Source organism: Eschrichtius robustus, chromosome 20 (assembly GCF_028021215.1).
Source record: "Eschrichtius robustus isolate mEscRob2 chromosome 20, mEscRob2.pri, whole genome shotgun sequence".
Taxonomy (NCBI): Eukaryota; Metazoa; Chordata; class Mammalia; order Artiodactyla; family Eschrichtiidae; genus Eschrichtius; species Eschrichtius robustus.
In genome coordinates, this window is record NC_090843.1 from 57,975,845 (window position 1) to 58,251,801 (window position 275,957).

Sequence of the window (275,957 nt, forward strand, 5' to 3'; positions counted from 1 at the left end):
GGTGGGCAGAAGGCTTGGAGGACCCAGGTCAGGCTCTAGAAGGAGAGGGGAAGTGAGGTGTCCTCTCCCAGCTCAGAAACTTTCTCAGCAGCGGGGGAGGGTAGTGGAGGAACTCTGTCCCTCACTGCATTTGTCCTCAGAGGGGCCGTAGGGTCAGTGGCCCTGTCTCCTGCCCCCCTTCTTCCCCCGGGGCAACCTTTAACCCTCCACCAACCATGTGCGACGCTGCCTGCCCCCACGCATTCTCCTCAGAGTTGTCTGAGGCAGAGAGGACCGCGGCTGATTATGGAGAGCGGAGATCCACCGGCCACATGGCGTGGGCTGCCGCTGCTGCTGCTACTACTGCTGCCTCCCAGCCATGAAGGACGAGCCGTGAGACATACTCTCCCCAGACAGGTGCAGGAGCAGGACAGGGCGCTAAGCCCTGTGTGTGTTTAAGTGAGCTACACTTTAACTCTGCTGTCTTCCTTCCTTTCCTCCTCTGGCCTTGTAACAGTGCTTCTCCCTCCTGCCTGTCTCTGGCACGTCTCATTTCAGCTTGTTTATTTTTCTCCCTGGCAGAGGACTCAGGACCGGCCTGCTCTGCACCTCAGCAATGGCCCTGGACAAGAACCTGTAACCATCATGACCTTTAACCTCACCAAGATCATAAAGTATGGGGTTGACCTAATTCTTTGACCTAGTCCCCTGACCTCACCCTCTCTCCATCAGCTCCTCTCTTTTTTTTTTTTTTGCTTTATTTAATTGAAGTATAGTTGATTTACACTGTTGCGTTAGTTTCTGGGGTACAGCAAAGTGATTGAATTTTATATATATGTGTATTTATGATACATGTTATATATATATATATTCTTTTTCAGGTTCTTTTGCATTATAGTTTATTACAAGATATTGAATATAGTTTCCTGTGCTATACAGTAGGACCTTGTTGCTTATCTTTTTTTTTTTCCAAAAATATTCTTTATTGAGATCATTGCTCCTAAAACAGAAGCAAAAAGCAGAGATCAAACTTGGTAGTAAGATGTGATTAAAAAAAAAAAAAAAGATGATAAAATGTAAGCTGACACATTTCAAGGAATAAGCAACAGAAGTTGCTTATCTACTTTATATATAGTAGTTTGTATCTGTTAATCCAAACTCCCAGTTTATCCCTCCCCACCTTCCCCTTTGGTAGCCATGAGTTTGTTTTTTATGTCTGTGTGTCTGTTTCTGTTTCGCAAATAAGTTCATTTGTATCAGTTTTTAAATTCCACTTGCAAATGATAGCATATAGTATTTTGTCTTTGTCTGATTTACTTCACTTAGTATGATAATCTCTAGGTCCATCCATGTTGCTGCAGATGGCATTGTTTCATTCTTAAATATTTATTTATTTGGCTGTGTCGGGTCTTATTTGCAGCATGTGGGATCTTCGTTGCGGCATTCAAGATCTTTAGTTGCCGCATGTGGGATCTAGTTCCCTGACCAGGGATCGAACCCAGGCCCCCTGCACTGGGAGCTCAGAGTCTTAACCACTGGACCACCAGGGAAGTCCTTGTTTCGTTCTTTTTCATGGCGGAGTAATATTCCATTGCATAGATGTACCACATCTTCTTTATCCATTCATCTATCGATGGACCTTTAGGTTGCTTCCATGTCTTAGCTATTATAAACAGTGCACCAGCCTCTCTCTTTTCCCTGTCTCCCTGTCCTTCTCTCTCCCTGAACTCCACCTCCCTCAACCTCACGTCTATGCTCAAAGAGCACACCCCATACACAGTCTTTCCTTCTGTGTCCTTCCAGAACCTCCTCCTCCTTTGAGTTTCGGACCTGGGATCCAGAGGGAGTGATTTTTTATGGTGATACCAACCCAGAGGATGACTGGTTTGTGCTGGGACTTCGGGATGGCAGGCCTGAGATCCAGCTTCATAATCACTGGGCCCAACTTACAGTGGGTGCTGGACCCCGGCTGGACGATGGGAGGTGGCACCAGGTAAGCCAGATCTGGTCCTGAGGGAGGGGTGTCTTGAGCTGATCTGAGGAAGGGAATGGAACCAAGTTATTGGGCATCCCTTTACCACTGTCATCTCATTGAATCCACACAAAAGTCCCATGAAATTGCTTTTTTTTTGGCCACACCGCTTGGCATGCAGGATCTTATTTCCCTGACCAGGGATCAAACCCGTGCCCCCCACAGTGGAAGCGCAGAGTCTTTTTTTTTTTTTAATATAATTTTATTTATATATTTGGCTGCATTGGGTCTTTGTTGCGGTGCGCGGGCTTCTCATTGCGATGGCTTCTCCTGTTGCGGAGCATGGGCTCTAGAGCCCAGGCTCAGTAGTTGTGGCTCATGGGCTTAGTTTCTCCGAGGCATGTGGGATCTTCCCGGAGCAGGGATCGAACCCGTGTCCCCTGCATTGGCAGGCGGATTCTGAACCACTGCACCACCAGGGAAGTCCCAGAATTGCAGAGTCTTAAGCACTAGACCACCAGGGAAGTCCCAGAAGTTGCTATTCTTGTCCCCATTTTTTCAGAAGGGAGTTCTGAGGCTTAGTTAGTATGTAAGTGACAAGTCCAGAGTGAGCTGGGGATGCCAGCTGACTCTTCAAGTACATGTTCTTTCTGCCATACTAGACTGCCTCTGGTAGGTTCAAGTCTTTTTTCGTAGATGGTTGCTCAGCAGTTAGTTGTGATTTTGGTATCTTCGTGAGAGGAGGTGAGCTCAAGTCCTTCTACTCCGCCATCTTCAGTATGGCATTTTCTAGACTGCCTCTGAAGAAAGTGGTGGAGGCAGGCCCCAGGAACCTCTGACTCTTCTTCTCTTTTTCTTCTTGCAGATGGAAGTGAAGATCCTTGGGGATTCTGTGATGCTGGGGGTGGATGGGGAGGAGGTGCTGCACCTGAGACAGGTCTCTGGGCCACTGGCAAGCAAACCCCAGCCCATCATGAGGATTGCTCTGGGGGGGCTGCTCTTCCCTGCCTCCAAACTCCAGTTGCCGGTAACTGCGTCACAGGGGCAGGAACCAAGACCAAAGCTCGTAAAACATTGCTGGCTGGATGGCTGTGGGGGTCTAAGTCCACACTTCAAGGAGGGGGGATGGGGTGAGAGCTGCATGGGGGAGGCCAAATGCTTGCGTCTTGGAGGGGAATAAACAGGATGGGAGTCTGGGACTGGGGCTCAGATATCCTGATTCCAGCATCCCCCGCATCTTCCCTTCCCCCCTCGGGCTCCAGCTGGTCCCTACCCTGGATGGCTGCCTGCACCGGGATGACTGGCTGGACCAGCAGGCCCAGACCTCAGCATCTGTCCCCACTAGTCTCAGAAGCTGTGCTGTAGAGTCTCAACCTGGGATATTCTTCCCGCCAGGGACTGGTGCAGAATTCAGTCTCCAAGGTAAAGGTTATTTTGCCCTCCATGGCCAGCTCTGTGTCCATTTCCCTCCAGCACTAGCCCCTTCCCTCCATGAATCCCCAGGCTTCAGACCTCAGGAGGATCATTTCTCCCCCCAGACATTCCCCGGCCTCATGAAGAGCCCTGGGCTTTCTCCTTGGACCTGAGACTCCAGCTAGCAGCAGGCTCAGGCCACCTCCTTGCCCTTGGGAGCCCAGAAAACCCTTCTTGGCTCAGCCTCCAACTCCAAGATCAAGTAAGAGGGGGATGCTGCCCGTATTCAGTGGAGCCTGGGAGCAGTGGGAGAAAAGGGGACGCTAAAATGTCAATATTATGAAAAAATAAAGAAATCAAAATAAAATAAAATGTCAATATTACGGTGGTTTAAGGGTTGGGGTGGGCGGGCAGAGACACATATTAAAGCTGCCCACAGCAAACAGTGACTTTTAGTTAGATTATATATTTACTTGGGGAGGGTGTGGTTTTATAGAGGGCCAAGCCAGGAGAGTTAAGGCAGGATGGAGGTGGTGGGAATGGCCAGTAGATAGACTGCACGGCTAAGAGACGGAATTAAGGCAGCCAGGGGTGGGGCCACACGGAGCAGATGCAGTTCATTCTTTCCTCCCCCACTTATGTCCCTTCCCACATACTCTGCAGAAAGTGGTGCTGTCTTCTGTGTCAGGGCCAGGGCTGGATCTGCCCCTCGTCTTGGGGATCACTCTTCAGCTGAAGCTGACTGTGTCCAGGGTGGTTTTGAGCCAGGGGACAAAGAAGGAGATCCTTGCTCTGCCTCCCATGGGCCCTGGCTCCCTCCTCAACCTCTGGGCCCAGACGCAGGGGCGTCTCTTCCTGGGGGCTTTGCCAGGTAAGAAAGTGATGTTGAAGTTTCTCAGCACACCATGGGAAACAGCTAAGGGGAGGGGAAGAGGTGGGAAGGGATGCATTTTTAGGGGAAGGAAATCTCTGCGAGGGAAGAGGAGAAGGCCACAAGAAGAGAGAGGATAAGGGGACAGTGGGAGGAAGTGCTTTAAAAAATTTAGGTTAGAGGACTGGAAAAGTGGGGAGGAGCTTCTGGACCCCAGCCACCCTAATGCCTCCTCCATACTACCTCCCTCTAGGAGAGGCCTCTTCTGCATCCTTTTGCTTGGATGGCCTTTGGGCACAAGGCCAGAGGCTGGACGTGGACCGGGCCCTGAGCAGAAGCCAGGACATCTGGACTCACAGCTGCCCCCAGAGCCCAGGCAATGGCACTGTCACTACCCATTAAATCCCCACCTAAGAACCTCCTTTGAATGTCACTCATTCATTTATTTAACAAATATTTACTGTGCATCTGCAATGTACCAGGCACTGTGCTGAGCATCGGGTTGCAATGATGAGCAAAACTAACCCTGCTTCGGGACTTCCCTAGTGCCAGTGGTTAAGACTCCGAGCTCCCAACGCAGCGGGCCTGGATTCGATCCCCGGTCGGGGAACTGAGATCCTGCATGCCGCACACTGCGGCCAAACAAAATAAAACAAAACAAAAAATTAACCCTGCTTGCTGCCCTCTCGGTGCTTGTGGTCCCCCGGGGGAGGCAGGCATCCATCAAAGCCTAACAAGTGAGTGGATAATTGGAAACTCTGATATGCACCATAGAGGAGCAGTCAGGGAACTGAGAAAGCTTGAAGGCCAGTGGCCTTGACCTAGGCTGGGGATCAAGGAGGGCTTCCTGAGGAAGTGGTGACTTCTTAGGCTGAGATCCCAGCAACAGCACCCACAGACACACACACCCCAGATGCGAGTCACTTCCTGGGAGCCAGGAGCCCACCTCCTTCCCCAGCAGCTGCTGCCTTGGGGCTTTAGCTTTGTCCCTCTGAGGCTGGTCCCCAGAAATCAGGAGGGAAGGGAAGAGATAAGATTTTGTTGTCCTTTAGACAGGCCACTGCTATCCAAGAAAGGAGCAGCAGGGGGCGTGAGTGGGTCATAGAGAGATGGAGCCCTTTGGGAAAAGGGGTGGAGGCAGCAGGGAGAAAGAAAAGGGGGCGGGGGAGAGCAGAGGGAAAAGGCTGCCTCTATCTCTCCTCATCTCGGCCCACTAACTGCGTTCCCAGACAAGTTTGTCTTTACTCCATTAAACAGGAACTGGCTTGTGCTGGTCCCAGCTGGAAAGAACAGACAGAGTGGGGAATATCTCTGCCCTTAAAGAATATATGGTGACCCCAGCCCTCAGCCCCCAGACCTCTGGAGAATCCTGGTGCCCTATCTCCTCCCTGGGGTACCCTCCTGCCTCAACCCCCAGCTCCCTGGGAAACTTCATGCCCATCCCCCATCACCAGACCCCATGGGGATCCCAGTGTCCCAGCTTCCTAGGTTACAAGGATCTTCCTACCAGTAACCCAGGCAACAGGGTGAGTCACTCTTTGGACCTGCTGTCCCCCTTCTACAAGGATTAGCCAGGACCTAAATGACCCCAGAGAGTCTCTGGGTTGGAAGACACATCCTAGGCCCCTCCTTGGACCCTCACAATCTCAAGTTTGCAAGTCTATAGCTGCCTCCTTCCCGTCAGAGTGTTTTGCAGGAGAGTCCTCAGCATGTCCAGAGAGCCCAAATTCAACTCTGGTCCCTGGGCAATGTTCAGGGTCAGCCTGGGCCACTTGAATAAGTTCATTCAACTGATATTTACTGAGCACCTACTGTGTACCAGGCACTGTTCTAGACACTGAGAATGCATTGATGAAAAGGATAGACACAATCCCTGCGCTTATGAAGTTCACAGTATAAGAGAGGAGACAGCCAGATAGTCCATAAACAAAAATAAATAAGCAAGGTTATTTCAGATAGTGGTTGTCTCTATAAAGGGAATAAAATCCTGTAGTAGAATCAAGGGTGGTAGGGGAGGGGCAGCATTAGCCGGGTGGTCAGGGAAGGCTTCTCTGAGGCAGTGTCACTTGAGCAGAGACCTGAATAGAAACCTGAAAAGAAACCAGTCCTGTGGGGGTCTCGGGTATGAGCAAGCCAGTGGGGAGAGAGGCTCAAGGGCTTGAACACACCTGGTCCCCACCAAGGGGGTTGTTCTGAGTGGCAACTTCCTGGCCTTGTGTCCCTGAGGAATCTCCCAAGGGCTAGCTTTTCTCTCCTCCCTCTACCCCGTCCTGTCCAGGACACTGTGCTCCCAGCCTCTCTTTCTCCAGCCTGCCCTAGATTCCAAGATTCCTGATTACCATCCAGAGCTGTCTACACTCTTTCATTAAGACTGACTCTGCTTTTACACAGACTCTGCCAGGCTCCCACCAAGGGCACCTACAATGCCAGCCCAGTGTCCCCTGCCTCTCCCACACCCCTAAAAACCATTCTGGAGCTTGACAGCATATGCTGTAGGCTCCAAGCCTGGTCTACCCACTCACTCCACCCTGTGTGTTACCTCTCTTCCCTTCCCTCCTTCCTTCTCTCTCTCTCTCTCTCTCTCCCTCTTTCTTTCTTTCAACTAACATTTATTGGACCCTGATAGTATGCCAAACACTGTGTTAGGTACTCCATAGGGACTCCAGAAATGAATAAGACTTCGTCCTGGCCCTGGAGAACAGGGGTCTTGGGAGAGAGATAGATATGTAAAATGATTTAATAGGGATCTCTTAGGAAGTGCCAGGAACTTGAACAAATGACTAAACCTCTTTACCTTTCAGTTTCCCCATCTACAAAATGGGCAAGTCACCCTACTCAGGGTTGCCGGGAGGGTTTGGTGGAATCATGTAAGTCAGATGTGTAGCACAGTGCTTGGCATATAGCAAGTGCTCCCCGTATGAGAGATGTTGCTCTTGTTTATATCATTAGCCTCCTGCATAGTTCTTGAAATATAAGTCTGAGCCTGCCGGGTGTGGAAGATAAGGAAGGGTGTGTGATGTGGCTGAACCGGGGGCAGGCTGAGATGGAATGAGGGCAGACTGGGAAGGCTCCTTGGGTCATGGGGTGAGAGGCCTTGTATGTCCTGCTGAGGAGTTGGGGCTTGATCTAGTCAGCGGAGGAACATCTGTGTTTCTTTCCTTTTTTTTAAATTGTGGTAAAATACACATAACATAAAATTTATCATCTTAACCAATTTTTTGAGGAATTTACAATTTAATCAAGATATATTGAATATATGGATGAAATGAAAAGCCAACGGATAAAAAACATTTATACATTAGTTCCAGGTGGCATGGTTTAAAGTCAGGCTAAGTCTTTAACGGTTACAGAATACAAATATATACCTTCATAAAATCACACATACCTTCATCACATAAAATAAAGACACTCTAGGCCATTACACAGACCATGATAAATTGCAAGAAAGGAGAGGTGCTATAATAGTAAATTCAAGCCAGTCAGTTTTCCTCAGTCTTTTACCATCTTAACCATTTTCAAGCGTCCAGTTCAGTGGCATTAAGCTTCACAATGTTGTGCAAATATCACCACCATCCATCTCCAGAACTCTTCATCTTGTAAAACTGAAAGTCTGTACCCATGAAATAATAACCCCCTACTTTTCCTCCCCCTGCCCCCATATCTGTGTTTTGGAGCCCTCTTCTTTCCTTGTTCTTGTCTCTACAAAGACCCATCTTGCTGGGAACCCGAACAGCTGAGTCCCTGGGATTTGGTTGGTAGGGGGAAGGGAGTCATTGGGCACAGACCTAAGACAGGCTCTGGGTATGGGAGAGGGGGTGTGGGAGCTCTTATTCCCTTCTTCCTTTCTGGAGATGCTGGAGGGAGGGCTGGGTTCCGGAAAGAGGTTGGAGGTTTGTAATGGCTCTTTGCCCCCTCACTCCTTCCTCAGCTTGTTTCCCTGTGAAACCCTCCCTACCCTCCTCATGCTGACCTCACCTTTAGGAGAAGGCATGGAAGGCAGCAACACTATCTCAGCCTTACCCCAGAACTGCCCTAAAGGTACAGAAGACATTCATTCTTTCTTTTCCAAGTGAGCCTGGGGTACAGGGCAGAGACTGAACCAACAGTCTGGAGGCCATCTGCAGGCCTGTGTTTGCCAGGCTGTGTGCGTTGAGGGTAAGATCCAGGCCTCATCTCTCCAGATCGAGACTGGCCCATTTCCGTGCTCCTTAACTGATGAAGGAAAAGGCAAGTTGCTTCCCTGAGGTTTCTCGTAGAAGGAGCCATTCCCTGTTTAAGCCCAATTCAGCAACCAGGCATTATCTTCGGTAGCTCTGTGGGTTGCTTGGGTATGGAGGATATATAGAAAGCCTTGCTCTGAAAGAGCTTACAGTCTAGCTGAAAAGATAAAATACAAGAGTTTTCAGCCCAGTTGCTCAAGACAAAAACCTAGGCACTAGCCATGGTCATCATTCTACTTCCTAAATAGATTCTGAACCCATCCTCTTGTCTCCATCTGCAAAGCTGCTGCCCTGGTCCAGGTCATCCATATCTCCCACCCGGACTGCTGCAAAGCCCTGCTACCTGGTCTCCTCGCTTCCCACGGTCCACTCTCACATGGCAGCCATGGTGATTTTCATTAAATTTAATCATGTCAATCCCTTGCTTAAAACCGTAGAATTAAGACTTCCCTGGCGGTCCAGTGGTTAAGACTCTGTGCTTCTACTGCAGGGGGCATGGGTTCGATCCCTGGTCGGGAAACTAAGATCTCATGTGCTGCACAGTGCGGCCAAACAAACAAACAACAACAAAAAAACCCACAGAAAAATCCTAAAATTGTTTCTGTGATGGTTGGATTAAAATCCAAACTACTCCCTTTGGCGTACAAGGACCTGTTTGATTTGGCCTCTGCCTACCTCTCAGATCTCTTGCTGTACCAATCTTGCTGTCCCTCATTCAAGCCCAGCCTTTGCACTCACCCTTCCCTCCACCTGGAAAGCTCTTCCCCTACATGTCCCTATGGCTCCTTTGGGTTACTTGGGGCAATTAAAAATTATCTCCTCAGTAAGGCCATCCATGCCCATGCAGGCACTCTGGCACATCACCCTGTTTTATTTTTTTCTGCATAATATTAACATTATTTAATTTGTTTGTTTTTATTGTTTATTGGAATGGGAGTCCCAGGAGCACAGGAACCAGAATAGTGCCTGGCTCTAAGCAAATGCTCATTAGGTACACATTGACTGAATGAATGGGAGTCGGGGCTGGACTCTGAAGGGTGGGCAGTCTTCCAGGATGCGGAAATAAAATGGACAAAGGTGTAAAGTCAGGAGTAAGCACAGCCTGTCCCAGGAGTGGCCAGCTCAGCTCCAGCAGAGGACTAGTTGGGGCCTAGTGGCAAAGGAGATTGGGGATACAGACTGGGTCTAGACATGGAGTACCCTGAAAGTTAGACTGAAGAATCAGGACTGCATCCTGCAAGGTCACAGGAAGCCACCGAAGACCTTTGAGCTGAGGGGTGGCCTAATTAAAACTGTATTTTGAGGGGCTTCCCTGGTGGCGCAGTGGTTGAGAATCTGCCTGCCAATGCAGGGGACACGGGTTCGAGCCCTGGTCTGGGAGGATCCCACATGCCGCGGAGCAACTAGGCCCGTGAGCCACAACTACTGAGCCTGCGCGTCTGGAGCCTGTGCTCCGCAACAAGAGAGGCTGCGATAGTGAGAGGCCCGTGCACCGCGATGAAGAGTGGGCCCCACTTGCCACAACTAGAGAAAGCCCTCGCACAGAAACGAAGACCCAACACAGCCAAAAGTAAATAAATTAAAAAAAATAAAATAAAATAAGGTAACGCTTACTTTAAAAAACAAAACAAAACAAAACAAAAAACAACAACAAAAAAACTGTATTTTGAGAAAATTAATCCAGAGTCTGCTGCAGGAGGGACTGAAGTAAGACCAGCTGCATAATTTGTGGGACCCAGTGCAATATGAAAATGTGGAATCCCTTGTTCAAAAAGCAGGAAAAAAGTGCCGTTCGGGTACTAAAATATAAAATATTTTCCTTTCTTCCATGGTTCTTCTCTCGACTTTTCATGATATTTTAAATTTATTTAATGTTATTCTAGATAAAGAAAATAACATTTTGGGGACTTCCCTGGTAGTCAGGGGTTAAGAATCCGCCTTCCAATTCAGGGGACTCGGGTTCGATCCCTGGTCGGGGAACTAACATCCCACATGCCGCAGGGCAACTAAGCCCACGCACTGCAACTACTGAGCCTGCGTGCTCTGGAGGCCGCGCACCACAACCAGAGAGCCTGCACGCCACAACTAAGAGCTGACGCAGCCTAAATAAATAAATATTTTTTAAAAAGAAAATAACATTTTTAAAAATAAATTTATTTATTTAGTTTTGGCTACATTGGGTCTTCATTGCTGCATGCGGGCTTTCTCTAGTTGCGGAGAGCAGGGGCTACTCTTCGTTGCAGTGCGCGGGCTTCTTATTGCGGTGGTTTCTCTTGTTGTGGAGCATGGGCTCTAGGCGGGTGGGCTTCAGTAGTTGTGGCTTGCGGGCCCTAGAGCGCAGGCTCAGTAGTTGTGAGCACGGGCTTAGTTGCTCCGAGACATGTGGGATCTTCCCAGACCAGGGCTCAAACCTGTGTCCCCTGCATTGGCAGGCGGATTCTTAACCACTGCGCCACCAAGGAAGTCCCAGATAATGATTCTTTTTTTTTTTTTTTTTTTTATTTATTATTTATGGCTGTGTTGGGTCTTCGTTTCTGTGCGAGGGCTTTCTCTAGTTGTGGCAAACGGGGGCCACTCTTCATCGCGGTGCGCCAGATAATGATTCTTAACAGGAGGTCTTTCGAGGCCCATGTACCTCCCTACTAGACTGTGGGTCTCTGGAGCCCTGTGAGAACCACGACTTTACCTCCCCAGCGGTGGGTTGCACAAGGTCTCTAGTAGGTGCTCAATAAATGTCTGTTGACCCAAATGGGCAAATGAGAAGGAGAGTTCAGACATGGGGGTGGGAGGAGGCAGAACACCTAAGCAGATGGGGCTCCAGGGCTGGGGTCTCAGGGCAGTATTGGGGGCTGGGAATGCGGTGTTGGAAGGCCTTTTTTGTCCCCCTAATATTTACTTGGTCGCGTCAGGTCTTAGTTGTAGCAGGCGGGCTCCTTAGTTGCGGCATGCACGTGGGATCTAGTTCCCTGACCAGGGATGGAACCAGGGCCCCCTGCATTGGGAGCGCGGAGTCTTAACCACTGCGCCACCAGAGAAGTCCCTGGAAGGGTTTCATGACAGATGTGGTGGGAAAGCAGGGAAGCCCCCAGGCTTGGGGAGAAGCACGTGGTGGGAGAAGCGGCAGTGGGACTGGAGTAGGAGGTGTCGGGGGGGGATTCGTAGCGGCTCCCATAGGGGGAATTTCCCTCCTGTGGTGGCCTCTATTGATCTCTTTGAGGCCTGTTCTAGCTTCCAGCCCACCTGGTGTAGTACCTCAGCTGGTCTCTTCGATCTGTTTTTCTTGATCTCTGGCTCCTTCTCTATTCGTCTCACATTCTGCCCTGTCTCCTGGATATTAGTCTCTTTCTAACTCCCTGCCTGGGGCCCCCATCTCAGCATATATCTGCTTTCCTCTCTGTCTTCTGTGTCTCTCTGGGGTTATCTTACCCTCTACTCCGCCCGGACACGCCCTCTATCCTCTCCACCCACCCACATCTAGTCCAGTACCTGGGGTGGGGGTAAGGGAAAGACCTCTAGGTCCCGAAGAGGCGTCAGGGGGGCGGGCCCAATTCCTTTCTCCAAATTTGCATATGCATGAAGTCGCCCAGGCCAGCAGCGAGGAGGCGGGGCCTCTGGGGGGGTGGGAAGGGGGCGGGCACCCCCGGAGCCGCGGAGTATATAGACTGCGCGGCGCGGCTGCCGGCCCCGCACTGCTGAAGAGCGGAGCTTCCGCCCGGGGGACCCCTATCCCTGCCTGTCCCCCCGCAACTGCGCGTCCCCACCCCACCCCACCCCCGCGGCCGAGCCATCGCTGGTGTGGCGGTCTCCGCTAGGCAGAAGAGCCTTGAACGGTCACCCGACCCCCCTCCACAGCCTCTTTGCATCTCGGATTTCGGGGCGGCCCCCTCCCCCACCTCTCCCTGCCTCTTTGCGCCCCGATTTTTTATGCGCTTCTCTGGGGTTTTGCAGCCGTCTATTTTTGCATCCCTTTTCGTTTTGCTTCTGGGAGGTTTGGGGGGTGAAGCTGCGTTCGCACCCCTTCCCTTTTTATCCTCTCGTGCTCGGACAACCCCCCTTTTCATTGCAGTGGGGGGGGGGGCCTAGGTTCTGTGCATCCTACGCCGCGCCGCCAGCACCCCGCACCGTGTGGCCCTGCGCCCCGGAATTTGCAGCAGCTGCTTATCTGAGGGGCGGCTCTCCCTCGCCCCCGCTGCCTTTGCTTCCCGCGCGTTCTGGTGCGTGAGGGGGCTTCACGCGCCGCACCCCGGCTTCTCCGTAGCCCCCCGCCCCGCGCGGGACTCGCCCCCAGCCGTCAAGATGGTCATTCAGAAAGAGAAGAAGAGCTGCGGGCAGGTGGTTGAGGAGTGGAAGGAGTTCGTGTGGAACCCGAGGACGCACCAGTTCATGGGCCGCACCGGGACCAGCTGGGGTATGCGGGGCCGGCCGCGCGAGGGGTGGGGGGTCCGCCGGGCGACGCCCCGGGGACACGAGGTCCCGCCGGCGCAGCCCTAGCTCCCTTCCCGGGTCCCCGGCGTCCGGCCCCCCTGCCGGGCTCTGGGCTGGGAGGGCGCCGAATCGCCGGTCTAATCTCCCCGGCTGGCCGCTGCGGAGGCGGAGAAAGTAGGTCACTGCCGCCTTCCCGCCCCCCGCGGAGCCCCCTCGCTCGGGGGGTCGCGGGCTCTGAGCGCGTGTCCGCGCCGCGGCGCTCGCGCTCGCTGTCGGGGGCCGGTCAGCTCGGCACAGTCGCCCCCCTTCCCCAGAAGAGAGACCCTTCCCTCCCTCTGACTCTCACTAGCTAGCCAGGCCCGTCTATTTTTAGCTCGAGCCCACCCCTTGGACCCTGGGAACGTTCATGAGCGGGCGGGTCTTGGAGAGGTGGGGTGTGTGTTGGAGGGGGTTCTTCACAGCGGAAGTTGTCTGTGTCCTACTACCGGGTGTTTTGGAGCCTTCTGTGACTGCTTGGCGGGCGGGGGGCTGTTGCGCCGGGGTGACATTGGGAGGTTTTCGGGGCTGGGTGTTCGGCTCAGATGTCGCAGGCGGAGGGAGTGGTCACTAGTGGTGAGACATGTACATCATCCGGCCCAGTGTGTCTGTGGGCTTGCGTGGCTTGGCTCCTTCCCCACCCATACCTTGGCGCCACTGGGGAGGCGTGGAGGGAGTTGCGTCTGGGTGAGGGTCCCGTGCTGGGCATAGGTGCCAGTGAGGGGTGGAATTCTTCCGAAAGGGATTTTCAAGCTGGGGAGTCGAAGCACAGGAGACATTGTGCGACACAGCTTACAGTTCATCCACACTAATTGAATGCTGTCCCCATTAGCCCAGCCACTTGGGGCACTTGAGGTGGGTCCGATGCAGTCCTTGCTGCAGGAAACATGAAGTCCACTCCCTGGGACTGGAGGGATGGATCCACGAGTGCTTGGGAGAATCTGAGAAGGCTTCCTGAGTGAAGTGTCTTCTGAGATGGAAGGACTGGGGGTCAGGGCTGGTGGAAAGAGCAGGTGCTCACACTAGGCTGAGGAGTGACGGAGCGACGTGTCACATCCACCAAGGACCAGCTCTATGCCTGAAAGGCTATTGGAGGTCTACGTTTACTCCTGCCTCTGCCCTGAGTGCTGTGTGGGAATTGGAGGGTGGGGGGAACTGTTGAAGGTTCTGGACAGCTGTCTCTGAGAGACTTTGTAGCTTGGCAGGAGCCTCATTCAAGGTTTGGCTTTTGTGGGGCTCTGAGAGAGAGATTTTGCTATTTGAGTGTGGGCGTCCACACCCTGAGGGATGGGATAAGAGTTTGGCTGTGAATTGGGGCCAATGCCATCTTGAAAGCCATCGTGCTAGACGGGTTCAAGCATGAGTACCGATACAGTGGTATCAGATGTTGTGCCTTTTCAGGGCCACGAAGGTTGAGAAGTTGAGAACGTAATTTGTGGCAAAATGACTGCGGCCTATACTATGAGTTGTGCCAGCAACAAGAGTTTAGGTCTCTTGTGGCCTCCACAAGGTCGGGCTTCACTGTGCTGTGGGACCAGGAAGGGCTGGGAGTCATGGCTGGAAGCCAGACACAACTGCCGTTTTTCAGCTTGTCTCCTTTTGCTTCCAAGGGAAGGCTTCCCAAGGCTCTGCGATCCATTCCTGTGCAGAACCTCTGAGTGGGAGAGGGGTGTGTGGGGATAGGTCAGGTCATCGAGGGAGACCTGGAACCTGCTGACCCTGTTTCCTCCTCCTTAGCCTTTATCCTCCTCTTCTACCTCGTCTTCTATGGCTTCCTCACCGCCATGTTCACCCTCACCATGTGGGTGATGCTGCAGACGGTCTCTGACCATACCCCCAAGTACCAGGACCAACTGGCCACACCGGGTGAGTGATGAGGCCCCCCCACCAGCCACCCGAACTGCTCTCGTGCCCCCAGGTATCCAAAAGGAACGCACAGGCTGAGAACTGTCAGCTCTTCTCAGAGGTTTGGTTCTGATGATCCAGTCACCATGTGCTGGGGAGTTCTTTTTTTTCAATTACTTCTTTATTTTATTTTTGGCTGCGTTGAGTCTTCATTGCCCACGCAGGCTTTCTCTAGTTGCGGCGAGTGGGGGCTACTCTTCATTGTGGTGTGCGGGCTTCTCATTGCGGTGGCTTCTCTTGTCGCAGAGCACGGGCTCTAGGCGTGTGGGCTTCAGTAGTTGTGGCACACAGGCTCAGTAGTTGTGGCTCACAGGCTCTAGAGCGCAGGCTCGGTAGTTGTGGCGCACGGGCTTAGTTGCTCTGCAGCATGGGGGATCTTCCCGGACCAGGGCTCAAACCTGTGTCCCCTGCATTGGCAGGTGGATTCTTAAGCACTGCGCCACCAGGGAAGCCCTGGGGAGTTCTTCTTGAAGTCTGCCTTCCCATTTCCCACACCTGAGAGCTCTGTGATCTGGGGAGGTGGCAGATGTTCACAGGAGATCTCCCTCCCGGGAAGACGATCTCGGATCTTCACCTGTCCCTCACCCTGGTGTTCCCTATGTCCATCTTTTTCCCTCTGTGTGTGGTCCCTCATCTTATATATACCCCTCACTCTCGCCTTTGTTGATTAGGCTTGATGATTCGCCCTAAGACTGAGAACCTTGATGTCATTGTCAATGTCAGTGACACTGAAAGCTGGGACCAGCATGTTCAGAAGCTCAACAAGTTCCTGGAGCGTGAGTATGGGGCTGGTGATGTGGCTGTGCAGGACCTCAGGGCAGGGGACTGGGGACCCTGGGAGCAGAACATGAGGCCTGTGACTCTCCCCCCCACCCCCTTCCGTAGCTTACAATGACTCCATCCAAGCCCAAAAGAATGATGTCTGCCTCCCTGGGCGCTATTACGAACAACCAGATAACGGAGTTCTCAACTACCCAAAACGTGCCTGCCAGTTCAACCGGACCCAGCTGGGCGACTGCTCTGGCATTGGGGACCCCACCCACTATGGTTACAGCACGGGACAGCCCTGTGTCTTCATCAAGATGAACCGGGTACTCATGGCCTTAGTTCCCAGGGGGAACGGAGGAGGGAGCTGGGGCTACCATCTGCTGGCAGTTGCTTTCTTTTGCTGGGGCTCTTGGGCTTTGGGAGATTTTTAGATGTTTGAGTGGCTGAGAGAACAAGAGAGATGGGGCCATTGGAGGCTGAGATCGTGGTTGGAAGGCTGGATACTTGTGTCTTTGACAACTTCTTTCTTTAACCCTCACCACTCTCTCTCCTCGCTCCAGGTCATCAACTTCTACGCAGGAGCAAACCAGAGCATGAATGTTACCTGTGTGGGGAAGGTGAGTTTGTTGGGCCTTGTGCACCTGTTTGTCCTTCATGGTTTCCATGTCATTCACTCATCTCTCCCTGTCTTCTTTGCTCCCAGAGGCTCCATCACTCTAGGGACAAGGGGGTAAGAGTGGGCTCCAGTATGGCTCAAACTCCAAGGGGCTGCCACCCGTCTTGCTTCTCTCTAGGATGCAGAAGTCTGCTCTTTTGTGTGGATAGACACCCCCTTCCTGACTCCACCCAAACCCCTGCTTCTGGCTTCTCTCCCTAATCCTTCCATGTTCTCCTCTATTCCCTGACCATGTCTTCTGCTCTCCATCCCATGTCTCTCCTATCCCTCAGTTCTTTTTAGGTATCTGGTAGCTGCTGATCTGTAAGCACCACCTGCCACCACTAAGTTGTCCTTGGAACCCTGCTCCCCCCACCTCTGTCCTCTCTAGGAACTTCCCGCCCCTCTTCATTCATCCCCCTCCTTGTTTCCTACTGAGTCCTTACTCATTTATCTGTTCTCTCTTGGCTCCGCTCCAGAAACCGATTCCTGAGGATGGGGTAAGAATTTGGGGTGGGAGGGCAGTAGGAGGCTTCAGGCTCATTAGCGCCCTGGAGGCCTTCCCAGTCTGATGGAAGAGACGGGACACCCGCTACTGCGCACGCGCAAACGCACCAGCCTCCGCGCTCAAGGGATACGGATATGAGACAGGATAATTTGGGGGTGAAGGAGGAACAAAGGGAAGTCTGGCGAGCGTCTGGGTTCCCTCACATGCTCTCCCCCACCCTCCTGCGCCCCCCACAGCGAGATGAAGATGCTGAGAATCTCGGCAACTTCGTCATGTTCCCTGCGAACGGCAACATCGACCTCATGTACTTCCCCTACTACGGCAAGAAGTTCCACGTAAGTCCCGTGGGAGGCCGGGTGCTGGCTCCTGCAGGGGAGCGGGGCCCTGGGGAGGAGGCCGAGTTGCCGCGGGCCTGGAGCCTCGCTCTCCTCCTCTGGCCCAGGTGAACTACACGCAGCCCCTGGTGGCCGTGAAGTTCCTGAATGTGACCCCCAACGTGGAGGTGAACGTGGAGTGCCGCGTCAACGCCGCCAACATCGCCACTGACGACGAGCGCGACAAGTTTGCTGGGCGCGTGGCCTTCAAACTCCGCATCAACAAAACCTGAGGCCCCTTCCTCCCGCCCCCACCTCTTTCCTACGGATGCTTCTGGAATATCCCTGACCCTGCCTGATCCCTCCCTCACCCACCCCAAAGGTATTTTTTATAACAGAGCTCTGGCTTGTCTGAGTCCCTTTTCCTTTACTTCTGAACCCGACCTGATGTCTGTCGTGATTCCCTGGCTACGCACATTTTCTACTATCTTCTTCCCACGCTAGCTCAGTCAGGGACAGGGAGATGGGACCCCAAGGCGGTCACAGAGGAGTTGGGAGCCTTTCTAGTCGTGGTGTAGCTGTGAGTGGGGTGTCCTCACAGCTACCCACCTGTCCTGCCCTCTTATCCCCTGAGAGCTATAGAAAATGCCCACCGACCCACCTACACACACATCTCATTTCACCCCTTACTTCCAGACACTAAGGTGGCGCTCAATTCTGTTTTTTAAATTGAAGGAGAATTGACTTACAACACTACGTTAGTTCCAGGTGCACAGCATAGAGGTTTAATATTTCTGTACGTTAGAGTGGTCACCAGTGTGGCCCTCTATCCCTCCATTCCAGCTCAGCTGCTGTCACCTTCCTCTGTCTGCCACGCCTTCTGCCTGTCTACGACAGTCGCTGTCTCAGTGGCTTTTGACTTGTCTGGCTCCTCTGGCCGGTCTTTCCCCACTTCTCCATCCCCATTCCCTCCACTGAAAGGGGGACCGTTTGTAATTGAGGACCGGGTGGCTCTGTGGCCTTTTCCCTCTTTCCTGGCACATCTGGCTTCTCACCCCACGTTGACTACGTGAGCTGGGAATGAGGGTCTGAAGGAGAAGTCCATGTTGGTTCTTGAAAATTCTCTTCCTAGCGCCTCCTGTCACCCAGCTAGGCACTCAGAGGGGCGGGGTTGACCTAGGCTGAATGTCCACTTTGTTTTTGCCGATGGCTCCCTTCCCCCTGTTCGCTTTCCCAGAATATCCTGCAAGTTCCACTTCCCAGGCGCCCTGGGGGAGGGGCAGCCATTTTGGCTAGGTCCCCAGTGGCCACCTTGGAAACGTCAGCTGGCTATGGGACTATTCCACCTCCTTCCCCTGGGCCCAGATATGCCCCCACCATTCTCTCTCTGGCTTCTCTTAGCAAGTTATCAACTAATCACTAACTCCTTCCCTTTTCTCTGCATGCCAGCCTGAAAATTGCAAATACCTCCTCCATCTAAGGCTCTGAATTTCTTGGCTCCATCTCCTTCAGACCCCTTTGCCTTCTTAAACAACCCCATAGTGCCCATAGAATGTTAAATGAGGGACTGCCTGTGATCTTGAGTTATAGAGGCATTTTAACTCTTTCTTTTCCCACGTCCTTCACTTCCTCACCTCTGACTTCCTTTTTTTTTGATGCTGCAGCTTCCACACCCCACCCACAGATGGACTCTCCTCTGTTTTTCTCTCGCTGGATCTGAGTCTCTTCCCTTTGGGTCCCCATGTTTTCCTGCACTCCCCTCACCCCAGTGGTCTCTCTCTGCAGTTATTTAATGCCTGTGTCAGATCTACTGTAAAAAGAGGATAAAGTACAATAAAATGAGAGCAATTATATATATAAATATATATCATACAGGGAGCCCTGTGTGCAGGTTGTTCCTTTCTGAGCATTTGGAAGAGCCCTGGGAAGGGGGTGGGGGGTGGATTTGGGTGACCTGGGAGTTACCCAGCCCTGGGGGGGCCCCTCCCCAGCTTTGATCTCTTCCATCCAGTGTCCAACCTCCTAGATTGCTCCATCACGTATACCATCTTGAGATCACTCAATACAAGACAGGCAAGAAGACTACGTCCTTTCCTACAGCAATACTTATAAAGTGCCTACTATGTGCGTTCTAGGCACCAGGAAGACACACTTATGAAAGAGGCAGAGTTCCTGCCCCCAAGGAACTCCCCAGTTTAACAGGAGAGGGGAGGAGCATACGAGAAACTCTCAAACCAGGTAGACCTAAATGTATTTCCAGGAAGGGGAGAAAGCTGGTGAGGACAAAATTCAGAGTGGTCACCAACTCCCTGTGGGGGCTTCGAAGGGCTTAAAGGATGTGGTGGTTTTGGGGGGAGAGACTAGCATCAGCAAATGCCCGGAGACAGATGAGGAAAATTGACCAGAAGAAACAGATCTCAAAACAATATGAAACGTAGGAGCCCAGTTTTGTGCATAAAAAAAGTACACACACAAGCATAGAAAAAAAGGATGGAAGAGTCTATACCACAGTGTTGATTGTGGTATTTGTGGATGGCTTTATAGCTAATTTTTATTTTCTTGGGGCTTATTTGTTTTTGTTTGCAATGAGTTCCTCAATATTTGCCTTGAAAAATAACTTTATTACTTATGCATACACATATATACACAGTTTTATCATGAATGCATAGTACACACACACAGACACACACACACAGAGGGATTGCTGGGTTTTGGTCATTGTTACACCAAAATTAGATCATATTATACACAATTTTGTGCATCTCACTGTGTTCACTCAATTTCACCTGGCCTGGTAGAGCTCTAATTCATCTTTTTAAATGGCTGCATAAATTTTTTTTCTATTGGGTCGTTCTTCCCTTGTTAATTTGTTAGAGCTCCTTGACATTTGTAGATATAAACTGTTTTATGCATTGTAGAATTTCCCCCAATCGATTGTTTGCCTCTTGAGTTTGTGGTTTCTTTTAGTGTTAAAAGTGGTTTCTTTTCCTTTTTTTTTTTTGGCCACACCTCCTGGCTTGTGGGATCTTAGTTCTCCTGAGCAGGGATTGAACTCAGGCCCTTGGCAGTGTAAGCGCAAAGTCCTAACCACTGGACCACCAGGGAATTCCTGGTTAGTTTTTCATATAGTCAAATATGCTTTAGTTGTTCTTTTGCGGTTTCTGGGTTTCCATTCAGTAGTGTATACTCTTGTTTTGTAAATTTTTTTGACAGGATTTTATTTCATTTCAATTTTTACATTCATCTTAATTCATTTGATCTATCTTTTAAAAAATTAAACTGACTTTATTTATTTTTGGCCATGCCTCTCGGCTTGCGGGATCTTCCCCGACCAGGGATCAAACCCGGGCCCCCTGCAGTGGAAGCACAGAGTCCTAACCACTGGACCACAAGGAATTCCCATATTTGGTCTATTTTTGTTTCTTTTTGTGTGTGGTGTGAATGAGGAGTCTGGTTTAATTTTACTTTTTAGTTGTGTCAGCTTCATTTAAAAAAAAATCCTTTATTTACCCCCATTGAATTGAAATGCCAACTTCGGCTGTATAATACATTTTGCTGTATGCTGAGATCTACTTCTGGATTCATTACTGGCTTGTCTACCGTACACCAAGCCATACTGATCTGATTCCAGTAGTTTTATAGTATGTTTTCTGATATCTAGCAAGGCAAGTAAGGCTCCGCCCATTCCTTTTTAAAAACAACTATTGGCTATTTTGGGGCACTTATTCTTCTCTATAATTTTTTATAAAAATAAATAAATTTATTTATTTATTTATTTTTGGTTGTGTTGGGTCTTCGTTGCTGTGCGCAGGCTTTCTCTAGTTGCATTGAGCAAGTCTACTCTTCGTTGTGGTGTGCAGGCTTCTCATTGCAGTGGCTTCTCTTGTTGTGGAGCACGGGCTCCAGGTGCATGGGCTTCAGTAGTTGTGGCACATGGGCTCAGTAGTTGTGGCTCGCAGGCTCTAGAGCGCAGGCTCAATAGTTGTGGCACATGGGCTTAGTTGCTCCACGGCATGTGGGATCTTCCGGGACCAGGGATCGAACCCCTGTCCCCTGCATTGGCAGGCGGATTCTTAAACACTGTGCCACCAGGGAAGTCCCACTTTTGTTATTATTTTGAATGGAATATTTTTCATTCTTTTTTCCTCAATGCTTTTGCAAGAAGATAAAATTTTTTTTTCTATCTACTATCCATCTGCCTTATTGAATTCTCTTAATTACATCATCTATTATTAACTAAGAAGTTAGTTTTTAGGTACATGATCATATGATCAAAAAGGCAAAGAGATTTATTTTTTTAACCAATGTTTTGTTTTTTTTTTTAATCCTCTTGAGTGTTCTAAAACCATTATTAGTGGGCATTCCTATATAGTTCATAATTTAAGTTTGAATTATCTTAGTCTTTAACCATTAGGATAATACCGGTATTCCATTACTATTTTTTTTTAAACATAAAACAGATCGTGTCACATTCTGCTTAATACCATTTAACGGACTCCCACTGCTTTTATTTAAAAAAAAATTTTTTATTATTATTTTTTAATTTATCTAAATTTTTGGCTGCGTTGGATCTTTGTTGCTGCGTGTGGGCTTTCTCTAGTTGTGGTGAGTGGCGGCTACTCTTTATTGCAGCGGCTTCTCTTGTTGCGGAGCACGGGCTCTAGGTGCATGGGCTTCAGTAGTTGTGGCTCACAGGCTCTAGAGTGCAGGCTCAGTAGTTGTGGTGCATGGGCTTAGTTGCTCTGCGGCATGTGGGAGCTTCCCGGACCAGGGCTTGAACCTGTGTCCCCTGCAGTGGCAGGCGGATTCTTAACCACTGCGCCACCAGGGAAGTCCCTCCATTACTACTTTAAAATAAAAATTTATTTATTTAATTTATTTTTTTGGCTGTGTTGGGTCTTTGTTGCTGCGCACGGGCTTTCTCTAGTTGTGGAGAGCGGGGGCTACTCTCTGTTGCGGTGTGCGGGCTTCTCATTGCGGTGGCTTCTCTTGTTGCGGAGCATGGGCTCTAGGCGCGCAGGCTTCAGTAGTTAGTTGCAGCATGTGGGCTCAGTAGTTGTGGCTCACGGGCTCTAGAACACAGGCTCAATAGTTGTGGCGCATAGGCTTAGTTGCTCCGCGGCATGTAGGATCTTCCCGGACCAGGGCTCAAACCCGTGTTCCCTGCATTGGCAGGCGGATTCTCAACCACTGTGCCACCAGGGAAGCCTGCTCCATTACTCTTTTAATTAAGGGTTTTGTTTTTTTTTTTTTTATAGGAGTGGCTGCTGAAATTTAATCAAATTCCTTTCAGCATGTTGATATGATCATATTTTTCTTCCTTAATTTGTTAATGTAATGAATAATGTTGATAGGTTCTCTATTAAACCAACTTTATGCTCCTGGAATAAACCCTACTTGGTTATAGTGTTAATACTCTTGATTCATCAGTGTATTCTGATACTATTTAGAGACTTTGTATCTCTATAAATTAATTTGGCTTCTAGTTTTTTAGTATCTTTTTTAAACAAAAATACGTGCAGGGCTTCCCTGGTGGCGCAGTGGTTAAGAATCTGCCTGCCAATGCAGGGGGCACGGGTTCGAGCCCTGGTCTGGGAAGATCCCACATGCCACGGAGCAACTAAGCCCGTGAGCCACAACTACTGAGCCTGCGCCTCTGGAGCCTGTGCTCCGCAACCGGAGAGGCCACGACGGTGAGGGGCCCGCGCACCGCGATGAAGAGTAGCCCCCGCTCGCCGCAACTGGAGAAAGCCCTCGCACAGAAACGAAGACCCAACACAGCCAAAAATAAATAAATAAATTTATTAAAAAAAAAAAAATACGTGCATTTATTTATTTGTTTGTTTGTTTTTGGCTGTGTTGGGTCTTCGTTTCTGTGCGAGGGCTTTCTCCAGTTGCGGCGAGCGGGGGCTACTCTTCATCGCGGTGCGCGGGCCTCTCACTATCACGGCCTCTCTTGTTGCGGAGCACAGGCTCCAGACGCGCAGGCTCAGTAGTTGTGGCTCACGGGCCTAGTTGCTCCGCGGCATGTGGGATCTTCCCAGACCAGGGCTCGAACCCGCGTTCCTTGCATTGGCAGGCAGATTCTCAACCACTGTGCCACCAGGGAAGCCCGTTTTTTTAGTATCTTGATCAGGTTTTAATATTAATGAAACCACAATAATTTTACATGAATTGGAGATTCCACTCTTCCTATGGTCTGGAATAGCTTAAATAATATTGTTATCAATTGGCCCTCACTTTTTTTTTTCCTCAGTCAAGCTCTTGAGTCTTTCTTTTCTTTTAAAGTGTTTTTTTTTTTTTTAAAGCCCTGCTTTTGAATTTATCCTTTCAACCAAGATTGCTTTCTCTTTCAATAAGTTATATCTTTAATTTTTAGGATGGATGCTAGGTTCCTTTCTTTTTCTTTTCTTTTTTTAAATAGTGAAAGCATTTATGGCTTGACATTTTCCTCATTATACAACTTCTGCTGGGTGTTATAGATTTGGGGACCCCTGTGTTCCTGAAGTCAAGGAGGTAAGTTTTTAAAATTATTCCAAACCTTAGTGGGACAGGACTTGGGCTCTCTGAGCCTGAGGGCAGGGGCCATGTCTGCCACAGGCCCCCACAGCCTAGAACAGTCCTGGGCACAGAGTAAGGCAACAATCAATGAACATCTGCTGGCTAGATTGTCAGAGGAATGAACACAACCAGAGGGAAGTGAGTAAGTGGGACCAGAGAGGTCAGGGACTCATTGGAGGTCACACAGCTTAGTAGAGCTGGCCTGAAAACCCAGGACTAATAATTCTCAGACCAGTAATCTATCAGCTCACAAAATGATTGGCAGAGCCAGAATGGATCTGCTTTCTGAAGGAGTACAGTAGAAATAAAAACAGAGCTAAGGACACACTCGAGAGAAATGTTGAGCATAGGGGGGTGCCGGAGACTGGTCAGAAAGAGAGCGTCAAGGTGACCTGTCTACAGGAGTGAGACGATGGAATGAGTTTCAAATGCTCTGGTTTGCCAAGGGCACAGCTGGTGGGGAGAGATGGCAAAGTTAACAGATCTCTAAAAGAGGTGGTTCTGGGTCTCCTGGGGAGTGTTTGGCATTCCCCAGCAGGGAAGAAAAAAGGTGGTTTTGAGGCCAGGGAGGGTGGGTGGCTTCACAGATGCCTGGGATCCTCGGGGTAAGCCAAGGGACTCCCACAGGCACTTTAAGCCAGGTTGAGAGGACGGTGGCCCCAGAAGCCCCTTTGGATCTTACTCCCCTCTCCGCCCCCAGGGTGGCAGGGTGAGCCGTGTCCCCACTGTCTGGCCATCCCTCCGAGAGCATTGGCTCAGGCAGCAGCGGGTGATGGGGAGAGCTCGCCCCCAGCCCTCCTCCTTGGGAGCTGGCAGCACTAAGGGACAGAATGGCTGGGGAGAGTGCTGGGTTCCCCAGGCTCGACTCTCCTCCCTACCCCAAGAAGCCCTTTGAAAGGTTTTCCTGGCAGAGTTTAAAGCTTCAGTTCATTCAGCTGGCTGGCATGAGGCCCGGATGAGGGGATGCTGGGAAGGCCCCAGTCCCACATCCCAGCCCTCACCTTAGTCGCCCCCACTTTCTGGGGACCCCGGCTGGCAGGCCTCCCCCTGTTCTCTCTCATCCATTAGCACCCGCCCTCCTTCCCCTTGGGAACCCAGGTATCCTGCCCCTTTCCCGTGGAGCAGATGGCCACCCCAGAGGCTCAGGCTTGCTAAATCAGACATTTAAATCCCATAATCCTTGGTGAGAGGCTGAGAGGGGGCAGAAGCCCAATCCTAGAAGCAGGAGCAGAAGACCTTGTGCCAGCCCTGGCAGGAGAGGAGAGGGGGACAGTTGGTTCCCGAGTTATGAATGGAGTCACCCCTTCCCTTATTGTCATGCAGCCTGCGGACTGACCCAGTCTCCAGGCTTTGTTCTCCTCCCGGAACCCGGGCGCTGGGCCCCCCAAACATGCTCCCTGAAGACTCAGGTGGCTGCCTCCCAAACGCACCCCCTTCTTCACCCCCTGCACTGTGGGCCCCAGGCACCCTGCACTGGCACCGATCTCTCAGACACACAGGTGGTAGCAAAGTTTTATTGTAAAATAAGAAATCAATATAAAAATGGGATATAAAAAGGGAAGAGGAGGGGTGCGGGTGACAAATGCAGATGTGCCCTGCAGAGTACAAGAGAAATCTGCCTGAGCATTTGGGGGAAATAAAACAGATCTCGGTAGATACATCAGGGATGGAATCCTCCAGGATGTGGGATAGGGTGAGATTTCCCCTTGGGTGCTGAGGTTCACCAAGAGGTTAGATAGGATTTGGCAGGGCCAGGAGCGAAGGGACTTGGAAATTCCTTCCCCTTACCCAGCCATCCAGTCATAGAAACTATCAAATCATCCACCAAGGGGGACACAGAACCAGCACCCACAAAGGCACTAAGTCCCAGACATCATGTAATAAAAAGATGGTTTGGGGGTCAGACATACATTATTTCATTAACCCTCACAACAAACTCCGTGAGGTAGGTATGATTATCAGCATTTTATAAATGTGGACAATCAAGTTCGGAGAAACTCAACAACTTCAGATAGCTTCCCTGGCTAGTATGGTGGAGAACTGGGCTTCCAACCCAGTGTATGGCTGGTTATAAAATGTTCCTCACATGCAGGAACGTTTTCCTACCTCTCTCAAATTCTCCCCACAGTAAAAACCTTAAAAGCTAAGCTGGAAGGCCCCAGCTACCTCCCCAAAAAACCACGAGTGCAGGCCAGCCTCTTTAGCAGAGCCCCAGGCCAAGCAAACGGAAGAATTCCAGGGTGTTTCTGAGGCACACCTGCACCAAGCAGAGGTTTAAACACCTGAGACCCAAAAAAATGGCAGGGAAGGGGGGAACGAGGGTAGGCGTGTCAACAGGGGACAGGAAGCAGGAGATGTCAGTCTGAGTCAGGCCCTTCTCTCTTGAACATCAGTTTTTTATGGCGGGAGGGAGACTGCCCCTTCTTAGACTTCAGGTGGCTGTGAGGAGAGAGGGGGAGGGGAGATGACATCATCTGACTGAGAAGCTCTGGGCCCCTCTTCCTGGACCTGGGCTTTGAAGGGCCTGAGGCGGGAGCAAGGAGAACTTAAGTTAAAATGGTCACCACCAACGGCAGACGTGCTGACTGAGCACCTTGGGGTACTTGTGGGTATTAACCTCTCAGTCTTCCCTTATCCCATTTGACAAATGAGGAAACTGAGCCTGGGAAGGGAAGTAACAAGGCCACACGGGACTCCTCAGTACTTTGCAGGGCGGAGGATCTGACCCCAAACTCTGACACGGTGTCCTACACTCCACACTCCCACGGTTATCAGTCCCCTATTTGAGACCCTAGCTCTGAGGGTCTAGGGGTTGTTAGAAATGGCAAAGAAATATCCATGCCCCTGGACCCCCGGGGAGGCAGGTAAGTAGAGGAAGACTAAAGAATGTTTGGGCAGGGCTGGGACCCAATGGCAGGGTCCCAGCCTTTTACCTTGAAGGCAGGATTAGAATGGAATCCCATGGCTTTCCAACACAGGAGGGCAGGCGAGGGGACCCGGGTCACTCACCTAGAGTGAGCCCTGCTCTCCCCGGGCTCCTTTCCAGCCTGAGCATCCTTCAGCTCCAAGGCCTCATTCAGCTCTCGGAACATCTCAAAGCGTTCACGCCCACGGATCTGTGGCAGGGAAGGACGGGGATAAAGGAGTATTAGGCAAAATCATAGAAACCGTTTTTATGCTCTCTTTAACAATTTTCTTTTTGGAAGAGGCTTCTTTAAAATGTGTGTTAAGGTACAAGCTGGCATTTGAAGTTAGGCACAACCAGCAGCCATTGTCTCAAGGCACCACTGCCCCCGATGGCAAATGTCCTAAATACAGGCAAAGCAGTCAAGAAGACAATAGCATTTGGAGTGCTAGACTTGAAACTTAAACCTGTCAACCCAGTAATATTAACTACAAGAGTCAAGGCCATGGACAGAGGAAAGGATGGCTAGAGAAACTGGGCTTAACCTCCCATCTGCTACATTTATATTTTTTCTCCCCTTATCCAACCCCCACTGAGTGGTGGCAAGAGCCTGCATCCCTCTCTCCCAGACTTGGTACCTGGAGAGTGAAATATTCTCCATCCAGTGGTTTCTTCTTTTGCGGTGGAGAGGAGCTGGTGCTGGTAGGCAGTGCTGGAAAATAGGCAAGGAAGGGCGAGAAAAGAGTGAATCTTGGGCAGAACTGCACCCTCTCTGCCTCCTCTTGTCCTGCCTGCTTACCTCGCTTAGCGCTCCCAGGGGGCGGCTCAGGGCCAGACTGCCCCTTCTTGCGGAAATTTTCTTCCTCTGTGCGGCGGTCTCTCCCAGGACAGGCACAAACACGCACCTCAAAGCTGTTCCGTCCCAGCAGATTACCACTACCCAGGTAAGAAGAGGGAAGCAGAAGGCAGTAAGGAAGGTGGGCCCCGCCTCCCTGTTCTCCCGTAAACGAGGCCCCACCTACTCCCAACCACCCCCATCCTACATGGAGCCTAAGGTCCAGCTCCAGGAAGATCGAGAAGCCACAGGCTACAGAGATCCCAAAGCCGGAGAAAAGAGAACTGGGAGGGAGCAGCAGAGGAAGTCTACCAAGCGGATGCAGTGAGAGGGGAAGATGGCTGGTAGCACGGGAGAAAGTGGTGAAGGGCAGAGCCCAGGGGACAGAGACAGGCGGAGGTTAGGGAGGAGCATGCCAGCGTGGAGGGCGGCGTGTTGTCCCTACCTGGAGTCTTCCAGTGTGATGATGGTGAGGATGGGCCGCCGGTTCATGCCCCCCATGCAGGAGCTGTTACACATGAAGTTATAGTGGATGGTGGTACAGTCAGAGCCAACCTGGGAGAGAGCACAGACCCCAGGTGAGGCTACGCAGCCCCGGGGAGGCTGTTAGCCTTTGTGAGCCTCGGTTTCCTCAGCTGTGGAAGGGGAATAACCCGCCTGCTCTGCACACCTCACCGGGTTGTGGGAGATCAAGGAAGGAGATAGCCCTCCATCTCCCACCTGGATGGTCACTGACAAACCCCTCTGGCCCCCTTCCCCCAGAGACCCCAGTGGCCAAACCAGACCTCGGGCGGCTCGTAGGGCACCACCACGCTGTGTCGAAAAGTGTTTCTGTCGTCCAAATACTCAGCACGTAAATTCCCTTCCACCCGGATGAGATGCTGAGGAGGGGCCAGACCTGAGAGCAATCAGGGAGGAATTAGGGGTTTGGGGGCTCCGGGCACCAGCCTTGCCCATCCACAGCCCCCCGCTGCTCACCGTCGCTATAGTCAGAGCAGCGCTCGTGGTGGGGACAGCGCCTCACAACCTCCGTCATGTACTCTGACTTCTTGTAGATGGCCATGGCGCGGACCCGGGTGCCGGGCGGGGGTGGTGAGCTGACCCACAGCTGCACCGGGCAGGTCTTGGCCAGCTGGCAAAACAGCTTGTTGAGGGCAGGGGAATACTGGAGGAGAAGAAGGAAGAAGAATCAATGGAAGGTCAGGGGACAAGTACCTAGGGGTCAAATGAACAAACACTGCACAAGTACCGGCTGGAAGCCGTGTCCTGTGCGGGGAGGGTAGCTAGAGATGGCACGGTCGGGCGTCTACATCCCAGAAGCTTACTTACAAAAGCCAAAGAATGAATGAGAGTGAAAAAAAAAGAAAAAAAGAATGGCCTCACGACAGATGCTGAGAATGTGATGGGAAGGATGAAAACCCAAGGTCAAGGGGGGAAATGCAACTTTGGGACTGGGGTCAAAGGTCATAGACTAACTAGGTAGAATGTAAAAAGACTGACAAAAAGCCAAAGGCTGAAGTGGAACCCTAGAGTTCCGCACAGAGAAACCCTGGGGCACAGGGGCCAGGCATCGAATTGTCACAGGGAAGCCAGCCCCTCAGGGCCACTGACCGTGCAGGTTACAGACTTGGCAGTTCCAGAATGTAGGAAACCGAGACGGAACCCATAGCTGCCAGGGTAGGTCTTCTGGGAAGGGACAAAGGACGACAGGGGCCAGGAGGTGGCTGGTGCTGGGGCGGCTGGGGCGGGGGCAGCTGGCGCAGTAGGCTCCGGCATTTGGGGGGCTTCATCTGGACGTTCATCCAGCCAGTTTGCGACGTCTTCTGGGGACAGCAGCAGGTCATCCACGGCCGGGGAGAGCTCAGAGGACTGTGGACGGGAGAAACGAGAGTCAGAAGGCCAGGTTCTCAGCCCCCAGCTCTGCAGCCCCTGGGCCCTTCTCGCACCCCAGTCCTTACCAGAAGGTTGTTTTCAGGAAGCCTGAAAAACGAGAGCAGAACGTCAGTACTGGTTTTTGCTTCCCACAGGTCTCTACTTAGGGGACTGGGGACTCGGGTGGGGCAGGGTTATTAGAGGCTGAGCAGTGAATCTGCCCCTCCCTCCAGACCTCCACTTACAGTTTCCACAAGTCTGAAAACGTCTCCTGACTCAGAGGGGGCTCCACGCCGAGTTCTGCCTGTGACTCCTCCATTACAGCTCCCTGGGAGGCAGTGTGGCCACTGGGGGGAGAAAGGCGGGGATCCAGCGTGAGACATACCCAGCCCAGGGTCACCTCGCCCCGAGGCGGGAGGGAGCCCCGCGCGCAGACCACGCCAGGGTGCTGAGGTTCCGCTGCGGGGGCAGGACTCCCCCACAGCCCAGGCTGCGGCCTGCCCCACTCCTCACCACGCAGAGAGGGACTTCCAACCCTCCCACCACTGAATCCAGAAGCCTTCCTCAGTGCCTACCTATGTCTGCCCTCCTTTGTGGTAATAAGGACGAAGTAACTCTCAGCCCACTCCCTCCATCTGGGGGAAGATACCTCCCTTGACCCCCCACCCCATTCCCCACCTGCTCCCTTGGGACGGCTCCTCACCCCTGGCTTACAGATCCCTCAGGACCCAGGCCCTGCCCACCTCTTTGATCTTATCTCCTAGCACCCTCTCCTTTCTCTGATGCTTAAGCTCCACTGGCTGCCCTGGTGCCAGAAGGTTGGGGACCGCTGCTCTACTGGAATATAAACTTCCGCAGGGCAGGGAGGTTGTCTTGTTCACCAGTTATCAGCACAATGCCTTGCACCTGGCTGGGCTCAATAACTGGGGTGAATAAGTGAATCGTCGTACCCGGGCCATGAGCTGGTTATGAGTGGTCAAGGGAGCAAGGGGGACAGAGGGGTGGCTGCGGTCTGGGCCACGGCCCTGTCACCATCATCTCATCTCTCAGGCCAGCTTTCAAATGGTTTCATCATGCCCTCTTTCTTTTTTTTGCTCCCCAGTTCATTTCCCCATATATTTATTCTCGGATTAGTGATTTTTGAACAGGTGTTCATCTCTTTAGAAATACCTGTGCCATGACCACAGAGTACTCAGATTTCTTTTTGGCATTTGGTGGCATATGATGGGGAAAGTGACGAGGTGTATGACAGGAGAGGTACAAGGTGAACCTTAGAGTAAGTAAGACTTTATGCACAGTTCTTTTTTTTTTCTCATGTGTGAATTCTTTTTCTTTTTTTCACACACACACACTGTATTTTATTTTTACAAGAGATAAATAGACTGACACCAAGCATTGTAAATGGATGACCACAACAAAATCAACGATTGCAATTACCAAACACGAAACACACTCATACTATGTCATAATATTGACATTCAGTCCAGTAATGCTCCACTGTAACAGCTCCTTTACTTTGCAGTGAAAATTGATTTGTATATTTTTTGCCTCTGAGTCCTTGTGGGATTTTTTTTTTATTCAAACAGAAAGTCACAAAAATTATAATCATCCTCATCAGTTCACTCAGTCCCATGCAATTAATTTTTTTTTCATCTTGATCTTTTGTTAGCACCATGCCCTCTTTCTTGATGCCAAATTTGTCATCAGTTTTGCTCAGAAACATGCCCACTGAAAAAGTCCCTGTTCAGTACATTTTTCCTGCTGTCTCAATGGCACTGACAAACACCTCCCGCACCACGCCCCCCAAGCAAGCAGCTCTTTTCTAATCTCCCTTAAGGTTCACCTGCACCTTTATGTTGATACAGAACCTGCTTTCTTGTGTATTTAGAGTGTGCAAAATCCTTTCACGTGGGTTACCTTATCTGTCCCGATAACCACACCTGCCTCTTGACAGGTGAGAAAGTCTCACAGAGGTTAAGTGACCAGCCGACAACACACACAGGTGAGTGAATGAGCTTTTATGAAAAATGACTGTTCGAAGGTCTAGGATTAAGAGGCTTACTTCATTACAGACTAACCTGCAGAGCTCTCATTTGTAATCAGTTAAGTCTGGAGGTGCAGATTTTAGCTGATGACAGTCCGCCAACTGAGAGGTTGGCAAAGGGCCTCTTATCATAGCTCCCAAAGCTGATGGGGGATGGACTATGGAGGAAGGCAAGAGAGGACAGCAGCGGGACCCCAAACATTTGCCTTGGGGGGAAGGACAAGGGTTCCCCCTGGATCGATGATCAAAATAACTTCGAGACTTTTATGGAAGGGAGGCTCGTGTCAACAGAGATGGGGCTCAGAAGTCAAAAGCCCTTGGTTTGATGTTGTATTGTCACTTAAATTTGCTGCATGACCTCACTTATCTTAAAGCTCCCATGGCAAATGTGGCAGAGCATGGGCTCTGGAGGCAGACAGGCTAGGCCTGCATCCCAAGCTCACCATCTAATAGCTGTGTAACTTTGGGAGGTTGCTTAGCCTCTCTGTGCCTTAGTGTCCTTTGCTCTAAAATAGGGCCCCACTTGTTATGGGAAATATAAAGAGTGGAGAAAAGCACCTAGCACTTAGAGCTCAATAAATGCTTCTCTTTATATGATTATTCCAATTTTATTTGTTCTATATTACTGTTGGAGAGCGAGAGCTTTGTGATTGCGAGGGGGTGGGGCTTTTGTGGTCCTGCCTGCATTCATGCTAGTTCCCCTCCTTCAGGCAACTCTGTTTAGTAAACGTGCCAGGAGGAGCTGTCCTGGGATGGTGGGCCAAGGTCTCAGTCCCACTGCGGGGAGACAGCCCCATGGACATAGGAGGTCTCCCTCTCTCAGAACTCGGCAACAACTGAATTCTCAATGTTTCTTTCTCTAGGAAATCTCTTCAGAGCAGGTACTTCCCATGGGTATGAGCATCAGGGGATCACGATGGTTGTGCAGAGGCAGAACATTTACACTGGAAGCCCTGGTGGGAAGGTAATAAACTCAGCTGGGACTCAAAGGAGGGGCAGGCCTGATGCCATCATAACAGTGGCCTATCATAACAATGGCAGCTGTTTATATAGACCTTATCTGGATCCACTTCTTTCAGTGGCTAATCTCATTAATCCTCTCAAAAAGCCAGTAAGGTAGGTGCTATCATCAGAAGAGAGGAACTGAGGTTAAAGGAATTACCCAGGCTCAGAAAGCTCCCAAGGGACAGGGCCAGGGATTTGAACCTGGGCTGTCTGAAGCCACACCCAAGCTCTAAATAATTATGCTCCTCTGGCTCCACCCAGAGTCTGATGTAAAAAAAAGTTTTGGCTGAAATCTATGTGATTGGGAAAAAAAAAAAAAAATTTGATTCTGGGAAGAAATAAGGCAGCGTCTGGTAAAACTGAAAACACATACATTTTACTACTCCGCAAAACCACTTCTAGGTGGACGCCTTAGAAAAGTGGTTGCAAGGGGCGACAGAAGGAGTCTTGCACAAAAATATTCATGTCATTGTTCCTAATGGCAGGTGACAAGAAACAACCTTACTATCTATCAATAGGAAATAGGTAAATGAAACGTGGTGTATTCATTACAGTGGTTTAGGGAAATGAATTATCTGTATATGTAATCCAATACAGCTCAGAAACATGTTGGGTGAAAATACAATTTGCAAGAAAAAAGCAAAACACAGTAATTTGGTTCATGGAATTTAAAAATATAAAATGAGGGACTTCCCTGGTGGTCCAGCGGTTAGGATTCCAGGCTTCCACTGCAGGGGGCACAGGTTTGATCCCTGGTCGGGGAACTAAGATCCGGCACGCCGCGTGGCAGCACAGGGGGAAAAAAACCAAAACTATATATATATATACATATATATAGAAATATGAATATATATAATGACTATTGCTTATAAACGTGTATGTAAAAGTATGAAAGACAAGCAAGAAGAATAAAAATTCACAAAATCTATGATAGTGATGGTCTCAGGGAGAGGGGGATGTATGTTTAGGGTACTGAGGGTAGAGTCAAAGGGGGTTTTAGCTTTATTAACAAAGAAAAATTTAAAAAGATGGTACATACATTACTTGTATAATTAAAATATGGACAAAAATAAGACAGAATGTTAAGTGTTAAAATTATTTGGTGGGGATATGTGTTATGTTACTTTTGTACCTGTATTTTTCCAAAATAAAAAATATCTAAAAAAGAAAAATAAATAGAAATTATTTATTTCTAAAATTTTAACCATATAAAAAGGTAAACAGAAAAATGTCCCAAGTACCCATCACACAGCTTCAAGAATAATCAACATTCTGCCTTTATTGTCTCATCTATACCTTTAGCCACTCCCCACAACACCACAAATGTTTTTGGGGTAAAACTTACATAGGTTGAAATGGCATCATACTATTTTGATCACAAAACTTGACAAATTTTGATACAGCTCTGTAACCCACCCCTACCAAGACAAAGATGTTGTGTTCTCTGAAAGTTTTATGTTCAGGTCTATTAACCATGTCAAATTAACTGTTGTGTATGGTGTGAGGTAGAGGTCAAAATCCATTTTTCTGCTTCAGTTGTTTCAGCACTGTTTGTTGAAAGGCTTTCCTTTCCCCGCTGATTCACTTCGGTACCTTTAGAAAATCAGTTGACTATATTTATGTCTTTTCCCATACTCTATTCATTGGTTGTTGTCCTACTGTAGCTTTACAGTAATCTTTTTTTTAAAAAATTATTTATTTATTTATTTATTTTTGGCTGTGTTGGGTCTCTGTTTCTGTGCGAGGGCTTTTCTCTAGTTGCAGCAAGTGGGGGGCCACTCTTCATCGCGGTGCGCGGGCCTCTCACTATCGCGGCCTCTCTTGTTGCGGAGCAGAGGCTCCAGACGCGCAGGCTCAGTAGTTGTGGCTCACGGACCCAGTTGCTCCGCGGCATGTGGGATTTTCCCAGACCAGGGCTCGAACCCGTGTCCTCTGCATTGGCAGGCAGATTCTCAACCACTGCGCCACCAGGGAAGCCCTACAGCAATCTTGATATCAGGTATTTTAAGACCTCCAACTTTGTACCACTGTTTCATTTCGGAATCAGCTTGTCAATTTCTACAAACAATGTTTTAAATCATTGAGTTAAATCCTTCTGAAGAGTACAGACACCTTAACACCAATAAGTGTTCTAATCCATGAATACGGTATCTCTCCGTTATTTAAATCTTCCTAAATCCTCTCAGCAGTATTTTGCAGTTTTCAATATGGAGCTCTTGTCCATCTTTTGTTAAATTTATCCCTGAGTATGCCATGTTTTTGACTTTGGATTCAAGGTTGCTATTATATAAAAATACAATGTATGTATATTGCCTTTGAAACTTGTAGCTTTGCTACAATCACTTATTAGTCCTCACAGTGTGAAAATGAATTTTCTATTAGGACTTTTTGTGTACACAATCATACCATCTGTGAATAAAGCAATTTTATTTCTTCTTTTCCAATTGTTATGTTTATTTCTTTCTCTTGCCTGGTTAAGACCTCTAATTTACAATGCTGAAGAGGCCAGATTCAAATCCTTTTCTAGCTCCTGATCTTAGAGGAAAATCATTCACTCTAGTCTGTCACTATTAGGTATGTTGTTAATGGTAACTTGATTGGGGGTGCACTTTACCAGACTGAGGAAGTTTCCTTTCCTAGTTTGCTGGGAGGTTGGTTTTTCTTTTAAAATCACAAACAGGTGTTGCATACTGTCAACAGCTTTTTATGCATCTATTGAAGTTGATCATAGGATTTTTACCCTTTATCCTGTTAATGTGGCAAATTACACTGATTGATTTTTGAATGTTAAATCAACGTTGCAGTCCAGGGATAAACTCTACTTGGGGACGATATATTTATCATTTTTATATATTACTAAGTGTGATTTGCTAAAGTTTGTCAGGTTTTTGCATATATATGCTGACAGCATTATGCTGGCCTCATAAAATGAGTTGGGCAATGTTACTTCCTCTATATTCTGAAAGAGTTTATGTGAGATTGGTTTCATTTCTTCCTCAAGTATTTGAAGTGAAGAACAAAGGACAGGAAATACCACTAAGACAGCAGATTTAAACCCAAATGTAACAATAATTGCATTAAATGTAAATGGACCAAGCACTCCAATTAAAGCAATTCAGTGGGGAAAGGAAGGCTATTTCAACAAGTGGAGCTAGAACAACTGGATATCCATAAGAAACAATAAAACAGAACCTTGACCTCACATCATGAAAAATTCTTAATTAATCAGTTAATTAATTATTGCTCACAGACCTAAGTGTAAAACCTAAAATTAGAAGGTTCTAGAATAAAATATATGAGCAACTATAAGAGAATATCTTCATGACCTTGGTCTAAGATTTCCTAAACAGGTCACAGCAACCACTTAAAAGAAAAAAGAATCTTCTGTTCCTCTTAAGAGCTGTTAAACAAACAAGCCAGCAACAGGTCAGGAGAAAATACATGTATCTGACAAAAGATACACTCTTCCTATCCAGAATGTACACATAACTTCAACACCTCAACAACACAAAAAGCAAATACACCAATTTTAAAAATGGGGAGGGGCTTCCCTGGTGGCGCAGTGGTTGAGAATCTGCCTGCCAATGCAGGGCACACGGGTTCGAGCCCTGATCTGGGAAGATCCCACATGCCGTGGAGCAACTAAGCCCGTGTGCCACAACTACTGAGCCTGCGCGTCTGGAGCCTGTGCTCCGCAACAAGAGAGGCCGCGATAGTGAGAGGCCCGCGCACCGCGATGAAGAGTGGCCCCCGCTCGCCGCAACTAGAGAAAGCCCTCGCACAGAAACGAAGACCCAGCACAGCCAAAAATAAATAAATAAATAAATAAATTTATTTAAAAAAAAAATGGGGAAAAGACTTCAACAGTCTCTTCACATATAACACAGAAATGACCAATAAGCACATGCAAATTGTTGAACATAGTTAACAGAGAACTGCAAAATAAAACCACAATGAGGGCTTCCCTGGTGGCGCAGTGGTTGAGAGTCTGCCTGCCAGTGCGGGCGACGCGGGTTCGGGCCCTGGTCTGGGAGGATCCCGCGTGCCGCGGAGCGACTGGGCCCGTGAGCCACGATTGCTGGGCCCGCGCGTCTGGAGCCTGTGCTCCGCAGCAAGAGGGGCCGCGATGGCGAGGGGCCCGCGCACCGTGATGAGGGGTGGCCCCCACTTGCCACGACTGAGGAGAGCCCTCGCACAGAAACGAGGACCCAGCACAGCCATAAATAAATAAATAAAAATTAAAAAAAAAAAAAAAAAAAACCACAATGATGTGCCACATTAGAGAGACTGACAAACCAAATCCTGAGACAGGATATATCCTGCTGGTGGGAGTGTAAAACGGTACAACCACTTTGAATAATTAGAACTTTTTAATAGAATTTAAAAAATATATAGATCTACTCCTCACTCTATGACCCAACAATTCCACTCCTAAGTATTTATCCAAGAAACAAAAAAACATGACTACAAAAATAATTGTACAAGAATGCTGATAGCAGCTTTATTCAAAATAATCTCAAATGGGAAACAACTCAAAGACCATCAAAAGGAGAATGGATAAACAATCGATGGTTTATTCATTCAGAGAACTATATTAAAATAAAAAGGAGCAAAATACTGATACATGCAATAAAATGGGTGAATTTCACAGATATTATGCTGAAGGAAAGCAGCCCGACAGAAAGGAGCACAAACTGTATGATTACATTTATAAGAAGTTCTCCAACAGGCAAAAATAATCCATGGTGACACAAATCAAAATAAAGGTGGGGGTCAAAGATAGGGAAGAAGCAAGAGAAACTTGTACTCTGATAGGCGGCGGGTGTAAATGCTACCCCCAATTTAGAAAAAAGCACGCAAGTACAGCGCACAGTGTCTGGTTCGTAGCAGGTGCGTGGTGGGTGACCGCGCCCTAAACGATGAAAATGCGGGAAAAATGGATACGGGTCAGACTTCTCGCGGGGCCCGCCGCCTCCCGCAGGCCAGAACTAGCCGGGACTGGAGAGCTGCACGGAGGACCTCGGGCCCCGCCCCTCTCCAAGCCCCGCCCCTTCCGCTTCAAGACGTTCACTCTGCGTCCGAAATGGGAATGGTTCAGCCCAAAGCCGATTACAGAAGAAATTGTTTCTCCGCCACAAACAAACGACCCATCGTTACACTCTTTTATCGTTTAATGCTCAGATGTACCCATTCTCGAAAATACCCAGGGTCTGCCCTCAGACACTGCCGTCCCACGCAATGGTAGCGTCCGCCTGGTTAGCAGTCGACCGGGATGGAGCACACCATTCAAAGAGGGGGGAGGGATTGAGGTTTGCATGAAAACGAATACCTCTTCCTTTCCAAAAGCGGTAGCTAAGTAGTCCAGGAGGGGAAAAAAAAAAAAAAAAGTAAACGGGGTTAACAGCCTCCCTCCGCAAGCAATAGGAACTAGTCTAAAAGACCTTTTCTCTTTCTACTTCCCTCACATAGGGTGAATAGTGGTCTGTTCCGAAAAAAGAAACCGGAAATGCTCCTGCAAGTGGCAGAAATGTAAATGTAGAGTCAAACAATAACAGGACGCCCGGGCCTCTCAGGCCGGGTTAGTTCTTCTGCCGGGCTTCGCGGGCAAATCTCTCATTTAGCACGTCCCACTTCCACGACTGACAGTCTTTAACCGGATTTTCTCCTTCTAGCGGAGCCACGGGCAATTTGGAAAGATCACTCCAGGAAGGACAAAGATCCGGAAGTTATGGGACCTTAGCAGCTTGGCCTTCCCGGATCACCCCGAATAACCACTTCGGAATGGAGCCCGAGGTTCCACTGGGATGCCATACGCTCTAAAATCCCGAGCCACGAATCCCCAAAGTTCCGAGATCCGAAAGTCTCAGACCCTGATGCTTTGTGCGTCTTATTTCGGAATCCCCCACACCCTGGGATGGGGTGGTGGTGGTTGGAAGAACCCCTTAGGCCGGCTCAAGTTTCCCCAAAGCCCCACTCCCCCGCCCAAGTGTTCAGCTTGGAGTTCGGTTGGTCCTAACACCCCCATCATCTACACTCGGGCCTCCCAACATTGCATTCCTCTGTTGGTGCCGCTAGCCAAGCTTGCATTCCCCCCCAAAATCGCTAAATCCCCAGTGCCCCGCCCCCAGCCCCCTCTATTCCCCCGAGCTGAAAATACACGGAGTCGAGAGCCCGTGACTCACAGAGGACACATGAGGCTCAGTCAAGAGCTTACCCGAAGCTCAGGGGAGCGTGTCACCGTCCTGGGATGCACGCTCCGAGGCTGGACGCCAGGTGACCCCGGACCCAAGCTACTACCTGCGGCCAGGATGGTGGCTCTGGACTTTTGAAGAGCTCAAAACTTTTAGCGCCAGTCCGGAGCACGTGGGAGGGGAAAATCCCAATCCCAGCAACCCTCGCGAGGCTCCTGGCACAAAGCTGGACAGTCGCCATGACAAGTAAGGGCAAGCAATTCCCCTGCGGGCGGAGGCGATGGGAACTGAGATTAGGAGAGGAGGGTGCGGGGAGAGTCAGGATTCTCGCAGTATTGGTACTGTAGCTACTGAGAATTTGGGGTGGGGAAGTTCGACGAGCCAGAGCCGTGAGGGCAGAATTGGTGGAAACCATTTTGGTAGAATTCTGCTACTGTGTCAAATATGAAGGTGAAAGGAAGAAAGCCTTTGCACTTGTCATTCCCTCTGCCTGGAACACTCCTCTTCCTAGATAGCTGGATAGTGTTTACTCAACAGCTAAAATGTCACCTTTTAGGAAGGCTTTCCTTAATGTTCCAATGTAAGGTATACCCGCAGATACGCTATATTACACCATCTTGTTTAATTTCCTTTACAGCCCCTATCACTTTCTGAAATGATTTGTTCCTTGCCTTGAATACAGAGCAACCTAAGCCTTAGGAGGGCAGAGACCTTGTCTACTATCTTATTCATTGTTGTATTTCCCAGTGCCTAGTACAGTACTGGGTAGCAAGTAAGAGTTCAGTAATAAATATTTATTGAATGAATGAAAAGAGACGGAGGTCTGAAGAATTTAGCGAATGAGATGCAGAAGAGGCTTAAAACCTGTAAAATCAAACATAGCGCTAGCGCCCTCTGCAGGTGGGGGAGAGGAGTAGGTGCTTTAAGAATGATCGCGGAAGACCGCAGGGGGAGCTCAGGCACTTCTCGCCGAGGCAGAAGCCTTTGGACTACAACTCCCAGCAGCCACTAGGAGCCCCAGGGCTTGATGGGAACAGTAACCCGTGACTTGTTACGTCCCTACCCTGTCCCTCCGTGGGTCGCCCGCGAAGTCTGATCCGGGATGCGGAGGTCCAATGGAAAGGTGTGTCCAAATCCCGCGAGAACAGGTGGCTCGTAGCGACCGAGCTGGCTGAAGCGCGCCGTGCTTTCTAACGTTGCTGTTCCGCAGTTCTCCTGGCCTTCTGCCCCCTCCCGGGGGAAGAAGGAAGGCACTGGTGGGTTTCTCCAGTTCTGCATCCCGATCCGTGCGAACTTTGAAGCGGTCTCGGCCGTTCCGCGGGCCCGGCAGCTGGTAGCCCGCGGGAAGAGGGCTGCCTGGCCGCGGCCAATGTCTGCCGCGCTTCCTCTGCAGTATGAAGACACCGGAGGCGCCACTGTTAGCTCCGGACTGCCTTCCTTCAGACCGGGTCCCAGCTCCAGCCCCTCTCTCTCCTCAGGCTTCCCCGATGGATAAAAATACGGACCCTGAACTGATGCCACCGACACCCGATGGCGATGATCCGCCCCGGGTGTCCCCAGATCCCATGGCTGTCTCAGCTGTGTCCCAGGAGCTGGAGGAGGGGGACCCAGCTTCTCTCTCCATTCCCCTGGAAACAGGGTTTGGTATTCCTAGTGGGTTGAGCCCTCGAGTCGAAGAGCAAGAACTTTCTGAAAATGTGAGCCTTCCTGCAGAAGAAACGAACAGGCCAGAGTTGGGCGCCGGAGAAGACGTGGAAGGTGTGTTTGAGGAACCCGCTCCAGAGGATGAGGGATACACGTAAGTGGTGGTAGCAGGTGGCTCAGGAATCTGTGGAGATTGGAAGTGTGAGATATATTTTATCCGCCAGTCCTCAGCCCCACTTCTCCAGGCCCATTTCCACTTTGCTTTGGTGAACCCAGGTTTGTTGTTCCCCCATCTTCCTTCCAGCGTCTGGAACTACAGCTTCTCCCAGGTACCTCGGTTTCTCAGCGGTTCCTGGTCAGAGTTCAGCACCCAACCTGAGAACTTCTTGAAAGGCTGTAAGTGGTAAGTAAGCATAATGGGGCAGGGAGATAACCACGCTCAGGATTTCCACCTTAAAACACCCCAGTTATCTGGGAGAAGGATCCACCATGGTGGGAGAAGGAGTAAGAATTCCTCTGGATTGAGCTTAAATTTCATTTATGATTGTGTGTCTTCTACTTTCTCAAGGTCTTGGGGGTGCTTACCTATCCCAGAGGTCAGCTCAGCCCTAGTCCTACACGTGGGAAATACAGGTCTGTCCAGCTTTCTAACTCTTTCCTACTCCTAGGGCCCCTGATGGTTCCTGCATCTTGACCAATAGTGCTGATAACATCCTGCGGATTTATAACCTGCCCCCAGAGCTGTACAATGAGGGGGAGCAGCTGGAATATGCAGAAATGGTAAGGGTAGGGGCTAACTCTGCCCCTTCATCAGACACTGCGCATTTAATTCCTTCCTGTAGACGGAGAAAGTACAGTCCACATGTTTCCTGTTCACAGGCAGGACATTTCTTCACCATGAGGTTCCACAGGTAGCATTTTCTACCTTGAATTCTGAAGTCATTTAAAGAGGTGTTTGTCCTTCTTTAGTTAGGAATATGTGTTTTCCGTAAAAGAGTAGTGGATTTCTCACGGTGGTTTTTAATTGACTTACAGGTATTTATTGAATGACTACCAGTGTGTCACTTACTGTGTTTGGTGTTGGGATAAAGTAATGAATGTGACAGATGAAGAGCTGCTTTGCTTTCTTGTATGGGACATAGACAACAAACGTAAACCAATAAATAACCAAGTTCATTACAGATTATAATAAAGGCTACGAAGGAAATCAACAGAATGAGGAGAGACTAACTAGAGGATGCCGCTTTAGATAAAACGGTCAGGGAGGGGCTCTCTGAAAAAGAGACATTTGAGCTGAGACCTGAAGGATGAGGAGATCAGTCACGTGAAGAGTTGTAAAAAGAGCGTTCCAGGAAGAGGCAAAGATGCTACAAAGACCCAGAGCTGGGGAAGAGCTTTGTGTGTTCAAGGAACAGAAAGAAAGCCAGTGTGCCTGGACCAAGGCCAGTGAGGGGGAAAGTGTGGTGAGGGTGGAGAAGTGGCTGGCAGCCACATCTTGTCAGATCTTGTGGGTAGGGCATTTGGAGTGTTTTTGGGGAAGCCGTGGGAGAGATTTTAAAAGAGAAGAGCGAAATGATGGCTGAATTTTAGAGAATAGATTGTGAGTGGGCAAGAGTGGAGACTCATTAGGAGACGTTTATCATGGTCCAGGCGAGAAATGATGTTGGCTTGTGCTAGGGTGGTATCAGGCGAGATAGATGTGGGTGGATTTGAAGTATATTTCATAGGACTTGGAAGTCAATTGGGTGGATGGGGGTACCGTTTACTCAGAGGATATGAAGAGGTATTGGGACAGAAGTCAAGGGTTTTTAGGTACTTTATTTTTTTTAGTTTTTAAAAATAAATTTATTTATTTATTATAAATAAATAAATAAATAAATTTATTTATTTATTTATTTTTTGGCTGCGTTGGGTCTTCGTTGCTGTGCATGGGCTTTTCTCTAATCACGATGAGCGAGGGCTACTCTTCATTGTGGTGGCTTCTCTTGTCGCAGAGCACAGGCTCTAGGCACACAGGCTTCAGTAGTTGTGGCACGTGGGCTCAGTAGTTGTGGCTCGCGGGCTCTAGAGCGCAGGCTCAGTAGTTTTGGCTCACGGGCTTTGTTGCTCCGCGGCATGTGAAATCTTCCCGGACCAGGGCTCAAACCCGGGTCTCCTGCATTGGCAGGTGGATTCTTAACCACTGCGCCACCAGGGAAGTCTGAGCTTTTAGGTACTTTAAATGTGAAATGTAAAGCTAAGGAGAGACTTTGAGAAGGGCGCTAGGGGTATACTTTGGAAGCAGGAGAGCATGTCAATGGTATCTTGTGTCTTGAGAACGGAGTCAATCTTAAGAGAGAGTGTAGATGGAGAAGAAGGCTCAAGCAGAGCCTGGAATACTCCAGCACATGGAGGTGGGTGCAGGAGAAATTATAAAAGTGGAGGCAAAGAGTCATGTCTCATACTGTTGAGAGTGAGGGCAAATTTAGAGAATGACCCAAGAAGACATAGTGACCTTGACGAGAGCGCTTTCAGAGAAGTGCTGGAGGCAGAAGGTGATTAGGGTAGGAGGAAGAGCGAATTCTTTGGAAGTGTTTTCCTGTGAAAGGGAGCTGAGAAATGGAATGGTGACCGGAGGGAATGTGGGGCTAAAGAAGGTGAACAAGATGCTTCTGTGAGGTCAGGATTACCCCGGAAGAGAGGGAGGAATTGCTGCTGTTGTCAGGGATGGTGACGAAGTCCCTGCATGGCTGGGTGAAGACAGGATCCAGAGCACATTGAAGGACTAGACTTTGACAGGCGCAGAACCCTTCCTTGCCGTGGGAAGAAAGGCAGAGGATGCGTTCAGAGGCAGCTGTTTGGCCGTGGGAAGATTTGGGTGTCTCTGTGTCTTGGCTTCTCAGTGAAGCATAAAGGGGATGTTATCAGCTGAAGGCAGAGGGTTGTGGGGAGAGAGCAGAAGGTGTGAGATGATCGGTCCTGGGGAGAAGAAAATCAAAACCACCAAGGAATGCTTGGCGTAGAGTAGCATTTGCTATTCTTTGCTCAGTGCCCACTAGAAATTTGTTGTCAACCATGTAAAGTGAGACCAGTTAGCATGGTTGTGCATCTTTCCCCAGTAAGTTGACTGTAGTTTCTTTGTTTGTAAGATGAGGACGATAATAAGAGCACCCACCTCATAGAGTTGTGGCGAGGATTAAAAGAATTAGGGTAGGACTTCCCTGGCGGTCCAGTGTTTCAGACTCCAGGCTTCCACTGCAGGAGGCACGGGTTGGATCCCTGGTGGGGGAACTAAGATCCTGCACCCTGTGTGGCACGGCCGAAAAAAAAAAAAGAATTAAGGTAAAGTGCTAAAAATAGTGCCTGGCATGTAGTCAGTGTTCAGTACAGGCTAGTAGTCCTTGGTGTTAGTTGGATGCAAGCACGGACTAGAAGGGAATAGAAGGTGTGGCTGGGATTTGCCAGGAGAGAAAGACCAGGGGTTTTTCGAGAGTGTCTGCAGGGATACTTCGAGAGTGTCTGCAGGGGTACACCTGTTGTGCTTGACCAGAGTGTAAAGTGGGTGAGAAAATGGATTGTGAATGGGTTTCTGATGAAGCTGAACAGTTGTGGTGGAAATGGCAGAGCAAGGGAGCTGGGTGGGTTGGAGATGGTGGTCAGAGATTGTGGTGATGACTCGACTGTGGGAGTGGGCGGCTGGTGTAGAGGGAGGGCCGCAGCCGTGGGTGCTAAGGAAGTCAAGGAATGGCAGAGGCCAGGGTGTTGGGTGTTTTTATTCATCCTTTCATTGATTCATTCATTCAACAAGTTTTCATTGAGCGCATTCTATGTGCCAGGCCTGTTTTAGCTGCTGGGGGTCAGTCAGGAACAAAACAGACAAAAGTCTGTGTCTTTGTGAAGCTTCTATTCTAGTGTGAGAAACAGGCAATAAAGAAGTAACACAGTGAAATATATATCTGACAAGTACCATATATGTATATATCTGACTGGGGGAATTCATTGCAATTTTAAATTTTAAATTTATTTATTTATTTAGTTTTGGCTGTGTTGGGTCTTCGCCTCTGTGTGAGGGCTCTCTCCAGTTGCGGCGAGCGGGGGCCACCCTTCATGACGGCGCACGGGCCTCTCACTGTCGCGGGCTCTCCCGCTGCGGAGCACAGGCTCCAGACACGCAGGCTCAGCAGATGCGGCGCACGGGCCTAGCTGCTCTGCGGCACGCGGGATCCTCCCAGACCAGGGCTCGAACCCGCGTCCCCTGCATTGGCAGGCAGATTCCCAACCACTGCGCCACCAGGGAAGCCCCATTGGAATTTTAAAAAGGGAGGTTGGGGGCGTTCCCTGGCAGTCCAGTGGTTAGGATTTGGTGCTTTCACTGCCATGGCCCTGGGTTCAATCCCTGGTCGGGGAACTAAGATCCTGCAAACCGTGCGGTGCAACCAAAAATAAAATAAAAATAAAAAGGGCGGTCGGAGAAGCCTTCACTATTCAGGTGACCTTTGAGCAGAGACCTGAGGGAGTCAGGGAGTGAACCAACGTGATATTTTGGGAAAGAATATGCTGGGCAGAGAGAACTGCAAGCTCAAAGTCCTGGTGGAAGTGCACGTCACCAAGAGTAACAGTATTTGTGTGAGTGAGAGACTGAACCAGGAGATGAAAGTCTCAGTGAATGAGGGAGGGAGACAAAAACAGGTAGCTAGTGTGATGGCAGGAACTGCAGAGGAGGTGGAGTTTGGGGAGGTGGAAAGATTTGGAAATGACAGTAGGGAGCAAGGTTGACACCCACCCACCTCCTGTCCTTGATGTTTGTACTGAGGAGGGGAGTGAGAATGAAAGACATTTCAGCCTGAGAAAGCCACAGCGTCGGGCAGGTCCAGGTGGGTGGACAGGGCATTCTGAGAAGATGCAAAATAAGGGAGTTTGAAGATTCTAGGGTGGGAATTTCAGGGGCCAAGGGGTAAGGATTTGGGAGGCAGGGAGGAGTGTGGGATTGGGCCCGATCAGAGAGTGTGTTGAGCAGCGAGCAGGTGGTGGTGGTGAGACCAGATGGCCCAGAAGCCTGGGACTTCTTTAGTGCCTGAGGTTCGTGGGAGTGCGGGTCTTGATGGTGAAAGAAGGGTGTGTTCCGGGGATGGTCCTGAACGCATGCCTAACCTGCATCTCTGTGAGATCGGAGGCTGCAGACATGTGAATTCTGTGTGCAAGCTGTAAGGCACTCCTAGCCCTGATTCCTGGAACAGAAACCAGTGGTGTCCAGAAACCAGGGCTGGGTGGGCGTGGCGCAGCCATCCTGAAAGAGTTCAGGAGTAGGGGTAGTTAGAGGAGACTGGAAATGTGAGAGTTGCAATATTTTTTGTACACATTCGTTTGAGAGAAATGAGAATGTTAAAAAGGGGAAAAGGTGGGAATTCTCTGGCGGTCCAGTGGTTAGGGATCGGTGCTCTCACTGCCGAGGGCCCAGGTTCAGTCCCTGGTCAGGGAACTAAGATCCCACAGGCCGCATGGTGTGGCTGAAAAAAAAAGGGAAAAAAGTCATTGTTACCTACCACTCTACAAGATTCAGCCCTTTAAGTTTTTCTACATTCTTTCTAAGCTCTGTCCAAGTACTGGAGCTTTCCGTGTGGTTGTAACTCTTTGGTGGATGGTTTTGTACACTGTGTTTTTCCTTTTAACAATCATCTCGTAAATGTTTTTCACGGTGCTCCAGTGTTCATGGTTATGTTTAATGGTGTATGGTATTTCATTGACTGCCTATGATAGTTTTCTTACCTGTTCACCTGTTTCGGACTTTTGGGTTGTTTCCAGGATTTTTATATCATAAATTATTTTTCAGTGAACATCTCCATGTGTTTTGATGGAGATTCTTCAGAGAATCAGAGAAATTTTACAAGTAAGAAACACTAGGTCAGAGAGAATCAATATCTTTTTTTTATGTCTTGTGATACAGATAGTCAATTTGTTTTCAAAAGCTTTTTGTGCTGCTTATTCTTTTTTTAATTATTATTACTGCTGTTGGCAATATGAGTGTACCAATTCTATCATAGCCTAAATACCTAAATACTTATTAGGTATTTTCATTTTTAATGTCTGCAAGTTTAGTATGGAAATGGACAATATTTGTATAGGTGGGGAAATTGGGGGAGGGTATTTTGGGGTATTTTCGTACATCTGTGTACTGCTTCTTCCCACCATAGTTTCCCAACTCCTCCCCTCCCTTCTCCACCTTTTCACAGAGCTTTCTGGACCTCCTGTTTCTAACTCCCCACTTCTTCCCTGCGTACTCTCTGTACCCCGTGGCTCTTGCCTGAGGCTTTCCCTTTCCTGTACCCTCTCTGGGAGAGACTGTGCATCCTCTGTGCCCTACATATCTCAGGTTGGGGAGGGAGTGTCCTCATTCCCAAATGCTATATCCAGACAATTGCTCTTTCACTTTGTAAAAACTTTTCCTTTGACGCTTATGCTGTCTGATTCTCCCTAACTCACCGAGGACATTGGCACCTCATAGCCTTCCTATGCACCCCAAGTCCTTCCACCATCTTGGTGACCTCAGGTATCCAAACCAGAAGCCAGGGTCTCCTCCTTTAATCTTCCTTTTCCCTAACCCCCACGTCCAATTAATTACCAAATCCCATCAAGTTCTCATGATCTTCCTAATCTATCCACTTCACTTGACTGCCTCTGTTTTAATTCAAGGTGCTATTGTTTTCGGCCTTATGTTGTTGGAACAGTCTTCTGTTTCTATGTTCCCATTAAAACATTTGACTGCTGATTGTACACTAGGTGTTGGGGAAACAGTGGTGAGCAAGACAGACATGATTCCTGCCTTCTCAGATGGGTAGGCTGTAGCGTGGAGGGCACAGAGGGCTCTTGGAACGTGGAGCAGGGCACCTCGCTCAGCTTGAGGGGTTGGGGAGGCTTCCCAGTGGAGGAAGTGTCTAAGAGACCCAAAGGATGACTAGGATTCAACCAGGAAGAGTCGCTGGAGGAAGTGAAGGAAGACTATTCCAGACTTGGAGACTAGTGTGCATGAAAGTGTGCAGTTCAGGAGTGTAGGGAGTTGGCACTTTCTAGGAACTGAGAGTCAGGATGATGGGATGTGGAGCTATTACAGGAGTGAATACAGGGATGAGGGATGAGCCTGGAAAGGTGGGTATGGGGTAGATGCCTGGTAAGGGAAGGCTTCATAGGAGATTGGGTTTTATACCGAGGGTTTTGGGGAGGCATTGTAATGTCTTAAGCAGGAGAGTGACGCTGTACAGGATTCCAGGAGCCTCAGTGTGGTTGCAGGGTGGAGAATGGAGGGGCAGATTGGAGTGTGGGGTGCAGGGAGGCTGGGGAAACGTGTAGAAATGCTAGCAAGAAGGCAGTGGCTTCACGTGGGATTGAAGGCAAGGGGACAGGTTCAAGCGAACCTAGGAGGTGCAATTGGCAAGCTCTGGCCTTAGGTTGGACCAGGAGAGGAAAGGGAGTGAAGGGTAGTAGTAGTCAAGGTGCTCAGATTTCAGGCTTGAGAACTGGGTGGGGAGCCCAGGAGGAGCAGCAGGGTCACAGGCGGCAGGGGCTGGGTCTGTTCCAGGCAAACTGAGTTTGAGGACCCTGTGGGATGCCCCAGTGGAGCTTTCCACCAGGCAGTCGGATGCAAGGGTTCAGGGTGGAGAAGTGGACCCTGCATTCACGGCTGGGTGACATCACCCCGAGGGCCAAAGGGGTGACGTCACCCCGCCAAAGGACTGGTATCCAATGATGTAAAGATTTCCTTCAAGTCAGTAAGAAAAAAACAGCAACCTAGGAGAAAACTGAGCAAAAACTATGGAAAGGTGCCCTTAAACACAAAAATGTCTAACTTCACTGGTTAGACATTGAGAAACGCCAGTTTATATCATAATGAAATACCATTTCACAGCCTTCAAATAGAGAAAAATTTGAAAGTCTGACAACACCAAGAGGATGCAGAGCAACAGGCGCTCGTACACGCTGCTGGGGGGAGAGTAAATGTGGATGAGCGCTTTGGGAGAAACGTGACATGATCTAGTAGAGCTGGCAGAGCGCAGACTGTAGAGCCCAGTGATTCCCTCTTTAGCAGAAACTGCAGAGAAACCCTCCCACACGGGTACCAGAATGTTACAGCACACTAGCCAGAAATTGGGAAAACACCAGTGACTGTCAGTAGAGAGGGATGGGTGAGTGGAGTGCTGTACAGCAGGGAAGATGCATGAATTTGAGCTCAGTGTGTCACCGTAATCTCACAATCGCGGTGGAATGCATACAGCTTGCTACCATTCCTATTAAGTTTAACAGCACGCAAGACCATGGTATATATTGTGTTTTTCTCTGTCTGAATGTATTTCTAAAGAAATACACAAAAGTGATAAATTCAGGATGGTGTTTACCTCTGAGGGAGGGTTTCACTGGGAAGAGGTTTTAACTGTTTGGTAGAATATTTTGTTTCTTAAGCTACGTGGAGGACTCACAGGGTTTGTTTGGCTTTGTTTTAATACTTCTTTGCTTGTTTGAACTGTTCAGTAATTTATTTTAGAGGATCAAATGGCGCCTGGTAGGCACTCGGTAGATATTTGTATCATTGGTTGGTTCTTTGTTTCTGGGTTGGGATATTACTTGTTTCTTCCTCTCTAAGTGTTGAAAAAGCAAAAGGGTAAATCTGCATGGCTTTTGGTGGTCCAAGTCTGATGTTAAAGTCTGAGCTAAACCTTGAACTTTGAGATCAAGATCCTGTTCTTCATATTTACCCTGTCTGCCTTCTCCTGCCTGGTTAAGTGCCCACAGAGCATCTCCCTCTGCCATAAAACTGCTAGATTTCCAAGTGGGCCTCCTTTTCCCGCCAGTGACCCAGGCATCCCCGCATCTCTGTCCAGGTCCCTGTCCTTCGAATGGTGGAAGGCGACACCATCTATGATTACTGCTGGTATTCTCTGATGTCTTCAGCCCAACCAGACACCTCCTAGTAAGTGATGTCTTTCGCCTCCCCTCCCGGCCCTCCCATTTCAAGGAGACCCTCCACTGAGAGAGTCAGGGGCTGCCAGGGGTCTCGGGAGGAGGAAAGCTTGCTGTGCCCTTCAGATGTGGGCTGAGAGGGCCGGTCAGTTGGCTTCCTCCCCTTCCTTTGACAGCACTGGGGCCTCAGTGTCCGTGTCTCTCTCAGCGTGGCCAGCAGCAGCCGGGAGAACCCGATTCACATCTGGGATGCCTTCACTGGAGAGCTCCGGGCTTCCTTTCGCTCCTACAACCACCTGGTAGGGACCTCCCTGCCCAGCCCCAGGGCTCGTCCTGGCCCAGCTCTCCTTCCTTGAGAATGGCTGAGGCTCTTTGCTAGGCCTATTTCCAGCCCTTTCCCACCCCCAGGACGAGCTGACGGCAGCCCACTCGCTCTGCTTCTCCCCGGATGGCTCCCAGCTCTTCTGTGGCTTCAACCGGACTGTGCGTATCTTCTCCACGTCCCGGCCCGGCCGCGACTGTGAGGTCCGAGCCACGTTTGGTAAGCAGTCTGTGCCTCCGAGGGAGGAGGAGAGAAAAGGGCCCAGCCACGTGCAAGGGGGCCTTGTGTGAGCCAGGCGTTCACGTGCAGGGGCGGGAGGCGGGGGTCACATCATCCTCGGTACAGCCCTGTGGGGCAGGTTGGGCCCAGTGGGCAGGGAAGAAAACAGACTCAGGGAGGGGACGAAACTTTACCTCTGGGTAAAGAGCTGATTCACTCCTGAGCCCCCTGCCCTGTACCTTTTGGTTTCCAAGATCTTGGTATCTCCAGGAAACTGGAGGTGAAGCTGATTCCGTTTTCCTATAAGCCTTCAGCTTTCCAGCCCTTCAAGGAAAAACAGGTTTGAGAGGGAAGAAGTGGGGCTTGGGCCTTTAGGTCCTTTGCAGGGGATGGAAGGATCTAGGGAGCATCAGAGGTCTTCATCCTGCTTAAAACGAATGGGGTGGGGGAGGCACTGAGTCCAGCACATGGGCTCTGGGACGGGAGACAGAGGTGCACCTCTGATTAGCGTGGTTAATGCCAGGTGCTCTTGCCCTCTCGCCGACTTTGTTCCTTCCCTTTCTAGCAAAAAAGCAGGGCCAGAGCGGCATCATCTCCTGCATAGCCTTCAGTCCAACCCAGCCCCTCTATGCCTGTGGCTCCTACGGGCGCTCCCTGGGTCTGTACACCTGGGATGATGGCTCCCCTCTTGCCTTGCTGGGAGGGCACCAAGGGGGCATCACCCACCTCTGTTTCCACCCCGATGGGAATCGCTTCTTTTCAGGAGCCCGTAAGGTAGGGATCATGTTCTGAGATCCCAAAGCAGGGGGGTAAAAGGCAGGAGTGGGGGTGTAGTCTGTGCTGTGTTGGGAGATGGGCACGGGAGAAAAAAATCAACCCAGCTAAAGGAGTGCTTATAAAACTGGAGGGAAGCAGGCATGTGTTGGGAGTGGGGGAGTGGAGGGTGGAAACGATTCTAGGCTCCTGTTCTTTGTCCTTAGGATGCCGAGCTTCTGTGCTGGGATCTCCGGCAGCCTGGGCGTCCACTGTGGTCCCTGAGTCGTGAAGTGACCACCAATCAGCGCATCTACTTTGATCTGGACCCGTGAGTGACTGTGGGTCCTTCCTGCCCAGGGCCTTGATGCCCCCAGGGATGCCAGAGCCCACCTGTAGGGTCCCAGCCCCTGACCATGAAGGGTTGCTGCCCCAGGTGATGACTGCATGCCAGCAAGCCTCTCCTCTCTTCCCCAGGAGCGGGCAGTTCCTAGTGAGCGGCAGCACTAGTGGGGCTGTCTCTGTGTGGGACACCGGCGGGGCTGGGCATGAGGGGAAGCCGGAGCCAGTGCTGAGTTTCCTGCCCCAGAAGGACTGCACCAATGGAGTGAGGTCATAAGTTAATTCTACAGATTTTGGGGCTTGGGTTGGGGAGAAAGGTAAATCTCTGAGGGAGCAAGCATCCTGGCTCATGGTGCTGACTGGCGCCGCCCATCTCTCCCTACAGCCTGCACCCTAGTCTGCCTCTGCTGGCCACTGGCTCCGGTCAGCGTGTGTTTCCGGAGCCCACGGAGAGTGGGGACGAGGGGGAGGAGGAGGTGGACCTTCCCCTGCTCTCCATGCGCCACGTCCACCTTGAATGTCAGCTTCAGCTCTGGTGGTGTGGGGGCGGCCCGGATACCAGTGTCCCTGACGCTCACCAGGACGAGAAGGGACAGGGAGGGACAGAGGGAGGTGGGCGTGAGTTTATATAAAAAGGTTTTATATGATATTAGAGTCTTTGTGTCTGTTTGGGGAGGCAGATGACAGGAGATGGGGCCGAAAGGGGTACCACTGGGCTCCCTGGTCCAGCAGCAGTGGGGACTGGCATATTGTTCCTGAAACCAGGGTTGAGAGGTGGGACTAGGCGGGAACCAATGGGGCCGCTGAGCTTGGTGTGAAGTAAGTGGGGGGTGGGGCTTCATGCCATTGACTGGCTGGTTGCTAGGCAACTTGGTAAACTGAAGGGGGGAACCTGTTTGAAATCTCACTCCCAAGGTGGGGGCAGCAGGGGTCAGGGTGAGTGTGGCAGAGCAGGAGTGGCAGGAGCTGTGTGTCAGACTGTTGGGTGTGACTGTGTGAGACTGTGCAGATGGTGACAGACAAGACACCCGCTCACTCCTGCTCAACACTATTTACCATCATCCAGCAGCAGAGGGACCATTAGTCAGCTCTGGGGGAAGGGGAGCAGGAGGGCTGCCTCCCCTCCCCTGGACTCCCCCAGGAGGCAGGTGACTGAGTAGCCAGAGTCAAGGGCACACGTGAAGGAGTAAAGGTGCCGAGAAACACAGATGTCACATTCTGTATTCCCGTTAGCTGCAGGACAAGGGCGAGAGTCATTCAGTAGCTGTCGCTGGTCTGGTTTCTTCATTTATCTGCTCTGTCTTTTTGGGGGGTATGTTATTTCAAGCAGTGGCTCCTCCCCACCCCCCACCTTGCCACACACTGAGAAGGGGGTCTCTGAAGAGATACTGTCAGCAGAGGATTTGATTCTGGACCTCACAACCTAAGGGAAGGGACTGGAGGCCTGTGACGACTAGAGAGGGGAGAGGAATGTCACCTCTGCCCAGAGGTGCTGAAAACCAGGGTTCTTACACCCAAAAAGGCAAATCCTCCTCCCTTCCCCCAGGATAATTGGAAACAGCCCTTCCGGCTGCATGCGGGTTTTGGGTTGTAGGTTCTCCCTATCTCCCGGCCCCATTTCTCCCCACAACCATCTAAGAAGGGCCCAAGTTTACTCCCGAATCTCTTGCCTTTCGTCAACCTCCAGATAGCAGTAGAGGGTCTAGGAGACTGTGACGAAAGAGACCCCAGGAGTGGGAGCTCGGCAGCCTGGGTCTGGTTTCGGCTTTATCCCAGATTCCTCGTATGACCTTGGGCAAGTCACGGGGCCTCTCTGAGCCTCAGTTTCTTCATCACTGCAACGGGGATCCTTAAGCTCTGCCCCTCCCACTTCACACAGGTAGTCAAGACGGTCAACTCAGCTCACTTTGTAAAGTGCGGAGCCTTCAAGGTTATTATTATTCTCTCCAGACCTCCCCGGAGCAGCGGTGTTGTTTTGGGATGGGGGAGGAGGGGGCTGCGGGAGCGAAAGGGGCTGGGTTCCTCGGGGTGGAGAGGGCGAGAGCCTTTCTGGATTTGAGGGAGCGGAAGATTCCAACCGCTCGGGCGATCCGAGGGCAGGAGGGGAGGTGGGCAGAAACTAAGCCAGAGCCGGAGAGTTGCAGAGACAAAGGGGGCGTGAGAGACCGCGCGGGGGGGTGAGGCGGGGCGGCGGGGTGAGGGCTGGGAGGTGCGCGAGGTGAGGGAGGTGTGGGGGGCGTGGGCTGCATGATCGCCCGCTCCGACTCGGGCTCCAGCTCCGGTTTTTCCCTCCGCCATCCTCTCCCCCTCCCCGCCTCTCCTTTAACTCCCCCCTCCTGGGCTCAGGACTGGTTGGTTTCCTCCCTTAGCCCGCTGCCCTCAATCCCGGCGAGGCTGGGGCTCCGGCTCGGCGCCCCTTTCCCCGCTCCCTCGCCCGGCGCCCCATGCCGCCCCCGCCCGGTCCCCGGCTCCCCCAGTCCCCCACTTAGGCCCGCTCATAAATACCGGGGTGCCGGCGCGTGGGCTGGGGGCGCAGGGTGCCTGCAGACGGCCCCTGGAAGGGCTTCTGCGGGCTGAGCGCTCCGGAGAGGGGACGCGGGCGGAGCAGGAAGCGGGTCCGCGTGGGAGCGGGGGGCATCAGCCACCCGGGTGGCCGGGGCAGAATAGCCCGGGCGGCCAAGGCAGTCACCCCAGGGGGTGAGCGACTTTGGGGGAGTTGGTGCCCCGCCCCCCAGGCCTTGGCGGGGTCATGGGGGCCCCCCAGTCTGGGCCGGGGGGCGTGCGAGTCGGGGCCCTGCTGCTGCTCGGTTTTTTGGGGCTGGTGTCTGGGCTCAGCCTGGAGCCCGTCTACTGGAATTCGGCGAATAAGAGGTGAGCGGCCCGGGGGTGGGGATACCCCACACCCTGTGGGCAGGGAGTCTGGAAGCCTTGGGGACTTTGGGGGCTGGGTTCTCGGAGCTGGGAGGAGGCCGGAGGGAGGGTGCTGGTGATCGGATGTGAGCTGATGGGCAACCAGACAGAGGTGATCTTGGGAGCCAGACTCGCGGGTCGCACACCGAGCTGGATGCGGGTGGTGACAACCATGTGTCAGGAGTTTGAAAGACCCCCAAGGGGCAAGGATTTGAAAGATCATGGGTAGCTGGGAGGGCAGTGGAGTGGTTATTTGGGTTTGTGGGAGACCTGTGTGGTGTCGGGGGCTGGGCTTAGAGGGAGCCTGGTTAATGTCAGCTCTCAGGAGAGCAGCTGAGTAGGTGCTGCTGAGGCGCTGAGAGGAAGGGCAGGGTGCCTCCCTCCACAGAAGGGACTCAGTGGTGGAAATGGGAGGGAAGGGCTCTCAGTTTGGGGGCTCTGGGGACAACTCCCCCAAGGCTTTTTGACCCTTCTTCACACATCCGTCTCCTAACTCTTGCCCACAGCCAGAGGGTCTGTGAGCCCTTGGTGGAACAATTTCCCAACCAGAAGATTTTCCTGCCTTCCTGGCTTGGAGATTTCTTTCTGGAAGAAGCCTGGAGCCCCCTAAAGCCCCCACTTTCCCTCTTGCATCTGGAGTCCTGAGGACTCCGTTGCCCCCTCCCCCATCTTTGCTGCAAACTCTTCCATCAGACCCTCTGTTCTGAGGCATGCTTGCTTTGCTCTGAAAAAAGGCCAGGGGTCAGATGAAACTTCAAGCCACACAGAGTAGGACAGAACCCTTGGGAGGTCATCTGGGTCCCTTGCCTCCATGCAGATCCTACTCCCCGTTAGCAAAAGAGTTTTGTGTTTTTGAAAACTTCCTAATTCCCTGGGGAGGCTGTGTGAGGCCATGCAAAGAGGGTGTGCTTTGGAGCTCATCAAATCCTAGGTCTTAATCCTAGCTCTGCTGCTTTCTGCTGTGTGGCCTTGGGCAAGTCACTTAACCTTTCTGAGTTTGTATCCTCAATCCTTACAGGTTTTATGAAGATTAGAGGTAAGGTATTTGAACATATTATATGCTCATTAAAGGAGAACTAGGGTAATTATTCTTCCTCGCTTTACTTCACAGCTTCCCTCACATTTCCTGTCCTGGCCTCCCTCCCATATCTCTTGGGGTCTAATCTCAAATGTCTTTTCCCCTCTCAGTCTCCTACCCACCAACTCCCAGATGCAGTTGGAGTATCAGGAGCAGTGTGAGGATGTAAGTTAGGCTTAGCCTGATAGAGCTGAGAAAATGGAGTTAGGGTGTTCTGGGAGCTCTTTGGGATGTTGGGGCAGGGAGGGAGGGGGTTATTTGGGAGTCTGGGAAGATACCAAGCAGCAGTCCCCTGTGACCAAGTTCTGAGACCCTGTCTGCAGTTGTTGGCAAGTAGTGGCTGTGCTGGGCCAGTGGCTGCCGGGGCTCAGGGAGATGCGGACTTGTGTCGGCTGTGGGTCGAAAAGTCAACTCTTTCAATTCCAAAGCAATAGGGCACTTTCCCTAAGAAGTGTGGGACATGGGGGAAGTGGGGTACTGAGCAGGGAAATGTCTGGGGCAGCTGTTCCGATTAGCCCCATTTAGGGCCATTGCCAGACCAGGCATCTGTGTCCTGTTACATTGCCTGGCTACTTGGGACACTGGTCTGGATCACCCTCCACACCCCCTCCCCCACCCTGCCCCCTTTGCCCTGAAATCACTGAAATTCAGTGGTGGCCTGTGGGAGGGGAGGCTCTGCCCCCATGGTTGACTGCCATGGAATAGTGAAATCACCCGGGAGGGGTGGGCTGTGTGGTTCCAGAGAGGCCAGCTCCTTGGTAACTGGCATCCTGTTGCCATGGCAACAGGACTGGTGATGGAGCGAGAGATGGCAGTGTGCATGTGGTGAGGGCGGGCTGAAGAGTGCATTTGGGCACACCAAGGGGCAGGAGACCTCTGAGCCTGGCTTCCTGCTGCTTCTGTGAGCTTCCAGAGACCTTAGTGCCTGCTCTGTCAGAACAGACTCTCCACTCAGACAAAGGCTGTCCTGCAGGGATGTGGGGTGAGGGAGGCAAAGCTCTGGGGACCAGACCTCTGACACCTCTCGTCCTTATCCACCTTGCCCTCCTCCCCATAGGTTCCAGGCAGAGGGTGGTTACGTGCTCTACCCTCAGATCGGGGACCGGCTAGACCTGCTCTGCCCCCGGGCCCGGCCTCCTGGCCCCCACTCCTCTCCTAATTACGAGTTCTACAAGCTGTATCTGGTAGGGGGTGCCCAGGGCCGGCGCTGTGAGGCACCCCCTGCCCCAAACCTCCTTCTCACTTGTGACCGGCCAGATCTGGATCTCCGCTTCACCATCAAGTTCCAGGAGTATAGCCCTAACCTCTGGGGCCACGAGTTCCGCTCACACCACGATTACTACATAATTGGTACTTCTGGGCAGCGGGCAGGGTCGAGTGGGGAGGTGCTCCTGGGATCGAGGGCAGATGAGGGAGGGGACCACTGGAGCCACCTCGGGTGGTGTTGGGGCCAGGCATGGAGACAGAATAGGGGTAGACTCTGGAGCGCCAACTTCTCCCTCTGGTTCTTCTCTCCCAGCCACATCGGATGGAACCCGGGAAGGCCTGGAGAGCTTGCAGGGAGGTGTGTGCCTCACTAGAGGCATGAAGGTGCTTCTTCGAGTGGGACAAAGTGAGTGGGGCTGGGGCACACCTCCTAGGGGCCGAGGGAGCTTGGGGCAGTACCATCATGGTCAGGGGGCTGCTGTCTCAACCTCTCTCTCGGCCCTTCCCTGTCTCCAGGTCCCCGAGGAGGGGCTGCCCCCCGAAAGCCTGTGTCTGAAATGCCCATGGAAAAAGACCGAGGGGTGGCCCACAGCCTGGAGCCTGGGAAGGAGAACACAGCAGGTAGGAACCAGGGGTCCAGCCTCCTGTCTTCCCTAGCCTCCTCTGCTCTCGGACCCCAGCTGCCCTAGCTTCACCCTCTCCCTCCCTCCCTCTTCAGTTTTGGGGGCAGTGATACAGGAAAGACGAGAAGAGAGGATGGGAGGGCGGGAGGGGAATGGAAGCCAAATGAGGAAAAGACTCAATTAGAACTAATTAGCCAAGTCAGTGCTTCAATCAGTGCTGTCAGAGAAGGGGGGAGGACTACTTGGCATGGAGCTGAAGGGCTGGACACACCTGGATTCCGAGTGGGGCTTGGAGGGGAGGGGAAGTGGGGTCCCCAAAGGGCCTGGGCACTGCTGGGGAAACCCATGGGGACCCGCAAGGATGGGTGTCCAGATGCCCGGGTGGCTCCTTCAGCCCCACCCCCTCTTTCCTCCTTCACCCCTTCCCTGCCAGGTGACCCCACCAGCAATGCAACCTCCCGGGGTGCTGAAGGCCCCCTGCCCCCTCCCAGCATGCCCGCAGTGGCCGGGGCAGCAGGGGGGCTGGCGCTGCTCTTGCTGGGCGTGGCAGGGGCTGGGGGTGCCATGTGTTGGCGGAGACGGCGGGCCAAGCCTTCGGAGAGTCGCCACCCTGGTCCTGGCTCCTTCGGGAGGGGAGGGTCTCTGGCCCTGGGGGGTGGAGGCGGGATGGGACCTAGGGAGGCTGAGCCTGGGGAGCTAGGGATAGCTCTGCGGGGCGGTGGGGCTGCAGACCCCCCCTTCTGTCCCCACTATGAGAAGGTGAGTGGTGACTATGGGCATCCTGTGTACATCGTGCAGGATGGGCCCCCCCAGAGCCCTCCAAACATCTACTACAAGGTATGAGGGCTCCTCCGACCTGGCTCTCCTGGATCCAGCCCTTTGTGGGGTGCTCCTCCAGTTTAATTCACGGTTTGAGGGACACCTCTAGCATCTCCTTGGCCCCCTTTGCCCCCCCAGCTCCTTTGCTCCTCCTGGCTCTTGCCTCTTCTCCACTTTTAGGATTCCCTAAGACATCCACCCAACGACTGCCTGCCCTCCGGTTGGCTGTGTGTGCCCCTCTCTGTCTCTGTGTTCCTGGGTCCTATTCCCCTGGGGAGGGGGCAAAGATTCAGCCTCTTCGTGTAACCATGACCCAGGGATCCTTGTCCCCCTCACCCACTGAGAGCTAGGAGTGGGAACAGTCTGTCTTTTGGTTGGCACCTCTTTCTGCCTCTCACTGTTTTTCTCTTCTTTTCTCCTCTCTCTCTTATTTTCTGTCTCTCTCTTCTGTCTCTAGGTCTGTTCCTCTTCCCTAGCATCCTCCTCCCTGTATCTCCTTTTATTTACCCACTTGGCTTCTTATCCTGTACCTCTCCCATCTCCAGGGTGGGGGCATCAAAGCATTTCTCCCCTCAGCTCCCTCTTCTGACTCCTCTTACCAACCACTCCCCTCAGTCTGCCAAAAATGGGGGCCTTATGGGGAAGGCTCTGGCACTCCACCCCAGCTCAGGGCATGGGTAGCAGGGCCTCCTCCTCTGCCCTGCCCCAGGCCTCTACATACTTACTCCAGCCATTTGGGGTGGTTGGGTCATGACAGCTACCCTGAGAAGTGTCCCGTTTTGTCCAGTGGCCAATAGCAAGCTATGAACCAGTCAGGACACATGTGGACTTGGTCTGATGCTGAATGGGCCACTTGGGACAGGAAGTGACTTGCTCCAGATAAGAAGTGACCAGGCCTGGACAGAAGTGGCCTGGGAAGTGGAAGCAGTGCAGCAGGAACTGGAAGTGCCTTCATCCAGGACAGGAAGTAGCACTTCTGAAATAGGAAGTGGTCTGGCTGGAACCGGAAGTGGCTTAGTCTGGGGGGTGGGGGGAGGTGGATGGTTCTTACTCTGTGGAGAAGGGTGGGCAGGAAGAACTTCCCATTTCAGGAGGAAGCTGGAACTTACTCTAAGAAGATCGGGTGGACTGAGGTTCTTCCTAGTATTCAGTGTCACGTGCCAGGATCTCCCTTCCCTTGTTCTCTGTGCTGCTTTTAGGACAGCTAAGGTGGCTGCCATCTGCCATGGCAGGCTCAATTTGTCTTGTTCTTCCCTTTCCATATCCCAGTATAATCTCTGTTACTCAACAGGATGACCCCAAGAACCCACGTGTTGTCCCCAGTAACCTGGATGCCTGTCTTGTTCATCACATCCTCCATTTCCTACTCCCTTCAAACTCAACACAGCTCCCTTCTTAGTGACCAGAATGGTGGCCTACTGACTGGTCTAGCTGACAGTGGTCCTTAGCAACAGCCACTCTTTCCATAGTGACCAGCTGATACCTCTTCCTGCCCACTAGTGCACAATTGGGTGTTGCCTCAGTTTCCTCCCAGCTCATTTCCATTAGGTCAGAGCTGCCTTTGGGCACCACGTCGGCCACCTCAATCACCAGCCAAGATGGTTGCTTTGTCCACCAGAGGTCAAGTTATCTCTCTGGTGCTGTAGTTCCCAGCTCCTTCCTGATTTTTCTAATCGCTCCTTCCAGGGAACAGGAAGTTGATATTGCCATGGGGGAGGTGGCGGGGTATGGCCGTCACCTCAATAGTCTTACTGTAAAAGGGAAATTTGAACAACAAAAACCAAAAAAAATAAAAAACTTCAAAAGTTGATGAGAAGGCTGGAGAATGACTGGACATGAATTGGGGCAGAGAACTGGTGATTAGAGCGGCTTTCCAGCTGAGGGTTGAATTGCATGAAACCAAGGTGTAGGGAGGGGGTTGGGTTGGATGGGTGAGGTGGACAGTGCATGGCTGGCGGAGGGGGGTGTGGTCATGGGCTGGGTGAGGAGGCTGAGGAAGGCAGCCACTGCCAGGGGAGGGAGAGAGGAACCCAGGTGGGAGTGGGTTGCCAATACATCCAAATGGGTCTGTCTGTGAATATACGTTCACACACGGGGGAAAGCCCCAGTGTCTATTGCTAAACCAAGTACCAGATTCAAGGCAAGTCTCAGTCGGAAACAAAGTGGAAAAAACACGCTCACGTGTTTAATCTAGTCCCTCCCCCCCTGCCCAAGGCACTCCTGTGCCCAGAAGACTCAGGGACCCAGGCATCAAGCTGCCTATCCCGTGGCTCCCTGTGTACCCATAACCCAGGCTCTTCTCCCCCCAAAACCCAGATACCCAGTCCCCTAGACTCAGCCCCATTCTCCAACCACAAAAGCAGCCGTGAGGAGCATCGCTGGAGCCAGTCGGTGGGGGTCACAACCTCTGACCTGCCCGCCCCTCCCCTGACTTTAGGTCCCCTCCCGCTGTCTCCCATCTGCCTGGAGGTCGAGGGGTCCTCCTGCCCCTCCTCTGTCCAGTGGGACCCCTGCCCCTCCCCCTGTCTGAGCAAGATGCCTGGGTCCTGAGAGGTGCAGGCACTGTAGGAGGGGAGTTGAAAACTGGGAGGCCAGGTGCTGGGCTGTCTGGAATTTACTCCTGCCTTCTAAGCCCACACTGGAACTGCCCGAGGTGGGGAGGCTGGAGGGGGTGTGGAAGGGCTGGTTCCTGCCCCTTAGTGGGGGTTGGTTGTCATGGCAACATCCCCTTCTTCACACAATGGGAAACCCCCCTCAGCCTCCCGCGTGGATGGAGCCGACAGCCCCATCGCTGGCTATCAGCCTCAGGGACTTGGCAACCGTCACTATGGCAACCCAGAGCCCAGCAACAGGGCCCAGTGAGAGAGGGAGGGGTCCACAACCGGGGCAGGGCTGTGTGTGCGAGGGGGCAAGGGAGCCAAGGAAGACTCCCCTGCACGTATATCCAGAGGCACAGGTGGAGAGAAGAGAGGGAAGAGAAGTGGGGATAAATAGTCTCCATGACAGACAAACATCTCACCAAAGCAACTGAGACATCATAACATGCTGAGAGACAGGAAGACACCTGGGGACAGATGCACAGCTGGGGAGAGGAACAGCACATTCTGCACGTTACCCTGGGACACACCCCTTCACAGAACTGGTATCTATAGACTCTCCTCTCCCCAGACATTAACAACGCAAGACCTAGAGCCTTCCACATGTGTAGTGATCTTTTGAGCTATTTGAAAGCTCAGGTGACTTCCATACAGAAAAACACATGCCATCCTATTCGCTTTCTAGGTACAAACACACAAACACTCCTAGGGTAACAAGTACAACAAAGCAAGAAGAGGTGCAGGAAGACATTCATTCATTCATTCATTCACTCATTTACTCAGCATCATATTAAATGTCTACTTTGTTCCAGGTACTATTTCAGGCACTGGTAGTATGAGGTGAATAAGGCAAAGCCCCTACTTTCATGAAGTCCACATTTTGGTGGGGAACAACATAATAATATTTCTGGTAGTGATAAGTGATATAAAAAAACAGAGTGAAGGGGTGAATAGGATGGAGAGTATCAGGAAGATGCTTTAAGTTAGGAGGTCAGGAGGGTCCCTCTGAAGAGGTGACATTTGTTCAGGACCTTGAATAACGAGGAGTATGGAAGGCAGGCACTATGGGGAAGGGCATAGCAGAAAGAGGGAACAGGGCTTCCCTGGCGGTGCAGTGGTTGAGAATCTGCCTGCCAATGCAGGGGACGCGGGTTCGAGCCCTGGTCTGGGAAGATCCCACATGCCGCGGAGCAACTGGGCCCAGTGAGCCACAACTACTGAGCCTGTGCGTCTGGAGCCTGTGCTCCGCAACAAGAGAGGCCGCAACAAGAGAGGCTGCGACAGTGAGAGGCCCGCGCACCGCGATGAAGAGTGGCCCCCGCTCGCCGCAACTAGAGAAAGCCCTCGCACAGAAACGAAGACCCAACACAGCCAAAAATAAATAAATAAATAAATAAATTTATTTAAAAAAAAAAGAAAGAGGGAACAGCAAGTGCAAAGCATAGAGGTGAAATCTCAACAGGCTTGGGAATAGTGAGAAAGACATCACAACCACACACATGTTCTAGCTGTGTCCTGTCTTTCCCCAGCCTCAGCGTGTAGGGTAGCAAGTGACCAAGGAAGAATCCACATTTAGGAAGTTGATCTAGCTCCGTCTTCCATTTTTTCCCCTTTGTTTCTTTTTTTTTTTTTTTTTGACCTAAAAACATGCTTTTTTACTTCATTATAATCAATACAAAGAAATCAGCACACAAAAAATACATTTCCAGACAAACAAACACACCAGTTTTGTAGAAAAAGATAGAAACATTTACTTTAAGGTCTGGGGCGGGAGGGGGTCCCGTTTGTTTCTTGTGTGGATGTGAGCTGTTTCTTGTGTGGATGTGAGTTTTCCTCAACTAAATTTTATGCTCTGGGAGGGCAGGGATAACGCTCTGAGATTTTGGGGCTGTGGTACAGCTGCTGGTACAGAGTCTAGAGCAGAGTGGGAGTAAAGGATCTGAGAGAGCTGGGGACCACGGAACGTAAAGCCCCCACCAAGCATAGGATGGAGGCTGTCCTGGGGGCTGTGCTGCAGACAGAAGCTCACACTTTTCCATCCTTCCAAACAGAAGCAGGATGTAAATTAGGTTGAGGTATGTATGTTTGTGTCTGTGGTCTATGTTGAGGGTTTTAAGAAAAGGAGAACAGAGCAAAGGGTTGCAGTGGGAATTTCTGATGGGGAATGGTTGACATCACAACTGGAAATGTAGTTAGAAGGAAAAACAGAGCTTCCTAAGTGGAATCACAAACACGGGGCATCCCCTTCCCTAGAGAGAGTTTCAAGATCTGTAGGCAGGCTGGGAGAAATGTGGCAGGCTGGTTTAGAGGCAGCGGGCTAGCTGGGATGGGCTCAGAGAGTTGGGTGGGGGTAGGGAAAAGGATACAGAATAAATGGGAGTGAAAGCTCAGCACCGGAGAGATGTCTGAAAGGCAGCAGCGAAGGTGGAGTCCTGTAGGGAGTTCTGAGGGGACCAGGTCCTAGGGTCCCCTGATTCCCAGAAGGAATCGAAGCATTCCACGGCCTGGCTCTCCCACTTCCCTCAGTTGCCATCAGAAACTCAGGCATCAGCTCCCTCCAATCCAAGTGGCTAGTGGTGGTGGTGGGGAGATTGAGCAGCCTCGGGGGGGCGGCAGCTGGTGAGTGGGGAGGAATCTGTGTGCTCAGCAAACAGCAGCCTCAGTGCCCAGTGGCTGCTTCCTCCCTCATCAATCAGCCCAGCCAAATGTCCTTGCATTCCCACCACCCCGAGGGGACTGGGGCTGGGCCAGGGTCCCCAGGGGAGTGAGATGGGATGGGTGGGGGGAGGGGGGTTGGTGCTTGGCTCCCCATCTCTTGGCCTCTGTTCTCTCCTCTCCTGGAAGCTCTCTGTTCGAGTCATGGAACGGACTCCCTCCTGGTGCTACTATCGTGAGGGCATCAGCTACAAATCACCTGTGGGGGTCTGCTGGTGGAGGGGGGGTGCAGGGGGGAAGAGGGGTGAGTCAGGGCTGAAGAGGAATCTACTCTGGTTCTCACGGGACCGGCCCCGGGCACAGTCAGCAGGGAGGCTGCTGGCACAGGGGCTCTGCGCCCCCGGCTGGCCTCTCCATCCCTGACGGATGCTCTGGACAGCAGGCTGAGACCTGGACCACAGAAATGTCCTCCCTCTTCTCACCTTTTCCTAGCCCCCAGCCCTAATTCCCCACTTCCCACCACGATCCAGAGGGCCAGCCCCCAGCTCACCCTAAATCTGCTGCTCCCCCTTGGGGACTGGGGCCTCCAGACCTTAGCCTCTGGCTCACTCTCCCCCCTCCTCAGCCCTTGCTCCCCTCAGGGACCCAGGCGTCCTGCCCACTCCCTTCACCATAACAACCATTCTTTTGGAGTTGCTTAAGACTTTAATATCATTTCATTAAGTCAGCTAGTTCAGAGAAGGTTGGGGGCACAAAGAGACTGGGGCGGGCAAAAAAGGGCCAAGGTAGGGGGGAAGCAAGGGAAGAGCTCCCTCTCTCCGTGGAGATGGCTCTGAGAAATCAAATATTGACAGTGAGAGAACAGAACTTATTAAAGCTGGGACAGGGGTGTGTGTGGGGCGCTGTGGGAATGGCCGGATGCCTGGGTTCTGAGAGTAATGAAGGTCCTGGGAGGAGGGAGTGCCTGAGGCTGGGAGGATGCAGTGAGATGAAGGGTTCTGTCGTACAACTCTTCTGCCCATTTCCTTTGCGAGGTACTGAGTCTTGCTACCCCGGCTGTTTCTCAGCTGTCCCCTAGAGCCGCTGGGGACAAGACCCCCGTCACAGCTGTGGTTGCCCCCCCTTTCATCCCTTCTCCCTACCTCCACCTCTGTTGATGAGCTTCAGTGGCGTTTAATCGGATTGAGCAGTAATTAGCAAAGCGAGATGTTTGATTACCTATTTAGCATAATGTAGGGGGCTGGGATCCCTAGGCACAGCCAAGGCCGGCGGGGGGGGGGGGGCGGTGGTTCAGAAAAGAAATGGGGTCTACGCAACATTCCTTTCCCTGAGGGAGCCATGAGCCCCGCCTATAAGTCTCCCCATCCTATGCCTCCCCTCAAATCTTCACTCCTCTGGGACTTCTCCCTGGGGGATCTGACCAATCATGTCACCTCTCTGCCACCCACTGCCTAACTGGTTAGAGGATCACCCACTTAGCCCTGCCTGCTGTGCAGCTGATTTTGGGGTGTGGCAGGACCCCTCTCTCCTTCAATCCTTGCCCTCAGTAACAGGAATGTGGGCTGGGCAGGAGCCCAGAAACCCCCTTTAAGGATAATGGGGGGGTGCCAAGGGCAGGGGTTGTCAATTCTGGAAATAAAAATGGGGTAGGTAGGATGGTGAGGTCAGAGCTGGGCTCAGGTGTGGATTAATCCACAGGCCCTTCAGGAGTGCCAGGGACTGCCAGTCCTCGCCCTGCCAGACTGGCATAATGAGACCCGTCAGGTGTGAACATCAACCAGGAAAAGGGGGAACTGAGGTGCCAGCTTCTCTCCTCCAGCAAATAAAATGTAATCAATTTAGCTCCTCATGGAAATGTAATCAGTGGGCTCGCTGCGGGCTTTGTCTTAATTAGGCACTATTGATGGAAGCAGGGAGGGTGCCTTCCCATCCCCCTGACTCGCTTCCTCCCTGCATCTCCCAGGCCTCCCTAAAGCTTCCACCAGCCCCAGGTACGGCTCAGTCTTCCAGGCGCCTCTTCTGGCACCCCGGCCCGCAGCGCCCCCTAGCACCGGCTGCGGTCTGCCCCTCCTCTCACACCCCTCTCCTGTCGCTTCCCCACGACTCAGTCTTTGTTCTTATGGAGAGCCGAGCCCCTCCCCGGCCCGGTCACCTTCCCCAGAGAGTCCCCGCCTCCTGTCCCCCCCCCCAAAACAAGCGACGCTTTCCAAAGCCAATCCTCAGATTCCAAAAATTCCAGTTCCGTTCTTCCCTCCTTCCCCCACCCCGCGCTGCAGGGCGATCCTAGACCCCGGTCCGAATTAAGAAGGGGGAACGAGCGGGAGGGCAGGGGTGCTCCAGCCCCGGTTTTTTCCCCGGACTCAGCTGCAGCCACGGCTGCCTCGAAATCCTGGAGCGCCTTCTAGAGCGCGCGTGAGCCTCGCAGGCGGGACCTCGGGCGCCATCAGCTGGACTCGCCCGGGATGGAGCTCACAGACCCGCGCGCGGGGTCGGGCGCTTGGGTTCCCCCAGCCTTTTCAGTGTCCTGCGGGAGGCCACTCATTGTTTCCAGTCCCAGTCCTTCCCGCCCGTCCTCAGACCAGGCCTCCCGTCCCCCTCCAGCCCCCCTCCAGCCCGCCAGGTTTAGCGGCTTCCCCTTGCCCCCCAGCCCTCTTGCCCCGGGTGCCCGCCGGGGTGACGCGAGCGCAGCCAAGCCGGGAGCGGCTGATCAGGGCGTCTCTGCGTCTGCGCCGAGGACGCTGGCTCGGCGCGCTCGGGCCCCCGCCACTCGCCCGCCCGCGCTGCCCGGGGTTGCCAAGGCGACGCGTGCAGGCGCCGGCCCGAGAGGGCCACGCGGGGCAACTTCTCAGCTGGAGTGGCCGGTCGGTCGGCGTAGTGAGGAGAGGGTCGGCGTCGTGAGGTGTGTGTTGGCGGCGGAGGGCACCAGGGAGAGGGGGAGGAATGCCGGGGAGAGTGGGAAGCTACGGGGAGAAGGGTCAGTGGTGAGGGGTACGAGGGAGAGTTGCGGGGGCGAGGGAAGAAGGGGCCGTTGCGGGGGAGGGCAGAGGAAGGGGCAGCTGAGAGGAAGGAGCGGCGACGGTTGTGACAGTTGTGTGAGGAAGCTCCCGTGAGGGGAAATTTGCCCACTGGAAGCCACTGGTGGTTGGAGGAGAGGGCCGGCCCCCTACGCTATTGCCTGAGAAATAGAATGAGTCCCAGGCTAGTAGAAGGCTCCTCCTGGGGCCTCGGTGTGGGACCATGGGGCGAACCCCATGGGGAGGTGGCTCCCAGCCTTGCCACCGGAATGTTCCTGAGGCTGCAGCCGGAGGCAGGGAAGCACAGCCTGACGCTTCTCTGGAGACCGATGGCAGACGCCGCGCTGTGGTACCTGGCTTTATTGATGTGTTGGCCTAATAGAACGGTGTTCCTTGGAGCAAAGTACAAATCCTTCAAGTGTGAAACTCATAGCGTATGATCAATGCCTGTGGCAGCCTGTGGGGATGAGGAAGAAAAGCCACAGGTGGTTGTCAGGCTAGAGCTGAGTGAAGAGGGACTGCCCAGCGAATCAGACATTGCCCCGGGCGCCCGCCAGAGATGCCCCGCTTCCCGCCCTCCTGCTTTTCTGAGAGAGACACTACTGGGCCTTCCTCATCGCCCCATTTCTCCCTCCCCCAGACACAATTCCAAGTTCATTGTTGGATGACTTTTGTCCTTCCTCTTCCAGTCTGTTCTCAGGACACCTGGAATCGAATGCTCTAGGTCTTCATTAATCGGTTAGCGCAGACTCACTCAGCCCACTGTGCGAAGACACCTTTTCAGTACACGCAGAACAGGGCTTCTGCCCCTCAGGAGTGAAAAGCTGAAGAGGCAGGTTGCAAATACTGTTTCTTCCTTGTTTAAGGAGGTCACAGATTTTAGTGTGGGTAGGACGGGCATTTTTCTTTCTCCCCGCTTCCAGGGGGTGACTTGGGAGAAAAGGAGGTGCATAGGAAAATCATCTTGGTTGCTCAGTGACTTGACACAGTGACAGAGAGTGTGGAACCTGGGGACAGTCTTCCCTTCCCTGGGCCCTCCTCACTCACCCATGGCCCTGAGAGCTGGAGTGCTTGAGGGTGTGTGCAGCCACACCTCAGCGTGGTAGATCTTTCCCTGATTATCTTATGTTCTCATCCCTCTGGGCAGAGATAGGGGTTCCTAAATCCTCATTAGTGGGTGTCTGCTGTGCCCTCATCTTTCCCCCCCCCCCCCCACCCCGGCCGCGCCTTGGGGCTTGTGGGATCTTAGTTCCCCGACCAGGAACGGAACTCATATGCCCCCTGCAGTGGAAGCGCGGAGTCCTAACCACTGGGCTGCCAGCGAATGCCCTGTGCCCTCATGTTTAGCTTCCATTTATTCCTAATGCCTTGAGGGACTGATTTTGATTTTTAACCCAGTGCCCTGAAGAAAGTGGGATATCCCAGGGAAAGGACTGAGGGTTGGGGGTGGATCTGGTGGTGGACCCCCAGCTTCCGTGTGTCTGCAGGTTTTGCCAACACAATGTCCAGCAAAGCTGACAAGAAGCAGAAAGTGAGTAGCCGGGGAAGCGCCCGCTGGCGAGCCGCTCAGTCTGCTCTGGCCGCACAGGCTGCGGAGGCCACCCTGCCGGCCAGCAGTGAGTCCCAGGCAGAGCCCGAGTCTCTCAAGGAGGAGCCTGGTGGGTACCTGCTGGGGAGAGGCTTGGAGGCAGAATGTTTGTATTGAAGGAGGGTCTTAGGGCCGGGGAGCAGGTTCTGTTGCTTCTGGGTAAGAAGCAAGGGGTTCAGTGGAATCTCAGGCCTGCTGCTAGGTCCCTTGTTTCGTGTTTTCCTCCTGGCCAGCCTTATACTTGTTCTTTCTGTCTTAAAATTTCCCCCCAGTGCACCAAGAGCTCACCAGCCAATCCTCTATGCTAGCCTCTTCTTCCTTATTTCAAGTGTTCCTGGTTGCTCCTACCCCAGTGAAGAGGGTTTGATCTCTTCCTTTTTCCCATTTTCACCCTGGGTGGCAAAACAAATAATGTTTTCCTCCCATTAGGCCCATCACCATGGAGACTCAGCCTGCTTTGCCATCCTTTGAATCCTAAGCCTGACTGAATCTTTCTCCCATCTGTTTAAGGCTCTTGTATCTCCGCCCTCATTTCGTCAGGGCCTTGGTAGACTAAGGAGGTTCAGGTTCAGGGCCACAGGAAAAGAAGCCTGATGTCTAGATTGAGGAAGAAAAGAGTTTAAAGAGGCTGCCTCTTGTGGCTTTGATCTGAGGGATTCCTTCCTGTTGGGTGAGCTGGGGCCAATAGGGTTGGAAGGTTTTTGGTAGCTGTTGCTGTCACTAGGCTGTCCCTTAGAGCACCGGCCAGTGTAGCTATGACTGTGAGCTAAGGATAGGCCTCCCCTTTTACCTGGGGCTTCTTTACACTGCTAGCAGCCTGTCAAGATGGAGAGAAATAGAATCCCCTTTTAATATTAAAAGTTGAGAGATTAAGTGTGGGCATGGGAGAAAGGGCCAGGGTACACAGGGCCTTGCCCTGGGATCTAGACATTGGAACCATGCAAATTTTTTCTTCTGAGTTCTCTTAAGAGCAGTTTAAAGTGGGACTGGCTCCTAGAAGCTGGGTACCAGGAGCAGGGGGAGGGAGGAGGGAAGGCAGTGAAGTTCAACTTGGAGACTCCTCCGGGGTGGGAAGGGAATGTCAGGGTGTCATGTGATGTTGCTTATATGTGGAATCTGAAAAAAGGGTACAGATGAACTCATCTGCAGAGCAGAAATAGAGTTACAGACGTAGAGGGCAGACTTGTGGTTGCCAGGGGGTAAGCGGGGGAGGGATAAATTGGAAGATTGTGATTGACATATGCACACTACTATATGTAAAGTGGATAAGTAATAAGGACCTATTGTACAGCACAGGGAACTCTACTCAATACTCTGTGGTGGCCTATATGGGAAAAGAATCGAGAAAAGAGTGGATGTGTATATATATATGGGTGATTCACTTTGCTGTGCACCTGAAGCTGACACAACATTGTGAATCAACTATACTCCAATAAAAATTATAAAAAAAAGGAACTTCTAAATGAAAGCACTGACCCCCAAACACCAAGGATCTCTGAGTCCTTTTAGCTCTAAGCCTTTTTATTGTTTGATGTGGAGCTTTCTAGCTGACACTTGATAGAGGTTCAGAGAAGACTTGGGCCTCCAAGGCAGACCTGAAATGAGCCTTAATCCCTGTACTCAGGACTTCCCTGGCGGTCCAGCGGCTAAGACTCCGTGCTCCTAATGCAGGGAGCCTGGGTTCCATCCCTGGTCAGGGAACTAGATCCCACATGCATGCCGCAACTAAGAGTTCGTGTGCTGCAACTAAAGATCCCGTGTGCCGCAACGAAAGATCCTGCGCAGCCAAATAAATAAGTAAATATTAAAAAAAAAAAAAAATCCCTGTACTCTTTGGAGTTGGGGAGGGATTGAGGCCTGTCCCACAGGAGACAGAGGGGGCCTACTATGGTCTGAATGTTTGTGTCCCCCCCAAATTCATATGTTGAAATTCTCATGCCCAATATGATGGTGTTAGTAGGAGGGGCCTTTGGGAGGTTGCTTAAATCATGAGGGTGGAACTGTCATGAGTGGGATTAGTGCCTTATAAGAAGCAACTCCAGAGAGATTCCTTGCCCCCTTCCGCCGGACATAAAGAGAGGTCTGCACTCCAGAAGAGGGCCCTCACCCAACCCTGCTGGCACCCTGATCTAGGACTTCCAGCCGCCAGAACTGCGAGGAATAAATGTGTGTGTTTAGAAGCCACCCAGTCGATGGTGTTGTGTTAGAGTAGTCCAAATGGGCTAAGACCAGGCCTAAAACACTTCTTGGTGAAGGATGGTGGGTTAAAGGGCAAACACCCTTTTGAGGTCTTTATTGATATCCTTTGCTTCCTTAAGTGCTCCTCCGTTCCCACTAAGAAAAGAAGTACAGGTTCATAATCCCATATCTGTAATTTTAAAAAGCCCTAAGAACTGAAAGTTTTTTCCCCCCAAAATTTGGCATCCAAACTTATTTGGTGGTGAGACATAACCTAAACTGACATGAAGGTATTTATAGTCTATTTAAACCACTTAGTATAAATTTTCATATGTTTTACTGCAGAAATACTGACACTAAAAGTTTGTGGAGTGCTGTTCTAGAGGCCCCAAGATGTGGTGGGGGGGTCTCACATACCATACGGTATTACAAGTCTACATTCTGAGATATACTTGATCCCAGGGGTTTTGGATAAGGGATTGTAGACCTATATTTCAGGCAAATCAGAAAAAATACAGAGAATGAGATAATGAACACCCATGTACCCGTCACCCAATGTGAGAATAAATCATGATGGCAACAAGTGAATCCCTTTGTCCCCCTGCTACTCCCCCCCCCACAAGCCCTTCTCTCCTTCTCCAGAGGTCACCGCTATTCTGAGTTGGTGTTTGTCATTCTCAAGCCTGTTTCCTAAACTTTTACTGCGTGTATCCATGACCATCACATACTAGTATCGTATTGCATGGTTTAGACTTTATATAAATTGTATTACAATAGAGGACAAAACCAGTTTACTCTTGAGATTGTCTCAGTCTCCCTCCTCCGCCTTGTTCCTGTCTGAAACCTTGGATGCCCTTGGCTTTCTCGAAGGGCGTTGGGTTTCTTGGTTACCCATCCCACTCACCACTGAGCTCCTAGAATCAGCTGTTCCATCTTTCTCATGATTTCCTTCCTCGGCCTGTGTGCCTCACTCCCCTCTTAGGTTTTCCTTCTGGAAGTTGGAGTGTCCTGTTCCCCAAGGTCTTTTGGTTGCATCTCATTTGTTCCTTCTTCCTTTCAGCCCACGGGAGATGGGAGGCCCACCAGTTTTACCCCAGTCTCCTGTGTGAGCAACAGATCAGGAAGGAGAGGGACACCCCCCTGGGTTTTATGGAGTCCAGAGTGGGGATGGTGGTTTGCTTGGAGAGGGGCTGATTTCTGTGGGCCCCAACTTCTCCATGTGGGAAGAGGATGGGGGAAGAATGGCAGGCCAGAATCTGAATGCCTAGAATGACCTTAATACTGACCGCCTTCATTCCCCTGCCTCCTTCTGTGCCCCCTCCAGCCCCAGTCAGCTTTTTAAAAGAAAATTTAAAAAAATATATATATATTTATTTATATTTGGCTGCGCTGGGTCTTAGTTGTGGCATGTGGGATCTTCACTGTGGCAGGTTTAGTTGCAGAGAACTGGAGACAGGGACTCGAACAGACATTGGTATGCCCATGTTCACAGCAGTGCTATTCACAACAGCCAAAAGGTGGAAACAACCAAGCGTCCATCAACGATGAATGGATAAACAAATTGCAGTGGAATATTATGCAGCCATAAAAAAGAATGAAGGTCTGCTACGATGCAACAACGTGGATGAATCTTGAAAACATGCCAAGTGAAGGAAGCCAGTCACAAAAGACCGCATATTGTATGATTCCACTAATATAAAATGTCCAGAATAGGCAAATTCATAGACTCAGAAAGTAGATTAGTGGTTACCAGGATCTGGGAGGAAAGGGGAATAGGGAGTGCCTGCTAAGAGGCCAGGCTCTGGTGCAAGTTAGAAGTAAAGATATAGGGGCCATGGGGTGCCAGTTTCTCAAGGTACTTCAAGTACCTTGAAGTGGAATTGCTCGGTCATATGGTGACTCCGTGTTTAACTTCTTTTTTTTTTTTTAATTAATTTATTTAATTTATTTATTTTTGGCTGCATTGGGTCTTCGTTGCTGCTCACGGGCTTTCTCTAACTGTGGTGAGCGGGGGCTACTCTTCGTTGCGGTGCGCGGGCTTCTCACTTCGGTGGCTTCTCTTGTTGCGGAGCGCAGGCTCCAGGCACACGGGCCTCAGTAGGTGCGGCACTCGGGCTCAGTAGCTGTGGCTCGCGGGCTCTAGAGCGCAGGCTCAGTAGTTGTGGCTCACGGGCTTAGTTGCTCCGCGGCATGGGGGATCTTCCCGGACCAGGGCTCGAACCCGTGTGCCCTGCATTGGCAGGCGGCTTCTTAACCACTGCGCCACCAGGGAAGTCCTAACTTCTTTTATTTGTTGTTGTTTTTTGGCTGTGCTGGCCGGCATGTGGGATCTTAGTTCCCCATCCAGGGATCGAACCCGTGCACCCTGCAGTGGAAGCTCAGAGACTTAACCACTGGACCACCAGGGAAGTCTCTGTGTTTAACTTTTTTTTTTTTTAAAGAACATTTTTTTTTATTATTAATTTATTAATTTATTAGTTTATTTTTGGCTGTGTTGGGTCTTCGTTTCTGTGCGAGGGCTTTCTCTAGTTGGCGGCGAGCGGAGGCCACTCTTCATCGCGGTGCGCGGGCCTCTCACTGTCATGGCCTTTCTTGTTGCGGAGCACAGGCTCCAGACGCGCAGGCTCAGTAGTTGTGGCTCACGGGCCTAGTTGCTCCGCGGCATGTGGGATCTTCCCAGACCAGGGCTCGAACCCGTGTCCCTTGCATTGGCAAGCAGATTCTCAACCACTGCGCCACCAGGGAAGCCCTGTGTTTAACTTTTAATGGAATGCCTTCATTTTTGAATTTTCATTCTTCCCAGAGCCAATATTGGAGGAACCTGAAATACAGAAAGAAGAATTACAGGAGCGTGAGGTAGACGTGGTAAGTCTGGCTTTTCTCTGAGACAAATATTCCTCCCCAACAACTGGTGAATCAAAGGATCAGTTGCAGAATGGTGTACGAGGAATTCTCTTCAATCTCTCACTACCTTCTCTTTACTTTCTACTGGTAGCCTGCTCACTGCAAATCCAGTACACCGAGTAAAGGGCAAAGTTATCCGTGTCCCCTACCCCTCCCAAAGAAGAGGGCTTTCAGTGAGGAAGAGGGCTCTTAGGCCCTTCCTCATCTCTCCACCTTGGGTCAGATTGCAATAAGCTATATCCGTTGAATGGGTGAACATCTGAACAAGGTGAACAAGCTGGGCGGACACTGTCCTAATTGGATACTAATTTCTAAGACATCCTCTTTCTTCCTGTCCTTCAGTTCCCTCCTTTGGCTGAAGAGTTTACAGAAACCACTTGAAATACTTTCAGAATCTGACACTCAGTAACCTCTATACCTTTATTTCCAAGCTGCATCAGAGCTGAGGCACACCCTCAGTTACCTGGGTTAGAAGAATAGAGTGGTGACCTTGAACTTTTTTAAAAAGGGAGAGAAAAGTGACAACTACTCATTAAAGAAAAAAATTGGAAGGGACAGAAAAGTAAAACAAAGAAAGGGAAAATAAAAGTCATAGTATTACTGCCTGAACACATCCAACGTTACTAATTTGGTATATGTCCTTTCTTTCTGTGTAGATTTGCAAGTTTTTTTGTTTTTTAGCAATCCTAACTGTACCACACATTATAATTTTTTATTAGGCTTTCTCACAAAACATTTTTTTATTCTTCATGTTATTATATACTTAAAAAAATACATCAGGCTGCCTTTATTTTTTTAATCACAAATATGTAAATCACAAGATACCTCTTTTTTTTTAATATGTAGTATTTTCATTACTGTTATTACATACTTTTTTTTTTTTTTTTTTTTTTTTTTTTTTTTTTTGGCCGCCGTGCAGCATGCGGGATCTTAGTTCCCTGACCAGGGATTGAATCCGTGCCCCCTGCAATGGAAGCGTGGAGTGTTAACCACTGGACCACCAGGGAGGTCCCTGTAAGCACCATTTTTAATGTTCATACGGTGCTCCATAAGATATATGTATCACAGTTAAATCTTTACTCTTGGACATTTGCCATTTATGATTTTTTTGCTCTCATAATAATACAGTGATGAATATTATAAATAAAACGAACACATTTTGAAATACTTAATATTTCCTTAAGTTAGATTCCTGATTATGGAATTCCTGAATCGAAGAGTAAAGAACATTTCTAACACCTCTAATACATAATGCCAAATTGTTTTTCAAACAAATTGCATTTTTTTGCCCTCGCACTAGCAACAAACCGTTTCCAGGCCTGGGTGTTAGCAGTTTAGCAAAGTTTATTTTATTTTATTTTTTTTTTCTGGCGGCATCCCGCGGCTTGTGGGATCTTAGTTCCCTGAGCAGGGATTGAACCTGCGCCCTCGGCAGTGAAAACGTGGAGTCCTAACCACTGGACCACCAGGGAATTCCCTAGCAAGGATTTTTTAAAAAATGATAGGCAATAAATGATATACCTTTGCTATGTTTATTTGTATTTCTTTGATTTCAAATGAAATTGAACATTTATTTCACATTTTCATTTTCTCTTTTTTTTATGACATGATATGTTTGTTCATATCCTTTCGTCCATTTATTTATCTGGGTCTTAGTGTTTTTCTCGTTGGTTCTTCATGTATGTATTTATATACGGAAGATTTTAGATTACTAGCTAAATTTTCTTGACCTGGAAACTTTAAGTAAAAGGGATTCCTTCTCATCTTCCAGAAGTACTGGAAGAAGGACGGGGTGACTTCTCAAGTTCACCGAGCTAGATTTTTATATCCTCTAGTTTTCTTAATTTATGTAGTAGTGTTCAAAATAATGCTGTCTTTTTTCTAGCCACCAGTTATGATTTATTTTCCATCCAATTGATTTGTTCTTTGGTGTTTTGCAGTCTTGTCTTTTCCCCTCCCTTTTTCTTTTTTCCTCACTGATATGCCAGTTGACTTTTGCCCAATATCACATACCTATTCCAGTATCCTGTGGAGGCCACATCATGGAGAAATTGCTCTTTTACCCTTATCCTTTCTCCAGCTTGTCATCCCCTTGCTCCTAATTGTTTTCTTTGTTTGTTTGTTTTTTGTTTTTAACATCTTTATTGGAGTATAATTGCTTTACAATGGCTTGTTAGTTTCTGCTTTATAACAAAGTGAATCAGCTATACATATACATATATCCCCATATCTCTTCCCTCTTGCGTCTCCCTCCCTCCAACCCTCCCTATCCCACCCCCCTAGGTGGTCACAAAGCACCGAGCTGATCTCCCTGTGCTATGCCGCTGCTTCCCACTAGCTATCGGTTTTACATTTGGTAGTGTATATATGTCCATGCCACTCTCTCACCTTGTCCCAGCTTTAATGGAATATTACTCAGCCATAAAAAGAAATGAAATTGAGTTATTTGTAGTGAGGTGGATGGACCTAGAGTCTGTCATTACAGAGTGAAGTAAGTCAGAAAGAGAAAAACAAATACCGTATGCTAACACATACATATGGAATCCTAATTGTTTGACTCAGGCTAATATCCTACATGTTCCCTTGATTTATTTTTACTGTGAGGTTGAGGGTTGCTTGATAAGACATTTTTACAAACACAGGCATAAATGAAATATCTTGGGAAGATAATATCCCTCAGTCTTCCTCCATGATCCATTCTGTTTTTACTGGTAGAGGGAAGAGAATCTTATTGTCTTGTTTCTTCGAAAGCTTGAAACCTGTCTTTCAGTCCGTTCTCAGCTTTCCCTTCCCCGTTCTGAAGCTGTCTGACATCTCTCATCCCCCACGTCTCATACGTGACAGTGGATGGGAGAAGTGACCCATCCTAACAGCTGTCCCTGCTCTGGCCCTCTGCTCTCCTTCTGCAGAAGCCCCTTTTCCTGTCCCGAGCTGTGCTGACAGGACTGGCAGCTGCCACTTGGACAGAGGAGCACGATACCATTCTGGAACACTTTGCCCAGGACCCTTCGGAGCCCATCCTCACCATCTTCATCGACCCCTGTTTGGGGCTGAAGCTAGGTCTGGGGATGCCTGTGCAGGTACGTACTCCGCCGTCCAGACCTCAGGGTGTTCTCCCAGGGGGCTGAGGGTTCTGAGGATCTCTGTCGTCTGTGAGTCTTATCTCCTGTGTACAAGGTCTGTTGAGCCTCACAGTGTGTCAGACACCCTGCTTGGCAGCAGGATACAGAGAGGAATGAGGCAAGGTTTTGCTTTCGATGATCTCATGGTCTAGTGGGGAAGACAGACATATAAAAAATATTTACAGTATATTATGATGCCTGGGCAAAGCTTTATAAGAGCTTTTTTGGAAGCAACTAATGTAGCCAGTGGAATGCCGGCAGGGCTTGGTGATGGAGGTGATATTTGAGTTGGGGATGAAGGGTAAGTAGGATTTCATCGAGGCTGAGTATGCTCATCCAGGTAAAGAACACTTTATGTGCAAAGAAAGAGGAGTTGTGGGAAATGATACTGGAAAGGTGGGTTGGGGTCAGCTTGTGATGGGCCTTGTATGTTATGCTAAAGAATTTGGCTTTATCCCAGAGGGAACTATTGAAGGCTTTCCTGGGTTAGATAGATAACTATTCCAACAATGGGGAGGATACATTAGTGAAAGGTAAACCATGGGTAGGGAAACAGTTAAAAGACAGAAGTATAGTAAAATGGTGGTAGAATATGGGTGGTGGGTGTACAGGTCATTATTGTAAAATTCTTTTAGTGTTTCTGTATGTTGGAAATTTTTAGAAATAAAATTTTGGAAAAGAAAAAGGCTATTGCTTTGCTTTTATTGGCAGCGCATATGCAAAAATTGAAATGATAATGAAGATTAGCATGGCCCTGCTCAGCAACATAATTTGTGAAGCTTCCACATTAAACAAAGCCCAAAACAGGCCATGGCTTTTTCCTGTGTACTGGCAATAATCGGCTATAAAGCATCATGAAAAAAATATTTCATTCACAAAAGGAACAAAAATTTGCAAAAAGAAATTTAGGATTTATACGAAAGAAAACAACTTTGTTGCAGGCCAAGAAAGAAGATTTAAATAAATGATGAGCCCTATCCTGTTTCTGAGTGGGAATCTTGATATTATAAAGATCATTCCATCCAAAAAAAGTATTGTTTTAATGCAACTCCGATCAAAGTGCCCCAGACCCTAGATCCCTAGTGTAAAGGATTATTTAAAGTATATCTAGAAAAATGAAATGAAAATAGCAAAAAAAAAAAAAAAAAGATGAAGAAGAAAAGTAATGTAGGAGACCTGTGAATATGAAAATCTTTTATTAAATTACAGTAATTAAAATAGTTAGATTGGGGCACGAATATGTATTATATAATCAACAGTAAAGAAACAGAGAGAGTCCAGAAACATATATGTAAGCGTTTTCTACAAAAATTGCATTTAAAATCTGTGGGGAAAGATGGATTATTCAATGAATAGAATTGGGAAATGTGGAAAACAAAGGTTTTCTATTAAAAAAATCTAGTGGGGCAAGGGGGAAATAGGGAAATGTTGGTCAAAGGGTACAAATTTTCTGTCACTACAACAAAGGCAATAAAAGCAAAAATAAACAAGTGGGACTACATCTAACTAAAAAGCTTCTGCACAGCAAAGGAAATCATCGACAAAATGAAAAGTCAACCTATGAATGGGAGGAAATATTTGCAAATCATATACCTGATAAGAGATGAATACATATCTAAAATATATATAAAGAACTCATACAATTTAATAGCAAGAAAAAACAATGTGATTAAAAACTGTGCAGAAGAATCGAAAGGACATTTTTCCAACGAAGACATACAAATGGCCAGCAGGTATGTGAAAAGGTGCTCAATATCACTAATCAGAGAAATGCAAATCAAAACCACAGTGAGGTATCACCTCATACCTGTTAGAATGGCCATCATCAGAAAGACAAGAGATAACAAATATTGATGAGGATGTGGAGAAAAGGGAACCCTTGTGCACTGGGAATGTAAATTGGTACAGTCACTATGGAAAACAGTATGGAGGTTCCTCAAAAAAATAAAAATAGAACTACCATATGATCTAGCAATTCCACTTCTGGGTGTATATCCAAAGGAGATGAAAGCACGATCTCGAAGAAATATCCACACCCCCACATTCATTATAGTTTATTTATAATAGCCAAGGTATGGAAACAGCCTAAGTGTCCATCATTGATGAGTGGATAAAGAAAATGTGGAATACACACACACACAGAGGAATATTATTCAGCAATGAGAGAGAAAAAAAACTTGCCATTTGCAAAAACATGGGTGGCCTTGTAGGGTATTATGCTAAGTGAAATAAGTCAGAGGGAGAAAAACAATTACTGTATGATCTCACTTATATGTGGAATCTAGAAAAAAAAAAAAACTAATAGAAACAGAGAACAGGACAGATTGAGAAACAGAGATTCAGATGGAGGGAAACAGAGGACAGATTGGTGGCTGCCAGAGTTGGGGATGGGGGAGTAGGGAAAATGGATGAAGTTGGTCAGAAGGTACAAAATTCCAATTATTAGATAAATAAGTTCTGGGGATGTAATGTACATACAGCATGGTGACTCTAGTTAACAAAACTGTATTGTATATTTGAAAGTTGCTAAGGGAACAGATCTTAAAAGTTCTGACAAGAAAAAAAAATTGTAATTATGTAAGGTGATAGGTGTTAACGTATTGTAATCATTTTGCAATAAATATACATATCAAATCATTACGCTGTATACCTTAAACCAATACAATGTTATAGGTCAATTATATCTCAATAAAACGGGGGGAAAATTGTACAAAGTTTCAGTTATGCAAGATTAATGAGCTCTGGAGATCTAATATACAGCATGGTAACTATGGTTAATAATACTATAATGTATAATTTGCTAAAGGGTAGTTCTTAAGTGTTCTCACTACAAAAAAAAAAAAGAGAAAGAAAATGGTAACCATATGGGATAATGGATATGTTAATTAGCTTGATTGCAGTGATCATTTCACAGTGTATATGTATGTCAAAACAGCAAGGTGTATACCTTAAATATATACAATGTTTATTTGTCAATTTTGCCTCGACAAAGCTGAAAAAAATCTATTTAGCATGCCAAAAAATATTCTAAATAGATCACGGATTTAATTGTATTCTCCTGGGGCAAGATGGACAATTGAAAAACTCCCTTAAGAAATTATTACTCTTGAATACTTGATAAATAGTAAAAAGTAAAACGAGAAAACAACAACAAACACCCAAGAGTAAACAAACAAGGAAAGAAGCAAAATCTAATCTAATAAACTTTAAAAGTGGGGACCAATGAAAGGTCTATGTACTGACTTATGGAAACCGTCCTCCCTGCGGGAATGGTGGACGCCCCCTAGTGAGGTGGAGTGAACCTCGGTTTTTTACAAAATCTGAAAAGAAAGAGCCCACGTATTTTAACAAAGATTTTACACTGTTTTAAATTAGCCTTAACCATCTGCCCATCCCCTCATGCAGTTATCTTAGGCTAGAGAAAAGTGAATGAAACATAAAATACCCAACCCTTTCACTTTAACTTCGAGGGGGAAATGAAACTGGGCTCTCACAGTGGGACATCAGGAAGTCACCCACAGTACTTTAAAGCAAAAAGAATGAATTCAGAGAGCTGCGCAAGCATGAGGCAAGTGAAAAGAAATTGCATGGCAACTGCAAGCATACTACATCAAGGGAGAAAAAGAACAGAACAAAACATGCAAAAGAGGAAAACATAACTGAACAGAAGGCAATTCCTCACAACAGCATCATGTTACAGTACGACTTAATAAGAACACGAGTTTAATTTTTTAATAAGCTGAGAGACGAAATGGTAAAATGTGAGAATGAAATAAAAGGGAGACTGCAGATTTTTGAAATAAAGAAAGCAGCATGTTTACATGTTAAAATTAGTAGGTTAGAAACAGCAAGGAACTGAATAGCTACCACTGAAAATTGGAACAGATGTAGAAGAGAGGCTTGAGATAATTACAGTGTATGCAGAAGAAAAAACCAATGACAATACAATTGGAGAGAAGTTAATAGATGTGAAAGACAGACACAGGTGATCTAACATAGGGTACCAACTAATGAAACAGAATATAAATTTAAAAATAAAATACAGAGGGACTTCCCTGGTGATGCAGTGGATAAGACTGAGCTCCCATTGCAGGGGGCCCAGGTTCAATCCCTCCCTGGTCAGGGAACTAGATCCCACATGCATGCTGCACCTAAGAGTTCACATGCCATATCTAAGGAGCCCGCCTGCCACAACTAAGACCCAGTGCAACCAAAAAAAAAAAAAAAAAAAAAAACAGAGAATTTCCCTGAACTGCAGGAGGAACAGAATGTGGGAATTGAAAGGACATACTTTATTCCACAAAAATTTGTTACACAGTGTTTAATGTCAATACACGTCTTAGGTTACTTAAATTCGGGGAAATTAATTCTTTGGGAACATCACCTATGTGGTATTCCTGCCAAGAATATTTAACCTGCATCTAATAATGAGGAAACAATCCAATAAATCAAAATTAAGGGACATTTTGGAAAACAACTGGCCTGGACTATTAGAAATATCACTGTCATGGTAGAAAGAAAAAGACTGGGAAACTATGTGGAATTAAAGGGGACACAACCATGTGTGATCTGTATTGGATCCTGGATGGGAAGAAACCAGCTGTAAATGACATTATTTGGACCACTGTGGAAAATCGAATATAAACTGTGTATTATATAAAGTATTAAATGCAGTTAAATTTTCTGAGTGTGATAATTACAGTGTTGAGAATGTTGGAGAATATCCTCCCTTTTAGGAGCCATATGCTGAAGTATGTAAGGGTGTAGTTTTATAACGTCTGCTGCTAACTCTGAAATGGCTCAGCAGAGAGAGAGGGAGAGAAAATGAGAGAGAGTGCAATCATGCACAAGTACAGCAAAATGTTAACAATTAGTGGATCTAGATGAAGATCATGTTATTGTTCATTGTGCCTTTCTTGCAACTTTTCTATGGGTTGGAATTTTTTTCAAAATAAAAATTTGGGAAAAAATTATTTAGGCCTCTAGTCAAAAACCCAAATTATCTACCAAGGGGAACCATTAGGCTGATCTCAGACTTCTCTGAACACCCAGAAGTTACACCTACGAGTTCTCCAGGAACCATAGTGTAACCCAAGGGTATAATTCCCAGCCTAGATGGTCAAGTATAGAGGCAACAAATAGGCAGTCATTTTCATTTTATTTTATTTTTTATAAATTTATTTATTTATTTATTTATTTATTTTTGGCTGTGTTGGGTCTTCGTTGCTGTGCACAAGCTTTCTTTAGTTGTGGTAAGTGGGGGCTACTCTTCGTTGCGGTGTGCGGGCTTCTCATTGTCGTGGCTTCTCGTTGTGGAGCACGGGCTCTAGGCATGCAGGCTTCAGTAGTTGTGGCACGTGGGCTCAGTAGTTGTGGCTTGCGGGCTGTAGAGCTCAGGCTCAGTAGTTGTAGCGCACGGGCTTAGTTGCTCCACGGCACGTGGGATCTTCCCAGGCCAGGGCTTGAACCCATGTCCCTTGCATTGGCAGGCAGATTCTTAACCACTGCACCACCAGGGAAGCCCAGGCAGTCATTTTTAGTCTTGAAAGAACCCTACTTTGAAAAGCAAAAATGACATCATCAATGGAAATCCGGTTCATTAAAGAATGAACCAAAAAAAAAAAAAAAAAAAAGGAATGAACCAAATAGAAAACTCAGGAATAGAGACTCTGTGAATATTCAATTCATTTAAATAAAGAACTAATACTAAATAACCATGGTAATTATGGTTATGTTATAGAATGTGAATGTTATCAACCTGGACAATGTAAAAATAATAGTATAACAAAAATTGGGAAGTGGTGAGAAATGCAAGAGAGTAAGAGGATGCCAATGTTCTTGTCGTTCAAAGCAGCGAGTCAACTGAACTTAAAATTGGAAGGTAGTGAGAAAACTAACCTCTTTTTATTCATTTATTTATTTATTTTTTGGCTGCATTGGGTCTTCGTTGCTGTGCGTGGGCTTTCTCTAGTTGCGGCGAGCGGGGGCTACTCTTCGTTGCGGTGCGTGGGCTTCTCATCACGGTGGCTTCTCTTGTTGTGGAGCACGGGCTGTAGGCACGTGGGCTTCAGTAGTTGTGGCACACGGGTTCAGTAGTTGTGGCTCCCGGGCTGTAAGGCGCAGGCTCAGTAGTTGTGGTGCACGGGCTTAGTTGCTCCGCGGCATGTGGGATATTCACGGACCAGGGCTCGAACCCGTGTCCCCTGCATTGACAGGTGGATTCTTAACCACTGCACCACCAGGGAAGTCCTGACCTCTTAATATTTTTCATAAGCTTTCTTATAACCTTAGAAAGGGGTCTTTTAGGAAGAAATCTCTCTTAGAGATAAAGAAACATTTATTTGAAGCTCAACCATTTACTATAGTCACATCAATGTGTTTTTATTCTATTAAACCCAAGTAAAATTAAATTTAATACTTTTAATTACAAATAACATGATCCTGGGGCTTCCCTGGTGGTGCAGTGGTTAAGAATCCGCCTGCCAATTCAGGGGACACGTGTTCGAGCCCTGGTCCAGGAAGATCCCACATGCCACAGAGCAACTAAGCCCGTGCTCACAACTACTGAGCCTGCGCTCTAAGGCCTGCAAGCTACAACTACTGAGCCTGTGTGCTACAACTACTGAAGCCCGCGTGCCTAGAGCCTGTGCCCTGAAACAAGAGAAGCCCCCGCTCGCCGCAACTAGAGAAAGCCCGTGCGCAGCAACGAAGATCCAACGCAGCCAAAAATAAATAAATAAATAAATAATATTAAAAAAAAAAATAGCATGATCCTATTTTGAAATAACTATTTTAATTTATTTTTCTGTGTGTGTATATATATATATACGTATATATATCTATATCTATATCTATATATATATATCTATCTATATATCTATAGAGAGATATCTGGAATAGTATTTTCTCTAATGATCATAATTAATGTCTGGGTGGTGGAATTTTAGATGACATTTAAACTTTTATCTTTGTACTTTTCTGCATTGTTTCAGTTATTTATAATTAACATATCATTTTAACAAAAATAATAATTGTTAAGCTTTTTTTAAAAAAAAGAAATACAAGGACTTCCCTGGCAGTCCAGTGGTTAAGACTCCGTGCGTCCAATGCAGGGGGCGCAGGTTCAATCCCTGATCAGGGAACTAAGATCCCACATGCCGCATGGCATGGCCAAAAAAAACCAAAAACAAAAAAAAAATGCCAAAATTTAATTCTGGGTAGTGGGAAGATGAATGATTATGAATTTCTTCTTTGCATTTTATTTTCAGTTTTTAAAGTTAAATCAAGTATAAAGAGTAGCTACAAAAGTACTAAACAAAAAAAGACAGGTGAATCTGATCTTAGAGTGGAAATGACTTTTCTAAGCATGTAGAAGTCAGAAACTTTAAGAAGTTTTAACAACAGGAGAGTTATACATTTCTGAATGTAAACAACAACAAAAACTCGGCATAAACAAAACTGAAGGATAAGTGAAAAATTGGGGGAAAAGTATATGCAAGTGAAACGGAAAACCCTAGACAGTTGTCTCTTACTTTTGGTCCTTCTCCTTTCTGGTTTTCCTGTATCCTTTTCTTTCCATTTATCCATCCATCCATCCATCCATCCATCCATCCATCCATCCGTCCATCCATCCATCATTTATGGAGCATCTAATATGTCCCCGTCACTGTGCTAGGTCTGGAGCCAAGTTGGACAAAATACACAGTCCCTACCCTCAAGGCATGCTCTCTGCATTTCTTCCCCACATCTCTGTATACGGACTCTGTTATGTCCCTGACAAGAACAGGAAGCACCTCACGTTGCTTATATTTGGAGAAGGATTGGATATGCTAAGGGAATGCGACGAAGAACTCAGCCAGGCTTTCATGATTGGAGCCTCAGATTCCCTTGGGTATCATGGCTGGGCCTGGACCCTGAACCCTGATCTACTGTCTTTCATGCAGACCCAGAACCAGATTGTCTACTTCATTCGCCAAGCGCCAGTTCCCATCACTCCAGAGAACTTTGAGGCGACTGTGCATTTTGGGACAGTGCGGGGTTCCTACATCCCAGCCCTGCTTCGGCTGCTCAACGGCGTCTTTGCCCCTCAGATCTTTAGAAACACAACCTGGCCCGAGAGCATTCGAAATCATTTTGCTTCTCACCTGCACAGGTTCTTGGCCTGCCTGACAGGTGAGTGGAAAGACTGGAATGCCTGCTTTCTCCCCAGTCCCCACCAACAGTAGAGAGAGTGAGGCAGGGGGGAGATTGATCCTGAGTACCCGCGTTGCTTGGCACAGAGTAGGTGCTTGGAATGTGTTTGTTGAATGAGTGGAACAGGGTACAGTTTGCCTTCTAATCCAGGTAGAGTTTCCTGCTGTAGAACAGTTGGCCAGACCTGCTCAGAGTTGGAAATTTCCAAGAGTACATGTAGGGTAAGGGGAGATGGGGGGGGGGGCAGTAGGGGGAGTAAATGTGTCATAGAAGAGAGTGTTGAGGGCATGGTATAGATCTTTGACCATATTTTGTGACAATCTCTTATTATATCTCAGTGAGGTATCTCTGCCTTCTGCCATTTTCCCGCTTGATATCAAAAAAGCATGAGTCATAGTTTCTCCTGCCTGCTCTCCTGAAATGCGTAGACTTCCTGGGCCCCAGATCATCAACCATGGTTGGAACTGGGGTGGCATACACCCATCGCCCTCTGTGAGCTCTCATGGTCCTTTCCTTTCCTTAGATACTCGGTACAAACTGGAGGGGCACACTGTTCTCTACATCCCTGCAGAGGCCATGAACATGAAGCCTGAGGCGGTGGTTAAAGACAAAGAGCTGGTACAGCGACTAGAGAGTGAGTGGCTGGCACTTCCCATGTGTCGGGGCTCCTAGGGGAGAGGTAGGGGGCAGCCCAGAGGCTGGGACAGGAGTTGGGTTAGGAGGGCTCTGTAGGGGGAACAGGGAAGGACACAACTGGGGAGTACTGCAAAGAAATGCAGGAGGTTTTGTCCTCTCCCCGGCAGCCTCCATGATCCACTGGACACGACAGATAAAGGAAGTGCTCAGTGCCCAGGAGACCGTGGAGACAGGAGAAAATTTAGGTCCTTTGGAGGAGATTGAGTTCTGGCGCAACCGATGCATGGACCTGTCTGGCATCAGCAAACAGCTGGTGAAGCCGGGAGTGAAACACATCGAGTCCATCCTGCGTCTTGCCAAGTCATCCTACCTGGCGCCCTTTATGAAGCTGGCCCAGCAGATCCAGGTCTGTGAGTGGATCGAAGGATGGAGGCTTGCCAGAAAGTGTACAGTGGTTGGGACACTTTAAGGTGCTAAGAAGAGAGAGTCAACAAAGTCATCAAAGGCAAAGATAGATGCACCCAGTGCTTGGACTTGGACTTGTGGGAGAGTATAAAAGTGGTAGAACACAAGGTCCCAAGGAGCTTATAGTTTAGTTAGGGAGACTTCTGGTTACTCAACAAATGTACTACATTGAGTGCCCTCTCTGAGCCCAACCCATACAATCCAGCTGAGAAATAAGACTTACACAAAAGAGACGACTAGATGGCCTGGGGCCAAAGACAAACCCACGCGGTTCAGCCGGGATAGCTGCAAGAGAAACACTTTAAAAAAGTTAAATTTGGTGTAATATGACAAGCTGATTATCTTAGTGTTGGGACGCACAGAGATCAGAGTGGTCTGTAGAATACAGAGAGAGAAGCCCTGTCTTCCTAGGTGGAATCTGAAGCTGGTATTGAGGGAACTGAGCCACCGTTAGGTGGAGAAGTCTAAAACCCTCGTTGAGAACAGGGCAGTGAAGGGCCTGGGTGACAACCACTGGGCTGAATGAGAGTGATATCCAGCCAGTTGATCAACAGCTATTGAGTGTCTCCTTTGTGCAGAGTTAGAGTTCAAGGGGAAAAACTAGAGAAATAGACGCAAAACCTGAGCTTGGGGAATTCCCAGTCTAGTGGGAGAGACGGGACTCACACATGAGAAAAGACATAAAAATATTTTTGTAGAAACTAGTAAGTGAATAAAAGCAGGTATGTACAAGCTCTGGTCCTGAAGGGTGGCAGAGACCTGAGGTGATTGGCACCAGGTAGGGTTAATTGGGAATGCTTCCCGGGAGAGGCAAGTCGGGATTGGGTTTGAGGAGGATCAAAAGCGCTCGCTTTGAACCGGTTCTTTCCGGGGGGTAAGTCTTCTCCTGGTTTCTCTTTACCGCCAGGATGGATCTCGTCAAGCACAGTCAAACCTGACTTTTTTGTCGATCCTGAAGGAACCCTACCAGGAGCTGGCTTTCATGAGGCCTAAGGACATCTCTAGTAAAGTCCCAAGGCTGATCAGTCTCATCCGCATCATCTGGGTCAACTCTCCCCACTACAACACTCGGGAGAGACTGACCTCCCTCTTCCGGAAGGTGTGTGTCTGCAGAGGGTGGGCCAGAGGGTTATAAGGGGGTGGCCGTATTAATAGGACGCAGATTTCTGGAGAAGGCGGAATTCACCGGCAGACATCTGCGGTGAAAAGGTAGTGAGGAATGCCCTTCAGGTTGGACGGAGACCACAGGCTTTTGCCTGCATCATCAACTTTAGTGATGCTCGGAGTTGGGGCCTGGACTGGACATTTTGCTTCCAGACGGACGTAGCCCAGGCGGGAAGAGGGGCTTTGCAAAGAGGCGTAGATGGAGTGCAGGGAGGGAGGGGGGCACGAAGGACAGACTCCCAGGCTGAGTTGTACTGGAGGGGAAGACCCACTCTTTCTCGTTTCCAAAGATGGAACTCGCAGTGGGCGAGAGGCAGACTTAGGAAGGAGCACCGACTTTTGAGGAGCAGGAGCCGGCACATTTCCTGGAGGGCAGTGGAGCCAAAGAGTGGGGGAAGGGCGCTGAGCCTATCGCTGGCTAGAAATGCAGCTGCAGAGCTGGGCTGAGGCAGGCAGTGGAGGTGGAACCCAGAGGTGCTGCCATGCCAACAGTGGAGGGCCAGGGGCGAGAGGGGTATCGGGAGCCAAATCCAGAAGTAGGAGGCTGAGACCTGAGGCGTGGTCTTGGGGACTTCGAGAGAGGGTGGGGTGCAACTAAGGCTGTGAACTGAGGCTGTTGGGACCCCATCTGCAGATGAGCAATGAGATCATCCGCCTGTGCTGCCATGCCATCTCCCTGGACCGGATCTTTGAGGGATACGTCATTTCTAGCAAGGAGGACCTACAAGGCTGCATCTCCTGTTGTCACGCCTGGAGAGACCACTACCTACAGGCTGTGCAGATGCATACCCAGTACGACGGGCCTCCCCTAATATCCTGTGTGTTACCCACCTTGTCGTTCCTATAGCGGGCAGATTCTGAGTCCTTTTGCTTGCACTTCAAGCCTATGGATTATATTTTTCTAGAGTTTTTACATGGGTCCGAGTTTTCTCTGTGGATGCGGATATTCTAGCTCCCAGCCGTAGGTCCTCCTAACTCTAATAACCTTCTCCCTGATCCCAGGAATCCCTCCTGGTCTTTTCCTCCTTTCTTGGCCCTGAAGTCTAAAATTCCATTGTGTGTAAACCTTCTCTTAGAACTGAGATGTTTTGTTTCCTCTCTGGCTCTCCTCACCTTGAGTTTCTTCTCTTGGGGTTCAGGAAAACTGTTTCTTGGGGTCTCATTTTCTAAGGCTCCCCCTGAACTAGGACTCATGTTTCTAGCCTGGCCTGGGCAGGTTGGTTAATGCCTCGTGTTCCCGCTTCTGACTGGTCAGTCTTTCTTCCGACAGGTTCTCCCGCTGGGGCTGGGTCCTAGACCAGACCAGCATATTTGCCCAGGTCGATGCCTTTGTGCAACGCTGCAAGGACCTTATCGAGGTGGGAAGACTGTCAGGGAAGGAGACTCAAAGCCAACAGCAGATGCTCCAGGAGCTGGGGGAGCTGGGGCTGAGGCTACACATAGAACTTGCTGCTTTGGTTCTTTTCACATGACTGTGTGCCTGACCACCATGCCGTGCTTTGAGACTTTTGCCTGTTACCACTGCCTTAGTATCTCATATTTCATTCTGCAACTAAAATTCACCCCGGTAGCCCCTTGCATCTGGTTGGTCCTCCTTAGTTTTTAGCCATTTAAAGCTAAACCAAAGAGCTCAGGACAGAGAGGTTCAGAAAGGAGGGCAGGAAGCCTCACGCTGACTCCTTTGCAGGTATGTGACTGTCAGTTCCATTTCGCCCGCTGGGAAGATGGCAAGCAAGGTCCCCTCCCCTGCTTCTCTGGCGCCCAGGGGCCCCAGATAACACGGAACTTGCTGGAGATTGAGGACATCTTCCACAAAAACCTGCATGTGCTGCGAGCTGTTCGCGGGGGCATCCTGGACGTCAAGAACACCTCTTGGCACGAAGACTACAATAGGTGAGAGCACCACAGGCAGGCCTCCGGGGTCGAGCAGGGAAGGGAGGTCAGGGAGGTGAGAGCAGAGTGTGCTGGGGAAGCGTGGAGGCCACAGGTCAGGGATGGGGAGGGCAGGGGAAGTGCAAGGAAGGAGGTGGCCGCTCAGACTCAGGGTTCCAGAGTCAGCCTTTCTGGGCTTGGATCCCGGTTCTGCCACAAACTAGTTACGTACGTTGTTCTGCCACCTGGGGCCTCTGTTTCCTCACCTATAAAATACAGTTAGTGATAAAGCCTACCTCATTGCACTGTTTTGAGCGATAAATGGATTAATGCGTGTAAAGCACTCAGTGCCTGGCACCTAGGAAGCCCTCAGTACGTAACGCATAGAAGTCTTACTCAGGGGATGTCCTTGGGGGCAGGCGAGGGCACCCACCCTTCAGCATGCCTCTAACCGTGCAGGTTCCGGGCTGGAGTCAAGGACCTGGAGGTGATGACTCAGAACTTGATCACCTCCGCCTTCGAGTTAGTCCGTGACGTGGAGCACGGGGTGCTACTGCTGGACACCTTCCACAGGCTTGCAGCCCGAGAGGTGCGGCTGCCCGCCTGCTTCCTCCACCCCCGGTTCTCTTATGCCTTCCTTCAGTTCCTCCTGTTCCTTCCAGACACCATCCAACCTCCGTTCATGCTCTCTCCCATGTCCTAAATGGCCAGTGCCTCTTTTCTTCCGCTGTCCCCCCAGTGTCCGGATGCCTTGGGAGCGGGACTCCCGCGGCAGGGGTGTAGCTTTCCTCCAGGGTGGAGCTGCAGGGAACCCGCATCCCTGGGTGTGTTGTCAACTTCCTCTTCTTCATCAGACTATCAAGAGAACATATGACAAGAAGGCGGTGGATCTCTACATGCTGTTCAATAGCGAACTGGCCCTCGTGAACCGTGAGCTGAGCAAGAAGTGGCCGTACCTGGAGCCCTACATGGCCCAGCATTCGGGGCAGGCGCACTGGGTGCGGATCCTACGGCGTCGCATCGACAGGGTCATGAACGTAAGCCTGGCCTTTTCCAGAACTTGTTCTCAGTACGGCAATGGTAGAGTTTGCAGGCTGAGCCCAGTGCGGGGGCAGGAGTGGGGTGGGGGGGGAGAGGCTGGGGGTTGCCTCCAGAGAGTGTCCCTGGAGAGGTTTCCTGACCGAGACTGGGTCTGTCCAGGGGGTGGCAGACGTAGTGATCTGTCCTGAGGAAGGGCTCATGCTACTTTTCGACCTTGTGCCTCTTAAATCCCTCACCTCCTGTGATGGACTTTCTTTTCCCAACTTTTTTCCTCGAGCTGAATCTCTGTGCTTCTCTTTCTTCATTTGGACTCCCTCTCTCGTTGTGCCGTGGCCTCTTCCTCTCACCTTTCCTTCTGGCTCCACCTTCCCTCCGAGTCTTCCACATATTGTCGGAGTGTCTGTGTGTGTGTTGGGGGGGCGGGGATGGGGGTCTCAGGGAGATGGTGACACGGAGGAATGTGGCAGGTGACTCCAGCCATCCCTGGTTCTTCCCCTGCAGTGTCTTTCCAATGCTCATTTCCTGCCCCACATCGGGACGGGAGAGGAGAGCGTACACACCTATCAGCAGATGGTTCAGGCCATTGACGAACTGGTTCGAAAAACCTTCCAAGACTGGACATCAACGCTGGACCAGGACTGCATTCGGCGGCTGGAAACGCCGTTGCTACGAATCAGCCCGGAGAAGGCGGGCATGCTGGACGTGAACTTTGACAAGTACGACACCCTCCGTGGCTCCTTCCCACTCTGCTTGTCCTGTCTTTAGTGCCCTTCCCTTCCCCAGCCCTCCCCAGAGTTTAACTCCTATCTCTTGGTTTCTCTCTCCATTCTTCTAAATCTCTCTTATCCCGTAATATGTTTACTACCACTTCTTAATTTTAATTTCACATTTTATCTTCAAAAAAACTGATTAAAAACAGAAAAAAACCCAGTAACCTACTCAGCCAGTGATGTAGGTGCTCTGCCACTAGGTGGCCGCGATGGCTCAGCGAAACCTTCCAGACTGTGAGCCACCAAGGGGCCTTTCCTGAGAACTGAGGGGCTGTCAGATCATGTCCTCTCCTACAGCTTTAGAATCATGACATTTTCATATCACCACTGTTTTAAATTTGATTAATCCATTTATTAATTATTCAAAAATATATAGTGAGTGCCTTCCACATGCTAAGAGCCGAGATGGGCACAGGGCATGTGTCCAGTGGCAAAGTCCCTGCCCTCTGTGGCTCTGTAAGTGAACAGTTCTACCCTGGAGCCATGTCTCCTTCCCATATAAGATGCAGAAACGAGAAATAAAGAAGGAGCTATGTAAGGCAGCTGACTACAGAGATGACAAACTTTCTTTTTATTTATTTATTTAATTTATTTTTGGCTGCATCGGGTCTTAGTTGCGGCACGCGGGATCTTCGTTGAGGCATGCAGGATCTTTTGTTGCAGTGCGTGGGCTTCTCTCTAGTTGTGGTGTGTGGGTTTTTCTCTTCTCTAGTTGTGGCATGCAGGCTCCAGAGTGCGTGGGCTCTGTGGTTTGCAGCACGCAGGCTCTCTAGTTGAGGCGCGTGAGCTCAGTAGTTGTGGTGCGTGGGCTTATTTGCCCCGCAGCATGTGGGATCTTAGTTCCCTGACCAGGGATCGAATCCACGTCCCCTGCACTATAAGGCAGATTCTCTACCACTGGACCACCAGGGAAGTCCCGAGATGACAAACCTTCTGATGACAGCATCTTCCTAATCGGAAGGAAATAACTTTCTCCTTGATTGGTTTGGGCTCCCTCTGGTCATCAGCGAGGCCCTATAGAAAGGTTACTTCCCGCGCTTCTAGGCTGTTGCTACTAGATTTGGCTTTAACTCATGGAATGTCCTTATCTGTTGGGGCAAATGTATATAGAAGGGGCTTTGCCAGAGAGGGCCTGCGTGGAGATGGAGTCTGGGACAGAGACCCTGAGTGTGTCGTCCTGGGAGCCAAAGGCAGAGTAACCATGGGGCAGATGGCACACGATGTCTGAGGAAGGAATCAAAAGAACTGAGACGGAGAGACAGCGCTGAGTGTCAGGTCAGAGAGACGAGGGTAAGGCAGGAGTGAGAAGCCACACGGATCAGGAAACAGGTGACAAGCAGAGTGTGAAGACGAGGGTAAGAGGTTTAAGATAAGCCTTTGACCAGGGAGGGGTGTCGAGATCTGCTTTGGTAGGGTGCATGGTTTTTTGAGGTAGGCCAAGCAGGATCCCGAAAAAATGGCCTCATGAATCAACAATAAGATTTTGAAGAGATGGGAGACTAGGCCAGGGTTACCCCGGCTGTGACATTTGCAACCACATAATGAGGTTGAATCTGCAAGACACATTGTCCCATCAAGCTGGGTACCCCCAAAGGCACTGAGTTTGGAGAGGCACCCAGACATGCTTGGAATCACATGAATATGAGCACACACAGCCCACCAGTTGCCCTTTTCCCATGAATTAAACGATTGTATTCAAATAACAGAATTTTATTAAACATCAGTGATCGCTATTTACATTTGAAGTATGAGAGAAAGCAAGAGTTGAGAGAGAGGTAAAGAGGGGCCATAGGTCAGCACTGGTTGGTGGCTACTTCTTTCTAATCCTCAGGGCCAGCCTGTGAGAGTGAATAAAGCATAAGCGTCAGTGCCAGGCAGACTAGAGTTCGAAGCCTGGAGCAGGTCTGTTTTGCTGTGTGACCTCAGGCAAGCACTGCATTCCTCTGAGCCTGAGTTTCCTTATCTACTTAAAAAACCCTTTTCTGATATGGTCATGAGGCGAGATGACATGTAAAAGTCCTTGCAAAAAATAAACAATCAAGAAACATTGTTTTCCCTTCAAAAAAATTGCCTCATAAAACTTGGTGTGAACACAGTATTTTCAAAACAAATTTTGCAAGGTGATATAATAGTTTTAATTTTTAAAACATTTTCACCTTTTAGAAGGGGTAATAAATGCACGTTGTAAAATTCAAAAGTCAGGGCTGAGAATGAAAAATCTCCCTCCACTGCTGTTCCCCAGTGACTCTGTTTCTCTCTAAAGAAAGAGTCAGGGGCTTCCCTGGTGGCGCAGTGGTTAAGAATCCACCTGCCAATGCAGGGGACACGGGTTCGAGCCCTGGTCCAGGAAGATCACACATGCCGCGGAGCAACTAAGCCTGTGAGCCACAACTACTGAGCCTGTGCTCTAGAGCCCGTGAGCCACAACTACTGAGCCCGCGATCCACAACTACTGAGCCCGTGCGCCACAACTACTGAAGCCCACGCACCTAGAGCCCGTGCTCTGCAACAAGAGAAGCCACTGCAATGAGAAGCCCGTGCACCACAACGCAGAGTAGCCCCCGCTCGCCGCAGCTAGAGAAAAGACCGCGTGCGGCAACGAATACCCAAGGCAGCCAAAAATTTTTTAAAAGATGAAATAAATTTTAAAAAATATATTAAAAAAAAAAAAAAGAGTCAAGGTTACCAGTTTCTTGTGTAACATCCCAGGGATAAGAGTGTATGTCTATCTAAGTGTACTTTTTAACATGAATAGTAGCATACTGTCCTCACTGTTCTATACTTTCAAAGTGTTCTCAAAATGATTTAATTTTTCCATTATAAAATTCTTCATCCTTTTAGAAGATTTGCAGAATGCAGAAAAGTAGAAGGAAGAAAAAAATTCCCCCAAAGATAGCCACTGTTAAAGATTTGGTATATTTTTTATCACTCCACCCCGCCCATTTCATATGGTTGCTTTTTTTTAATTTTTAAAATCTTTTTTAATTTTTAAATTAAAAATTTTAAACTACAAAAGTAGTGCATGCTCACTGTGAAAGAAAAAAAAAAGAGATTGATGTAGAAGTATATAAAGGAAAAACTGAAAATCCAGCACACAGCCCCACTCCGTAGCAGTAACCATGATTACCATGTAATCAAAAATACACGCTGCACACATAAAACAGGATCCCATTATAAACAGTATTTTTGCAACTTGCTGCTTTTTTTTTTAAGGTTAACAATATGTGTGGGAGATTTTCCATTCTGTATGTACAGAACTACATAATTATTTTCCATGGCTTATAGCATCCCATGATTTTGCTGTACTGTAATTTAATCCATCAGCCCACTACTGATGGACTTACAAGTTGTACTGTTTCCATAAGGTTCTTGAATATTCTGTGCTGGGGGCTTTCAGCTAGGCTTCCTGCATCTTGTTCCCTTCCCCCCACAGTGGTGTGTCCACCTGATGTTTGAGCTTTGTGCCCACGTAGCAAGGATAAACTTAGGAGACAACTTTTCTGTCTGCCGTGATCATCTCTTGTCGAGGGACACATTGTATATTTATCTCAAACACCATTTGCATAATCTTTACAGTAGAGCTTAACAAGACAACTTTGGGCCAAATATTTATGGCCTGGGTTTAGCCAAAACCCAAATAATGGCTAAAACACTTCTTCCAGAGAGAAGAGTTACCCCCATCCTTTGGCAGTTGTTGTCTAGAGAGATCTGTTTTAAGCTGCTTTACATTTTTGTGGCTTTATGATAAAACTACCTCAATCCAGTAAATAATGTATGGGGGGAAAAAAAAGCCATGATCACGGGGAAGGATTTTGAAAAGTTTGGGCTCATTAAACCAGTAAAGGCATCCAAGATAGTTTCAGCTTTTCCAAAACGTATGAAGACTCCAAGGAGGGGCAGATAACTTTATCAGGTTTACTTTTTTGTGTTCATGGTCTAGATAAGATCTTGAAATAAGCATGCTCTTCAAATGCCCTGATTGTCCTCAGAATTACCTGACTCTCCCTTAATTCTGGGAGGCTTCCAGTCCCTAATAGCACCTATTTTATCTCACAAGGGGTTTTGTTATCCCACCTTATATCCCAAACATTTGAACTCTGAAGTCCAAATTGGCTTTTACCACGTTTTACAGCCAGACCAGCCTTACAGAGAGTACTTAACACAAACATATTCCAGATGTCGTCTGTACCCTGGCTGAAAAGAGCTCTTATTGCTGTGTATGTAGCAGACTCCTCTGTGTAGTGGGACTTCTTTTTTTTTTTTTAATTTATTTATTTTTGGCTGCATTGGGTTTTCGTTGCTGCACGCAAGCTTTCTCTAGTTGTGGCGAGCGGGGGCTACTCTTCGTTGTGGTGAGCGGACTTCTCATTGCGGTGGCTTCTCTTGTTGCAGAGCACGGGCTCTAGGTGCACGGGCTTCAGTAGTTGTGGCATGCGGGCTCAGTAGTTGTGGCGCGTGGGCTCTAGAACGCAGGCTCAGTAGTTGTGGCGCACGGGCTTAGTTGCTCCGCGGCATGTGACATCTTCCCGGACCAGGGCTCGAACCCGTGTCCCCTGCACTGGCAGGCGGATTCTTAACCACTGTGCCACCAGGGAAGTCCTGTAGTGGGACTTCTCCAGAGCAGGACAGGGGACATTGGCGTCTGTCCATGTTTTGCGTATGGGACTTCCTCTTCCTCCTTTTCTCCTGCTCTGACAGCACTTTTCCCATCCTGTCAGTTCATTCTGGGCTGTCAGCACCAAACCCAGCCAGCTTCCCTGTCCTGCCTCTACTGCCTGACCACTTGTCTGAGGACAAATCAGAAAATATTTTACAAAAATTACTCCCCAGGCTGATTTTTTTATAAGAAATTTTATTTATCAAGAAAATAAATTTGCATTCCAGAAACTTATTGATAAATTTCTGGCTAAGCCTTAACATCACTGTGAAAAAAGATCCTCACACGGTTTTCAGCTCAACATCAGGAAGGTATTTTCCAAATTCATCGTGTTGACTGACAAATTAAAATTTGGTAATTTGCCTCAAAGTTATTTTGAAAAATCTTGTCAAGTTGAGAAGATGAAGAAGCATTTTTGTGCACTGTGGGATAGTATACATACCCAAGTGGGCTTGCCAAGATGTTGACAGAGTCAGATTCAAGGCCTTCAGCTTGAAGAATGTACGAGAATATGTTTATGCTACTAGAAATGTTCCCATACATATTTATACCCCTCCGTCCTCCCAGTATAGCTATGACACAATTTTTGGTTAAATTGATATTCAGTGTTTTTCTTAATATGACTCTGTTAGTATTGTCTACTGCTGAGCCAAGTAATTTTCTGTTGTTCTGGTTCTTTCCTTGCTTGTGTGATGTTTGCTCTTTTTGCAATTAACAATTACCTCACTATTTTTGTAAGTACACTATTCACTGTCATTAATTCTTCCAGACCAACCAATAAAACCCCTTTGAATAATATTTTCCCTCACTATCTGACTTGTCAAGCATGTTATTGGTTTCATGTTTTTCTTAGCACTAGCCCTCCTGGAACTCCCTGTCCTCTTGCTTCAGTCCGACTGGTTGGTTTCGAGGCCTGCTACCCAGGTGTCACCCTGGGACTTCTGTGAGCCTCTTTTCTTGTTTGATTGCCTGTTTCCTTTGTCTTCCTGTTTCTTGGTTTATGTCCTCGTTTTGGTGGAGTGCATTCTTTAGTAGCTTTCCTAGAAACGGTGCGTGGGAGGTAACGGTTTTGAGTTCCTGCATGATTGACAACAGCTGTTTTACACCAGTTGGTCATTTGGCTGGATTTGGAATTCTAGGTTGAAAGTAATTTCCCTTTGTTTTGGCTGCTCTCTTTTGTGTTGGAGGCTTTCCTTAAATGTCCGATAATCCACTGTTCATTCGTATTTGGGAGAACCTTATTCACTTTGAAGAATTTTGACAGTTTCAAAAATAACACGTACTTTAGTGGAGATCTTCAAGGTTTGAAAAAACAGCATTTCTTCATCCACAATCTCTTAAAGCATGTATCACAAATGAGCACTTGATAATAATTTCCTTCATTGGGAGATTCCTCTCCAATATAGGTGGAAAACTTGAAATGTGATATTATTTCCTATATTGTTAATTTAGTGCTTGCCTGGTAGAACAGACACAAAATATTCTGGAATTTTCACCTTAATATTCTTTTAAAGTAACATCTCAGTAATATTCAGGATGTAAAGTTTCATCAGAGTATCGTCAGGTTATGGGGCCTTTTATCCTCTGTGATTAAAAAGTGCAATTTCATTTTTTTTAAAAAAAGAAGAAACCACATAGATTTACAAAATCAAATGACTTTTATTCAAGATTTAACAATTTTTAAGTATTATGTATTTTCTTCTGGTATTTTGTGATTTTAGTCTTTACATTTGGTTCTTGGATCCATTCGCAGTTTATTTTGATTTAGGGAGAGAAGTGCTGATGCAACTTGAGTTGTTGTTTTTTTTTTTTAATCTATCCCCAGATGGCTAGTCAGCTGACCCAGTCTCATTTATTGAACTGCTATCTTTATAATATAACAAATTCCCAAGTATGTCTGTGTCTATTTTGGGATTCACTATTCTGTTCAGGTAGGTTTATTTATTCATGTGCAGGGACCAAATTGTTTTTATTATTGTCCTCATTACTCTCCTTTTCAGAGTTTTCCTGGATATTTTAAATATCTATTTCTCATAAGAACGTTAGAATCTCTTTGTTTAGTTCCAAAAATAGTACTGCTCCTATTTTTTTGGGAACAAGGATTGGGTTAAATGTATAGGTTAACTTAAGAAGAATGAACATCTTTAAGATTGAGTCTTTCTATTCAAGAATAACATTTTTTTCTTTCAATTTATTTAAATTCTGTTCTTTCGTTCATAAGACATTTTTTCCATACATATTAACCAATTAATAAGAAACGTTATAATATATAGTAATATCTTTTGATAATCTGTTAATTTGGGGTATTTTATTTTTATTGTTTTAATTATCATGGGTCTCTTTTTCTCCATGATATTGTTGAACTGGTTATAGTTTTTATATTGGAAAACTTTGATTTTAATAAAACTTTGATTTTAATTTTAAGTTTAATAATAAACTTTGATTTAATAAGTCCCTTTTACAATTAATCTCTTTGTTTAAAATAGTTTTTTCCTTTTAAAAACATTTTTTTCAAATTATGAAACGTATCATACTCACAGAGAATTATTTAAAACTTACATGTTCAAGTTAACAACTAGGTATAAAATAAACACCCTTGCCACTATCACCCAGGTCAAGGAAAGAACATGGCCAGTAGTCCAGAAGCAGCCCCACTTACAATTATTTTTCAGTTGAATTAGTTGTCAACACTTCAAATTCAGGAGATTTTATATAAAAACCCACTTTCTGGCCTCTCTTGAAAAATCAGACAATGCAGTCGCACTGGGCCCACATCCCATTTGGCAGCAAACGCCTGGAACCCTGGAGCAGTGGCTCTTTTAGATAGACCACTCGCTCTTTTGCTCAACTTTAGGCCGAAACTCAGTTGCCATTTACCATTGCACTTGAGCTACACTTGCCTTGGAGAGATTGGAATTCCCGAACTTTGTCTTTTGATGATAAAAACCAAAGGAGCTGGTAGTTGGTTGGATGTTGGAAAGTCAGGGTGAGGGAGGACACGCAGTTCTGGTTCAGGCAGTGGGATGGTGCCGTTTCCATGTAGATCTGGGAGTCCTCAGCTTAGAGAAGCAGCTGAAGCCACGCAGTGGATGAGATCACCCAGGGCCAGCGTGTTGGATGTGCAGAAACTTGAGGAGCCCGCATGTGAGGGAGCTGCAGGGGAAGCAAATGCTTTGCTGAGTCTCCAGAGCCAGCTGAACGCGGTTTCCAAGGGACCCAGGAAAGAAAAGACTGCTTCTACTGAAGGGCAGAGCTGACAAGAGGAGGACGGCGGTTCAGAAGCCAGGGAGGGAGGGTGTCTGAGGAAGGTGGAGAGGAGTCCACGGGATGTGGAGATCTACAGAGGGGTCAGGGAGGGGTAAGGCTGAGGAGGGCCTCAGGGTTTAGCTACAGGAAGTCCCACGAGGAGTCCTGGGCGAACCTGATGAAAGCAGATTTAGAGGGGAAGGTGGGAGACAGCTCTCAGGGGACTGAGGAATGGGAAGAAAGGAAAGGAAGGGGAGGATGGTTCTTTACAGAAGGCAGGCTGTGAAGGGGGCACAGAGTGTTCTTTACAGAGGGCAGGCCTGTAGGAGGATATGGGGTCGAGGGGAGGCTGGGGTTTGTTTTTGTTTTAAGATTTTAGAAACCTGGCTTATTTAAATGTTGATGGGAAGGAACAAGTAGGTTGAGGGTGTAGGAGAGCTGGAGAAGATGGCATCTGAGAACGCAGGGGGAAACCGGATCAGAACATAGAGCCCAGGAAGAGGGCTTGGCCTTGGGTGGGAGGAGAACCTCTTCTGCTATATATGGGAGAAATCATAGGTGTGGAGTCAGGTACGTTTTTAAGTTTTATAGCAGGGAGCGCACAGGGTTCTCAACTGGTGGCTTTTGTATTTCTTTGATGGAGGAGGTGGGGCTTTCTGCAGAGAGGCAAGGGGCAGACCAGGTTTGAGAAAGCAGAGGATTCGCAAACAGTCACTGTGAGAACAAGAGGGACAGCAGATTGGGGAAACCCCAGGGATGCAGCCCGGAGAGGCCAGCTGGGACCGGAGACCTTGAACGTGCAGCGTGCTAATCTGTGTGGTCATGTGATCTTCTCCAGCCTTGCTTGGCCACCTTCACCTGGGCCTGGCGGGGAGGACAGTGGATTGAGCCAGGGTTGGCGTTTGGCCAGGTGGCTTAGACTAAGGAATGAGGCAAAAGAGTGAGAATTGGCAAGAGAGCAGTGGGAGTGGGCGGGGTCCGCGGAGGAGGAGGTGGAGGTGGAAGGGGACAAATAGGCAGCAAGAAAGGCCAGGGGTCAGCGGCCTGAACGTCCCCATGGGCTCAGACAACAGGAGTTTGGGAGGACTTGAGTGCACGTGCTGGAAGCAGGGCAGAGGCTGTCTGCTTGGTTACATCAGAGGTGGCGGAACACCAGTTCCAGGGTGTGGCCACTGAGTGGGGAGGAGGGGAAGGTCACTTGGTGTCAGGTGGCAAAGGACACTTAGGACGAGGGCCACAAACGCAGTTTAAAAATTTCTGGTGTTGCATTTAATAAAGGAAAAAGAAACAAGTGAAATTAATTTTAATATTCAACCCACTATTTCCCAGATATTATCATGCCAGCATATAATCAATATAAAGAATTATTCACAGGGAGTTTTCTATTCTCTTTTTCATGCAAAGTCCTCTCTGCCTTCCATCTTTGTGTCTCTTTCTCTACTTTCTGAGGGATTTCTGTCAAATTTATATCTCTCTTTTGATTTAAGAATTTTCTGCTCTCATTTTTAACTTCCAAGAGCTCTCTTGGTGTCCCTTTTCTAGCATCTTGTTTCTGTTTCACGGATGCTCTTTTGTCTCTTATCTCTCTCTGAGGATGTTCGAGGTGGTTTTGTTTTTCTTTTGGGGGTGGGCCGTCTTCTTTCTGCACGACCTCTGTCCCCTCTCCTTCCCTTCTGGTTGCTTTTTTCTGTTTGTTTTGACTCCCACCTTTTGTGGTAGGAAAGACAGAGACCAGTGTTCTGTAACCCTTGGTTGTCTGTCCATATTTAAGGGACAGGGGCTGGAAAGCTGACCGGCAGCTCTGCTGAGCAGGAAGGGGGGCTTCTCAACTGGGAGCCTCACTGCAGGCTTGTCCGGGTGCGCTGTTTCCCGGCGACTCCAGAGGTCATCATCCGTGGGACTTTTCTATTTAGGCTGGTCCGAGGTCACAGAGAACCATCTTTCAGACTTTGCTCCGGAGGGTGTAGGTCCAGCTGCCAGAGTGCCGGTTTCTGGGCAGGAAAGGGAGGCGGGGATCTTAACATTCAGTGTGTTCACGGTGACTCACCACCCCTGCTCCCAGTGTATTACTCTCTCCTTCAACGGGGCCTGGGGTTCCCCAGTCCAAAGACCCTCTGTTTGTCTCTACACTCCCTCCTGAGACAAGAAGCCTTCAGTCTTAGGCTGGGGTCAGGGAGGGCAACTTGCTTAACTACGTAGAGTAGGAGAGGGGACATGGGTAGAGCCGCTTCCTAAACCTTCAACTGCTCTTCCTGTTATAATCCCACCTTCACCCCTTTCCTGAGATACTTGGAGCCACCCGTCCCCAGGCCTCTAGAGAGGCTTCCTAGCTGTCTCCAGCGCCAGCTGAGGACTCCTCTTCTCCTCCTTATCCATCTGCTTTTCCACTTTCAGATGTTTTCGGTTGTTGTCTTCTTGTATTTGTGGGCTTATGCCTTAGACAAGCGAAACCCCCGTTTACTGTTATTTTGGTTATTTGGGGAGGGGAGCAAAAGTTAACGTGTCCAGTCCGCCTTCTTTACTCGGAGGTTCTGCTTCATTGCTTACCTTTAAGGGTCTCCATGCGCCCCAGCCCCGTGCCTCTTGGTCGGGTGCTGGTTCCGGTTTACGCCCTTGGGCGGCCCCCGCAGCTGCTCTGCCTCGCTTCCTCCCCAAGGTCCCTGTTGATCCTCTTTGTGGAGATCGACTACTGGGAGCGGCTGCTGTTCGAGACGCCCCACTACGTGGTGAACGTGGCTGAACGCGCCGAGGACCTGCGCATTCTTCGAGAAAACCTGCTGCTCGTCGCTCGGGACTACAACAGGTGGGACCCGCGCTGCCGCCCTCCTGAGTGCCACTTCATGCTCCCCCTTTGTCTTATCCGCCCCACGATGTTGTCCATTTCCTACAGTGTGCATCCTTCACATTTTGTCCATCTCAAAAAAAAAAAAAAAAAAAGGTTCCCGTGCTCTCTCGTACGGCCCTACGATTATTCCTGTCCCTTTCAGTGTTGTCTTCTGGCTTTAGAGTAGAGAGCAAAAACACCACGTCCCCTCCCACCCCACTGGGCACCTGGACCATATATACTGTCGGCCTGGGTGACTTCTCTAGGAAGGAAGTTGATGGCGTTAGGTTTATGGGCCCAGAACAACATAAAATTCGTTGAACCAAGCAAGGCCATGCTGGCACTCCTCTTAACACCCTTTGTACTCATCTCTGGAGTGAGGCTTAGCTCGGGGTTGGGTACCTTTCTCAGCCCAGTTCAAGTCCGAGGGGATGGGACCGGCAGTCTTGTTTGGGTGTCTAGAACTGCACGGTCCAATATGGCAGCCACTAGGTGCATGTGGCTATTTCTATTCAAGTTAATTAATCGAAATTAAATAAAATTTAAAATTCAGTTACTCATTTGCACAGGCCACATTTCAAGGGCCCCACAGCCACGCGTGGCTTGTGGCTACCGTACCAGGCAGCACGAATGGTAGACCATTTCTGTCATCGCAGAAAGTTTTATTGGAAAGCTCTAGCCTAGAGTCATGAACTTCTAGAGTTCTCCACCAAGTGTCCTGGTGTGGAGGAGAGGTCGTCAGAGCTGATAGCTCCCTACCAGCTACCGGTCTCCTCTTATGCGCAGGATTATTGCCATGCTGTCCCCAGATGAGCAGGCCCTGTTCAAAGAACGTATCCGGTTCCTGGATAAGAAGATCCACCCTGGGCTCAAGAAACTGCACTGGGCCTTGAAGGGGGCCAGTGCCATCTTCATCACAGAGTGCCGCGTACACGCCAGCAAGGTGGGCCGTGGTCATTAGACCCTAAAGGTCTGCAAGGCAGACTGAAAGGCTGGCATGTGGGTAATTAATACCTGAGTCATGGGTAGTGGTGGAGAGACCATGGAGTCGTGTGAAAGAAATGAAGTGTGCTTAGGGAAGTTTTTTTTTCTTAATGTCAGCAACTCTAGCCAGAGGACAGTGGGAGGATAGAATTAGGCCCAGAGGGTCTGTTCCCAAGCTGAAACTCCCCCATGGCTGGGGTCTGACTCCAGGTGCAGACGATTGTGAATGAGTTCAAGGCGTCCACTCTGACCATTGGCTGGCGAGCCCAAGTGATGTCAGAGACACTGCTGGTACGCATTAGTGGCAAACGGGTGTACAGGGACCTGGAATTTGAGGAGGACCAAAGAGAGCATCGGGCAGCGGTGCAGCAGAAATTGATGACCCTGCACCGCGACGTGGTGGCCATCATGACCAACTCCTATGAAGTCTTCAAGAACGATGGCCCCGAGGTAGGGGGTCCTGTGGTCAGGGCTTTGTGGGTGGGCAGGTCCTCAGCTCCCCCAGTCCCATCAGACACTTCTCTTGGTCTTTCTCCTCCCCCCAACCCCCACGTGCTCCTCAAACATCCTGCTCTAGTCTTGGATTCACCCAACCTTCGGCCTTTCAAACCTCCTTCCTTCAGGACTCGGCGTCCCATCTTTCTATTGAACCAGCTCGTTCCCCTCCCTGTTGGCTGGTTCTCATTTCCCAGGACCTGCCTTGTCTTCCCTGAGAGGTTCTCTTCCCCCTGCTCTTCCCACCAGATTCAGCAGCAGTGGCTGCTGTACACGATTCGGCTGGACCGCATGATGGAGGATGCCCTGCGCCTGAATGTCAAGTGGTCGCTGTCGGAACTGTCCAAGGCCATCAATGGGGATGGAAAGACCACCCCCAACCCACTCTTCCAAGTCCTTGTCATTTTGAAGAATGACATGCAGGGAGGTGTGGCACAGGTGGGAACCACTTTGCTCCCAACACCCCGAAACCATCACACTTTATTTGCCAGTTTCCGTCAATCCTTAAACTTGGCTCTAGGCCCTGACTTTCTCCTACAGCCTCCAGGCCTGGTTCTGCGGTGTCCAGCCTTCCCAGTCCTGAGCTTGTATCCTCCCGGGCCTGTGCTAAGCCCTCTCCACCGTGCTCCCACAGGTGGAGTTCTCACCCACTCTGCAGACCTTGGCAAGTGTGGTCAATGACATTGGCAACCAGCTCTTCTCCACCATCTCTGTCTTCTGCCACCTCCCTGAAATTCTCATCAAGTGCAAGTTTCTTCGTGAGCCTATCTACACAATCGTGGGTGAGTGGGCAGTGGGAGGGCACCAGGTGCAGGGGTAACAAAAGCTTAGGACCTGGCAGAGCGAGGAGGAGAGACCAGGGCTGTTTCCAGACATACTGGGCCAGTCATCTCCATGACTGGTGGAAAACCCAGGTCAAAGGGCTGGATTGGGGAAGGGAGAAGGGCCACAGAGGGGGGTCAAAACTGGGTGACTGATGCTCAAGGGGTTTGGGGTTTGGGGTTGGGAGACCAGGAAGGACTTGTTTGGGACTGGGGCTGGGCTATAAGAGGCCTAGACACCAACAGGTGAGACATCTGAATCCTACACAGTAGAGTCATTCTTTTACTTTCGGCCTCCTCCTTCATTTTCTAATGCTCGTGTTTGAGCTGTATTTCTTTGGGAAGGGGCTGTTGGAGGGAGGGTTCTAGGGCAGTGGCCAGGGGCTGGGCTGCAGCTTGGGTTGGGGTGGAAGTTAGTGAGAAGCATTTTGCTGGGTCTTGAAGAGCGGGATGAGGACATCAAGAAGATCCAGGCCCAGATCAGCAGCGGCATGACCAACAACGCAGCCCTGCTGCAGAACTACCTCAAGACCTGGGACACGTACCGCGAGATCTGGGAGATCAACAAGGACTCTTTCATTCGTCGATACCAGCGCCTCAACCCGCCGGTCTCTTCTTTTGACGCCGACATTGCTCGGTAAGGAGCAGAGGTGGCTGTGAGGGTCTGTCTGGAAGAGGCGGAGCACTGCAGGGGGAGGTCTGACCTGCAGACTGGGGGAGGGGCAGAAAACTAGAGGACAAGCACCGGACCTAGGGCACTGGACCTTTGTTTCTCAAGGGGATAGCGATCCGATAAGAGCTGGGCAAGATTTAGGGAAAAAACTGCTTTGGTGCGGAGTACCACAGGGTCCTGCTGGGAAAGGAGAGATGCTAGGGATCTGAAAGGTGAGAGACGTGAACACTTTCATTTTAAGAACGCAGATGGGAGTTAAATGGAAGAAGATTCTTAAATTCTGATATGAACTCCCATCTCTTTGTCCTCTAGTCATTCATTCATTCATTTGTTCAAAAAACACCATTGTTATGATGGGTTGTGAGGAATTAAAAAAAAAGAAATGAACAAGTTTTTTCCTCCCAAGGGCTCTAGTGCAGTAGGGAAGATAAGAATATTGCTGAAAGAGCAGTGGCCGTGGCATCTTGAGGACAGTTGAAATTCCAGCTCCACCACTTACTAGTCATGTCATCTTAGGTCGGTTATTCACATTCTCTGGGCCTCAGTTCCCTGTGAAATAGGTGTTATACTACCGACCTCATAAGGTTGTGAGACTGTTAAGTATATGTGGAAGCTCTGTGTGAACTCTGAAGCACTAATGTGCTGATGTGCTCAGTGTTCTTATACAAGCTTCCATGCAATCAGCGCCGTGAGTCAGGTATGCAAGATGCGGGGCAGTTCGATGAAAGGAGAGAGAATTTTCAGCCGGGGGCGTCAGGAGGACGTGGATGAAGGGAGTGACTCTGGGGCAGGGCTTTTCAAGATGGGTAGGACATCAGCAGGCAGAGATGGGCAGTGGGAGGGCATTCCAGGCAGAGACAACAGCACGAAGATGGGACCACGTGAGCATGTTCACCAAATAGTGAGTATCCAGAAAGGAAGTCAGCAGAGGGATAGATGTACAGCAGCCAACTTAATCCTCTCAGCAGCCTCGCAGGGTGGGTTCTGTTACCGTCACCAGGTTGCAGATGAGAAGACTGAGGTTCAGAGTCGTTAAATAACCTGCCTGGCGGCACAGAGCTAGTGAGCAGCACAGTGTGAACCCAGCCTGGATCGCTGAGCCTCTAAAGCCTTGAATGCAAACCGCGGAGTCTGAAAGCAGCGGTTGGGAAAATGCCATGATCACAGCCACCTGCTGGGGGACGGGTTGAAGTGGGAGACACCCGGGGGCAGAAGAATGCTTTAGCGCTGCTGGCTGGGAGGAAAATATCACCCAGGCAGGGCATCCGGCACGTCTGCAAAGAAAAAGACGTCCTAGCGGGGATGTGGGCCTTTTCAGCTACACGGAGGTGGCTAATAACGTGCAGAAGGAGGAGACGGTCCTCAACATCCAGTTTGTGTTGCTGGACTGCTCGCACCTCAAGTTCTCGCTGGTGCAGCACTGCAATGAGTGGCAGAACAAGTTCACGACCCTGCTCAAGGAGATGGCGGCCAGGCGCCTCCTGGAGCTGCACACCTACCTGCAGGAGAACGCGGAGAAGTACGGCTGGTGGACGTGGGCTCAGGCCGCGCAGGGGGGAGGGTAGGCCCGGCCTTCCCGCCCGCCCGCCCACACTCTCTTCGCCCACGCTGCAGAATCAGCCACCCTCCCCAGACGCTGGAGGAACTGGGGGTCAGTTTGCAACTCATGGAGACCCTGCAGCACGATATGCCCAACTTGGAGACCCAGATCCCTCCCATACACGAGCAATTCACCATCCTCGAGAAGTACGAGGTGCCAGTTCAGGACAGCGTGAGTTCCTAAGACGCGCGGCCCACCCACCCGAGCCCAGCCCATTCCAGCCCCAGGTTGCGGGGGACACTGACGCCCCATGTCGGAGACCCTCGGCTGTCAGGAGGGAGAGCAGAGAAGTGAGCGGGGGAGAAGGCACAAGGCCCCAAAGCCTCTGAGAGCCAAAGCTAACTTGAATGATCTTTCGGGTCACCCTGAGGATCTCTTTCAGGCCCAGCAACTGCTTGATTTCTTTGGGCCTCATTGCATGTGGAACTTGGACACAGATGCTGGTCCAGAGGATCGGAAAAGAGTTCTTCGAAGTGTTGGTGGGACGGGCAGAGCTCCTGCTCGTGGGTCACCTCCACTCTGTGATGTCCCCAGGTGCTGGAGATGCTGGACAGTCTCAGCGGGCAGTGGGTCGCCTTCCAGCAGGCTGTGCTGGACGGTGAACAAATGCTGAAGAGGCACAAGGAGAAGTTCAAGACAGGCCTCATTCACTCAGCTGACGATTTCAAGAAGAAAGCACACAATCTTCTGGAAGAATTTGAATTCAAAGGTACCCGTCTCGCAACCTCTCCCCTGACTTTCCCTTTGTCTTGACCCAGCCTTTCAAAGCCTAGGTCCCGTCCCGGGAAGGGTGCAGACAAGGCTGAGCAGGGGAAAGAGGCTGGCACATCTGTCGGTGACACTCCTGTTGTCGCTGAGTCTTGGCTGGAAGGCAGCAGCCCAGCTCATAGCCTCTCCAGTTTTCTTACACTGACTTTTCATGTCCTACCCTTTTCTGACTCTCGAGCCACAGGTAGTAGTTTCAATGCATTCTTTCAATGCGTTCCCTCTTGTTTTCCTTCCCTTGTGGGAGGAGAGAAGTGAGATTTACCCACAGAGAGGAAGGCAAGCCACAGTGGCCTTTCAGGGGACCTTGGCCTTGAGTGGGAATCTGAACTTCACCTTGGACTCCCCACAGGCCCCTTCACCAGCAACGTGGGGCACCAGGCGGCCCTGGAGCAGATAGCCCACGTACGGGCCATGCTGAACGCCATGCGGGAGGAAGAAAACAATCTCCGTGCCAACCTGGGCATCTTCAAGATCGAGCAGCCAGCCTCCAAGGACCTGCAGAACCTGGAGAAGGTGGTGTGCTGAGCAAGGCCCTCGTGGTGACCAAGGGTAGGGGGCAGGAGGCAGGAGAGTGGGTCCCAGCCTGCCTGGGAAAACAACCGGGGCCAGGAAGATGGGTACACGAGGAGCTTTTTTTAAAAATGGGGGGAAAACTCAGGTAACAAAAGAACCATTTTAAAGTGAACGGTTCAGTGGCATTTAGTACATTCACAATGTTGTGTAACCATCACCTCTAATTCTAAAACATTTTCATTACCCCCAAGAGAAACCCTATACCCATTAGCAGTAACCCCCCATTCCCTCTCCTCCCAGCCTCTGTCGACCACTAATCTATTTTCTACTTACAACTGACCCTTGAACAACAACGGGTTTGAATTGAGCAGGTCCGCTTATACACGGATGTTTTTCAATAGTAAATACTACAATACTACACAATCTGTGGTTGAATCCACAGACGGGGAACCATGGATATGGATGAACTGCGGATGTGGAGGGCAGACTATAAGTTATACACAGATTCTCTTGACTGCATAGAGGGTTGGTGTCCCTAACTCCTGTGGTTTTTAATGATCAACTGAACATGGGTTTTGCCTATTCTGGACATTCTGTGTAAAGGAAAGCATGCAATATGTGACTTTTTGTGTCTGGCTTCTTTCATTTAGTGTAGTATTTTCAAGGATCATCCATGTTGTAGCATGTGTCAGTATCTCATTTCTTTCTATGGGTGAATAATATTCCATTGTATGGATTTTGTTTATCCATTAACCTGTCAATAGACATTTGGGTTGTTTCCACTTTTTAGCTACTGTAAGTGGTGCTGCTGTGACTCTGCGTGTACTTGTATTTGTCTGAGTTCCCGATCCCAATTCTTGTGGGTATGTACGTAGGAGTGGAGTTGCTGGATCATATGGTAACTCTATGTTTAACGTTTTGAGGAACCTCCAAGCTGTTTTCCACAGCAGCTGCAGCATTTTACTCTCCCACTAGCAGCGTACGAGGGTCCCTACTTCTCCACATCCTTGCCGGCATGCCCCCCCTTTACTTTTGGTTCTAGCCATCCTAGTGGGTGTGAAGTATCTCACTGTGGTTTTGATTTGCATGTCTCTACTGACTAATGACGTTGAGGATCTTTTTCTTTTTTTTTTTTTATATTATTTATTTACTTATTTATTTTGGCCGCATTGGGTCTTCATTGCTGCACGCAGGCTTTCTCTAGTTGCGGCGGGTGGGGGCCACTCTTCGTTGCGGTGCACGGGCTTCTCATTGCGGTGGCTTCTCTTGTTGCGGAGCACAGGCTCTAGGTGCGCGGGCTTCAGTAGTTGCAGCACGTGGGTTCAGTAGTTGCAGCGCACGGGCTTAGTTGCTCCCCAGCATGTGGAATCTTCCCGGACCAGGGCTCGAACCCGTGTCCCCTGCATTGGCAGGTGGATTCCTAACCACTGCGCCACCAGGGAAGTCCGAGGATCTTTTCATGTGCTTGTTCCCTGAGGCGCTCTTAAGGCAAGAGAGTGGAGGAAAAAAAATGTGAACTGAGGAGGCAGCTGTATGTTGCCAGGAGGGAAGAGCTTCTCAGAATGAGAGGAGGAGAGGCCCTGCGTGTTTGCCAGGGAGGAGGAGGGCGAGAGTCACGTCACTCAATGCACCTGTCTGCTCTTGGCCACGAAGGAGCTGGACGCGCTGCAGCAAGTCTGGGAGATCACCCGAGACTGGGAGGAAAACTGGAACCAGTGGAAGACCGGCCGGTTCCTGACCCTGCAGACGGAAGCCATGGAGACCATGGCGCACGGGCTGTTTCGCCGCCTCACCAGACTGGCCAAAGAGTACAAGGTGTGTGGGGAGAGGGTGGGGGGCCGCAGGCAGGCCGACTGAGGAAGGGGCCATGTGGGAAAGATGGTCAGGTCTTCGACGCCTCTCGCTTTTACTCAGGACCGAAACTGGGAGATTATTGAAACCACTCGCTCAAAAATAGAGCAGTTCAAGAGGACCATGCCTCTCATCTCGGACCTGCGAAACCCCGCCCTTCGAGAGCGGTGAGGCTGCCCCTCGGCTCCTGGGGGTCGCCCCCTGGCCTGGCCGTCACCTGCTTCTCCCGGTTGTCCCCTCCATGGCGTTCCTAGCTCTCTCTGCCCCTCTGTTCACCAACACACGCCTTGAAGAAGGCTTCCCAAGAGCCCACCGCCGTCCTCTGTCTGTCACATTGTCCTGGGTTCTCCGGCCTTCTTGGCTCTTTCCCTTCCGTCTCCCCTCAATTTATGTTGTCTGTCAGAGCTAAGCTTTACGTCTTCTGTCCTACAGACGCTTGCATGTTGTAGCCCAAAGCCTAACTTTTGTCCCTGAGGGGTTTTGCTTTTGTGCCTTGTTTAAGAGGACCCCATCTACCCCAGAGCTGTAGACACACTCTCTCCGTACTTTCTTCTCATACTTTATAATTTTGCTTTTCAAGTTTACCTCTTTTAGTGCATCTGGACTTTTTATCACATGATAGAAGAGGGCTTTGAAACCATTGAGGCGAGAATAAACTATTTTATAAATGGTGTTTTAATAATTATCTATCTATTCATTTAGGAGTAAGTAATTTTACTTCTTTGGTATTGCCTCCAACATAATGTTTTTGGCGATGCTTCACTAATAAGTATTATGCAATTAAGTATCACCTAACCGCTTTATTTGCTTAAGTTATTTACCCTCTCTAAACCTCAGTTTCTGCATGTGTAAATGGAATAACATGTGTAGAATGGTCCTCATTTATAGAGTGGCTTTAAAATGAAATGGTACATGTAAAGCAGTTGGCCCAGTGCATCATCTGTAGTGAACCTGCAATCATCTGTCCTAACTCCCTCTCCAGAGAGTCAGCACCTCAATCTCTGTATTCCCCACAGTGCCTAAGATTGTATTTTAGAGGCTATTTAGTAAATATCTGTTGAATCGTGAATTAATAAATACACGGACTCATAATATCCCAGTGGGAGAAAGCCATTGGGGAGCGATGCTGACACTTTCCAGTAGGCTCTCGTGCTCCAGCGTCCTGATCTGACCTTTTGCCCCTGGCTGCAGGCACTGGGATCAGGTCAGGGACGAGGTCCAACGGGAGTTTGATCAGGAATCTGAACGCTTCACCTTGGAGCAGATCGTGGAGCTTGGGATGGATCAGCACGTGGAGAAAATTGGGGAGATCTCTGCCTCAGCAACCAGAGAGCTGGCTATAGAGTTGGTATGACAGAGTCCTTTCCCATGGCCCCCATTTCCTAAGCTTCCTGGAACAAAAGGCTTCCAGCTTTTCATCATCTGATGGCCCCTCCCAGCTCCTATTACCCTTGGGGGCTAAATACCTGATTGATCTGTTCCCCAATTTCTTTCCGCAGGCATTACAAAACATTGCCAAGACCTGGGATGTGATTCAGCTAGACATAGTCCCCTACAAGGATAAGGGCCATCACCGACTCAGGTAGACAGGGCTGTGTGACCTGGGCTGCAGAGTGGGGACCGAGGCTTGGCAGATGGGGCTAGACTATGATTTTGATACCTTCCACCGCAGAGGCACGGAAGAAGCGTTTCAGGCGCTGGAAGATAACCAGGTGTCTCTGTCTACCATGAAGGCATCTCGTTTCGTCAAGGCCTTTGCGAAGGATGTAGACCACTGGGAACGCTGCCTCTCCCTCATTTTGGAAGTTATTGAGGTGGTGCTCACAGTGCAGCGTCAGTGGATGTACCTAGAGGTCAGGATTCTCTGCCTGAGCTCTCCCTACCTGCTGTTTTGACTCCTTTATTTGTGTAGGGCCTAGATAGTTGCCCTGTTATCGGCCCCGTTTTCCCACCTCTAAAGCCATTCTTCATCTGGGACCTAGGCATCTGACTCTTGGTTATTACCTCTCATCTTCAGCCTCCTCCTTGCAAAGCCTTTGTTCTTTTTCCATTTTTCTTCTCGGACCCACAAACCTGGCCTCCCAATCCCAAGTTTCCTTCTAGAACTTGAGCATCTTGCCCTTTGGTTCTGATGCTCTTTATCTTCTCCTCAACTGTCAGTCCTGGTCTGAGAGCAGGGAGCAGAGTGTGGAGAGTGTGTGAGAAACAGCCTCTCACGCCAGTTGTTGGCCCTTCAGAATATCTTCCTAGGAGAGGACATCCGCAAGCAGCTGCCCAATGAATCAGGCTTATTTGACCAAGTCAACGGCAACTGGAAAGACATCATGGACCGGATGAACAAGGATCCCAATGCTCTCCGGAGCACCCACTATCCAGGTCTGATCCCTGATGTAACCTCAGCTGGTGCTATGTGTATGTGAAGTCATGGCCACATTCTTTTTTTTTTTTTTAATTTTATTTATTTATTTTTGGCTGTGTTGGGTCTTCGTTTCTGTGCGAGGGCTTTCTCTAGTTGCAGCAAGTGGGGGCCACTCTTCATCGCGGTTCGCGGGCCTCTCACTATCGCGGCCTCTCTTGTTGCGGGGCACAGGCTCCAGACGCGCAGGCTCAGTAATTGTGGCTCACGGGCCTAGTCGCTCTGCAGCATGTGGGATCTTCCCAGACCAGGGCTCGAACCCATGTCCCCTGCATTGGCAGGCAGACTCTCAACCACTGCGCCACTAGGGAAGCCCCACTTTCTTCATTTACTGAAAGATTGACCATTGCACCTGGCTGTCCTACCATCACCACCACCTCTTCTAAGCATTAAATAGTAGTTCCATAAATTAAACTCCACACATATTTGAGGAGAGTACAATATAATGGTTAAGAGGATGGGCTATGGAATCAGACAGACTTGAGTTCAAAATCTGACTCATGCCTTACCGATTATGTGCTCTCGGGCAGCTTGCTTCCTCCGTACTGCAGTTTCCTCACCTGTAGTGTGTGTGGGGTTAATGATAGCTATTTCTCAGGGTCTTTGTAAGGATAATAGAGGAGTATGTAGCACTCAGTACAGTGTCTGGCATAAAGTTAGTGCTCAATTATTAGTACTGTGCCTCAAGAAACACTGATCGAGGAATCACTCTTCTTCTCTAGCTGGTTCATTCGATGAGATGATGCAGGTAAATGAGATAATGCAAGTAAAGCCCTTGTCACATTAAATGGCACAGAGAAAACCTTTGGTTACTATGAGCTATTGTTATTACCTTGACTTTAATTGGTTTATCAGATTAGCTAGTCTTTAATGTAGACATTTTGGTAGGCATGGGGATTGGGTAAGGGGATGGGGGAGAGATGTACACATAGTGAGGTCTGGTTGATTATGCTCGATTGGGGTAAAGAATCAGGGAGTCATGTTTGGCGATGGGTACCTACAGTGCGTGTCCTGAGAAGAGTTTTGGCATGGGGTACGGAGGACCTCTTTGTTTTGCCAAGGGCCAATCTAACAATTCTTCATTTTCCCAAGAACCTTAAGTATACACATCAAAAAATATTATTATTCAATTACTTTGGTAAAATATAAGTATTAGGATGTGCAAAATTGAGTGACAATATGAATTTTTTAGAAATAATATTTGAGATAATTGACATGATTACATTTTAGAACAATTTATAAGCAGAGTCATCTCTTCGTTGAACACACAGAACAAAGCTGTGTTGTCCACTGCTACCGGGTCTCCCTGTGGTCTCCAGGGGCCACTCAGGTGGTCGCTCAAAGGTTCTAACAGCCTGTAGGCTTTGTACTTGAGGGTCTGAGGGTCACCTCAGAGTTCAGACTCCATGACATCCATGCTTTCTTCAGAAAGCTAGAAACTTGGAAGACCAGGAGATAAGCTAATCAAAATCTAATGCTGGGAGGAAACTAACATTATCAAGAACCTACAAATATGAACACATTTTATTTTATATCTCGAGGTTTTCTTTGAGGTGGATCTTATTACCATTTTACGAAGAGGTAAAAGCTCCCTGAGGTTAATTGACGTGCTAATTAAGTGAAAGAGCCGCAGTTTGGATGGCCATCGGCTGCCTCCCAATCTAGTGCTCTTTTTGTTTGTTTGTTTGTTTGGCCACGCCGCACAACTTGTGGGATCTTAGTTCCCCAACCAGGGATCGGAACCACGCCCCCTGCAGTGGGAGCTCATAGTTCCAACCACTGGACTGCCAGGGAATTCCCTCTAGTGCTCTTCTTGCTCTGTCACGAGGGACACTGGCAACCCCAGTGACTGCAGACCCCTTTCATTGTGTGCGTGTGATATGTATTTAAATCTAATGTGTTTTTTTTTCAATTTATTTATTTTTGGCTGCACTGGGTCTTCGTTGCTGCACACGAGCTTTCTCTAGTAGCGGTGAACGGGGGCTACTCTTTGTTGCAGTGTGTGGGCTTCTCATTACGGTGGCTTCTCTTGTTGTGGAGCACCGGCTCCAGGGGGCGCGGGCTTCAGTAGCTGTGGCACGTGGGCTCAGTAGTTGTGGCTCATGGGCTCTAGAGCGCAGGCTCAGTAGTTGTGGCGCACGGGCTTAGCTGCTCCACGGCATGTGGGATCTTCCCGGACCAGGGCTCAAACCCGTGTGCCCTGCGTTGGCAGGCGGATTCCTAACCACTGCACCACCAGGGAAGTCCCAAATCTAATGTTTTAACTTGTTGAATTGTTTATGTGCAGAACAAGCTCTAATTTTCAGAAGCTCTTGGGATGATCGGCAGAGCCCCACTTCTTTGGTGGGAAAAGACTGATGGGAGATGTAGTTATATTAATGGAATTGTATAATTAATACATAATGTAGGGCTTCCCTGGTGGCGCAGTGGTTGAGAGTCTGCCTGCCAATGCAGGGGACACGGGTTCGAGCCCTGGTCTGGGAAGATCCCACATGCCGCGGAGCAACTGGGCCCGTGAGCCACAATTGCTGAGCCTGCGCGTCTGGAGCCTGTGCCCCGCAACAAGAGAAGCTGCGAGAGTGAGAGGCCCGCGCACCGCGATGAGGAGTGGCCCCCGCTTGCCGCAACTGGAGAAAGCCCTCGCACAGAAACGAAGACCCAACACAGCCATAAATAAATAAATAAATTTTAAAAAAAAATACATAATGTATAATGCGTACAATAGTGTATAATGAATACTTAATAATGAATTAATGAAGAGGATGGGAAAAGAGTGATTGGGGACACTGCATCTGCTTCCAAAAACCATATGGCAGTCTGTGCCCCAATACTCAAGAGCTGGCAAAGTGGATATAGTTGGAGGCTCCAGATCTACTCAGGGCAATGGTAAAAGGGCCACCAAATATCATTCACTGTTCTCCTCTCCAGGCCTCCTGGACACATTGATAGAAATGAACACTATCCTGGAAGACATCCAGAAGTCTCTGGATATTTATTTAGAGACCAAGCGCCATATTTTCCCCCGCTTCTACTTCTTGTCCAATGATGACCTCCTGGAGATTCTGGGCCAGTCCCGCAACCCAGAGGCTGTGCAGCCACACCTCAAAAAATGCTTTGACAACATCAAATTGCTGAGAATGCAGAAGGTCAGTAGAGGTGGGCATGATGCGAAGGAGGGCAGGGGAGGGATGGCGACGTCAAGGTGTTCAAGGCCTTGGAGGGGACCGTGCCCTCCCAGCAGGAGGGGGATATAATGATTCTGGGTATCTGGGACAGAACTTTCTAGAACTGGTAATATAGAGGGGAGGGGGGAGGAGCAGAAATTACCCTCCAAGGGCTCAAGAGCTTCCTGTTTCTGCAGGTTGGGGGACCCAGCAGCAAATGGGAAGCGGTGGGAATGTTCTCGGGCGACGGCGAGTATGTCGATTTCCTCCACTCGGTACTTCTAGAAGGGCCTGTGGAGGTGAGCTGCGACGAGGGCCTAAGAAGCAAGCTGACTCTTCTAAGTTTGCTTGGCTCTGTGAGGAGAGGGCATCTCTGTGAAGGGATATTAGTCACTTTTTGCCCTCCCGCCTGCCATTCCTAAAACTCTTAACCTCTACCCTGCACCCGAAAGTTGGACAGTCTGCCCCCTAGTCTCCATTTCCCTCCGGGACGCAGGCCGGCCGCTGCCCAGCTCCTGCTCTTCTCTTGGGCCCCAAAGCCCCGGAGTCCTGTTTCCCAAGCACCTGCACTCTGGGGACTCCTGACTCTGGCCCTGAGGGCGAGCCATCCTGTTCTCACCTCCCCCCAGTCCTGGCTTGGCGATGTGGAGCGGACCATGAGGGTGACCCTCCGGGACCTTCTCCGGAACTGCCGCCTGGCCCTCAAGAAGTTTCTTAACAAGAGGGATAAGTGGGTGAAGGAGTGGGCTGGCCAGGTGAGCTGGGGTCAGTGGAAATGAGGCAACAAGGAGGGCCGAGCCGAAAGGAAGCAGCCAGTGTAAAGACAGGATCTTCTTCTTCTTTCTTCCTTTTAAATATTTATTTATTTGGCTGCATCGGGTCTTAGTTGCAGCATGCGGGATCTTTAGTTGCAGCATGTGGGATCTTTAGTTGCAGCATGTGAGATCTAGTTCCCTGACCAGCAATGGAACCCAGGCCTCCTGCATTGGGAGCGCGGAGTCTTAGCCACTGGACCACCAGGGAAGTCCCTAAGGACAGAATCTTGAGTCGCACAAAAGGCAGGTTTCCTGCCCCCTGTTCTGGGCTGTGGCCCCGGAAGCCTGCACCGCGGACCCTTAGCTCCTGACTTGGGCACGTGCCCATCCTTCAGAGCAGTTTAGGCATAGTGAGAGGAGTAGCACCTGGTCCCAGAAGAAGCTGGGTTTTGGGAGCCGGGCTTGTGTGTGGCCAGGGACAGGGCTTTGGAATAGAGCCTCTACACGTGCCCCAGGTGGTGATCACTGCCAGTCAGATCCAGTGGACAGCTGATGTCACCAAGTGCCTGCTGACAGCTAAGGAGCAGGGAGACAAGAAAATCCTCAAGGTCATGAAGAAGAAGCAGGTGGGGAGCCCTGCCAGGATAGGAGAGGCCTGGAGTTAGAGCTGGAGGGAGAGGGCAATACATTGGGTCAGAATTAGCGATGAGCTGGTGGGAAAGGGTCTGAACGAGGGTGCGTTATGGGAGGTGTCCAGCAAGAAGAGGTTGGGTGGGTCAGAAGTACGTCTCCCTGTGCTGATGTTGGGGGCCAGGAGCTGCAGTGGGGGTGGGGTCAGCATTGCGGTTGGATGTGGAATGATGCTGGGACGAGGCGTGATTAGGGTTTGGTGGCATTGCTCGGGCCACCTTCTTCTCTGGCACCTCGTTCCACAGGTGTCAATACTGAATAAGTACTCGGAAGCCATCAGGGGGAACCTGACCAAGATCATGCGCCTTAAAATTGTGGCTCTGGTGACGATAGAAGTCCACGCCCGGGACGTGTTGGAGAAGCTTTATAAGAGTGGCCTCATGGATGTCAGCTCCTTCGACTGGCTCAGCCAACTGCGCTTCTACTGGGAGAAGGTGCCGAAGGGCCATCTTCCCACTCCCGTACCCTAAACCCGATCCTAATGCTTTAACTAAATTCATGTTCTCTAAATACAGTAATATCCCAACCCAACCCTTAGTCCTATCATAGCACCCTAATCCAGCTCGTAACTCTCTCTCGAATCTGCCAAGTAAGGAGTGGCAAGTGGCACTTTTCCAGGGAGTGCCCACTCTGGGTGTCACTTGATCGGGACTCAGAAAGACTCCAAGCAGCTGCTGCAAGAGTTTGGGCTGGACACGTGCAGCGTGACCCCCAGTTCCCGTCTTGGTCGTAAGCCCGTCCCTCCTTCTAATTCTAAAAGGAGCCCCCAGTCTTCTCCCTGCAACTCCCCTGCCGCTTCCAGCCCTCCTCTCAGCCATCGCTGCAGCTCTGTGTCTTCCTCCAAGCCCGCCCCTCTCTTACTCTGCCCTGTTTCCCTAGGATCTCGATGACTGTATGATCCGCCAGACCAACACACAGTTCCAGTATGGTTATGAGTACTTGGGTAACTCTGGCCGGCTTGTCATCACCCCGCTGACAGACAGGTCGGCCATGGGGAGGCGAGCAAGGGGCTTGGGGTAGGGGCAGCGAATGCCGAGCCAAGGCTTCCAGGAGTCCGGCTTGAGTCCTGTCCTCCATCCCCAGGTGTTACATGACACTGACCACGGCCCTGCACCTGCATCGAGGTGGATCCCCCAAAGGTCCCGCAGGCACAGGGAAGACCGAGACCGTCAAGGACCTGGGCAAGGCCCTTGGCATCTATGTCATCGTGGTCAACTGCTCTGAGGGCCTGGACTATAAGTCCATGGGCCGGATGTACTCAGGCCTGGCCCAGGTGAGCGTCCTGCCAGCCTGGCCAGGAGGCCCCTTCAGTATCTTTTAGTTCCAGAAAATCAGCCGAAACCCAGATCTGGCTCAGTGCTTCGTAGCTGACGACAATGCATCGCCTCAGTTAGTTCTTACAACTGGGGAAGTCCCTGTGCCTCCCTGAGCTTCACTTTGCTTATTTGCAAAATCACAAGATTATGTAAGGATTCAATAACTCATGCACACTGGAGGCGCTCAACACCCACAAGTTCCCTACCCTGGTCACTTTCCCACCCACACCTCTCAGGCATTCCCCTAGATCCTTCCTGTCTGATGGAAAGTTCTGGCCAGAAACCACAACAGTGCTACGGGGCCCCCTCCACCACACACACACACACACACACACATACACACACACACACGCACGCGCGCACACACACACATTCATTTTAGAGGCTGCTGCTCCTATCCAAACATTTCAGAGAGAATATGTTAGTCACAATTTTTAGTTTCTCCCAGTCTGGGGGTACTTTTCTTGCTCCCAGCGACTCCCCCTCACCCACAGATGGGCGCCTGGGGCTGCTTTGACGAGTTTAACCGCATCAACGTGGAAGTGCTATCCGTGGTGGCCCAGCAGATCCTGTCCATCCTCTCAGCCCTGGCTGCCGGCCTCACCCGCTTCTATTTTGAGGGCTTTGAAATAAATCTGGTGTGGTCCTGTGGGATCTTCATCACCATGAACCCTGGTAAGGGCCTGGGAGTGGATGGGGCTCCTGGGGGGAGAACTGAGTGTTCAGGGCAAATAACTGTGCATCCCCCCACCCCTGCCAGTATTTTTAGCTGAGTGAAATGTGGCTAAAGACCATAAAGTGTGAGAGAAGGATAAGCATACACATTTCTGGGAGAAGGGGTGGCAATCTTACTGTTCTCCCTAAAGGGATTAATAACAGCTTGCGTGCATATATGTAGCCCTAGTCTTTTAAAGTGCTTAGCCATCTTCTTTTGTTGAACTAGCTCCCAGAGTTCTGGTCTGTCTGCCATCCCTTTTGCCTAATGGGAGAATCTCCCCCAAAGTGCAGGGCCTAGGGTCTCTCATTACTGTTGCCTGGGAACAGCTCTGGGGGAAGGAACTACGAGAAAACAGGAAAGGGTTTCGGTACTGAAAGAATCAGATAAACAGGTGCGATTTCCATTAGCACTAACGTGAGTTATACATGGAACTTGGAGAGATGGGAACTTGACAGCTCTGTGATTTGAGTTTGAATCAGGGCCATGCAGAAGGTTAAGGAAAGGACCAGGGGTAGGAAAGAAGAGCAAAGTGGTGTGGGAAGAGCCAGGGCTGAGATGAGAAAGGAAGAGGTCTCAGAGTTGGAGCTGGGGAGAGAGTTAGGGATGGAGCTGGGGATGGGGAAAATGGGACTGATTGGGAAGTAGGTCTTTGGGAAGCAGTATGGATTCTGAATAAATGGCGCTGTTTTCCAGGCTATGCTGGTCGCACAGAGCTTCCTGATAATCTTAAATCCATGTTCCGTCCAGTTGCCATGGTGGTGCCCGATTCTACCCTCATTGCAGAAATCATTCTCTTTGGGGAAGGATTTGGCAACTGCAAGGTATTCTGATAATCTCTTGTCTCCAATACTTTATTTCCCTTCCGTGATTATTCTCTGGACCGAAGAGCCCCCTGGAGGCCTCATAATCAGTTTATCCTACAAGGAACTTACATGGCTGTCAGTAGGATATGGAGGGAGATCTCCCCTCTACGGTGTCACTAGTCCTTGATGGCACGATTCACAGGATATTCTCATTAGGATTGTCCGTAGAGCACTTCCCAGCTGCTCCAAGTCCCGGGACCTAGCTTCTTGGATCTGTAACTGTCCCTAGATGAAGCAGGGGGATTGGTGGGGAGATGGATTGTTTCCTCCTCTATTTTGTTCTCCAGATTCTGGCCAAGAAGGTGTACACACTTTACTCGCTGGCCGTGCAGCAGCTCTCCAGACAGGACCATTATGACTTTGGCCTACGTGCCCTCACCTCCCTCCTGCACTGCGCTGGCAAGAAGCGCCGCCTGCAGCCGGATCTGTCTGATGAAGAGGTAGATCGAGGACACGACCGTTGGACCTTAACCTCCATTGTCACGGGTCCTATGCGCCTTCACTGAAGTTTTTGAGATTCTTACTTTTCGCTAGATTAGGTTTCCCACCCTCCTGCCCCTCCCCTCAGGTGTTGCCTGAGTTCCACCTGTCCTATCGCTAAAGACTAGCTCGGATGTATCCATTGTTCTTAGCTCCTGCCTCTCACCCAGTTGGAGAGGAAGGGCCTAATGAGTACCTCGGCCCTGGCTCCACGAGCCTGAGTCTCTGTCTTTTCCCATTCAGGTTCTGCTGCTCTCGATGAGAGACATGAACATCGCCAAGCTAACTTCAGTGGACGTGCCGCTCTTCAATGCCATCGTGCAAGATCTATTCCCCAGCATCGAGCTGCCGGTCATTGACTACGGCAAGGTATTTGTTCCTCAAGACTCTCCCTGACCTCACGTGTGAATGTGGGTCTGGAAACAGGACACCTGGCCTCCAGGTCTTGTTCTGCCCTTCACTAGCTGTCCATTCACTGGCTGTGACTTTGAGCAACACAGTTGGCCTCTCTTTGGGCTTCCTTATCTATAAAGCCATACAGGCCTATTCAAACATTCTACTTTCTCACCTCAACTCCCTACTCCCTGACTCACCAGCTCAAGTACTTCTACTCATCAGTTCCTTGACTTCACTGAGACCGCTGATCCCCTGGCCTTTCTACTTTCTACCTGGTAGCCCTCTCCTGTCTCTACCTCTCTCCTCATTCAGGGAGTTTTGAGGAGAGACTGCTAGGAGCTCTTTGATATATGAGAGGAGTGGGATGGAAGAGGCCAGGGAAGGAGAATTTTAGAAAGTGTAGGAATTTTCTTCTCTGGCAGTATGGTAGTTTAGATACCCTGAATGATTCTTTCAGTTGAAACCACTAAAATGCTGGGTAAAAATATAAAAATACATCTTTTAAAATGTATTGCTAAACTGGCAAGAAATAAGGAATTCTGGGATGAGGAGGGGGAGTAAAAGCAGGGAGGCAAGTGAATGAGAAAGCTGGCTCTCTCCCCGAAAGTTTTTTGTTGAACTTAAGGCACTGGGGGTAGGAGATAAAGCAGCCCACATTTTGAGGTATAACAGAAAACCCAGTCATGCATAAACTTCCGTCCACAAAGGAAAACACCTTCAGTAAGTGGGAAAATGAGAAACCCACCACTGAGGTGGGTCCATGCAGAAAAGAAACATGCTTGTCGTGACCTTTAATGATGAGAGGAAGGGGCAAAATCTCCTTTGAGATTTCCTAACCACAAGTCAGCCCTCACATGGTTTCTGGTCATAATTAATTTTACTGTGTAATGCCCCACATCTCAAATTTAGAACTTAATTTTAAGTATTTCCAGGTTGTTAGTGTCTCCCCCAAGTGACTGGCAGAAGCAAATGCAAATTATTTCTAGAATAATGAAGCTTCAACTTAAGCCTCAAAGAATTCTCATAAAAGTCCAAGAAAATGAGCAGCTTCTGGTCAAAAATCACAAAACACACAAGGAAACAAGATACTGTGAATGGGATGCCAAAGAACAACAGAACAGCAGAATCAGATCCACAGAGACTTCAAACATGGAAAATAATCAGCACAGAATTCTAGAAATAACTAAATTTAATATATTTAAAGAAATAAGAGAGGGGAATTCCCTGGTGGTCCAGTGGTTAGGACTCTGCTGTTTCACTGCCAAGGGTAAGGGTTTGATCCCTGGTCGGGGAACTAAGATCCCGCAAGCACAAGCCGCACACAGCACAGCAAAATAAATAAATAAATAAATAAAAATAAAGAAACAAGAGAGAAGCTTGAAACTGTGATCCAGGAACAAGAGACTTCTAAACAAAGTAGGATTGAAAAGAACCAACAGCATTCCTACAAATGAAAAAATATTATAATTGAAATTTTTAAAATCCAGCAACTCACAGAGAGGACTTCCAGGTAAAAAGGTGGATTAAAGACAATTTTGTTTCCTTTTGAAAACCCGCTACAACTACTCGAAAGAGATTTTTACAAATAAGGCATCTATACCCGAAAGGATGGGGAGAATGGGAGAGGCAATGACAGCAAAATTGTGACATGGGGAATAAATGAATCAAGTTGTGACTTACTCAGCAAACCTGAGAGGCTGGAAGTGGGGAGAACTGTGAGTTGGGAGTAGGTGGAGGAAGTGAGTAAAGGAGGTGTAGCTGAAATGAGAAGGATTGGAGGCAAACAGTCTTGGGAGCAGGTCTCCCCTTCTCTGAGACCCTGGATGGCCGTGCCTCTCTCACTTTGGTGGAAGACTAGAGGGTAACAACAGTAGGTCTCTGGTCTGGGGGACACATGGTATAGTTGAGGGCGGGAGAAAACTCTGTTAAAAATGGGGATTAAATGAATGTTTACACATTGAATGCTGAGACCCTTAGCCTTCTCTGAAGCCCCCAGAATGCCGGCAGCCAGACAGGAAATTGGAAGAGTTCTCTCTGGGGAATCTCTCTGTCCCAAGAGGAATGAATACGACATCGACAATGGAAATTTCCCAACGAAAGTCCCAGATAAATCATCTACAGTGACACTCACAGCCTACAGGCCCCACTGACACACTCAAGAGCTTCCATTCAGCTCTTTAGTCCTCCACCCTTATATATGAGCCGAAAACCAAGGCTCACCACACATCTGAGGAAGGCCTCTAACATGAAAGCAGCCAAAACAAATAGGAAAAAGCAAATTGGAGAAAACAGATAATGCAGAGGGAAGAAAAGTTTTTAAAAAAAATCTATCATTAGTATACTCAGAGAGAAGATTAAGGTATTGTATCCATGAAATACTGATGAAATGCTGTTGGAAAAGGAATATTCCGGAGAATAGAGCAGAGCAGACAAAGCGGGAAAGAGATTAAGATTCAAGTGCCAGTCTAGGAAAGACAACACTGAAATACCAGCAGTTCCAAAAAGTAAGAACGGAGAAAATGGAGGAGGCCAGGATCAGTAATGAAACAATTCACGAAGAATCCCCAGAGCTGTAGCATCTAAGTTTCCATAATTAAAGGATCTATAAATGCATGACATAATAGATAAAACAAATCCTTACCAAGGCCCAGCATTGTGAAATTTTAAAACACTAGGAAAAGGAGAAGATTTAACAAGCTTCCAAAAAGGGAGAAAAAAAAGAGATGACATGCAGAAGATCAAGAATTAGAATGTTGGACTTCTCAATAGCAACATTGGCTCTGTAAACAATGAAGCAGCCTTCAACATTCTGAAGGAAAATTATTTCCAACCTCAAATGCTATACCCAGACAACCTGTCACATAGGAAGCTAGATCAGAGATGTTTCAGACAAGCAGACTCTCAAAAAAAAAAAAAAAAATTACCTCCACTGCATCCTTTTCTCAGAAAGCTACCAGAGGATGTGCTCTACCACAATGCAGGAGCATGCCAAGAAAGAGGAAGATAGAGGACACGGGATGACAGTTGTGCACCAGACAGAGAGAGAAGCCAATCCAAACTGAAGCAAATCTGAAGGTTCAGGCAGACTTCTTTTTTTTTTTTTTTAAGGTATTTTTTAAATTATTTATTTATTTATTTATTTTATTTATTTTTGGCTGCATTGGGTCTTAGTTGCAGCACGTGGGATCTTTGTTGAGGTGTGCGGGATCTTTCGTTGTGGCACGCTGGTCTTTCTCTTTTCTAGCTGTGGCACATGGGCTCCAGGGCTCCAGAGCGCATGGGCTCTGTAGTTTGCGGCACGCAGGCTCTCTAGTTGAGGCACGTGAGCTCAGTAGTTCTGGCGTGTGGGCTTAGTTGCCCCGTGGCATGTGGGATCTTAGTTCCCTGACCAGGGATCGAACCCACGTCCCCTGCATTGTAAGGTGGACTCTGCACCACTGGACCACCAGGGAAGTCCCTAGACTTCTTTAAGAAGAGGAAATCGATATCTGATGAGAATAAAAGTTTTGAGAGATTTAGTCAACTGGCAGAGTTTGGAGTTGAGTTAAAGATCAGTATATTAAAAACTAAGCAAACAAAAAATGAGAGCAACTATTAGCCCCTAGGGAAAACCAAAAAGTTGGGCAGGAAAGGAAAAATAATCATGTATTGAATAGTATATATTGTTATACTAATATTTAATACTGTTTACAAGAGACACACGTAAAACATAAAGACAAAGGGTGGAGAGTCAAAGACTAGAAAAATACATCAGGTAGACACTAATCAAAAGGAAGCTGGGGGTAGCAATATCAGACAACATAGACCTTAAGGCAAAATGAATTACCAGAAATAGAGTCGCTTCATAATAATAAAAAGTTCAATTCACCAGGAAGATACAACAATTCTAAATTTGTATGCATCTAATAATATGGCCTCAAAATAAACAGAACGAAATTTTTCAGAATTTCAAAGAGAAATAGACATATCTACAATCGTAGTGGCGCTCTTCACATCTCTCAATAACTGATAGGCCAAGCAGACTAAAAATCAGTTTTGTTAAAGAAGATTTGAACAACACAATCAATCTTGAGTTAATCAAGACATTGACAGCAATTGCGCTCAATAACTGAAGAATAACCATTTTTTTCAAGCATACATAGAATATTTAGGTTACTTGACCATGTAAAGGTCATAAATCTGCCTCAAAAAGCTCAAAGGAATTTATTCAGAACACATTTTCTGATCACAATCTTAACTCTACTGATACCAGGCAAAGTAGACTTTATGGCAAGAAGAATATTAAAGATAAAGGGGGACATTTCATAATGATAAAAGGGCCAATGCTCAGAAAGATATGGCCTTCTAAATTTGTATGCACTTAATAATAGAGCTAGAAAATGCATAAAACAAAATCGACAGAGCTAAAGGTAAAAACAGATAAATCCACAACCCTAGTGGGAAATCTTGACATACTTCTCTCAGAAATTGATAAAATAAGCAGATAAAAAAATCCATAAAGGGAGTTCCCTGGCAGTCGAGTGGTGAGGACTCAGCGCGTTCACTGCCGTGGCCCAGGTTCAATCCTGGTCCAGGAACTAAGATCCCACAAGTTGTGCGGTGTGGCCAAAAAAAAGAAAAAAAAAATCCATAAAGATACGGATTTGAGGGACTTCCCTGGTGGTCCAGTGGTTAATAATCTGCCTTCCAATGCAGGGGACATGGGTTTGATCCCTGCTCAGGGAACTAAGATCCCACATGCCACGGGGCAACTAAGCCCATGAGCCGCAACTACTGAGCCCATGTGCCACAACTAGAGAGAAGCCCGAGCCCTGCAACAAAGAGCCTGTGCCCCGCAGGGAAAGTTCCCGCATGCCACAACTAAGACCCAACACTGTCGGCCAAAAATAAAATGAAGAAGTAAATAAATATTTTTTAAAAAGATACGGATTTGAATGCTTTTAACAGATTTGACCTGACACATGTAGAACATTATATGCATATAGTTGCAGATACATATTCTTCTCAAGTATGCATGGAGCGTTTACCAAAATTGACTGTGTGCTGGATTATGAAGTAGCGGTCTCATAAACTTCAAATGATTGAAAATTATACAGAGGATGATCTCTGACCACAATAGAATTAAACTAGAAATTGGTAACAAAATATGATTATTCCAAATGTTTGGAAATTAAGCAATACAATTCTAAATAACTCATGGGTCAAAGAAGAAATTACAGGATATTTTAAACTGAGTAAATAGAAAATGTGACATTTTAAACTTTTGGCATGATGCTAAACACGCACATACACACAAATACACCCAAACATGCTAATACAACTAATTCTCAGACAGTGGAGGGAAGTAGTAGGGGTGAGGCCTCTTAGTGGTGTTTGAGAGATACAAGTAAAATCTTGCATTTGTTTGAACTTATTTGGTTGCATTGGCTGTGTATTTAAAAATGTCACACTCTTCTGGGACCCACATGGGTCATGGTTCTATAAGCATTTCTTTATTTTTCATTTTTATTTTAAAAATTTTCAATGGAGTATAGTTGATTTACAATGTTGTGTTAGTTTCAGGTGTACAGCAAAGTGACTTAGTTTTATATATATATATTTTTTTTCACATTCTTTTCCATTATAGGTTATTATAAGATATTGTATGTAGTTCCCTGTGCTATATAGTAGGTCCTTGTTTATTTTATATATAGTAGTTTGTATCTGTTCATCTCAAACTCCTAATTTATCCACACCTTTCCCCCTTTGGTAACCATGAGTTTGTTTTCAATGTCTATGAGTCTATTTCTGTTTTGTAAATTAGTTCATTTGTATCATTTTTTTTAGATTCCACATGTAAGTAATATCATGTGATATTTGTCTTTCTCTGTCTGACTTACTTAAGATGATAATCTCTAGATTCATCCATGTTGCTGCAAATGGCATTATTTCATTCTTTTTTATGGCTGAGTAATATTTCATTGTATAAATATACCACATCTTCTTTATCCATTCATCTGTTGATGAGCATTTAGGTTGCTTCCATGTCTTGGCTATTGTAAATAGTGCTGCTATGAACATTGGGATGCGTGTATCTTTTTGAATTTGAGTTTTCGTCTTTTTAACTTAGGTGATGATTTGTTTAATGTCTGGCTCCCCCACCAGACTGTGGGCTCTGCGATAGGATGAACACTAATTTGTTCTCGGCACCCAGCACACTGCTTGGCACATACTTTAGAGGCTGAATAAATATTTGTTGAATGATATTAGAAAAGACGTGTAGAGCTGCGTGTCAGACATTGTGTTTTACATTGACTATCTTATCTAATACAACAGCCCTAAGTGGGAAGTACCATCATTACTCCCATTTAACAGATTAGGAAACTGAGGCTCAAAGAAGTTAACTTGCTCAGGTTCACATAGCTGAAAGCTGGGGACCCAGGCTGGCTGACTCCAGAGCCCAATCTCTTAACTCTGCACTTGGCCAGCCTCCCAAGGAACAAACAACTGCCAGGGTGCAAAGGGCCCTGGTGCGATTTTTAATGGTTTGCACATTATCCTTCTGGGTATCGGGGAGCTTTTGAAAGTCCTTTACAAGCAGCACCCTTTTTCTTCTGCTTCCTGTATTTTCCCTTCTCTCAGCTGCAGGAGACCATTGAGCAGGAGATTCGGGATATGGGCCTGCAGACCACCCCGTTCACCCTCACCAAGGTTATCCAGCTGTATGAAACCAAGAACTCCCGCCACTCCACCATGATCGTGGGCTGCACAGGCAGCGGCAAGACTGCCTCGTGGAGAATTCTTCAGTCCTCCTTGTCCTCCCTGTGCCGCGCCGGAGAGCCCAACTTCAACATTGTCAGAGTACGGACCTGGGACAGTGGGGCCACTGGAGGAGACTTGAGTAGCAGGAAGACAGTGAGGCTGGGGGCAGGGATGCGTAGGTGTCTGGGAGGGCGGTGCAGACCAGGAGGGCGGCCTGGGAGGGATGAGAGAGACAGGGGCCAAATACAAATACCTGGAAATAAAGGGAGGGTGGAAATAAAGGGACATCTTGGGATTTGTGTCAGCTGGCAGCTCAAAGCCCCCTTCCTGTGTCATTTTTAGGAGTTCCCTTTGAACCCTAAGGCACTGTCCCTAGGGGAGCTGTATGGGGAATATGACCTCAACACTAATGAATGGACAGACGGCGTCCTGTCCAGTGTCATGCGGACGGCTTGTGCAGGTACCCAAAGGATCTTGGGGCAGGGAGAGCAGATGCCTAAATCTCCTGCGGGGGTGGGCAGTCTGGGGATAGAAAGCTCATTTTTGGGGAAAAAATGCTTGGGGAATGCGGAGATCACTAGGAAGCAACTGCTTGCGTCTCCAGGGAGATGACTGTGGAGGGAGGGCTGGGTAACAAAGCTCTGGTTTCCTTATCATCCACCTCTGACCAAGACGAGAAGCCGGATGAGAAGTGGATCCTTTTCGATGGCCCTGTGGACACACTGTGGATTGAGAGCATGAACTCTGTCATGGACGATAACAAAGTGCTGACCCTTATCAACGGAGAGCGCATCGCGATGCCTGAGCAGGTTCGGGAGTGGAAACTGGAGGGCCCGGGGCGGGGCTGAGGGGAAGAGCAGGGGCGTCCAACAAGAAGAGGAGGTTCTATAGGAACGCCCAGGAGGAGGATGCCTGGATTCAGGGCAACCTGTGACTGAAGAAGAAATGCCCGTCTTACCACAGACGCTGAGGACAGCTGTATAGAAAAAACTGTGTACTAGGACGCACCGTGTGGACTGAGGCAGCCTCATTGCCACCGACATATGAGGGATGACCTTCCGTTGTGCACCCAGAGTTACAATTCGTGGGCTTTTGTAAAGCCCACCCTTTCCCACCCGCTCAAACAATGTGAGCGAGAGAGTGATTTTTCATAAGGATGACCTTGAATAAACCCTGATTTCTTTTAACGAACAAATCATTTGTAAAGCTTAGGTCTTTATTCATCCTGCCACACGTGGTACTCAGTAGAGACACCTTGGGGCATCAGAATTCTGGGTGTTTTTATTACTGAGGGAAAGACAAGGTTCTGACCAAGTATATCCATAGGTGTCTCTCCTGTTCGAAGTGGAAAACTTGGCAGTGGCCTCCCCAGCCACCGTGTCTCGCTGCGGGATGGTGTACACTGACTACGCTGACCTGGGCTGGAAGCCCTATGTTCAGTCATGGCTGGAGAAGAGGCCAAAGGTATGAAGGGAATGGAGGAGAGGAGAGGAACCGGTGGGGCCTGCGGGGGACACAAGAATAATTCAGAGCCCCTGCTTATTCAACTCCAGGTAGAGGCAGAGCCTCTTCAGCGCATGTTCGAAAAGTTCATCAACAAGATGCTGACCTTTAAGAAGAACAACTGCAACGAGCTGGTGCCCCTCCCGGAATACAGCGGCATCATCTCCCTCTGCAAGCTGTACTCAGCCCTGGCCACACCGGAGAACGGGGTGAGGGGGGACCAGGGCAGGAAGGGCTCTCGACCTCCCGGGACAACTTCAGGGAAACGGTGTGTCTGAGACACAATTGGAACATGAGGCTTGAGTGGAGCAGAGACTCCAAGGGGAGCCCTCACCAACCGTGGAGGCAGCGAGCGGTGTGTGTGTGCGTGCCTGTGTGCGTGTGTGCATGCGTGTGCTCACGCGTGTGTGCGTGTGCATGCGCACGTGTGTGCTCACACGCACGCGTGTGCATGAACACTGGGAGGCCAAACTAAGGACTCTAAATCAGATATAGTACACAATGGGTCTCACTGTAATTTCCTGCCCATATGTGGGAGCTGAGGATAGTTCATTTGGTTCCTCATTTCTCCATCCTTTCAAAAATTAAATATTAAGTCTTGGAATCTGTGAGGCCTTGGGATACTGTTTCTTTTTTGTTCGTTTTTAAGATTTTTTTTTTTTTTTGGATATGGACCATTTTTAAAGTCTTTACTGAATTTGTTACAATATTGCTTCTGTTTTATGTTTTGTTTTTTTGGCTGCAAGGCATGTGGGATCTTAGCTCCCCGACCAGGTATCGAACCCGCACCCCCTGCATTGTAAGGTGAAGTCTTAACCACTGGACCGCCAGGGAAGACCCTGGGATACTGTTTCTGCTGGGAGGAGCTCCCCATCTAATCTGATGAGGGGTTTTAGAAATTTTCAGATTAACTGATATTTAAGAAAAATTTTGTTTGGTTTAGAATTATGGAGTAAGGACCAAAATTGGGTATTTTTCTGTTGAGATTAAATCACTGCCTAGAAATGGTTCATATTGTTTTTAAGGACATTGCCAGATCACTCAACTATTAATATAAAGTTATATAAAAATTAAGATCTATAACAGTATGTGTCATTCCTGGTACGGTTAATATAAATTAAAACTATGTAGGTGAAGTTGCAAAATGACATAGGGGAAAAGGCCAGTAATATAGTGTCAGTGGCACCCAGCTGCTGAGGAGGCCTGGGTAGGGGGAAGAACGCTGATGAACAAAACAAAGAGAGGAGGGCAGTCTAGGTAAAGGGAATGGCTTTTGCAAAAACACAGAGACACACGAGTCAGTCCCCACTGGGCAGGGTGGGTGATGGGTGGATGGTGTTGGCGGTGTTACAACCCCTCTTCGCTGCAGCAGAGACCCCGAGAAGAGGATGATGAGATGTGTGTGTGCTGGAAGGACAGACTAAGGACTCTGGATTCAATATGGTAGACAGTGGAGCCTCAACACAATTTCCCACCGTGTCTCTGTAACTTAGTAGGTTTATTTAAATGTTTTGATTTAGCTTTATCTACAGCCATATGGTTTTCCAAACAGAACCAGGAAGGGAGGGAAACTCTAAGCCTTTGTGATGAGCTGCCACAATTAGACGCCTCCACCTCTTATAGATTTACGGTATTTCCGCTTCTCCTTTTCCACCCAGGTGAACCCAGCTGATGGTGAGAACTTTGTCTCCATGGTAGAGCTGACATTTGTGTTCAGCATGATCTGGTCTGTGTGTGCCTCCGTGGATGAGGAGGGCCGCAAGAAGATTGACAGTTACCTCCGAGAGATTGAGGGCACTTTCCCCAACAAGGTCAGGGCCCTCAAACCCAGCTGCCCTATTTTTCTGCATCCCTGATCCTTAGACTCTTCTTGAGCTTCAGCCTGCCACCCAGCTCTCTTTCTTCTGCCCAGTGGTCTGTGAGCGCTTTTTCTGAGCAGGGAAAAGCTAAAGGAAGGCTTTGGTAACCCGCCACACGTTCCCTCCTCAGGACACAGTGTACGAGTACTTTGTGGACCCCAAGATGCGGAGTTGGACATCATTTGAGGAGAAGCTCCCTAAGAGTTGGCGCTACCCTCCAAAGTGAGAGCCAGGCCTGGGGGGTGGGTCAGGCTTGGGGCTGCGGTGGGTGGGAGATGTGGTGAGAGAGCAAAAGAGGGGTGCAAAAGTGAGCTATGGGAAGAGAGGGTGGATCCCAAGGCAGAGGTGACTTTCCAGTGCAGGAAGCGGGATCTAGAGGAAATGGGACAGGGTCCTTCAGGAGAATGCCTGATCCCCAGGCCCCGCAGGAGGCAGGCTTGGTGATTAGAGAGTGGTGATGCCGGAGGAAGATAAACACTGGGGGGCAGAAGGAAGCGGGAGTTAGAAAGCAGTGGGCCACGATCTTGAGACACAGTCCCTTTCCCCACCAGCTTCCCCTTCTACAAGATCATGGTGCCCACCGTTGACACTGTCCGCTACAACTACCTGGTGAGCACCTTGGTGGCCAACCAGAACCCCGTCCTGCTGGTGGGTCCCGTGGGGACTGGAAAGACGTCCATCGCTCAGAGTGTCCTGCAGTCCTTGCCCTCCAGCCAGTGGTCAGTGCTCACGGTCAACATGTCTGCGCAGGTGTGTGGCAGGACCCAGGGCCAGGCCGCCAGCTCCCTGCTCTTTCCCTGCCTCTGCTCCCCCTTGGGATCCAAGTGCCTGGTCGACACTCCTCTCTAACCCCGTATTTCTCCTGGGGGACCCAAGCATTCATTCTGTGCCTTTTTCACCAGACCGCATCCAATAACGTGCAGAGCATCATTGAGAGCAGGGTGGAGAAGCGAACCAAGGGTGTCTATGTGCCATTTGGAGGCAAAAGCATGATCACCTTCATGGATGACCTAAATATGCCAGCTAAGGACACGTTTGGGTCCCAGCCCCCCCTGGAGCTGATTCGCCTCTGGATTGACTATGGCTTCTGGTACGATCGAACGAAGCAGACCATCAAGTACATTCGAGTAAGCATCCCGAGAATTTGTTCTTCAGGCCTCCGTTCCTGCCCATGATGGGTTCAGTCTCCGCTCCTCTGGGACCCCAGGATAGAATCCTGTAAGCCTATGTTCCTCCCCACACAGGAGCGTCCTGCCTTTCTCAGGACCCAGACATCTGGCTCCTAGGTTATCAATTCCTGTTAGTAACTCTCCTCACTGACTGTCCTGTGCTTCGTGACCAAGGGAGCCTGTCCTCCAACTTCCACTCCTTTCCCAGGCCTCTTACACCTCGCTCCCATGGCAACGCTGATGCCAACCAGAGCTGCCCATAACCCCCTCTCCAGGCCTCTCCACCTCCCACTGTTTCAGTAACCACCTCCACTCCCCACCCAGAGTCCAGGCGTCTCCCTTCAGTCCTGACTTTTCTCCCGTGGGATTCTGAGTGTCTTGTTTCTTTTTCCTGAATCAATAGGCAGCCATTCCAGCCTGATACCTGGGGCACTCATCTATCTGGCCCTCGGGGTCCAAAACTCACCTAATAATATATTCGTATGTTTCTGAGAAAAAACACGCACATACATACACAGATACGTGTGTGTGTGTGTGTGTGTGTGTGTATATATATATATATATATATATTTAAAATAGAAAAGAAGAGAAAGTCTAGAAGACGTAATCAAATGTTGTTTTTTTAACTTACCTCTATTTTCCAGTTTGGGAACATGGATTATAATGATGAAATAAGAACAAATACATTACTTTAGTAATTCTGTAAAAATGTCCCAAATCCCTTCCTTCCCCTCACCTTTCCCTGCCCCTACTGCTCCGTGTTTCTTCCTGCTCTTTCTGTCCCTGTCTTCCCTCTTCCCGTTTGTCCCTCCATCTTCTCTCTTCCTCCTGGCTCCTCTCACATCCTCCCTATTTCCATGCTCCTTCTCTTCCTGTCCTCTCACCTGTCTCCACCACCACCACCCCCCACCTGCCCCATCTGGTCTTTGCTCTCTAGGACATGTTCTTGATGGCTGCCATGGGCCCTCCCGGGGGTGGGCGGACCGTCATCTCCCCAAGGCTGCAGAGTCGCTTCAACATCATCAACATGACCTTCCCTACGGTGAGGGCATCCTGAGGGCTGGGGGAGGGGACTGTAGAAGGCACAGCCATCTGTGGCTCAGAGAGCGACAGGGCAGATCACTGAGGGGCCCAAGGACCTCCAGGGCTGAGTTGCATTCAGGGAGCTATGATACACAGAGGGGAGACTGCTGTCCGCAGGAGCCTTGCTTCTGCTGAGCTAGGAGGGCTGCAGGGTGACAGTGCAGCCTGGCTCTGGCATGTGAAGCCTAACATTCCCAGTGGGCAGAGAGTGGGGGCCAAATGGACCAGGAAGGTAGATCCTCAAAGCAGAGAGCTGGGAGCGGCCCAGGGCTAGGGTGAGGCGAGGGAGCCACTCAGGGGCACCCAAAACCCTCGGAAATCAAGATAAATAATATTTTCATGCAACGTTAAAAAAAGTTAATGCCAAAAATTCACGATGAACAAGACACCAAAATTTTAAATAAGTACAAGATCAGTATAGTACCGTGCTGAGCCGCATGAGAGCCTGAGGCAAAAGGAAAAACCAGCAACACGGATCCCATCTTTATTTAAAATGTTCGTATTTGTTCATTGTGGACAGTTTGCATTAATCTTGATTTTTAAATATTACACTAAAGCATTATCCTCTTGATTTCTGAGGGTTTTTTGTGCCCCCCTTAAATTCTGCCCCCAAGACAAGTGCTTTTCTCCCCTGACCCTAGTCCCCCGCCTTGGCTGAAAGGTCATGAGCCCGCAACGTTGAGTCTGAGAGCCTGTTTCTAGGAGTCCCAGATCATCCGGATATTCGGCACCATGATCAATCAGAAGCTCCAGGACTTTGAGGAAGAGGTGAAGCCCATTGGGAATGTGGTGACCAAGGCCACCTTGGATGTGTACAACACCGTGGTACAGCGCTTCCTGCCCACGCCTTCCAAGATCCACTACCTCTTCAACCTTCGAGACATCTCCAAGGTGAAACTCTGTCTGACCTTTTGCCCCTTTGGCCCAGCACAGCCTCCTTGGAGGCATTCTCCTCTCCTCCAGGTAAGCCTTGGAGCTCAGCAGCATCCCACACACCCCAAACCACCCCCATCCGGGAATGCTGCCTTCTCTAAAACTTCTGGAGGGACTCTCTTCCCTCCCTCCATCCCACTAGCCACGCCCCTTCCCTAGGTGTTCCAGGGCATGCTGAGAGCCAGCAGGGACTTCCACGATACCAAGTCCATCATCACACGACTCTGGATCCATGAATGTTTCAGGTGAGGTAGCTGTGCCTGCCAGATCCAGGCCTTCCCAAGCCCAAGCCCCCACCCCCCACCCGCCTGTCGCTTCCCCAAGACCACGCTCCTCTTCATTCCCAGACCTCACCCCAGCTCCCTCCCAACAGAGTCTTCTCTGACCGACTAGTTGACACGGCAGACATGGAAGCCTTCGTGGGCATCATAAGTGACAAACTCGGCTCCTTCTTTGACCTCACATTTCATAACCTTTGTCCCAACAAACGTTCTCCCATCTTTGGTGAGCTGGGAGCTGTGGCCCCTCTAGGCTGGAGACTCTCAGGAGATGGGTTAGAAGGGGAGGCGGGGCACCAAGTCCCATGGATGCGTAGGGCCCTTTGGGGAAGCCTGGGGAGGACCAGGCATTTGAGATCTGCCCCCCTCTTCCCATGACCCAGGGGACTTCCTGCGGGAGCCCAAGGTGTATGAAGACCTGACAGATCTGACGGTCCTGAGGACAGCCATGGAGACGGCGCTAAATGAGTACAACCTGTCACCCGCCGTCGTGCCAATGCGGCTGGTGCTCTTCCGAGAGGCCATTGAGCACGGTGAGCACCTCCTGCTCCCGTCCCTTCTCCAGCGTCCTGGTTATGGGATATTCCAAGGAAATGGGAATCTCTTCCCAGGTTGCTCCCAAATCAAGTCTCAGAAGTTGCCTTCCTCCCTAACCCCAGATGTGCTTGTGGCCATGGGTGGGGTTTTCCTTGATGATGGTGTTTAACAGAGGCGGTGGAGGTTGAGAGTTGAATTGCTACCAGTGCTTCAGGCACCAACCTCTTCCCACGCTGCCTGGTTCCTCTGCTGCAGTTTTAGTCGTCCCAGTCCCCAGCCTAGGGCCTGGAGGTCCCCTGAGGTTGTTCAACCAACTCATTACCCTCACCCCCTACCCTCCAGTCACACGGATTGTGCGGGTCATTGGACAGCCTCGGGGCAACATGCTCTTGGTGGGCATTGGGGGCAGCGGACGCCAGAGTCTGGCCCGCTTGGCCTCATCCATCTGCGAGTACATCACCTTCCAGATTGAGGTCACCAAACATTATCGAAAGCAGGAATTCCGAGACGGTAACGCTGGGTTTCTGAGGTGGAAGAGGGTTTGGGGCTGGGAGTGAAAGATCAGATGCCTGAACTTCCTGTGATGACAAGTGAGAGGAGGGATGGAAGCCGGGTAGGGAGCCGCACCAGGCCCGGGTGGGGTACAGGACGGTGTCCTGTATGTGTTGCCAGCTGGGGGAGGGCTCCTGAATCTCAGAAGGGGACGGAGGGACATGATGGTGAATCTGAAGAGTCTTTCCGTCTCCTCTGGCCCAGATATCAAGCGTCTGTATCGCCAGGCTGGGGTAGAGCTCAAGGCCACGTCCTTCCTTTTTGTGGACACCCAGGTTGCTGACGAATCATTCCTAGAGGACATTAACAACATCCTCAGCTCAGGCGAGGTCCCCAATCTCTATAAGGTGGATGAGTTTGAAGAGGTGCGATCCTTCCACACCCACTACCAGTTGGTTCTTTGGCCTTCCTAACTAAGCCCTTCTCACCTAATCCCAGAGGATGCTGCTGTGGCACCCCCTCCCCCCAGCCCCCCGTTAGGTGGTGCTTCCTCTTCTGCCATCTTCCCTCGCGGGACGCTAGTGGGCCGAGCTGCTTTAAAACCCACACCCTGTCAGCCCAGCCCCACCTGCTGCTCCCTCCTCCCTCCCACCCTGGGTTCTGCCCTTGAAACCTCAGCCCTCTGACTGGGGCCTCCGCGCAGATCCAGACGCTCATCATAGAGCAGGCCCGCGCGGAGCAGGTGCCCGAGTCCTCGGACAGCCTCTTCACCTACCTCACCGAGCGCGTGCGGAACAACCTGCACATCGTCCTCTGCCTCAGCCCCGTGGGCGACCCCTTCAGGTGACTCTTGTTACAGCCTTCTTCTCCCTCGAGGCCCCCCACTCGTCGCGGGGTCCTCCTCCCCGGCTCTGGCCTCTGTGCCTTCTGCCAGCGAGACTCAGGAATAGCGCTGGCCTCTCCAGCCCTGTACACCCCGTCTCCTGGCCGTAGCCTGTGTTTCTTTCAGCAAGTTCCTGCTGCTTACATGGGAGCCTTTTGGTGTATCAGATTTCTTTATTTTTCCAGAAGATGGAGGTGGTTTTTTTGTTTTGTTTTTAAATTTTTAATTGTGGTTAAAAACACATAAAATTTAATCATTTTAGCCATTTTTTTTTCGGGTTTGTAGCTTGTCTCTTCACTTTCTTTAAGTTTTGTGTTGTTTTTTTTTTACTAAAGAGAAGTTCTTAAATTAAAAAAGAATGTTTATTTATTTATCTTGGCTGCCAGGTCTTAGTTGTGGCACACGGGATCTTTAGTTGCGGCATGCAGCCTTCTTAGTTGCGGCATGCGTGCAGGATCTAGTTCCCTGACCAGGGATTGAACCTGGGCCCCCTGCATTGGGAGCACAGAGTCTTAACCACTGCACCACCAGGGAAGTCTCTAACCGTTTTTAAGTATACAGCTCAGCAGTGTTAAGTATATTCACACTGTTGTGCAACAGATTTCTGGAACATTCTCATTGTGCAAAACTGTAACTCTATACCCACTGGACAACTGCCCATTTCCCCCACCACCCCCAGGCCCTGGCAGCCACCCTTCTACTTTCTGTTTCTGTGAGTGACCACTCTAGATACCACGTAGAGGTGGAATCATACAGTATTTGTCTTTTTGTGACTGGCTTATCTCACTTAGCATAATGTCCTCAAGGTTCATCCATGTTGTAGCAGGTGCCAGAATCTCCTTCCTCTTTAAGGCTGAATAATATTCCATCGTGTGTATACACCACATTTGATCCATTCTTGGTATGAGTAGATTTTCAAGGGCACCGGAAAATAGGAGGACAGAGAACTTGTGCAGAGAGGCAGTTTGGGTTACCATTTTGTTTATCTTTTAATATTTTTGGTTTATGGCGTATGTACCAGGCTCTGTGCTAAGCATTTTACATGTGTCACCCCATTGAATCCCCTAACAGCTCTAGTTAGTATGTTTTGTTATTCCCATTTTAGAGCTAAGGAAAATGACGTTCAAAAGATTACATCACTTGCCCCAAGATCCACACCTAGTTGGTGTGGAATCGGGTCTTTCTGACCGCAGAACCTGTTTCTAAATTCTGCACTGAATCAGCTCTGAGGGGAGCAAAACCTGGACAAGGAGATACAGGGGCACGAGGGTGGGGCTTTTAGGTTCCTGGGGAGCGGGTGGAGCTGTGACGGAGCCCGTCGCTGGAGGCTGAGTCTGCGATTGGGCTTAACTGCCTCTCGAAACCCGCGCCAGGAACTGGATCCGCCAGTACCCAGCCTTGGTGAACTGCACAACCATCAACTGGTTCTCAGAGTGGCCCCGCGAGGCCCTGCTGGAGGTGGCTGAGAAGTATCTGGTGGGAGCAGACCTGGGGACCCAGGAGAACGTGAGGCCCTCCTCCCCACCTTTCCTCACCCCCCTGCACCTCCCGCCCATTTCTGTTCTCTGTCTGCCTTTACTCTTGCTCTGTCTCACATCCTCTACGAATTGGCCTCAGATCCACAGGAAGGTGGCCCAGATCTTCGTCACCATGCACTGGTCAGTGGCTCAGTATTCCCAGAAGATGCTGCTGGAACTTCGAAGACACAACTACGTCACACCCACCAACTACCTGGAACTTGTATCTGGATATAAAAAGTATGATGAAGAGTAGGGGGCACAGAGGGCCAGGGAGTTTGGTGTCTTTCGAGGGTGCTTGGTGAAATGAAGTCATGGAAAATATCCAGGAGCTGGCCAAGGGGACCCGCTCGAGAACTGGGATGTTGATGTGGAAGGGCAGAGATGCCAGAGACCTTGATTCTGTCCAGGAAGTTAAACAGAGAGATGGGGTTTCCAGGGGACGTGGCCACCTCAGGGGCCCTCTGGCTGTGACCACTTTATACACCTCTCTGTCCTTATCTTCTAGAATGATGTCTCTCTTCCCAACCACAATACAACTGTGACATTATATTTTGGGTATATATGACAACGTAGGTCCTCTTCTGTCTGCCTTTAACATCTTCTAGACTTTCCACCATTCCCAAGAATTGTATATTCATTCATTAAGTTGTACTGACTGCGTTTTTATGTGCACAACACAATAATCTGCTTTGAAGGATATAAGAGTAAGGTAAAAAAAAAAACCTCACTTATTGGATTTAGTATTTCAAAGGTGAAGAAAAAGCCATTTGTAATAATAATGATAGCCAACATTAATTCATTCATTTAAAATATATTTTTGAGCACCTACTCTGTGCCAGGCACTACTTTAGATGCTTGTAATATATATGCCAGTTAACAAAATGAAGTCCTTGCCTTCCCTGGGTACATAGGCCAACATCCTGTTTAGGATTTCCCAGTCACTGCGTTAAGTTCTTTACATGCATATTATTACTTAATCCAGAAAACAATCTTGCATAGACATTTTTCTTTGGCTGTACAATGTTAAAACTCATTTTTGAACGAGTTGCCAACATTTAAAACTTGGGGAGCCTTAGAAAACTCCAGATTTCCAGTCTGTCTTGAAGCATCAGAAATTGTGGCGATACTGAGCCCATATTCATTCTCAAATGGAAAAAAACAGGTTGGAGTCCAGGGATGGCCACCCCCTGGAGAGAAGTTTGTGTTTTCTGGTTCACTGCAGCCCCCCTGTCTGCTGCACAGCGGGGAAGAGTCTCAAGTAGGGAAGTGGTGTGATGAAAACAGTAGCAAGCAAGCTGATTCTGACAGCGGTGTGTAGAGTAAATCAGAGGCACGAGAGTCTGGAAGCAGAAAGACCGGTTGGGAGGCTGTTGGCAATGATCCAGGCAGGAAATGATAAAAATCTGACTAGGATGGTGTCGGTGGCAACGGGCAGGAAGACAGGGACCAGAGCCGCTCTGGGAAGGAAGAGACTAAATGGGCCTCTCCTTTCTGGGCGCCCCGGTTCCTGAGGCCCCGATCCTACTCTGTCCCCTAGCTTGCTGGCAGAGAAGCGGCAGGAGCTGCTGGACCAAGCCAATAAGCTGCGGACGGGGTTGTTTAAGATCGATGAAACTAGGGAAAAGGTGGAAGTGATGTCTTTGGAGCTGGAGGATGCCAAGAAAAAGGTGGCTGAGTTCCAGAAGCAGTGCGAGGAGTACCTGGTCATCATCGTGCAGCAGAAGCGGGAAGCGGATGAGCAGCAGAAGGTGGCCCCGCCCCCTTCCCCTGCACTGCTCCCGCCCCGCGTGCCCCCTGCTCCCCGCGCCCGCCGGGCAGGGGCTCCCCAGTCTCCACTGGTTACAGGGCAGGGAATGGGAGTTCCACTCCTCATGTTTTCTTTAGCTTTCTCTTTCTCTTACCACCAACACCGTCACCGCCACTTTTGCTCAAGGTGAAGTCAAAACCCTCGTTTTCTTTTCATCCGTAGGCTGTCACAGCCAATAGTGAGAAGATTGCGATTGAGGAAGTCAAGTGCCAGGCACTAGCTGACAATGCCCAGAAGGATCTAGAAGAGGCATTGCCAGCCCTGGAAGAGGCCATGCGGGTATCGGGGCGGGAGGGCTCAGGAAGGGGGTGGGGCCGGCCTTCTTTGTTCTCAAAGTCCCTGGGGAAGTAGGGAAGAAGAGGGGAACTTCAGCTGGGTCCTATCTCCATAAAGGAACCTGTCTTGCCACCTGAGTCGACTCTTGTCCCCAAGTTAATCCCTTTTCCCAGGCTCTGGAGTCTCTGAACAAGAAGGATATAGGAGAGATCAAGTCTTATGGACGGCCCCCTGCCCAAGTAGAGATGGTGTTGCAGGCAGTCATGATTCTCCGAGGCAGTGAGCCCACCTGGGCAGAGGCCAAGAGGCAGCTAGGTAAGCCAGGGATCCGGAAGGTAATTAACGTGAGTCCACCCAGCGTTCCCTAATCATCAGCTGGGTGTCAGGCACTCGGAGAGACAGAGATGAAGGATGCATTGTACCAACCCTCAAAGCACAGAGCCTAGTAAGGAAGAGAAGGCATAAATGTCAGTCAAGTTTCTTTGGTTGTAAGTAACAGAAAACGACTCATCTTAATTTAAGCAAAAAACAAAAAAAAGAAATTTTCATAAAGCTATAAGAATTATAGGAATATATCACAGAATCCAAGGACAGGAATGTCTTCGCTCGCCCATCCTCCAAAAACACAAGAATCAGAAAAGGGAAAACAAGAGTCTTTCTGTTTTATTCTTGTGATAGTTTTCCTGCTCTGAGTTCTGGTGGTAGAATGTAGCCTGTAAGCTGTGGTTTGGTGGCCCCTGCCCTAGAAGAAGGTGCAGAGTATATAGAAAGAGTGGTGTGTGGGGCAGTTGGGCTGAGAATGTTGAAGGTAAGTGATGGGAGATGAGGCTGCAGAGGTCTTGGAGGCCCTGGGAGCTTCGAGGGTCTAGAGAAGGGAGCGAGGTCAGCGGAAGGAGCTCGGGATGAGGGCAGATATGCTGGCCTTGGGAACTGAGCCCAGGAAGCATGTGGCCTGGATGAGGAGGGGGGTTGGGCCCTCTGGCTGAGGCCCCCTACCTTCATCCCACAGGGGAACAGAACTTCATCAAGTCACTGATCCACTTTGATAAGGACAATATCTCAGATAAGGTCCTGAAGAAGATCGGGGCCTACTGCGCCCAGCCGGACTTCCAGCCTGACATCATCGGCCGCGTGTCACTGGCTGCCAAGTCCCTCTGCATGTGGGTTCGCGCCATGGAGGTAAGCGGTGGCCAGTGCGGTGGGGAGCAGTGAGGCCAGCCCAGGAGAAGGAGGGATGGAAGACCCAAGTGGGAAGGAAGGATCACGGGCAGGTGAGTGGGTGGCGGGTAAGAGGGTGCCTGCTGTCTCCCCGCAGCTGTACGGGCGGCTGTACCGGGTGGTGGAGCCCAAGCGGATCCGCATGAACACTGCGTTGGCCCAGCTTCAGGAGAAGCAAGCAGCCCTGGCCGAGGCCCAGGAGAAGCTGCGTGAGGTGAGCCTCACTCCCGCGTTTTCCGTTTTCCGAGGTGGTCCCTCTCCCAGATTTCCGAGGGATGCTTCCTGACTGTTTATTTTTCCCTGTCAAATTCTACTCCCCTCTCCCTTACAGTCCTGTCTGCCTCCCCGTCTGTGCCTTGTTTAGACAGGCTGCCTCTGGCTCAGAAAGCTAAGCTGACTGAGAGGGTTACAAAGGCACAGGGGCACTGTCCCCAAGGAGCCCTTCCCAAGACTGACCGGGGAGCCGGCAATGTCTGCTATCCTTCGTTGGGGGCCCTTTGGAGAGGGACCCTGAGACAGTAGCCGATGAAATCTGTGTGGCAAACGTGTCTTTGCCAGGGGGATGGGACAAAGGTGTCACACTGCTGCTTGGACCTGGAGGAATGTGAGGGCTTTGGAGCCTGGGGAGGGGACGGGGTCGTCTGGAGGTAGAGAGGGGTATTTCCCGTGAGCGGGCTAGACAATCCAGAAGGTGATTTCCTACAAGATATATGCACAAGTAACTCCCTAACCAGGCAGCATATAAGTTATTATCAAGAGTTCAAAATTCTTCCAGTCTATCATTTAATTTTCTATCATTGATTTGATAGGTAATATAAATACATCCACATGGTTTGAAATTTAAAAAGTACAAAAGCATATCCAGTAAGAATTCTCTCTCCCACCTTCTACTCTCTAGCCACCAGCTCTGCTCCCTTGAAAGCAACCCATATTACAAATTATTGTTTCTCCATCCAGGGATGTTCTGTGCTTGTATCGGCAAAATTTCTTTTCTTTTTTTTTTTTTTATATTACTTACACACACTGTTCTGCACCTTCCTATATTACTGACTTATATATCGAAGATTGTTCTATATCAGTGTATAAAGAGTTTCTGCTTTCTTTTTACCGCTGCGTGTTATGCCAGTAGATAGCTAGACCATCATTTTTCTTTTTTTAAATGGCCGTGCCACGCAGCTTGCAGGATCTTAGTTCCCTGACCTGGGTTTGAACCTGTGCCCCCTGCAGTGGAAGTGAGGAGTCTTAACCACTGGACCACCAAGGAAGTCTTTTTTTTTTTTTGTGTGTGTGTGTGTGTGTGTGTGTGTGTGTGTGTGTAGACCATCATTTATTTAACCATTTCCCTTTTGGAAAGACAGATTCATTGCTTCCAAGTTTTTCATCTTCACTTGCCCTCTAACTTGGTTGACGCTATCTTTTTTTTTTTTTTAATAAATTTATTTATTTATTTTTGGTTGCATTGGGTCTTCGTTGCTGTGCATGGGCTTTCTCTAGTTGCGGAGAGCGGGGGCTGCTCTTCACTGTGGTGCGCGGGCTTCTCACTGCGGTGGCTTCTCTTGTTGTGGAGCACAGGCTCTAGGCGCACGGGCTTCAGTAGTTGTGGCTCATGGGCTCTAGAGCACAGGCTCAGTAGTTGTGGCACATGGGCTTAGTTGCTCCACGGCACGTGGGATCTTCCCGGACCAGGGCTCGAACCCGTGTCCCCTGCATTGGCAGGCAGATTCTTAACCACTGCGCCACCAGGGAAGCCCACTGCAATACTCTTAATTAAGGCCACCCTTGCAGACTACATCTTTCCTCTGCCCAAGTCCAGTTTCCTAGAAGTTGCCCTCCTTCAAACATCCTGCTTCTATAGAAATAGCCACTCACCCGTGGATAAAGCTGCAGCCACCTGCCAAGGTCAGAATATCACAGGGTTGGCTTAAAGACTTCCACTCAGAGGCTTCCCTGGTGGCGCAGTGGTTAAGAATCCGCCTGCCAATGCAGGGGACATGGGTTTCGAGCCCTGGTCCGGGAAGATCCCACGTGCCGTGGAGCAACTAAGCCCGTGCGCCACAACTACTGAGCCTGTGCTCTACAGCCCATGCACCACAACTACTGAGCCTGTGCTCTACAGCCCGTGAGCAACAACTGCTGAGCCCACATGCCGCAACTACTGAAGCCCGCATGCCCTAGAGCCCGTGCTCCGCAGCAAGAGAAGCCACCGCAATGAGAAGCCCACGCACCACAACAAAGAGTAGCCCCGCTCGCCGCAACTAGAGAAAGCCCGTGTGCAGCAACGAAGACCCAACGCAGCCAAAAATAATAAATAAATAAAAATAAATTTTTAAAAAAAAGACTTTCACTCAGGCCATAGAGGTTAAAAGCCAACCACACAAGTGTAGAAACCCACTGGGCTTAATACCAGCCTCTGCAGGTCACCTAGGTCGAAACACCTGTCCACACCCTGCTGTCTGCGCAGGAAACCCACAGCCCCGCCAAAAACTTTGTGGTGTGTTTTCTGGTCTGCAAATACGTATACTCTTGAACGGATCTGAGAACTAGCAGCCTTCTTCTATACCCAAGTTCTAAGCAAATTGAGAAATAATACAAAAGGCATTTGGCCAAAATATCACCTTTAAAGGCTAGGTTGGAGGATGTGGCTGACGTCTGTGAACAAGCGGCCCCCCTAGTAGGGACCCCATCTTCAGACAGAGTTACCTGGTCTTGGGCATTTCTGGGGGGCCAGAGTGGGACTTGTGCTCACCCCTAAAAGGAAAGGGCCTGAGCTCAGTCGAGCAGTCCCAGTTTATTTTTCCCAATTTTACCAGTCAGATCAGTCACCACCTCCCCTGGAGAAGGGGTGAGAAAAAGTCCTGGAGGAGGTCTTCCAACGCACAAGGGAATGACTAAAACAAAAAACCGTAATAAGACACGATCCCAGAGGAAAAAATAAACCCAGAGAAAATTCAGGTTACAGAGAAAACTTGGAAAAGCAGACCTAGTCTAATTGGTATCATCAGACAGAGTGATTAAGGAAGAAATGACATCCACAGAACAAAAATAGGATGATGAAAGTCTAAACAGAGAAAAAGAAAGAATTCTGGGAAATTTAAAAATGATCAAAGTATGACGTTGGGTGGAAGGGTAGGAGGACAGCGTCATGGACTATAATATAAAACCCCAAACCAGAAACAGACAACGTGAGAGAGAGATAAGAGACACGATCCAACCCATAAGAATTTCTGAAAGAGAACACACATAATCAGAGATACTACAAGAAGTATTTAACAACCAGCTCGGCACACAGTGACCTGTCAGAATGTGTCTCAGCCGCGAGCTCACAGCCAGCCACCTGGTTCACACTGGGCACCAACCCGGGTCACAATGACATCGACACTGTTTATTGGCATTTGACCTTTATAATCAACCTAGAGACAGAGCACAGAAGACCGAGGGTGGCCTCTGAATGGGAATGTTGTCAACCTCGACGATATAAAAATAGGACATACAGCCTAAAAAGTTGGGAAGTGGACACAGGTCCACTGGGGGCTGAGGGAAAGACAGGGCAATGCCTTTGCAGTAGATAAAATAGAACACAGTTTTAACATGTTTGGACTTCCCTGGAGGTCCAGTGGTTAGGACCCTGCGCTTCCACTGCAGGGGGCACAGGTTAGATCCCTGGTCGGGGAATTAAGAGTCCACATGCTTGGAGGAGCTGTAGAAAACAAAGAAACAAAAACCGTGTTATTTAACATTATAAAGGTAGCCAGTAGGAGAGAGAAAACTATTAGGAGTAGAGAGAAAGGGTTGGTGGTATGGAGGTATAAGGGAATCAGATCTTCATCTATCACAGCATAGAGTCCATAGAAATAGTCTAACGTTGATAAACCAGGAAACAGCTGTATAGAATATACTTGTAGTATCCGTAGAGGATGCACTGGAAGAATATTCAAGAAACAGGTCACATTGGCTACCTCGAGAAGGAAGCTGGGTAGATAGAGAACAGGGCTGGGAGGAAGATTTTTTCATGCTCTTATTTATGCCTCTTGAATTTTTAAGTTACTTATTCACAAAGTAAACAATTAAAATAGAAAAGAAATAGCAGCGTCAAGATGTGCTTATGCAAGTACACGGAGGAGATTCATTACAGCATCATTATAATAGAAAATGTTGGGAAGACGCAAACGTCCATCAGCAGGAGACTTGTTCTATAAATTATGGTTCCACCATACACAAAATTATTTGCAGCTGTTAAAAAGAATGAGGCAGCTTGACAAGAACTGATTTGGAGACAAGTAAAAAATAGTAAAGTACAGGGACTTCCCTGGTGGCACAGTGGTTAAGTATCTGCCTGCCAATGCAGGAAACACGGGTTTGAGCCCTGGTCTGGGAAGACCCCCCCCCATGCCGCGGAGCAACTAGGCCCGCGAGCCATAACTACGGAGCCCGCGAGCCACAACTACCAAAGCCCGCGCGCTTAGAGCCTGTGCTCCGCAATAAGAGAAGCCACCTCAGTGAGAAGCCCGCACACCGCAACGAAGACCCAATGCAGCCAAAAATAAACAAATAAATAAATTTATATAGAAAAAATAGTAAAGTACAGAACAGTGCTATTGAATGTTACCGTTTATCTTTTTGAAAAAAAAATCATCCATTCAAGAAATATTTATTGAGTGCTGGGCACTACCCTAGGTCTACGGAGTCAGTGGTGAACATGCTGCTGCCCTCGCGGTGCTTACATTTTCTTTACTGTTGATGGACTCTGTCTGGAAACCTACGCTAGAAACTGGTGATAGGGCTTCCATGGTGGCGCAGTGGTAAAGAATCCGCCTGCCAACGCAGGGGACACAGGTTTGATCCCTGGTCCGGGAATATCCCACATGCCGCCTGCTAAACCCGCACACCTAGAGCCCATGCTCTGCAACAAGAGAAGCCACTGCAATGAGAAGCCCACGCACCGCAAAGAAGAGTAGCCCCCGCTCGCCGCAACTAGAGAAAGCTCCCGTGCAGCAACGAAGACCCAGAGCAGCCAAAAATAAATTAAAAAAAAAAAAAGAAAAGAAACTGGCGATAGTGGTTCTCTCTCAGGCTGGGGCTGGGGGCTGGGGGCTGGGGGCTGGGGTCAGGAGTAGGAGGAAGATGGACCCTTCACTGTATACGTTTTCGTTGCTTCAGAATGTTGATTCATGTGAAACATATTCACTATTCAAAATTATACCTCAATAAAGATGTTTAAAAAAAAGAAGAAAACATCATACAATATAAAAACTGTATTACACAGCAAAAGAAATCATTATAAAATCCTGTTTCTTGAAAAAAAATAAATAAAATTTCAATAGTATAAAAAAAAAGACATAAATGGGAAAAGTTATTTTCAAAAAAGATAAAGATGATGTTAGGTGTGATAATGATGTTATGATTATGTCCTTTTTAAAAAAAGAGATGCCTTATGAGGTATTTAAGGTTGAAATGTCATGAGTTTGCAATTTACTTTAAGATACTTTGGCAAAAAACAAGTTGATGGAATAAATATAGCAAAATGTTAACAACTGTTAAATCTAGGTGATGGGTATATAGGTATTGCTTATATTAGTCTTTTATCTAGGTTTGAAATGTTTCATAATAATTTTTAATTAAAAAAAAGATTAAAACTGCAAAAATTTAAAAACTGTGTGTATGTATATATATGTGTATAGTAGCGGCATAAGCGTAATAGTCAGAGATATGGAAGTAATTACCAGAAGAAATAAAAAGAGGAATGGTTAAAAAATAATTTGCTACTGAAGGATGGGACTGGGTAGGAAAAGTGGGCTAGAGGACTGTTGCTTTTCATTATAACTCCTTTTATTATATTATTTAGGTTTTTAACCTTGTGCATGTATTTCTTGCATGAAAAATAAAAACAGTGAAGACAACACCACACACAAAATAAATAATGAAATATAGATCCGTCATGTGGGCTGGCTGCCCCCCCAGAGACCAGTCTCCATGGGAAGCCGAATTATAATCAGAGTGTTGCTGATGAGCATGGCCTCAGCGCATGGAGGGGGTCGCGTGAACCTGATGACAGGGGTCACGCGGTAGAGCCTGCCAGATAACCCAACACGCGTGTGCAAGGGGACCTACATTTCCCTGTAGGTCCCCAGCCTCCAAGTGGCCCAGCTGATCACTGAGTGACACCTTCTTCCTTTAGATGCTAATACCTTCCAACAGATTCCTACCAAGGCTTGACCTATAAGCCGTCCTGTCACTCAAGGGTGACATTTTGAATCTCCACTTTGCCTTAAAAAATATTCCTTGGAGAGCTACCTTTCCCATTCCCAAGTTCTCGGAGGTCCACCTCAATAGCTGAGCCCAGGTCCTGCCTGCTTACTACACAGTAGGCGTTGTGCTACAACCCACATTTATCCTTACAGCCATCACTCAGTAAAGTGGGGCAAGGATCTGAGCACTCTTTGCACTGCTGCAGACTGCCCCTCCCAGTGGGGATGCAGCAGGAAAGAGAACTAATGTTTATCGTGTGCACACTGTGTGGCAGGCACTTGGTGTAAGGCCAGCCCCCCGGTCCTCTTCATGAAGAGAACAGGTGACATGGTGTGTTCACAGACACAATTACTGTTCGCCAGTCAAGCACACATACCGGGTCCTGGAAAAGACTCAGTTCTTTTTTTTTTCCTTCCAGTTTTATTGAGATATAATTGACATACAGCACTGTATAAGTTTAAGGTGTACAGCACATTGATTTAACTTACATACATCATGAAATGATGATCACAATAAGTTTAGTGAACATCCATCGTTTCATATAGAGACAAAAGAAAAGAAAAAGAAAAACTTTTTCCTTGTGATGAGAACTCAGGATTTGCTCTCTTAACAACTTTCATATACAACATACAGTAGTGTAATTATATTAATCATGTTCATTACATCCCTAATATTTAGTTTATAACGGGAAGTGTGTACCTTTTGACTGCCTCATCCAATTCCCCTCCCCCACCCCCTATCTTTGGCTTTGGTAATCACAAATCTGATTTCTTTTATATCAGTTTGTTTGTTTGAAGTATAATTGACCTACAACACTATGTTAGTTGCAGGTGCACAACATGGCGATTCGATATTTCTAAACGTTACAAAACAATCACCACACAGTCAGTTCTTGACTTCGGATTTGAGTGATAAGGAGTTCCCTGGCAGTCCAGTGGGTAGGACTCCGTGCTTTCACTGCCGAGGGCACGGGTTCAATCCCTGGTCCGGGAACTAAGATACCACAAGCCGCACGGCACGGTCAAAAAGAAAAAAAAAAAGATTTGGGTGATATATTCCAACCTCAGCAGAGCCCACAGGGTGGCAATGAGTCGAGGTGATGGAGGCTTCTCTAAGACGTAAGGCTCTTCCCAGGTCCCATCTTCGGTGGGACCTCGGACCTGGGCCTTTTTCCTGAATGGACTCCCTCTTCCTCCCTCCAACAGCTCCTGGGTTCATTCTAACTCCTTCTTCCTCTCTCAAGGTCTCACCTTAGGTGTGGCCTCTGGCACGGAGTGGCGGTTATTTCTGTGCTATCTGGTCCTCTCTTGCCAACACATCCTGTGTGCTTTATCACTATGCTACGAGAGGTCTGCCTCCTACTCAGCCTTGAGTCCGTTACCAAGTAGTTTCCAGGCTCAAGGAAAGGGTGGTGGAGGGATGGGAAAGAAAACGCAACTTATCACAAATATTTGATCTTGTTTTTCTCCTCACAACAACCCTGTAGGGCAGGTGTTGATTGTTCTTATTTTGCACGTGAGGAAACAGGCTCAAAGAGATTATTTTCCCCGAGGTTCATTTTCCCACAACCCGGCAGACTGGTGATCTGAAGCCAGAACAATCTGGCCTCAAGCCCTGTGTTTGATCCCTGTACTCTGGTCCCTCCCAGGTGGCTGAGAAACTGGAGATGCTGAAGAAACAGTACGATGAGAAGCTGGCACAGAAGGAGGAGCTTCGCAAGAAGTCCGAGGAGATGGAGGTGAAGCTGGAACGAGCCGGGATGCTGGTGTCTGGGTTGGCTGGCGAGAAGGCCCGATGGGAGGAGACGGTGAAGGTGAGATCATTGCACCACCTGGCTGTCCTTCTTCCCTGCCCAACAGTGCCGAGAGCTCCTGTCCCGTTTAGGTTGAGGGACAGGCGGGGGAAATGGGGATACTTGGGTGTAGGGACATCCAAGAATGGGGCATGGGAGTTCTTCCCCTCCACCTCCTCACATTTGGTGAGAATAGTAGAAGGAGAGACTTTTTGTACCATGGGGGATCTGCTTCTGTGTTTAGGTAGGGCTGGAAAGCACACACGAGGACCCTTGACATAGCCCACTGGCCTGATTGAAGCCGACCTGGGGCATGTTGTCTCTACCCTCGGTGAGCTCCTGGCTTCACAAGAGGGTTAGGCCTTATCATAAGAAATAAACATTGCTGTTAAAGATGGGGAACTCAAGGGAGTTCCCTGGTGGCCTAGTGGTTAGGATTCGGCACTATCACTGCCATGGCCCGGTTTCGATCCCTGGTTGGGGAACTGAGATTCCTGTAAGCCGCACGGCATGGCCCAAATATGAAGAAAAGGGAAAAAAGGACGGGGAACTCAAAAGTTGTGAGAGTAGGTTAGAGTTCTCAGCGTGCAAGGTCTAGGAGAGGCAAAGACTCTCTCTGATCTGGATAGTGTCCAGAGGAGAGTGCCTTCACAGCAGTCCAGGTGTCTCCAGGCTGGGGGCCCAGGCAGCCTTACACCTCCCCTGCTGTCCTCCAGGGCCTGGAGGGGGATCTGGGCTACCTGGTGGGAGACTGTCTCCTGGCAGCTGCCTTCCTGTCCTACCTGGGACCCTTCCTGACCAACTACCGGGATGAGATCGTCAACCAAATCTGGATCAGGAAGGTGAGGCAGGGCTTAGGCGTGACGAGTGAGCTCATGGGCTCTGAGATTGTGGCCTTTGGGAGTAACAGAGATGTCGGGAAGGGGCAGGGGTGCTGGGCTCAGATCTCCAGGCTGAAGCTTGGGGCTCTTCTCACCCAGATCTCAGAGCTGCAAGTTCCTTGCTCACCCCACTTCACCTTTGATAAATTCCTGTCCAATCCTACCAAAGTTCGGGACTGGAACAACCAAGGGTTGCCCTCGGATGCCTTCTCCACTGAGAATGGCATCATCGTCACTCGTGGCAACAGGTAAGGATGCTGCTGGGAGCACGAGGCCGAGTAAGGGCAGAGCCTGTCTTCTGACTCACGCTTCCTCCTTCAGGTGGGCACTGATGATTGATCCTCAGGCCCAGGCCCTGAAATGGATCAAGAACATGGAAGGAAGTCAGGTATAAGGCTGGGGGACTGACTTGTCCCCTTAGATTCTCTTCCCAAGCCTAACTCTTCCTGAGGTCCTTCCCTTAGGCCATTACCCCCCTTGTATCCTGCAGCATTTCTTGCATCTTTTCCCTTGCTCTCTAGGGCCTACAGATCATCGATCTGCAGATGAGCGATTACCTTCGAGTCCTAGAAAAGGCCATCCAGTTTGGACACCCAGTACTGCTCCAGAACGTGCAGGAGTATCTGGACCCCACACTCAACCCTGTGCTCAACAAATCTGTAGCTCGAACTGGTGAGGGCCCAGGCTTATTGTGGGATTGGGCTGAAGGACAAATCCTAGAGCCCAGCCAAGTCAGACACAGGGGAAGAAAGGGCTGGGTCTTTGGCTCTGTCCTCTACTTACCTGTCCTTGTATTCAGACAGCCCTGGGCTGGGGCCATTAGGGCAGGCTGAGTCACTGCTACTGGATTCCAGTTGGGGAACAATGGGTCAGCCCACACCTGGTCACGTGGGGTCCTTGCCTTTGACCCTCCTGCGGGTGCAGGTGGTCGGCTGCTGATGCGCATCGGCGATAAGGAGGTGGAATACAATACCAGTTTCCGATTCTACATCACCACCAAGCTCTCCAACCCCCACTACAGCCCAGAGACCTCAGCCAAGACCACCATTGTCAACTTTGCTGTCAAAGAACAGGTGGGTGGGAGCTGATGCCTAGACTGAACTAGGGTGAACCCGGAAGGGCTGTAGAGTCCGGCAGGACTGAGAAAAGGCTAAGATTGTGTCAGGCAGCTGCGGATGCGGGGCTTGAGAGGGGTAAAGGGATGAAACGGGTAAAGGTCACCGCAGTGGGATTCTCACCACGAGTCCTGGCGATCCCAGGGCCTGGAGGCCCAACTGCTGGGCATCGTGGTCCGGAAGGAGCGGCCGGAGCTGGAGGAGCAGAAGGACTCGCTGGTCATCAATATCGCCGCTGGCAAGAGGAAGCTCAAGGAGCTGGAGGACGAGATCCTTCGGTGAGACCTTGCCTCCCCCGACCCCCGGCCCGCCGGTCTCGCAGGCCTGACTACAGCCCCGGGGGGCTGATGGGGGGGCCTCCCCACCCCCCCAACCCCAGCCCAGTACCCCTAAAGCCTCTCCATCCACGTGCCTCTTGGCTTCCCTCCAGGCTGCTGAACGAGGCCACAGGCTCCCTGCTAGACGACATGCAGCTGGTGAACACCCTGCAGACCTCCAAGATAACCGCCACGGAGGTGACAGAGCAGCTGGAGACCAGCGAAACCACGGAGATCAACATCGACCTGGCCCGAGAGGTGAGCCCCTGCGCCCACCGGCCTGGCCCCCTCCTTGCCCGAACCCCGGCCCCTCCGGCCCTGACTCCGCCCCCTCCGCAGGCTTACCGCCCGTGCGCCCAGCGGGCCTCGGTGCTGTTCTTCGTGCTCAACGACATGGGCCGCATCGACCCCATGTACCAGTTCTCGCTGGACGCCTACATCAGCCTCTTTATCCTCAGCATCGACAAGAGCCATCGCAGCAACAAGCTGGAGGACCGCATCGACTACCTGAACGAGTACCACACCTACGCCGTCTACAGGTCTGCGCGCCTCCCCGCACGCCGCGCGAGCTCGGCGGGAGGCCCAGTGGCTCTCCGCCGACCCCTCTTGCTACTTGTGCCTTCGTGCTGCCCCATGCCACCGCTCCTGTCCCCCTGCTCCTCTCTCCATACACTTGCCCTGGGTGGCGTCCACGGTCGGGGTCTAACCATCATCCACGGGCTGACTAGTCCCTGTTCCAGTGTATCTTCTCTTCAGGTCTCCCTTGAGCTTTAGCCTTGTGTGTAGGACCGTCTCCTATACCAGCACTTCTCAAACGGTTCACGTGCCCACGACGCACTGGGAATCGTGTTAGAATGCAGACTCAGATTCAGTAGGTCTGGGCTGGGGCCTGGGAGCCTGCATCTCTAACAAGCGCCAGCTGAAGCTGCTGCTCTTGGTCTGTGGCTCGCACTTTGAGTAGCGAGGTTCCTGACCCCTCTGCCTGGACGTCCCACAGACCCTTCAAGTTCAGCTTGTTTCACATCAAACTCGTTATCTTCCCTCTTTCTTCGGGGCCACACCCCTGAGTGGCACCAACACCCACCTCCCAGGCACCCAAGCCAGAAGCCAGGAGGTGTTCCTGACTCTTCGCTGTCCCTCACCCCTCAGATCCACCACCAGGTTTTGCTCATGATTCTTTCTGCAAACTGTTCCCCCACCCCACCCGGGTCTCCCCAGTGCCATGACTGCACTTCAGTGGAGGCCGCCGTGATCTTTCTGAATTCCCCAACGGGCTCCCAACAGGTCCTTCTGCCTCCGAGTCTGTCCCTCTCTAATCTGTCCTCCTGCAGGCGCCAGCGTGAGCCTTTCAAACACAGAAATCTGGCCATGCCACTCCCGGCTTACACTCTTTGGTGGTTGTTTCGTGTCCAGTGGCCACAAAGTCCTCCGTGCCTTGGCCGCCACCTGCCTCCCAGCCTCACCTTTCCCCTCCTTACGCTGGATGCCTGAGCACCGCTGACCGCCCTGCACGCCATGGTTTTCCCGCCCCCACTGCCTGCTTTGCTTGTGCTCTGAGCTCTCCCTGGCGTCCTCCCCTCTCCGCTCTGCCGCATCACTCGGTAACTCAGCTGTACCTCCGGCAGCTCTGCTCCAGGCAGGGCGGGGGCTGCCACCCTTGTATAGGACTCATCACATCCTATGGTAGCCGATGGCCTCTCGCCTGTCCTCCCCACTCTACCTGACTTCCTCCAGCACAGAGACTGCGCTTGTTCATCTTTGTGTGTTCAGGACCTGGCAGAGTACCTGGCACGTAGCAGGGGTCCAGTCGTTGTTGAGGAAACTCTGGGGAAACCACGTCCTCCCTCTAGTGCCCCGAATGCTTGGCTGTTTACAGGAGGTTTGGATTCGAAGCTGAGTAAGACCCTCCTTCTGTGTAGGGCTCTGTGATGGTCTGCTCTTCTCTCAGGAGGCATTCATGCTGAGTACCCTGCCTCCCGCACCCTCATCCCCTGTCCCCTCCCAGGTACACCTGCCGCACCCTTTTCGAGCGCCACAAGCTGCTGTTCAGCTTTCAGATGTGTGCCAAGATCCTGGAGACTTCCGGCAAACTCAACATGGATGAATACAACTTCTTTCTGCGCGGGGGCGTGGTGAGTGGAGCAGAGGGCACATCGGAGGGTGGGGCGGACGAGGCTGGGGATGGACTCCAGACCCAGAGGGTAAGGCCCGAGGCTCCAGCAAGTGCGCGTGCGCGGAGGAACGCTGGCAGGAGCAGGCGCCTGACAAACTCCTGGGGGGGCCGCGGGGGGTGACTTGCCTTGTGCCTCCTTGCCCGAGTTACAGGCGGGGCTTTGGGCCCCTTACCTGCGGCCAGCTGATTGGTATGAGCTGGCCACTCTTTCACTGCTTCTCAGGCCACTCCTTCCCCAGCCTAATTTCGTGGCCACCATTACACTTTCTCCCTTGTAAACAGCCTCAGCCCCTTTGCACACCACCCCCCCTCACCCCCGGCACGGTGTGGCATTTGCTCGCTGAAGCTACCGCTCTGGTAAGATCCAGCTCTCCTTCCCCTCTGTCCCAGTGTGGCCCATGCAGCTGAGCTTGGCTGGAGAAAAACATGCCCACACCAACTGGACTCACTTTAAATCCATGACCGTACACCTCAGGTGGGCCCTTAAAGCTGCCAACCATACCACGGTTCCCTGATCCGTCAGCACACCCTCCTTGGACAACAGTTTCGTTCCTTTTGCCACCTTCACTTCACCTCTCATCTGGATTTTAGCAAGAGCCTCTGCCATCCCTAGTCTCTCAACACAGCGACCAGAGAGATTCTTTGAAAATGGATGCCCCATCACTGATGTCATCCCCCGCTGCCCAGCTCCACACTCCGTCCACTCCAGCTGCACGGGCCTCCTCCCGTCGCAGACATATCCCACCCCAGGGCCTTTGCACTGGCTGTTCCTTCTGCCAGAAAATTGTTCCCCCTCCCCTCCTTCAAGTCTTGATTTAAATCTCACCTCACTGAGATTTCCTTGACTCTCTTATTTAGTATTTCAGACTACCCCCAGCACTTCCAATCTGCCTTATCCTCCTCAACCTATTCTCTTTTTCCGTGGCACTGCCACCTTTATCGTACTAGATAATTTACTTGTTATGTTTTTGGTTCAGTATCCGCTGTCTCATGTTGGAAAATAATCTCCTCAAGGGCAGAGGTGTTTGTCTGTTTTGTTCAGTGGTGTGTCCCAGGTGCTTAAAACACATAGTTGGTGAACAACAAATATTTGTTAAAAAGGGTAAATGAGTGAGTGAACAGTTAGTTTGTGCTTCTGTGAAGGGTGAGGCTGCAACTGAAATCAGTCGGGTAGGAGGCATTATTGCCAGGCAACCACCAGAGGGCGCCCTCTTCCTAACTTCGGACTGTGCCATCTCCGCACAGCGTCTCAAGAGACCTAGCCCCCCCACCGCCCCCGCCACCCCACTTATTTCCCCAATAAAGGTGAATTCCGATTCACCTCAGATTCCTGTATTTATTTCTTCATTTTGTTTCATGAAATACTCATCATGGCTTTTCCACCTTGAAAAGAGAGATAATTCTTCTTTTGGGGTGTTCCCGGTCAATCGTTTTCTCCTCGCCACCCTCCCCCGCCAGGTCCTGGATCGCGAGGGCCAAATGGATAACCCCTGTACCAGCTGGCTCGCAGACGCCTACTGGGATAACATCACAGAGTTGGACAAACTGACCAACTTCCACGGGCTCATGAACTCCTTTGAACAGTATCCTCGTGACTGGCACCTGTGGTACACCAATGCCACCCCGGAGAAGGCTATGTTGCCAGGTGCCTGGGCGCCAGGCCTCCCTCTCCTGCCTCTCTCCCGCCGTCGTTCAGCCGCGTGCCCGCTCTTCCCTCTCTGATTCCTCCCCTCTCTCTCCCAAGTTCCCTCAGCGCACCTGCCTCCTGACCCAGCGTTCCTGCAGGTGCCCCTTTGTTTACATCCCCTGCTCTTCCCGACTCACTCTCCCTGCGATTACTCACCTCACCCCCAGGTGAGTGGGAGAACGCCTGCAATGAAATGCAGCGGATGCTGATCGTTCGCTCCCTGCGCCAGGACCGCGTGGCGTTCTGCGTAACCTCCTTCATCGTCTCCAACCTTGGCTCCCGCTTCATTGAGCCGCCTGTGCTAAACATGAAGTTGGTCAGTGGCTTGGTTTCCTCCCCGCCTCCCTCTCCCTGTCCCAGTCGGCCGCCCGCATTTCCTCAGTCTCTGTCCCACTGCCTCACCCGGCCTTCTGCCTGAGCCCACGCCCTGTGCTGCCGGCAGGTGATGGAAGACTCAGCCCCGCGGACCCCACTCATATTTATCCTGTCCCCTGGCGTGGACCCCACCAGTGCCCTGCTCCAGCTGGCAGAGCACACCGGCATGGCCCAGCGCTTCCATGCCCTGTCTCTGGGCCAGGGCCAGGCCCCCATCGCGGCTCGGCTTCTCCGAGAGGGTGTGGTTCAGGGTCAGTGTCCGCCCTGTTCTTCTGCCCCCATCTGTGTCCCTGGCCCGACTTCCCACCACCTGCCACTTCCTTCGCCCTGCTGTAACTGCAGCTCCCACTTCTCCAGAAGGCCCCAGGGTGGCACCTGAGCATTTGGACCGCATCTCTCCCAACCACCACACACGCAATCAGGTGGAAAGTGGGGGGACAGGTGGGGCATAGGGAATGGTTGCCACCGCATCCAGCATCTCCTTGCAGGACATTGGGTGTTTCTGGCCAACTGCCACCTGTCGCTGTCATGGATGCCTCACCTGGACAAACTGGTGGAACAGCTGCAGGTGGAGGATCCCCACCCTTCCTTCCGCCTCTGGCTCAGCTCCAGCCCCCACCCAGACTTCCCTATCTCGATCTTGCAGGCCAGCATCAAGATGACCACAGAGCCGCCAAAGGTATGGGCAACTGACAGCCAGCAGCGACCGTGCCATCTGGCCTACATTTCCTCTTCCAGGCCTCAGAGAGAGGGTTTAACCTTAACAACAACACGGCTTTTTTTGATTCTACTGTCCTCTAAAAAATTCCACCTCCTTTCTCTCTTCTGTGCGCCAAACTCTTAGAACATAATAGTAATAGCTAACATCTCTTGAGTGTTATTATATGCCAGGCATTGTTCTAAATGCTTTACATTTATTAATCCATTTAACACACACACACACCTATCAGGTAAGTACTATCACCCCCATTTTACAGGTAGGAAAAGGAGGCAAAGAAAGTGTGTATAACTAGCGCTTGGACCCTTCAGACCCTTCCTCCTCCGGACATTTCCTTACATTCTTTCCCAGATGTCACTTCCCGGCCTTTCTCCTTCCTTCCCTCCAACTCTATTGAAAAGTTTATCTCCAATATTACAAGGTCACCATTGAATGCAATCAGTGAATTGCAGATTTAAAATCTGATGATGTTGCTGCATCCTACCCACTTACCTCCTACTTAAAACTATTTTAGTCGCTTTTCATTGCTTTTAATCAAGATCAAAACCCTATTCACATGGCCTGTGTGCCCCAGCGGGCGCCTCCCCAGCTTTGTCGGTCACCACTCTCCCCTTCACTTTCTTTGCTCTACCTACACCGTTGATTTTTAAATTGCTTTATTGTTCTTCCTTGATAGACCCTGTATTCTCCTGCTTGGGGCTTTTGCATGTGCTGCCCTCCCTGCTTTCCTCCCCGTCCCCTCCTTTGCCCCTTCAGGTCTCAGCCCCACCAGCACTTTCTCAGAAAGACTCTGACCCCCATGTCTAGGTAACACTCCTAAAACCTTCACCACTCCCTCTGGTCTTCCCGCTGTGGGGAATTTTACACGTATTAGTGTGATTCTGGTTGATGCCTGACTTCTTCTCTAGACTGTAAGCTCCAAGAAGAGGGCAGAGGCCATGTCTTTTTTCTCCCCTCACCGTTTTGCTCATCCTATGACTAACACAGGGACGTGCATGTAGTAGGCGCTCAATAAATGAGGACCGTTTGAATGCACAGGTGTGTGGATGTCTTTCATCATTAAATCCTTTTTGACCACCTGGAGGCAGCTGGCACAGTTGACTGTCCCTCTCCCTGGTTTCCCTGACACACACTTCTGGTCCCCCCCTCTGTTTCTTGCCACATTATTTATTACTTCTGTGTTTCTTTCTCCTCCTGTCCTTTCCTCATTCTACATTTCCTCCTTTCACAAGTTGATGGAGAAATTGTCCTCTTCCTGATTTCAACCCCAATCCCCATCTCTGGCTCCAGTATCAGACTCAGTGCCGGGTCTGAATTCCATCTGGTTACGAAGCAATTTCTTTTTGGCACACCAGCACCATAAATCCCACGCTCTCAAAACAAGTCATCCTCCGCGTAGATTATCTCCTCATCCCATTTTTGTTAATGGTGCCACTAATTTTTAAAAATATATGTTTAAAGTTGATTTTTATTTATATTCTTTTCTGCCAACAAAAGCATTCTGTACCCCCATTTAAAAATGTCAAAACAGTCCAGAAATGTGTTGCCAAAGAAACAGAATTTTTTTTTTTTTTAGTTCATTTTTTAAGAGCCTTTCTTATTGCCTTCTAAGAGAGGTGTGTGCCTTGGTAGCCCGTGGGCCCTCTGTTAGCTGAGCCCCACCCTCTGTGATGGGTAGAGATGTGTTGGCCCTGAGGTAGGTGCTGTTTAGGTCGGCATGATAAGCAGTGAGCGTGGAGGCAATGATGAATTGGAGCAAAACCCAGGAGGAGAGAGGAATCAGAGAGGATGGCTCTGCCGTGGTTGGGTCACCAGAGGAGAGGGCCCTGTTCTAGCTCAGCCCAGGAGAGCCTCCTGTGAAATGCTGCTTGCTGGTGACGCAGAACCTTCCTGCGACCCACCAAACCTTCAGAGAAAGTAGGACGTTCAGGGTATAGTTGGTGCAACCAGATTTCTTTTGGAAGCTGACAAAGAGGCCAATATTTTTAAAATATTTTATTTGGAAATAATTTTAAACTTACAGAAAAGTTGTAAGAATAATAGTACAAAGAACCCTCACATGTATGTTACCCAAATTCATCTGTTGTTAACATTTTGTCCCACTTGCCTTATCATTTGATCTCTCTCTGTTTTTCTCTCTCTTCTCATTCACACTTCTTCTGAAACATTTGAGAGTGCATTGCATGTATGCTGGCCCTTTACTGCTACATACTTCAGTGTATTTCAGTGTAAAGGGCTCAGTCCTAAGAATAAGAATGTTTTCTTATATAATTGCAAGCACAGTTGCCAACTTCAGTAAATTGATACACTCTTTTAATCTAAATGTATTATATACTCCAATTTTGTTAAATGTCCCAATCATGTCATATATATACAGATGGGTTTCTGGGCCCTTTATTCAGTTCACTGGTCAACTTGTTTATCCTGGGGTCAATGTACACTGTCTTAATTACTATATAGCCCTATAATAATTCTTGATAGCTGGGAAGGCAAGTCCCCTCACCAATGTCCTTCTCCAGGCTATTCCTGACCTTTTATTCTCCAACATAAATTTTGGAACTAGCTTGTCAGGTTTTCACCAGAAAAATTCTATTGATCAATTTGGGGGAAATCATCGTCTTTAGGATATTGAGCCTCCCAATCCATGAGTATAGTAGGTCTCTCCATTTATTCTTTTTTTTTTTTTTTTTTTTTTTTTTTGGCTGTGTCGGGTCTTTGTTGCTGCGCACGGGCTTTCTCTAGTTGCGGCGAGCGGGGGCTACTCTTCCTTGTGGTGCGTGGGCTTCTCATTGCAGTGGCTTCTCTTGTTGTGGAGCACAGGCTCTACGCGCACGGGCTTCAGCAGTTGCAGCATGCGGGCTTCAGTAGTTGTGGCGCGCTGGCTTAGTTGCTCCGCAGCATGTGGGATCTTCCCGGACCGGGGACTGAACCTGTGTCCCCTGTGTTGGCAGGCGGATTCTAAACCACTGCGCCACCAGGGAAGTCCCTGTTCTTTATTTCAATAAAGTTTTGTAAGTTTCTCTATAAAGATGTGTAAAGGGAATTCCCCGGTGGTCCAGTGGTTAGGACTCGGTGGTTTCACGGTATTTTACATAATTTGATGATGTTATAAATGGTATTTTTAAAAATTATATTTTCTTTTTGTTATTGGTCTATCCAATGTTCTTACTTCTGTTTTCTCCCTGCTCCATTCTGTCCATCGTATATGAGTCTTCTTAAAATACTCTTTCAACGTATCACTGTCCTACTTAAGACAGAAATGGCTCCAGGATACCTGGTGAATCAGGTCCAAACGGCTCCAACTGCCCTTCTTATTGCACTCCATCGGCTCATGGCCATTCTTTCCCCACCTGAGCACTTGCACTTGATTTCAGTTAGACTTCTCTTCTCACTTTATCTCCCCTTTGTGCCTTTATTTCTTCAATTCTTCCCATCTCTGGGAAACTAAGGCCCTCCTCTCAGCCTCGTCACATCCTTCCCATTTGTAAGACTTAGGCCAAATCCCAACCTGTTCATGAAGCCGGATAAATCCAATCACATAGAACGTTCCTCCTTGATGAGACACTATCTACTGACCCTTTGCCCATAGTTGTGTACATTTTTCTTCATCAGTAGTGCACGTTTATGTTTCTGTGCATACTTTCTGGCACTCCCAAATTGAGTCGGCCTACCCACCATTGAGAACATCGTGGTTGAGGGGATCAAAAGGCGGGGGTGGGTGGTGCGGAGACAAGAAGACAGGGCTGCCACTAGCCCATCCAGTGTCCGTGTGTGAATCAGGGAAAGGCACGCAGCCCCGTGAATGAGCGCACACCCTGGCATGCAGCTCAAGGGCTGGATTTCAGCCTCCACTCATCCCTTCAGCCAGTGCCCTTGTGCAATGGGCAACCTCCACAACTGTACACGACGGTGCTAGTGGCAGGGCCAAGCAAGATGCATGTCATCCCACCTCTGTACTTCTTTGTCCCCAGGGCCTAAAGGCCAACATGACCCGTCTTTACCAGCTGATGACAGAACCACAGTTTTCCCGCTGCTCCAAACCCTCCAAGTATAAGAAGCTGCTGTTTGCACTGTGCTTCTTCCACTCTGTGTTACTTGAACGCAGAAAGTTCCTGCAACTCGGCTGGAACATCATCTGTGGCTTCAATGACTCCGACTTTGAGGTTTGTGCTAACCAGGGTCCCTCATCCCAGCCCTGTCTCCTTACACTTCCTGCCCCATGGCTGCCCTGCAGGAATAGCCACTGACAGGAAGCCTGTGTTAAAGTGACCCTGGAAGGGTTCCTGCCATAACTGTGCGTGGGGCTGGGGGCTCGGGCTGGGACCGCACACAGGTGTCAGAGAACTTGCTGAGCCTCTACCTGGACGAGTATGAGGAGACGCCCTGGGATGCTCTCAAGTACCTCATCGCTGGTGTCAACTATGGCGGACACGTCACGGATGACTGGGACCGGCGCTTGCTCACCACCTACATCAACGACTACTTCTGTGAGCAGGCTCTATCAACCCCCTCCTACAGGTGAGGGGGCGCGCTGAATGGGCTCGGGGCAGGGGAGGTGCGTGAGGAGAGAATGTGAGATTGGGAGAAGGCAGGCTTTGTGGGACTGTGGGGCGGGGGGTGGAGCAAGAGCCAGGAGTTGGAGGAATGGGGTCTTGGCCTGGCATGGGAGCCCCAGAGTCCCCACGACACAGGGATAATTATGCGGTGGCTCCCCAGGTTGTCAGTATTGGAGACCTATTTCATCCCCAAGGATGGGAGCCTGGCCTCATACAAGGAGTACATTAGCATGTTGCCCGGCATGGACCCCCCCGAGACCTTTGGCCAGCACCCTAATGCAGATGTGGCCTCCCAGATCACTGAGGCACGAACTCTCTTTGAGACTCTGCTTTCCCTGCAACCCCAGATTACACCCACCAGGGCCGGAGACCAGAGCCGGGAAGAGAAGGTAAGGACAGACAGACACCTGGGGGAGGGAAAGCAATGAGGAAGAGGGGTCTGCACTCAGAGCTCAGAGCTCCTGCCTCGGCAGGTCCTTGAGTTGGCTGCTGATGTGAAACAGAAGATCCCTGAAATGATCGACTATGAAGGGACCCGAAAACTGCTGGCTATGGACCCCTCCCCACTCAATGTGGTGCTTCTTCAGGAGATTCAGAGATACAACAAGCTTATGGAGACCATCCTGTAAGATGGAGGGCGGTTCTGTGGAACGTGGTGAGGGAGCACGAGGAAAGGCCTTCACTCCCTGCCTGTGATGGCTCTCCCAGGCCCATCCCACCCCTAACCCTCCACCTTACCCTGTTCAGGTTCTCACTGACAGACCTAGAAAAAGGCATCCAGGGCCTCATCGTCATGTCTACAAGCCTGGAAGAGATTTTCAATTGCATCTTTGATGCCCATGTCCCTCCGCTCTGGGGAAAGGCAAGATTACATTACTGTTGATCCTAATCCAACAATGAACTCTCCTTTCACCCCTGGGCCGGTGACCTCCTGGTTTTAAGGAAGCATATAGCAAAAAGCAGTGAGCCTGGGCTTTGGGGCCAGACAAGTTCAAGGTTGAAATCTGACTCTGCCCTTTACTGACTGACTTTGAAAAGTTATTTAGTTAGAAGCTTACTCAGGGTAAGTTCCTAGCCTCTCCAAGGATGTTTCAAGGATTCCCAGTACTGTGCACAATGCTAGAAGGTGCTTCATTAATGGTAACTGGTTAATATTACTGGTGCTATTGTTAATAGTTGTCATTTTATGCTTCTTTCCTGGGAGTTGGCTTTTGGAGAGCTGTGCCGAACTATGATTGGGGAACGGGGGCTGACAGCATATATTCTTCTTATAGCTGCTCCAAGTGTTGAAACAAGGATTTGAATGCATGAATAAGTGAATGAATAAACACACACTGCCTTCTCCTCCTCCAGGCATATCCCTCACAAAAGCCATTGGCTTCATGGACCCGGGACTTGGCCATGCGGGTGGAACAGTTTGAGCTGTGGGCCAGCCGCGCACGGCCTCCTGTGATCTTCTGGCTGTCTGGCTTCACCTTTCCCACTGGCTTCCTCACTGCTGTCCTGCAGTCTTCAGCTCGCCAAAACAATGTGAGCAACGTGGAAAGTGTGATGGGGACGGTTGCTGAGGATATGTATCTGCTCTCCTCTTTGGGGGTCCTCCCTTATTCTCACCTTCAATCCCCAGATTTCAGTGGACAGCCTCTCTTGGGAGTTTATTGTTTCCACTGTGGACGACAGCAACCTAGTGTATCCACCCAAGGTGGGAGCCAGATGTGCTCCGGGTTCCGAGCAGAGGGGGTTCTGGTGGAGGAGGAGGGTGCTGGGAGCAAAGGTGGGAAACAGTTGGTTGAGAGGGGAGGAGAGGTGGCAGGACAGGGGTGCTGGCAACTGAGGGTCTAGATTTCCCCCCAACCTGCCCCCATGTCTCCCCAGGATGGTGTCTGGGTTCGGGGCCTATACCTGGAGGGTGCTGGCTGGGACCGGAAGAACTCCTGCTTGGTGGAGGCAGAGCCCATGCAGCTTGTCTGCCTCATGCCCACGATCCACTTCCGGCCTACAGAGAGCCGCAAGAAGAGTGCCAAGGGTGGGACAGTTCCCTCAAGCTTGCCTGCTCCATCCCTAGTTTGGATCCTAACCCAGTCTCTGCTCCACCCCTCCCCCACACTTGCTCCTGCCCTGCTCTGCCAGAGGCTTCAGGGTCTGACTCTTTCTCCTCTCCTTCCCCGAAGGCATGTACTCCTGTCCTTGCTATTACTATCCCAACCGGGCAGGCAGCTCAGACCGCGCATCCTTTGTCATTGGCATCGACCTCCGCTCTGGGACCATGACATCTGATCATTGGATCAAGAGGGGCACTGCTCTACTCATGAGCCTGGATAACTGAGAGGACCTCCCCTTCTTCACCGCTTGAGGGAGGGTCGAGGACTCTAAAAGCCAAGGCTGATAATGCACCTCGGACAGACGCTGGACCTCACTCTGGCCTTGACCTTGGTTGAATTTGTCGTCTGAGGGGGCCCTGGTAGTACCCGGTTGTGCTAGCCATAAAGGTGGGAGAATTGTATTGGAGCTCAGTGCATTAAAACACCCACAACCACAAGCCTTAAGTCTCTCAATGGGATGCTGGGGGTTTGGGGAAAGAGGAAGCCCAGGCCTTATGGAGGATGAGAGCTCCTATGAGTAGCTACTGGACCGGGAAAGGAGCAAGGGAAGTGGGAGGTCTTGAGAGGGAGGGGAGGCGTGGCCTTGAACGAATGGGCAGGGCCGTGGGGCCTAAAGAAGATGTGGCTAAATCTCTGGGCAGGACTTGAGCGAGTGGGGCGGGGCTTACTTTGGAAGGGCGCGTGATGCAAACGGAATAGGGGTTTGTCAGGCAGGGATCTGTGCTGGACCCCCGTACCTTGCATCCTGAACCCTGTACCCCGCATTCGGCATCCTATTCGGCACCTGTGCTGAGGCGAGCGGGACCGGCAGAAAGCGGGGCGGAGCCTGAGAGAGGGACTTAGGCGCGGGGAGGGGCGGGACCATGAGAAGGGGGCGGGGCTGGGGCGCGGGGGGGTAGGGGGGCGGTGTTTGTGTTGGAAAATCCAACTGCGCCACGGGGCGGAGCGGCCCCCCCAGCCCCGGCCTGGGAGAGGGGGGGGCCGCTCGACCCCCTGGGTGACCTTGGGGAACCTGAACACCTGGGACACCCCAGAACCAGGTAACGGGGAGCCGCGAAGGCGTCTGGAAAGGGAAACCATCTCCGCGCAGTGGGGCGGGACTCCTGAGTCGCAAGAAGGGTAGAGCTGGGGATGGACGTTCGGGTCTCTGGAAAGGAAGGCACTGGGAAGAAGACTGGGCGTAGGACATCTGGGTCCCCTAGAAAAGAGCAGGGCGGGAGTGAGGGAAGAGCTGGGCGGCAGATGTCCTGGGTTCCGGATGTCGACAGGGGCCTGAAAGGACTGACTCCCTGTTCCTCTTGGGCTGGGATTCCCCTTCCCGACCCTAGGGCGGGGGCGGGGCGCGGCGGTCCCTAACTGAAGGGCAGGACCAAAGATCAGGGTTTGCAGTTAGGTCAGTGCGATGGCCTCTTGAGGGCGGGTGTAGTCAGGGATGTGTCTAAGGTCCCGGGCCGCGCCAAGTCTCCCTCTGGTTCTTCCCACGGGTGAGGTATGTAGCCTCAGCTCTGACCCTCACACTGGGAGCCCCGACAGCTTCCCAGCGGTAGCCTTCGCCCCCACCCCGTCCACCGCACGTCACCTCCCTGCACTCGGCCTCACCCCGATAGTCTCCTCATCCCCGGTCCTGCCCCCACTCTGACACCTCCCGTGCCTAGCTTCTCGCCCTTCTCGGGCCCTTCTCCGCTGAACCTTCGCGACGTAGCCGCGAGATGGCGAGAGCGAGACGCACAGCGCGACTCAGGGGCTTGGGGTGGGGGATGCGGCCGTGAAAGCAGCCGAAGCCCCCCGCCCCGGCCAGAGGGAAAGGTGGGCTGAGGTGCTTGTTTGACTTCCTGTCATCTCGGTCCCCCTCACAGGAAATTGTGGTCGGGAGGGCAAAGGGCATGGGCGGGGGAGGGGGTAGGGACTCCGCCTCCCGGAGCTGGGGTAAATAGTGGGGAGGGGGCACGCGGGCAGGTTGCTAAGCAACGCAGACTTGCTTCCTGTCTGCCGCGGCTTGTGGCTGATTTAGGATGGGAGTTGGCAGAGTGGGGGGCTGGGAGACTGCGGCGAAGGTCGAGGGCAGGTCGCCTGGTTCTCGAGACAGGGAGATCCCTAGGAGGAAGCAGGGGAGCAGCGAGCGAGCTGCGCTGCCACAGAAACGGACTCGGCGTTGGTCCGGAGGGAGGCGGGACCCAGGCGCGGCGCTGAGCTCAGCTCTCCTTCCCTCCCGGGGGTTGCTTGCCCTGTTGCCAGAGTAACTGGAGAGCTAGACTCAGGAGCCGGATTCCCTAACTCTCGCGTCCGCCCAATCCGCTCCAGCGGCTGCCTCTGACATCAGGGCCTTGGCAGCCAATGTGGAGGAGGCATCGTAGAGCGACAGGAAGAGGGAAAGGGGAGGGGAAGAGGTGGAGGCTGGGAGGGGGTAGCTGCCCGGGACCCGCACGTGCACTCCCACACGCTCGCGCCCACTCCCCCTCCCCGCGCCGCAGGAGCCCGAGTAACCCCCCGCCCCCCGCGCCTGCGCGGCGAGTCAGCGCTCGCCGCTTCCCCCAGTTACCCCCATCTAGAGACTCTGTTCGCAAACTAGTACCGGGCTGCACTCACTCCTCAGACCCGGGGGGACCCAGACGTCTGGGTCCGCTAGCCTTTCTCTGGGTCTCAAGCCGTTACTGCCCAGCCTGGCGTGGGAGGAGCCAGCTACCTGTTCCCCACCAACCCCCAGCTGGCGCCCCACTCTCCCAGGTGGGCTGGGCGGAGCTGTGGTTTCCGGCCCCATATGCTCCGCCGCTGCCTTCCCGGGCTCTGGCTAAGGTTGCCTCTCCAAGACGAACGGAACGGGTATCAGCACCCCTTCCCGAGGCTTCACTCGCTCGGGCTCAGCTGCTGTTGGTGGCTGGGGAGGGCGCTGCAGGGAAGCCCCGGACGGGCCAGGTGACTCTTCCCGGACCATCACAACCCGTCTTCGCGTGAATTCCTCCCCTTTGATGTGCACCAAAATCTTTCTCATCCCTAACGTTTCTTCCCCCCTCGCCCTGGTGCTCTTTGCACCTCCCTCGGCTCCTTTCGGGCTGCCTCTCCCGGTCTTCACTCGTCCTTCTCGGCTTCTCCCAGTTATATAACTCTTCCTCTTGCCGTGTCCTGATTTCAACTCCACAGACTCCGCCCTGGAACAGCGCGGGGAGGGGCAGGAGAGTTGGGACCCAGACAGATTCCGGCTGGCGGCCGGCTGGGGCACGGGGGATCCCGCTGATGGGAGACGGAGCCCCGCGGGACCTGGTGCCCCCGCGCCCCGCCTCCCGCCCCCCACCCGAGATCTCGCCCAGGAGAGAGAAGGCACAGTATCTCTGAGAGGCGTGTCGGGACTCCGTCAGAAATGTGGGTTGGGAGGTCAGGGCTGGAGGCGGAGAGGAGGAGCCGAGAGGCTCGAGTTCATGGGATTGGAGCCGCGTTGGGGGCAGAAGATAAGGGCGGGACGCCTGGCTTCCTTCCTTCCTCTCCTTTTTGGGTTCCCAGAATTCCTAAGGCTATTTCCCAGGAAGCTTAGCCTGAGGCTCCTCTCCGCCCCTCGGGGTCAAAGGTCTGTGTTAAAGGTGGCCTGGGATGATGTCACCAGTGCACGTGCCCTTTCCATTCCGGCCCCCTCCCCCCACCACAGCCCCCGCCCCGAGTCCAGTTACAACCCCGTGCCATCTTTTTTCCCTCTCCCTTCCCTTGGCCTTAGCGTCCTGCAGGTGGGAAACCCTGGCCTGGAGTCTTGTGAGGGGGAGGGGCACGGGTGTGGTGTGGTGGACTTTGCCCCTTTGCTGGGCGAAGCGAAGCCTGGGTCACTTTTCCCTAGACTGGCACGGAAGAGCTTTTCCTGCAAGCCCCCCGTCCCTCCTGGAAAGAGTCTCCCAGCAGTCTTTTTACTTTCCCACCTGCTGCATTGCCAAGTGTCTCATTGCCCCCGCCCCCGCCCCCGTATTGAGTTGAAGTGGGAGTGGTTGCCGGATAGCTACCTCCCAGGAGAAGAGCTGTGTGGTATACTGCTGGATACCAGCTCAGCCCTGACCTTAATCAATGGCACCCTACCCCCAGCCCCAACAGTGAGGAAAAGGGTCAAGAAACTGTGTTAGACCGAAAAGTCAGGGCCTTTATTCTGTGTAGGTGGGTGGATCTCTGTCTCTTGAAGGAAGGGGACTCAGTTGATAGCTATGGCTGCCCTTCTCTATTAAGTCCTGGGGTTGGTTATGGTATTGGAAAAAATTGGTTTCTCTTTTTATGTACCTTAGGGCTTGGGCTGTCAGATCAGACCTGGATTCCATTCCCAGCTCTGCCACTTAGTGGCTGTAGAGACTTGGAAAGGTCACAACCTCCCCGTGCCTCATATTCTTAATCTGGAAAATTGAAATATTAATACCTACCTTCTAGGCAGTTGATAGGGAAAAAAATGAGATAATTTATGCAAAGCACTTAGCACAGTGCCTGGCACAGAATGAACACTGAATGAACGCTTGTTATGAAATGCTTATTATTGTTAAATGCTGTTATTATTTTTATTATTATGGTTGGTAGGCCTGCTTCAAACTGGCCAATTCCTTAGGAGTTCTCCAGGGAGGAGTGGAGAGTTTGTGCTAATTTGGTAGGTCGGGGGGTGGGGTGGGGGGGCTGGGGATTAGCTTCCACTGCATTGTGCACTTTATTTGATGAGGGCTTTAGTCAGATTTGTATTGCTTTCTTTGCGATTATTTTTTCCCCCTTCTTGCAGAAGAAACAGCTAAGACTATTCCTCTGGCTGTGAAAATAAAATAATTGTATTGTGGTTCTTGATTTTTGAGCAAGACCCCAGTCCCCTCCCATGCTCTTTGGAGCCTTTCAGTTTTACAGAGGGACTCCACAGTTTCCTTTGCGGGGACAGGGCTGGCTGAGGGGTGTGTAAAAGGTTCGGGTGGGTGGGTAGAGAGACTAGTGCTGGGGGCTGGGGGGGGCGGGTAGTTAAAGGAAGAGACCGGAAGGGAGGAGGAGGGAGCCTGCTGGTGGGGAGGGAGGGAGGGGAGGAGGAGGTGGAGGAGGAGGAGGAGGAGGAGGAGGAGGAGGAGGAGGAGGGAGGGAGGGGGTTGGGGAGAGCCTGCTACAGTTCTTTGTTTGACTCCGGGACTCAGGGACGGGGAGGAGGAGGGAGGGAGGCAGAGGCTGCAAGCGCCGGGGCAGGCCCAGGAGGCAGAGGAGGGACCGTCTCCCCCGCCCCCCCCAGCCCCCACTCCCCCCCCCCCCCGCTGCTCCCCCCCCTCCCTACCCGGACTCCGGGGGCACCGCCGGGGGACAGACACCCAGCAGGTAACCCCGGCCTGGCTCGCCCTCCCCTCTCGGGTTTTCCTCCACACCCTCCCAGATGACCCCTTTCCCCGGTTCCGTCTCCCCGTTTCCCCCGGCCTTGCCTCTTTGCCCCCTACCCTCCTTGTTCCATCTCCCCACTTGGGCTAGTCGCCCGCTGGCCGCGCCGCTGTCTCGTGCAGCCCAACTCCCTTCCCCTCGACCGACAGCCTGTGCGCCCCAGGTCAGCCCGCGGCACCTTTCGGGGCTCTGTCTCGCTGCTTCTCCAGGCTTTGCTTTCCTTCCGACCTGTCCCCTGGGGCTCTGAGGAAGGAGGGAGTCCCTGTCCTTTTCTCGTTTCCCTAGTTCCCCGCCCCCCAACTCTGGCCCCTTTCTCCTTCTAGCAGTCTCTAGGGGTGGGGAGAGAACCGGAATTTGGGGGGCCCTCTGGAGGGGCAAGGGGCTATGTGTCGCGGACGAAAGGGTCTGTGAGTGTGTTTGGGGTGGGGGCGGGGACGGTTAGAGACCCGGCTGCCTCTCTGTTGTCCCTTTAAATGGCCCTCACATTTCTGGGGACTCGTGGGGGGGAGGTGGCAAGCCTCTGCCTGGGGGGCAGGGCCCTCTGTTCGTCCACACAATCAGGGGTGGTAATGATTTAAAGGGACAGCCTCGGTGTGGCCGCTGCCACCCTGCGCCAGCGGGAGGGGGGAGCCGGCAGGCCTTGTCTGGGGAGGCTTGGCTGGCGAGCAGGGCATTTGAGGCTGAATCTGTTTCGGGGCCTGCCAGGTCTGGGACAGTGCTGCGGATGGGACCTGCACGGAGGGGTGACAGCTTGCCTGGGGGGCACTCAACCTGGGCCTTCTCCGGGGCCCCACCTTTGGGTTCATGGACTCCTTGGCCAAGAATCCTTGAGTCTAAACTACGGAGTCTGTCGGCCATCAGGTGGGGGCCACCGGCAGGTCTGCAGGTCAGCAGCCTGCCCTGGGCACACTGGAGCTGGCCCTTCAGCTTCCCCTTTTGTTGTTTGGCTCTGTGCACAAGAAAGCCCCAGCCCCTCCCCCAGCTCCCCCTTCCCGTCCACATGCCCCCCCCACCACACACACCCACCCCAGCTGTTGGACAGATGAATTACAGCCTCCGGCTTGGGGCCAGGGCTGGTGAGGGATTAAAGCTCTGGGGCTGGCCCTTTAAATGGCTGTTGGCCCCTCCCCCACTCTGGTGTCCAGACACCCCATACGCACCCCGCTGACCCCCTTGGCTGACCCCCTTGGCTGCCCCTCACTCCTCCTCTTGGTCTGTCCTAAGGCCCCTCCCCAGCATCCCCTTCTTCCCCAACACAACCACAAATACAAATGCTACAGACTAACACACACACACACACACACACTCACACACTCTCTCTCTCTCTCTCTCTCTTTTTTCTCCCTCTCTCTCTCTCTCTCTCTTACTCACTCACTCTCTGGTCTCACATTCTGAGTGTCCCTGTCCTGGAGGGTTCCAGCCTCAAGCTCCCTTCTCCAGCAGAAGGACCTTGCCTGCCTGGCCTCCCTAGCCTGCAGCTGACCACTACCCTGGCCAGGTGAGGGGCCTTGCATGGGTCAGAAATAGCACCTCCCCTGGGGGCAGTGTCATCAGCAGCTGAGGCAGCTTGCAGCACATTGCATCATGGATGCTGGGGGCTGGAGGCCTGAGCCTCTGGGGCAGGGGGGAGGATGGGGGCTGGAAGGACAGGGAATGGAGAGGCTAGACTGGGAGCCCAAGTGTCTGGGTGCTTAAGGGCAGAGAACTATGGCTAAGAGGGCAGAAAACATAGGTCCCTGAGGAGTGAGTTTGAGGTGAGGCAGACTTAGGTCTGACCCCTGGATGGACACCAGATTCTTGGCCCTGGACCTAGACATGTAACTTCTTGTCTCTGAAAGTTAGGAGGGGAGGGAGTGGGCCTCTATCACCTAATTGGGCCACATAGAGGAAGGAGGTGATGGGGAAACAGGATATGGCCTTGATGGGTAGATGGAAGGGAGGCTTGCAGCAGAGGCCGCTTCCAGACCCAGGCCCAGAGTCACAGTCCTTGCTGAGGAGGAAGGCTCTTCCCTGCTGGGCCCGTTCATCTAGTCTGGCCACCTGTGCTGCTCACCAAGACCTGCCTGCACCAGCCTGGGGGAAGGAGAGGGAGCAGAGTCCAGAAGGTGGGGTTGTCTGGTGTCTTGATAAGGTTAGGGAGGAGGCAGAACTGAAGGAAGAGTTTCTGTGAGCCTGAGGCCAGGACTGAAGCTGACCTGGGTGCAGATGTCAGAGGCAGTTAGGGCTACTCTGGGGCCAAGGACTCTCAGCAGGAGGGTCCAGTCAGAAGAGGGATCATGGGTTGGGTGTCCACTGTGGACTTAACGCAGATGCTGTAGCATGCTCCCCTCACTCCCTGGTCCAGGCTGCTTCCTAAAGGGGAAGGCTGGAGGACCAATCTTGGGTTGGCTTTTTCTGGTTGCCATGGAAACAGATTCTCTCATCCCATCTGACCACCAGAGCCAGGTTTCTCCTCAATAAGGGGACAGGGGGCATAGGAAAATTCTCCAGCTTGGGAGATCCCACCTCTAACTGGCTTTTTTCTTTTAGGTTCCCCCAGGCACCATGCCAGCCCCGTAGTACCACCCACCCCACCCACTGTGGTCTGCTGCACCCTACTGCTGGGGCACTGGTTCCAATGAGACAGGGCACACCAAACTCCCATCTGGTAAGTCCTGCCCCTGAGCAATGCAGCGCCTCCCCGCAACAGTCCAGCTCTGCACCATATGCAAGAAGGATTGATATGATCTAGATCATGCCCACTCCTCAGAATGGTCCAGTCCAACTCTTGAGCATCCCCCCCACCATGAGGTGATTGAGTGGTTCAGTCTTCCTCATTTATGGAGCTCCCCTCTGTTGCCTATGAATGGTTCATCCCTGTACTTCACCAGCCTCTCAACTACCACCAAAAAATCACCCCCTCTTCCCCCTCCCCCCCAGTGCTACAACTCAGTTACTTACTGAATTGAATTAACCTGGGGTTTGCAGGCCAGAAAGTAGAGATAAGATACCTGGAGGGATTTTTTTTTTTTTTTGGAATGAGGAGGGCTTTGCCCCTATAATAGTTGAACAGCCTGGCTTATGGAGGGTGATTGGGAACTGATTTGGAGAGATACTGGAGGCCATTGTCACAAAAACCTGCCGTTGCCATGGCAGTCTTGGCATTCCCACCCTTCCTTCCAGATCCCTTCGGTTCCTTTCTCTCCCTACTGCACCACAGCATTTGCCCCATACATCCTAAATCTTACTCCTCTTGTGCTTTCCTCTCTCCTTCTGCCACTTCTCTGCCTAAGGCCCTGCTCCATCCCATCCCCCATTCTTCTGTAGGAGAAAAGATGGTACCTAAGCCAGAGACTTAAGTTCTCTGAGTGTGTGTTGCTCTTCTCCACTTCTAAGTTTTGAGTGGGACTGTTTTCTTCTGTGTATCTCTATTTGGCGAGAAGGTTTGCACATTGGGGTGCCTCAGTGGAATTCCGTTGAATGAATGTGTTAACTGAATGAGCTTCATGGCCAAGAAACCAATGGCTTCTGAGAAATGCTGCACAGCCTCCTACCTACACCTTCTCTAAAGACATGAGACATTTGGGATGGTACCGTGGGGTAGAGCTGAGGGGCAGGCTGACCTAGGAAATGTCCTGTGAGGATAAAACCAACAGAAAATAGTACAGAGGCATTATAGAAGAGTGGTAAGAATAAGGCTCTGGAAAGAAGCCTAGCTCTTACTCTCTCTTGTGGAATGACCTTGACAGAGTTATATAACCTCTCTGAGCCTCAATTTCCTCATCTGTAAAATGGGGTAGTACTACGTCAGGTTCTGGAGAGGAGTTTTTTTAAATGTATATAAAGTGCTTAACACAGTACCTGGCATGTAATAAGTATTCACTAAATGCTAGCAATTACCATCACAATGGGAGCCACAGGGAGATGTGAGGATAAGTGAGGATGTTGAGGAATAGGACAGAACTTAAATGAAGGCACCCAGACCTCCAAATGCTTGACTCAAACAGAAGGATCACTGATCCAGCAAGACGTCAGGATTCAGGGGAGTGGGGCGAGGAGTCTGCCGGGTCAGCCTGCTCCAGTGTTTCCCTGACTCTGTTCAGGAACATGAAGGCAAACACAGAAGGGCATGTGCAGAGAGACACACGTGATCACGGCAAGTGATGCAGAGGCAGTCCCAGACAAAAGACCGAGACAGGAGCCAGGCAGACACACAGACAGAGACAGCCCCTCGGAGTCGTGTAGACAGGCATAATGACAGGAACGCGTCAGACACAGGCACTGAAGGAGACAAGATGAGCAGATATGCAGGTGCACACGGAGACAGACACCGGGACTCACACACAGCCGACCTTGTCAGACAGACTGGTGAACACAGCGGTCCAGTCAGAGGCAGACACAAGGCTCGCAGTGACACATAGCGGGCCAGGGCCGGCACTGTCACTTCTCGGTGGGGGGCGGGGAGGGGCCAGCAGCGGGGGAAGGCTGGGGAAGGGAATCCCGAGCGGGCGGCCTGCCCGGGGTGGCTGAGTCAGAGCGGAGCCCCAGCCGGCGGCCCTCCCCTACGCCTCCCCCTCCCCCAGGTAAGGAGCGAGCTGTAACCCCTCGCTTCCACCAGGCAGAACAGGGCCTGACAGGGAGCGGGACGCGGCGGGGTTCCCGGGCCGGCCCCACCTCCTCGCGCGTGCCGCGTGCCTGCTAACTCCCTGCTCGGTAATACCCTAACCGCGGGGTCTTGTCTTTGCCCGGCACGTGAATCTGCGTGCTCACGTCTGGACCCTCATCCCGCGCGGCGGGAGCGGTGTGCGGAGGGGCTCCTCCGGCCTGGAGCCCGGAGAGAGTTAAGTGGGTGTGTTTGATAGAGTGGGTCCCTCTCGGAGCGCTAGGGGGAGGGGGCCGGTTAAAGTCCCCGAGTCCAGAGCCCGGATGGAGGGGGCGGAGCTGGGCTTAGCCGGGAGTGCCCGGATGGAGAGGGCGTGGCCTCGGCAGGAGAAGAATTAACCCTTTCTGAGCGGCTGACTCCCAGGACTGTGGGTCCGACTGGAGAGGCTGGAATGCCTGCCCCAGAAGTATACCGTCCTCTTTGGCCGTGTGCGTCTACCTCTCATCTGTCTTTGAGGAGTCTCTGGGTGTCTGTCTTTGTGCCTGCCGGTGATTGTCCCCTCCCCTGGGTTAGTACGGACGCCGGGAGTCGGGGAGGGCTATTCCTGCCCCAAAGCGAGAGTGGAGGTGAGAGTGGACCGCGAGCCGGCTGCTGGCGCCTGGGGAACAGGTGTGACCGCGGCGTCGGGGCTGCCCGGCGCGGGGAGGGGCCGTCGTGGGGGAAGACGAGAGGGGAAATTCCGCGGGACCGGTGGGGAGCGGTGTGTGGGCTGAGTTGTGTCTGCCTCTGACTGTGTGTGTCTGTGTGTGTTCAGGGAGGCGGGGGCTGAGTCAGTGGGAATAGGGAAAGGTTTTCTGGGTGACTCACGCTCCCCCACCCCAAGCCTGAATCAGACCCCGAGGGAGGGCTTTGTACAGGAGGCGGATGGGAAGTCAGGCGCCTGGGTCCCTGGTGGGGACAAGGATCCGAGGTGGTTGGCGAGAGTGAGTGTGTGTTTAGTGTACAGGAAGTTTTTGTTCTCAAGTGAGGGCTGCTGTATTCCGAGTACCGGCGTAGGGGTTTGTGGATAGAGGTGGAAAGGGGCTGGAGGACGGGACTCGCTGTTTTAGGGAAAGCTGAGTCAGTTCCCCGTGGGAAAGGGGAAGTGGTAGAGGGGAAGTGTCATCATCGCAGAAGGGGAAGCTGCATTTCCTGGTAACTGGCAGCGCCCTCGGCACCACTTCCCAATCGGGGATCTGTTCCTCTGATGTCTGGACCCCGGGTTCCCCGTTTTCCCATGTCTGGTCCATGGGTCCCGGGACTTAGGTGGGGGCAGCTGGCCAGGGCTATGCTTGACCGCAGTTAAGCGCTGTACTTGGCCCAGGGCTTGGTAACTGACATAAAGGCTGTATGGTGAGAAGAGAGTTCTGACCGAAGCTCCGCGTGAACCGCGGAGAGGGTCCGCAGAGCCCAAGCGCCTACCAGGGCTCGCCGGGGAGTGGCACGCCGGGACCTGTAGGGTCCAAGCGCTTGTGTGCAAACAGACGACCTTGCCCTGCAGATCGAGGACTGTTTTCACCAGAAACCCGACTGCCCTTGTGGGCTGGGTGGAAATTTCCCCACAGCTCAGACTTCTCTCGGCGAAGGCGAACTTTCCAGCCGCCCCCAGCCCCTCGTCGCGCGTTCTCCCCCGGCTTCCTGCCCGGCGCTAGCTCCAGCTGGAGCGCTGGCCCCGCCCCCGCCGCTTTGTACTCTACACTCGCCTCTCGCAGCTCTTTGTACTCTAGACTCTCAATGGACCGATCCCGGGAGCGGAGCCGGCTTCCTACCTGCGGGGACGCGGGGTAGGCGAGCAGGAGGCGCGGGGACCGAGATCCTGGGCTCAGAGAGGCGAGAAGGAAGAACTGGGGCTAAAGGGAAGGTGCCCAGGAAGGGGAGCGCTGCTCCCGTCGTGGGTCGAGCCAGCACCGACGGGAAGGGGTCGGGGGTGGGGGGGTGAAGGAGGAAGTGAAACGGGTTCTGGGTTCTTTAAGGGAGTGGGCGGTGAGAGTGGGACAAGGGTGATGTCACCGCCGGGCGGGCTCCGCCCTCCTCCTTCCTCCCTCCTCCTTCCTCGCTCCCGAAGGACCCCCCCCCCGTACTCTTACACACGCCGCTTCCGCTGCGCAAGTAGCCACGTCACGGGCAACCCCCGAAATCCCCCCTCCCTTGGGGGGCGGGGGCCACGTGGGCCGTGGGGAACCGCGTGGCCCCGGCGGGGAAGGGCATAGAGGATACGGGAGCCACGCGAGAGGGGCCACTCGGGACCGCTGTGCGCGACTTCTCAGAAGTTGGGGGATTAGAGGACGGTTTTGGTTTTGGGGGTCGGTTGGTATTGAAGACCTACAGAGCCAGGGGAAGTGGAGGAGCTGAAGGAACTGGGTATGAAGCTGGGGGCTTGACCATGGCTTGGGATGGGGGTCAGGCGTGGGGGGTGGAGCGCTCAGATCGCGGCGCGGGCAGGTTTGGGTGCCGTAGAAGTCACCGTGAGTGGCCAGCCCTAAACAGTTCCTAGGGGGTGGGGAGGTCAGGCACTGGGCGAGGTGAAGTGAGGAGGGGGAGCGCCGCCTGTGTCGGCGTTGTGCATCCGTCTGCTGTCCGTCGGTGTTAGGCGGCGGGGCAGGGGGCGTTTCGGGCGGTCTAGCGCGGACCACCGGCGGCTCTGTGGGCGCGTGGGACTTGCGGGTAGCTCCATGCCCCAGGCCGGCCCGAGCGTGCGACCCGCCTTCACCCGCACGGGTCTCAGGCTCCGCTTGCCTCGACCGGCCTAGTGTCAGCTTGGAGATGGAGACCCTAGGTGGGAGCCGCGGGGTCACGTCGGGGTCACCCCGGGCAGAGCCTGTCTGACCGGCTCCGCCGCCCCTCCTCCCCCGGCAGCGGCCGGGCTAACCTCGCTCCTATTGGTCCCGGCCAGGCTGTTACTGAGGCGGAGACACGGGTGATGATTGGCTTTCTGGGGAGAGAGGAAGTCCTGTGATTGGTCAGGTCTCCGGAGCTCGCCGACGCCGGGAGAGACAGCTCCCACGGAGGCCGGGTAAGCGGCCGCAGTGCTGCACCTCGGCCCCGCGGGGCTCCCGGCTGGAAGCCTGGCAGCGCAGCCACCCCATCGCACCGACTGGCCCTCCCGCTCCCCCCACTCCCCTGCGGCTCCTTAGGCCGGGTGGGCCGCTCCTCAGGGATAGCCAGCCCTGCGCAGATCACAGACCTGTGGGCGCCACAGCCAGGCCAGCCCAGCCCAGCCCAGCCTAGCCTAGCCTGCGGCCCCGACTGTGTGCTGGCCCGCTCACCTCACTCCTTTCCCCCTCCTCTCCGTAGAATTGGCTGTGAAAGGCCCTGGGCGACCATCTGGGGGCAGTGGGCACTCCTGTCAGAGCGGCTGGAGCCGGACCATCGCCCCAAGGAGCTGGGGCAGGGGGCCGTGCCCGATCTCCAGGGCTCCTGGGGCCACTGCTGACCTGGTAAGGGAAGACTGGGGCCGGGTCGGCTGTGTGTACTCTGACAGCTCAGTCTTTGTCCCCAGTAGGGTCATAATCTCTTCTCCTTGACTCAGGCTGGATGCATCGGGCAGTGGACCCTGCAGGGGCCCGCGCTGCACGGGAAGCCTTTGCCCTTGGGGGCTTGAGCTGTGCTGGGGCCTGGAGCTCCTGCCCGCCCCATCCTCCTCCTCGGAGCGCATGGCTGCCTGGAGGCAGGTGAGAACTTGGTCTGTCTCTCTGCCTCCAGGCACTCCTCTTCCCATCTCTGCTCCTCAGTCTCTGTGTCACTCTCATTTCTGCCATCCCGTGGGCCTCAGTGCAGTCCTCAGCTGCTTTCTTTTGTTTCCCCAGTCCCCTCCTTCCTAGGTAGGGACAAGACTTCCATCTTGCTGTACATTAACAGAGCCCTTCTCTCTCCAGGTGCTCTGCCAGCATCGGGCAGCCCCCACTCCCTGCTCCCCTGCCTCCTTCACATGGCAGTAGCTCTGGCCACCCCAACAAACCGTATTATGCTCTAGGGTGAGTGAGCATTGAAAGGTGCTGGGGATGGGAGGTAAGGCTGGGGCCTTGAAAGAGTTCGCCAAGCCTTGCCACCTCCCCACCCCTTCTGCTCTGTAGGACACCCACCCCAAGACCCCTCCATGGGAAGCTGGAATCCCTGCATGGCTGTGTGCAGGCATTGCTCCGGGAGCCGGCCCAGCCAGGGCTGTGGGAGCAGCTTGGGCAGCTGTACGAGTCAGAGCACGACAGTGAGGAGGCTATACGCTGCTACCACAGCGCCCTTCGATACGGAGGAAGCTTGGCTGAGCTGGGGCCCCGCGTCGGCCGACTACAGCAGGTGGGATGAGGCAGGACACAGGGGGCTAGGATTGTGCGTTCTGACTCAGTGCCCTCATCTTACGTCTGCCTCTGCCCTGTGCTCTGCACTCTTCCCCCACCTCCTCAGGCCCAGCTCTGGAACTTTCATGCCGGCTCCTGCCAGCACCGACCCAAGGTCCTGCCTCCCCTGGAGCAAGTGTGGAACTTGTTGCACCTTGAGGTGAGGCTGGTACTGGGTGGGCTAGGGAGGAGGGCCGGGCCAGGTCTGCACCGGTTCCATTCTCTCTCTTCTTTCCGTCCTCAGCACAAACGGAACTATGGGGCCAAGCGGGGGGGTCCCCCAGTGAAGCGAGCTGCCGAACCCCCGGTGGTGCAGCCTATGCCTCCTGCAGCACTCTCAGGCTCCTCGGGGGAGGAGGGCCTCAGCCCTGGAGGCAAACGCAGGAGAGGCTGCAACTCTGAGCAGGTATGATTGTATGTGGGCGGGCCAGCAGTGGGTGGGCAGGCTGGGGCGTGGAGTGGGACTCTCACACTCTGTTTTCTTCCAGACTGGCCTTCCCCCAGGGCTGCCGCTGCCTCCGCCACCATTGCCCCCAGCCCCACCCCCGCCTGGCCTAGCCACCAGCCCTCCATTCCAGCTGACCAAGCCAGGGCTGTGGAGTACCCCACATGGAGATGCGTGGGGCCCCGAGCGCAAGGGTTCAGCACCCCCAGAGCGCCAGGTGAGCCCCTCTCTGTGGCCCCCTCACCTCTTACCTCCAAGTCCCTGTGTCCTCCGTTCGTCACGCAGTGTCCTCATTTCTCGCCCACAGGAGCAGCGGCACTCGCTGCCTCACCCATATCCATACCCAGCTCCGGCCTACCCTGTGCACCCCCCCGGCCACCGGCTGGTCCCGGCTGCACCCCCAGGCCCAGGCCCCCGCCCCCCAGGAGCAGAGAGCCATGGCTGCCCGCCTGCCACCCGTCCCCCCGGAAGTGACCTTAGAGAGAGCAGAGTTCAGAGGTCGCGGATGGACTCCAGCGTTTCACCAGCAGCAACCACCGCCTGCGTGCCTTACGCCCCTTCCCGGCCCCCCGGCCTCCCCGGCACCACCACCAGCAGCAGTAGCAGCAGCAGCAACCCTGGTCTCCGGGGCATGGAGCCGAGCCCAGGCCTTGTGAGTGACAACTGCAGGTGGCGGGCGGAGCGGCGGGGGGGATGAGTGGAGCTGGTCTGGGGTGGCTGGAGCAGCCTTCTGACCACCGCCGTCCTACACTTGCAGCCCGGCGCTGACCATTACCAAACTCCCGCGCTGGAGGTCTCTCACCAAGGCCGCCTTGGGCCCTCGGCACACAGTAGTCGGAAACCATTCCTGGCGGCTCCCGCTGCCACTCCCCACCTGTCCCTGCCACCCGGCCCCTCCTCACCTCCTCCCCCGCCTTGTCCCCGCCTCTTACGCCCCCCACCCCCCCCTGCCTGGCTGAAGGGCCCAGCCTGCCGAGCAGCCCGTGAGGATGGAGAGATCTTAGACGAGCTCTTCTTCGGGGCTGAGGGACGCCCCCGCCCTCCCCCGCCACCCCTCCCCCACCGCGAGGGCTTCTTGGGGCCTCCGGCCCCCCGCTTTTCTGTGGGCACTCAGGATTCGCACACCCCTCCCGCTCCCCCAACCACCAGCAGCAGCAACAGTGGCAGCCACAGCAGCAGCCCTACTGGGCCTGTGTCCTTCCCCACACCCTCCTATCTGGCTAGAAGTATGGACCCCCTTCCCCGGCCCCCCAGCCCAACACTGAGCCCCCAAGACCCACCTCTTGCACCCCTGACTCTTGCCCTGCCTCCAGCCCCTCCCTCCTCTTGCCACCAAAATACCTCAGGAAGCTTCAGGCGCCCGGAGAGCCCTCGGCCCAGGGTCTCCTTCCCAAAGACCCCCGAGGGGGGGCCGGGGCCATCCCCAGGCCCCCTGAATAAAGCCCCCCAGCCTGTACCGCCCAGGGTTGGGGAGCTGCCTGCCCGAGGCCCTCGACTCTTTGATTTCCCCCCTACCCCACTGGAGGACCAGTTTGAGGAGCCAGCTGAATTCAAGATCCTCCCTGATGGGCTGGCCAACATCATGAAGATGCTGGATGAATCCATTCGCAAGGAGGAGGAGCAGCAACAACACGAGGCAGGCGTGGCCCCCCCGCCTCCTCTGAAGGAGCCCTTTACATCTCTGCAGCCTCCATTCCCCACTGACACAGCCCCCGCCACCACTGCTGCCACCGCTGCCGCCGCCACCACCCCGGCCACCCAGGAAGAGGAGAAGAAGCCACCGCCAGCCCTGCCACCACCGCCGCCTCTAGCCAAGTTCCCGCCACCACCCCAGCCACAGCCGCCGCCAACCGCGCGAGCCCCACCAGCCAGCCCGGCCAACCTGCTCAAGTCCTTGGCCTCCGTGCTGGAAGGACAAAAGTACTGTTACCGGGGGACTGGAGCAGCTGTTCCCACCCGGCCTGGGCCCTTGCCCACCACTCAGTATTCCCCCGGTTCCTCTTCAGGTGCTACCGCCCCACCGCCCACCTCCGCAGCCCCGAGCGCCCAGGGCTCCCCGCAGCCCTCCGCTTCCTCGTCATCTCAGTTCTCTACCTCAGGCGGGCCCTGGGCCCGGGAGCGCAGGGCGGGCGAAGAGCCAGCCCCGGGCCCCATGACCCCCGCCCCCCCGCCCCACCCCCTGCCGCTGCCCCCTGCTCGCTCTGAGTCTGAGGTGCTAGAAGAGATAAGTCGGGCCTGTGAGACCCTTGTGGAGCGGGTGGGCCGGAGCACCGCAGACCCGGCCGACCCAGTGGACACGGCAGATCCAGCGGACAGTGGGACTGAGCGACTGCAGCCCCCAGCTCAGGCCAAGGAGGAGAGCGGTGGGGTGGCGGCCGCAGCACGACCAGGGAGCAGCAAGCGGCGGCAGAAGGAGCACCAGAAGGAGCACCGGCGGCACAGGCGGGCCTGTAAGGACAGCGTGGGTCGGCGGCCCCGGGAGGGCAGGGCCAAGGCCAAGGCCAAGGCCCCCAAAGAAAAGAGCCGCCGAGTGCTGGGGAACCTGGACCTGCAGAGCGAGGAGATCCAGGGTCGTGAGAAGGCCCGGCCGGATCTGGGCGGGGCCTCCAAGGCCAAGCCGCCCGTAGCTCCGGGCCCTCCACCAGCTCCTGCACCCTCTGTCCAGCCCACACCCCCGGCAGCCCCTGTCCCTGGGAAGAAGGCTCGGGAGGAAGCTCCGGGGCCACCGGGTGTCAGCCGGGCTGACATGCTGAAGCTGCGCTCACTTAGTGAAGGGCCCCCCAAGGAGCTTAAGATCCGGCTCATCAAGGTAGAAAGTGGTGACAAGGAGACCTTCATCGCCTCGGAGGTAGAAGAGCGGAGGCTGCGGATGGCAGACCTCACCATCAGCCACTGCGCTGCCGACGTCGTGCGGGCCAGCAAGTGAGTTGAGGGCTGTCACCGCTGAGGCTGCCGGCCTGGCCCAGCGGGAAGCTCCCTTCCCCCGGCACTCTGATATTCCTGCTCTCATCTCGCTGTCCTTCTACAGGAATGCCAAGGTGAAAGGGAAGTTTCGAGAGTCCTACCTTTCCGCTGCCCAGTCTGTGAAACCGAAGATCAACTCGGAGGAGAAGCTGCCCCGGGAAAAACTGAACCCGCCCACACCCAGCATCTATGTACGAGTGCCCTGCGTGCCCTGCGTGCTCAGAAGCGCCCCTGCCTGAGGGTTCCGGGACAGTGTTGGGACTGTTGGGGGGCCCTGAGCCTGGGACGGGGCTCTGACCTCAGCCCTGTCTCCTGGTTGTCCCGCAGCTGGAGAGTAAACGTGATGCCTTCTCGCCGGTGCTGCTGCAGTTCTGTACAGACCCTCGAAATCCCATCACCGTGATCCGGGGCCTGGCAGGCTCCCTGCGGCTCAGTGAGTGTGGAGGCGGAAAGGCGTGGGGAGGGCTGCGAGGACCTGGGGCTTTGGGGCCCTCGGAGAGCCCCCGCTCTGGAAGACCCAGGGCCACAGCTGTAGTGAGCTCTCCTCAGTCACGTGTAAGCCATATTTGAAGACTGCTCTGAGTGATGGGTCAGCTGACCTCAGGCTTTCCTCCCCCATCTGTCTGTCCCCAGCAGTAGGCAGGTGGGAAGGGGATGTATCTCGGGATCTGGTTAGAGTCACTTCTGGTTTTCTTGGTGATTAAGGATGAGAAGAATACAGGTTGTGTAAAATCCAAGGAGACTCATGGTTTGGGGCTTTCTCTTTTTCAACCTTTTATTGTGCACAATTTCAAACACCTTCCAAAGTAAAAGGAAACCATACTGAGTTATAAAAATTAATCTTGTTTCCTCTGTACTTGTAGCCTTCTCTTACCCACATATCCTCCCTTTCCTCCAATGTTACTGAAGCACGGTCTAGGCTTTTACTTGATGAAATCTTTCATTGGATCCAATGATAACTTAAACTGTTATTCATTGAGCACCTACTGTGTGCCAGATGCTTTGCACATGTGGCCTCATGGACACCTGAGGACTCTGGGGGAGGGACTGGGACTCAGAGCAGCAGTGGGAGAAAGGGCGTTGGTTGTAATCCAGGTAAAGGCCAGGCCCTGGGAGGGCCAACCCTCCCAGCTTCATGAGGGGCTGGGGTTCTCGCCTGTTCTTCCTGGGCTGAACTCTGAGAAGCCTGTGTCCACTGCGTCAGAGTCCTGGGGAGCAAGAAGGGAGAGGGTGAGTTGGGGCCTCGCTCCCCGCCCTCTGCCCCTGCCCCAACACTCTGCTCGGCCCTCCCTTGCAGACTTGGGCCTCTTCTCCACCAAGACGCTGGTGGAGGCAAGTGGTGAGCACACGGTGGAGGTGCGCACCCAGGTGCAGCAGCCCTCAGATGAGAACTGGGACCTGACAGGCACGCGACAGATCTGGCCCTGCGAGAGCTCCCGTTCCCACACCACCATTGCCAAGTACGCGCAGTACCAGGCCTCATCCTTCCAAGAGTCCCTGCAGGTGAGAGGCGCGCACGGGCAGAGGCAGGGGCTGCAGAATCAGGGGACTTGGAGCCCTGGCTGCGGCGGGAGGGCTCCTGGGAGGCGGCTGACCCAGGCCTGCCTACCCCTGTGGCCAAGCAGGAGGAGAAGGAGAGCGAGGACGAGGAGTCCGAGGAGCCGGACAGCACCACGGGAACCCCTCCTAGGTAGGGACGCTTTGCCTCTGCCCTTCATGACTCCTTCCTTTCCCTGTGCTTCCCCACCAACCTGTGCTCTTTGCCCCCGCAGCAGCGCACCGGATCCGAAGAACCATCACATCATCAAGTTTGGCACCAACATCGACCTGTCCGATGCCAAGCGGTCAGTAGGGCTGAGGCCAGCAAGCTGGGGCGGAAGTGCTGATGGGTCAGCAGAGTCGGGGTAGCTGCTCACTTCTGTTGCCCCCCTCGCCACGGCAGGTGGAAGCCCCAGCTGCAAGAGCTGCTGAAGCTGCCCGCCTTCATGCGGGTAACCTCCACGGGCAACATGCTGAGCCACGTGGGACACACCATCCTGGGCATGAACACAGTGCAGCTGTACATGAAGGTCCCAGGCAGCCGAACGCCAGGTGCGCTCTTCACGGGGCTGCGGAGTGCGGGGCTGCGGGGCGCGTGCGAGGAGCGCAGGGGGCGGGGCTGCCGCCAGCCCTCCTCCGTCAGCCAATGAGCGCCCAAGGGCGGGCTTGTCGCGCAGCGCAGGCCCGGCTCCGACCAACTGTGCAGTTCTCTGTTGCCCCCTGCAGGCCATCAAGAGAACAACAACTTCTGCTCGGTCAACATCAACATTGGCCCAGGAGACTGCGAGTGGTTCGCGGTGCACGAGCATTACTGGGAGACCATCAGCGCTTTCTGCGACCGGTGCGCGCCGCCCTCCGCCCACCTCCTCGGGTAGATAGACCCCCCACGCCCCGTCCCTGGATTCCCAGATTTCCATCTGACCTTGTGGCTACTCTCCAGGCATGGCGTGGACTACCTGACGGGTTCCTGGTGGCCAATCCTGGATGACCTCTATGCTTCCAACATCCCTGTGTACCGCTTCGTGCAGCGCCCCGGAGACCTTGTGTGGATTAATGCGGGGACCGTGCACTGGGTGCAGGCCACCGGCTGGTGCAACAACATCGCCTGGAACGTGGGGCCCCTCACCGGTGAGGGGGCGGGGCCAGGTGGTGGGGTGAGCCACTCAGCGGTGAGGGGCTGGGGCCCCTGGGGAGTGAGCCCCGTCGTGGGGGCGGGTTTGGAGGGCGCCAGGCCAGCTGTGAGGGAAGGGGGGGGGCCCAAGTGTCTCGGGCTGTTGGGGAATCCTGTCATGACTCTCTCTGACCCGCAGCCTATCAGTACCAGCTGGCCCTGGAACGATACGAGTGGAACGAGGTGAAGAACGTCAAATCCATCGTGCCCATGATTCACGTGTCCTGGAACGTGGCTCGCACGGTCAAAATCAGCGACCCCGACTTGTTCAAGATGATCAAGTGAGGGAGGGCCCTGTTTGGGAAGGAGCCCATCTCCATCCGACCTGGCCCACCTTATTCTTCCTGGTTCCAACCCCTCCTCCGCCACCTCTCCACCTTTTACCGCGTGCCCTGCAGGGCTGCTGTGCTGGGCGGCTGACAAGGCCCCTGCCCTGAGGAGCTTTGTTTTCCAGTGCTCCAAGTAGACAAAAACCACATGAAACCGCCACTGTGACGGGGATGTGTCGGGGGCTGTGACCCTTGCCCGAAGCGGGGAGGCCCCGCCCCTCCTCACCACCTCGCCCCGCCCCGCCCCGCCCGCAGGTTCTGCCTCCTGCAGTCCATGAAGCACTGCCAGGTGCAGCGGGAGAGCCTGGTGCGGGCCGGGAAGAAAATCGCCTACCAGGGCCGGGTCAAGGACGAGCCCGCCTACTACTGCAACGAGTGCGACGTGAGTGCGCCCTCTCTCCCTCTCGCGTTTCCTCGGAGGGAGGCGCTCGCCTCCGGCCCCCCTCTCTTCCCCCTCCTCCCCTCTCTCCCCCCTCCCGCCCCTTGACCGCCGCCTCCTCCCCGCCGCAGGTGGAGGTATTCAACATCCTGTTCGTGACGAGTGAGAACGGCAGCCGCAACACGTACCTGGTGCACTGCGAGGCCTGTGCGCGGCGCCGCAGCGCAGGCCTGCAGGGCGTGGTGGTGCTGGAGCAGTACCGCACCGAGGAGCTGGCGCAGGCCTACGACGCCTTCACGCTGGTGAGGGCCCGGCGGGGCGGGGACCCGCGGGGGGGCGCCGGGGCGGGCCGGGGGGGGGCGACCGCGCATCCTGAGCCCCGCCCGCTCTCTCCCGCAGGCCCCGGCCAGCACGTCGCGATGAGGCCGGACGCCCCGCCCGCCTGCCCGCCCGCAGGGCGCCGCGGGGCCACCAGCACACGCCTGGGCTGGACCTAGGTCCCGCCTCTGGCCGGGAAGGGGGTCGGGCCCAGCCCTTCCACCCCATTGGCAGCTCCCCTCACCTAATTTATTAAGAAAAAGAATTTTTTAAAAAACAAATATGAGGAAAAAAGGAAAAAAAATGGGAGACGGGGGAGGGGGCTGGTAGCCCCTCGCCCACCAGCGCCTCCCCTCACCGACTTTGGCCTTTCTAGCAACAGACACAAGGACCAGGCTCCGGCGGCGGCGGGGGTCACATACGGGTTCCCTCACGCCTGCCAGCCGCCCGCCCGGCGCAGATGCACGCGGCTCGTGTATGTACATAGACGTTACGGCAGCCGAGGTTTTTAATGAGATTCTTTGTATGGGCTTTACCCCTCCCCCAGAACCTCCTTTTTTACTTCCAGTGCTAGCTGTGACCCCTGTACATGTCTCTTGTTTATTCACTTGGTTATGATTTGTATTTTCTGGTTTTTTTGTTTGTTTTTGTTTTTTTGGTTTTTAATTTATAACAGTCCCACTCACCTCTATTTATTCATTTTTGGGAAAACCCGACCTCCCGCACCCCCAAGCCATCCCGCCCGCCCCTCCAGGGACCGCCCGCCGCCGGGCTCTCCCTGCGCCCCAGTGTGTGTCCGGGCCCGGCCCGTCCGTCTCCGCCCGTCCGCCCGCCCGCCCGCCCGCCCGCGGCTCCAGCCGGGTTCTCATGGTGCTCAAACCCGCTCCCCTCCCCTACGTCCTGCACTTTCTCGGACCAGTCCCCCACTCCCGACCCGACCCGACCCCAACCCCGCCTGAGGGTGAGCGACTCCTGTACTGTAGGGGAAGAAGTGGGAACTGAAATGGTATTTTGTAAAAAAAAAATAATAATAATAAATAAATAAAATAAATTTTTAAAGTTTTAAAGAAAGAACTATGAGGAAAAGGAGCCCCGTCCTTCCCAGCCCCGGCCAATTTTAAAAACACGGACCTTCCCCTTACAACCCACCCCCCTTTTCTTTTTAAGCGTGAAACAGCCCAGGGCCAGGGCCTCACTGGGGCAGGGACACCCCGGGATGAGTTTCTCTGGGGCTTTATTTTCGTTTTGTCGTTTTTTTTTTCTCCTCCACGCTGGGGCTGCGGAGGGGTGGGGGGTTTACAGTCCTGCCCCCTCGCACTGCACTGTCTTTCTGCCCCAGGGGCAGAGGGGTCTTCCCAACCCTACCCTTATTTTCGGTGATTTTTGTGTGAGAATATTAATATTAAAAATAAAATAAGAAAAAAAAAATCTCTTTTCGATAAGTGCTGGTGATAACAGGGAGAACACTGGAAAGAGGGCGGCGAGACCGTGATTGATGGGGAGGGGAGCCCCTCCCCGGAGGCGCCTGTGGAATGTCCAGAGCTCGGTTGCTCCTCGTTATGGGGGGTGCCTAATCCTGGAGCCGCATTCCAGGATAAGGGGGGGGGGTGGGTGGGGAGAGGCTGGGCCGGGGGGAGGGGCAGGAAAGAGGGCTATAAGGGCCGTGGCCCAGGCGGGAGGGAGCCAGGCGGGCCATGGCGGATGTCCCCGGGGCGCAGCGACCGGTTCCCGGCGGCGGCCCAGAGCCCCGGGACCCCCTGGACTGCTGGGCCTGCGCTGTGCTGGTCACCGCCCAGAATCTGCTGGTGGCTGCCTTCAATCTTCTCCTGCTGGCGCTGGTGCTGGGGACCATCCTGCTGCCCGCTGTCACCATGCTAGGCTTTGGCTTCCTCTGCCACTCCCAGGTGAGCGTGCGCCCCGCGGTGGGCGTGTGGGTGTCTGGTGACGGTGGCGGTGGGGTCTGTGGGCCACAACCTCTCCCGGCCTGGGCTGTTTGGCTTGGGCCTCATGCCTCTTCTCCTCCCACAGTTCTTGCGCTCCCAGGCACCCCCTTGCACCGCGCACCTGCGGGACCCGGGCTTCACAGCCTTGCTGGTCACCGGATTCCTGCTCCTCGTGCCGCTGCTCGTGCTTGCCCTGGCCAGCTACCGCCGCCTCTGCCTGCGCCTCCGCCTGGCCGATTGCCTCGTGCCTTACAGCCGAGCCCTCTATCGGCGCCGGCGCACCCCGCAGCCGCGGCAAACCCGGTCCTCGCCAGGGCCCCAGGCCGTTCCAACATCAGGAAAGGTCTGGGTCTGAGGACCCTCGAGTCAAGAACAACCCCGAGGAGTGCCCTCTCTCCCGGTCGGCCCAAGGACTTGAAGCCCGGGGGTCTCCCGACCTACCCTGTCCCCGATCCTGCCTAAGCCGGGTCCCAGCATCCTCTTGAGGAACAGAACGGCAGCATCTGTGGACCCAGTTCTGGTGAAAATTCGCCACACCCCGGAAAACCCACTTTCCCCTCTCTACCCATATCTGAATCCTGAACATCTGGGCTGGACCCTGCACCCCCCACCCCCCTGTGAATAGGACAACTGAACCTCGGTGGTGCGCTGGTGCCCTCCTTTTCCGGTGCTGCTCCTAGTATTTACGGGCTGTGGGGTGGGGTGGGGTGGGGTGGCTGAGGTTGGAGGGGAAGGAGTCATCACACATCAATAAAGAATTAATGAACCGAACGCGATCCTGGGATCCTGTGAACAGAAGGGCGGCCCAAATACTATCAATCACTCCTGCAACGTGCCCAGGAGCAGGAAACAACATGCGGGTGGGGGGGTGGGGCGTGGCTCTACTGCGCAGACCGGAGCATCCTTCAGCCTCCTGGGAAGGAGGCCTTCCTTCCCTTATCGCATTAGGCCGTTCTTCCTGGCCAGACCCCAGAGCTCTGTCCCTGTCACCTCCTCATCAATAGAGTGGAGGGAGCCCAGCCTCTGTAGCCTGCCCTGCTCCCCTTGGGGACCTGAGCCTGTTCTCTGACCCCAGCTTAGAGGAACTCGGTGTTGCCAGGCCGGAGAGAGAAACAATGGGCCTTCCGGAGCAGGATGACACCCCCTCCCGCCACAATTCTGGAGCAGCTGCGTGGGAGGGAAGATGGAGGGGCCCATCCTGGGGCCTGTGGATCCGAAGCTCAGCCTGTCCCCCATCCCCACCCCGAACCTGAGGGAACCTTTGGCAGTCCTGGACGTCCAGGTTGTGGAAGGAGGGTTGAGAGTGCTCCCGACCTCAGAGAAACCTATTCCTCTAGGGATGAGGTGTGCAATTCCTGTCCCAGGAACCCAGCTATATACAAGACACAAGCCACGTCGGTTACAGATTTAATGAAGTCTGAAAGGCATGCGCGATCGTGTTCAGAGATAGGGAGGCCCCGCCAGGCTCTCTCTCTGCACCTCAATAGAAACGATGTGGTGTCCAGGTACCATGGCCAGGCCCAGCACGCGGGGTTCCCCGGCAGAGAAGGAATCTGGAAAGAAGAGTCAGAGCATCAGAAAGGCAGGCCAGCGTCGGCCCCGCCCCTCCTGAGCCACGACTTCTAGTCCCAGAAAATAAGGGGTGCAGCCAGACACTTAAGGGGAAATGCTTTGCGTGAGGCTCCACCGCATTCCCAGGCGGGTGTGCATTCCCCGGGCACTGACCCGACGGCTTGAGGAACTCCTGCGCCGAGCCCAGGATAACATTGCAGTCGCGGTCGGTGCAGAGAAAGCAACCGACCAGTGTCCGTCCGTCTGTCATGCGAATGCGCATAGTCTTGTTGAGCAGCGCCTCCAGCTGCTGCCTAGCGCGCGTAGCCGGTGAGTCCTCGCGCTCCCCATCTGAGTCCTGCGCGGGGCGGGACAGGCGCTCAGACCGCGCCGCCCCGGCTGCTGCCCGCCCGCGGAACCACAGCTCCCGACAGCCCGCGGGGCGCTCACACGAAGCCCAGAGGCTGCCGGGAGCTGCAGTTCCCCCCTCCGTCCCCCCATCTTGCTCCCCGACGGCCCCTCAATCCCAGAACCCGAGCTAACCCCTGCGCTGGAGCTGCTTTGACGCCGGCTGCAACAGCCATTCTCCTCTCGTAGCAGCATGGTCGGTCCAGCTGCGGCCATTTGTTCCCGGGCCTCCTCCAGGCCCTTCAACTTCCCAAGAACCTTTCGGGTCCGGTGGTCTGAGATCTCGCGAGCGCTCCCGACCTGCTTTCTTTCGCGAGATCACCTCTCCTCCTCCTCCTCCTCCTCCTCTTCGTCTCCGGCAAGTGCAGAAGTCTCGCGAGCTTCTATTTCGGCGCTGCGGCTCACTGAGGCCTATTTCGCGGGATGTACCAAGATATCGCGAGAAATTTTCAACTCTAGTTTCTTATACATCCTTTAAGGAACCCTGGAATTTAGCGAGAATACCTTTTTTCATAATCACACTCCTCCCCTCCCTTGTTTTTCTGCCTCGCGAGATAGTATGTCCTAAATACTCCCTGTAGCCTAGGCCACTGTGAGTGAAAACGGAGTGTGTTCTCTTTCCCGCGGAACCCCTGAGGACACAACTCAAATTACTTGAATGCCTGAATCGGACTACGTTTCCCGTGAGCACGCGCAGCCCACGCTCCTCCTCGCCCATACAGCGTTTGATCTCAGTGGACGGTGGCCGGAAAAGGACAATGGTTTCCATGTCAGCGGATAAACGCGCTCGCCTTAGCTCCCGAACCAGAGGGAGGATGCAGCAGAGAGTGCGTGCTGAAAAGCGAGGAAGCAACTAAAGGAGTCGGTGACCGATAGAGCAAGAGCCATGCCACGCCGGGGCCTAGTGGCCGGGCCAGACTTTGAGTATTTTCAGCGCCGCTATTTCACACCGGCCGAGGTGGCCCAACATAACCAGCCGGAAGACCTCTGGGTGTCTTACCTGGGAAACGTGTACGACCTAACGCCGTTGGCACAGGAGTACAAGGGTAAGGGCCACACTTTGGGCCAGCGTCGAGGGTGTGTTTGGGGGGTGCTTGGTTCTTGGATGGCTAGCATTGACGGCAGCTGCTCCTTCCCAGGAGACCTGCTGCTGAAACCCATCGTGGAAGTTGCGGGCCAGGACATCAGTCACTGGTTTGATCCAGACACCAGAGATGTGAGTTCTGCTGGAACCTGGGGTTGGGGGGAGGGGCACTGGAGAGCGGGATGAAGAGGAAAAGCAGAGGCTAAACAGAGCCCGAGATAGTGACTGCTCCGACCCTCCTCCCCCAAACCCTGCTTAAAAGATCCGCAAGCACGTAGATCCGCTGACCGGTTCCCTGAGATACCGCACCCCGTGGGGCCGCTTTCTGCACGTGCCGCCTCAGCTGCCCCGTTCGGACTGGGCCAATGATTTCGGGAAGCCTTGGTGGCAGGGGTCGCGTTACGAGGTGGGGCGGCTGTCCGCCAAGACCCGGAATATCCGCATCATTAACACGCTCACGTCGCAAGAGCACACTCTGGAGGTGAGAACTGGTGCCGGGGGGCAGGTTAGAGGGAACCGAGAATCCCAGCAAATCTCCAAGCAGATCTGCAGGCCAGCAGTTCTCCACAACCGGTGGGAGCTGTATTTTCTTTCCTTTTAGGGGTAACCGAGGAAAGAAGACCACCTACGTCCCCAGGGTTGGGAATTAAAGGTGTGGCTGAGCCACAGGGTACAAGAGACTTTTTCTTAAGCCCAGGGTGACAGTTTGTGCACCTTAGTGATGGCTGTCCTCGGAAGCTCTTACATGCTGTGTTTTTGTACAGCAATTGCAACTGGGCTCTCTTATTAGTCTACTCTATTGTGGGGATGAGGTGAGGGGGCCGTGACTTTAGGGCTATTTGTTTATTACAAGTGGCTGCCATAAAGGCAGGTAGGATTTGGGGGCCATTCGTTGCATGCTGGAGCTCCAACTTTATTTCTGGGACTGTGGAGTGCCTTAAGCTGCTCTCTGCCAAGGGAGGCACTCTGATCCCAGCTTTGGGCTCCTGGCCTTTGCTTGGGTGTGTGTGGGTGTGTGTGTTTGCTCGTTCAACCCACAATTCTGGGTGGGGTGCTTTCGTGTTCTCCAGGTGGGGGCCCTGGAATCAATGTGGGAAATCCTACACCGCTATCTCCTCTATAATGCACATGCTGCCAGCTACACATGGAAATATGAAGGGAAGAACCTGAACATGGATTATACCCTGGAAGAGAATGGTATCCGGGATGAGGAGGAAGAATTTGATTATCTCAATATGGACAGTACACTCTACACACCTGCAGTACTGCTGTACTTCAGTGATGACCTCACAAAGCTATAGAAAGGGAGATGTATGCTCATGTAGGCTCAAGACATATTTTGAGTTTAGCTGTTTCTGTGACCTGTAGGAAAAGAGGTGGGGATGGGGCGGGGAGGGCGGTACCTGGACCTAGACCTCCATTCTACTCTGGGAGCTGGCCTGAGGTTCCCATGCCCTACCGAAGTGTAAAGGTCCTATTCCTCGGGTTAGTTACAATTTACTCTGAGAAAGTTAGGAAGAATGCTAGAAGTGAATTAATTTTTAGGAATGATACAAGAAAATAAAGTATCTTAGATCATGGAGATGTAGAAGAGGATAGTCAGATAGAGCTCAGGCAGAACTTTTCGATAGTAAGAGAAAGAGAAGTCCTACACAGGGATGAGGGATGGAAGAACTTTTCTGGCAATGATGGAAATGGGATGGCTGCAGGAAGATGGGATTTACAAAGACAGGAATAGGAAATGTCTATCACTGGCCATATAAAACTGGCTAATCTCTCTTCTGAATAGTATTTGGCAGCTGAAACCCAAGAGGAACAAAGGAAGTGAATGGTCACCAGGTAATTCAGGCTAGATATTATGCTATGTGCTTTATACACCTCATTTAATACAGCTATCCATAAGACAGATACCATTACCACTACTTACAGATAAATCTTCTGAAGCTTAGTAAGATTTAATAGCACAAAAGGCACACTACTTAGTAACCAGATTGCAAACCCAGGTCTCCCCAGTTCCAAAGTCTAGGTTCTTCTCAATGTCCAGGCTCACTGCACAAGGGGAACCTATAGGCCTATTGTGTAGTCAGCCGTGGTGTTGTGCTTTTTGGTTTTGTTTTTTTAGTTATTGTCTTTGGAAGGGACTTAGCAGAGTTCTACAGTGGTAGAGAGGACACAGGGAAGGCCAAGTGTCAGCTGAGTAATAGCTATTGAGGCTACTTCATGGTTAATCCCGTAGCAAAACTTTCCTCTGACTTTTCTGAGGCAAAGAGGTGGGTATATACTGATTCCAGGAAAATTAGAGTGGGAAAGGGCTCTTGGATTGGGACACTTTAGAAGGGGGAGAAAAAAGGAGGCAACAGCATGTATATTCATGATGGGCCTGTGCCTCTGAGGGGAAGATGAGGAAGACAGGGTCGACTTTGCCAGATGGTGACTCTACAAGAAGGGGCTTGACAGAGGTGATGTAAAGAGAGGAGCTAATTAAGTCAGAAAACTCCTGGTGTTCAAAAGAGAACAACCATGGAGGGCAGTGGCCAGATTTGGTCCCCTATGACCTAAGGAGTGAAGGGGAATGAGAATCACAGGTGAATTTCTTGACAGTAGCAGGCAAAAAAGAAGCAGGGAGATGTTAGTGCATCTTCGTGGAAGGTGGCCCCCTACGAGACACTGGGTAGGCTGCAGAGGAGTGTGCTGAGGGGCTGACTATGAACGGCATGGACAGAGGTGGAGACATCTGTATCCACCTGCAGTTGTTTCATGTGTATCTTGTTTGCTCAATTAAACCCTAAACTATTTGAGAACCAAAGCTATGCTGTTGCTGTAACCCCAGCCTCAGGGCCTGTGCCTATGGGATCTGCCCAAACTCGTCCCTCTTCCAGGGTTTCCTACTTTAGTACCTCTCGCCAGAAACACATCCCTTTCCTCACACACCCAGTCACTCTCCAAGTAGATTCTATCTCCTAAACATCTCTGGAATCCATCTTCTTTTCTCGAAGCTGTTATCATCCCCTCTGGTCTGGACTGCTGCGATAACTTCCTAACCAGTCCTCCCATTTCCTCTTCTGTCCTCCACACACAGCAGAGTGAGCTCTGAAAAACAAACCTAAACATCTAACTTTCCTCCTTCAGATTCCTCAGTGGCTTCCAGCTGCTTTTGGAATCAAGTGCTAAATCCAAAGACCTTGCATATATCAGCCTCTACCTTGCATCACCCCTCTCTGTTCACTGGCTTTCTGTTCACTAAAGGTTTTCTTGCCTCAGAGCCGGCACACAGGCTGTTCTCTCTGCTTACAACACTCTTCCATTTCCCCCCTTGCTAATCCTACGTGTTTCTTCCTCACAGAGACTTTTCTGATTTCTCGATGCAGGTCAGGACTTTGTTAAATTTCAGAGCACTTATTACAATAGTAATGTTAAAATTATGGATGTAATTTGGCTGGCTGGCTGGCTGCTAGATTGTAAGCTCATTGAGGGCAGAGATTGTGTCCATCTTGTTCACTGCTGTATTCCCAGTGTTGGACACACAGTTGCTGCTCAATAAATTCTGACTGAATGAACTCGAACGTTAAGTGAATTCCTCTGCCTCTAGTAACTAGTGGATGGGATGTTGTGTCCTGGGGGAGCAAGGTGGGACCAAGAAATAGGATGTCTGGATCCTATGCTGTCATCTCTATCCACGTGTTTCTCTTTCCTTGTTCGCCATAGATCCAAGACCAAAAATTACTCCATAGAGGTTCTTCCTCTCACCAGATTTTTGGGGCAATCGACCTGTCTTTTCTCTATATGGCCACCAGGTGGCTGTAGTCTCCTACAGAGTGAAGGGAAAGGGGCCCGGATGAGGGAAAACACTTCCAAGTTCTAAACAGGTTAGGATTAAAGGTAGCCTGTGGAAACGTACAGGTGAGAGGGAAGGATCAGAAAAAAAGGGAAAACAACACGGGCACTATTCTATTAGCATTAGGTTTATTCCTATTTTTAATTTTTTCCATAAGCACATGCCAGGAAAGGAGTGTAGTTTGAGAAATAAAACTCACGGGATAGGACAAGTAAGGGGTCTGATTACAGGTGTGGGTATGTACAGGGTGAGGCACAGAACTATGGAAGGAATAAAGATCACAAAATTTTAAGATAATAGAGTATGTTCATTTATTCTTAGAGGGTTTTGTTTTGTTTTGTTTGTATAAAGCTTTCTACTAGGCACTACCTTGGTTCTCTAAATATCCAAGACTGGATATTTGCATGAGTATGTAAATAATGCCTCGTCCTAAAACCTAGGAAGTAAATAGAACATGACTGTAGGCCCTTTGGTAATGATCTCTTCCATTTTGTAGGGAGGTCGGGTGGTGGGTGGTATATTGAAAGGAACGTTGCCTGCCCTCAGTAAATCATAGCAGCTTCAAAGAACTCAATTTGCAAATATTTCCCACAAGGCTCAGTCACTATATGCACGTATAATTGGGGGTCATAAAAAGGTGTTATGTTCTTTGCAGGAAGCTTGCTCACTCAATGGGCTAAAACATACACACATGAAAAGGTAAATGAAAATTTTCGTACATGGTAAAGGACCAAATTATGGTACAGAAAAAGTTTCCACCTTCATGGCAAATCACAACTGGGTTCTTAACCTGGGCCTCCAGAAATGACTTCTAAATACTGTGTGTGTGTGTGTGTGTGCAGATGTGTATTATCTTGGAGAAGGGTGCTGTAATTTCCATCAGTCTCAAAATGGCCCAAACCCCTGCCCCTGAAATAGCACACACACAAGCTCAATAATAAAGACCCTCAAAAGTAAAATATCAAAGGTGACAATACGATGTGGTTCCTGGATTCCTGGCACCTGCCTCAATGGTCTACTTCAACCTGATACACCTGTGTTCCCATGGCAGCAATTCCTAAAACTTTAAGCCTTGGGGCTAAGTTTATAACTAGTCTGAAACATTTTACTGCCTCAAATTCTGATCTGGACATACCTTGGAGCTGAGTGAGGGGATCTATCATTTGGACTTGGGACCATAACACCAAGTCATGACATCAGGATAAGGTTAATGTACCCAGTCCCCACAGCTGAGTTTAGATAAACCACATAGATGTGTTGATAATGGGAGAACAGCCACTTTATGATGGAGCAGCAAGAGTGCATGGAGGCTTAGCTGTAGAGAAAGCAGACAATCTGAAACCTGAATGATCTTGGAAGTCAAAGATTAAGCATTCAAAATACAAATAGATATGCAGTCCAAGTACTGGGAAACACTCACACACACAAAAGCTGGTGGATGAATAAGTGAACTGAGGCCATTAAAATGGGATCAGGGGTCAAGAAGTTTGAGACGAGGAACAATATGGATGAGACACTGCTAGAATTAAGTCCCTTTCTTACTGGGAGCAGCCCAGCTCCCGCCCTTTGGGAGCTTAATGTTTAGTGGGAACTTGGGCATCCAGTTTCAATCATCTGACTTAATCACCTCTGTATCCCCAACAGCCATATAATGTCTGGCATAGAGTGGCAATAAATACATGGTTGTTTCAGGAATGAATGGTAAATGTAACCCCCACTACTTGAAATACGTGAACTCAGGAGTCAAATATATTCAGATACTGTGGTGTCCCTTGCTACTTGCCCACTCTCACTATTTGAAGAGAGCAGAAGAGATCTGGATAGTGAGTGACATTTGTGCTGATAAATTCTTCCAGTCCTCCTGGAGAACAGTAAGGAGGAAATATTTCCTTGCCCTTAATGAACAGCCTATAGGAGTAGATATTACTCTACCACAGTGTATCAGGTGAGAATGTATTTGGCTGCAAGTAACAGAAGGCTGAGCTGGGGCTTAACTATAAAGGGTTAAATTTTCTCACACAATGAGAGAGTTTGTGGTGTAGTGACTCCACTAGATAGACAGTTCATCAACATCACAGGTTGCCCCTGTTTTTGTCTTATGATTATCTCCTTTTTGGTTGCTCTACTTCCTGTCTGTATTGTGGGCAGGAAGGAGGAAGAGGGGAAGGATGAAAGGGCAGTGCCTAAATCAAAGCAAAAAATTTTCCCAGACATCCTTAGCAGAACTTTGACTACGTCTCATTGATAGGACACGTGTTACACAATGACCCTTAGCTGCAAGGGAGTCTGGGACAGTATTTTGTATTGACATCCACAACAAAAGCAGGGACCACTACTGTGGAATGAGAAGGGATACTGGATAGGAACTAGTGATGTCTTCCACAAGAAGTGTGAAAGTGCTATTCATCCATTCATTAACAAAAAAAGTTATTAATAAGCACTTTGTGCCAGGTACTGTTCCAGGTACTGGGGATACAGCAGTGAATGAGACAGGCAAGGTTCCTGCATTACTGGGACTTATACTCTGGTGGGATAAAAAAACATGTAGACAAGATCATTTCAGATAGTGCTAAAAGCTCTATATTATGTATGTGTATATACACATATACATATATGAATACATATACATATATATATACACACACAAATACCAAAAGTACTATAAAGACAAAGAAACAGAATTACAAGAGACGGTGATGGTTGAATGATCAGAGACTTGCCTGAGATAATCACAAAGACTGATCTGTATCACCTGTAGATCTGCATTTACCTGCATTAATCACTTAATCATCATAACAAATTTAAAATACTGTTTTTACTTACACTGAAGAAAGAAGGAGACTGAAGCACAGAGAGGTTAAGTAACTTGCCAAAGGTCATACTAAGCAGCAAAGGTGGGCTTTGAAACAAGACAGTCATAGGCCACCCACTTAACCACTGAGTGGCATCACCTCCCTGCATGACAAACATAGGCTGCTGTTCTAGTCACCTACTGCTGCTTAACAAAACCATCCCAAGACTTAAGTGCCTTCAAACAACCACCATCATTTATTTTGCTAATGAGTCTGTAATTTGGGCAGGGTTCAGTGGGGACAGCTCATTTCCATTCCAAAAGGCGTCAACTGGGTGGGTTACTAGAAGCTGGAGAATTCACTTTCAAAATGGTTCACTCAATGGCTGGCAAGTTGATGCTGTCTACGGATTCTTCTCCATGAAGACCCCATTCTCAGGGCAGCTTGGGCTTCCTCATAGCATGGTAGCTGGGTTCCAAGAGCAAGTGTCCCAAGAGAACCAGGAGGAGCCTCAAGCACCTTTTTTTTTTTTTTAGACTTAGTCACCTTGCTTTTTTTTTTTTAAACATCTTTATTGGAGTTAATTGCTTTACAATGGTGTGTTAGTTTCTGCTTTATAACAAAGTGAATCAGTTATACATATACATATGTTCCCATATCTCTTCCCTCTTGCATCTCCCTCCCTCCCACCCTCAAGCACCTTTTATAACCTCACCTCAAATCCAAGGGGAAAGAACTAGACCTCACTTTTCAGTGGGAAGAGTGTCAAAGTCACACTGTAATAAGAGCATGCTGGATGTGAGTTGTTATTGTGGCCATTTCTGGAAAATACAATTGACCACAGATGCACTGGAGGCAAAAGGAGGAATATCCAATCAGTCTCGGGTAGGAGGGGACTGCTGAGTCTTTCTTGAAAACCAAAGTTGGAATCCTGGCCCCACCATCCATTTATTCAATTCATTAACCTAATACTGAGCATCTGCTATGTATCAGGAACAATTCTGGACTCTGTGAATACACTAAATAAGAAGACATAATTTCTGCCCTCAAGGGGCTTACAGGTTAGTGGGAGATTCAGAGAAGTTTGTGAGCCTCTTTTCACCTTGCTTCTACTTATATAAAGCAGCCAAGGGAAGTTTTGTTTGCTTTTTTGTTTTTTGTTTTTAATTGGAGTATAGTTGATTTACAATGTTGTGTTAGTTTCAGGTGTACAGCAAAGTGGATCAGTTATACATAGACATATATCCACTCTTTTTTAGATTCTTTTCCCATATAGGTCATTACAGAGTACTGAGTAGAGCTCCCTGTGCTCTACAGTAGGTCCTTAAGGGGAAGCTTTTAAAGTTCCCCTGTTTAAAGTCTTCAAAGGCTTCCAACTCCTCTTAAGAGGACATAGGACACCCTTACTGTTGTCCACAAGGTCCTGCATGATTTGCCTCTTCCAGGCTCTTCTTTTTTTTATTTTTAATTTATTTTATTGAAGTACAGTTGATTGACAATGTTATGTTAATTTCTACTATACAGTAAGTGATTCAGTTATATATGTGTGTGTGTGTGTATATATATATACACACACACACATACATACACATATACACACACATTCTTTTTCATCTTCTTTTCCATTATCATTTATTACAGGATATTGAATATAGTTCCCTGTGCTATACAGTAGGACCTTGTCTTTTGTCCATTCCATTTATAATAATTTGCATCTGCTAATCCAAAACACCCAATCCATCCTTTCCCCCCTGCCCAAGCCCCTTCTTTATCTCCCTGTTGGCCTTTCAGTTTCTGACACTCCCCCAAGCTCCTTTCTGCCAGGGCCTTCTCACATGCTGTTTCTCTGCATGGGACACTCCACCCTCCACTCATCACCTGGCCAACTCCTGCCCCTTAAAGGCTTTGCTTAAATGTCACTTTCTCAGAGAAATGCCTTGGGAATATCTAAACTCAGTCTGGGGAGATCAGGGAAGGCTTTCTGGAGAACATCATCTCAAGCTGAGACCGGCAGGACAAGGAGGAGGCAGCCAAGTGAAGAAGTGAGAGAGGGTAAGGAGGAAGAGTAAACAGCATGAGGAGCGCATAGTTTGGCAGTGAGAGTGTGTGGAGAGCTCAGACGCAGAAGCAAGTGCAGAACGGTAAAGCCAAGAGGAGATGGGAGGCCTGAAGAGGGTGGGCAGTGAGAGACACTGAGGCCAGACCAGGTCCTGCGAGACTTTGTAAATCAGGTTAAGTTTTTTTTTTTAATTGAGATATAGTTCACATACTGTAAAATTCACCCTTTTAAAGTGTACAACTCAAGGTTAAGGGTTTTATAAGGAGAATGTCACGATCAGAATTGCATTTTTGAAAGGTGACTTGACTACAATGTCAAGAGAGAATGGATCGGAGGGGAGAAAAAGAGAGGAGAGAGTGGAGACAGGGAGACTGATGCTATTGCAGCAGTCCAGGAAAGAGATGAAGGTGGCGGGAATGAGGTTAGTTAGTGGCAGTGGAGATCAGAGAAGATAAACTGAAGTTAAGAGAGAATTACACAACTCAATAATTTATCGGGAGGGGGTCTGAGGCAGAGGGAGGAGTCAAGGATGACACCCAAGTTTCTGGCCTGGGTGGAGGAGGATGAGTCCACTGACAGAGGAGGGAAACGCTTGGAAGAGTTTCATGGGGAAGGAAGATGATGTGTTTTTAGTTAGCTATCTGAAGTAACTCCAGGACATGGAAATACAGATGTCCAGATCTTACCAGATATGTGGTACGAGATCCTGAATAGAGCTCTCAGCTAGAGTTAAAGGTTTGGGAATTACCCTCAGTGAGTAACTGTCAACCAAAGTCAAGGATGAGATCACCTCAAGAATAAAGTGTGATCTACATGCAAGGCCTGGGAGGAACAATACCTAAGGGAGGGGAGGAGATGGAGACTCAGAAGTACGAGCCAAAGTGGTGAGAGAGACCCTGGAAAATGGTGCCAGGGAAGCCAAAGAGAGAGTATTTGAGAGGAGGGAATGGTAAACAGTGTGAAATGTCACATAGTCAAGTAAGGTGAGGACTTGAGCATCCACAGATTTAGTGAACAGCACAACAGTGGTGTGTTAGAGAAGTCAGACAGTAGATGGATGAGGTATGAATGAGGTCTTCACAGAAGAAATCCAGCTGCAGAGGGAGGAGTTTTCTGGCTTTGTAACTATGCACAGAATACTTTTCTTCTTTTAGATTCCATTTCTTCAATCACAAAATATGAACAATAGAAGTAAGGATTCACTGAGGACAACAGGCATAAACCAGGACATGGTCACTTAAAAAGAAGCTACCTTACATTGTTGTTGAGAAGATTAAACATAAGGTATGGGGAAATGCCCAGCAGTACAAAAGGTCCTTGGGACAGGCACTCGAAATTTTTAGTTTTCTTTCCTTTCCTTGTGCTAGCCATTCTTTATTTAGTAATGAATGCTTCCCTTGGGATTTCCTGAGATTCCACACTAGTCAGCATCCAGGGAACATCTGTCATGATTAGGAAATTAGTAGACCGTATCTGTGACTAACATTTGGTTTCTAACCTAACAACAGTGTTTGTGCCTCTATTGGGAGAAGTGAGTATAGTAAAATGTGGTTTGTTTCATATCATACCAGAGTTGAGCTTATTTAAATAAAGCAGGGGAAAGCAAGGAAATGGGGCAACTATTGGGAACAAGAATAACTAAAGTCAGCCCTTTGCTCCTTCAGCTTAAGGTGTTATTCATAACCCAGGTTGTCAATCCTCTCACCTTACAAGCATCTTAAGTGAATCTCTCTGAAGTGAGAAATGGCTAATAGTAAATGTGACTGTTTAGAACACTAGCTACCAACTATCAAGCGCCTTATAGCCAGTGCTTTACGTAAGTTAGCTCAAAATCTTCACTACAACCATGTGAGGTAGGCATTAATATCCCTGTTTGACAGATAAGGGAGCTGAGACTTGAGGGATAAGTTGCTTGCCCAGGGTTACTGTTAGTAAGTGGCAGAACTTGGATTTCAGGTGCTACCTGAATCCAGAGCTCAAACTCTTCCTCTGATGGAGGCAGTGAATAACTTCATTACTTGGCTCTGGAATACATTTTAGGAGTTATATAGTTTGGGAATATAGCACCTTTTTAAAAAAATCAGTCAATTTTAATTTACTAATCATATCCAATTTAGTCTGAAATTAACTCTCCCAATCCAGAGAGCTAGGTGGGGAAAAGGCCCACGAGCAAGCAAAGGGGCAGGAGGATGACAGCTTGGGGTTCGCCAGGAAAGGTGTCAGGGCAGTTCTGCTGAAATAACCAGGGCTTAACAGTAGGTGGAAAGCAAGGTATTCTGGCTGGCCAGTCAGTGAAAACCTATTAAGAAATTGTTAAAAGGCAATGTCAAAGGGGAAAAAAAATGTTTGGTTTTTGCCATTTTGTATAGGACTGTTATATTGTTTCCATCATAGTGGTCAATCAAAGCAGGTCTAAAAGAAACTGGGAGGGAATTCCCTGGCGGTCCAGTGGTTGGGACTCTGCTTTCACTGCCGAGGGCGCAGGTTCGATCCCTGGTTGAGGAACTAAGATCCTGCATGCGTCGCAGCCTGGCCCAAAACTAGAAAAAGACAAAGATAACAATTTGGGGCTAAATCTTCCTTTTCTTCTTCTTTTTTTTTTTGGTCACACTGACCAGACCCTAACCCCTGCATCGGGAGCGCAGAGTCTTAACCACTGGACCGCCAGGGAAATCCCTTCCTTTTCTTCTTAAGGTATCCCCTTTACTCAATGAATAGCAAAGGAAAGGATTTAGCTAAAAGGCAGCAACAGAAGTAAGTATGAGCAGATGTGAGATCATAGACTCACACAGATCACAAAGACTATTTCAAGAAGGGGGTGTTCAAGTTAAGAACTCAGAAATTTCCTCTTAATTCAGTAACCAGGTTGTTGGTCATCTTGTGAAAGCAGTCTCTGCAGAGAGGCTGGGCAGAGGGTTGGAAAATGAGTAGGCAAGTAAAGCAGACTGAGTGTAAACAATTCTTTCAAGAAGCGTGGCTGTGAGTGGGCACAGCGAGGTAGGGTGGCAGCTTACGGGTCCAGAGTGTCTCTTTTAAAGTTGGGAGATTTGAGTACATTTAAATGTGGTTGTGAAGCAGCAAGTAGGATGGGAGATAAAGGAGAGTTAGGGGATCACTGTTAACCATTACACCCTGAGAAGGTGGCAAGGCTGGGAGCCAGAGCCCAAGTGTAGGTATTAGCTTCGGACAGGATAGAAGGGAGGAAAGGACAAATATGAATACAGTTAAATATGTAGTCTTAGTGTCAGTATTTCAAGGGAGTTCTCATCTGATGATCTGTCTCCTAGAGGGAGACGATAAGATGTTCTACTGAAGCATAAGGTGGAGGAGGTTTGAGGAATTTGAGGAGGGTTTGAAAAAGTCACCATGGAGAACTGAAAGGAAGCTGACTAGGAAAAAGGATTTCTGAGCAGGGACACTAATCTGGAGTGGTCATGGTGTTCCTGACACCATGTGGTCATGCAAAGTGCTCCTGAGTGTAAACAGACAGCCGAAGTGATCCAAGGTTGGGGGTTTGCAAGAGGTAAATAAAGAGGGTGCTGAGACGCAGGCAGCAGAGTGGCTGAAATGACAGACCATGGAATCTAAGTTGGACAGGGAAGGAGGGGCGAACATGGTGGAGCTGATTAGGAGAAAATGGAAGAATTAAGGGATTACAGGGTCTCATGGGTCCAAGAATAGTGAATAAATGAGAGAGCTGGAAGGACAGAAAGCTGTAGCCAAAGTAGGAGGCTTGAATTTAATATTTCAGAAGAGGTAAGAATTTACTATTTCCTAGAGGTGGGAGAGAGAAGTGGAATGGTGAGAAAGGTCTCTGGTTACAGCATCGAGGGCAGGACTGAGCCAAGCGTCAGTCTTCAACGAATGAGGGGAATGATCGGGAGGAAAGCAGATGACAGCCAAGGAGAGAAGTGGAGGGGTAAACAGCCGGACTGCCGGAGCCTTAAAGAAATAGGGGCTTTTCACACAAGATGAGAAGCAACCTTGCAGAAAAAGAATTAGATTCCTTCAGATATGAGGTCTGTACCTATGTTTATTTTCCATATTACTGTGTTTTAAACTTTTTGGGACTACCAAACTTGATGAACAAATGTTAGATACTATCTCCTGTTCTCTCTCTCTCCATATATTTTTAAGATTATTTTTTTAAACTTGAAAAGATTTTTAAATTTTTATTATAGAATATGTGTTACTTACAGAAAGTTCCAGGTAGAGAAGCATAAAGATGCAAAACAAAAATCACTCTTATTCCTATCACTCAGCAGAAACCAGTATTAACATTTTAACCACTTCCTTCTAGTATTTTCCTACATGGTTGTGATTATACTACATATATGGCTTTATATTGTTTTATGCAATTAACATTAGATCATAAGAATTTGCTCATGTCATTCTGTCAGTGTGGCAAAAGGTCAACAATCAGTAAATCCAGGTGAAGAGTATATGGGTATTCACGGTACTTCTTCAACTTTTCTGCAGGCTTGAAGTTTTTCAAAATTAAGAAGTTACAGGTGGGGGGGAGGGATAAATTAGGAGTTTGGGATTAACAGATACACACTACTATATATAAAATAGATAAACAACAAGGACCTACTGTATAACATAGGGAACTATATTCAGTATCTTGTAATAACCTATAACGGAAAAGAATCTGAAAAAGAATATATATATAAGTATATAACTGAATCACTTTGCTGTACACCTGAAACATTGTAAATCAACTGTGCTTAAATTAAAAAGAAAAAAAAGTTACAGGTGGGAAGGGAACTAATCACAAAGAAAAAACAAGTGAATGATAACACAAGATTCAGGATACTGGTAGGGCAGGGGGCAGGAGAGGAATGTGGAATATGGAAGACCATTACCAGGCTTCAAAGATGTTACTAATGTTATATTTATTAAACGGATACCGAATACATGTGTTCATTTTAATATTCTTTGTGGTTGATGTATGTTATACATACTCTTTTGGACCTGTGAAATAGTTCTCAATAATAGATATAATATTTTAAATTAAAAACCTCCTTTCTGGGCTTCCCTGGTGGCGCAGGGGTTCAGAATCTGCTTGCCAATGCAGGGTACACGGGTTCGAGCCCTGGTCCAGGAAGATCCCACGTGCCGTGGAGCAACTAAGCCCGTGTGCCACAACTACTGAGCCTGCGTGCCCTAGAGCCCACGAGCCACAACTACTGAGCCCGTGCGCCTAGAGCCCATGCTCTGCAACAAGAGAAGCCACTGCAATGAGAAGCCCGCGCACTGCAACAAAGAGTACCCCTGCTCGCTGCAACTAGCCTGTGCGCAGTAACGAAGACCCAACGCAGCCAAATATAAATTTATAAAAACAAACAAAACAAAACAAAAAAACCTCCTTTCTGTCATGAACTTACCACTCCAGCTGTATGAGGTCCACATACTACTTGCTGAATAGTTTCTTACTCAACCTAAACTGCCCTTCTTCCTCCTCTCTGCTATATAGGTCTTAGTTATGTTTTGGGGCCTACTTCAAGTACAACTACATATGAAAGTCCTTCAGTCCCCCTCCCCTCCCCTCCCTAAGAGCTCTCTTCTCTGAACTCTCAGATTTTTACAGCCCAAAGCAATCATCACTACCACATATCCTTAATTAACTTTTTTGTGTGTTTATTTCTGATCTCAAATGTCTCTCCTCCCTCCACCTAACTAATCCCTTGGTCACTAAAAAATTTTCAAGTTGCTTTAAAAGATGCACAATGAAAAACAATGAAAAAATATGTTTCCCTTCCCAGTGGTAATGACTACAGTTTCTTGTGTATTCTTCCAGGAATATTCTATGGAAATTCACATTTTTTTTCCCTTTCATCAATGGTACCATATTATACATGCTCTTCTATAACTTTCCTTTCTTCCCTTCATATTTTAATTAGTTTTAAAACCAGAACCTCACTAATGTCCTCTAAAGTCTAACTACATTACACACATTGATTATACTTTGCTTCCATACTTTTCTCCTCAAAGAACGAGAAATTAGTGAGGCATGATTTCTTTAGAGAAATCACACTACTTTTTGTCCCATTTGGCTTCATTTGTTAATGTAATCATGAGGCTACATAAATTTGTTTACACAAGTAAATACTGTAAAAATTCAAAATTATCAATAAAGCTAAATATCCCCCTTGACTATTATTTCCCAAAAGTAACCACTGTGACCACTTTGGTATGTATATGTCCAGAATTTTTAAAAGAAATTTATATACATATAAATGTATCTGTAGAAACATAGTATTGTTTTTAGTTTCTCTGAACATAAATGATATCATAATGTATATACTGTTTTGCAGCATGCCTTTTTCCATTCAACAATACAGTAAAGAATCTTACTATGTAGATGTAACTCATTTTTCTTGACTGCTGTATAGTTTATTTAGTTATTCATTACTGTTGGAAATTTAGAGTGTTTCCAATTTTTTGCTATTACAAACAACGTTGTAATGAACATCTTTGTATGTGTCACCTCATGCACAAGTGTGATGACTATTTCTCTAGGGTAGATGATAAGAGGTGGAACTCTGTATCAGAAAACATGTAAGTTTAATAATGTACTAGATAAATTAAGTTGACCATTGCCAGTCCTGTAGTATAGCTGTTATAAATAAGTTATACATGTGACCATCAATTTTACGTATTAGTTCCTTTAAAACCCTAGGACATCCATTGACTTATAAGTCATTTAGTATATAGAACAAAGAACAGCAGACTAGAAATTGGAAGATACAGGTTCAAATTCTGGTTCTGTCCCTAACAACAAACTTGATCTTAGGCAATCCTTTCAACATCTGGGCCCCAGTTTCTGTACCTACAAAATTAGATTAAAGTGATGTTTCCTAAAATATGGTACCTATACCACTGGTAGCATGCAAGATGCTTTTATTTTTATTGACTTTTAATAATTATTTGTATTTTAAAATAAATCAGGAAAATTATAATTACCTTATCAAATCAAGGATTTATGGATATTATTTCTTAGTTATATAAAATTTGCTTTTTAAAGGACATTTGTTTAAGTTAAAGTGAATTGAAAAAGGAAAATAGTATGCATATAATAGTATAGGTGGCATGTAAATATGGCAAGTCATGACTATGATACATGAAGGACTGAGGTTTCTTACTTCATGAAATCTAGAAGAGGTTAGGTTAAAGCAGTAGATCCCAGACTTTTAGATTACAGTGACCAGTAAAACATTAAAAAAAAAAAAGTTAGTGATCAACATGGAGTTCCTGACTTTTTATTGCGCTAATTAATGACATTAAGAACAAAACCAAACCTATATACCCATCACCATTACTTAACAGAAAGATATTAAAAATATTATTTTGTAACTATAAAACAAGTACCTGTATGTTGAAAAATTTTCAAGTTGTACAGAAGTATAAAAACTCATTTTCTTTCTCCTTCTCTCTCCCTATAAAATCTATCATGGACATCCTTCTAACACAGATCTACCTCATTTTTAGAACATTTTAAATAAACATAATATACTGCTAAATACATTAGCATATATATACATATATATTACATACTTGTTTCATATAAATATAGCATATTACACATTTTATATAAAAATATATGAGAAATATATAATCTCAGAACAAAGGACAGAGCTCCCCAGGAAAGGACAGGTGGCAACCTTACTTAGCCATCTAAACACTGGTTTAGATGACCTTCTAGCTCTAAACTTCCATGATTAAGCCTCGAAAATCCTCAGCATTTACATGCTTTTCATTATTACCACTAACTTCTGTATTTCAAAAGATAACTAGGAATCTCTTTAACATCTCCTTCGGTAGAAAATCACAGACTGCAAAGTGCTTTTTCAGTCCTTTGATCTTGTTGCATGAGTTCATGCCTGTGCTCTATCAATCACTCTCACTGGTTCCCTACATCAGGGTTTTAACCTGGGCTCCATAGGTTTCAGGATAACATATGTGGTATTTTGTGTAGATACTGTTTTTCTGGAGGAAGGGGTTTATAACTTTCTATGATCCAAAAAAAAGGTTAGAAACTATAGCTTTGGATGTTTCTAGCTTTTTTTTAAATAAATAATCTTATTATTGGCTTGGGAGTCCCTTACAATTTTTTTCTTGTTCTTTTTTTTTTTTGCAGCAGCAGGGGTTGGCATCTAATTTCTGGTTTGCATTTGACAGCTGTATTCCTGAGTTCCTGTTCTCACTTTCTTAATGGTCTTCTCATTAAAAACAAAAAAATTCTCTCCTACCAAATAGTTATACGGTATTTTAATTTTTTATTTTATTTTTATTTTTTGAAGCACAGAAAGATAGAAAAAAGCAGAGTGGTGCCCACTTTGGAACTGACAGGCAGGGACACAGGCAGCTAGAGAGAGCAAGACACACAGGCACATATAAAAGGCCTCAGGACAGACAGAATAGACAGCTAAAAGAAACAGAGAGGAACCTGGAAACACAGAAGGAAAGACACAAGAACTGAGCACACAGAGAAGAAGCAAGGCAAAAAAACCCAGACAAGCTGGCAAGGAGAGAAAGGAGAATTAATGACAGAGAGACAGAGAGGCAGGCAAGATCACCAAGAGGGACGCAGACAGACAAACAGAAAGGGGGAGAGAGAGAGAAGAAGAGCAGACAGAGAAAGAAAACAATAAACAAAGAAAGAAGACAAAGTGATAATAGCGTTTTATACTACACAGTGCATTATAATTTATAAAGTGCTATCACATACATTATTGCAGGCAGACAGGGAGAATCCAGCAGACAGATGGGGTGATGGAGGGATACAGGCCAATCAGACAGAAGAGAGGGAAGGTGGCCAATCAGAAAGAGAGGCTAGAATGGAGCCCAAGACAGACAGTTAAGAGGAAAGACAGAACCAAGAAAAGAGAAGTGAGAGAGGAAGAGAGGGAAAAAGAGGAGAGAGAGAGAGATAGAGGCTGAAACAGTTAAATTCAGGAATACAGGCAGTGAAAAAGCAAAAATGAAAGAACAGTGCATTGTGTGTAGAAGTTTTATCATCATCTTTCTGAAGACACCTGGATAGAGGGTGTTGTCTGTGCTTCCCCCAAGGAGTTATAACATCTCTAAGGTGGCATGTAATAGGAGCCAGAAGGAAGGATGAAAAAGGGAGAAAGTTTTAGTAAGAAGCAGAGTTTTTTAGACTAGGAGGAAGACAAACTTCTTGGACAGGCCTAGGTCAACAGCCTAAGAGTACTGCTGAACCTAAAAGGATCTAGATTCATATTCCTTTAAAGAATTCATATAAACTGGGAAAAGCAGAGTGGGCCCCTATCTGCTCCATGGGCATGTAAGCTCAGCTTACAAACCATCTGTACTTATTAATTGTTCCTATATTTGCAAGGTATTTTTCAGTACTACCAGTGCTTTCATGGTTTTTCTCAATTAATACATAGTTTCAGTGATGAAGAGACCAGCAATGGCGTGTGGTCATCAGGACAACTCCAGACACAGAGCAGAACAGGATATTAGGAGAGAGCACGCCCTTCCTAAGCACACCTCAGGTCCTGGTAGTAAAAGCGTGTAACTAGCAAGCAGTCAATCAAAAAGACAAGTACCATAAAAGAGAATCAAAAAAACAAGAAGCAAGAAATGGCAAGCCCAGTGAAATAGGAAGGAGGACTGACAGACTGACAGAGGAAGAAGCATCCAGCAAAACTGGGAGAGAATTTGGAAGGAGTGCAGCAAAAAGCAATCAGACATGTATGTGTAGACTCTTCTCTCGAACAAGATCCAAGAAATGTGTAGTGACTACCTCAGAGGAGAGGAAGTGGGGGGTAGGAGGGAGGCTTGCTCTCATACAGGATACTTTTAGTACTTTAAAAATTTTGTGCCATGTGTATGCACTATCTATGTAAAAGCTGATAGAAAAAGGAGGAGAAAAAAAGCAAGCAGAGATGTGGACAGCAAGAGCCAGCCAGGCAGACAGATAGCAAAAAAGCAGAAAGACAAGGAGAGACTGGGAAAATGGCAAAAAGATTGAGGCAGGCAGACTGTGTGAGGGGCCATAAAGATAAAAAGAAAAAAGAAAGAACTGAAACAGAGGCAAGCAGTGAGAGAAGGCAGGGTAGGGGATATGGCAAGAAGGCAGGTAAGACTTTGGGGCAAGGGGGTCACTGACAGGTCTGTGGTAGCGAGACTATCAGCATTGATGGGATGCTGGAATAGGGGAAGCCAAGGGAGAAAATGCTGATAAGCAGACACACTAAAAAGATACAAGCTTTAAACAGTGGGACAACAGCAAGCAAGTAGAGTAGACAGGCAAGAAGACACACATAAAGGGAGGCCAGGAAAAAGCATGAACTAAATAGACACAAAGAAGAGAAGGAACAAGTAGAAGGCAAGGTAAGAGGCAAACCAAGACAGGGAACCATGGTAGGGACTGGAAGGTAGACAAACCAAGAGACGGAGACTAAAAAAGTGATAGAGTCAGGCAGGCGGGGAGACAGATGGCTAGAGAGAGAGTGGTGGGCAAACAGCCAGAGAAGCAGACAGACAACCAGAGAGAGAAAGAGGCTGCCAGCCAGTCAGGGAGGAGCAGACAGGCAGGCAGGCAGGCAGGCAGACACCATAATAGGAGCAAGCAGGTAGAGAGGCAGGCGGAAACAAGGATAGAAGAAGAAAAATCAAGAGATCAGTAGGGAGAGAAAAGAGAACAGGAGATGCAGGCAGGCAGAGGGGGAGATGGACAAGAGGGAGGATCAGGCAAACTAACAGATCCATATGCAAAGCGCACTCGAGAGAATGATGAATGTTTGTACAGGGATGCACACAGCCACCTTTCGCCCCCCACACCTGCAGCTCATGGCACATGAGGCAGGCAGGCAGAGGCGCTCAGCACAGAGGGAGAGGGCGCAGCATGATGCGCAGGGCTGCCCACATGCACGTGGGGACACTCTTCCCAGACACACACAGAGAGGCCAGAAAGAGGGGGAGTCAGGCACACATGAGGAAGAGGCACACGCAGTCAGAGCCTGGAAGACAGAAGTAAACAGAAAGAAGACAGAGATGGAAAGTCACTTAGAGGTGACAGAGCCTGAGAGTCAAGGGATGAGAAAGGACAGTCTCGGTAAAAAACAAAGACACACATACACAGAAGCCCATGTACAGAAAGAGTGGGATACCCAGATGAACTAGTACACAGGGACCGAGAAAGAGGACATAACAAAATCAAATGGAAGAGGAATAGGAGTTACACTCAGTACCGGAATGATATGGGAGCAGAAACAAGAGAACTCCAAAGTCCAGGTTAAGAAAAAGATGGAAATCAATGTTCAATAAAGAGCATTAGCTGGGATTGGGGGGTGGCACATCAATAAAGAATATTTAAGCCTTGTAAGCAAAAATATGCCCTGTCACTATTACTTTCTGGTTGCTGCCTACCTACCCCTCCTTCTTAAGGTACTCCCAAACCCTGCAGGGGCTGCTGGGTGGCTGGCAGCTATACTCAAGAGACAGAGAAACAACCCAGGAGAGAAATGATTCCACAGGCATGGGATGGGAAGCAAGGAAAAGGTCAAAGTGAGATCAAAAGAATGGGAGGAAACTGTAGTAAGAAAAGGGTGACAAGAACGAAATAGGGTTGAACTGAGCTATTTGCCCTTCTTCCTTTGCTAGCATTGCTGAACTGGCAAGTTTTATTTTATGACTTCTCTGACCAAATCTCTGGATGAGAAAGCTACTTGTGGACTCCTTTTCAACCTTCCATCTGATTCCTGATACCACTTTAAAGATAAACATTGGGGTACAGTGGGAAACCATGGGTCAGAAAGTCAGATGAAAATGTGAGTGTTAACCCCCTACCTCTTTCTTTTTCTCAGTCCCAGTTACTTCTCTTTTTCATGGTACCTCAGTTTCTTCCACTCTATCAGTGTTGGAGATCATGGAGGAAGGGAAATATACTGAAACAGGAGAAAAGAGAAAATAATTTCACAATCTTCAGACTTAAAAGAGAAAATAATTTCACAATCTTCAGACTTAACTCTTTCCCCTTTATTCTAAAAATCTGTTCTATTTACCCCCTAATTTAATTTCCCACATCAGATGAATTTTATATTCAAGTAATTGGGGGAGGGGAAGGCGAGGTAAAGGAGAAAAGAGTGAGGATAAAATTTACAATTATAAATCACTGAAAAGGCTGGGCAAAGGGGAGAATCAAACATGGACTCCTTTGAAAAAAACTCAATCATCGTATCTATTCATATCTCTCCCCCAAAAGTCACTAGGATTTCTATCACTTCTTTAAAGAAAGAAAAAAAAATTCCAGTACCCCTTCTCACTTAAAACATACACAATTAAATGCGTTTTGACTTCAATGAGGTATGTAGAAAGAGAGTTACATATAAACATATATTTCATCTTTTTCCTTTTCAATGCCTGAAGGGGAAAAAAAAAACCTTCACATCAAACCACTCCCTTCTGAAGTATTCAGAAAAAAAAAAAAAAAAAGCTTTTCTTTAAGAGAAGGGAGGTGGGGAGGAAGAGACTAGTAAAGAAAAAAAAATTTAAATCTAGTTGGACTAGTATCTAACTAGTTAACCTTTAACAATTTATGCTGATGTCAGACTGAGCATGAGTACTGATTAATGCCCCCCCTCAAATATTTTTTTATAAGGGGGGAGTTAGTCACAGCAGCCATTTTTGTTTTATGCAGAAATCCTTCATGCCCCCCCCCAACGCGCACACACACTCACTCACACACACACACTCAGTACACAAGGAAAATATCTCTATTAATCTGTGCACTAATCAGTTATAAAAAAGGGAGAAATTTGTGGGTTTCTGGGTAGAGGCTATGAGATGGGGGTATAACAGGGAGGAGAATGGGGGGGGTGAAAAATGAAATATTAAGCCAGCCATTTTGTTTTAAAAGGGGATTTTTCCCCCCTCTCCGTGTCTTCACGGAGGGGGTGGCGGTGCTGCAGGGGGGGTTGTTTTAAAAATAATTTCCAGGCGGCCATCTTAGTGCCTCAGCTCTGAGAAATATTTCTGAGCGCCCCCCTCAGAATTTAAATATATTTAAAGCAACGGAGAGGGGGGTAGAGAGAAGTCGAAAACTTTTATATATATATATATTTTTTTAATCCCCTTCTCTTGTTCTCTCGGGAGGAAGGAGAGAAGAAAAAAAAAGTCCTCAATTCTCCCCAAGAAAATTTTTGGGGGTGGTTTGGCCCCCCTCGTCAGACGGCGGCCCCGAGGGGGGGGTTTCGGAGAGGGGTGGCCCGGGGGTTTTGGGGGCTGGGGGAGGCGGTGAGGAGGAGGAGGACGCCGCCGCCGAGGAGGAGGAGGAGGAGGAGGAGGAGGAGGAGGTGGTGGTGGTAGCGGTGGGGGAGGCGGGCGGGCGGTGGGTGGGGGGGTGGTGGGGGGGCCAGAGCCACAGGATGGCTTCCCCTCTGAGGGACGAGGAGGAGGAGGAGGAGGAGATGGTGGTGTCGGAGGAGGAAGAAGAGGAGGAAGAAGAGGGCGACGAGGAGGAGGAGGAGGTGGAGGCGGCCGACGAGGACTACGAGGAGGACGACGACGAGGGAGTACTCGGGCGCGGGCCGGGCCACGACCGGGGCCGCGACCGCCACAGCCCCCCCGGCTGCCACCTCTTCCCGCCGCCGCCGCCGCTGCCCCCGCCGCCGCCGCCGCCGCCGCCCCCGCCGCCAGGTAAGCGGCCGCCGACTCCCCCCTCCGCCCCCCCCGCCCCAGACCGAGCCGGAGCCGCGGGCGCGCGAGGCCCGGGCGGGGGCGAGGCACCCACCGCGCGGCCGAGCCGAGGCGAATCCGGGGCGCGGGGCGCCGTCTCGGGCCCGTCGCCCCGCGGCGGTCCGGGCGGTCCGGGCGGGCGGCGGCGGCGGCCGCCGGGCCAGGCCTCCTCCCCTCCCCCGCCGCACCCCTCCCCCGCCGCCGCCGCCGCCGCCGCCGCCGCCCGGGTTGGAGAGCGCTGGGCGCGAGCTGCATGCGCGGACCGGGCCACTCGGTCGCGGCTTTCGGGGGAGGAGGAGGAGGAGATTTTTTTTTTTACCCTCGGCGGGGAGGGGGTAGGCAGGAAACGGCCGAGGCGAAGCCAGGGCCCCCTCCCTGGCCGCGCTAGGGACCGCGGAGACCCTGGCGGCCGGACGGCGGCGTGGGGGAGGGGCGCGTGGGGGAGGGGCGGCCGAGCGGGCGCCCCTGGGGCTTCGGCCCCGGTGGGGTTGGACCGAGGCGAAGTGGGGTTTGCCTGCGAGGAGCGGACCGCGGCCCTCACCCCCTCGTCAGGAGTTGGGAAGGCCGGGGTGGGGGGGCGGGTGGCCATCGGACCCCCCCCCCCACCTGCGGGGACTTCGGTGCCCGCCAACTCTGGAGCGTGCGGTGGCACGTGGGGGAGGGGTCGGGTGAATGTTTGCGGGCGGCTGACGACTAGGGGCAGGTGGTGGCCACACTCCACGCGGACCACTTCCTGGAATGAGACTGGCTCCTGCCCCCTCTCTCCGGCTCGTACTACGGAGAGCAGTCATTGAAAATTGGGGACAGGGAGGAGAGAGGAGAGTGTCTGGAAAACCAGATGCCCCCAATCGCACCCTCTTTATCTCTCCTCTGCTCTGGGCTCTTTTGTGTCAAGTGCGCCCCCACCCCAAGACCCCGTCAGTCTGGGGTGGCCGAGCTGCCCAGCTGTGACTCTCACGTGGCTGCCATTCACTGTCACTCACTCTCCCGCTGAAACCACCCACACCCTGACCACGTTGGGGGGCGTGAACTGCCCACCCAGCTGTTCTGCAGCTTGACCGTCACTCAGCACCCCTCCCCGGGGATGACAAGTCACCCGCACTGTCTGGGCAGTTCCGTCCGCGGTGGAGGGGCCTGACCACTGCCTCGCGTCGGGGGCCCAGCAGTGGTCCCACTCCGGCCACCCTCCAGTGTTCAGATAGTGTTTTTAAGAATAGACTCTAAGTGAGCATCTTTCGGGTGTTCACACCCCCAGGCCTCTTGGTGCGGTGCAGCACAAATGCACCAAACTTCAAAACGTCTAACATCATACTCTTTGTAAAACTGTCATATTGATCTGTGTGGCTTCAGTGGCAAATGTTCCTGTCTAGTTGAGACAGCCTTTGAGGAACTGTGGGGTGCTTTCTTGGGCCGGGAGAGGAGGGCTATGTGTATCTAATGGAAACAGGATAAAGTCCACCTCCCCTCCCACCAGGCTGGTCCGAAAACCGGAAAAGTTTTTTAAAAGTTATCCCAGAGAGCCCACTGATTTTGCAGAAGGGAGAAGGAATAAAGAATTGTGGGTAGGGGATTGCCTGGAAGACAGCAGAGGTGCTAAAAAGAGAGGAAGAAAGGATGTCAGGTTAAGTTAGGGCATTAGCAGCTCTCGCTTATGTGTATTCCGAACTTGGAATGTGGTATTTGGGGGTTTTTGATCCCGGATTTGGGTCTGTGAAGGGGAGGGCATGAAAGACTCTGAGGTCGAGATGGGTCTTTGTGTCAATACTCCCTCCCCTTTTCCCTTTGCTTTCCAAGCATCGTGAAATGTTTTTTAAATTGTATATTTGAAATGAAAACCCACCTACTCTCTCTCCCTGGGCAATTTTATCTTCCTTTCAGCCCTCTAAGTCAAACGGGATACACCCTCTCAGATGACTTTTTGAGGTAAAACTTTAGGAAAATATTTTTAGTCTGCCCATTATTTCTGTCTACCTAAGTGTGGGCAAAATAACCCTCCTCTGAGGCAATATGTTCAGGTTGCCCTCTCTCGTCCTCCTCTAGAAGATGAATTTATACGTGTTAGAGGTTTCTATTGTTTTTCATTCTGACGGCTTTGATTCTCACCATTTTGTTTTACATTCTTACCCAAGACCAATTTTATCCCTTCCCCCCTCTCCAGTCGCCGTACATTGTTAAACGTTTAAAATAATAGCACTCGTGCTGATGGGGGAAGGGAGCAGGAAGCCAAAAACTCATTTCTTCTCCCTCCCCCTTCTGGCAAGTCTAGAGAAATAATATAACATAATATATAGATGTGATTCCTTGGGGGTGGGGGTGGGGAATGGTTGTGGGTGGTGCGGAAAATTCTGGTAGTTTCTTTGCAAAAGGTCTGAAAATACAAACCCACCCCCTGCACGCAATACGCATGTGCAGCAGACCTATTATGGTGGTTCGTTGTGGGGGAGGGAGGGGAATTTGAGAAAAAATAAATATATGTGTGAGAGATTGATGGTGAGATTAGAAGAAGAGAGGGGCGGGCGGGAGGCGAGGCTCGCTGCGAGGCTCCTCCTGCGTCCTCTGGCTCGCCAGGCTCCGCCCACCCTCCTCGCCGCCCTCCTCCCTCGCCGTCTTCCCGAGATCTGAGCCGGGATGTGGGAGAGTCTGGGCTCCAGGCCAGCATTGAGTGGCTGGTGAGACAGAGGTTGGGACTTAGATTTGCTTTCTTGCCCTCCCTTCCCTTTTCTCGCCGTCTCCTTTGCCTCTCCGCACCACCGCCGTCTTCCCAAGTTCGGGAACCTCCCGCTGGGGTGGGGAGTGGAGTTAACTGGCTGCGAGGTCCCAGGGCTTGTGTCCCACCCCCCAGCTGGTGGAGACCGAGGCCATTTCCCTGATCCTTAGCCAGTTGGCCTGCCCTTGCCTCTGCCCCGGCGGCCTCCGTTTCCATGTTCATAATAGCCGCGGTCCCTGGGGTGAGGGAGCGCGGGCTGCTGGGGCATGGCGTCTTACTGACTTCCTATCAGGGTCCCCACTCTGTTTCCACACCTGGGGCTGCCTACAGGCACCTTCCCCGCTCCCACAATCCCCCAGTCCTAGAGTGTCTTCCTGCACAAGAGGGCACAGGATGCTGGAGCTGTGAGAAGTAGCAATGAAGGAAGGAGGTGCCTAGATTCTGAGGCAGTGGAAACCAAGGCCTCCGGTGTTAATTGTGGCTAATTTTCCTTTGGCTGTTGTGGGAAGAAGGATTGTGTGTCCTAGAGCAAGGGGCTGGGCCAGGCCCAGACTTTCCCCTCCTGCACAGCTGCCTCTGCCTGAGCAAGACAGGTCTGGCGGGTTAATCTAGTGCTCGCTGGGGGAGGGAGGCCAAACAGGGCCTCATGTCTGTGTGGCGTTGGTGTCTTCCTCGTCGCGGAGTTACTCTCTGTCCCCTGAGCCTCCACAGTCCGACAGGGGTCATGGAGAATGGGGAGAGGGGACATCTGGGAAGAACCAGCCCCGTTCTCTCTGACAGAGACATCTGGAGAGAAAGCCAGGGACCTAGCCCTGCTGAAAGCAGGTACAGGCTGTCCTCTGGGTTTGTGCTCATGAGTATGTGATGCTTGTGCATTTGAGAATGCATATGCGGGGTGTGTCTGTGCCCGTGTCTTTGTGTGGGTCTCCCATACTGCTTATATATGAATGGGTTAGGATGTCTGGGACTAAATTTGGAGACAAGGGGTGAGACCAGGGGACAAAAGGCAGGGTCCCTGAGTTCTCAAAGGGAACAGGGAGGAGTATATAGATTTGGAGGCACATTCCAGTCTCCTTGGGAGGAGGAGGAATGTTTAGGTAATTGTGGAGACCTTCTTCGATGGGGTTAGGGTGTGACAAAGGAGCTAGACACTATGATCCTGTGGGCAAGAAGTGAACATGCCTGACTGAGGATTTCTTTTCCTCCAGGGCTGTGCTGGGGTGACAGGAGGCTTGGTGATTATCTGAGGAAATATAAATAGAGGCCTCCCTCCTCACAGAAAGGATGTCAGGGCCCCAGGGTGTTAGTGTGAGAACCCAGGTGTCCACCTTTGGCTCTGCCTTCTCAGCATCTGGCTTAGGGAGCTGCCAGCTTGTGTCTCCCCACTCCAAGTGCTGGGGTCAGGCCAGGCCAGCAGCTGGGCATGGCTTCCCCGGTTCCTGGGCAGGATGCCAGCTGGCTAAGTGAGGGGGAAGGCAGGAGGAGCCCTGGCGGCGACTAAAAGGACCTGCCACAGTCAGAGCCCATGGCCTAGAGCCTGGTCCCTTGTTAGTAGGAGGGGAGAGACGGGAGTGGTTTGGCTGCTCTTCCCTTCTGACCCCTGACCTCCCATTCAGAACCCGAGCATCCCAGAGTACTCGAAACACTCTCTGTTTGCATCCAGCGGAGGGAGGCAAGGTTTGGAAGAGTTAATGCCGGAGTTCCTAGAGAGCAGCGGGAACTGAGGAGGTGAGGAAGGGAAGGGACTGCAGAGACTGGGAACCTAGAGGCTTAGGTTTTCTGGTGCTCTCTGCTCCAAAGATAAGGATGACATTCGGCTGCTGCCTTCAGCACTGGGTGTGAAGAAGAGAAAAAGAGGACCCAAGAAGCAGAAGGAGAACAAGCCAGGAAAACCCCGAAAACGCAAGAAGCTTGTAAGTTTTCAGGACTCCTATCTCTACAGCTAGGCTCGGAGACCCATCCCTAGAGACCTACGTTTTCTCTGGTCTTGATTACTGTGGGGATCCTGAAGTCAGGGAGGCCTGATCCCCTCTACCTGCCCCCACCCCCGCTTGCTGGCCTGTATCTCCCAGGTCTGGGACCCTAACCTCACTCACCACAGCCTAGTGAAGAGCCCAGTTGTCGACTTGACTTGCCCTGCAGCACAGAGAAGCAGTTGAAAGCACAGGCTCTGGAGGTAGACTGCATGAATTTAGAGCCTAGCAGTCTTCTGTCTTCTTGGACAATTTATTTCGGTCTCTGTGCCTCAGTTTCCTCATCTACAAAAAAGTGGATAAAGATAGATTAGTTACTATCATAGGATTGTTGTGAAGATCAAAAGAGACGATAAATGTTATGTGCTAAGAACAGTTCCTGGCACAAGGAAGGGCTGAAGAAATAGTGTTTTTATTTCTTTCCCTTAGGACAGCGAGGAGGAATTTGGCTCTGAGCGAGATGAGTACCGGGAGAAGTCAGAGAGTGGAGGCAGTGAATATGGAACTGGACCAGGTCGGAAACGGAGACGGAAGCACAGAGAAAAAAAGGAGAAGAAGACGAAGCGGCGGAAAAAAGGGGAGGGAGATGGGGGGCAAAAGGTGAGTAGAATTAGGGAGTGAGGGGAGAAATCAGTATTAATGACAGGCATGAGGAGTGGGGGAGGGAGAGCCCTGGGCGAGCAGGGTGCTAAGTGGAGAGGCTGTGGTTTGTGAGGAGTGGGTTTGGGCTGGGAATGGAGCAGGAAGCAGAAAGCCCAGGGAACCTGGTGGGTGGGTAGAGAGGCATGTGGGGGGCCCCGGGCTGGGCACCTGCATCCCTGAAGCCTGGTCTCTGCCAGCAGGTGGAACAGAAGTCGTCGGCAACTCTGCTTCTGACCTGGGGCCTGGAGGACGTGGAGCATGTGTTCTCTGAGGAGGATTACCACACGCTCACCAACTACAAAGCCTTCAGCCAGTTCATGAGGTGCAGTAGGGACGGGGAGCCCTCTCGAGCAGACACTTTTAATTTGGGGGAGGCCCTGGACCCTTCTGGAATCTGATGAAAGCTAAGAAACTGCTCTCCAGAGAAGTTCACAGCACATACACATAAAATTCCACATGTCATCTTAGGGAATTCCTGGACTCCTAGGATCCAAGGACTCCAGTCAGGAACCCTTCACTGGGGGGTCACAGTACCACTGCGAGGTTAGAAAACGCTGTGGTGACAGACTCTCAGGAGGACTGATGGCCCTCCTTGGTCTAACAGTTCCAGTTTCCCCTGCCTGACTTCTCTCTAGACTGGAGCGGGGAGGTGGTATCCGTGTTCCCCAGTTTCCTTTGCTCAGTTATCAAGTCCTCTGTCCCTTCCTTAGACACCAGTATATAACGGAGGATGCATTGCTGACAGTGGGACCTGGGCTTCAGTGGCTCCCGCAGTAGAGTACAGAACAGCAGAGATGCCTTTTGGGGAGCAGGCACTTTAGCAGAGCCGTTCAACGCTCTGGAGGCAGCCTGCTGAGGTTCAGGTCCCGGTGTCATGTTGGGCAGCTCACTAGTTTGATCTTCAGTTTCTGCATCTGTAAAATAGGCACATAGTGTGTACCTCATGGGGTCTTGTGGGGATTTGATGGAATGATGGATTGAAAGCTCAGCACACTCAGTGCCTGGCCCCTAGTGGTGTTCAGTCCCTGGTAGCGGTCCTTAGTCCCATTGTCTCACTGCTTCGCTACTAAAGACAGTGCTTCTGTCAGCACCGGGGTCACCCACGTCCTCACAAGAGCTTAACACCCCACCGCAGAGCAGAACCAGTGTGGCCCATCAGACTCCACCTGATGGGACCCTTCATCAGGGCCCGTGGAACTCTTTAGAAAAACACAGAGATTCATAGCAACTCCTAGTAGTATTGTGAGGATGAAATAAGATCTTATGTGTGTGGAACTGTTTTACGAACTGTAAAGTAGTTGTCCAAAGTAGAGCTTTTTTATTAATCTCATATTTTTTTTATCCTTTTTAATCTGCATTTAAATTTTATTTTGCCTTTTTTTCTTCTTCATACTTTTTTCTTGTTTTTTTAACTTTTTTTTCCTTCTTAAACTTTTTATTTCTTTGTTTCAAAATTGATGTTATTCTTCATAGGACGTATTTTCACCACCTAGGAATCCTAGCTGGTACATAGACTTAATTGGTGAGGGGAAATGACAGTATTCCCAAACCATCTGTGAAGGGTCCGAGTGTCTTGCTTCTATATTTTCAGGCCCCTGATCGCTAAGAAGAATCCTAAGATCCCAATGTCTAAGATGATGACCATCCTTGGGGCCAAGTGGAGAGAGTTCAGCGCCAACAACCCCTTCAAGGGGTCGGCAGCTGCTGTGGCGGCAGCGGCGGCAGCAGCAGCCGCAGCTGTAGCTGAGCAGGTGTCAGCTGCTGTCTCATCGGCCACCCCCATAGCACCTTCCGGACCCCCCGCCCTTCCACCACCCCCTGCTGCTGATATCCAGCCCCCACCCATCCGAAGAGCCAAAACCAAAGAGGGCAAAGGTAAGAAACCCTCTGGTTGGAACAACTGTCACCCCACCCTCTAAACCGCATGTTCTCAAATTATAGTCCAGAACTCAGCCCTGATTGTTGTAGAAGAAATGCTGTCCAGGAAAGGGTCTCAGTGAAACCATAGCCCACAGAGAGGTCCAGAAACCCTATGGCCTCCATTGTTCCTGGATGTCATGACCTCGGCTTTTTCTCTGTCACCCCACTCCTCACTCAGGTCCAGGCCACAAGAGGCGGAGTAAGAGTCCCCGAGTGCCTGATGGACGCAAGAAGCTTCGGGGAAAGAAGATGGCACCACTCAAGATCAAACTAGGGCTGCTGGGTGGCAAGAGGAAGAAGGGAGGCTCGGTGAGTGGCCCCTCCCTGTCCATTATACTTCTGGGGTGTGGTCAGGGGCTGGGGGTCCAGACACAAGGGTCCATGAGGGCAGCTGGAGCGGGAGCCCAAGGCCTGGGGAGGGGAGTGGAATCCATTTGGCCTCTCTGACAGCCACGGGGGCTATGGGCAGTATGTTTTCCAGAGTGACGAGGGCCCTGAACCAGAGGCTGAGGAGTCAGACCTGGACAGTGGCAGTGTCCACAGTGCCTCAGGCCGCCCTGATGGCCCTGTCCGCACCAAGAAACTAAAGAGAGGTCGGCCAGGAAGGAAGAAGAAGAAGGGTAAGCGGTGTCAGCTGTGTGCAGTCCTGTCATTCAGCCTTCCTTTCATTCCTTCGTTGTCTTTCTTATTTGTAGTTTTGACTTCTTTATTGAACCCTTTTCTCTTTCTCTCCCCTCCCGCATTCCGCTCTCCTTCTCTCTCTCTGTTCCCTTTGCCTCCACTGGGGTATATGACAGTCCTGGGCTGTCCTGCAGTGGCCGGGGAGGAGGAGGTTGATGGCTACGAGACGGATCACCAGGATTACTGTGAGGTGTGCCAGCAGGGTGGGGAAATTATTCTGTGTGACACCTGCCCTCGTGCCTACCACCTCGTCTGCCTTGATCCTGAGCTTGACCGGGCTCCTGAGGGCAAATGGAGCTGCCCCCACTGTGTGAGTACTGGTGCCACCTCTTAACGGCCCTCAGGGACCCACCCATCTCTTTCCTCCTTGCTTTCTCTTGTCCTCTCCCTAGCCCCAGATGCCTAGGCTTCTCAGTAGCAGATGTTTAAGTGTCCAAGATCCTAGTTTGTTCCTCTCCCCCATCCCTTTGCCCCGAAAATTAGCATTTTTGGGAACTGAGGTGTCCTGTTCCTTTGTTCCCACCAGTCTTCTCTGCACTTCTAGGATCTAGCTGTCCTGGTTTGGCTCTGTCTTCCAGCCTCACTCCTTATCCTCTTTCTCGTGTCTGTGTCTGTCCTTGGCCTCCCAGGAGAAGGAGGGGGTACAGTGGGAGGCCAAGGAGGAGGAGGAAGACTATGAAGAGGAGGGGGAAGAGGAGGGGGAGAAGGAGGAAGAGGACGACCACATGGAGTACTGCCGTGTGTGCAAGGATGGCGGGGAGCTCCTGTGCTGCGACGCCTGCATCTCCTCCTACCACATTCACTGTCTGAACCCCCCGCTGCCTGACATCCCCAACGGCGAATGGCTGTGTCCCCGATGCACAGTGAGTGTGCCCATCTCTCAGGGTTTGTTGTCAGCCCCGACTCCTTCTCCATCTCCGGGGCCCAAAGGTCCGGCTCTTTCTTTCTCTACTCTCCCCCACACCTAGCCTTTGATTCCCTTGTGGGACCCCCATCCTCCTACTCTAATGATGGGCTCTTTCTGCCTCTTTTTTTCCTCTTTGTGTGCGTCCATCCTGAAGTGTCCCGTGCTGAAAGGCCGTGTGCAGAAGATCCTGCACTGGCGGTGGGGGGAGCCCCCCGTGGCAGTGCCAGCCCCCCAACAGGCAGACGGGAATCCAGATGCCCCACCCACACGTCCTCTTCAAGGCAGATCGGAGAGAGAGTTCTTTGTCAAGTGGGTAGGACTGTCCTACTGGCACTGCTCCTGGGCCAAGGAGCTTCAGGTACAAGGGCCTCTCCTTCCCCGTCTCCTGGGACCCCATTCACTGCCATTCTCTCTCTTGGCCCGCTGTTCTCTTGTCTTCCGTCCCCTCTGCTTTCCCTCACATTAGGGCTCTGGCCACCCACACCCTACCAACTCCCTTAGTTTCCACACTTGGTTCTCTTGGGCTCCAGTTCTCTTTCCCTCAGTCTCCGTTAGATTCCTTCCCTTAGGTATAACGTAGGCTTTCCTTAGTCGGCCTTAACTCCATCTCTTTCCTTATCTGTCTTAACCATGTTTTACTGATAGCCCCAGTCTTAACAATCTTATTCCCTTCCTCCTTTTGCTTATTAGCTCCCCACCCAGGTCCTGTCTCTGACTCTCTTCTCTGGCATGTTCTTCGTTCTCCTGCTTTGGCTTTAATTCACTATGTCCCTCATCCCACCTCTTTCATTGCTTGCTTTCCCATGCCATTCCCCCTGCCGGCCTCTGCTCTGTCTCCTTTTGTCCTCTCTGGATGTTGGGACTATCTATTCCCTCCTCTGTGCCCCATCAGCTGGAAATTTTCCACTTGGTAATGTACCGAAACTACCAACGGAAGAATGACATGGACGAGCCCCCACCCCTGGACTACGGCTCTGGTGAGGATGATGGGAAGAGTGACAAACGCAAGGTGAAGGACCCGCACTATGCCGAGATGGAGGAGAAGTACTACCGTTTTGGCATCAAGCCAGAGTGGATGACCGTCCACCGGATCATCAACCACAGGTGAGTCCTTGGTCCTTGGTCCATGCGAAGGCCTACCTGGGCTTTGCCGCTATTCTTGTTGCGCTGTGGCTCCATGTTAGTATTTGTTGATTAACCAGATGATTGATCTAACTGGATAATTCCCACTGCAGCCCCAGCCCTTCTGGCTTTGTTTCCTCTATGGAGATGGGAGGAACCGGGAGGAAAGTCCAGCCCAGCACTGACTGCTTTGTCCTTGCTTCCTCTAATCTCTAACAGCTTAAGAAGTGACACATGAATCTGGGGATCTGGGTGTGAAAAAAGCAAAACATGAAACACATGGTTCATACAGACCAGTGTTTCTAGTACTTCTTTCTTCCCAGTACTTATTACTGACTAATGTTACATTGTCTTTTTATTTTTCTATTTCATCACTGCCTCCCCCAATAGAATGTGAGCTCCATGGGAACAGGTCATTTGTCTGCTTAGTTCTGCTCAATCACCCGTGCCTGGAACAGTGCCTGGCACGTAGTAGATTCTTAGTAAATACTGATTGGATGAACAAACGATGTTGAAGCCAGGGATGTTTTGTGATCGTTGATTTTTCGGAAGCCATCCTGAAAAGGTTAGGGTAGTACATCAGCCATTCCAAACTGCCTTTCAGAGGCCCACCATTGAGGATTAGGTGACAAATTCTGCATGTTTGCTGATAATTGTGTTTATTATGACTTTTTTCTACTTGAGACACACATTATCTTTCTCCTCCTGCTCCTTCTCTTGGCTTCCCTCCCCACAGTGTGGATAAGAAGGGAAATTACCACTATCTAGTGAAATGGAGGGACTTGCCATATGACCAGTCCACGTGGGAGGAAGATGAAATGAACATCCCTGAATATGAAGACCATAAACAAAGCTACTGGAGACACCGGTGAGGGAGCTAGGTCATGGGTTAGAGGGAGTCTGAGGGCAGAGGCATGAAAGCTAAACCTCCAGCATTAAATGAGATGCAGTAGGGACAGACCCAGTCTATAATTTAGGGCAGTGGGAGCCTGGGCTGGGTTGTTTGTGGTGGGGTCGGGAAGGAGGCAGTGTGAGGAACAGAAAGAAGATCCAGCCTGAGTGATGGGGATGAGGATGCTGAGGCGTGGGGAGGGTTGGCTTCAGAGCTGAAATCCAAGGGGTGAGGGTGAGGAACCTGGGAGAAAGGAAATGTGAGAAAATCTCGCTTATGGAAAGTGGGAGCTAGGTCTGGAGTGGGTTCAGAAGGACAGGGGGCGGGTCCAAGGACCAGGTCTCACTCAGACCCACTGTTTTCCCAGAGAACTAATTATGGGGGAGGACCCCGCCCAGCCCCGCAAGTATAAGAAGAAGAAGAAGGAGCTGCAGGGTGATGGGCCTCCCAGCTCTCCTACTAATGATGTAAGTCTTCTCGCTTGGCCTGTCTCCCATTTCTGGAGCCATGGTGATTGCAGATTTCCTGGGGGCTTCTGACAGAACTTCCCAGAGTTTCAACAACTTCTTTGAACAGTAGCTCTTCCTTCAGTGTTCAGCTTTGCCCCAAGAGTGCTAGGAATTTTGGCACAGGAGTGAGAGCTGCTAGAGACAGCAGCACACAGGGCTCTTCTACCAGTTTCCTTCCCCACAGTGCTTCTGGGTATTGTTTTAAGGAATGAGGGGGAGGCACTGCAGACTCGAACTTTCATAAGCTCAGGCCACAGGAGAGGGCCTTGTAATCCCATTTGATATCAGTGCCGGGGAGAGGGGAGGAGGAGGCCAAGACCGGAGGAGCAGCTGATGGTTCCCCTGAGCTTTCTGACTTCTTGATTCTACAGCCTACAGTGAAATACGAGACTCAGCCACGGTTCATCACAGCCACTGGAGGCACACTGCACATGTATCAGCTGGAGGGGTTGAACTGGCTACGCTTCTCGTGGGCCCAGGGCACTGACACCATTCTGGCCGATGAGATGGGACTGGGCAAGACCATACAAACCATCGTCTTCCTCTACTCACTGTATAAGGAGGTGCTAGACTCTCGGGCCCTGAGGGGGACAGCCGTGCTGAGGCCTAGCCTGGACTGGGGAAGGTGGGAGTGGAGGGTGAGGGCAGAGAACGGGGGAGAGGGGTGCGGCAGGCAGTGGACTGGGTTGTATAACCGTGAGCCTAGACTAATGGTCCCCCCACCCTCGACTCCCAGGGCCACACAAAGGGTCCCTTCCTGGTGAGCGCCCCGCTCTCCACCATCATTAACTGGGAGCGGGAGTTCCAGATGTGGGCACCCAAGTTCTATGTGGTGACATACACGGGTGACAAGGACAGCCGAGCCATCATTCGTGAGAATGAGTTTTCCTTTGAAGACAATGCCATCAAAGGTGGCAAGAAAGCTTTTAAGATGAAGGTAAGCCCCTCTATCTCATGTCCTCCAAAGTCCTCAGATCTGTCGTTTCGTTGCCCCAACCAGGACTTCAGTTCCTTTATTCCCCATTCAGCTTTCTCCTTCCTTTCCTCCACCTTCCCTCACGCCTCTGCACTCCAGTCCTGGAGATGTAGTGGGTACTCCCAGGGGTGTGCATGGATCTGTTCATCCTGGACAGGTGGTGGAAGTTTGGGGGCCACATTCAGAAGTCCCTGCATGGAGTCAAAGTTGGAGGACAGGACAACGGGCTCCCTTTGGGAGTCTCAGTTAGGACTGGGTGTCTGCGTGGAGAATGGGGGTGGAGGCCTAGATGCTTGGGTGTGGGGTGGCAGCCAAATGGACAATGGTTGTGTTGGCAGAGGGAGGCGCAGGTGAAGTTCCATGTTCTCCTGACATCATATGAGCTGATCACCATTGATCAGGCAGCTCTTGGCTCCATCCGCTGGGCCTGTCTCGTGGTGGATGAGGCCCATCGGCTCAAGAACAACCAGTCCAAGGTGAGTGAGATACCCAGGCCTCAGAAACTTGAGGCTGTGGACTCCTACTTGCCCTAGTCCTAAAAAATAAAGTTTCAGGGACTTTCTGCAATCAGGGAGGCAGGAAGCCTGGGAATAAGTCTGGGGAGAAGTCCACGTTGGAAGAGGGAGAGGACTAGGGATGTGAGGGCCTCTGATCCTGAAGGAAATAGGAGCTAGAGGCAGGGAAAGGTGATACTGTGGGCCAGCCACTTGCCACTGATGGGCCCTTCCCTCTGCCTTTCCTTGCCCCATTTTCTAGTTTTTCAGGGTCCTCAATGGCTACAAGATAGATCATAAGTTGCTGCTGACAGGGACTCCATTGCAGAATAATCTGGAGGAGCTCTTCCATCTGCTGAACTTCCTCACCCCAGAGAGGTTTAAGTAAGTGGCTCAGTAGGGTGGTCTGCAGAGAGGAGAGGTGGCGGGACTGAGAAGATGAGTGGGAGGAGGATTCATCTGAAGTGAAGAATAGAGCCTGAGGTCAGGGGCAAAGAACCTGACGCCTGTTCATTTCCTTTTCTCCTGGCTACTAGCAATCTGGAAGGCTTCCTGGAGGAGTTTGCCGACATATCCAAAGAAGACCAGATTAAGAAACTTCATGACTTGCTGGGGCCACATATGCTGAGGAGGCTCAAGGCTGATGTCTTTAAGAATATGCCAGCCAAGACAGAGCTCATCGTCCGCGTGGAGCTGAGCCCTATGCAGAAGTGAGATGCAAGGCGGGTTACCTGGACCAGGGTTGAGGATTTGGTGGCAGCTTTCCAAGAGTTGGTGACCAAATGCAACATCATAATTGCTTCCTTTATTTTGTCTCTTCTATGCCCCTGCCCTGGGCTTTAGGAAATACTACAAGTATATCCTGACCCGAAATTTTGAGGCCTTGAATTCACGAGGAGGTGGGAACCAAGTGTCATTGCTTAACATCATGATGGATCTTAAGAAGTGCTGCAACCATCCTTACCTCTTTCCCGTGGCTGCTATGGTAGATACGGGAGCTGCGGGCGTGAAACGCCTGGCCCTGTGGAAACGTGGGCGGTTGAGCACAGGGCTGGAGTTGGGCTGGGAGGCCAGAGACTGGGTTTCTGAGAAGAGTAGGAATTGTAAAGGTGTGGAGCCTGGATTTGGGCCTCCAGCTTTCTAGGCATAGTCAGAATACGGGGGCGTGCTCACTGACCCTCTCCTCCTTTTTTCCTGCCTTCTTTTCAGGAGTCCCCCAAACTTCCCAGTGGGGCATATGAGGGTGGGGCACTTATTAAGGCGTCTGGGAAGCTCATGCTGCTGCAGAAGATGCTGCGGAAGCTGAAGGAGCAAGGACACAGAGTGCTCATCTTCTCGCAGGTGACCCATCCCTGTAGGTCTTTCTCACCATCAGATAATCGCTTACCCCATTCCTGTGGTTGCCACGGGATGCGAGGTTAGGCAGTCACACCCCTAAGAGTTGCTGGTGTAGCTAAGTTCATCTTGGTCTCTGATCCCTGTTCTTAATTAAGGCTGTTGGAAGTTGTAGACCAGTTTCTGTATGCCAAAAGGGGAGAAGGGGAAGGGTGAGCCGTCTGCCTCCTAAAGGTCGTCTCTGGGACTGGTACTGTTTCTTAACCTTATTGGGGAAGGGAGGAGAGCACAGACCTTTTGGAAATCTGATGAAAGCTGTGGGTCTGTTCTCCAGAAAACTGCACACACAACTAGACAATTTCGTACAGATTTTCAGGGGATTCATAGATTTCCCTGAAACCTTGTCATGGGTGTCAGAGGAGAACCTCTGCCTTAGGAGAAATGGTCTTAAATCAAGAGAGAGAGAATGACAAGAATGTCCCAGGAGGAGCTGGGGGTGGAGGAAGCAGCTCCGGGGGGTATATGACAGGGCAGGGTACGAGTGTAAGGACTGGGGTTGAGAGAGAATAAAGAGGTAGTCAGAACAGACAGGGCGCATCCCACTGCCTCGTCGTTCTAGACTCCTGCCTTTTCTCTTGCTCTAGATGACCAAAATGTTAGACTTGCTAGAGGACTTCTTAGACTACGAAGGCTACAAGTATGAGCGCATTGACGGCGGCATCACTGGTGCCCTGAGGCAGGAGGCCATCGATCGCTTCAATGGTGAGGGGTGCCTTGGTCCCTGCTGGGTGTGGGAGGCCCAAGAAACCTGTGCCTAGGTCCCTGGGATGGCAGGGTGCTGGCCTGGGAGGATATTAGCCACCTGGGCTTTTGAGTTGAGGGTATTGTTGTTTGCAGTCAGGGAACATCTAGGAGCAGGTGGACAGACCTGCTGGGTACAAGAAAGGCCTGATTTCCTAATTCTTGCCTCCTAGCTCCGGGGGCCCAACAATTCTGCTTCCTCCTGTCCACCCGGGCTGGAGGCCTGGGCATCAATCTGGCCACTGCCGACACTGTCATCATCTTTGATTCAGACTGGAACCCCCATAATGATATCCAGGTGAGAACACGCCTCCTGGAGCCCCTTTGAGCAAGGAGACGTGTCTGTCTGTTCTGGGGTCAGAAATAAACCTCTTGGTGGGTAGAAGACCCTCCCTTGTCAGCCTCTTTTCCAGAGCATGTAGGGGGTGTCTCCCCTGCCACTCCCCTGGCCCACCCCCACTTTCCGGCCCCTGCAGGCCTTCAGCCGTGCTCATCGGATCGGCCAGGCCAACAAAGTGATGATTTACCGGTTTGTGACTCGCGCATCAGTGGAAGAGCGAATCACGCAGGTGGCCAAGAGAAAGATGATGCTGACACATCTGGTGGTGCGGCCTGGGCTGGGCTCCAAGGCGGGCTCCATGTCCAAGCAGGAGCTGGACGACATCCTCAAATTCGGCACCGAGGAGCTGTTTAAGGATGAAAATGAGGGTGAGAGCCTTTTCTGCAGCTCCCTGTAAGCAGGTCTTTGCTGTCTATGAGCACTTCTCTTCTGAGACCCCCTGCAGAAAATCTCTTCTCGGCATCCTTGGAGGAAGGTTGGCTTCTTTCCTTACCTGTAAGGTTGAAAACAACAACAAATCCCTGTGTAGACGTCCAGGGAAAAGGGCCTTCTCCTCCAGAGCTCCCGTGAAAAGGAAGCGGAGGGGAAGGCTTTCCTCTGATGTCTCTAAAAGTTCTGCCCGAGGTTCTGGTTAGAGCTCAGAGTCCCCTCTCATTCCCCAACTCCACCAGGGGAGAACAAGGAGGAGGACAGCAGTGTGATTCACTATGACAACGAGGCCATCGCTCGGCTCTTGGACCGGAACCAGGATGCAACTGAGGACACTGATGTGCAGAACATGAACGAGTATCTCAGCTCCTTCAAGGTGGCCCAGTACGTGGTGAGGGAAGAAGACAAGGTGAGAGGCTTGGGGCCAGACACTGTCCATCCCGGGCCATCTCTGAAGGGTGGTGTCCGACGTCCTTGACCGGACCTTGAAGTTGGAGGCTCCCCCTTCGCTCTTGTTTTTTATCTGATCTCTTACCCCAGTGCCCATCAAAGAGCGGTAGTGGACCTCAAACAACTTCTTGGTCTAAAGGGTGAGACTGGACTTTGGAGAAAACGTAGGCAGAGAAGGCGGTGATAAACTCGGGAGGGAACCTTCTGAGTCAGAGTGGGAGGGACACAGAGGGCACTAGAGGAGAGGTTTGGAAAAGAGGGAAATAACGAGGAGGAGAAGCATATTGCAGGTAAGAGGTACGGAAAACTTACACAGAGGACTTAAACACAGTGCCGAGGTCTAGGGCTGGGCGGAGACAGGCGAGTAGGGATTTTGTCGTGGTGGCAGGACTGGCAGGGGAGGCCTTCAGCGCTCGTCCTGCTGCCCTTCAGATTGAGGAAATCGAACGAGAGATCATCAAGCAGGAGGAGAACGTGGACCCTGACTACTGGGAGAAGCTGCTGAGACACCACTACGAGCAGCAGCAGGAGGACCTGGCCCGAAACCTCGGCAAAGGCAAGAGGGTCCGCAAGCAGGTTAACTACAACGATGCCGCTCAGGAGGACCAAGGTGAGGACCGCCCCTGACGGAGGAACCGAGAAGGGCCAAGTGCTGAGAAGGAGCTTGGAGCTGGGGGCGTTTAGAGGAAAAGAGAGGCTTAGAAGTCAGGGCCTTCCCTGCGAAGTGGAAGGAGATTAGGAAGGGATGCTGGGAGCTACCCGGAGGCCAGGTGGATTTGCAGGTGATCTCAGCTGTCTAGCAGTTGCAGAGGGCTCAGATGGACACCCAGGGGTCCCTGTTTAGAGTGGGTTATGCAGGAGTCAGGAGGTAGGTGGGTGAGTGGACATGGTGTGTGGTCCTGAGTCAGACTGCAGGCAGTCATCCGGCATCCCTAGGAGGGCCGAGGCCAGAGTGAAGGTGCAGAAGTCTCCGAGGGGAGGCGTCCAGACAGAAGGGCCCCAGCCTGGGCTTACCCAGGGAGCCATCACTGACCACTGAGCCCTTCCCCTCGCAGATAACCAGTCAGAATACTCAGTGGGATCAGAGGAGGAGGATGAAGACTTTGATGAGCGTCCTGAAGGTGGCATCTGTTTTCCTGTCTTTCTACCACACCTCTTCCCATTTCACTTCCCATTGGCTATTAAGCCCACTATTTTTATACAAAATGCTCATTTGTAGAAAAAGTAAAGATTGCAGGTAAGCAAAAAGGAAGAAATATCTATAATCTCGCCACTGTAAAAATTGGGAGTATATAACCATGCAGGCTTAGATACCTAGATGAAAGATCAAGAAAGGTTACATCATTTTACATTCCCACCAGTAATCTTGCTTGCATCATATAGGTGCTACTGATTTTTTAGTATGACTCGATTCTTTTGGACCTATTGGGTCAGTAGTTCTGAATGCACCGGGAGGAAAATTAGAAGCGCCTCAGAGCCGACACAGGCCCTTCCTGTGTTCTGTATCTTGTGAGAATGGAGGGCTAGGAGAGAGTGAGGGGTGGAGGAGGTGGCAGCTCTACTAACCGGGGTCACCATCTCCCCACCCAGGGCGTCGACAGTCCAAGAGGCAGCTCCGGAACGAAAAGGATAAGCCACTGCCTCCACTGCTGGCTCGAGTTGGGGGCAACATTGAGGTGAGAGCTGGCCTAGGCCCCTGAGGAGAGAATGAAGGAAATTGAAGCTGAGTCACTGAGGGTAGAATAGACCAAGAAGTGAGATCCTGGACATTCACTGCCCACTCCCTCCTTGCCCCCATCATCAGGTGTTGGGATTCAACACCCGTCAGCGGAAGGCCTTCCTCAATGCTGTGATGCGCTGGGGCATGCCACCACAGGACGCCTTCACCACCCAGTGGCTGGTGCGGGACCTCAGGGGCAAGACAGAAAAAGAGTTCAAGTGAGTGGGGGTGATCCAGGGCTGAGTTGGATGGAAGGGTAAAAATTTGGGGTGTTACTGCCTTCCTCTTGGCCACCATATGATGTGACCTTACTCAACTGATCACCGTACTCCCTGCCAGACAGTGTTTCCTGGCTCAGTTTCCTGGGGGGTGGGCTCAGCCTGCCCCACCTCCCCTCAGATGAGCCTAGAGCAGGGAGGCCGGGCTTCCTCCCCAGTGGGAGAGGCAGTTGAGACAGGAGCCTCGCCTTGGCTGTCCGTGCCTCACATTTATTTGACCACGATAACCTGGCAGGGGGAGCTGGTGGGAAGGATGAAGAGCTGACTGATGGGGCCTAGGAATGAAGTAACCAAGGCCAAGGGAACTGTGGAAATGCAAGGGGAGGGGCAGATGGGGGAGTTAGGATTTGGAGGACAGGTGATGGTGAGGTTGAGAGGCCCAGGGGAGGACCCCTGGAGGCACCCGGGAGTTTCAGGTTCAGTAATCCCTGTGCCCCCTTTACTGCCCTGTCCCCCCCAAGGCTCTCCTAACCCACCTCCCACCCCCGTGCTCCTTAGGGCCTATGTGTCTTTGTTCATGCGCCATCTCTGTGAGCCCGGGGCAGACGGCTCTGAAACCTTTGCTGACGGGGTCCCTCGGGAGGGACTGAGTCGCCAGCAAGTGTTGACCCGCATTGGAGTCATGTCTCTCGTCAAGAAGAAGGTATCCGTCTTCCCCTCACCCAAGGAGGCTGGCCGCCTAGACCCTGTGCTCCTCTGCCTCTCGTCCCTGAGTCCCAGACTCACGCTGGTGCGAGACAGGGAGAAGCGCTGGAGCCTGTTATGTGTCCAGGCGCTGGAGCTGATCCCTGTCTCTACGACTCCCCCGCGCCCTTCAGGTTCAGGAGTTTGAGCACATCAATGGGCGCTGGTCTATGCCGGAGCTGATGCCCGACCCCAGTGCTGACTCCAAGCGCTCCTCCAGAGCCTCCTCTCCTACCAAAACGTCTCCCACCACTCCTGAGGCTTCTGCTGCAAACAGTCCTTGCACGTCAAAGCCTGGTAATCGGCTCAGGATGGCGGGAGAGACAGATGGGGCCAGTGTCCGTTAGAAGCCGAGGGACTGGAGTTGGGGTGGCGAGTTTCCGCCTGCCTCACTCCGCCTTACCCCTGCAGCTACTCCAGCTCCCAGTGAGAAAGGAGATGGCATAAGGACACCTCTGGAGAAGGATGAAGCGGAAAACCAGGAGGAGAAGCCAGAGAAGAATAGCAAACTTGGGGAGAAGATGGAAACAGAGGTGTGTGGCTACCTGGCTTCCTTTGAGGGGAGGGAGTGGCAGAGTCGTGGAGGCAGGTGTCTAGAAGCCTCCACTTCATCCTGATTCCGTTGTCCTCTTTTAGGCTGATACCCCCAGCCCAGCCCCATCACTTGGGGAACGGCTGGAGCCAAGGAAGATTCCTCTAGAGGATGAGGTGCCAGGGGTACCTGGAGAGATGGAGCCTGAACCTGGGTACCGTGGGGACAGAGAGAAGTCAGGTGGGTGCATGGCCTTAGGGGTGATGGGGGGCTTAGAATTTGGGGGTTCCCTCTTCTGGGGTCAGGGGATGAGGGTGACATCCTCCCTTCCTGTCCCCTACCCCCTCCCACAGCCACAGAGTCGACGCCAGGAGAGAGGGGGGAGGAGAAGCCGATGGATGGACAGGAACACAGGGAGAGGCCGGAGGGGGAGACGGGGGATTTGGGCAAGAGAGGTAATGGGTGGAAGGACCGGACACCTGGGTCCCTGAGGGAATCAGGGGAGGGGAGGTGGAGTCTTGGGAACCAACTGCCTGGGTCCTGGGTGGGTAGCTGTTCCAGGGGCCAGTACACTACAGAGAGTAGTCTTGGGACCTGGGAGGAGACTCTCCTGAGGTGTGAGCTCTGCCCCGTCTGCCGTAGCAGAAGATGTAAAAGGGGACCGGGAGCTTCGACCTGGGCCTCCTCGAGACGAGCCGCGGTCCAACGGGCGACGTGAGGAGAAGGCAGAGAAGCCGCGGTTCATGTTCAATATTGCAGATGGTGGCTTCACAGGTGGGGGGGTTCTCACTGCCCTCTGCTCCTCACTGGGGTTAGCTCATCCTCACGGGGTTTCTCTTTGGGCCTGAGGCCTCCTTCCGCCTTTAATTCCAAGTCACTGCCAATGAAATGGTGCATGCTGTCTCTGATCCTTGCCCTTGGTCCTCCTTAAGTGTACTCCTAACTCCAAAACTGCCTTGATCTCACCTGTACTCTTAATCCTAACTTGAACCTTGTTTGTAACTAGTTTTATTCCTAACCCCTCACCTAACCTTGTCCTGTTCCTCCTAAAAAGCCCTTAGTCCTGCCCCACTGTTCAGTTGGCTCCTCTATACCAGTCTGTTGGGCTGGATGTGCTTCACAAACTCCTAATGCCTCATCTATCTTCTGTCCTCTTTTCAGAGCTCCACACGCTGTGGCAGAATGAGGAACGGGCAGCTATTTCCTCGGGGAAACTCAACGAGATCTGGCACCGAAGACATGACTATTGGCTTCTGGCTGGGATTGTCCTGTATCCTTGGATACAAATGCAAGAAAAAAAATGTTCTTTCAACCTGGAGAGAGGGGAACTACAGAGAAGATGAGTCCACACGTAGGGAAGGGGGCCTAGTGCCACGCTTTGGGGCGACCAGGCCAAAAGGAAGGCGTGTTCACAGCCCAGCCTAGCCCTGTTAAATTCCTTGATGGTCCACTTCCTTCATTGGCAGCCATGGCTATGCACGGTGGCAGGACATCCAGAATGATGCTCAGTTTGCCATTATCAACGAGCCATTTAAAACTGAAGCCAATAAGGGGAACTTTCTGGAGATGAAAAATAAGTTCCTGGCCCGGAGATTCAAGGTGAGGATGAGGGAGGAAAGGAACAGTGCTGAAGAGGGGCTTGGGTCAGAAGTGGGACCAGATCTGGTTGGAATGTAGGCAAGGTTAACACCTTGAGGGTTGGGGCGATGCCTGAGGCAAAGACCAGAGGGTCACCTAGTGTTTGGCACTGTGGTCTGGATCGGGGTCGCAGTCAGTATTGGTGTGGAGCTGGGGGTCTGGGCCGGTGGTGAGGGCAGGGTGGGTCTCCAGCCCCGAGCTGCGTGCTTGCTGCTGGCAGCTCCCTGCACTCACCCCCTCCCCACGCCCTTAGCTCCTGGAGCAGGCGCTGGTGATTGAGGAGCAGCTGCGGCGGGCGGCCTACCTGAACCTATCACAGGAGCCGGCGCACCCCGCCATGGCCCTCCACGCCCGCTTCGCCGAGGCCGAGTGCCTGGCCGAGAGCCACCAGCACCTCTCCAAGGAGTCGTTGGCGGGGAACAAGCCGGCCAACGCCGTGCTGCACAAGGGTAAGGGCCGCGGCGGCCCCGCGCGGGGGAGGGCCCACAACGCTGCGTAAGTCTTCACCCCGCACCCCTCAAAATCTTCCCACCCCTCTGACCCCTTTACCCTCTGAACCACCCCCCTCTGACCTCTAACCCCACCCCGACCCACCTGGTACCCCCTTGGTTTTTAGCTTCTAGGATTCGTGCAGCCACCCCTCATCCGTGCCCAAGAGCATTCACATCAGTGCCTAAGGGAGGGACCTTCCCTCCCACCCCCCAATCTCCGTGAGACTGTGCCACGTCCCCTCCACAGGGCGGAACTTCTTCGCTGACCCACACACCTGCCATATTGCTAATAGCACCCTCTCTGGGGCCCTGGCCTGTGTATGGTCCGCAAAAGTCCTTACCCCCGGTCCCACAAATCACGTTCCTCACATCTCATTCACCCCATGAAGCAGAGACCACCACCGTCCCACCCTCTGACCCTACCCCATGAAACTTCCCTTTGACCTTCAACCCTTCCTCCCAAACCCTCTTACCTTGATAATAATAGATTAAGTTCTAAAGCCCTCTAACCATCTAATCCTGTCTGATGTAGTGACTGATTCCTGGCCCCTTTGACTCCTGTTCTAATTCCTTGAATCTGTAATGCTGACCCTCTAACCTCCCTCCCCCCTTACATATTAAAACTTTGATTCCTTAAGTCTTTGACACCACTTACCACCTCCCACGCCTCCTGACTATTTCCTCCCCATCATCCCCAACCCCAAAACCTCACTCTTTCAGTATGGGATGTTCTGACAACTCCCCGCCCCCATGTCTTCCGATGTCCTCCCTCCCCTATCTACCTTTTCTCCATATTCCCTTTTCCTTTCTTCTTTCTCTCCATCTGTCCTCTGTGGTGATCTGGTCTCTCTGCCTCTTTACCTGACACTTTTTCTTTGTCCCCGAGTTGCTCTTTTTTTCTACTTCTCTCATTTCCTTGGTCTCTGATTCTTCGACATCTGTGCCCTCCTCTCTCTCTCTCTCTGACCGTATCTGTCCATCTGATTCCTCGTCTCTTTTCCTGGCTCCATCTCTCCCTTTCCCTGTCTTCCTCTTGCCCTTCTTTCTCCGTGGCCCGGGCCCCAGTTCTGAACCAGCTGGAGGAGTTGCTGAGCGACATGAAGGCAGACGTGACCCGCCTGCCAGCCACGCTGTCCCGAATACCCCCCATCGCAGCCCGCCTTCAGATGTCCGAGCGCAGCATCCTCAGCCGGCTGGCCAGCAAGGGCACGGAGCCGCACCCCACACCGGTAACCCTCTTTCCCCCGACTCCCGTTTTCCCTGTTGGTACTCCTCCTGCACGCACACACACGAACACCTCCTTCAGAACCCCGTGCAGTGTGGAACAACGACCTGCTCCAGCATCAGCCTCGAGTCTCCCTGCCTGTATGATACCCCTCAGTAGTTCTGGAGTTTGGCCCATGATGTCTCCCCGACAGCTGCTTTCCTCTCGGACTGTGGACCCTCTAATGTGGGCTCGCTCTCTCTTCCAGGCCTTCCCCCCGGGTCCGTACGCTACACCTCCGGGGTACGGGGCGGCCTTCAGCGCCGCACCCGTAGGGGCCCTGGCCGCCGCAGGCGCCAATTACAGCCAGATGCCTGCAGGGTCCTTCATCACAGGTCAGCTGGTGACTTCCTGCCTCCTGCTTCTTGCATTCTTCCTTTTCCAAGCTTCATCCCTGCTCAGCTACCCTTTTACTTGTCCAGCCCATCTCACTTCCTTGGAAGTATCCAGTGTTTTATGGAATGGAGTGGCTCTGGACTTTGTTTTTTCCCACCCCTTTCTTAACTTCTCTTCCATTCCCATCGTCAGAAACCCCATCTAGGGTTTTAGTGGTTCTGTGGCTTGGTACCTCCTACCTGAGCCTCCTCCAGCTGTTTACTTCAGAGAAAGAGAATATGAAATTGGAAGGGGGTTCCGGTGAAAGTTGGAACATGTGTTCCATCATGTGTACAGTGGGGAATCTCAGAGAGAGAGATTTTTTTCCCATCCCTACCTTAGAAAATTGGATGTGGCATGAGGTGACCTAGAAGTAAGAACATACTGTCGTCAGGAAGCAGTCGACAATGGGACGTGAAGGAGGGATTGACCCTTCCTTACCCCCTTCCCAAACAGCCGCCACCAACGGCCCTCCAGTGCTGGTGAAGAAGGAGAAGGAAATGGTGGGGGCATTGGTGTCAGACGGGCTGGATCGGAAGGAGCCCCGAGCCGGGGAGGTGATCTGTATAGACGACTGACCGGATCCCAGGCCTGCCCTTCACCCAGGCCCCGTCCCCGAGGCCGACCCCCAGCTCAGGCTCTGGGGCCTGCTGCCAGTCCTCCGCCTTCCCCACCCCTCGGGCCCCCACTGGGCTAGGAGCCCCTTTGCCCCTCTCTACAGCTCTCTTCAGGAAGGGCCCTTTGTCCTTCTCCACCCCGTGCACCTTTCCCACCGTGCTTTGAAGACTGTGCTGGTGAGAAGAGGTCTGGGTGGGAGGTGGTTAGCAGGGTCTTCCAAGTACCTGTATCCCCCACTGCCCAACACACACAGCTTCCCAGTAAGCGGCTGTGGGGAGGAAAGAGGTGGAGCCTCCCCAGTTCTTATTCCTGCAGCATAAGCTCCATCTCTTGCAGAAGTGGGGGGTTAGCCTTGCCCGGCCTTTAGGGACTTTGGTGGGGAAAAGAGCTTTCAAGAGAGGAGGGTGACTTTAGAGAGGGGTGACAGTGAGCCCTGGGAGGGTGGAAGGGAAGAGGAGGGGGCGGCTGCATGTTTCCTTCCCCTACCTCCCCCCAAAGGGAGGGCGGAGCAGTTAACAAGGGAGGGAGTCCATTGCTGTTCAGCCTCAGAATAAAGGCGCTGTTCACTGGCTCAGTTACCTCCTGCGTACCGGCATCTTGTGTTGGGAATCTTCCCCCCTCCCTAGGGACCAAGGACCACCCCTACAAAGAGTAATATTTGGGTGATACTCCCTTAAGCCAAAGAGGAGCTCCCCAATCTGTCCTAGGGACCCAGGTAACCTAGAAAGGGTGGCGGAGAACACAATGGGCCAGATGTGGGGGGAGCCCCCAGTTTTGGGGCTCAGGTTCTTGGAGGAATTCTCCCCTCCCTCCTGAAGACCTGGATATGGACTAAACTTGAGTGGGTCAGGCAGGGGGCCTAGTCAGGGGACCACCTTGCCTTTGGGACCAGAGCAAAATAGTGGAGGGCAGGCTGGGGAGACATGGGCACATCCTCCTCCCCAGGAGGGGCTGGGGAGAGTGGCAGTTTGCATGGCGAGCCCCCCACTTGCTCTTCGCTCCCCTTCACTTTCTTGCTGCTCCTTTCCCGGTCTCTTCACACCCACTCCTGGTCTGTCCCAGTCCCCTCTTCTGTATCAGGTTTATTGGTTGTACATATAAATTATACTTTCCTTTCTGTGTGCTCTGTTATTTTTGAGTGGGGGAGTTCTTTGGTTTCGGGGAGGGATGAGGAAAGAAAGGGTGTTGCTTCCTGCCATTTCCTATTACCCATTTCTCTCTTTTTTTAAATCTTGTGACTTTTCCTTTTTCTCGTTTTTATTTGTTGGATCATCAGCTACAACTCCAAGGCTCTTTTTCCAACCCTCACCCCAGTGTGATGAGCTCAGCGGAGATGGAGGGTGACAGCAGGACACCTCCACAGGCCTCAGGTTGAGATCAGAGAGAGAGCAGGACTTACTGGACAGAAGTTTAGTGGGAGGGGTGCCTGATAAGTTTCAGAACTGCCTTCCATTCATCCTTTTGATCATCCTTTCCACCTTCAGCTTGTTTAGTTCTGCCAAGAGTCAGTAGAGGTCACTACAGCTTCATAGGTTCAGTTCCCAGTTGCAGAAGCACACTTTTTTATTTTAAAGGAGTTGGGGGGGTGGTCAGACCTGCATAGCTTGCCAAAGATTTGAACTGCTAGACACTACAGCTTGACACGTATTCACTACCAGAGCTTCTCAGAGGCTGAGAGACCAGACAATTTTTGAGGCTATTATATTAAAAAATGTAATTCCAACAAGCATTTATTGAGTACATGTTAAAAACACTGCTGTTGCCCTTGCAGATACAACAGTCACAAGTTAGTCACTGCTGTCATGGAGCTTACACTGTAGTGCAGGACACCAACAAAACACGTATCAGAAAATAAAAGTAGTGAAAAAATAAAACAAGGCACTGTATTACAGAGGGCGAGGGAGGGGGCTACACCAGATTGAAAGCTGAGAAAGACCTCCCCAAAGAGGGAATATTTAAGCTGAGACTTCAGACTTAAGGAAAGGAAAAAGGTAAAAACATAGAAAAATTGAGGTTTATTCTTAATAAGTTCCCCTTTTTAACTCAGGGGAAAATGCAACATAGTCTAGGACCTGGACCAGTGCTGCTTAAATTTTTATTTAAATGGATCACCTGGGATTCTTGTTAAAATGCAGAGTCTAATTCCGTAAGTCAGAAGTGGAATCCTGAGATTTTGCGCTTCCAACAGGCTCCCAGTCATGCTGATGCTGCTGGTCCTTGACTGTAACTCTACGATCACGAGATACGAACAGGACTTTTAAATTGAACCCCTGCCCTGAAATAGGTGATGTCTAAATATGGGACACAAGTTTAAAATTGTATGATGAGCATCTTTTTTCAGTAGTGACAGTGTTTCCTTGTGGCTGTAAAAATAACATAATATCAAAAGTTTACAATTCACTGCCGTTGCCAAATGGCTCTCCCTCCTATCCTTGATAGGCCCTAATGAGGTGACTCGGATAAATGCCCTTTGGACGTTGTCATACCTGCCCTAACAGGTTGAAGGGAGATTCTTCTGAAATGAAGCGAGGCTCCTAACTTCATAGGTGGGGATGCGTCTTGACAATTTTAGGAACACAGTACTGGGAATGGGGAAACTAGTAGGCATACCAGCGGAGGGAGTAGGGTGGGTATGGTTTATTCTTCTCAGTTCTCTTAGGTGCTAGAGAAGTGAGATTAATATGACATGGAAATCAGCCTCTTCTCTCCTGTTCCATCTTTTTTAAACTTTAAAATCATTGACACAGAATTGCTAAAATGGGACCTGTTGCTCCCACACACCAGAGCTGCCCTGGACAAAAGCCAAAGTCACAGCTAGGGAAATAGTCTGTCTTCTTCCCACGGGAACGTAGACTTCGTTTCTATCCTCCCTGGGCCATTCCATCCTGAATATGCAAGGCTGGCACAGTCACTAGATGGGGCCGATTCGTCTAGGAGCCTACCCAGCGCAGCATCAACACCTCCCAGGGCGTTCCCTCCTGCCCTTGGCTCACCTCCCTCATCCGTGACAATCCGGGATATAACAGGGGGTGGGCTTGGTACCAGTTCCTTGTAGTACAGCGCGCCCCGAGAATGCAGCTCCCACCTTTCTTCTTCCGTGGCTTCAGGGTTCCGCGGTTACAGCGTGCAGCGGGTCATGTGGGCCGAGTCCTTGATCTCCGGACAGTACAGCACTGGGGGAAAGAAGGACGGTTAGTGGCAGCGGAAGGGCGCAGCCGAACCGGCGTTCCGGGGCGCTCTCCCTCCACTGCCTACCCGGCGGCCCCTCACCGTTGCTAGGCAGCGGGCGCCGCCACCCGCGCGCGGGTGCCAGCACCCGGGCCCAGGGCCGCAGGAGCTCACGCCATCCCGCGCTCCTAGGCCCCGCCCCCTTCTCTCCTTTTCCTCGTCATCGGCCTCTCGGTCCACATCGCCGCTTTCCCGAACCGGACCACCCGCCCCATTAGATTCGTGCGCGGCCCGCGCTGTTGCCTCCAAGCGCGACCACAAGCCCGGGTCGACAGAGACTGCAGTGACCCTGCCGCGCGGGAGCGGGGTGGGCGCGCGACAGAAGGGGCACACGACGACGTGGCGCAGACGCACTGCGCGCGCGGCCGCCCCGCCGCCGTCGCCACGCGCCGCCGACTCGCGCAGACAGGCGGTGCAGAGCGTGTGGCCGCGGCGGGCGCGCGCCGTCCCGGGGAGGCGGCGGGGCTCGCGGTCCCCGAGGTTGAAGGGCCGGTAGCAGATGTTGCAGTCCAGCTCGCCCCGCTCCGGAAGAGACGGCACCCTCACCAGGAGCTGCATCGTGCCCGCCGCGGACTCGAGGGCGTCGCTAACGCGGCCGGCTCCGTAGACAGAAGGAGCGGGCCTGCTCTGGGGCCCGCGCCGAGGCCTGTTGCCCCTTTTAATAGTGAGACCCCTGCTCCTCTTGAGGCGTCACGCGGCGGTCAGGCCGCTCCCCGCGGCAGCACGCCTGTGGGCGGTGGAGGTGCGAGACCCCGAATGCCAGCCATGGCGAAGTGGGGGAAAAGGGCCAGGCGGTGCGAGGGCTGGGGAGGGGAAGTCGCGGCACGCCCCCCACCCCCACCCCCACTCCCTCCATGCCTTCCTTTATCCCCCACGCAGAGCCAGCGTTCCTTAATTCTACTGTGTGCAAATCCCCAGTTCCCTCCCTGGGCCCGGGCCCTCAGCCACTGGCACAGGGTTTCTCACACTCTTTCAGAACCCACCCGAACGTACTTCGTAAGCCAGTGACACCGCCCATTCTGCCCAATCTTTAGTGGGCTCCTGGGCGTTTGAGCAGATGCTGCCCTCAGTTTTTCTTGTTATATACGACTTCCCTGTGTTCTTGTAAGGCTGGCTTCCCAAATTTTATTCTCAAACTGCTCCACTCCCAGCTGACATCTCAGCCTAAGGAGGGCCCTAGATTCCAGGACCATGGCCTTAGGAATGCTGGGAATCCTATCCTTCCTGAGTAGCCAGGCCTGGACACCCATACACCACGATGGCTGCAGCAAAGCAGCCCAGCCTGAGCTCTGACTCAGGGGTGTGACTTCTGCCACAGGTAAACAGGACATAGTACTCACAGCCCACATTCCCTCATGGTGCCACACCCACCCCTCAGCTGCCGCCTCACCCTCCTCTCCTGGACCTGCGGTCCAGATTCTGTTGTGGAGGTTCATAGCACGGACTCTAGAGCCCGCTTACCAGTTGTGACACTTTGAGCAAGTTACTTAACTTCTCTGGGACTTGGTTTCCTCATCTATAACATGTGGATGATAATAGGATTGAATCAGCTTATATACTGATTCCAAGGTGCTTAGAATGATACTTGGCACACAGTAAACACCCAACGTTTTCAACACCCATTTCTTTTTTTTTTTAAATCTCCATTTTTATTATCAATGCTTTATTTTTTTTTTAATTAATTAAATTTTTTGGCTGCATTGGGTCTTCATTGTAGTGCGTGGGCTTCTCATTGCAGTGTCTCCCCTTTGTTGTGGAGCATGGGCTCTAGGCACACGGGCTTCAGTAGTTGTGACACGTGGGCTCAGTAGTTGTGGCTCGCAGGCTCAGCAGTTGTGGTACGAGGGCTTAGTTGCTCCGCGGCATGTGGGATCTTCCCGGACCAGGGCCCGAACCCGTGTCCCCTGAATTGGCAGGCGGATTCTTAACCACTGAGCCACCAGGGAAGTCCTTCAACACCCATTTCTTTTGGTCAACATAAGATGGGCTTCTCCACACCCATGGCATTCACTGGCTGTAACAGGCAGTGTAAAGCTGGTTTTTAAAACCAGATTCTTTAAACCCTAGCGAGTAATCTTTTGTGAGGAGGTATATCATTATTTTTAATTATTTTATATCTTTTCAGAACTTCTAAGTTTTATTGTCTTTATGGTCACTTGGGGGAAGCTATCTACTTACACCAATGATGCTGTCATAATTCAGATTTTTTTTGGAACTTCTCTTTGTAATGGTGCTTAGAGATCTCCTCACATCTTTTAATATCTTCAGTTGGTGATTAAATCTTAATCTTTTAAGGTAGATTTGATTGTATAAATGCTCCCAAAGTATTTGACAGCCAAAGCCCTTCTAGCTCCAGACCTGGATATCCAGTTGCCTGCTCAGCTTCCTTTCTTGTTTATCAAGAACCCAGACTGATGGTCTCCCTGTCCAAAGCAGCATCTCTTCCAATGTTTCCTACCTCTTCCTTTACTCAACTCCAGAAACCTAGGTGTCATCCTTGATCCCGCTCTCGCTTTCACCTTCCTTTACCAGCTTATCGCTAAACCTGGTACATTTTGCCTCCTAAATATCTCTCTAATTCGTCTACTTTTCTCTCCCTCCAGTATACCACCCTAGTTCAGGCTGCCACCATCTCCTCTGTAAACAGGAGCCTCTTAACCAGTCTCCACAGTCATTCTGGCCTTCTGCAGGCCTGTCTCTACACTGCTTACGGTGATCTTTCCGAAGCTCAAGCCCAGTTATGTCCTACCACACACCACTTCCATTCCTGTTAAATACCTTTTAATGCAGCAGTAGTTTAATAGCCCCAAATTCCCATGATACGTGACTTTGCTGCTTCTCCCATCAAGAATTAGGGTCTTTCTCTATGCCTTAAATCTGGGCTCACCCTGTGACTTTCTTTGACTAATAAAATGTGGCAGGAGTGATGTTGTGTGAGTTCTGGAGTCTCATTCCTTCAGAGGCCTTGCAGCGTCTGCCTTTGTCCCTTTGGAACCCTGACCTGAGACCACCATGTAAGGAAGTTTGCTGGTGGATGAGGCCACCTGGAGAAGGGAGGAGCCCCAGCCAATAGCCAGCACTAACAGCCAGGTGTACCAGGGCGGCCACTGGATTTTCCTGCTCAGCTGCCCTGCCAGCTGAATGCAGCCACATGAATGAGCCCAGGTGAAAACCACAGAGGAAGCCCCCGGCCAGCCCACAGAATCATGGAGAAGCAATAAAAGTTTTAAAAAGTTGTTTTAAGCCATGAAATTTGGGGGGTTGATCTGTCATGTATCAATAGATAACTGATTTAGAGGGTTTCCTACTGTCCTTAGGATAAAGATAATATTCTGAAGTGCCCTATAAGGCCCAGTATGTTCTGAAGCCACCCATGTCTCACGTTCTGGTTGTTCCCTCTTTAGACATTCTGGCTTTGGAGACCTTTGGCTAGTTTGTTCCTTTCTGCCACAGGCTTTCTTGTACGCTGTTCCCCTAACCCTCTTGCTTTCACCTTAGTAACACCCACTCGTCCTTCAGCTGTCCATGCAGCCTCACTGTGTGAAATACCCACTGTAGACTCTGGTAACACCACATGCTTTCCTCTGGACTTCGGACAACCGAAGTTTGTGTGTGTTTGGGGGTTACTTGTTACTTCTTTGCCTTTCCCATCTGTAAACTTCGCAAAGGTTGTTCTGAGTCTGGTTTTGTTCACCACTGTGTCCCTGTGCTGTATGTACCATAGTAGGACTCAATAGATAAATACTTGTTAAATTAATGAACGAGGTGAGTGATAAATATGGTAAACGAGGGAATTCCCTGGCTGTCCAGTGGTTAGGACTCTTTCCCTGCCAGTGGCGACCCCTGGTCGGGGAAATAAATTCCTGCAAGCCACGCAGCACGGCCAATAATAATAATAATAATAAATTATATATATATATATATATAAACATATATATGTATATATCATAAACGAGGTGTGACAATAAAGGAACATTCCTTACAAGGGGTTTCTAACTGCCTCTGAAGGTAATTCTAAGAGGACTTTTTAAAATGTTTTGAGCAATGGGGTAGGCATCATTAAAATAAGTGCACAACCCTCCAAGGTAACTGTTTAAGGAGAGTACTATTTTGAATTTATAAATTCTTGTATGTTTGTTACAGAATAACTAACAATAGTTTAGTCACACATTTTTACCTCTTTGTTTCCTCCACAGTCTTCCAAAATGAGTGGGAGATGATAGGAGTGGATGTAAGTATTCATTAGTTGACGCGGTTGGTTGCTAATCCAGTGAATGGCATGCTGCTGACTTCTCTCTTTTGAAAATTGGTTTTATTTTGCTCTCCCAGCTTTGGGATCAAGGAAGGGTGAGGATGGGAAGAAGGGAGATGGTGAGGTTATATTTTAAGGGAGGCAGAGCTCATCCTGCCCTGCCTTGTGATCTTTAAAGGTTATAACTTTCCACCCACTTTGTGTCCCTTGGGGAAGAATAAGGGTAAGGATCTGACAGAATCCCATTTGCTTCTGCTTTTCCACCACTCTCACACCTGATCTTTGACTTGTTTTCTTTTTTTTCTTTATAATATTTCTTTTCCCTGTCTCTGTATCATTTCAACCATAGACCGGTTTTCATTTTACCTCTCCTTCCCCAAATCCCAAAGCCTCAACCTCAGAACAGCCCCTCCCCCTCAGCCACAGGAAAACCACCTAGATAGCTCATTGGCATATGTGTGGGTATCAGGCAAGAGGGAAACAAGACGAATGGCTAATATAACTTTCAAAACAAAACAAGGATAAGAGTGAGTATCAGAGGGAGGAGCAACAAAGCTATGAAGCCAGGCCTCTGGGTTCTAAGGAATAAAACTGGCCTGGAGGATCAGGTGCCTGGGTCCTTGATGACAGCAGTGACTAGGAGCACGATGCCTGGGTCACTAAGGTAAAGGAGCAGTGGAAAGGTAGTACTGGACCTTTCTAATGGCAGGGTGCTAGAGGCCCAGATACGTGAGACTGAGATGCTAACCTCTCAGTCCCCAGCAATTTCAGACGCGGTAAGTGATGATCAAGCCGAGATTTTATTTACAGTTCCCTGGGAAGTCTTACACAAGAGGGGCCATCATTATTGCTTTAAGATTATTGCCAGGAGGAAGACTACAGTCCTCCACTGCCAGGTAGGGAGTCCTGCTCAAGGCTCAAAAGTTTATCCCCAGATCTTTTTATGTCAGCCCCGTTTCTCTGCCGTGACCTAAAGGCTGTCACCTTTTCCTGCGAAGTGCGGCCCAACCGTACTTTCCAAGGGCTTCCCTGGCCACTTGTGCCAGGACAAGCTATACATCGGCCATCAATTTTCCCTCATCAGTGCTTTGTCACTGCACTCCCCACCCTACCCCTCTCGGCAAGAACAAAGTATCAACACTCTTTGTGGTTTTAAGCCCTCCTCTACCTCCTGGCTGAGGCGGGGTCCTAGTTTCCCAAAGATTATCATTTACTTCCTGCCAGGACCAGCCTGGCTTCCTTTGTAACGAATGTAAGAGCCCCATCTCCTTTGTCCCAGATGACATCAAAACTCACTTCATATTAGGTTGTTACCCCTTGATGACATTTCAAGGGCCACTTTTGAGGTACTCTGCATGGGTCTTGTATCTGCCTTTTTTTTCCCCCTGGGCCTCGGCGATCAGGGGAAGAGAGAAGGGAGCGAGTCCAAGTGGCAGAGAGGGGACGGCCCAGTAGCTCATGCCCAGGATTAGCAGGGAGGCCTAGGAGAACGCAATAGGGGGCGGCGGACTACTTTCCCTCTCAAGCCCCACTGCGGGAGGATATGGCTTTGTTCATGCTTTCGCTACTGTAGCCGGAACTCGTTAGTGGGCGGGGCTTCCCTGGCTCCGGCCGCTGCGTGGAGGGATCCGGAGCGGGAGGGAGGCGAAGGCGGGGGCGGGGGGTGGGGGGGGGGGAAGCGGTTCTGGGGGGTGCAGCGAATCCGGTTTGGGTCCCTGCGCCCCCGACGGACTATTTCTTGAGATGCGGTTTGTTGCCCAGGAGCCCTTCTATCTCCATCACCGTCTGCGGGGTCAGCTGACTCAGCACCTGGAATTGAATGGGGTGGTGGAGAGGGCAGTGCATGCAGGGTTGCTGAACAAGGGCATGAGGTTCGAAAAGCCGGGGAGCCGCACAGCGAAGTCAAGTGGCAGGGAAAGAGTCGCAGCTGTGCCCCTGCCTCACCGTCTCGCCCTGGGACCTCTCATTTGCCAAGCGAGGACATTGTAGTGGGTGACCTCACAGGCCCATTCTGGGCTGGACAGCAAGGCGTTGCTTGACTGCGGGGGCAGGGGACAGAGATGGGCTCCGGCTCTGACACCCCCCACACACTGCCCCCCACACCCCTCCCCCCTCACCTGCAGGGCGCCCAGGTGTTCAATCAGCTGCTCTGCACTGGACACCCCCAGCAAGACCGAGCTGACACCCTCACTGCGGAGACACCACGCTGGGCCAGAGAAGGAAAAAAAAAACAGCACACAGACTTCAGAGGTGTCTCCGAGGAAGAGGGTCCTCCCCAGAGACAAACCAGTCTGCGGTTTGGTAGCGTCTCAGGAGGAGACAAGGCCTCTGCAGGGTCTAGGGCTGGCAGCGTCTCACCAATAGCAAGCTGCGCCACGGTGCAGCCCAGCTGGTGAGCGATGGGGAGAAGGTCCATGACTTTGGCTTGTTGCTTCTTGCCATCCTCACTCTGCACTTTGTCTTTGTGCCACTGGTAGCCCTGGAGGCCAAGGAGAATCAGCAAAAGACCACTCCTCAGATAGTCCACTCCTGCCGACCTGAGCCCCCAGATCTCACCTTGATGTTGACCCTGCAGGTATCTGGGACTCGCCCATCATACTTGCTAGTGATGAGGCCATAGGCCAGAGGGGACCAGGTGACTGAGCCAACACCTAAGAGGAAGAGGATTGGATGTGGGAAAGGGATCTAGGTGATGGTGAGGCCGAGGGAAAGGTAGGGATGAGGGGACTTCGAACCAATCTTGTGGTAGAGCTCTGGCAGCTGCATCTCCACCTTCTCCCTCTGAAACAGATGGTGCTCAGCTTGTTCACACACTGGAGGAATCAGGTTGAACTGTCTGGCCATGGAGTAGGCCTCCTGGGTTGGCGTGGGGAAAAAATGGGGGTCAGAGCACTCCTTCCATTTTCTTCCACTCCCCCCTCCTTCAGTAGAGTGGGGTTTGGAGTGGCCATGTGAAAAGTGGGAACAAGTTGTAGGACGGCGAGGTGGGTGGCACACTCACCATGATTTCTGCAGCCCCCCATCGGGATGTCCCCCAGTATAGGGCCAGGCCCTGGTTGATGACATAGGTCATGGCTCGTACAATCTCTAGGCACATAGGAGAGGGAGAGCCTCACTGTCAGACCCCTGGCATCCTGGGTTCCAGATTTGCAGACCTCTGCCTGCCCCACCAAGGCCCCACTCATCCCTGTGGAGTCAGAGAGGTTGGTATCTGCTCTTCACCTCCCTCCCTGTCCAAGTCCTGGGGTCTGAGCCTCAACTGTGGAGCTTGGGAGGCCTCCTGAGCAGGGGCTGGCTTCTGCTGAGGGTTTGAGAAGTGCTCAATTTTGAAGGGCTGTCAGGGTTGGGGTGCTGCTTTTACCCTCCATGGGACTGTTGGGGTCTGAGCGATTGGCGAAGATGATGTCCACATATCCCAGCTGGAGGCGTTCCAGGGATCCTCGCAAGCCTGGGGTAAGCATGGGGCGAGGAAGGTAAGCTCTGGAGCTTCAGTTTCCTAAGAATTCAGACCTTATCCCTTTGCCATGGCCACCTAAATCCCAGCTTCCCTATTCAAAGCCTCAGACTCAGAGCTTCAGAGAATGTTCCCAACTCCTCTGGCTTCCATACCCAGCCACCTCCGGTTCCCAGCCCCTAACTCTTACCCTCAATGATGTGTTTGCGGCTCAAGCCTCGCTCAGTTTCTGCCCTGTAGGAAAAGGTAAGTCAAAGATGAGGTGTGTCAAAGATAAGGGACCAGGGCTGGCCTGGAATCTTGAGGAACTGGGATTTCAGGGGTCCTCACAGGCAGGATGCAGACCTGGGGTAGCAGGTGCAGGGACTGCTGTCCCCACCCCCATCCCATGCACCTTCACACAGTCTCTGCAGATCTTCTCCCCAATTATAGTGAGGCAGCCACTTACTGTCCTCCCCAAAAAATCTTGGTGGTGATGACATAGCTTGATCTCCTGGAAAAAAGAGAAATGGTAGAACCAGCAAGAAAAGGATTTTTGGATGATCATGTCCCCAGCAACCTCCCGGCCCTCCCCACCCACCCAACATGTCTTACCTCCAACCTTTGCTCTTGAGGATGTTGCCTAGGGTTCTTTCAGCCCTGGAAGGAAGACAGTGCAGAAGCACTGACCCCTCCAAAGTGGATCAGTTTCTTTCCCTCCTCCCCACCTTTCCCTTCAACTAATTTCCTCTCCTGTAAAATGGAGCATAAATGAGGAGCCCATTGGGCTGTCAGCCCCATCCTAGACTAAGTAAGAGGGGCTCCCAATCTAGGGTTATAGTTGTATCGTTTTCATTCATTCATTCAACAAATGTCAGTTGTGCATCACTGTGTACCAAGCTCTGTTCTGGGTGCTGAAGGGATAGAATAGGATGAGAGAAGAGGGACCAACTATAGTGGAGCCAGGGAGGACACTGCCTCATCTGGTTCCAACCATTTGTATTGCCCTCCCCCTTCTTTTAGTCTCTGCAAAGTTCCACCCATCCTCCAAAATTTAGCTTGGATTCTGCCTCATTTTACGGAAAATGTTCTCTGATTGCTGTAGTCTATGGTCAGTCCTTGTCAGCTTCTATAGCTCTTATTGGCTACACAATTTTTTGACACTTAATCATGAGTTAATGTGTGACAAGTCTTAAGTTATGGTGGGCTCTTACTGAAGTGCTACTGTTATTTAATCTTTCGTATCTCCTTGTCTTTTGGTTTGTTTGTTTAACCACTTAGACTGTGAGCTTTTTGAGGGCATATTGATGTCATCCTTCAATCAGATACCTGCTCTGTGACAGGCTTTGCATAGGTACTTAGGTGACGTGGGAAAGAGCAAGACAAGTTCTGTGGAGGAAGGAGCCTCCCAGTTGAGCAGTGAATATGGCCTTGTAAACGAGTAATTGATGAACTGTGTATCAGAGGGTAGTGTAAAGTGCTTTGGGAGCTGAGGGGGATAGTGACCAACTTTGCGGAGTTGGGCAAAGGCTTCTTGGAGGAGCTGACATCTGGGACAAGTCTTAAAGATAAGCAGAAGAGTGAGGCAGGAGTAGTCATCCTAGGTTTTTACTATTTCCAGCGTGAAGCCGTGTGTGCTGTGGTGTAGTATGTTTGAAATTTAGCTTTGTCATCCTCACATAGTTGCACATAAATGATGTCCAGGAAATATTTGTTGGTTTTATTTTATTTTGACTGCACAGTATGCCCCATTGCCCTCAAAGCTGGAGAGAGACAGATGTTGGGACTACAGTTCCCATAATGCTTCAGGGCCCCCACTGGCTGAAAGGTTGGAACTTAGTGATGCAGAATTCCCAGGGTTCTTTAGGGGGAAAACCAAAAAGCCCTGATATTCTCTCAGCCTTCCAAGTGTAACTTAGTTTTTCACCCCAGTCCTTACTTTCCCGCTGCATACACTTCGGTGGTGTCAAACAGGTTTATGCCATGCTCATAGGCTACTGTCAGCACATCCTCTGCTGTCTAGGATGGTGAGAGAAAAAGTTGAAGATCAACAACCAGCCTCTCAGTTACCTTCCTTACGGCATTCTAGCCCATCAGACCTCAACCTTGGTTTCCACATTCACTCCGCTTTCCCCATCCTCCAACCTCAGGTCCACCGTTCTCCATGCTTGTTGTCCAAACCCCTATGCAAGTCCATTTCCCCCCTTTTTGGTTCCCTCATACCCCCTCACCCTGCTTCTAGGCCCCATCACTTATACCTCATCTGAGATCTGAGAACCAAATGTGACCCAGGTACCTGCAAGAGAGAAGCCAGGCAAGTGAGACCTGTGGGGGCAAGCCATGAAAGAACGCCCCTTCCCTTAATTCCTCTTCTTTCTAACTCACCTAGGCCAAGGCAGGATACCCGAAGACCAGACTTTCCTAGGTTCCTGCAGGACACAGAGGCAGAAGGAATGGGTAGAGCCTCCATTAGCGACATAGATTATCAGCCTCCAGCTCCTCTCCTTCCAGACTGAGATGCCCTCAGGGTGTCTCAGTCCAAAGAAACTAGACTCAGTGAGCCCACTGAATTGGGCAGTGCTATGGCCATAGCATAAGTGAACAAATAATGACTGTTCCTCTGGAGCCACTGTCCAATGCCTCTGTTCCCTCCTATCACACTGAAGATGCGCTGCCTGCTTAGCGTTTCTGCTGGTGGGTCTTGTGTTTATTGGAGTCATCTCTGGGATGTGTAGAGTCGGGGGTGGGGGTTGGCTGGGAGGAATGCAACTGGCTAATTGTGTTGAGTTTGTGAAAACAGATCATCAGAGAGTGCTGTGCTAAAGGGCAGACACTGGGGTGGAAGGGGTAAACCAAGTTAAGTTCAGGCACTCAGGCAGGCAAGGATCCTTGGATAAGATAGGCAGGTGGGCCTCCAACAAAGGCAGGTAGGACACCTGGGTGGAGAGTATGAGAGGAAAGACCAGTTCTCCCTCTTCCCCTCTCTACTCCCTCTGCTCCTGTTGGCTTGTGAAGTCTGTCTTCAAACGAGAGAGCCCCCTCCTCCCAAGGACCCCCCACCCAGGCAGTCCGCTCAGCTTCCCAATCAGGGCCACCACATGGAGGGGATCAAATTCCTCAAGTGACAAAGCCGGGTCAGATCAGTGACCTCTGCTCACTCTCAAGCAGGAGCCCCTCCCCTCCCCCCTACTGGTAGTCCTGAGAGCCCAGTGGTTCTCTGAGATAAAGTCGGTTACATTTCAGTCCATCTTTCCCACATGGCCCCTGTCCCTCAGCAGGGGGTTGAGAGATGTGGTCCATCCTTCCAAGGGCCCCACTTCCCTCCCCACCAAGAAGGGTTGCAGGAGACCTTGGGGCATGTGGGGACAGTATCTGGGTCAGGCACACTGAGCAGGCCAGAGTGAGAAGCCGTTTCCTTCCCCCATCTTCCCAGGACACGACCCAAGGACACTTCATCCAGGGGTGTGTGTGTGCACCCTGGAGATCCGTGCATCCCTCGCCTTCCTGAGGGTAAGGAGGGAAGCTTAGGAGCATCCCCTGGGTCTGACAGGCCTGATCAACCTTGGTAAACTTGATTTTCTACTAGTCGGGGGTATGGACTGGACGGAGAGCAAGAGAGGGCCCATGTAAGGGAGTGCCAGTGATGGGAAGAGGAGATGGAGTGAGCTGGGACCTTCTTAGCGAAGTTTGGGGGGGTCCTGGAAGCATCCCAGGAAGCCTCAGGGGTCAGGAAAGGGGAGCAGATGTGGCGGGCTGCCCGGCCACCCCCATACCTGTATTTCATGCCAGTGCCTCGGCCGGTGCTCTCTCGGAGGACCCCAGCGGGCGCTGGGGGTCGGGGGACCACTGCGGCCCGGGCCTTGGGGCCCGACCCTCCTCCTCCCGGAGGATTCCCATGCCCCCCGCCGACCGGCCCGCCATTACCGCCCCCGGGGCCCGGCCGGGGTCCACACAGACGGTCCTCACTGCTCCGGCTGCGAAGGTTCTGCTCGGTACATGCGATAGACACCTGCATGCCGGCTGGCCAAGGCGGGGGAGGGGCTCCGAGGGGGCGGGAGGAGCAGGGAACCGGGAAGCCCGAGGGGAGACACCCGGGGGTGTAGTGGCGCGAGCCCTAGAAGAGCGGGAAGGCTGAGGAGGTTGCGGCCGGAGCAGCCAGGCAGGATCCGGCTCGCGGGGGCGGGCTGCTGGAGGTCGCGGGGTTTGCGGCGGAGAGGAGAAACGCGGGGGGCGCCACGAGTGGAGCGATTAGGATTCGGGGGTACTGGCGCAGGGAGGAAAGGAGGAAATGGACGAGGGTAAAGGTCGAGGGCGATCCTCGGAGGGTAGGAACTTAGGGACGAGGGGGGGCGGAAGAGAGATGCCACCTCAGTCCGAACCGCAGCGGGACCCGATAGACTCCTAGCCGCGTCGGCTGCGGGCCCAGCTAATCAACATGCAGGCACCGCCCCCTCATCTGCATAAAGCCGCCCGCCTCCCAGCCAAAACCTGCCGCTCATCTGCATAAGCCCCACCTTCCGGAGCTCCGGCGTGTTCTGTGGGCTCACAGGAACCAGAGAGCCGAACCGGGAAGGTGGTTCTACTCTCTGCACCCCGAGGCCAGTCGGCCTTCCCCCAACCCAGTGGTTTTCAATCGGGGAGCTATTTTCTCCCCTAGGGGACATTTGGCAAGATCTGGAGACATTGTTGACTGTCACGATCTGGGTGCGCGCGCGCGCATGTGAGAGAAGAGAGAGAAAGAGAAAGACATGGAGATGTGCTACCAGCATCTAGTGAGTGGCGGCCAGAACAAAGTACACGGCAGCACCCCCCCCCCCCCCACACACACACACACACGCCAAGATATTATCCAGCCCCAAACGTCAACAGTGCCGCTGTTGAGAAACCCGTGGACGAAGCCTCTTTGCTGGCTCAGGGGATGTGAACCCTGGTTCAAGCCTTCATGAGAGGGGCAGGCCCCAATCGACCACTGAAACTAACACGCTCAGGTCGCAGAGGGTGATAAAAAGTTTATTCTGTACTTCTCCCAGAGTCAGGTAGGGGATAAAACTGGAGAGAGGGCCTGGTTTGGAGGTGTAGAGACTCCAGCAGGCTTCCTTCCTGTGATGGTAAGGGCACCATGGAGGGCTTTTTAGGCTGTTCCCCTGGGAGGGCTGCCGAGGGGCTTGACGGGGATGGAGGAGCTGGGGCCGTGGGGCTTCCAGTAGGGGCCCTCAGGTGAAACAAAGGGCCCCAGACAGACAGGGATTCTTCTGAGGGGTGAAGTAGAGTGCTTCCTTCAGCCAGCCCGGGCGGAGAAGAAGGGCAGAGAGCGGACGTAGGAGTCCAGTCGGGAGCGGAAGAGCTCACTTTGCACAGTTTGGCCCAGCGGGCACAGGGGATTCTTCACCACCAGCTCCACGTACAGCTGTGGAGGGGGAGGGTGTTAGAGCCAGGCTTTGAACACTTCTTGTTTTCAACCCCAAACCTACTATAACCTCAGGGGTGTGTGAATGCACAGAGATCAAGGGCTGGAAGGCAAACCCTCCTTGGGGAGAAACTGGTGGTGGGAGTGTATAAGGACCTAAAGGGTCCCAAGAAGTCTGACTTCAATAGAGATACAATACAGTAGGATTAGGGCAGGGAAGCTGAAGGAGTCTTGGGGCTCTAAGTGGCCATGGCTGTTGAAGCTTTGGCGGAAGGGTCTGAGGGGCTGGCACTGACCGTACTGTAGATGTGGTGCAGCACATCTCGGATGGGTCCCACGCCCAAGTCAGTGTTCATGACAACCTTGATCCCAGTGGGCGTCTCGTAGTAATGGAGTTTGTAACGGCTAGTTTGGAAGGCCAGGAAGCCGTCCTTCCTGCAGAGATGAGGAGGATGTTAAGGAATAGAAGCGAAATCTCTCCCAAAGAGATTCTTCTGATCTCCTCTAGATTGACTCCCTCTTCTCTAAACATGTCGTTTGTAGGAGGCTGGTTGACTAAAGACACCTCCCATCTTCACCCCTCCATTTAGCCCCGTTGCCCAACCTCTCTACCTTCAGATCTTCCCCACCGCCGCTCCTGCCAGCTCCTGCACTCTTGCCCCGGACTCAGCCTCTCTGTCTCCTTACCCTCTCTGGGGGCCAAAGCCCCTTCCACTCCAGAAAGTTTCCCCCACCCCCAAATTCCCTCCCTCCCTCAGCAACCCCTCTGACTACGCGTACATGTCTAGCGGGGACATCTTGCTGACAAACGAGCGGATAGAGAAGAGCATCCCGTACATCAGCTTGTACTCCTGGAGGGAGAGGGGCAGAGTTAGCTCTCGGTTTTTAAAGGAGCCGGGGTTGGGGTGGGAAGGAACCAGGGTTTGGAGAGAAGAAGCTGGACTGGGACAATGTGCATTTGGAGATATGAGGTCACCCGGGTTGCGCGGGGCCCTCTCGTCACCTCCTCCTTGGGGATCCCCGCTTGCTTCTTGCGGTGCCACTCGCTGTAATGCAGACACACTCCATTCCGGTCAAACAGGTACAGGTTGTGGACAGTCATCTGCAGGGCAGAGAATGTGAGCCTCGCTCCGGGACCGCCCACACCCCGTAGGCTCCAGTTCTCAGCCCGGGATCCCTCCAACCAGACGTGAACCCCTCCCCCGAACTCACCGGAACTTCTCCGAGTGCCCGTCACTCGATACTTCCGGTTTCCGCGGAGCCCCGCCCCACCGGGTCTACGCGCTCTAGCGGTGGAGCAATAACCCCGCCCCTATGCCTCTCTCAGCCAATCCGTGGCCGTCGGATACGCGCATGCGCGTCCAGGCTCTCCGGCTCCAGAAGCTGTGAGAGCGGCTGAAAACAAGGTGTCCTGAGCTGGTGACGTCATCGAGGCGAGTGAGGCGGGGCTGCGGGCGGTGGGCGGGAGGCTGCCAACGGTTTTGATTGTGGGGTAGGGCGCGGGAAGGGGGGTGTCTTGGTGTTGCCGAACTGGGGCTTAGAGGAGGGGGGCAGTCCCTTGTCCCCACCTTGGCCGACTGCGTGGCCGAGGACTGGAGGTGTGGAGAGTAGTTGGAACGGGGTGGTCGGGGTAGGGGATCTCAGGCTAGGCTTGAGCGCGGCGTACTTTTTACGGACGTCTGAGGGCGTGACTGAGTGTTCACCAAGTTTCTTTGGGGATAGTAGGGAGGGAGGGATTCTAGGGACCTTGCTATGGCTTTCTTGACAGGAGGGATGGGAGGGGATATACTAGAGAGTTGACCCTGGGTAGAACGGGTGCAGTGGGAGGAGAGGGGAGGTGGGGAGCATGAGGTTCCTGCCCCTCTGAGACCACAGCCAGTTGAGGGGCAAATAAGGCAGCTGGACGGAAATTAGGCCTCTATTGGATTTGGGTCCGTTTCAGTTTGCACGTTCTGGGTGTGAAAACTTAAGAGCTCAGTTGACCAGTGATAGCCTGTGCCAGAAGTTGATCTGCAGCTTTCAGCGCTCCAGAGGAACTGCAACAGGTCTTCTGTCCCCACCCTCTCCTTGCTGCACCCTCCTTTTTCCACTGTTACCAGGAGCTGTGGAAAGAAATCCTTTTGCCCTCTCCCATGGCCTCTGGAACCGTTGGAAACCTCTCCTCTAACCAGAAAGGCTCCATACCCTCATTCAACAAGAATCCTTCACTTGGAGTCTTCCTCCTTTCTCCCAAATCTTCCTTCTCGGGGGACTTTCCCCCTGGGCTCTCCTAAAGCAGAACCAGGAGTTCCCAGCTCTGCTGTCTCCAGTTGTCTCTTCCCTGTACTCATGGCAACATCAGCTACCAGCCCCACTTCGCCTCTCCGGGCCAAGGATCTCCTGAGTGATTCATCAGAAGCCCCTGGGCTGAACCAAGCATCCTCTGAGGTGACCTCACAGCTGTATACTTCTTTGCACCTCAGTCGTCAGGCAGAGAGCACAGCCCGAGCCCAGCTGTTTTTGCCCACCACCTTCCCACCTCCTCATGAGGTGTTAGATGGCTTGGCCCAAGAGCTGAGTCACAGCTTGTCGGTTGGATTGGAGAACAACTTGAAGAAAAAGGTGAGGGAGGTGTGTCTTGGAAACCTCTAGGGTCTTGGGATTGGGGGTGGTAAAAAAAAAAATAGCTTTACTGAGACTTGAACTCCTATTGTTGGATTCCAAATTCCTTTTAACTACACAGTCAGTCATGCTTGTTCCTGGGAACAAATGTTTATGAGAGAGAGAGTGGCCTGGGCCACCATAATTTGGAAAGTTGTGAAACTACTAGCTCTTTTTTTTTTTTTCCTTCAGAGACACCTGTGGGATAGGTTGCTGTGCTTTAACTGGGATGTGGGTGCTGGGAGTGAGGATAAGGTTTCTTCATCCCAAGAGGGAACTAGGGACTTAAGGAAAATATGCTAGATCCTTCCAGCTCAAAACTATTTTGATCATATGGCTCAAAATTTGGCATGTAAATCATTAAAACATAGTTTAATCAATTATACATGTTATAGATAGATAGGGTCAGATAGAGCAGGTATCATAACCAATCTGCAGACTGGTTAGGCCGCCTAGAGTTTGAAAAACTGATAGCCATGGACTACAGAGTCTTTAGACAGGATATTTGCTCTCTAGTTGGCAAGAATCCTCACCACTCTTGTCTTAAGGTGCCTAATTAATTCATTTACATTACCTGTCTGGCTTCTGTAGACATTTGAGTTTCTTACTAGGTCAGTTCTATTTTTCTTGTTTTCCCAGGTGTGAGAGTAAAAATTCTTGGGCCTTAGGGGCTACTGGATGCCATCTACTCTGGCGGTAGGTAGATTATGGATTATTGCATCTGATTTCCATGTTGCTTTTTCTAGGATGGTTCCAAGCATATCTTTGAGATGGAAAGTGTTCGGGGTCAACTCCAGAGCATGCTCCAAACCTCACGAGATTCGGCCTATCGTGAGTGAACCCCTTCCCTATAAAGGAGAACCTAGATTTAAGGGGTGGGAAAAAGTGGAGAAAGGAAGCAGGGTGTGTGGGGGGTGGCGACCTAGACCTCGGAGATAAGAGATTTCTGGAGGAAAGGTTCCCGTTCTTTGGGAGAGGGCAGGAGGAGTGGGTGAAGTAGAAAGGAAGGACCTCTTCTTCAAGTGGTCCCTGTTCCTGTCCTTACCTGACCCTGGCTGTGGACCTCTCTGGCTGCCCACAGGGGATCCCGCTACTCCAGGTGCCGGCTCAGAGAGACGGGAAGAGGACTCCTTTGACAGTGACAGCACGGCCACCTTACTTAAGTGAGTTTTCCTTGGGGTTCTCCTAGCTGACTTCCTTTCTTTCTTGGAAAGCCAAGTGTTCTAGTGCTTAGCTCTCCCTTTACTGCTTTTGTATCTCTTAAGGACCTAAGATGCTTGTCACTTAGCTTTCAGTTTTCATCCTTTCTCTCCTTTCTTCTATCCCCTTTCCTCCTTTGGGAACATGGGCATCTGCTGCTTAGTACCTGGCTCTCTCCCAACTTCTAGTCCTTCTTCCTCCAGAAGAGCTAGTTTGTTTCTGCTGAGACTTGTACTGCAGGGAGTGTGGAATAAAGGAAGGAGCACTATAGAGTGAATCACAGAACCTGCGTGCTATCTATGGCTCTATCACTTATCTACCTAGCTTTGTAACTTTGGGCAAGTCTCCTGCCCTGAGTTTCAGTTTCCTCTTTTGTAAAATGTCACAGTTGGGCTAGTGGATCTCAAAAGCTTTCCCAACCCTAATATTCTCTACCTGATTTGCTCAGCACCCGGCCCCTGCACGACTTATCTCCATCTAGCTCAGCCCAAGCCCTGGAAGAGTTGTTTCCCCGCTACACCAGCCTTCGGTCAGGGCCCCCACTCAATCCCCCGGATTTTCAGGGGCTGAGAGATGCACTGGATTCAGAGCATACCCGTCGCAAGGTGAGATATAAAGGCTTCCTTTTGACAGCAGCAAAGATTAGAAAAGGGGCTGAAGGTTAAGGGCCTGCAGGCTGGGACTTTGCTCAAATGGCTCTGCTGGAAGGCAGGCGTTCTTTGACCATCCTAGCTATAATGGCACACCTCCCCTCCAGGTATTATTCCCTCAGATCATTCTGTTATTTCCTTCATGTAGTTTATCAAAGTCTGATATATCTTGTTTGTTTTCCCCCTCTAAAACCTAAGCTCCATGCAGGTCACACCTTATCTTGTTCAGCACTTTCTTCCTAAAGTCTAGAATATACCGAACACATAGAAATACTCTGTGCATGTTTGGTGAATGAACAACAAACTTTGTTGGCTTGTGCAAAGCTACCAGTGATATAATGAGCTTTGTTTCTGTGAGCCTCAGCCTATCTGAAGGGGGCAGAGAGAGGGACAAGGCAGAGGAAGAGTCAGAATTATTGGTTGTGTTGTCATTTTTGGAACCTTCTCTTCCTCCATTTTAAACTGCCTGGCCATGAATGAAAGGCTTTCCCCTTTATCCTTGCCATGTTGAATCCTTGTGTCCAATATGCTTCTTAGGGCAGGAGTAACTTCTCACTCTTTGCAGCATGGGCTGCTGCACCCCTGCCAAAAGGTTCATGGAAATTTTTCCCAGGAGATCTGGAAAAGGGAAGAGGCTGGAAACTAAGCCCCTGCTTCCTGAGGTGGAGAGGAAGGTGTTGGAGGTCTTAGGCTCCAGAATTCCTGATTCTCCTTCCCCAAACCTGTTCTGTTCCTGGGACCCAGGCTCCCTGTCTCCAGCCCATTTCCCCTGTAGAGGAGCTGGAAAGTTTGGAGCTTTGGTCAAACTAAGGATGGCAACACCCAGACTCCTCATCCTTCTTCCCAGCATTGTGAGCGCCATATTCAGAGCCTGCAGACCCGCGTGCTAGAGCTTCAGCAACAGTTAGCTGTGGCCGTGACTGCCGACCGCAAGAAAGATATCATGATTGAACAACTGGACAAGGTGCCAGGGTAGCGGAATGTGGGTGGGTCTCTCCATGGGGGACACCAAGGAATAGTGAATAGGGGGAGGCCAACCAACATTTCTTTGTTCATATTGGGAGCTGGGTAAGTGGTGGGTTAACTGACCACTGGAAGAAGGTGGCTGTTGACCCTGCCCCTGTGGGCAGAAAGAGGGCAAAAAAATTATTTGAAATTCTATCTGACTTTCCTGAGACCCTGGCCCGCGTGGTGGAGGGCTGGAACCGGCATGAAGCTGAGCGGACAGAGGTGCTTCGGGGACTCCAGGAGGAGCGCCAGGCAGCTGAACTCACTAGAAGCAAGCAGCAGGAGGTGTGCAACCTGGGTCACGGGGCTTTAGAACCTAGGTCACCGACGGCTGGATGGGAGAGGGTAGAAACAGCTCTGGAATCAGGGCTCCTGACACATTGACCTCAGTCTTGCCGTAGCTGGCCTGACAGTTCTCCTCGCTTCCTCTCCCTTCAGTGTTTCTGCTGTCAGACTTGCATGGTTGATGCCTTCTCAGCTTTCCTCACGCCATGTGGTCTTCTCTCTGGCCCCCAAGTCATTTAGTTCACTCTTGCTTTTAGAGTTTACGTTGTTAATGATTTTCGAAGTGCCGGGATTCCCCTCAGTTCCTCTGTCCTGTGTTCCTCTCTCCTTGAAAGACAGTAACCCGCCTGGAACAAAGCCTTTCTGAGGCCATGGAGGCCCTGAATCGTGAGCAAGAAGGTGCCAGACTGCAGCAACGGGAAAGAGAGACACTGGTGAGAATGCTTCCTGGGTTAATTCCAGTAGAGGCTGTTAATTACTTCTAGAGGGATACGGGCTTTTGATGGATTGTGGGAGTTCATAATTTGGGTTGCACCAGGGCAAAGTGTGTTCTTTAAAACACAAGTTCTGGGGGCTTCCCTGGAGGTCTAATGGTTGAGACTCTGTGCTTCCACTGCAGGGGGCACGGGTTCAATCCCTCGTCAGGGAACTAAGATCCCGCATGCCTCGGTGGCATGGTCAAATAAATAAATAAATAAATAAATACATAAAAGAAGATTTAAAAGAAAAACAAAAACACTAGTTCTGCTAGATATTCTACAGAAAGTAAGCTCTGCCACCAAGTAAGTTTGAGAGACTCAGCAGATTGTATCCTCATTAAAATCATTTGGATAATTATTTTTAAATACAGATTTCTGACCCTTTCCCAGAGTTTTTGATATATGGGGGGTTGGGGAGCCTAAGTATTTTCAGAAATTTCCTAGGTGATTTCGTTCAGCCAGGTTTGAGAACCCTGGTCTATGGCAGACCAGAAAAGGTATGGGATGAGACTTACTCAAGTTTCTAATTGCTGAAATGATAAGATGATTACCCATATGAATTAGTAGCCAGGTTTAGAATTTCTTGCATGCCTGACACATGCTTGCTACATGCATGCTGGTACTTATATTCCTAACAGGCTACATCCAAGAGCGCTGATGGAGGCTGCTGGTTGGCTAGTACACGATTGCAGGCTGGATTTTATAGTCTTTGTGGAATTTCTTTTGATGACGATGGTGATAGCTATTGTATATTGAGTACTTACTACATGCCAGAGACACTGCTAAATTATTTACATACGCTTTTAACTTTAATCCTCACAAGGTAGACTGTAATATGCCCACTTTACAGATAAGGATGTGTGCCTCAGAACACAAAGTAAATGCAGAGCTGGGATTCAAACTGAGATTTGAACCCAAATCTACCTAACTCTGGAACAGAAGCTCTTATTTACCATATTATAATCTTGTGGGCTTGTTAACTATTGTATTTTAACGGATGTAATTCTCAGCGGGCACACTGTATGGGGGTAAGGGGGCAGATTGCTGGTCTCTTGAGGGCATGCTAGGGATCTTGGTTTTCTCCTGGGGCTATAGGAAGAGGAAAGGCAAGCTCTGACCCTGAGCTTGGAGCTGGAACAGCAGCGGTGCCGGGCCCTGCAGGAAGAACGGGATGAGGCTCGGGCTGGGCAACTCAGTGAGCGTCAACAGTTGGAGACACTTCAGGTGGCCCTAGAAGAAGAACGGCAGACCTGGGCCCAGCAGGAGCACCAGCTTAAGGAATGCTACCAGGCGCTGCAGGAGGAGAGCCAGGCTCAGCTGGAAAGGGAGAAGGTAAAAGCGGCACTTGGGGAATGGGGGAACAGATGAAGGACAAAATAATTGAATGAGACGGACGTCAGAAAACGCGATGTAGTGGACTGGGATGGAGAGTGAAGAACTATATGTGGGAGAGAAGACTGAGAGCGTAGGGCCTGCAGGAAGGGCTGGGGGCATCAAATACATGGAGGGCCGAAGAGTGAGATTCAACAGAGATGAGGAAATAGGTCACATGTGAGGAGAGAGGAAGCTTGGTTTTTAGGGTACGGGAGGATGAATCGGGGAATAGAGGTAACCGGGAGACAGGCAATGAGGTACAAACTTAAGTTTGATTTCTCTTTCTTACGGGAACACCCAGAGGGAGGCCCAGGCAGCCCGGGAGGCCCAGCAGCAGCTGGCATTGGTGCAGTCCGAGGTGCGGCGGTTGGAAGGAGAGCTGGACACAGCTCGGAGAGAGAGAGACGCCTTGCAGCTGGAGATGAGCCTGGTGCAGGTCAGGAGGCAGAGGTTCTTGAGGAGAGTTCCTGGTGAGAAGACGTAGGTCTGAGGCAGAGTGACTTTCAGGAGTCAGTGCAAACACTCCCATTTCTAACTAGAATTTTGACCTTTATGGGCCTCTGTTTTTATGCATAAAATGTGTGGTAAGGGCACATTAATGAGTTTCTGAGAGACTTTTCCTTATTATAATGGTTGACTTAAGGAGACACCCAGTTTCTGGGTTAGTGAGGCCAGTGTTTGAGAGAACACGCTTTTACTTTTCACCTGGCCCATTGAGTTGGAGGGCTGACCACATGGAAACTAATTTATCAGGGAGGGCCAAGGGTGAAGACGTTAGTAAAAAATTCGGTAGCAATTTATACGCTGCTGTACCCCCTGAACTGATGCTAGCTGTGCGTGTCTATGTGGGCATTCAGTAAACCTATCGAATGGTCCTTCTATGTAAGCTCTGTGCTGGGATAGTCCTAACACAATAGCCCCGGCCAACAAGGAGCTCACCAGATAGATGGGGAGTTTGTCTAGCACACACATTTTTGAAGGAGTATGATAAATAAGAATTTAGAGTAAGGAGAGCTACTCTTTACTCAGACGTCATCTTCCTAGTGAGTTCTTGCCCAATCACACTGAGTAAAATCTGCAACCTCTGACAATCCCTGTTCCCTTTCCTGTTTAATTTTTCTCCTACTATACTACATAATATACCTTTTTATTTATTTTACTTAGTATTTAATTTTTTAAAATTGAAATATAATTGACTTACAATATTATATTAGTTTCAGGTGTACAACACAGTGATTTGATATTTTTATATATGTTACAAAGTGATTGCCATGATAAGTCTAGTTACCATTTATCACCATTCAAAGTTATTACAATATCATTGAATATTCCCTATGCTGTGCATTATATCCCTGTGACTTATTTATTTTATAGCTGGAGGTTTGTACCTCTCGATCCCCTTCACCTATTTCACCCATTTCCCCACTCCACCTCCCCCATAGTGTATCTTGTTTATTTTTTGTAAGTTGCATGAGGGCAATGATTTTTGTCTATTTACTGTTAAATCCCAAAGTAGCGCCTGGCTTTAGTGTTGTTCATGTCCTCCATTTCGTTATTGTTCCATCGATTATTGAAAGTGGGGTATTGAAGTCTCCAACTGTGGTTGTAGAACTGTCTGTTTTCTCCCTTCAATTCTGTCATTTTTTTTCTTCATAAATTTTGGGGCTCTATTAGGTACACATATATTTATAACTGCTATATCTTCTTAATATAACCTTTTTGCTTAAAATCTATTTTGTCCGATATTAATACAGCCCCCACCCTGTCTTTTGTTTACTATTTGCATGGACTATCTTTTTTCATCCTTTTACTTTCAACCTTTTTGTGTCTTTGTAAAGTGAGTCTCTTGCGGACAATGTATAGGTGCATCGTGTTTTTTTCTTTTAATCCATTATGTCAATTCCTGCCCATTAATTGGAACATTTAATCCGTTTACATTTAAAGTAATTACTGTTAAGGAAGGACTTCTGCCATTTAGCTGTTTGTATTTTGTATGTCTTAAATGTTTTTGTTCCTCAGTTCCTCCATTACTGCCTTTTTTTTTTTTTTGATAGTTTGTTGATATTTTTGTAGTATACTGTTATCTTTTCCTCTTTCCTTTTCTGTATATTTTTAAAGTTAGTTTCTGAATGGTTACCTTGGGATTACAATTAACATCTTAAAGTAATAATCTAGTTTGGATAATACCTACTTTAGTTTCAGTAGCGTATACTCTGTTCCTATATGTCTCTGTCCCTCCCCCTTCATATTGTTATTGTTACAGATTTGTAACTATTGTTTTATGCCTTTGCCTTTTAAATCATATTGGAAAAAAGGAGTTACAAACCAAAAGTACAGTAATATAGGTTTATATTTGCCTGTGTAGCAACCTTTATCAGTTGCTTCATATGGCTTCAAGTTACTGTCTAATTTCATTTCATTTCAGCCTGAAGGACTCCCTTTAGAATTTCTTGTAGGGCAGGTCCACTAGTAATGGTCACCCTTAGCTCTATCTACATCAGGGAATGTTTTAATTTCTTCTTCATTGTTGAAGGATTTTCCTCACATTCCCCCCGCCCTCCCCATATAGAATTCTTAGTTGACAGTCGTTTTTCTTTAAAACATGTTGGGACTTCCCTGGTGGCGCAGTGGTTAAGAATCCGCCCACCAATGCAGAGGACACGGGTTTGAGCCCTGTTTCGGGAAGATCCCACATGCTGCAGAGCAACTAAACCCGTGCACCACAACTACTGAGCCTGTGCTCTAGAGCCTGTGAGCCACAACTACTGAGCCCGCATGCCACAACTACTGAAGCCCACGCATCTAGAGCCCATGCTCCGCAACAAGAGAAGCCACTGCAATGAGAAGCCCGCGCACAGCAACGAAGAGTAACCCCCACTTGCCGCAACTAGAGAAAGCCCGTGCGCAGCAACGAAGACGCAACACAGCCAAAAATAAATAAAATAAATAAATTATAAAAAACAAAAAAACATGTCATTCCACTACTTTCTGGCCTCCATGATTTCTTAGGAGAAATCAGCTATTAATCTTATTGAGGCTCCCTGGTAAGTGACAAATTGCTTCTCTCTTGTTGCTTTCAAGATTCCCTCTTTGTGTTTGGCTTTTGATAGTGTGACAATAATGTGTCAGTGTGGATCTCTTTGAGTTTATCCTGCTTAGAGATTGTTGAGTTTCTGGGATGTGTAGATTTATGAATTTTATCAAATTTGGGAAGTTTTTGGCCATTATTTCTTCAGATATTTTTCTCTGTTTCTCTTGACTTCCCTAATGCATATGTTGGTATGTTTGATGATGTCCCAGAGGTCCCCCAGGTTTTATTCATTTTTCTTCATTCTTTTTTCTTTCTGCTCATCTGATGGGATAATTTCAGTTGCTTATCTTCAAGTTCATTGATCGTTTCTTCTGCCTGCTCACATCTGCCATTGAGCCCCTGTAGTGATTTTTTTTTAAATAGATTTTATTTTTTAGAGCAGTTTCAGGTTCACAGCAAAATTGAGTGGAAGGTACAGAGATTTCCCATATGCTTCCTAACTGCAGCCCCCCACAGCCTCCCCTATTAGCAGCATCTCCCACCAGAGTAGTACGTTTGTTACAGCTGACACATCATTGTCACCTAGAGTCCATAGTTAACATTAAGGTTCACTCTTGCTGTTGTACGTTATATGAGTTTGGACAAATTTATAATGACATGTATCCACCTTTATAGTGTCATACTTAGTTTCACTGTTCATCGCTTCCTCCCTTTAATCTCTGGCAACCACTGATCTTTTTACTTTCTCCATAGTTTTGCCTTTTCCAGAATGTCATATAGTTGGAATCATATAGTATGTAGCCTTTTCAGATTGGCTTCTTTCACTTAGTGATATGATTTTTTTCCATGTCTTTTCATGGCTTGATAGCTCACTTCTTTTTAGTGGTAAATAATATTCCATTGTCAGTTTATCTTTTCACCTACACATCTTTGTTGCTTGTAAGTGTTGGCAGTTTTGTTGGTTTTTTAAAAAATATTTATTTATTTATTTATTTATTTGGCTGTGCCAGGTTTTAGTTGCGGCATGCGGGATCTTCATTGCCACCTGCGGGATCTTTAGTTGCAGCATGAGGGATCTTTAGTTGCAGCATGTGGGATCTTTTAGTTGCGGCATGCAAACTCTGAGTTGTGACATGTGGGGTCTAGTTCCCTGCAGGGATCGAACCAGGGCCCCCTGCATTGGGAGTGCAGAGTCTTAGCCACTGGACCACCAGGGAAGTCCCAGTGTTGGCAGTTATGAGTAAAACTTCTGTAAACATTCATGTGCAGGTTTTTTGTGTGGACTCCTTTGGGTAAATACCAAGGAGTGTGGTTGCTGGGTCATACGGTAAGGGCGCGTTTAGTTTTGTAAGAAACCACTATAGTGTCTTCCAAAGTGAGTGTACCATTTTGCATTCCCATCAGCAATGAATGAGCGTTTCTGTTGTTCCACATCCTCACCAACGTTTAGCATGTCAGTGTTCTGGATTCTGGCCATTCTAGTAAGTGTATAGTGGTATCTAGTGAATTTTTCATATCATCAGTTGTACTTTTTCAGCTCCAGAATTTCTATTTGGTTCCTGTTTATAATTTCAATCTCTTTAAATCTCTTTATTGACACCCCCTATTTGTTCATACTTTGTTCTGATTTCCTTTAGTTTATTGTCTAAATAGCTCATTGAGCATATTTAAGACTGTTGATTTTATGTCTTTGACTAGTAATCCCAATGTCTGGGCTTCCACAGGAAGAGTTCCTGTTATATTCTCTTTTTCCTTTGAATGAGTCATATTTTCATGTTTTTTTTTTGGTATGTTTTGTAATTTTTTGTTGAGAGCTGTATATTTTGAGTATTATAATGTAGTAACTCTGGAAATAATATTTTCTCCCTCCTCAGGGATTTCTTTTGACAGCTGCAGCCGTCTGTTTGTATAGTGACTTTTCCAAATGGTTTTTGCAAATGGTATTTCTTGTGTGTGTTAATTGACATTTCTGTTCCATTATCTCTGTGATTAACCTGTGATCTAACAGATTTTCTTAAATGTCTGGACTCCCTCCTGCCAAAAAAAGTGTACATGTCTCTTTATTTATTTGTTTGTTTATTTATTTATTTTTAAGATTTCTTTTTTTTTTTTTAATCTACCGTGCTTGCTAGCCTGGCTAGGCTCCCATTTTTCCTTTACTTTGACCTAGTAATTCCGTACTGTTTCATTACCTCTTTGATACTTTTTAGGAAGAGATATACATGTATATACATATATTTAAAAAATATCTTATTCAACTTGTTTGTTTTTGTTCAGCACAACAGTTACTCTGAATAACAATCTGCCAGTACTAGAAACATGATCTCCTCCTTCTCTTCTTATACTTTGAAATAGTTTGTAAGGTTGGATTTAATATGTATTTCTTGAATACTTGGTATTTGACTTGATTTTGCTTCTTGAATGTTTCCAGAAATATTTAGGGGGACTTCCCTGGCGGTCCAGTGGTTAAGACTTCGCCTTCCAATGCAGGGGGTGCGGGTTCAATCCCTGGTCAGGGAACTAAGATCCCACATGCCTCATGGCCCAAAACATAAAACAGAAGCAACATTGTAACAAATTCAATAAAGACTTTAAGAATGGTACACATTAAAAAAAAAAAGAAAAGCAATCCTTTAAAAAAAAAAAGAAAGAAATATTTAGGCTTTGTATTTCTTCTTGAATTATTTTTGGTGTTCTCGTATATATATCTATTCAGTCTAAATTTTCTAATCTATTGACTTAAAGTTGTTCATAATTTTATCTTAATGTCCCTGGCATCTTTTCTACTTTTTCATTCCAGATATTGTTCATTTGTGTCATTTCTCTCATCTCTTTTTTTTTTTTTTTAAATTTATTTATTTATTTATTTTTGGCTGTGTTGGGTCTTCGTTTCTGTGCAAGGGCTTTCTCTATTTGCGGCAAGTGGGGGCCACTCTTCATCGTGGTGCGCAGGCCTCTCACTATCGCAGCCTCTCTTGTTGAGGAGCACAGGCTCCAGACGCGCAGGCTCAGTAGTTGTGGCTCACGGGCTTAGTTGCTCCACAGCATGTGGGATCTTCCCAGACCAGGGCTCGAACCTGTGTCACCTGCATTAGCAGGCAGATTCTCAACCACTGTGCCACCAGGGAAGCCCTCATCATCTCTTTTTAAAACCATCTTACTCGTGATTTAATTAAATATATTTTCAGAAAATTAACTTTTGGCTTTGTTGATCTTTTTTTTTCTGTTTTATTAATGTCTGTACTTTCTTTCATTTCTTATATTTTCTTTGATTTTATTCTGTTGTTCTTTTTAAAATCTTCTTAAGATGAATGCTTGCTTCTTCTAAGTTCCTCCATAAGTACTAACTTAAGTGCATCCTACAACTTGTCTCATGTGATATTTGCCTTATTGTTTGGTTCTGAATAATATTCATTTAAAAAATATATTTATTTATTTGGTTGTGCCAGGTCTTAGTTGTGGCAGGTGGGCTCCTTAGTTGTGGCGTGCATGTGGAATCTAGTTCCCTGAGCAGGGATCCAACCCAGGCCCCCTGCACTGGGAGCGAGGAGTCTTAACCACTGCACCACCAGGGAAGTCCCCAGAATAATATTATTTTTTTATATGATTACTTTTTGATCTCCGGGGTTATTTCCAAACGTATAGGGTTTTCTAATTATATATTATTGATTTATAGCTTAAATATTTGTGATTAGAGAGCATGGTCTTTTAAAAAATTACTTATTTATGTACGTTCCACCCGACTTTTTGTGTTGAAATATTTCTATCTTAAATGTTGCTTGAATAGTAAGTATAATGAGTACACTTAGATTCATCAATTGACATTTTGCTACATTTGTCTGTTGTCTGTCTGCACCTCTTTCTCTCTCTGCCCCTTCCCACCCCCCTTCCTCTCTTTTCTTGTCCCCACCCCCATCATTGGAGAGTTTCTTGTGGATATCATGAGAGAATATACTATTTTTATTATTTAAATTCTTTGAAAATTGTTGAGACTTATCCCTTAATATATGGTCAAGTTTTCTAAATATTTCATGTGTGCTTAAAAACATGTATTTTATAGTTGTTTGGTGAAGTTTTATATGTCTATTTGTATATTTGTCTAGTTTGTTAACTATGCTGTTTAAGTCATTATATCCTTTTTTATTTTTTTTCTATTAAAAATCTCACTGAGTGTAGATTTGTCTATTTCTCCTGTAGTCTGTCAATTTTTGCTTTATACATTTTGAGGCTCTGTTATGATTAGATACATATAATTTTTTAAATTGCTATATCTTTCCTGGTAAATTGAGTGTTTTATCCTTATGAGATGACTCTATCTCTTACAAGGCTTTTTGCCTTAGAGTCTAATCTTGCCTAATATTAATAGATCTATATTGATCTTTAAAAAAAATAAAAGTTTCCCTGAGAAATATTTTTCTAACCTTTTTACTTTCAACCTTTATATATTTGCCTTTTGGCTGGAGCATTAAATTCATTTAATTTAATTAGTTTATTCATAGCTGAATCCATGTCTTAACTTTATATCTTATTTTGTCTTGCTTATTCAATGTTTATTTTCCTCTCCTTTCTTGTCATCTTTTAGATTCATTATTTTTTCCGCATTTCATGTTTGTTTGTTTTTTTGTCAGCTAGTTTTAAAGTCAAACTCAGTTTCTGTTTAAATTCTCAAAGTTAACTTATCAGAGGTAAATATCAAAGACAGAGAAAGGAGTCGTCAATTCTACATGGATGGGTCAAGGTAGTCTCCCCAGAGAACTCTAAAAAATATTTTTAAGATGTAAAAGTTATCTGTAATACAAGGTCAAATATTACAGAAGTAAACGGTTGCCTTCCCTTCCCACATCACTTTGTGTCCTTTTAGAACCTTTTCATATGGGTTTCTGGGCTGGTGCTTTAAAAAAATGTATATGCATTCGCTGCAACTTGTTGTTTTTACCTCATAATATATCTTAGACATCTTTCCATGTCAATACATATAGATGTATGTTATTTTTAAGAATTAAATTAAGATGTATAGATGTTATTTTTAAGAATTATATAATATTGCTGTAAATGGATGAATCATAGTTTATTTAAGCATTTTCCTTTTGATGAGAAATTTACACTGATGTCAGTTTTTTTCACTATTAAAAATAGTGCTGCAGGGAATTCCCTGGTGGTCCAGTGGTTAGGACTCCGTGCTTCCACTGCATGGGGCATGGGTTCGATCCCTGGTTGGGTAACTAAGATCCCGCAAGCCACACGTTGTGGCCAAAAAAAAAAAAAAAGAAGAAAATAGTGCTGCAGTGAACATCATTGTACATAAATCTTTGGCACCCCTTCTGTAGGATAGATTCTTTAAAGTGGAATTGCTGGCTCAGATGGAGTATATATTAAGTTTTTTCATTAAAAAAATTTAGGGTAGTGATTATTTTATAATGTATAAAAATATTGAATCACTATGTTGTATACATGAAACTAAAAAAAAGAATTTAGGTAACAAGGCATCTAGAGTAGTCAAAATCATGGAAACAGAAACAGTGGTGATGTTAAGGACTGGGGAGGGAGAAATGGGGAGTTGTTGTTCAGTGAGTATAGAGTTTCAGGTTTGTTTTTTTTTTTAATTTTATTTATTTGTTTATTTTTTGGCTGTGTTAGGTCTTCGCTGCTACACGCAGGCTTTCTCTAGCGGGTCCTACTCTTTGTTGCAGTGCGCAGGCTTCTCATTGCGGTGGCTTCTCTTGTTGCGGAGCATGGACTCTAGGCGTGTGGGCTTCAGTAGTTGTGTCTCGCAGGCTCTAGACCAGAGGCTCAGTAGTTGCGGTGCACAGGCTTAGTTGCTCCGCGGCATGTGGGATCTTCCCAGACCAGGGCTCAAACTCATGTCCCCTGCATTGGCAGGTGGATTCTTAACCACTGCGCCACCAGGGAAGCCCTAGAGTTTCAGTTTTACAAGATGAAAAATTTCTACAGGTCTGTACAACGACATGAATATAGTTAATACTACCTAACTGTACACTTAAAAATGGTTAAGCAGGTAAGTTTGTATTATGGGTTTCTTACCACAATTTTTTAAAATTAAAAAAAAGAATTTAGGTAACTGTAAGGAGTTTGGTTTGATTGGAACCTATTTGGGAGAGATGAGATAGATGAGTGGGAGATCATAAAGGGCCTTATAAGCCAGTTTAAGCAGCCAGAACTTTATTCCTTAGACAGTAGGGACATTTGAAGGATTTCAAACAAGGAAATAAATTGAGCATCTTTGTGCTTTAGAATATTCACTCAGGCACAAAGTAGAGCATCCACTAGGGCCGGAATGAGAGAGGGTGGAGGGTAGAATAGAGTCAGGGAGATCAGTTAGACTTGAAGTAATATTGAATTAATGTAGTAGTGAGCAGAAGGGTAAATTAGAGAGCTGTTAGTATTGAATAGAATGAAATGACCGGTGGGAGGGGCAAAGATGTGGGAGGAGTCAAGAATAACTCCAGGTTTCAAATAGGTTGGGTGTTTCAGTGGAGAGTGGTGCCATTAACTAAGGCAAGAAATATAATAGGAAAAGGTTTGAGGGTAGAAAAACAAATGAGCTCAATTTTGGATGTGTTCTATTTGAGGCATATACGGTAGGTTTCTGGGTATATGGGCTTAAAGCTTAGTAGAAAGGTCCAGGCTAAAGAGAGAGATATAGAAAGTGTTTTAAGGTATAAACGGTAGCAAAAAACATGGCCTAAATGCTAGACATTTGCTCTACACAGGTAAAAGCATCAGTGACCCAGAATGGTAGCATGTGGTCAAAAAGAAAACTGAAGACAGAACTCAAGGAAGCATTCTATTCTGCCTTGATGGGCAGTTGGAGGAGGAGCAGTCAGCTGAGACTGAAGAACAATCGGATAGAATGAGATTGTGTGGCTGGTGGTATCACAGGAGTGAAGGGGAAAATGGTTTTAGAAGGAAAAGCTGATGTAGGTGGCAGGTGTTGCAGTGAGATCACATAAGATAAAGAGTGAGAAATAACCACTGCGGGATTCAGAAATTAAGTTCTTTGCCATGCAGGACTCTGAGTGGAAGTCAGATTTCAGTGAGTTGACAAGGATTATGAGGTGAGAAAATAGACAATGATTCTGCTTTAGGAGGAGGGAACACGGACATTTTTTGAATGCTCCCCGGGTTTCAGGTGGTACCCCAGGAATATTGCATGTGTTACCTCAGACACGTGTAACACGTGATTGTTCTACCTAACTTTTCTTTTGTCTAAAAAAAAGATATTTCTATTGTCCAAAGTCATTTTTACTTTTGTGTACACATAAGGTGTGCGCACCTCATGGTTTACTAAGGAAAGGAAACCTCTTTCACTCCTTGTGGCGAAATTCTTGTTTCTTTATCTCTTAGGCATACGAGGTAGCGTTGGTACGTGGATTTTTTTGTCTACCTTATATCCTCCATCCTCTTCTAAGCCCAGACAGAACCGAGCTGACAATGACCCTGCCTTCCCTTACTCCCAGGCCCGGTGTGAAAGCCAGCGGATCCAGATGGAGTCAGAGCTGGCCGTGCAGCTGGAGCAGCGGGTGACAGAGCGGCTGGCGCAGGCTCAGGAGAGCAGCCTGCGTCAAGCAGCCTGCCTGAGGGAGCATCACAGGTACGTGGGGCTCACTGGCTGCTGCGTCTCCCCAGCCGCAGCACGCGGTGTCGGGGCCCGGCCCAGACCCTTTACTGTCTTCCAACGCACTGGCTGCTGTCAGTCTCTCGGTGGGAGAGCTGCCTTCAGGTTCACAGGGAGAGCCAGACGTGTTTGGGGGTTTTCCATTTTCACCCCATAGGAAGCAGCACTTAACCAATGAGTGAGGGCCACAGGAATATACATTTCCAGCTCCCTTGCCCCCGGTGGGTACAGTGGTGAGCTTCGACCTGCAGCGTTTCCGGAGCCGCCCTGGGGGGTTGAGCCTCCTCCCCCCTTCACCCCTAGTCCCCTGCCAGTTCTTTTCTAGAAATGCTTCTTAAATGAACCACTTTCCCATAAATCCTCATCTCCGTCTCTGCTTCTGGGGAACCCACCCTAAGATACCAGCTGTCCTCTTTGCTGAACGCCCCTGTGCCGCGGCTGGGCTGGCCGGCTGGCTGGCTCACTCTCACGTGCACGCGTTCTGGCTGTTTCTTACTTGATTAGTTCTTCTGTCTCAAGATTCAGTCCTCTTTTCTCGCCTGTGTCCTCTCAGGAAGCAGCTGCAGGAGCTACACGGACAGCACCAGCAGGAGCTGTCCGCTCAGTTGGCTCAGTTCAAGGTGGAGATGGCAGAACGGGAGGAGAGGCAGCAGCAGGTGGCTCAGGACCATGAGCTCAGGTGCCGCCCCGGGTCTCCCCGTGAGGCCGCAGTCCCGAGGGAGTGGCCAAGGGCCCCTTCCTCCATAGCCCTGGCCCCTCCCGCCCTGGCCCCAGCGCCTTCCACAGTTTCACGTGTTCCGTATTCCCCTCTGGTTCTTCCTCTTCTCCGAGTCCCTGCTTTTTTAAAAGCCCGACATCGCCTCTTGCGTCTTGCCCTCAGGCTGGCCCGGGAGCAGGCGCGAGTGCGGGAGCTGCAGGCTGGGAGCCAGCGGCTGGAGGAGCAGCGGGGGGAGCTGGTGGGGCGGCTGCAGGCCCTGCTGCAGGCGCACTGGGAGGAGGCCAGCCGCCTGCTCAGCACCGCCGCCCTGCCGCCCAGCCCCCCGGTACGCTGCTCAGGATTGCGTTTAGACCCCTTCTCTGGAAATCTAGCTCCCCGCCAAGGGCGGTCCATAGTTCACCCCTATGTTGGCATCTCCTACTTCCTTCTTTTAATTATTAAATGTTTGTTATTAGCTAAAATCTTTTTTGGAATAGATGATGACATGCACATGGTAAAAAAGAAAAAAAATCCAAACTGTTCAAAAAGGTATACGGTGAAAAGTAATCTCCATCCCGTCCCTGCACCTCGGTCTCCCGGTTCCTCCCCCCAGAAGCAGCGGCTGTTACTGGTGTCTCGAGTGCCGCCCCCGAACAGTAGCCTTCTGTACACAGTTTTGTGACTTTCTACTTAACCAAGTGCTTATTGGTGGACATTAATGTTGTTTCCTGTATTTTGCTTCTACAAACAGTGCTGCAAAAAATATCATTAATATATGTCTTTGTGCAAGTATATCTATAAAATTTCTAGAAATGGAGTTGTAAGTTCAAAAATAAGCATTTTAAAATTTGATAGAAGTTTGATAAATGTTCCCAAACCTCCTTTTAAGGACGTTCTACTAATTTGTAATCTTATTAAAGTGTCTGTGCCATGTCTCGTCTCTTCAAGTGCACCCTCTCTTGTGCCCAGGTTCCTCCTGCCAGCCCCTCCAGCCCTGGGCCCCAGGAGCCGGAGAAGGGGGAGAGGAGCATCTGGACTGTGCCCCCCGTGGCCGTGGCCCTGAAGCCCGTATTGCAGCAGAGCCGGGAAGCGCAGGAAGAGCTGCCCAGGGTGCTGCCACCTGTTCTCTGCAGCCCCTCCCCAGATCTTAGCCTCCTGCTGGGCCCCACTTTCCAGAGCCAGCATTCCTTCCAGCCCCTGGAGCCAAAGCCGGATCTCACCTCATCCTCAGGTGACTGGGGACAGAAGTCACTGGGGTTCTCCTTACCCACACGGATTCGCTCCCTCTTAACCTAGCTTCCTTTCTGTCCGGGACTTGAGCATTTCGTTCCCCACATCACTTAGTGACCATAAATTGCAAGGAGCAGAAATCCACTCGTTTGTTCAAATAAAGGGAGTGACGCTTATGGAAATGTGATGTATCTGTGCTTAATGAGAACTGGGGTTGGTTCAGGGGCGCTGCCAGGAACTGGGCAGCTGTTCCTCGTCTACTGGGGCCTGCGTGGGCTCTGGACTCTGCCTCCCCGGCATCTGCTCCTTCCTCTTGGTCGACCAGCCCTCTCTCTCCCTCAGGTTCTTGCTCTCACAAGTTTGGTTTGCACGTGAGTTTGAGCAGCCATGACACTGACTCCAGAAAGACTCTAGACAACCTTACAGAGACATTGGCGCCTCTGTTTCTTAGGTCCAGTTTAAGGAGAGGCGATCTGTTGGGTTGGTAACCATCCCTTGGATCGGCTGACCTTGAGTGGTGGCCACGCGTGGTTTAGTCAGCTGTGACTTGTGGGGAAGACGGTGCTCTGTGTGGTGTAAACATGACAACCCAGGTAGAATTAAGAAAGAGGGCACGTTCTGGTGAAGGAGCCGGAACGTGTCTATCGATCTTAAACCATTCTGTGCTGCGGTGGTATTTATTTATTCAGCAGCCGAGTACCATAGCCTTCCCCTTCCGTCTACACTTCTGTCGTAGAACTCAGCTGTGCCAGCTCTCAGTTGCCTTCAGTTCATCCCTCTCCAGCTGTTTTCCACTGTGACCAGCTTCTCCTGGCTGTGCTGCCCCTGTTACATTTAATAGGCCCCTTCCTTCCAGGCCTTTGGTGAGCTGATTTGCGGAGAACCCCCTCCCCTACAGCACACGCCCCTGTTTCACTTTACAGCTGAGGCCTTCTCTGCAGCTGGGAGCTTCCATCCCGATCACAGGGCAGAGCGGCCATTCCCTGAGGAAGATCCTGGGCCTGACGGGGATGGCTTCCTGAAGCAAGGGCTGCCGCCCCCTTCCCAGCTGCAGGGCCTCAAGCATTTTTTGCACCAGGTAAGAGGGCCCACCCATTCCACCTTGTTTTCTCCTCTCCTTCCTCAGTTTCTCTTTCTACTCTGGGAGACTAGGATTCTGACTTCATCCGCCTTTTAGGACTAAGACTTCGTCCCAGCTTCTGCCTCTCCCAGTTGCAGTAGTTCCTTCTGGAACTTAGGTGACCAGCCCCAGCTCTTACTTCCCCAGTTGCCGCTTCCCTCAGACACTGAGGTCTCTTTCTTCAGCGGTCCTCAGGGAACCTTACTGTCTTTTCCCCCCAGCTGCTGGAGACAGCGCCCCAGAGCAACGAGAACCCCTCCAACGACCTGCTGCCCCCTAAGTCTGGTGAGCACCACCTCTGAAGAAGCTTGGGGCCAGGCCTGGAGGGGGTGAGCGATCCGGTTACCAGGGACGGGTCTTCAGGAGCTGGCAAAAGTGACGAAGCCCCACGAAGGCTAAGGTGGCAGAATTCCTTGGATTTTGCCCCATTTCCTGATTTGAATCTCTTTCCTTTGCTAGGTCCTCTGACTGCCCCATCTTGGGAGGAAGCCCCTCAGGCGCCACGCCTCCCACCCCCGGTCCATAAAACTAAAGTGCCCTTAGCCATGGCGTCCAGCCTTTTCCGGGTCCATGAGCTTCCCTCAGCCCATTCGCAGAGCAGCGGTCCCAGCGTTGGCTCCCCAGAGAGAGGTAAGCAGGTCATGGTTTACCGGCAGATAAAAAGGGTAGGTCTCGGGTGTGGAGCTGGTACCTGGAACTGAAGGCCCTTCTGGATGCCGAGAGCTGGGATAGGGTTGGGGGAGGGCCTAGGATGACGACCGTTACTGATGTGTCTCTCAGGTGGAGATGGGCTCGCACCCTCGAGGCAGCTGATGGAGGTGTCTCAGCTGTTACGACTGTACCAAGCTCGGGGCTGGGGGGCACTGCCTGCCGAGGATCTGCTGCTTTACTTGAAGAGGCTGGAACACAGCGGGTACCAGCCTGGGAGGGAGGGGAGGAGGGCCTAGGTGGATGGGACCTGGATTGTGGGCAGGAGGAGTGGAGAGCGCGCGTTGTCCTGTGAGTAGCAGCTTCCGTCCTTCTCTGGGGAAGAAGTGAGGGTGGGATATAGATCAGAGTCTCCTCCAGCTCTCACTCCTCCCCACCCGTCTTTTGTCTCTACTTTTCTGTTTGTCTGGTTTTTTTTTTTTTTCACTTCTTAAAAAAAAAAAATCTCTTCTCCATGTTTTTCTACCTTAGTTTTTTCCTCTTTACCCTGCAGCTCAGAACTGAGAGTCCTAGGATTGTGACAATCTAGTATAACTCAGTATTTGATTCCACTAATGTTTCCTCCTGTTTGATCCCCGGGTCTGTCTTGTTTGTTCTTATTCTTAAGAGACAGAACTGGGGAGTAGTTCGTGCACCCCGTGTGGGGAGAGTGCGGGGAACAGCTGCCCATCCTCATCCCTTGATTTGTATGGCAGGACTGACAGCCGAGGGGATAATGCCCCCAGAAGGAACACAGACTCCCGCTTGGGTGACATGCCCCGGAAAGAGGTGAGGGAAAGTAGGGCGGGGGCGAGGGGCTGCGGGCTCTCACTGGCTCATGCCTCGCCCTCTGCACACCCGCCAGCTGGCTCTGTCCTCTGTCGCCCGACCCCTCCAATCCCAGGTCCCATTTTCTGTAGCATGGCCCTTCCCCTTTGCTGACTGACTCTGGCCCTCCCCACGCACGATGCCTTTCCTCAGTGGCAGGGGGGCGGTTGAGAGGACGCGACACTGACCTTTTTTTCCTCTTTTCCCTCAACTCTCAGATTCCCTCCCAGGCTCTCCCTCGCCGCCTCGCTACAGCCCCTAAGACTGAAAGACCTCCAGCTCGGAAGAAGAGTGGGCACCCTGCCCCTGGTAGCGTGAGGAGCCGGGGGGGGATCTGGAGATAAGCCCCTGGCCTTTCTCTTCTTTGGTCTCTTATTTTTATTATTATTATTTTAATAAATCTCAGTAGTCTGTTTTAGAGTCTCTGACTCATAGAAACTTGGAAATGGAGGATTTACAGGAAACCACTTTGTGAAGAAACCTCATTGTTCTATTTGAGTATGTTTTTTTATGTTTCTATTTTATATTCTGTGGAAAAAGACACGAGTGCTTTGAAAGAAAACAGTCTGTGGCTAGGTTTCAGAAGCATTAGAGAGCTAAAGCTCGGTGTTTCAAGAGTAAAACCCACAGAGTGATTAGCTCTGGTTGGTAGTGGAATTATGGATGATTCTTATTTTCTTCTTTATACATTTCTGTATTTTCCAGCTGTTCTAAAACAAGTATGTATTACTTAATAATCAGAAAAACACTTTCAATAAAAGAGTAAGTTATTGTATAAAGAGTTTCAGTAAAAATTTGATTGTTGGGGAGACAGTTTTGTGTTTAAGGAGCAGATAATTCTTTCAGATGGCGCTAGTAGGATTCTGATGGACAGATTCTGCTCCAGCCAGGCCACATGTTACGGCTGTAATCGTCACTCTTATGGCTTTGAAACGTGTATAAAAGACTAGAGTGCTGGCAAGGAAAAAAAGCCATGATTGTGAAAACTTTCATCCTAATACTCACCAAAATGAACAAAGAGAAACAATATTAGAGAAGAAAATGACATTAGTGTGAAAGTGTGAAAGACCCCAACTTCGTAGTACAAACGCTGAAAAACCCGTAGTACAGTTTAGATTAAACTGAAGGATGGTACCTTGGGACCCACACACAGCTTTCCAGCTCTGGAGCCCAATGTGGGGCGGGGATGATGGTAGATACGATTCTTAGGGCCTGGTCCTAGGTGGGTGTTTGAAGGACAGTTTACTAGATTCTGTGAGGAGGGTGGGGTCCTTCTATGTGCCCCTGAATTATTTGGTTAGCTCGAGAACAGACTTGACAGGATATGGATTCACACGGTATTTCATATTAAGAAATGTTTCGATCTTATAGTCAGCCCTCCATACCCACGGGTTCTGCATCTGTGGACTCAACCACCTGTGGATCAAAAATATTCGAGAAAAAAAAATTCCAGACACTTTCAAAAAGCAAAACTTGAATTTACTGCACACCAGCAACTAATATTTACATAGCATTTACATTGTTTTTATAACTAAATACATAGTATTTACATTGTATGAGGTATTATAAGTAATCTAGAGATGATTTAAAGTGTACGGGAGGATGGGGACTTCCCTTGGTGGTCCAGTGGCTAAAACTCCGCGCTCCAATGCAGGGGGCCCAGGTTTGATCCCTGGTCGGGGAACTAGACCCCACATGCCGCAGGAGTTCGCAAGCTGCAACTAAAGATCCCGCATGCCGCAACTAAGACCCAGCACAGCCAAGTAAATAAATAAATAGTAAATATTTTAAAAGTAAAGTGTATGGAAGGATATGCATAGATTATATGCAAACACTTAGTTGTCTTTTATATAGGACTTGAGCATCGGTGGATGTTGATATCTGCAGGGGTCCTGGAACCAACCTCCTACCCCGGATATCAAGGGAGCACTGTATTTCCTTCCACCTAAAAGTCACTTTCCAGCTCCTGTGGGAGGGAAGAGGAGGAGAAGATTAAAAACAAACCATGAGCAGCAGGTGTGCAGGCTCTCCTGTCTGGCTCTGGGGACAGCTTGTCATCAGTCCTGCACAGGACTCCTGGCAAAGAAACAGGAGTTGCACCAGCTCAGGGGACGTTTCAAGGCCAATCTCTTTACCCACCTATGGAAATGTTTGCTTTTCTATTTTTCATCTCAAGTGCCTAGAATTATTTGACCAAACTCTGTGATTGATGGCATACCACCGTCTTTGGGAGGAAATGGTTTTATACAATTTTTAAAAACTGGTAAAATGAACACCCAGTCTTAACCTCATTATCTTTTGGATTCCAACCTGCCACCCTCAGTCAATATGCCCTACGTTTTTCTTGACATGAAGGACGGTGTGGAGAATATTTCCCAGCTCTCCAGAACGAAATCAGGAAAGGGCACAGTTGCTGACTTAACTATTTTGTGAGCTAGTTACGGTAAGACAACTTTGATTTTTTAAAAAAGGTACCCACATTAAAAGTCTGTTTCTTCACCGAAAATCAGCAAGGAGGCTGGGGAGCAGGAGAGAACCCAGTCAAGCAGCCCCCACTTTCTTCCTCCATAATCATCTTGGGAATGTTCTGAGAGGGGAAGAAACAAAAATGAGAGATTTGGGGAGCTCCATAAAAGCCCACATGCAGAGAAGGTGGGTACAGCCTTAAGCCCCGGCCCCACTTGGTGCAGACAGGGTGTGCTGTGGAATTTTGTCTCCTGAGAACTCCTGCAGCTGCTGCGGGTGGGGCTGGGGGTGGTTCTAGTGGTGGAATATGTGAGGGTGAAGGCTAAGCTGCTGTAACAAAGAAACCCAGTGGCTTCTGTACAAGATTTACTTCCCTGGTAGTGGTCCGGAGCCGTGGGCTGGTCCTGCTCCACATGGCCACCTAGGTCTCAGGTGCCTTCCATCTTGCTCTGCTGTCCCTAGATCACTGTCGTTATGCGTGCAGTTGAAGCAAGATCATTGCCATGTAGGACCCTCAGCTGGCAAGAAGGGGAAAGAAAGAGCCAAGTGCAATGTCTTAAGACCCATGCTTGGAAATGCCACACATCATTTTTGCTCATATATCGTTGGTAAGACCTTGGTCACATGGCCACATCTGACTGCGAGAAAGACTTGGAAAGGTAGCCTAGCTGGCTGCCA

General features: G+C 50.3%; 15 protein-coding genes and 1 non-coding gene across 49 annotated transcripts; 11 read left to right on the plus strand and 5 right to left on the minus strand.

The window, feature by feature from the left end:
* The first annotated feature begins 238 nt into the window (after positions 1–238).
* SHBG (sex hormone binding globulin) lies at positions 239–4,900 on the plus strand. Of its 3 annotated transcripts, none has more exons than XM_068530280.1 (9): positions 239–396; positions 562–653; positions 1,783–1,972; positions 2,817–2,978; positions 3,214–3,373; positions 3,490–3,626; positions 4,028–4,235; positions 4,489–4,611; positions 4,718–4,900. In XM_068530280.1, the coding sequence occupies exons 1-9, from the start codon at positions 286–288 to the stop codon at positions 4,744–4,746; spliced, it is 1,212 nt and encodes a 403-aa protein (XP_068386381.1). In that variant the 5' UTR covers positions 239–285; the 3' UTR covers positions 4,747–4,900. The 3 variants fall into 3 exon arrangements, with proteins under 3 accessions (XP_068386381.1, XP_068386382.1, XP_068386383.1); XM_068530282.1 differs by having other exon boundaries at positions 265–438; XM_068530281.1 differs by having other exon boundaries at positions 4,489–4,893.
* Positions 4,901–12,751: 7,851 nt separating this feature from the next.
* On the plus strand, positions 12,752–18,933 carry ATP1B2 (ATPase Na+/K+ transporting subunit beta 2). The gene is made up of 7 exons (XM_068530518.1): positions 12,752–12,863; positions 14,654–14,782; positions 15,493–15,597; positions 15,707–15,912; positions 16,150–16,206; positions 16,989–17,087; positions 17,195–18,933. The coding sequence occupies exons 1-7, from the start codon at positions 12,752–12,754 to the stop codon at positions 17,357–17,359; spliced, it is 873 nt and encodes a 290-aa protein (XP_068386619.1). The 3' UTR covers positions 17,360–18,933.
* A 6,194-nt stretch (positions 18,934–25,127) lies between these two features.
* On the minus strand, positions 25,128–38,659 carry TP53 (tumor protein p53). Its single transcript, XM_068529795.1, has 11 exons — positions 38,503–38,659; positions 29,485–29,586; positions 29,326–29,347; positions 28,979–29,236; positions 28,346–28,532; positions 28,153–28,265; positions 27,813–27,922; positions 27,332–27,468; positions 27,171–27,244; positions 26,637–26,743; positions 25,128–26,066 (listed from the first exon to the last, which is right to left on the minus strand). Exons 2-11 carry the CDS (start codon positions 29,556–29,558, stop codon positions 25,985–25,987), a joined length of 1,164 nt encoding a protein of 387 aa, XP_068385896.1. The 5' UTR covers positions 29,559–29,586; positions 38,503–38,659; the 3' UTR covers positions 25,128–25,984.
* On the plus strand, positions 38,462–51,334 carry WRAP53 (WD repeat containing antisense to TP53). Of its 2 annotated transcripts, XM_068529794.1 has the most exons (11): positions 38,462–38,725; positions 39,958–40,277; positions 40,428–40,526; positions 40,792–40,903; positions 48,973–49,061; positions 49,260–49,350; positions 49,460–49,592; positions 50,158–50,366; positions 50,573–50,676; positions 50,823–50,957; positions 51,073–51,334. In XM_068529794.1, the coding sequence occupies exons 2-11, from the start codon at positions 39,967–39,969 to the stop codon at positions 51,317–51,319; spliced, it is 1,530 nt and encodes a 509-aa protein (XP_068385895.1). In that variant the 5' UTR covers positions 38,462–38,725; positions 39,958–39,966; the 3' UTR covers positions 51,320–51,334. The 2 variants fall into 2 exon arrangements, with proteins under 2 accessions (XP_068385895.1, XP_068385894.1); XM_068529793.1 differs by lacking the exon at positions 38,462–38,725 and having other exon boundaries at positions 39,671–40,277.
* A 1,679-nt stretch (positions 51,335–53,013) lies between these two features.
* Positions 53,014–59,089, plus strand: EFNB3 (ephrin B3). Its single transcript, XM_068530436.1, has 5 exons — positions 53,014–53,558; positions 55,733–56,025; positions 56,195–56,287; positions 56,398–56,502; positions 56,938–59,089. The coding sequence occupies exons 1-5, from the start codon at positions 53,437–53,439 to the stop codon at positions 57,345–57,347; spliced, it is 1,023 nt and encodes a 340-aa protein (XP_068386537.1). The 5' UTR covers positions 53,014–53,436; the 3' UTR covers positions 57,348–59,089.
* Positions 59,090–67,090: 8,001 nt separating this feature from the next.
* DNAH2 (dynein axonemal heavy chain 2) lies at positions 67,091–161,237 on the plus strand. The gene is made up of 85 exons (XM_068529806.1): positions 67,091–67,247; positions 72,159–72,220; positions 75,169–75,339; positions 83,325–83,553; positions 84,098–84,208; positions 84,378–84,616; positions 85,583–85,774; positions 87,527–87,732; positions 88,171–88,300; positions 88,566–88,748; positions 89,254–89,468; positions 100,082–100,228; positions 101,036–101,192; positions 101,444–101,683; positions 101,978–102,166; positions 102,363–102,510; positions 102,994–103,186; positions 104,541–104,741; positions 104,837–104,993; positions 105,357–105,531; positions 105,940–106,103; positions 107,757–107,918; positions 108,018–108,121; positions 109,146–109,302; positions 109,454–109,536; positions 109,627–109,807; positions 110,192–110,330; positions 113,299–113,516; positions 113,732–113,833; positions 114,164–114,289; positions 114,805–114,915; positions 115,225–115,413; positions 115,859–115,962; positions 116,063–116,252; positions 116,790–116,970; positions 117,707–117,834; positions 118,164–118,316; positions 118,600–118,725; positions 125,374–125,592; positions 125,836–125,953; positions 126,166–126,302; positions 126,820–126,957; positions 127,047–127,205; positions 128,655–128,807; positions 128,986–129,077; positions 129,407–129,605; positions 129,758–129,982; positions 130,962–131,066; positions 131,810–131,998; positions 132,200–132,285; positions 132,414–132,544; positions 132,702–132,851; positions 133,198–133,365; positions 133,612–133,772; positions 134,051–134,190; positions 135,604–135,736; positions 135,848–135,987; positions 137,288–137,498; positions 137,720–137,836; positions 138,007–138,148; positions 138,843–139,012; positions 139,149–139,265; positions 146,946–147,110; positions 147,806–147,931; positions 148,070–148,218; positions 148,292–148,358; positions 148,492–148,642; positions 148,895–149,043; positions 149,230–149,363; positions 149,516–149,660; positions 149,742–149,941; positions 151,408–151,534; positions 153,034–153,220; positions 153,430–153,578; positions 153,705–153,888; positions 154,126–154,316; positions 158,327–158,518; positions 158,689–158,873; positions 159,072–159,300; positions 159,385–159,536; positions 159,659–159,773; positions 160,265–160,441; positions 160,539–160,613; positions 160,787–160,937; positions 161,083–161,237. Exons 1-85 carry the CDS (start codon positions 67,091–67,093, stop codon positions 161,235–161,237), a joined length of 13,275 nt encoding a protein of 4,424 aa, XP_068385907.1.
* A 704-nt stretch (positions 161,238–161,941) lies between these two features.
* Positions 161,942–184,025, plus strand: KDM6B (lysine demethylase 6B). 16 transcript variants are annotated; one of them, XM_068529892.1, is made up of 25 exons: positions 166,137–166,311; positions 167,074–167,866; positions 168,898–169,015; positions 173,883–174,002; positions 174,284–174,426; positions 174,519–174,660; positions 174,865–174,963; positions 175,063–175,282; positions 175,391–175,483; positions 175,568–175,729; positions 175,812–175,985; positions 176,076–176,420; positions 176,526–178,690; positions 178,797–178,923; positions 179,060–179,165; positions 180,030–180,235; positions 180,358–180,422; positions 180,505–180,576; positions 180,675–180,823; positions 180,998–181,112; positions 181,212–181,399; positions 181,582–181,723; positions 182,027–182,153; positions 182,282–182,452; positions 182,550–184,025. In XM_068529892.1, the coding sequence occupies exons 6-25, from the start codon at positions 174,524–174,526 to the stop codon at positions 182,571–182,573; spliced, it is 4,887 nt and encodes a 1,628-aa protein (XP_068385993.1). In that variant the 5' UTR covers positions 166,137–166,311; positions 167,074–167,866; positions 168,898–169,015; positions 173,883–174,002; positions 174,284–174,426; positions 174,519–174,523; the 3' UTR covers positions 182,574–184,025. The 16 variants fall into 16 exon arrangements, with proteins under 16 accessions (XP_068385996.1, XP_068386008.1, XP_068385993.1 ...); XM_068529893.1 differs by having other exon boundaries at positions 167,765–167,866; XM_068529895.1 differs by lacking the exons at positions 166,137–166,311; positions 167,074–167,866 and adding an exon at positions 161,942–162,053.
* An 86-nt stretch (positions 184,026–184,111) lies between these two features.
* Positions 184,112–185,106, plus strand: TMEM88 (transmembrane protein 88). The gene is made up of 2 exons (XM_068530893.1): positions 184,112–184,372; positions 184,497–185,106. The coding sequence occupies exons 1-2, from the start codon at positions 184,163–184,165 to the stop codon at positions 184,764–184,766; spliced, it is 480 nt and encodes a 159-aa protein (XP_068386994.1). The 5' UTR covers positions 184,112–184,162; the 3' UTR covers positions 184,767–185,106.
* Positions 185,107–185,805: 699 nt separating this feature from the next.
* Positions 185,806–209,994, minus strand: NAA38 (N-alpha-acetyltransferase 38, NatC auxiliary subunit). Its single transcript, XM_068530428.1, has 5 exons — positions 209,906–209,994; positions 207,964–208,061; positions 186,506–186,854; positions 186,137–186,320; positions 185,806–185,964 (listed from the first exon to the last, which is right to left on the minus strand). The coding sequence occupies exons 3-5, from the start codon at positions 186,584–186,586 to the stop codon at positions 185,852–185,854; spliced, it is 378 nt and encodes a 125-aa protein (XP_068386529.1). The 5' UTR covers positions 186,587–186,854; positions 207,964–208,061; positions 209,906–209,994; the 3' UTR covers positions 185,806–185,851.
* On the plus strand, positions 187,124–191,017 carry CYB5D1 (cytochrome b5 domain containing 1). 2 transcript variants are annotated; one of them, XM_068530427.1, is made up of 4 exons: positions 187,124–187,416; positions 187,510–187,586; positions 187,717–187,935; positions 188,525–191,017. In XM_068530427.1, exons 1-4 carry the CDS (start codon positions 187,257–187,259, stop codon positions 188,753–188,755), a joined length of 687 nt encoding a protein of 228 aa, XP_068386528.1. In that variant the 5' UTR covers positions 187,124–187,256; the 3' UTR covers positions 188,756–191,017. The 2 variants fall into 2 exon arrangements, with proteins under 2 accessions (XP_068386528.1, XP_068386527.1); XM_068530426.1 differs by having other exon boundaries at positions 187,124–187,586.
* CHD3 (chromodomain helicase DNA binding protein 3) lies at positions 209,516–234,745 on the plus strand. 11 transcript variants are annotated; one of them, XM_068530415.1, is made up of 40 exons: positions 209,516–209,811; positions 214,358–214,470; positions 214,960–215,130; positions 215,370–215,494; positions 216,764–217,047; positions 217,271–217,401; positions 217,562–217,712; positions 217,890–218,083; positions 218,403–218,636; positions 218,835–219,038; positions 219,573–219,784; positions 220,539–220,670; positions 221,062–221,161; positions 221,575–221,766; positions 221,940–222,140; positions 222,518–222,655; positions 222,936–223,057; positions 223,210–223,383; positions 223,517–223,658; positions 223,883–224,014; positions 224,653–224,770; positions 224,983–225,107; positions 225,286–225,517; positions 225,821–225,987; positions 226,461–226,638; positions 227,084–227,149; positions 227,619–227,704; positions 227,833–227,966; positions 228,525–228,669; positions 228,845–229,007; positions 229,122–229,243; positions 229,347–229,482; positions 229,596–229,697; positions 229,885–230,016; positions 230,404–230,512; positions 230,709–230,841; positions 231,134–231,375; positions 232,437–232,600; positions 232,844–232,970; positions 233,467–234,745. In XM_068530415.1, exons 1-40 carry the CDS (start codon positions 209,541–209,543, stop codon positions 233,705–233,707), a joined length of 6,345 nt encoding a protein of 2,114 aa, XP_068386516.1. In that variant the 5' UTR covers positions 209,516–209,540; the 3' UTR covers positions 233,708–234,745. The 11 variants fall into 11 exon arrangements, with proteins under 11 accessions (XP_068386516.1, XP_068386517.1, XP_068386520.1 ...); XM_068530416.1 differs by having other exon boundaries at positions 229,888–230,016; XM_068530419.1 differs by having other exon boundaries at positions 217,908–218,083.
* On the plus strand, positions 228,099–228,238 carry LOC137755675 (small Cajal body-specific RNA 21). Its single transcript, XR_011072067.1, has one exon. It is a non-coding gene; the product is annotated as a small Cajal body-specific RNA 21 (non-coding RNA).
* Positions 234,746–235,397: 652 nt separating the features above from the next.
* On the minus strand, positions 235,398–237,414 carry RNF227 (ring finger protein 227). Its single transcript, XM_068531170.1, is given in 3 exon segments — positions 235,398–236,801; positions 236,899–237,015; positions 237,018–237,414. Coding segments are annotated over 3 exon segments (570 nt in total). The 3' UTR covers positions 235,398–236,745.
* A 4,534-nt stretch (positions 237,415–241,948) lies between these two features.
* On the minus strand, positions 241,949–248,917 carry KCNAB3 (potassium voltage-gated channel subfamily A regulatory beta subunit 3). Its single transcript, XM_068530211.1, has 14 exons — positions 248,315–248,917; positions 246,927–246,970; positions 246,800–246,837; positions 246,481–246,560; positions 245,157–245,201; positions 245,011–245,055; positions 244,753–244,796; positions 244,470–244,556; positions 244,110–244,195; positions 243,844–243,964; positions 243,665–243,759; positions 243,467–243,587; positions 243,226–243,314; positions 241,949–242,917 (listed from the first exon to the last, which is right to left on the minus strand). Exons 1-14 carry the CDS (start codon positions 248,554–248,556, stop codon positions 242,840–242,842), a joined length of 1,215 nt encoding a protein of 404 aa, XP_068386312.1. The 5' UTR covers positions 248,557–248,917; the 3' UTR covers positions 241,949–242,839.
* Positions 248,918–249,530: 613 nt separating this feature from the next.
* Positions 249,531–251,239, minus strand: TRAPPC1 (trafficking protein particle complex subunit 1). The gene is made up of 5 exons (XM_068530462.1): positions 251,161–251,239; positions 250,952–251,050; positions 250,729–250,799; positions 250,245–250,383; positions 249,531–249,948 (listed from the first exon to the last, which is right to left on the minus strand). The coding sequence occupies exons 2-5, from the start codon at positions 251,048–251,050 to the stop codon at positions 249,820–249,822; spliced, it is 438 nt and encodes a 145-aa protein (XP_068386563.1). The 5' UTR covers positions 251,161–251,239; the 3' UTR covers positions 249,531–249,819.
* A 51-nt stretch (positions 251,240–251,290) lies between these two features.
* On the plus strand, positions 251,291–273,564 carry CNTROB (centrobin, centriole duplication and spindle assembly protein). 5 transcript variants are annotated; one of them, XM_068530994.1, is made up of 20 exons: positions 251,291–251,381; positions 252,048–252,549; positions 253,335–253,419; positions 253,670–253,751; positions 254,237–254,393; positions 255,286–255,402; positions 255,615–255,731; positions 256,067–256,165; positions 257,306–257,542; positions 257,886–258,020; positions 268,094–268,227; positions 268,805–268,930; positions 269,132–269,294; positions 269,918–270,179; positions 271,102–271,256; positions 271,520–271,583; positions 271,758–271,928; positions 272,079–272,211; positions 272,702–272,774; positions 273,032–273,564. In XM_068530994.1, the coding sequence occupies exons 2-20, from the start codon at positions 252,277–252,279 to the stop codon at positions 273,155–273,157; spliced, it is 2,709 nt and encodes a 902-aa protein (XP_068387095.1). In that variant the 5' UTR covers positions 251,291–251,381; positions 252,048–252,276; the 3' UTR covers positions 273,158–273,564. The 5 variants fall into 5 exon arrangements, 4 of the variants coding, with proteins under 4 accessions (XP_068387095.1, XP_068387094.1, XP_068387096.1 ...); XM_068530993.1 differs by having other exon boundaries at positions 251,293–251,381; positions 251,891–252,549; XM_068530995.1 differs by lacking the exon at positions 251,291–251,381 and adding an exon at positions 251,490–251,546.
* Positions 273,565–275,957: the final 2,393 nt, after the last annotated feature.

Coding starts and splice junctions, on each gene's coding strand:
- SHBG (XM_068530280.1), top strand. CDS start 286: ATGGAGAGCGGAGATCCACCGGCCACATGGCGTGGGCTGCCGCTGCTG. Junction 397..561: donor GACATACTCTCCCCAGACAG/GTGCAGGAGCAG, acceptor TCTCCCTGGCAG/AGGACTCAGGACCGGCCTGC. Junction 654..1,782: donor AACCTCACCAAGATCATAAA/GTATGGGGTTGA, acceptor GTGTCCTTCCAG/AACCTCCTCCTCCTTTGAGT.
- ATP1B2 (XM_068530518.1), top strand. CDS start 12,752: ATGGTCATTCAGAAAGAGAAGAAGAGCTGCGGGCAGGTGGTTGAGGAG. Junction 15,598..15,706: donor GCTCAACAAGTTCCTGGAGC/GTGAGTATGGGG, acceptor CCCCTTCCGTAG/CTTACAATGACTCCATCCAA. Junction 15,913..16,149: donor TCTTCATCAAGATGAACCGG/GTACTCATGGCC, acceptor TCCTCGCTCCAG/GTCATCAACTTCTACGCAGG.
- TP53 (XM_068529795.1), bottom strand. CDS start 29,558: ATGGAGGAGTCACAGGCAGAACTCGGCGTGGAGCCCCCTCTGAGTCAG. Junction 27,923..28,152: donor TGCCCTACGAGCCGCCCGAG/GTCTGGTTTGGC, acceptor GCTCTCTCCCAG/GTTGGCTCTGACTGTACCAC. Junction 26,744..27,170: donor GAGAATATTTCACTCTCCAG/GTACCAAGTCTG, acceptor TCCCTGCCACAG/ATCCGTGGGCGTGAACGCTT.
- WRAP53 (XM_068529793.1), top strand. CDS start 39,874: ATGAAGACACCGGAGGCGCCACTGTTAGCTCCGGACTGCCTTCCTTCA. Junction 49,062..49,259: donor GCCCAACCAGACACCTCCTA/GTAAGTGATGTC, acceptor TGTCTCTCTCAG/CGTGGCCAGCAGCAGCCGGG. Junction 49,351..49,459: donor TTCGCTCCTACAACCACCTG/GTAGGGACCTCC, acceptor TCCCACCCCCAG/GACGAGCTGACGGCAGCCCA.
- EFNB3 (XM_068530436.1), top strand. CDS start 53,437: ATGGGGGCCCCCCAGTCTGGGCCGGGGGGCGTGCGAGTCGGGGCCCTG. Junction 53,559..55,732: donor TGGAATTCGGCGAATAAGAG/GTGAGCGGCCCG, acceptor TCCTCCCCATAG/GTTCCAGGCAGAGGGTGGTT. Junction 56,288..56,397: donor GCTTCTTCGAGTGGGACAAA/GTGAGTGGGGCT, acceptor CCCTGTCTCCAG/GTCCCCGAGGAGGGGCTGCC.
- DNAH2 (XM_068529806.1), top strand. CDS start 67,091: ATGTCCAGCAAAGCTGACAAGAAGCAGAAAGTGAGTAGCCGGGGAAGC. Junction 135,988..137,287: donor CTTGTATCTGGATATAAAAA/GTATGATGAAGA, acceptor TCTGTCCCCTAG/CTTGCTGGCAGAGAAGCGGC. Junction 154,317..158,326: donor TGACCACAGAGCCGCCAAAG/GTATGGGCAACT, acceptor CTTTGTCCCCAG/GGCCTAAAGGCCAACATGAC.
- KDM6B (XM_068529895.1), top strand. CDS start 174,524: ATGCATCGGGCAGTGGACCCTGCAGGGGCCCGCGCTGCACGGGAAGCC. Junction 179,166..180,029: donor GGCAGGCTCCCTGCGGCTCA/GTGAGTGTGGAG, acceptor CCTCCCTTGCAG/ACTTGGGCCTCTTCTCCACC. Junction 180,577..180,674: donor GACCTGTCCGATGCCAAGCG/GTCAGTAGGGCT, acceptor TCGCCACGGCAG/GTGGAAGCCCCAGCTGCAAG.
- TMEM88 (XM_068530893.1), top strand. CDS start 184,163: ATGGCGGATGTCCCCGGGGCGCAGCGACCGGTTCCCGGCGGCGGCCCA. Junction 184,373..184,496: donor GCTTCCTCTGCCACTCCCAG/GTGAGCGTGCGC, acceptor CTCCTCCCACAG/TTCTTGCGCTCCCAGGCACC.
- NAA38 (XM_068530428.1), bottom strand. CDS start 186,586: ATGGCCGCAGCTGGACCGACCATGCTGCTACGAGAGGAGAATGGCTGT. Junction 186,321..186,505: donor AAAGCAGCTCCAGCGCAGGG/GTTAGCTCGGGT, acceptor CGCCCCGCGCAG/GACTCAGATGGGGAGCGCGA. Junction 185,965..186,136: donor GGAGTTCCTCAAGCCGTCGG/GTCAGTGCCCGG, acceptor TCTTCTTTCCAG/ATTCCTTCTCTGCCGGGGAA.
- CYB5D1 (XM_068530426.1), top strand. CDS start 187,257: ATGCCACGCCGGGGCCTAGTGGCCGGGCCAGACTTTGAGTATTTTCAG. Junction 187,587..187,716: donor TTGATCCAGACACCAGAGAT/GTGAGTTCTGCT, acceptor CCTGCTTAAAAG/ATCCGCAAGCACGTAGATCC. Junction 187,936..188,524: donor CGCAAGAGCACACTCTGGAG/GTGAGAACTGGT, acceptor CGTGTTCTCCAG/GTGGGGGCCCTGGAATCAAT.
- CHD3 (XM_068530415.1), top strand. CDS start 209,541: ATGGCTTCCCCTCTGAGGGACGAGGAGGAGGAGGAGGAGGAGATGGTG. Junction 226,639..227,083: donor TGCCGCTCAGGAGGACCAAG/GTGAGGACCGCC, acceptor TTCCCCTCGCAG/ATAACCAGTCAGAATACTCA. Junction 229,483..229,595: donor TGGGGACAGAGAGAAGTCAG/GTGGGTGCATGG, acceptor CCCCTCCCACAG/CCACAGAGTCGACGCCAGGA.
- KCNAB3 (XM_068530211.1), bottom strand. CDS start 248,556: ATGCAGGTGTCTATCGCATGTACCGAGCAGAACCTTCGCAGCCGGAGC. Junction 246,971..248,314: donor GGCACTGGCATGAAATACAG/GTATGGGGGTGG, acceptor TGTGTCCTGCAG/GAACCTAGGAAAGTCTGGTC. Junction 243,588..243,664: donor CCTGCAGGGTCAACATCAAG/GTGAGATCTGGG, acceptor CTTGGCCTCCAG/GGCTACCAGTGGCACAAAGA.
- TRAPPC1 (XM_068530462.1), bottom strand. CDS start 251,050: ATGACTGTCCACAACCTGTACCTGTTTGACCGGAATGGAGTGTGTCTG. Junction 250,800..250,951: donor CGGGGATCCCCAAGGAGGAG/GTGACGAGAGGG, acceptor CTCTCCCTCCAG/GAGTACAAGCTGATGTACGG. Junction 249,949..250,244: donor TGCACCACATCTACAGTACG/GTCAGTGCCAGC, acceptor CCCCCTCCACAG/CTGTACGTGGAGCTGGTGGT.
- CNTROB (XM_068530994.1), top strand. CDS start 252,277: ATGGCAACATCAGCTACCAGCCCCACTTCGCCTCTCCGGGCCAAGGAT. Junction 252,550..253,334: donor AGAACAACTTGAAGAAAAAG/GTGAGGGAGGTG, acceptor TGCTTTTTCTAG/GATGGTTCCAAGCATATCTT. Junction 255,403..255,614: donor TGATTGAACAACTGGACAAG/GTGCCAGGGTAG, acceptor GACTTTCCTGAG/ACCCTGGCCCGCGTGGTGGA.